The sequence below is a fragment of the Lynx canadensis genome, chromosome A3 (assembly GCF_007474595.2).
Source record: "Lynx canadensis isolate LIC74 chromosome A3, mLynCan4.pri.v2, whole genome shotgun sequence".
Lineage (NCBI taxonomy): Eukaryota > Metazoa > Chordata > Mammalia > Carnivora > Felidae > Lynx > Lynx canadensis.
Genome location: NC_044305.1, coordinates 15,954,974 through 16,240,044, shown reverse-complemented (window position 1 = coordinate 16,240,044; position 285,071 = coordinate 15,954,974). Strand labels below are relative to the sequence as shown.

The 285,071-nt window shown below is 48.1% G+C and overlaps 6 protein-coding genes across 12 annotated transcripts in view; 3 read left to right on the top strand and 3 right to left on the bottom strand.

Moving 5' to 3' along the window:
* The window catches only part of TOX2 (TOX high mobility group box family member 2), a 136,525-nt gene extending 32,203 nt beyond the window's left edge, over positions 1–104,322 (top strand). For 2 of the 4 annotated variants that reach the window (XM_030309566.1, XM_030309564.1), the window contains exons 2-9: positions 19,498–19,563; positions 54,683–54,928; positions 95,597–95,836; positions 98,241–98,468; positions 98,915–98,995; positions 99,672–100,067; positions 100,762–100,892; positions 103,358–104,322. In XM_030309566.1, coding sequence (XP_030165426.1) covers positions 19,498–19,563; positions 54,683–54,928; positions 95,597–95,836; positions 98,241–98,468; positions 98,915–98,995; positions 99,672–100,067; positions 100,762–100,892; positions 103,358–103,394 — 1,425 coding nt within the window. In that variant the 3' untranslated portion in view covers positions 103,395–104,322. The remainder of the gene's footprint in view (positions 1–19,497; positions 19,564–54,682; positions 54,929–95,596; positions 95,837–98,240; positions 98,469–98,914; positions 98,996–99,671; positions 100,068–100,761; positions 100,893–103,357) is intronic. The other 2 variants (XM_030309565.1, XM_030309567.1) reach the window with 2 other exon arrangements.
* Positions 104,323–111,768: 7,446 nt separating this feature from the next.
* JPH2 (junctophilin 2) lies at positions 111,769–181,277 on the bottom strand. Its single transcript, XM_030309563.1, has 6 exons — positions 180,408–181,277; positions 158,482–159,277; positions 118,463–118,581; positions 115,964–116,643; positions 115,077–115,171; positions 111,769–113,930 (listed from the first exon to the last, which is right to left on the bottom strand). Exons 1-5 carry the CDS (start codon positions 180,784–180,786, stop codon positions 115,091–115,093), a joined length of 2,055 nt encoding a protein of 684 aa, XP_030165423.1. The 5' UTR covers positions 180,787–181,277; the 3' UTR covers positions 111,769–113,930; positions 115,077–115,090.
* Positions 181,278–188,847: 7,570 nt separating this feature from the next.
* Positions 188,848–202,583, bottom strand: OSER1 (oxidative stress responsive serine rich 1). Its single transcript, XM_030309561.2, has 4 exons — positions 202,455–202,583; positions 198,371–198,487; positions 195,343–195,456; positions 188,848–189,680 (listed from the first exon to the last, which is right to left on the bottom strand). The coding sequence occupies exons 2-4, from the start codon at positions 198,445–198,447 to the stop codon at positions 188,993–188,995; spliced, it is 879 nt and encodes a 292-aa protein (XP_030165421.1). The 5' UTR covers positions 198,448–198,487; positions 202,455–202,583; the 3' UTR covers positions 188,848–188,992.
* A 39-nt stretch (positions 202,584–202,622) lies between these two features.
* Positions 202,623–253,888, top strand: GDAP1L1 (ganglioside induced differentiation associated protein 1 like 1). Of its 4 annotated transcripts, none has more exons than XM_032592562.1 (7): positions 202,623–202,834; positions 213,770–213,904; positions 234,587–234,779; positions 235,807–235,980; positions 240,365–240,462; positions 241,248–241,362; positions 252,467–253,888. In XM_032592562.1, the coding sequence occupies exons 3-7, from the start codon at positions 234,674–234,676 to the stop codon at positions 252,808–252,810; spliced, it is 837 nt and encodes a 278-aa protein (XP_032448453.1). In that variant the 5' UTR covers positions 202,623–202,834; positions 213,770–213,904; positions 234,587–234,673; the 3' UTR covers positions 252,811–253,888. The 4 variants fall into 4 exon arrangements, 3 of the variants coding, with proteins under 3 accessions (XP_032448453.1, XP_030165420.1, XP_030165417.1); XM_030309560.1 differs by lacking the exon at positions 202,623–202,834 and adding an exon at positions 202,847–203,105; XR_003967600.1 differs by lacking the exons at positions 202,623–202,834; positions 213,770–213,904 and adding an exon at positions 224,172–226,895 and having other exon boundaries at positions 252,467–253,124; positions 253,224–253,888.
* A 9,947-nt stretch (positions 253,889–263,835) lies between these two features.
* FITM2 (fat storage inducing transmembrane protein 2) lies at positions 263,836–269,442 on the bottom strand. Its single transcript, XM_030309562.2, has 2 exons — positions 269,167–269,442; positions 263,836–267,172 (listed from the first exon to the last, which is right to left on the bottom strand). The coding sequence occupies exons 1-2, from the start codon at positions 269,433–269,435 to the stop codon at positions 266,557–266,559; spliced, it is 885 nt and encodes a 294-aa protein (XP_030165422.2). The 5' UTR covers positions 269,436–269,442; the 3' UTR covers positions 263,836–266,556.
* Positions 269,443–284,029: 14,587 nt separating this feature from the next.
* The window catches only part of R3HDML (R3H domain containing like), a 9,930-nt gene continuing 8,888 nt past the window's right edge, over positions 284,030–285,071 (top strand). The window contains exon 1 of the mRNA XM_030308967.1: positions 284,030–284,287. Coding sequence (XP_030164827.1) covers positions 284,030–284,287 — 258 coding nt within the window. The remainder of the gene's footprint in view (positions 284,288–285,071) is intronic.

Here is a 285,071-nt window from a genome sequence, read left to right as displayed (position 1 = left end):
ACCTGTGATGCAGAAGCCACAGGAAGAAGCCGCAGGCCAAGCGGATGTCAGCTGCTCTGAGGCCCCACCGAGGCTCCTCCGATGTACCGAGCTATTGCAGGCCTCACGCCTGCCCTTACTGGCTCCTCTGACCACAGCCATCAGATAAGGCCGAGGAAAAAAGTGCTGGCTTCCTCTCTCTGGGGAGGAGTAATCTCAGTGCCATCTGTGGGGTGCACTCCACTCTCTGTTGCCTCTCTGGCGTCTCTCCCCCTGCCTCCTTGCTCGCTTTGCTTACCTTACTGGTCTTCACCCATACAGTCCCACCTTCGGGCTTTTGCACAGGTGGTTTCTCCCCCATTTACTCACCTAGCTTAGTCCCTTACCTCCTTTCAGTTTGCCCAACTGCCCCTTTCTTAGGGAGGCCCACCATGGCCACCCTCCTTAAACTCACATAGCCTCCATCCAGGCATTCCTGATTCATCTCACCTGCTCACCTTTTCCTTCCTTCCCTAATTCTTGAACCTTCTAACATACTGTGGAAGTGACTTAGTTACTGTATTTAATGTTTGCTTTTTGTCTTCAATGCAAGAGGCAGGCTCCAGGGATCTTTGGTCTTAGAATAGTGCCTGGACCCAAGTAGATACTGAATAAATATTATTTCAGGAAATGGATGAATGAGTGAGGGGATAAGAACCAGCCCAGCCATCAGAAGGGGGTCGGGGTGGATTTGTTTGGATTCTTATTTCACATGCACACTCACATGTATGAACACACATGTGTGCTTGCATAGATATCTCTAGCCACTTTTTGAGCCTCTCAATGTTTGAGACAGGGCTGGTCTGAGGTCATCAAATGGCTCATCAAATGTTTGTAGGAAGGAAAGGGAGATTGACAGCTGGGCCAGTGTGAAGGAGACCTCGTGCTTTAGGGAAAGGGCCTTTCCAGGAGTGGGTCAGCTGGCAGGAGAGGAGAGGTCCAGTGGGAGATGGCAAGGGATGGGGCTAGAGAAAGTGGCAGGAATCAGGTCAAGCAGAACATTGGGACCAAAGAAAAGAGGTGGGAGCCTTTGAAGGACTTTAATCAAGGGAGTGACTTATTGATGATTTAAGACGGGGTTCTCCTGGTTTGTGATTAGGTGGGAAAATTCAGTCTTTGTTCTAAGAGTCAACTATATGCCAGACACTCTTGGCTGTGCTTTTCATGAGGTTTCTCATGAACCCATTATGTAGGTGAAAAAATTGAGACTCATGGAAGGGAGTTTCACAGAATCCATCCTCCATATGACAGCCTGAGTCATCTTCTAAAATGTAAATCAGAGCATGCTACTCCTTTGCAAGAACTCTCCAGGGTCTTCCCATTTGGGATAACACCCAAATCCCTACTATGGCCCCAGGTTTTCATATGCTTTGGCCCCTGCCGACCGCTCTGATCTCAACCTTGTCCCTCCCCTGTGCTCTAGCCACATTATTTCTCCCCCATGTGACAGCTTTCTGCTTGCTGACCTCAAGGACTTTGCCCTTGGTAATCCCTCTGCCCACAGTACTTTTTGAGCCCCTAGGGCTCCCCCAGTTTAACTGTTACCTCTAGAGAGAGATCTTTTCAAGTTCTTCCTTGCTGTCTTTTATCTCTGCAAACAAGGGGTTGCTTCACAGCATTTTATCACAGTTGTGCCCATGTTTGTGTGTTTGCTTGTTTGTTGCCTGCCTTCCCCAGTAGGCTCTAAGGTCTGTGGGGGCTGGGATCATGTCTGTGGAGGATGTGGGGAGCTCTGGGCCTGTGTGGCCTGGATGGCTGCGTGCCTCTGGACCTGCCCGAGAAGGCCAATGCCTTACGGGGACCCCTGGGAGGGGGGTGGGTAGCACCATGATTCCTGCTGCACCTGGTCTTGACTCACTCCCAGTGCCGCCATGTTCCCCGTAAGATGCTCCACCTGGCATTTCAGCTGCCTGGAGTCCATGCATATATGTGGAAAGAGGTCAGGTCTGGGCTCGAATCAGCTCAGCCACCTAATAGCTGTGAGATCTTGAGCACTTTCCTTTACCCTTTCTGAGCCTCACTTATCTCTTCTGTAAAATGGGCACACAGAGGGATGGTCTGTCAACAAGGTCCCATCACCTGTGTGCCCAGTGCTTGGTTCAGCTCTAAAGTCCCTTATCTGAAATCCAAAAAGCTCCACCACCAAATACTGGTTTGTAAATATGCTGTGAACTCATTTGACCCCAGAACCTGATCTGAACTGACACAAAACTCTTCATAATTTTTACTTAATCCTTGTGTGGATATTCACAGGATATGAATGTGTTTTATTACAGGTGTGGCCCCGGACCCCACTCCGGCTACTATGTAATTTGTGGGATTTTCACTTCCTTTTTGGAAATCAGAACACATTCTGAATTCTGGAATCCCATGAGTCTGGCTCAGGGACTTGGATCTGTGTGTGCGAGCTGATACTGAAGACACTCTTGGGGCCCAGGAGGGTCGGGGGGCCTGTGACAGCTGTTGCATAGCCAGAAACCTCTTGTTTCCTCTCGGTTTCTTGGCGGCCAGTGTCTTTTTAGCTGTCTGGGGTTACGTTGGGTTTTGTTTGCTCAGGGGCAGAGGTTATGGCTTGGGCAGGGTGAGCTCAGGTGCTCGAGCATTTTTGGTTTGAATTTAAAAGGAGAATTTTTTTTCTTATGAATCATCAGAAAAAGAAATCAGAAGGAAGTGTGTGACCAAAGAGAGGAAATTAGGGTTTGCGAACTGCGTGAGTCACCCCCTTTCTGACTCCTGGGTGATCCATTGCTCTTGGCAGTTTTCATTCATCTCTGAGACTCTCGGTTCTGTAGTTTGGAAAACATACCAGGGACTGCCGTGGTTTTATTCTGGCTCCAGCCCCGCTTCCCTTTCTAGCCATCAACATAAATGTCTCTCTTTGAATCACTGCCACACTGTTTTACTTCTTACTGCTTTATCGAATGTTTCTTCTCTGCCCAGGCTCTGCTCAGAGTCCTACTTCCTGGTCCTCCCCACCCTCGCCCAATCACTGCAGCAGCTTCTGCTTGGCTTCCTGGACAGGTTCCAGTCTTACCTTTTCCAACCCATTCTCCATCCTGAAGCCAGAGGCCAGCTTCTAAAATGCAGCCGCCCCCCCCCCCGCCCCCACCACTGCCAAAAGTAGAATAAAGTAAAGTAAAGTAAAGTAAAGTAAAGTAAAGTAAAGTAAAGTAAAGTAAAGTAAAGTAAAGTAAAGTAAAATGCAGCTTCATTCTGGGCTTCCAACTCCTTGATGTAGCCCTGAAAGCCCTATCATGATAAGGTCCTGTTTGCCTTGCATCTCGGCTCTCACTGCCTCTCTGTTCAGTGAATGGGCCCCCTCTCCAGCCCCCAGGTCTTGGTGAGTACTGTTCCCATGCCCTCTCCCTTCCATTGGTACCTTCTCTCGTCACCTGGCCAGTTATGCTCATGCTGCAGGTGGGTCTACTTAAAAGCCATCTCCTTCGTGAAGTCTTCTCACACGGCCCATCTCTAGGCTCCTGTGAACTCTGGCTCCCAGTACACTCACCACCCACATTACAGTACCTGGTCCCATCCCCCTCAGTACACCACAAGCTCAGGAGGACAGAGACTGGGTCCCATCCATCGCTGGTACCATCTCCAGCCCTTAGGACGGAAGACTGTTTTAAGCAAGACTGGATGTACTTGAGACAAATAGGCAGTGTATTGACAGGGTGACTCCTAAGGCAGGAGACAGGGGTCTTGGGTTTTCATCTACCTTGCTTCTGGCTGGCTGTCTGCCTTGGGAGTAGGTGCCATATTGCTTTCCAGTAGGCTGGAAACTGTTTTCCATGTCAGCAGTGGCATGAAATATCCCTTTCATTATGGTAGGTGTGTTTCGTGTATATTTTTCTCCTGTCATCATCGAATCAAGTGCACAGTTTCCCTATATATTTGTTTCTTGCATGACTTTCCTGTTTGTGTCCTGTGTCCTTTTGTTTATCAGCATCTTGCTGTCTCTTTAATTTGACTGAAATGTTTCTACGTCTTATATATTAACTGTCTCATAGTTGGTGCTGATATTTTCTTAGTCTGATGTCCTTTTCATTTTGGTTTTATTATGCTTCCTTCTACAGAAGATATTAATGCATATATATTTGAATCTGTCAATCTCCCTTCCTCTGTGATTGCTTCAAGGGCTGAGGAAGTTATCTTGGTGCCATAGATCTGATAAACATTCTGTTCTGTTTTCTGATTATTTCCCTATAACATGGCTTTTTATACTTAACTCTTTAATCTGTTTAGAGTACATTTTGGTGGGTGGCTTGCAGTGGGTATCTAGTTAAGTGTTCCTAAATAGGAACAGGATAGCCCTGTTATCCCCATTCTGTTTTTTAAATAATTGGTCTTTGTCTCTTTGTCTCCAAAAGGAGAGACAAAATAGAATAGTTGTTATGAGGGTGAACTTTGGCAGAGTTAAGATGCTGGTCTTGCCATTTTCTAGCTGTGTGACCTTTGTTGCTTAAATTTTACCATTAATTTTCTCCTCTGTAAAGTGGGATAATATCTCCCTCATAAGCTTGAGTGAAATATCGTATGGCAAGGCATGTCACATGGCACCTGACATATTGTGAGTGCCCTCTTTCACCATACATTTTCTTTTTTATTTTAATGTTTATTTATTTATTTTTGAGAGAGAGAGAGAGAGAGCCCAAGCTGGGGAGGGACAGAGAGAGAGAGGGGGACACAGAATCTGAACCAGACTGTAGGCTCTGAGCTGTTAGCACAGAGCCCGATGCGGGGCTCGAACTCACAAACCATGAGATTATGACCTGAGCTGAAGTCGGATGCTTAACTGACTAAGCCACCCAAGCATCCCCACCATACATTTTCATACAGAGTTGGGTCTGATTCTGCACTTTCTCTTCTGTTGCACTGATTTAAAGTTCTCCTTTGGCATCATTATCATTCTCCTTTGGTTGTGGCTTCACAGAAAGTTTTAGTCTCTGGCCAAATGAGGCCCCCGTCCATTACTCTCCATTTAGGAATATTGCTGCAAACTCTCCCTGTTTTTTTCAGTGAATGCTGATTCCTCCTGTCCCCTCTGCACTGCAGCCCACCTCAGTGATTTATAGACACCCTCCCGCCTCCCATCATTCATGCCTTGCCTTTGCTCCCTGTGGTCCTTCTGTCTGACAGGTGTGTGTCAGCTGCTCTCACCTGGCCTGTTTCAATCTAGTGCCTTGTCACCCCCACTCCCCCATCATCAGTGCTGGTGCCTGCACTCCCTATGGACCCCAAGCATCCCCAGGGATCATTTTTGTGACTAGTCCTCAGAGCCTGGCACATGGTCAGGTACATCATAGGTACTCAGATCAGGGATTGGGGAAGGCAGGATAATCCCCATGACCTTCAGCTTTGAGGACAACCGGGCTAACTCTGGATTCTTTTGGAGGCACAGGCTCAGGGGACCTAGTAACGTAGTGGTTGTAACCCTCAGCATGCTGTTGCCGATAACTGTAGGCCATCTACTAGCTCTGGCCTCAGGTTTCTCCATGGGATAAGGAGAAGGTCTCTGAGGCCCTTGATTTATCTTAAACTGGGTGGCTATAAAGTGATGATGAATTAGAAGAACTCACTGGCATATGCTGTGCCTTGGAGTTTGGGTTGCTCTCTCTTTCTGTTTTCTGGGGAGAAAAGGTCTGTTAGGACACGGGTTCCTCCATTGCCCTCCTGGCCTCTGTGCTTCAGGGACCTCAGGAGAGCCCAGATTTGGTGTATAAGGGTTCAGTTGTCAAGAACAGAGGGATGGGGGTGGGAATGCAGCCTTCTAGGGCACCTTGGTGTGCCCTCACGCGGCCAGGCTGCCCTCCCAATCTGCCAGCTCCAGTCCTGTTTTATGGGGGAGAAGCCTGAGGTTCTGACAGGTGAGGTCCTTCCCTTGGCCACAGGGCCACTTGGCTGAGTGCGAGCCTGGGAGTGAGTGAACTCAGGGCTGCAGGCTTCCAGAGCTGCACCACACCAGTGTTCTCAGCTCCCAAGTCCAAAGGCTGGTTTTAAGATGGCCCTTAAAAAATGAAGCAGCAGTGTTCACAGATATCATTTCCTGTGTTATCTGGCACTGACAGAAGGAAGTGAACTTGGTACTTTGTCTGTGTTAGGTTTTGGGGTTAGATGCATAAATGCCAAGTTCAGGTGACCTAGAAAACCTTTCTAGGTCAAATTACTATTTCAAAAGATTTTTTTTCTTTTCTTCCTTTTTTTTTTAACCGTCCCACGATTCGACGCTGTCGTTGAGACATATTTCCCCTCCAACAATGCAAGCCCTTTGTGGCATGATTGAGGGCTTGTTTTGTAGAGCCGGGGAGAAAATATCTCCCAAATCATCTGCTGCTCATTGTCTCAGGCACTTGCTCGCCCCACCCCCCACTCCATGCCCCAGTCCCACCCAACACACGCTCATGTGGCCTCTGGTTAATTGTCTTTGGCAAGGATCAGTTTTGGGACTTGTTCCCAACCGCTCGGAGGAAAGATAATTGTCAAGCACGAATACTGGCAGTACTGGCAACCTGAGGCTCCAGACCGCTGACCGCAACCCAGCCTCTGGGGAGGAGACTGGGATTGGCCAGCTCTGCCCTTGCAGCATAGCAGGGCAATACCACAAAAGTGGAGCAGCCTAACTGTTAGAGCATCGGCCCTGGAGGTGGACTTTCTGGGTTTGAGTCCTGATTCTACCACCTACCAGGCTGTATGGCCTAGGGCAAGCCACTTACCCTCACTGAACCTCAGTTATCTCATCTGTAAAATGGGAGCCTTGAGAAGATGGTGTGAGTCAAAATTTACAAATCGATTAAAGGAGTGCCTGGCTTCTGCAAGCACTGTGTAAATGTTGCACAAATTAGTTAAAATAAATAAGTGCTCTCTTTTTAAAAAAAAATTTTTTTTAATGTTTATTTTTGACAGAGAGAGAGCATGAGTGGGTGGGGGGGGGGGAGGCGCAGAGAGAGAGGGAGACAGAATCTGAAGCAGGCTCCAGGCTCCGAGCTGTCAGCACAGAGCCTGATGTGGGGCTTGAACTTACAGACCATGAGACCATGACATGAGCCAAAGTGGGACACTCAACCGACTGAGCCACCCAGGTACCCCAATAAATAAATGCTCTTAGCGGTAGCAGACATTATCGTAAGTCACCCATGTCCCTCCTCAACTGAGACACTCATTCTGCTGGCCGTTGAGAGTGGTGGCTGCTGTCGCCTCTCTGGGTATTGCCTTTGTGGAAGGAGGGGGCCTTTCCCAAGCTTCTCCCCCTCCCCTGGGGCAGCCTGAGTCCCGAGGCTGGCTCACCTGGGAATATAGCTTTCCTGTTGAGCTTCCCCAGCTCCAGAGCTCTCCTGTGGACAGGCTGCTGCCTCTGATGTGACTTTATCACAGTTCAACTTGTCCCTTTGCCCAGTCCTGCCTCCCTGCCTTTCCTGTGGTGCCCCCCGGTGAAACTCCTACCTTCACTCTCGAGGTCTATTCCCAGGACCCTGCCCTAAAACCACAGGTAGCCACCAGATGTTGAATGGATCTTGACATCCATTTTAAAACACATTTATGTCACTTGCTTACATTTCCAGAAGGTCTTTGAGGAGCAGCCTTGGGGTTTCTGCACCATCCCTGTCCCCCCACATCTCTGTGTGCACCATTGACCTGCCTTGGCAAACTTCCCCTGCTCTGTAGAGTCTTGGTGGAACGTTTGAAGGTAGGTTGGTGATTTCAGGACCCTCCTCTGGCAGAAGAGGAAGGTCAAACTCCGGGACAAACCACAAAAGTTAAAACCAACCAAACTGCTTAAGGGACCCACAGAGCCTCACCCATTCAAACCCTTTATGTACAAAAAAGGAAAGTGAGGCTCAGAGAGAGGAAGGTATTGTTGGAAGCCACACAGTGAACAGGTGCCTCTCCTTTTCCCCCCAGAGGAGATAGTGCTTTGGGAAAAAGTGGGACAGGCTGGTCTTAGGAGTCAGACATGAAATAGTCGAGTATGGTGTCATGGTCCAACAAATGCTTTCATGGTGCCCCAAGCAGAGGGCAGCCAGTCTCTTTGGGGGCTTCCTGGACAGGGCGGCATGGAGTGAGTGGGAGTTAACTGCAAAGAAAGGGAAGGGAAGAGAGGTTTGGGGCTGGGGTGGGGGTAGTGCAGAGCCTGGGTGTGTGTGTGAGAGACCTCCTGGAAAGGCAGAGCAGGGGAGGAGCCCCAATGAGGGCCGGGAGGCCACCAGCATGGTTGGGTTGGCAGGGGGCAGGTTTTCAAGTGCTTTCAAAGACTTTGCCCCGGTGGGGAGGGTGGGACTTGAAGGAGAGGGTCCTGGGCAGAACCAGACAGGGGCCTTATCTTTCCTGACCTACTCTGGTCCCTCACTGCCAGCTCAAGTCGCTGCTCGGGGAATAGTTATAGAAGAAATGAGTGAGCGGATGAGGGAAGGGAAGATTGTGCTGGAGAAAGATGGCTCCACTGCAGCGTGGGCAGGGCCGAGCTGAGGCTTTGAAGACACCAGCTCTGGGTTGGGGAGGGCATGCGGCTCCGAGCTGGGAGTTCAGGTCCCTGTCTTCCCTCCTCCCACCCCAGAGAGGCCCACTGGCGCCAGCTGAGAGGAGACTGTGGGCACACGAGGGGTGCAGGTGGGACCAGCTGAGAACACGCACGCCGGCATCTCCTGCCACAGAAGCCCGGTGGGAGGCCCTCCAAGTCTGAGCCAGATCTGATGGGGTCCTTGCCCTGCCCTTGGACAGCCTTATCTGACCACACCCTGACCCACTTCCCAGCCTGCTCTCTCCAGCCACAGGCAGCGTCTGCAGTCCCCTCAGAAACATTCCCCCTCTCAGCGGCCAAATGAAAATGTTTGTTGAAAACAACATGTGCATAATTAAAGCTTAATGAGCGCTTGTCTGTTTGGAATGTGCAATTAGATTTATAATCGGGGATGGGAGCGAGCTCCAAATGGCTTTAAATGGAGCTGAGAGAGAGGATAATTTTTGCCATAAATCTGCGGTAGCGCGGATGGTGTGTAAGCCACCACCGGCCCACCAGGCAGCCATGCTGTGCCCGCTGGGCTGCCCTGTCCATCCGGCTCTCCTGGCAGCCGCAGCTGGCTGATGGCCTGTGTGGGACTCACCAGGGGTCTTGAGGTGGTTCTGCTCCGGGCTGGAGCGGGAGCTCCCGTGTGTCTTCCTGCCTGCAGTCTCTGAGCACTGTGATCAGAACTGACTGTGCAGAGAGGAGGGTTGGTGCCGAGTCCAGCTGCCCTGGTCTGTGAGGGCTTGGCCGAGCAAGGAATGCTGCACCCCCACCACGTCACCCCTGGGCTGGGGGGTTGCCCCATGTTTTATTCTCTGCTGTAACCCAGTACCTAGAACTCAAGTAAAATATGAGTGGTGTGCCTCTGTCCCAAACTCTTGCCTTACGTCACTCTCTGTGGGCCTCAGTTTCCCCATATCTATCACAGAGAATTCAGCTATTGGTGATGTGGACTCTTCTATCCCCAAGGTTCTGGGTCTACAGCAGAGAGTGGCTGCATCTCAAGCAGTGCTGTCCCGCAGAAATGTCATGCAAACCACATTTGTAATTTTAATTCTCTAGTAGCCACATTGAAAAAAGGAAAAACGGGGGATGCCTGGGTGGCTCAGTCAGTTAAGTATCCAGCTTCAGCTCAGGTTACGATCTCATGGTTTGTGAGTTCAAGCCCTGCATCGGACTGTCTACTGTCAGTGTGGAGCCTACTTCGGATCCTCTGACCCCCTCTCTCTGCCTCTCTCTCTCTCTCTCAAAAATAAATAAACATATAAAAAAAGTAAAGAGAAACAGGTAAAATCAATTTTAACAATATATTTTAGGTAGCTTCATACATCCAGAGTGTTATCATTTCAGCACGTAATCGATAGAAACATATTGATGAGGCATTTTACATTCTTTTGTTGTTGTTCTAAATCTTTGAGACTGGTGTGTATTTTATACTAACACACATCTTAATTTGGACTAGCTGTGTTCCAAGTGCTCAGGGGCCGAATGTGGCTGGTGGCCACCATACTGGACAGCACAGGTCTAGATGGAGAATGGCTGGAGCCAGTTGAGAAGGGTCTGCTTCTCCATCTGTAAAATGGGGACACTGACTTCTATCTCCCAGAGGTGGCAGGTGCTGGGTAACCCCACCACGGGAGTTGTAGTGATCACTGTCTTTTTATGCTACCTCTCAATGTATATTATGACTGAAACAGGAAGCACCATCCACGCCAACTCTTGTCAGCAGTGGGGAGGAGGGGCCTGCAGTAGCCACAGCACTGGGCTTGCTCACAAGCCTGCTCCCAGCCCCACTGGGCATTGTTTCCCCTTACTGGTAGATGAGGCCCCAGGCCCAGAGTTGTGCTCTGGTTCACACAGCTGGGAAACGGTGGGGCTGGGAAGCCAATGTAGGCTTTTAGGGGATCAGCAGTCTGGACTACAGACTCAGCTCTGCCGTATCCTGGCCGTGTGGCCTTGGGCAGATCCCCTAACCTCTCAGCCAGTCATAGTGCTGGATTTCTCAGTGGGCAGAATAGGAATGTGCACCATGCCCAGCAATGTAGGTACACCAATAAGGAGAAAAACTTTTTTTGGAGAGAAATGATACTTGATATTTAGAAACAAAGCATGAAAGTCATCATCATGGAAAAGAATCAGCTCTCAGACTCTCTTAGAGATTTTAGTTTACAAATTTTATTTCAAATTATGTATGGCAGGTAGAGGTATTAGGGGGCTTTCCCATGTTTAAGACCTCAGAGGTTTGCATGTAGCCCCACTGTTCCCTCGCCTATGGAATAGAGGTAGTTACAACGACCTCCCAGGGTTGTTCTGAGGATTAAATATAAGTAACAGCTGACAATTATTGAGTTCTTTCTGTGTACCGGGCAATGTTCTGAGTACTTTTGTATATTGACTTATTCAATCAAAATGATAGTCATACCCATTTTCCAGATGAGGAAACTGAGACACAGTAACTTAGTTAAAAAGTCACACAGCTTGAAGAGCAAGGCTGAGATTTGGACCTGGGCAGCCTGGCACCAGGGCCCATGTTTGTAACCACAACACTATCATGCTTCTCTAAGTGCATTTGCGCCTGAGGCTCTATCGCTGGCCCCCTTCCATCTGCCCTGTGCCTCTCTGCCCCTCCCTCCTGTCTCCCTGGTCCTGATGTGCATCTCTCTGTGATTCTGCCACGTAAAACCGCACTCTCGGCAGGCCCAGGGTGCAGCTGCCACATTCGCTGCCTCTAGCTTTTGAGCCGTGTTTTATCTGTGTAGAAGGAGTGTTCTCACGGCCCGACGTGGGGGCAGGCAGGTGCAGTGTAAGCTGCTTTGATTGTTTCCTCTTTAGATCTCTGTGAGGTGCATCTCTCCGTGTCTGCTACGGGCTGTGCTGGGGGCTGTGCATCCTTGGTCTTTGATCTGTGTCTCTGTGTGGGAGTGGGGAGCAGGGGGAAGAGCTTCTATAGAACAACTGTTGCTTTGGTACCTGGAGTCAAGGCCAGGTTCAGAACTGGCTGGGTGGGTTTGGGCAAGCTCTCCAGCCACCCTGAGCCCCTGCCTTGGTCATCTCTACGACAGGGCTGGTCATGCAGCCCTGGCATTTCTGGGAGGGTTCCAGCGATGACCAGGCACAGCTCTCAAATGAGGTCTGGTAGGTGCTCACGGGCCTGAGCTCGCAGCAGCCTCGGATGCCGTGTTCCCTGCTCTTTGCCTCGCCAGCTCCTGTGTGTCATCTGTCATGGAGCTTCCAAGTTACCTTTTCAGGACGCCTCTCTTGAGAGGCCTTCTTCCTTGCTTCCACTCCCCTGTGATAACCTTATCCTGCCATTGTCACATTCATCAAAGAAGAAGCCATTACTTGATATCTGGAGTGCTGAAAACTCATTGCCGTGCTTAGCAATGTTAGTCTCTCCAAATCAAGCGTGAGCTGAGCTTTGTAGGGCTCCGGGGAAGCACAGAGTCCTAGAGTAGAGGGACTTTCATAAGCAGGAGGTTCTGGGACTAGCTGAGCCCCAGAGGTGGACGTGTGGCTATTGGAGTAAGACTGGCATTGATTGCTTGACTTCCAGAGGCTGGGTGAATGAGAAGCTGTCACTGACCAATTGGGACAGGCTTCAAACAAGTTCGTATAGTTACGTATTCCCATCTTAGGACCAGAACTGCCTGTCTTTCTCAGATTTGGAGAGTGGGAACATTTTATTCTTTGAAACTTCTCCATAGAACTGGGGACTCCTTGAGGGCAGGGACTGTGTCAGAATCATTACCTGGTGCCTTGTGTGTCACTACTATGTTGGGCACATAGTATACACTCTCTAGACGTTGTTCAATAAACAGCAGTTGCCCCCTCTGTAACCTCAGAATCCCTTTGCTTTTACATTTCTGTGCCTTGTGACAAGTTTTATTTATTGTAAATACTCAGTGGTTGGGAGTTCATTACTTGGTACATTCTGGGTGCTTAATATATGATATACAAGGGCATGGACTGATTTCATTTTGCTTCTGCGTATTTAAATTAGATCCTAGACCCAGGACAGAGAGTTAGAGTGAATGAGGGGAAGACATGGGAGGGTGGGGTCGAGGTGAATGAGTTGACCTTGAACAGGATGGAGATACTTCACCTTTTCAGACAGAAAGGAAGGAGGTCAGGATGGGTGAGCTGTCAACAGTGTCGGGGAGGGGAGAGATTTGAAGGGGTAGCTAACAGCCTCAGTGACATAGGAGACATGGTCCTGTACTAGATGGAGGGGGTTGTGGCTGACATAGGGATAGGAGTTTAGCACATAATAGCAATGATAGTTTAAATCCAAGGTCACACACAACTGGTTACTGGTGGAAGTAAAACTCCAATTCAGGAATCCATGCTGTTGCCCAGTGTACCACACTACATGTGGAAGTTGAATTAAGACCAGAGCAACTTGGGATGGAGGCGTTATGGTTGGGCCCAAGAATGCAAGTCTACAGAAGCAAGCAAGACCACTAAGGGTGGAGCACACAGCCAGAAACAAAAGACCTAGGGAGAGTTGGATTTCAGTGGGTAGAGAAGGGGAGGAGGGGGATGCTCCACACTGTCTATGGGACAATGTGTGTAAAGTCAGGGGCTCTGGAGGTTCCTGCAACCTTTAGGGAACACTGTGGGAGCTGAGGCTCAGGGGCAGTTGTCATGGAGGGTCCCGTATGGCACAGCTAATGATGTGGTGTCACTTCAGGGTTTTGATCTGAGCACTGAAGTGGTCACTAGTGATAGCCAGGGTGGAGGGTGGATTGGGAGTGGGGGTAGCTGAGCACAAAGACACTGTGGGTGTTTGGATTAGGGAGACATAGGAGTGGCAGGGTCCAGAGTCATCCTGGAGGTACTGCCTGTGTCCTATGCAGAGGGTGACATCTTCTCTCATGGTGGCAGACCACTTGGAGAAAGAGCAGGTTCATGCCCGTGTCATGAGTTCAGTGTGGGGTGTGTGGAATTTGAGATGCTCATGGACCAGATGTCCAGAGGGAGACTGTATGTCAGAATCTGGAGGTAACTTGGCTGAAGATAAGCATTTGAGAGTCAGTGCTGTGTTATAACCCTAAGAAGCCATGACATTGTCTGGGGAAAGTGTGGCTCCAGTGAGAAGGAAATACCAGATACAGTTATCCACCCACGTATCCATCTCACTCACCCATTCAACCCATTCCATCAAACCGGGCATCCCACCCATCTCTCTGTCTCACCCACCATTCCAAGCATCTCCTCATACACCTACCTCTTCATTCTCACCCCAGCATCCCATCTCATCACAAATTCCACGCATCCATCCATCCTTCCTACCCTCCCGCATGCCCTGTCTTCTAAATCTGCTATCCAGTCACTGAGTCATCTGTTTATCCACCTACTGGCCCATCAATTCCATTCATTCCTCCAAACCACTTATTTTCTCTACGCACCTGTCATCCATCCATCCATCAATCCCTCCCTCCCACCAACCCACCTATATACCTACCCACCATTCATCCACTCATTTTACCCATTACAACTATTTCCTTCTTTATTCACTATGTCAACCATCAGCCACATGTGACTTTTGAAGACTTGAAGTGTGACTAAGTCTAAACTGAGAGGTGCTATAATGTAAAATACACACCAGATTTCAAAGACAGTACCAAAAAAAAAAAAAAAAAGACTGTACACCATCTCATTCACAATTTTTCTGTTGATCACACGTTGTAATCATAGTATGGTAAAAATATTGGGTTAAATAAACATGTCATTAAAATTAATTTCCCTTATTTGTATTTGCTTTTTTAACTGTGACCACTAGAAAATTTAAAATGATATAATGTAACTTGCATTTGTGACTTGCATTATATTCCTATTAGACTGTGCTGATCTATACTATCTATCAGCCATCCATCCACGCATCCATCGACATCCATCCATCCATCCATCCATCCATCCATCCATCCATCCATCTTATCCTTCACTCCCTCTCTTCTCCCATCCATTTATCCATCCAGTTATCTCATTTGTCCATCCCACGGGTATTTAATTTACAGCTAATATGAATCAGTGACTCTGTGGGTCATAGCAATGAGGAAACTGAGGCACAGAGCAGCTAGGGCACTTGCTCAGGGTAGTGCTGATGGAGCTGGCATCATCTGACTCTAAGATCAGTCCTCCCACCTTTCACCTTGGCTGCCTATTTGCTAAGTGTCCTTAAAGATAAAAATGGGATCTAGGTTGGGAGAGCTGTTGAATAGGAGCCCAGGAACCCCTCTTGCCCAGGGACCACATGGCGTGGGGGGAGATACAGACTCTTTAGAAGCCTCTGTGAGCAGAGTCCCTGGTGGCCGTCATGAAAGGGTTATCCCCACACATTCGATATTTGCAAAAATGTGGGTCCTTTCAGATTCCAAAACTCATTTCCATGACAAAACTCTTGGGAAGAGAAGATGAAGGTCTGGCTTTTGCAGAACAATCTTCCAGCTGTAATGAGGACTGAAGATGGCGATGGGAAAAGGAATTATAATTAGAATATGAAATGGGGAAAATTAATCTATTCCAGTCAGTGGTGAGAGGATGTTCTCCTGGCGTTTCGTGGAAATTCTTAGGCCCTTGTTTCCCCTGCATTCCCCCACTCCCCGATTTTAAAGCATACAGAAGGCTGTGTGGTGTGAAAAAAATATTTTTGGCTGAGGGACTGATAGACTGTGAAATATGCACAGAATTTAAGTTCTTGTGTATCTTTGCTTTGTGTATGTGTCTACATGCTTATGCCTTATATGTTTGTGTGCACATTTATGTGAGTTCTATTTATACAGCTGCAGGTGAATGTATATTTATACACATCTGGGCACCGTTTCTTGTCCGTGTGTGCATCCTGTGGGCATTGTGGTTCAGTCATGTAAAGAGTCCCATGCTTGTGCCGTTGACGCCTCTGTGTTGGTTTGTGTTACCCATGGATGTGGTACGTGTGTGACTAAGTGCATTCTTGAATGCTGTGTTGTGTGTGACATGGTTCCCCCACTGGTTTGTGGTGTGTATGTGGTCACCATGCTTGGGCACGCTGCGTCCATTGTGTTCACTTGTGTCCACATACACACTCAGCATTTGCTGTGTGGTGGCTGTCGATGTGGGCATTCATGATCTTGTGCACACAGAGGAGGAAGTAGCCCTGCTTTGCCCTTTGACTTCTCCCCTTGGCTTACAGGTTCTTTCCCCCAGAAAGCAACCTCCCCAAAAGGGCTGAGGAGGTAAGCCCCAGGCCATAGGACCTTGAGGGCCAAGCCAGAGGAAGCCTGGGACCCTCGGGATCATCCTCTCTCCTTCCTCCTCCTTGCAAGAAGTCTGGCATGGTGGAACACTGGATGGCAGGGGGGGAGCAGAGGACAGACGCCCCCACCCCACCACCACCTCGGGTTCTTGGCTGCTCAGTAGCCAGGTCCCAAGCGCCGTGTGCTCCCAGTGGACCCTGCAAGACACCTGGGAGTAACCAGAGGCTGACCCAGGCCCTGCCTTGGGAACCTCTGCCAACTTCTCAGGTCCCTTGAAAGCAAGAAGCAAGCTTTACTTTGGTGTGGGGCAGCTCTTTCTTGGGTGAATAAACAAGTGAATGAATAAACCCCTAGAGGCAGGCTCTGGTGACCTCATGTGGTCCACGGGCCAACCCCCTTGCATCCTCCAGCATACACACATCAAAATCCAGGGTTTTCTCTCCTCACGTCCCCAGAGCCATCCCCCACGGCTCACTGCAGATAATGCCTCCCTCCCTGAACCGCTAACACATGCTTATTGTGTGCCACCTAGTATGTGCCAGGCCCAGGCTAATGATTGGTTCCATAGTGGGGTGCAGCAAAGCCTCGATCCCCCCTCTTGAGGAGCTTCCAGCCTAGTGGGAGAAACCAAACCAAAGAAGCAGACAAGAAGCTGTGAAGCCCAGCTTGTCACTAAGTGTGCAATTTTGAGGCAGCTGCTAATCCTTCCAACCTGTTTCCTTGGTTTTAAACAGGGAAAATAATACCTGCTTTCACTGGGTTGTTCTGAGGATGAAATAAGATCTTTTATGGAAAGTATTTTGCTCAGTGCCAAGCATATTCATTCATTAACCAAATATTTGTTGAGCGCCTGTTGTGTGCATTGGGGAGAGCAGACGGGTTCCTCCTTTTGTGGTGATTCCGTTGTAGTCAGCAGTTAATAACTGGGCTGTTTCTCGGGCTTTGGGGGGACAGCTTTCCCTTGCTTCTTTGATACATGTTCCTGTATCTTTAACCTCTGCCATACTGTTGCTTTATCAATATTTCAGATATCTGATTAAACTCTAGTCCCCCTCCATTTCTAGTCATTCTTTCTTTTAGGACATACTTATAAATTACGTGTGGTTTTGAAAAACATTCTACTTTTATCAAAGTAACAAATGGCCATGGTGACACATCAGAAAGTACCCAAGAGCTTAGTCCCTTCTGATGCCAGCCTGTTCCAGGTGCTTGGGGGTTTGGAGATGTCCGGACACAGTTCTAGCCTCCATGCTGCTCCCACTCTGGGGCGGAAGACAGATGTGGAGACAATCTGTATTGTAAGAGAGACAGCCAGAGGAGGCGAGAGCATGGCAGGCCTCCTGAGGAGGTGATTTCTGAGCAGGGCCTTGAAGTGTGAGCTCAAGGTGCAATGTGGTGGACGGAGCCCTGCATCTGGGGCTCTAGGCATGCTGCAGCCTTTTCTTTTGTTAATCCTGCAGTCACTGAGGGACTCTGCCCATCCCTATGCCGGGAAGACATTTGGGAATAGCCATCAATCCTACTGCCTTGATGGGGAGACTGCACTAGGAAAAGACAATATGAATGGTGCAGTGGTTGCTTCATTCATTTCATTCATTCATTCATTCAACAAGCAATAATTGACTTTCTGCTTTGTGCCAGGCACTATTCTAGGTGCTTAGGAGGTAGCAAGACTAAGATCCCTGACCTTTGAGAGCCTCAGTTTTAATAGGGGGAATCTACTATAAGCCACGAGCATGGTAAATAAGTAAATGATATAGAACGCTAGAAAGTAAAAGGGTCTATGGAGCAAAGAATGAGGTAGAGCAGGGCAAGGGAATCGGGAAGGATAGTGGTGGTGGGCTCGCAGGACCCACACAGGTAGGAGGCTGGCATCAGAGCCAGGTGTTGAGGAAAGCCTCTCTGAGTGACAAGGGTCCAGACGTCTTGTGCGTGATTGCGGGAGGGTCGATTTTTACAGTCTCCATGAAGGTGCTTGGCGATGCCTATCAAAATTACAAATGCACACACAGTTGGACCTGTTATTATTATTCAAACTAATCCTACAGATAAACTCACACCCATGCGAAATGATTCGTGAGCGCACTGCTGGAATAGGGAAAGACTAGAAACAGCTCAATTGCCCGTGAGCTCACCTAGTTAAATATATCTGTTATATCCATACTATGGAATACTAGGTACCAGAAGACAGAATTATGTTCTGATATAAACAAGTTCCCAAGATGTGTTGCTAGGATAAAAATGAGGTGCAAAACAGTGTGTATAGTATGTTGCCATTTATGTGAAAGAAACTGCTCTAACATGTATATATGTGGACCATCTCTGAAAGGATATAAAGGAAGCTTGTAGGTACAGTGGTAGCCTCTGGAGAGGAGCGTTGGATGGCTGGGAGGTGGGGTGGGAAGCAGACTTTTCACTCTGTTGCTTTTTGTGCTTTGGAAATTTTGAACCATGTGACTATAACTAATAAAACAATTAAATTTTCAATTAAAATAAAATGGCCAGCTGCCATTGGGGCCCCACCCAGAACACAGGATCCCTTTACTAGCCTGCACAGCAATCTCCCATCTGCTAGGAACATTGGCTGCAAATGGCTCACAGCTGGCACAATTCTCTGGGGAACTGTCCTTGGCCAAATGGGGGCTGCCCTGTTCAGAAGATTATGCCTTCCCCTGTCCCTTAAGGGCAGCCCACAGCCAGTGACTGACTTAACTCCGTGGTGCAATTCATGCCCCACAGCACCCCCTAGGATCAGGCTACAGCAGGCCTCCAGCTGAGATTGTATCTTTGCTTAGGTACTTCCACTGCCCTGTCCTGCTTCCTTCCCTCCCTCATAGTTTCCTAAAGAGCACTTCTCAAAAATCACATGCATTTGAATCCTGGTCTTAGGCTCTAAATTTAGGGAACCTGATCCAAGACACCTATCTCAATGGAAGAGAACTTACTGGAAATGAGCTAAGTGCTCCACATGTTTCCGTGAAGCACCCCATGGAGAGGAGACTACTGTCATTATCCTCATTAAACAGATGAGGGACCTCAGAAGTTCAGACCCCTACTCAAGATCACGCATCAGGGGAAACAGCCAGTGGCCCCAAAGCCCACACTTCTCCCACTATATCTTCCTCCTACTGCAGGGAGATCTTCCTGAATCCAGAGTTGGCAGCTTCTCAGAACACAGGATTGCAGTTTCTATGTGTGGTCTCTACCACAGTCCTCTCTGCCTGTGAACACGGGTAGCCTGAAGGGCAAATGTGAGGGGGGCAAAGCTTCTTAGGATGGTAAGACCTGGAGGGCATGTCTGGGGGAAGTGTCATGACCCCCAGGGCTCTGAAGACCTCAGCCTCTCTCCATCATGTGGAATTCTAGCTCTAGCTGATAGTCTGATGTCATTTTGACCAAGAGAGATATTTGCATACTTCGAGGGAAGGGGAGCTCAGTATCTGACAAGGAACAGCTGCTGCATCTATGGACAGGGCAGAAGGGTTTTCCTCTCTTCATCCTAACTGTGATTAATGGTGCTAATCCAAGCCCACAGGGGCCACAGGACAGGGGCTGCTCGTTTCACCCCAGAGGGAATCCTGCTGAAATGGGATTTGAGCATCTTGGGCTGGAACTTTGCTTCTCTAGGCCCCACAGACAGACCTTGCCCCTCAGTGTATTCAGTCCCCTGACCTACTTGGGCTTCTCCAGGGGCCTTCTTGAAAACCTTACTCAGACCCGCTTCTCTCTCTTTCTCTGTTCCAGTTTGATGGTGACAGTGCCTACGTGGGGATGAGTGACGGGAACCCAGAGCTGCTATCGACCAGCCAGGTGGGTGCTCCACCCTCCCTGTGTGGGGGTCCAGCCTGGAGCTGGCTGGAGCTCAGCTGCTCCAGGGTGGGGCTGGGATGGTGCAGAGCAGCGGGGCATAGCCCACTACTGTCCTCTCTCACAATGATTAATATCAAGAGTCCCCTTAAAAGGGACAGTCCAACTGGGACTACAGTATTTTCTATAGATCACTGACCTGGCTACTGTTGGCTTAAAGTGAGCACCTTTGAAAACTTGGTAAAACTCAAAAGGTGTGACCCACATTCCCGGTGCACAGAGGAGAAATTTTCAGCTGTAGTGAGGCCTTTTGCCGTGACGCAGCACCCATGGGACATACACTGGCACGGAGGCACACACACCCATGAAAAGGCACACAGAGTTCTCCTGCCCACCTAGAGTTGTCTAGTGCCACTGGGGGGGGATCGCGAGGTGTGGTACACAGGGAGGAGAGCAGAGGCTTCCTCTGCAGTCCTCCCTGCTCTTGAAGGAAACGGAGTCATCCTTAGGCAAGGCTGTCCTGGTCCCTAGCCCTCTGGGAGTCCCAGATGCCAGCTAGAATATGAATTTCCACTGAGTCTGGTCTCCAGAAGTTAAATTTTCTTTCATCTGGGAGCATCCTCACTGCAGCCTGGAATGCTGGGGAGGTTCTAACTGCGGCTGAGATGCTGGGGAGGGTCCTCACTGCACACTGGGATACAGGGAGGGTCCTCACTACAGATTGGAATGTTGGGGGGGTGGTCCTCATTGTAGACTGGGATGTTGGGGAGGGTCCTCACTGTAGGCTGGAGTAGAGGGTAGGGTCTTCACTACAGATTAGAATGTTATGGGGGGGGTCCTCGTTGTAAACTGGGATGCTAGGGTGGGTCCTCATTGCAGGCTGGGATACCAGGCAGGGTATTCACAGATTGGGATGCTGGGGAGGATCCTCACTACAGGCTGGGATGCTGGGGAGGGTCTTCATTGCAGAGTGGGATGCTGGGGTGGGTCCCCACTGCAGACTGGGATTCAGGGGAGGGTCCTCACTACAGACTGGGATAAGGGGAGGGTCTCACTGCAGATTGTAATGTTGGGGGGTTCTCATTGTAGACTGGGATGCTAGGGAGGGTCCTTACTGCAGACTGGGATACAGGGGAGGGTCCTCACTGCAGACTGGGATGCTGGGGAGGTCCTCACCGCAGACCGTGGCAACCTGGAGGATGGTTCCTTAAGGCAGTGGTGCCTGCAGTGTGGCAGCAGCTCAGGGTGCAGAGGAACTTGGCAAGCTGAAGGACAAGCCTATCCCTGGAGCTGACCTCCATCCTCTGTGCAGCAGTGATGGTTGTGGCAGTCCAAATTGGGTGGCTGGGCCCACATTTTCTAGCTGGGGAACCAGAATGCTATTAGTTCACAAACATTTATGTGCCCTCCTATGTGACAGGCCCAGTGGCAGACTCAGATGAGTAAGGCATGGACCTGTTGCCCTTAGGGGCGCACTGCCAGTAAGGGAAGATACTCTCAGCTCCGCTGCAGGGTGCTGCAACCCCCTCCCCTGCCATGGCAGGTGTGCGTGCTGGGGCCACCATGCCATGCCCCTTCTTTGGCCTGTGACCACATGAGCATCACAGTGCTGCTGCAGAGCTTTTCTATTGCACTGACTCGTGCCAACCTAAAAGACACTCTGCTGGGCAAGACTCCAGGTCCTGGAAATGCTCATTTTGGAAGAGACCACTGAAGTCATTTAATTGTCCATAATCAGCTTGGAAACGTGGTTGTCTCAAAAGAGCAGAGCTTCCTCCTGAACATCTTACCTGAGCCCTTTCACAGTGTTTCAGGTGCATCTTGCTAACACGCTGAGCCCTGGCTCTCAGAGCCATAGCATGGTGGGATCGGTGTGGCTCAAACCCTGATGGAGAGTGTTGGCGCTATACCCCCGTGAGAACGGAAGGTGGGGCTCCGTGTCTGCTCCAGGCTTGGGCAGGGGAGTGCAGTCCTTTGGAGGGGAGATGCAGGGCAAATTAGTGCCCCAACAAGCTGTTAACAGCTGCGCCCTCACCTGCCTACCCAGCATCTCATGGTTGCAAAGCCTTTTCCTTGGTTATTTCACAACAGTCTTGAGAACTACTAGGTTGCCATTAATCCCATTTTATAGATGAGGAAGCTGAGCCTCAGGATACTGACTGGCTCATCCAGGGAGTGGGACAGCTGGGGCTCAAAGCTCCACACATCACTTTGCTGTGTCTGTGGAACACTCCGTTCCCACTCAACGCCTGCCACCGACTTGCTTCAGCCTAAATGTCACTTTCTCAGAAAGCTGTTGGTGACCCTGAAATCCAGATTAGGTCCCATCCCCTTGATTCTCTCTCGTGGCACCATGTGCTGTTAATTCATAGCATTTGTCATTGTTTGTGATGGGCTGCTTATCTTATCTGTGTGACAACTTGGTAAACATCTGATTTCCACATTAGACTGTGCCCTCCGTGAGGGCAGGATCCAGTCTGCCGTTCACTGTTGTGTCCCCCAGTGTGTTACAAAGCCTGGCACATAGAAGGCACTCAGGAAAGGTTTGCGTAATGGGTAAATGTGGCCCCTTCTCTTTTCTGGACTTAAATTTCCCTGACAGTGAAATGAGGTAGTTGGATTCCCTAAGGATCCCTTTAAGTCTCGTGTGCTGTCACTCAGAGTCTCCTTAACTTAGCACTTTATAAAGAAAACATCAGGGTTCCCCGTGATTAACTAAGTACCCCTGGTGCCATGAGCCAACCTGGATATGAACAGATTAGCAATTACAGTCTAGACTCTTACACTGTGCCAGTTGGCTTTTGGTGCATAAGAAACATGTCAAAACTGGGGTGCCTCCAGTTGAGCGTCCGACTTTGGCTCAGGTCATGATCTCGCAGTTCGTGGATTCAAGCCCCACGTCAGGCTCCGTGCTGACAGCTCAGAGCCTGGAGTCTGCTTCAGAGTCTGTGTTTCCCTCTCTCTCTGCCCCTCCCCTGCTCATGCTCTGTCTGTCTCTCTCTTTCTCTCTCAAAAATAAATAAACATTAAAAAAATTTTAAAAAAGAAGCATGTCAAAACTCAGCATCTTAAAATAACAAACATTTGTCTAGCTCATAGTTCCAGGGGTTGGCAATTGGTTGGGTTCAGCTGGATGGCTCTTCCGGTCATGGCTAGGACCCATGTAAGTGGCAGCTGTAAGCCGCCAGGTCAGCTGTGGGCTGGTTGGTATGGAGACTCACTTCTCTTCCACACCCCCTGGCAGGCTAGCCTGAGGTTGTTCATGTGGTTGGAGAAGGGTTCCCAGAGCAGCAAGAGCAGAAGCTGCCAGACCTTTTGAGGTCTAGGCTTAGAACTGGCACATGACTACTTCTAGCACATTCTATTGGTCAAAGCAAGTCAGAAAGCCAGTCTAGACTCAAGGAATGGTGAAATAGATCCCACCTGTTTGATGGGAGGAGCTGAAAAGTATCGTGGTCTTTTAACAAACTACCACCTACAGGGAACATGGTATGTTGTTCGTGCTGATTTTACTGGAGAACAGCAGGCCCCTTCAGGACATGCAGCCCGCAGTGTCTTGGTGGGGCTCCAGGACCCCTACTTCTTAATTTTTTCATCCAGTCTTTTCCCTGGAGTGCTTGCCTGAACCCACACACTCACATATGTACATGAACACCCTGTCATGGTGTGGTACTCACCAACTGCAAGAATTATATGGTCCTAGTCATGGGGGGACTGACATAAACATGTGGGCAAAATGAGGGTCTCCTCGCCAATAGCGGATTCAGAGTACAAACACTCTAAATGGCATAAAATGCATTTTATAAATACAGTTAAATGTAAGTTTCACCTATTCAGCAAATGTTTATTGGGCACTTATGTGCAAAGCTCTGGATATAGGCAGGAAGCCATTTCTGGGAGACGTTTGCTTTCTGAACGTACAATTTCGTCATGTTAAAAAACCTGCTCTTTAATGTAACCTTCTCCTGAAACACCATCTTCTTTATTTAGAAACTTGATTGGAGACACAGGTTCCTATGGGGTATATATCAGCCAGCTGTGCCCCCTTTAAAAATTTTCAAACCAGCTCTTAGGGGCTCGAAGTTTCTTTTGCAAATGCATCCTTTGTTATTTGGTTTTTGCAAGTTTCCACAAAACTCCTGCCTAGCTGCCTTAGCTTTCATACAGTATCCCCTTTCCCCCTCCCTGGACCCTGTGTTTCTTTTGCACCAGACCTGCCTGGGTGGTCTGAGATTGAGATGCACTTCTCAGGCATGGCTCTGGCTCATCAGCAGCTTCTGGGAGGGGAAGGCCTGGTAGAGATCAGCTTTTCTCCCTGTTGAGAGCAGACCCTGGTCAGGAGTTACAAGGATAATGTTTCCTGGTTATGTGATGCTGGGAAGAGTCTCCCTCTTCCTGGGATGAGGGCGAAGAGGAAAAGAACTGGGCCGTGGGCTCCGCAGACCTAGATTCAAAGCCAGCTCTTGGACATCCCAGCCAGATGCCCACTCTAACCCTATGCAAGCTGTGTCAGCTTTCTGTCAAATGGGAGAACTTCTGCCTCCGAGGGTGTTATAAGTACCTAGTGTGAGTGTTGTGGATTCCCGTCACCAGGCTGGGGCACCCCTCACCCAGCTGTTGTGAATGCTGGCTGGTAACTATTCACAGCTGCCCCTTCTCTGGAGAATTGGCCTCTGCCAGATGGGAACTGTGAACGGGAGGGGTGTGGGGGATGGCCTAGAAGACCAGGAAGGTCCTCATCTCAAGCAGGGAGCAGTTTCTACAACTCCCCACGGACCTTCAGCTGGTATGGCCTCCTTGCCTAGCTCCTTCCCCTGCTCTGTCCTGCTTCCCTCCCGTCCCCTCTGAGTCACTTCTCAAAAGGAATGCCAGTGTCATAGGAATCCCCATCTCAGTCTCTACTTCAAGGGAATCTAACCTAAGATGGTATATAAACTACCAGTGTTTCATAAAACTAGCTGGGACTTATTTCCATGGTTTTCTTATCATAAATAATGCTTTGGTTACACAGACGAATCTCTGGTCACCTCTCATGCTCATTTATAGCTCTATGCCTTTGTATGCATGGATTCTGATAGGAATCTCCTAGCCATTTTCACCCAACAAATGCCTATTTGTTCCAGGGGTGCTGAAAATGTCACCTCCTCAGTCCACCCTTCCTGGCTGTAGGTAGAATTTTCCACTCTCATGGCTGTAAATATGACTTCTGCTGAAGATTTCTGACTTCATGCTAAGAATTATTGAAAGGACATTGTGTGTGTGTGTGTGTGTGTGTGTGTGTGTGTGTGTGTGACACAGAGAGAGAGAGAGAGAGAGAGAGAAAGAGAGGGAGGGAAAGGAGAGAGGAGAGAATTGGCACATGACTACATTCATCACATTCTATTAGTCAAAGCAAGTCACTGGGCTTTGTTAGTGAGAAAGAGAGATTGATTGATATTGAATAACATGATCAAACAGTGGTTTTAACAGCTCTCAATGGCAAGAGTGGATACAGAGAGACCACATGGGAGGGTAAATGAAGGATGGTGTTGTCCTCTTTGGTGGTAGAAGCAGAGGAGATGGAAATAAGTGGATGGATTTGGGATCTGTTTTGGAAATAAAGTTGGTACATCTTGACAATGGATGGATCTAGAGGGAGAGAGAAATGAAGGAGTAAAGGATGTCTCCCAGGCTTCTAGCATAGTGCACTTTCCAGATGGTGGTGTCATTTTTGTGAGTGGGAGAAGGCCTGGGGAGGTGCAGGTTTCATAAGGTCAGACTTGGACATGTTACTTTTGAGACACTCCTCCCAGGGGAGATGTCCAAGGCTGTGCAAGTCTGGAACTTCTAGGGAAGTGAACTTGGAAGTTCTTAGCCCATGGTGAGGATCAAATTTGCAAAGACAGAAAGAGAGTAGTGAGAACCACAGAGAAGAGCAGAGGACCAATGAGTCTTAAATGTTGAGCTCCAATATTTGAAAGCAAAGTGGAGGAGAAGACTGTGAAATAGGTTGAGAAGTAGACCAGAGAAACAGGAGGAGAACATGGAGGCTTAGAAGCCTAGGGCACACACAGTATTCTGAGACGGAGGTCAGGAATCTGGGGAAAAACGATGTTGGATCCACAGCTTCTTCCCTGTCAAAGGATAACTTTTAAATAAATCAAAGATTTATATGTACTCATGGAAACCATAAAGGCACCAGAAAAAAAAAGCCTTTAAGGTATACTTTACAGCTTTGGAGTGGGAAAGACATTTCTATGACTCAACGTCTTAGAAGAAAAGACTTAAATATTTGACCACAAATAAAAATGTGAAACAACTTTTGTATGGCTAAAAAAGTCAAAAGACAAATGAAAAATTGGGCAAAATTATTTTCAACTCACAACATAAATATAGAGAGTTCCCAGGAATCAATTCAAAACCCTGGTAGAAAAACAAGTGGGAGATATGAACCAATAGTTTACAGAACAGGAAATGCAAATGGACCTTACATTTATGAAAAGATGCTAAAATTCGTAAGAGAAACAAAACTACCATTTTCCACCTCTTTGACAAAAGTCCAAAGGTTTGGTAATATACTCTGTTGTAGCCCTGTGGGGAAAGAGGCACTTTGTACATTGCTTGAAGGCAGAGTAAATTGGTGTAACCCTATGGAGAGCAAATTGGCAACATCTATCAAGATTACAAATGCATTGACCTTTAACCCGGCAATTTCCCTTTTGCAAGTATTTCCCACAGATATATTTGCTTATATGAGAAGTGATGGCCTCAAGATTACTCATTTTTGGTATTGGCATAATGGCAAAATATTGGCAACAACCCAAATATGCAACAATGTGAGAGTAGTTCAATAAATTACGTACATCTATCAAGTGGAATACTGTATGGCTATAAAGAAAGAAGAAAGTGAATAGATATAGAAGTTCTTCAGATACATTATTTACTGAAAAAAGCAAGGTGGCCAATAGTAAGTACAGTATGTTACCATTTGTGAGAAAGGGTACTGAGAATGTGTTTCTAGGTGCTTGTATATGATTAAAGTAACTCTGGAAGCTAATAACAGTGGCTTTGTACATTGTGTGTGTACCTATATGTGTGTGTTCACATTTGTATGTATGTTTGTGTGTGTGTGTGTGTGTGTGTGTGTGTGTGATGCAAATTGGGCAGGTGGACAGGTATGGAAAGACTTTTCATTGTACCTTTTTAGATTTTAGGGGTTTTTAACTGTAGGGATGATTATTTCAAAAAGTTGAATAAAATGTAAACAAGAAGGAGAGGGTCAAATGATTCTGAGGGATTGGTTGGGATAAAAGTTGAAATGCGTCCAATAGTTTTAAGAACAAGAAGTCATCCTGGATCTCAGAAAAGGCAGCTTTGATGTATAGTGGGCTTCATGCAGGTCCCAGGGTAGATGAAGAAGGGAGCCTGCATTAAGGATGTAAACAGTGTGTGTAGACAGCCTTTATGTGGAGTCTGGCTGTGCAGGACCAGGGCAAGGGCCGCTAGGGCGATGGGATGAGGACTCCAAAGGAGCAACTTTTTTTTTAAACTTGTTTTATTGTTTATTTTTTAAAATTTACATCCAAATTAGTTAGCATATAGTGCAACAGTGATTTCAGGAGTAGATTCCCCAGTGCCCCTTACCCATTTAGCCCATCCCCCCCCTCCCACCACCCCTCCAGCAACCCTCAGTTTGTTCTCCATATTTATGAGTCTCTTCTGTTTTGTCCCCCTCCCTGTTTTTATATTATTTTTGTTTCCCTTCCCTTATGTTCCTCTGTTTTGTCTCTTAAAGTCCTCATATGAGTGAAGTCTCTTAAAGTCCTCATACGAGTGAAATCATATGATTTTTGTCTTTCTCTGACTGACTAATTTCACTTAGCATAATACCTTCCGGTTCCATCCACGTAGTTGCAAATGGCAAGATTTCATTCTTTTTGATTGCTGAGTAATATTGCATTGTATATATAGACCACATCTTCTTTATCCATTCATCCATCGATGGACATTTGGGCTCTTTCCATACTTTGGCTATTGTTGATAGTGCTGCTATAAACATGGGGTTGCATGTGTCCCTTCGAAACAGCACACCTGTATCCCGTGGATAAATGCCTAGTAGTGCAATTGCTGGGTCGTAGGGTAGTTCTATTTTTAGCTTTTTGAGGAACCTCCATACTATTTCCCAGAGTGGCTGTACCAACTTGCATTCCCAAGGAGGGACTTTCTGTTTTTTTGAAGACAAGAGAGTCTTTAGAATGTTTCATTGCCAATGGAAGGCATCCAAGAGAGAGGGTAAAGTTTGGCGTTCAGGAGAGGGAAGAGTTAATTGATGGTTTAAGCTTTGGGAGAAGGTGGGAGGGGCCGGGTCCTGCCAAGAGGTGGAAGCTGTGGCCTTAGCCAAGAGTGGGGACAAAGTGGGAAAGAATGTGTGTCTCTGTAGAGGGTTGCCCAGAAGAGAGGATGCTGCACCTGAAAGCATCTGTCTTCTCCAAGAGATTGGTGGGCAGGTCACTTGCTGAGTCAGGGTGCCAGAGGTCTGAGGGAGTAGAGAAGGTCTGGGATATTTGTGTGGCCTGTGGGAGGCTGAGCTCTTGGCACGGGTGCTATGGGTGCAGACAGATGGGTGGATCCACAGTGGGGATTTGTCAGGCAGGTGTACCAGAAGGACACTCAAGCTTTTTTTTTGCAAAAGAGAGACTGAAATGAAGGACCGGGGAATCTAAGCTGGGTAAGGGGGACCTGGGCAGTGAGGACATCTTAGTCATGGAGTGGAAAGTGGGTGATGATTCTGAGAGAAGCAGCTGTGGGCATTGCTGGGGTCCTGGGTGTGTCTGGAGAGTGGGCAGCTGACACTGAGTGGAGCAAGCCCAGCATCAGCATGGTGTCTGAGCTGGAGGGACCCAGGATGAAGCCGAGGTGGGGTTGATGGGAAGCCCTCTGGCACCCGGAGCCAAAGGCTGGGAGCCTGTTGGGTAGGGGGACAAGCAGAGGTGTGTGAGCAGCACGTGGGGCCGGATGCTGATGGAGCTGAGTGGGGTGGGGTGGGATTTGTGGGGAACATGGATGGTGGTCCAGGTGGGGCAGTGGAGAGGGAGGAGGATGTCAAGCCTGCCCTCCAGCCTGACATGTGTGAGCAGTGGGGGATAGACAGCTCATCCACAGAGGAGACAGGAAGTAGCAGAAGGCATGTTCTAAGAAGCTTTGGGGAGGTAGGGAATTTTTTATTCTTAGAGTAGGAATCCCAGTGGGTCCAGGGACAATTTGCGAAGCGAGAGGTTCAGGGGGCTCACGTTTGAGGTGCTCCCTGGGGAACTCTAGGACCCATGGAACACGGTCAGCACCACCAACCAACCATCAGCACTGCCAGGTGTGAGCAGTGTCCAGGGTGGGCCCTGCCTGCCGCTGCTTCTTTTGCACCCCTTCCTCACGTTCCAGCAGAGCGAGTGCGGTGGTGGAATTCTGTCTTAAAGGCCAAGATTCCCACGCTACCAAATGAGGCCTTGCGGTGCCTCGCACCACACCCGGCACACAACAGACATGCAAGGACTTTGAGTGAAGCAGATTCTTGCCGTTGGGTCTGCACACCAGTGTGTGTGTGTGTGTGTGCGGCCAGCTTCCTTCGTAGATCCCCAGGGATGCCTGGTCTGTTTCGCTTACCACTTATATCAAGCATAGGCCTAGAGAGGGCCGATGGTATAACCAGGAACCCAGAAGACCAGAGCTGGTCTCAGTCACACCTACAGCCTCCTTCCAGCAAGGGATGGTGTAGGATGCCCAGAATGGGGGGAAAGCCCAGAGCTCTGAGTTCCGGGTTCTGTCTGCTCCGTTTCCTTCACCTCTGTTATCTCTCCCAGCCTATTCCTCACGTGAATGATGAGGGTAGATGGTCTGTGGGATTTTCCCAGCCCATGCTGCTGCTGCTGCTTTCGTAGTGCATTTCTGTGGGCTCAAGCACTGGAGCTAAATGTTTTCCATGAACTCTATCAGGTAGCTACTGTTGCTATCCCATGTTACAGATGAGAAAACTGCAGAGCAGAGAGACAGGGAGGTGGTTGAGTGTTTTTGAACCAACCAAACAATGTGCTGGGAGTAAATGCACGGATAGTAAATGCACCTGAGGCAGGCCTCCCTCCTGTCACTGTTCAAATCTAAGATTCTGGCCTCTGAATCTGTGTACATGGTAAAGGGCAGAGAAGACACAGCTTTTATTGCTTTAATTAAAACCTGGGTGAAGAGCTCGCGATTCATATTAAAATGAAATTGTGTTTCGCTGGCCGTGGTGCCGAGAAGGGACCGGCAGTGATTACTGCTAAGATTACAAACAATCAAAGAGAAAAGGCCTTTTGCAAGAATTTCCTATTAAAGCCACAAACATCACACTTTAAAAATAATTATGGTTGTGTTATCGGAACATGATTCATGAATTCTGAATAAATATGAGGGGGCCTTGAAGGAAACTGTTTCAAGACCATAGATTTTGTTCAAATCTGATGAAATTTAATATCATTTCGCAGCTGGAGAATAAAATGCAAGGAGGGGAAAAAAAAACCCATCCTATGTGTATGGAGAGAATTGAGTATATGTCAGACTGAACTAATGAGCCTTCCCTCATCAGTCCTACACACGTGCTTAGAAAAATGGACGAGCCTCTCTTGTTTTCATTGAGAGAAAACCGCTGAGAAGGAGTTGGTACTTACACCTCACAGATCTTCATTTTGCATTCCAGTGGCTAAAAATATATTCACTTTAAAGCTCTGCATTCCTGACTGTGAGATGTTTAAATATTTGAGGGCGCAGGCATAGAGGCGTTAGGGAACGGGCTTGGGGGTGGGGTATCTTGGTCTGCGTTTACCACACCTCCCCTGTAGTAAAGATATTTTTCATACAATGCGGTGAATGTTTACAGCATATAGTTTTGTTTCCTTCCAACTATTATGAGAGAAATTGAATCCCTGGAAACGTTCCCTCTCTCTAAATGGGATGGAAACAATGAAGATGGTGCAGGAAGTTTATGGGTTGGGGGAGGGAACAGCAGTGGGTTGGAAATGTAAGGATTTTCTTTAAAACAGCACCCCTCTCCCACTCTCAGCCACCTTGAACTCAGCATCTTCTATAGGGCCTGGGTCTTTGCTGGGGAGTGTGGGAGAGCCCTCTGGTTTAACACATTTGTTTGTTGCTAAATGAAAGCTAACCCTGGGGGCGTCTGGGTGGCTCAGTTGGTTGAGCGTCCGACTTCAGCTCAGGTCATGATCTCGCGGTTTGTGGGTTCGAGCCCCGTGTCGAGCTCTGTGCTGACAGCTCAGAGCCTGGAGCCTGGTTCTGATTCTGTGTCTCCCTCTCTCTCTGCCCTCCCCACCCCCCGCCGTCCACTCACACTGTGTCTCTCTCTCCTTCAAAAATAAATAAACATTAAAAAAACAAAAACAAAAACAAGAAAGCTAACCCTGTCATCAAGATGTGAGAGCCAGAGAGCCAGATGCGAGACCTTTCCAAAATGGTGCAGGGTTCTTAGCTTCTGGAGGGTCAGGAGCCTGGTTCTGGCCCCCTTCAGCCTCTTTCACTGTGTGCTCTTGGGTAGGTCATTTGTCCTCTCTGAGCCCTGTTTTTTGTGTCTGTGAATGAGAGTCTGAATGGGTGTCTCTGAGAGACCTTTTAGGTTATATCTGTAGCCAACGGATTGGCTTCCTCCACCTCCTATTTGAGTCTCTAGGAAGGACACTGGTCTGTCCAACAAGCCAGAGCTCCCCTCCCCCACATAGCACCAATGCTAAGGGACCCTTGGAGATGGTGGTCAGTGGTTCTGAGCAGGGTTCCAGCCCACCACTGGCGACAGTAAACAGATGCTGGTAGTCGGGTGGGTTATAAGGGTAATGACATGAGAAGACAGACAGACCTGGGCTCAAATTATGGTCTTCAAGTTTCATGACTGGATGACCTTGGACAAATCATCCAGCTTTCCTGAACCTCAATTTTGTCTTTAGAAGTTCCTCAGAGTGATGCAGGGAGAAATAAGTAAATAAAATGTATTTATACCCTGACTTTTTATTACAGTGTTTGGTCCATGGCAAATGACAGTTGCATGAGGTGCTATTAAAGTATCCATCTTACAGATGAAGAAAACTGATTTTCAGGAAGATAAAACAGCCTGCCCAAGGTCATCCACCTAGGGTGTGTGGTGAACCCAGGAGTCAATGCGGCATCAGAGATATCAGCAAGGAGCCAGTCAGCTATTTTATCTAATACAAATCAAATTATGTTAAGGGTTGAAATTGAAAAGATGATATTGGAACTATCTTGTTTTTAAAATGTGCCAAGAAATGTTCCCCCTCAAATAACAAAAACAGTAGATGCCTCCTGGCAGTTACCAGCTCACCAAAGGTGTGTGATCCCTTCCCAGCCCCCTCCATTAGACCTCCAGCCCAGTGTGCCAGGGAACAGCTGGGCCATTTAAGCCTCCTTGATTCACATCTCATTAACATTAAAAGGCCTTCATGTGGTCCAGACAGCCGATTTCTCTGTGTCTCATATACCCAAAGCCCCTGGCTCTGATGAGGAACAGAAGTCCAGGTGTGAGTGAGGTGGTTGCCCATGCTGGGCCTGGCATCCTCCTTGGACAGTGTGGAGCGCAAGGGGCTCAGGTGAGAGTGAGTGGCAGGCCTATGGTCTGTGCGTGACTCCTCCTTCTGCCTTGTTCTTGCTGTGTGGCCTTGACCAAAGTACTTAGCCTCTCTTGGGCTTGCTTTCTATCTCTGTAAAATGGGAGTATTACTCCCTTCCTTGCAGGTTAAGAAAGCCAGAAATAGGTGTAGCTTAGTTAACTAGTTTAGTTTAGTTAGACTAGTTAAGTAAGTGTAGGCTGGTTGAGCGGACTGGTTAAGTGGGTAGAAGGTAACCAGCCTGGCCAGTGCTGATTATATCGGAGCTTGGTGAAGTTTTTGTTGTTGATTTTAGAATTTACAGTTTAGAGAAGAAAAGTGAACTAGTGAAGGAGCTGGGAACATGTTGAGTAGCTCTAATTTTCTGTGAATGTGTGTGTTACGTAAGACCAGGGTGGAATGAACAAGATGAGGTTGGTGGTTCAGGTAAGCACAAATCCAGCCCAGGAGCCCTCAGCTCAGATGCACCTGTGCGCCTCGTGGCACAGTCTGTACAAGTACCCAGGGGCACTGAGCCATTGGGAGGGTGGCTCCCAGGAACGTGGGGGAGCTGGGGTGCTTGAGGGGGAGGTGTGTCAGGCGGGACGAGGATGTGGAGGTGGGCTGTGTGAACGACTGTTGGCTTTGGAGATGGGGAAGGAGCGCCTTGAGGAAGTCTGGCTTTGCTTTGTGAGGGATCGTTTCTTGGAAGCCCCCTTGAGAAAACCTTAAATAGAGTGTTCTGTAACAGCACAGGCCTTGGAGGTTGATCTGGGCTGCTTCTGGCTGTGTCCTATGCTAGAGTGGACCTCAGGGGCACGGGGGTCGTGGCTAGAGGCTATATCTGTGCGGTACATAAATGCGGGGCAGTGCTGGTTCTAAGCGTCCTGCTGGCCTCATTAACAATTGCCAGGGATGGCAACGTGAGCCGGACAGCAGGAGAAGGGGTGAGGAAGCATTTTGAAATGTATTAACTATTCCCCACCACCACCACCAAAGGTAGAAAACGGAAAAGACAGAAAGTACCAAGGTGGCAAGAATGTGGAGGAACGGTGCCCTCACACGTTGTTGTGTGAATTAGCACAGCCACTTTGGAAAACCATTTCTCAGTGTCTGAAGCTCTATGACCCAGGAATGCAGCTCCCAGGTGCTCACTCAAGAGGAACACATTCATCTGTTCACCCAAAGACACGTAGAAGAATGTCCATAGTGGCACTTTTCATAAAAGCACAAAACTGGAAACAGTTCAAATGTCCATCCACAGTAGACTACGTGAATGATCACAGAATATTCTTACACGGTGGAGTATTATGCAGCATAGAAGACCCAGCAGTTTATAACCGCATGCAGTAATATGGGTGAATCTCACAAACCCCAGGTTGAGAGAAGAAGCCAGACACAACCAGAAGCCAGAACATTCTAGATGATTCCATTGACTTAAAGCACATAAACAGGCAAAACCAATCTGTGGTGGTAAAAACTCTGAATTGTGGTTACCCGCTTGAGGGTGGGTAGTGAGGAGTCTTAAGGGGCTTCAGAGGTCTGGTATGGTGCTGTTTACATAAGTCTGTTCACTTCGTGAGGATTCGTCCTTGAGCTATATACTTATGACTTGTATCCTTTCTGTTGGTATCTTGTGCTTAAAAAAAGAGTAAAAAAATTTCAAGGTATTTGCACCAGTGTCTCCATTTTTAGAGACATGGTAAGATGGGGAAGGTGACCTAGCCAGATATCTTGTATAGTGTGTTCCGTTCCCCGTAGGGGTGTGGACGGACTGACCCTTCATAGCTTGGGAAATTTATTTAACTTGCTGGGAGGGGAAGGACTATTTTAGCCTCATAACGGATGATGAACTGTGAAAGTGCTCCTGCCATGGCTCGCTCCAGGGAAACAGGTGGTATGGGCTTATCTGGATCGACTCAGCTCTGTGGGCCCTGACCTTCACTCCTATTTCTCTACAGAATTTTAGGAAATGACTGAAAATATGAACATCTAAGAAAAGAAAGTGTGTGTGCATGTGTGCGTTTTTGGGACGCTGTGTTGTGGTACCAGGAAATCTTGTTTATGGAATATGTGAGGATGTCTGTGGAAAAGAATCCTTCACACACAAATACGAGCATAAGTGCACGTCGCACTCATATTGCTGATACATACCTTTTCATGCATTAAGCATCGCTTTGTGACTCTGAGCAAGTTACTTAACCTCTTGGTGCCTCAGTTTCCCCAATGAAATGGCAAGAATAATAGCACCCAGCCCTTGGGGGTGTTATACACAGATGCACACACAAATTACATTTTTATTTGCGTTTATTTGTTTAATGGCTGCCTCCCTCCTAGACTGTTGGTATTGTGGCAGCAGAGACCTGGCACGTAGTAGGAGCTGCGTTAAAAAAGGGGGAGGGAGGGAGGGAATGAATGGACAACTCTCACAAATCCACTGGCACACGTGCTGATGTTTAGACACATTGACGTACACAATTGTGCATGTCTGCAGACACACATGATCACATGTGTAGACTTGTATGTAAGCACCCAAGGGTTATGCATGCACACACCCAGACATGTCCAGGCCCAGAGCTCAGGAGGGTGGGGTTAGCTGCAGTTTCAAGACTCTGCCCTGGAAGTCAGAACACAGGGTTCTGTTTGGGGTTCCACATAACTGTCATTTATTATGTGACTTTGGGTAGGTCTTTTTTAAAAAATTGTTTTATTTGATTTATTTTTGTTGTTTTCCTTGTTTTATTTTTATAAATATAATTTATTGGCAAATTGGTTTCTATACCACACCTAGGGCTCATCCCAACAGGTGCCCTCCTCAATGCCCATCACCCACTTTCCCCTCTCCTCCACCCCCCATCAACCCTCAGTTTGTTCTCAGTATTTGAGAGTCTCTTATGGTTTGCCTCCCTCCCTCTCTGTAACTTTTTTTCCCCCTTCCCCTCCGTCATGGTCTTCTGTTAAATTTCTCAAGGTCCACATATGAGTGAAAACATATGGTATCTGTCTTTCTCTGACTGACTTATTTCACTTAGCATAATACCGCCTAATTCCATCCATGCTGCTGCAAAGGGCCAGATTTCATTCTTTCTCATTGCCAAGTAGTATTCCATTGTATATATAAACCACATCTTCTTTATCCATTTGTCAGTTGATGGACATTTAGGCTCTTCCATAATTTGGCTATTGTTGAAAGTGCTGCTATAAACATTGGGGTACATATGCCCCTATGCGTCAGCACTCCTGTATCTCTTGGGTAAATTCCTAGCAGTGCTTTTGCTGGGTCATAGGGTAGTTCTATTTTTAATTTTTTGAGGAATCTCCATACTGTTTTCCAGAGTGGCTGCACCAGTTTGCATTCCCACCAACAGTGCAAGAGGGTTCCCGTTTCTCCACCTCTCAGAGGTTGAGGACTCCTAGCCAGGATATGACAGAATTGGAATTTGAACCATGGTCTGTCCAGGTCAAAGCATATGCTTTTAATGCCTATGGCATTGCTGTCCACAGTGTGACCCACAGACCAGCAGCGTCCCCTGGAGCTTGTTGGAAATGCAGCATGTCAAGTCACACCCCAACCTCCTAAATCACAACCTGCATTTACCAAGTTCCACAGGTGATCTGTGTGCACATTATGGGTTGAGAAGCAGGGCCTAAGGTACACTGTTTCCCTCAAGCATTAAGAGGAAGTAGGGTTCACAAGGCGGGTAGAGCACAGGTGTAGGCACACCCTGAGGACCACCAGAGAGGAGCAATCAGAGAACGAGAGAGGATGCAGCCAGGAGCTACCTGTGGAGACAGAATCAACACGGAGGCTCTGCATTGCACATGTGGGGGCCTAGTCCCTGCTGTTTATAAAGGTGCAGAATCACAGTCATTAAGGGTACCAATTCATGAGCTAAACTTTTACATTTAAAAACAACACATGTTAATCATCTTGTAGTTCCCATAGGTGAGAAACCCAGGTTTGCATTAACGGGGTGCCTCTGGCTCCAGACCTCTCACTAGGCTGCAGTTCGTGTGGTGATCAGGGCTGCAGCCTCATCGGAAGGCTCGACTGAAGGGAGGTTTGCTCCTGAGCTCATTGGTGGTTGTTAGCGGGATTCAGATCCCTGGAGTATAACTTTTGAGTTGGGACTTGGCTCTGTCCCTTCCCAGTGGTGTCACTTCCATTGAGTTTCACTCTCAGTGCCTCTGTTTCTTTCTCTGTGAAATGGAGTAATAGCACCTGCCTCATAGAGTTATTGTGAAGACTAATAAATTGATGTATGAAAAGTCTGTAGAACAAGGATACACTTAGCACCTCACAAGCACTATCTATATAAATGCTTGCTGTTATTATTATTATTTGAACAAAAGTGCAGAGAAGCAGGACTACGCAAGCTTCGTTCACAGAGGGCCACTTAATAAGCCTTAGGGGAGTGGATGAGCTCTGGGTTTCCTGTGGGGACTTTGGGGCATATTAACAGGAGCATGGGGGTCCAGGCTATAGGAGGAGGCCTTGCTCCATTCTGCTCAGAGTAGCTTAGAGTGCTGGGCATAGTCCTTGGTACTACCACTTGGGAAGGCACAAGGGTGTTGTGGTGATCCTGAGCAGGAGCAAGTGTCATCTGGGGGTAGACAGTGGCCCAAGTGGAGGGTCCAGCATCTCCAGGAGTCTGGTGATACCAGAGTATGCATTGTCTGGGGGCTGCAGTGGGCTCACTACACTTGGTGTTAGGTGATATTGCAGGATCTGGTCCAGGAGGCCTCATATACCAGAAAGATACTGGGACCCTGCTCTGAAGGCAGTGAGCCTTGGAAGGGTCTGAGCAGGGCAGTGTCCCTGGAGCAGCATGGATGGGGGGACTTGCCTACTTAGCCATGTGTCACAGAGCCTAGAGCACTCACAAAGGCCAGTCTCTGAAAACTTCAGCGCCTTCGTATTCAGGCAGCTGGCTTAGCACATTTTTAGATGATGCCACTTCTGTAGTTTTCAAAAGGTAGAGATGGAAAAGAAAAAAAGGCTGCAAATAGACATAATTTTTTTTCCAGAAGCTATTTTAACACGGAAATAACTGGAGAGCCTACTCATCATTTTTAAATGCTTTTAAAATTAGTGCTGCCTCATGCCTGCCTGTGGACCTGCAAACCAATGGCACATACGTGAATTCAATTTGGGTTTAAAAATCCCTTGGTCCAACTCTCTCTTTTCATGTGTGGTGTAACTGAACACTAAAATGGGGGGCAGTGACTTTCCCAAGGCCACACAGCCCATCAGGGGCAGAGCTGGGACTCAAGCGCCTTCATAGGAAAATGATTTCTAAGATGAGAACATGGAACCAGGAAGCCCTTGTGAGCATTGTTTCATTCTGAGAAGCCTTTCTAAGGGGAAGACCACTTCAGATGTTTGCTGACTTCTTAGAGCTTACGGGGAAGGTGGTGAAGAGCCCAGCCCCGCGTAACAGCAGGCCGTCAGTACATTCATTCATGCAATCATTCATTCAAAACAATATTTACTGAGCAGCTACCTTGTGTCAGGCAGTGTTCTAGGTGCTAGAGATACGAGTGTGAACACGGCAGTCCAATCCCCGGTTCTCATTCATTCGTGTATTGTTTCATTCTGCAAATGTTTATTGAGGCCATACTATGTGCAACCACTGTTCTTGGTCCTGGGTTAATCAGTGATGTTACAGCAGAATATACATTATGGTGAAGGGAATGGGAAATATGTATTTTTTTAAAAGTCAAGACTCTTGTGTGTTAGATGGGAGAGGTGATGGGAAAGAGAAACCACCTTTAGGACAGGGTTCAGCAAACCATGGCCCCATAGGTCAAATCTGGTCTTCTACTTGTTGTTTGTAAATAAAGTTTTATTGGAACACAGCTGTATTTGTTAGGTTAAATATGTCCATGCTACAGCAACAGAGATGAATAGTGACAGAGATTACATGACTTACAAGCCAAGAAAGATTTATTGTCTGTACCTTTGCAGAAGAAGTTTGCTGACTTGTCCTCTAGGACATCCAAGGGAAACTGTCAAAGAGGCAGTTGGGTAGGTGATTATAAAAAATATGTTATTAAGGGGAGCCTGGGTGGCTCAGTCAGTTGAGCATCCAACTTCCCCTCAGTTCATGATCTCGTGGTTCCTGAGTTTGAGCCCCACGTCGAGCTCGTTCGCTGCTGTCAACATGGAGCCCACTTCAGATCCTCAGTCCTCCTCTCTCTCTGCCCCTCCCCCTCTGCTCACTGTCTCAAAAGTGAACAAATATTTTAAAAATATGTTATTAAAGTAAATGAAACTCTGCCACTTACTGGAAAAATGAACTTCCTTATCTATAAAATGGAGTGATGCCTGGTGCTCAGGCGCCCCCCTGACTGGAATGCTGTGGTCCCAAGTTATCCTCAGCTTTGCTACTTGCTGGGACGGTTTCCTCCTAAAGAAGAAGGCAGCTCCACCACTCATGGATCATTTTTCCAGAAACATCCCCCCTTCCCCCCAGGTATATCAGTCCGGAAAGCTACCTCAAGCTCAGAGTGTCAGATGATTTCTCAAGCAAAAACACATGGAGATTATCATGTTTGTTCCCAGATAGAGTTTTAGTAAACAAAACTCATGGCTGGGGCGCCTGGGTGGCTCAGTTGGTTAAGCATCCAACTTCAGCTCAGTCTGATCTCACTGTTTGAGTTTAAGCCCTGCATCGGGTTCTGTGCTGACAGCTCAGAGCCTGGAGCCCGCTTCAGATTCTGTGTCTCCCTCTCTCTTTGACCACTCCCCACTCACAATCTGTCTCTCTCTCTCTCTCTCTCTCAAAAATAAATAAAAATTAAAAAAAAATTTTTAAACCCTCATGGCTAATGTGACTGGCGGCCATTGTCACATTGTGATGCCTCTGATCTAAGCTTTTCAGGGTCAGAACCACCAGCAGGGGAGTGTTCTACTCCCTCCTTCACTCCCTTGACACAGCTTGGGAGTTCTGCCTGTAAATAAAGGCTTAAAACGATGTTACTCCCCCCTCCCATTCCTCCAGAATCCACGTGTAATTTTAACAATATGGCTTTTTCATTTCCATTTTGTTTATATATGGTATGAGCTTTTATTTGTTTATTTATTTATTTTTAAGAAGCATTTTGAGTCCGGGAAAATGATAGCCCAACAAGAAGGCATAATTGTACTGATTTTCAGAAGTGCAGCAATACTCCAGCTCCGATGTACTGCGAGACATGAATCAGAAAGATTCTATTACACATCTCTGGGACAGGCGACACAGGGGTATTATCCAAGATGATTAATTTGGCTTGGTCATTATAGACACAGACAAGCCTGACAAAATTGCATTTCATTCCCCACTGAATTCATAAAATTGCTGTACACATAATAAGTTATAGCACTGGGTGCCCTGCTCCTGTTGATGGGATTTCAGGTTTGGATAAGGTTTTCCTTGGATAAGGTTTCCTTGTTTTGAAAACAGAGCCAGGAAACACTGAATTGAATGACAGTCTTTTCACTGAGATGTTCTTACAGGGTGTGGATTTTACTTGTGAAAATAGTAGGGTGATAGGGTAGCCGTGTAATTTATCGTCCAAACCAGGACAATTTTATTTTTTTAGTTTTTATTTAAAATTAAAAATTTTTTTTTTTGAGAGACAGAGACAGAGAGAAAGTAGGGGAGAGGCAGAGAGAGAGAGAGGGAGACACAGAATCCGAAGCAGGCTCCAGCCTCTGAGCTGTCAGCACAGAGCCCGACGCGGGGCTCAAACCCACAGACTGCGAGATCATGACCTGAGCCGAAGTCGGACACGCAACCGACTGAGCCACCCAGACGCCCCTTTTAAGTTTTATTTTAGATAGAGTGCGAGCAGGGGAGAGGAGCAGAGGAAGAGAAAGAGAGAATCTCCAGCAGGCTCCACATGCAGTGCAGAGCCCAGTGTCGGGCTCAATCCCACGACCCTGGGATCATGACCTGAGGCAAAATCAAGAGTCAGATGCTCAACCGACTGAGCCACCCAGGCGCCACCAAACCAGGATGATTTGGGGGTGAAAGAAGGCGCTATGAAAGATTACCCTGAGACAAGAGGCATAAACAGGACTGACCCGGGCTAATCAGGATTAATGTGTGTGTTGGGAGGGGTGCAAATAATGGCAGAGCATGTGTTGGCTCCAGATAGGGCTTCCTGTCTTTATTTCCATAAAAGCTACCCGTGTGACTTCGGATAAGTCATTTTGCCCTTTTGAACCTCAGTTTCTTCATCTGTAAAGTGGAAAAGATATTTAGCACTTGTTGTGCTTACCACCTGATGTCTTTTCTCCCCCTCCTTGGGTATGGGGGAGGGGATCATGTTGATTTTCTGTTCATGTGTTTTCACATCTGTTTCCTTGTGTCGTTCTCTCAGCGGTTAGGTGGAGTTTCATAGATAAGGACACTCAGGAGTAGACAGTTTTGGATAAGTTGCCAGAGGTCCCTCAGCCAGTAAGTGACTGGAATTCCCCCAGGTCAGACTAACCCCAAAGCCAACATTCTGTCTGCAGATGAAAGAAAGAGAGAAAGAAAGAAAGGAAGAAAGAAAAGAAAAGAAAAGAAAAGAAAGAGAAAGAAAGAAAAGAAAGGAAAGAGAGAGAGAGAGAGAGAGAGAAAGGAAAGAAAAGAAAAGGAAAGAAAGAGAAAGAAAGAAAGCCAACAACCCAGTACTCACTGATTATGTATTCCAAGAAACTTCAAGCATCTTTGGGGAAAAATATTTGAAATACATAAAAGCATTTGGAACCCCAAAGTCCTGTGTCAGTGCAAGGTATTGTTGCTGTCACTCAGGTTATTCAGCAGGCTGGACTTGTACAAGAAGGCAGAGATCCATCCCTCACTCTTTCCTCCAGGCTCATGGCCTTGGGAACCTGCCGTGAGAATGAGGGTGGTCTGTTCCCTTTCCTACCACGCCTACTTCCTCTGCTGCTGCTGGAGACCCTGGGATCGGGCAGGGTGAGGTGGGGCTCAAGAAGTAGGGTCAGAACATCTTGCTGACTAGTGTCCTACCATCCATGCCTGCTGTTCTAGCTGATTTTCACACACTGGTTCTTTCCATGAGGCACACTGAGCTGGGGTTCACACTGCAGCTCATGACCTGCTCCGCGGCTGGTCCACCTACTGCCGAGGCCTCCATATCGTATCAGGCCGCTGTCTTGGGTGGGACCCTTTCAGATGCCTTCAGCCCCTGCCTTCCTCGGCTTTCACTTGCTCTCCAGGACCACTCACACATCCTTGCCTTGCCTTGCCAAACCACGCACCTGCAGATTGTTGTCTGTCCCTGTCTCTCTCAACCTGTCTCTCTCTTTTATTCTCTCAATCTTTGCCATTTCAGGCAGTGCCAGCTATCCTCCCATCTCCCCAAAACCTCCTGAGCCTCTCAACTCTGGGGACACCAGCTGGGTCCTCCTGAGAGCTCTTTCTTGCCAAGCTTCACCAGGGAGTGAGGTACCACCTCCTGTCTTGTGCTGTATCCTGAGTCCCAGCGAGCTGTGCCATTGGGGACCTTTCTTGCTCGGCTCGAAGGTGGGGCTCCCCTACTGCTATAGATTCCCCCTCAGTGAATCTTCCTCCTTTGTCTTATACAACATGGGTGTGGATGATGGAAGTGGAGTCCAAATTTCAGTCTGAGAACCTTCTGGAAGCATTACCTGGATAAAGTAGGAAACCATCACATTGTGAAAGGCATACTTCCCCAGAAAGATATCAGCAATCTGTAAATACTTAATGACATAGCTCTGAAACAGATGAAGCGGAAATGAAACAGAAATACAAGAAGAAATTGATCAAATCACAATCACAGCAGACGTTTTTACCTCATAAACCAAGGATCAAGCAAAAAAAGAAAACTAGTGTGATTTAGACAATTTAAGTAACAGAATTAAGCTGGAGATAATAAACATTTATGAAAATTAGCTTTATACTACATTACAAAGGAATTATCATTGACTTTCAAAGGATCAGTATATTTTTCATTCCCTTTTGGATATTCTCTCTTTTCTTTTTTTGTCAGTAGTTTTCCCTTTTGTTAGCCTTTTAAAAACACCCATCTGTTCCTTAAATTTATCAAAATTTTTGTTTTATTCCTCTTTCTTCTGACTTTTGGTTTATTTTGTTTCCATGTCTAGCTTCTTGAGTTGAGTATTGAGTTGTTTGTTTGTTTGTTTGTTTGTTTGTTTGTTTGTTTTTCTTGCCTTCTGATAAGTTTACTTAGGTAAAAAGTTATAAATTTTTCATTGTTCACTTCTCACAGGTTTTGTCAGATAGTGTTCTCATTGTCTGTAATTTCGGTTTTGGCTTCCTCTTTAACCCAAAAGTTATTTAGAAGATTGCTCTTGGGGCACCTGGGTGGCTTAGTTTGCTGAGCGTCCAACTTCGGCTCCAGTCATGATCTCATGGTTTGTGAGTTTGGGCCCCGCTGTTGGCCCTATGCTGACAGCTCAGAGCCTGGAGCCAGCTTCGGATTTTGTGTCTCCCTCTCTCTCTGCCCCTCCTCCACTTATGCTCACTCTCTCTCTCAAAAATAAAAAAAGATTGCTCTTAAAGGGTCCAAGGATTTAAGAGCATCTGCCTCCCTCCAATTTTTTCTATTCCTTCTTTCTCTACCTTATTTGTTTTTTGTTAAAAACTAGGTTAGTACATTTAGATAGTAGAGTGTGGTCTATATCATTTCTACCTTTTGAAAAATTTGAGATTATGTAGCTAATACATTGTCATGTTTTTTAAGTGTTCTAGGGACATTTGAAAAGAATATGTGTTCTTTAAATAGTGGAAGAAATCAAGAGGGTGAATCGTCTTATTCAGCTCTTGTATCCTTACTGATTTATATCTGATTGATTTATCAATTTTTGAAGAGGAGTGTTAGTGTCTTGTTGTGTTTATGATTTTGTCGAATCATCTTTGTACCTCTAACAGTCCTTTACATTTTATATTCCTGTGGTTTATCAGTCTACATAAAAGTTTATGTCTGTCATTTCTTCTTAGTAGAATGTATCATTTATCAACTTAAGTATTTCTCTTAGTTCCCTCAGTGCTTTTGCCCTGAATTGTACCTGATTTGTTACTAATTTTGCCACGTCTGCTTTTTACTTACCCGACATATCTGTTTATTTTTAACCATCTGTGTCATTTTACTTTGGGCATGTCTATTATAAATGACATATGCTGGATTCATTTATTTTAACCAAAATATTAATTTTGATCTTTTAACAGATTAAAATCATTCATATTTATTGTGATTAGTAATATTTAACCTTAGTACTGTCATTTTATGAAGGTTCTTTATTATCATGTTTCATAGTTCATTCCTATTTTCTTTTTTTCTTTTCAGATTTTTGTTAGGTTGATAAGATTCCATTTTCTTTTCCTTTATTTTGGTTCCTCCAACGGTGTGGAGTTTCTGCTTTCCCTTAAAATTATAAACAAAAATAGCTAATCAGTGAATTCAGCAAAGTTTCAGGGTGCAAGACTAACACACAAAAATCAGTTATGTTTCTATATACAATGAAATGAGCAGTCCTAAAAGGAAACCAAGAAAACAACTCCATATATAATAGTGTTAAAAAGAAGAAAATATGTAGGAATAAATTTATCCAAGCAGGTGAAAGACTTAGAACACTGAAAACTACAAAACATTCATGAGAGAAATTAAAGAAGACCTAAAAAATGGGAAAGACATCCCATATTCATGGATGGGAAATCATAATTTTGGTAAGATTGCAATACCATGCAAGCAAGCTACAGATTGAGTATAATCTCTATCAAATTTCTACCAAGCTTTTGGGGCAGAAATGTAATTGATGATCCTCAAATTCATATGAAACTCCAAAGGACCCTGAGTAGCCACAAAAATCTTGCAAAAGAAGAGAAAAGTTAAATAACACACACTTCCTAATTTCTACAAAGCCACAATAGTCAGAACAGTGTGGTACTGTTCCAAGGATAGACATACAGATCAATAGAATAGAATCAAAATAGTCCAGGAATAAACCTCTACCTACATATATGGCCAATTAATTTTTTGGCAAAGATCCCAACACCCTTCGGTGGGGACAGAATAGTCTTTACCAAATAGTTCTGAGACAACTGAATGGCCATGTGCAAAATAATGCAGTTGGACTTTACCTCCTGCCATATGCAAAAGTTAAGTCAAAATGGACTCATTACCTTAGTCTCAGAGCTAAAGCCATAAACATCTTGGAAGAAAACATAGGGATAACCCTTCATAACATTGGATTTAGCTGTGGATTTTTAGGTATGACATCAAAAGTATGAGCAACAAAAGATGAATGGATGAAAAATTAGATGAATTGGACTTCATGACAATTACACACTTTGTGCATCTACAGACATTATGAGAAGGGTGAACAGACAGCCTACAGATTGGGAGAAAAACCTGTGCAAATCCTATATCTTATAAGAGTGTGTATCTAGAATACATAAAGAACTCTTATAATACAACAACACAAAGACAACCAAATTTTAAAATGTGCAAAAGATTTGAACAGACATTTCTTCAAAGAAGATATGCAAGTGGCCAGGAAACACATGAAAAGATGCTCAGCATCATTGGTCTTTAGGTAAATGCATATCAAAACTATGAGAAGATACCATTTTATACCCCCTAGGATAGCTGTAAAAAAAAAAGTGGAACATAAGTTGTTGGTCGTGAGGATGTGGAGAGATTGAAACTCTCAGATGTTGCTGGGTGAAAAATGGTTTGATGGTTTCTCATAGTTAGATGTAGAATTACCATAAACCCAGCAATTCCACTCCTTGCTATATACACAAAAGAACTGAAAAGAGGGACTCTAACAAATACATATACACAAAGAAGCACTAGTCACAACAGCCAAAAGATGGAAATAGCCCACATGTCCATCAGTGGATGAATGGAGAAACAAATTGTGGTATTTACATACAATGGAATATTATTGAGCCAGAAGATGGAATGAAGTGATAACACACTACAGTATGGATGAACCTCGAAAACATTGTGCTAAGTGAAAGGAACCAAACACAAAAGGTCACATATATGGTTCCATTTATATAAAACTATCCAGAATAGGTAAATCCACTGAAAGAGAAAGCAGATTGGTGGTTACCAGGGGTTGGAGGGGCCAGGAAGAATAGAAACTGCTTAATGGCCATGAGGTTTCCCTTTGGGGTGATGAAAATGTTCTGGAACTAGATAGAAGGGATGGTTGCAGAACACTGGGAACATACTAAAAGCCATTGAAGTCTTAAATTTTTTTTTAAATTTTTTTTAATGTTTTTTATTTATTTTTGAGACGGAGAGAGACAGAGCATGAACGGGGGAGGGGCAGAGAGAGAGGGAGATACAGAATCGGAAGCAGGCTCCAGGCTCTGAGCCATCAGCCCAGAGCCCGACGCGGGGCTCGAACTCACGGACCGTGAGATCGTGACCTGAGCCGAAGTCGGACTCCTAACCGACTGAGCCACCCAGGCGCCCCGAAGTCTTAATTTTTAAATGGTTAACTTTATGTGACAGGAATTTCACCTCAATAAAGTTTAAAAATTGTAACAAATATATTTAAACAACTTTTCCTTATACTGTAAATATTAATCAGTATCTGTAATTTGCTTCTTTAAGGAAAGAAGACACAGCTTCTAGCTGAAATCCTCCAGATTTTTAGTTGGTGATCATTATTAACTTCTTAATCCTATGCTATCTCTTCTATTTTAGGAATCCTTATAAAATAGTCACATTAAATCCTGCAGTCACCTTAACAATAGCTATTTTGAATGAATATAAACTGTAGTGGTTTCTGAGCTCACTCCTTCTAAAATTCCTTTTTTGGGTTTACTTTTCATTCTCTAGGTTTGAGCTTTGAAAGTATTTGTTTCAGAAAGGAACAATTTGAAAGAATGCACACACACACACACACACACACACACATATGCACACAGTATGTATATTTTACTCCCTATGGATGAATTTTTGATTTGTTTGTCATTTTGTTGTAGTAAGTGAAAGAGTATATTCTGATGATTTCATAGAACATAAGCTTATCACCACAACAGGCTTCTGGCCCATTGGCTATTCTTGGATTCGTTCTTCTCTAGCCCCTCCTCAAGGCCCAGAGACCTCCCCTTTGCCCCTGTTTACCCCGCCCCATCTCAAGGAGTCATTGCCTTTGATGTTTACTGAAGACTCTTCCCCCTAGAAACTACAGGGGAAGGCTTACCCTTTCCTGACCCAAAGGAAAAGCCACATACTGGAATCAGCCTAGCATTCTTCCCTTCCTGGAATTCCCTTCTTGGTGCATGAAGAGCCTGTGGCAGTCTGTCCTTCTGCATGCCCCTTCTACCTGAGAAATATTGCTCTGCTCTGAATTCCCATTCCTTAGTTATTTGGAAAGAGAACCACAAATGGGGAGATTGGGGAACAAGGTGATTCTCGCAGCCTCATAACCCACCTCTGTGTGGTTGGTGAGCTCTAACTTCTTGCGTGTTTGTAAACTTCACGACCTGGACCTGCCATTTGCCTCAATGCTTCTTCTCCTCAACCACTCCCCACAAAGGACAATCAGTTATGGTTTTTCATGCACCACTTCTGGGGAAGGAGGAATGCTGGCCTGATTCAAACCACCTGTCCTTCCCCTGGGTCACAGCCAAGATAAGCCTTCCCCCACATGGAGAATCTTCATGGTCTGCCAGTCCATTCATTTTCTTACTATTCTTGCTTCTTGGCATTTGGTGAGAAGTTCATTTGTTCATTCATTCATTTACTTTTTGAGCACTCATTACTGTTGAAGAAACTGGGGATACAGCAATGACCAAAACAGATGAAAATTTCCTGCTTCATGGAGCTGACATTCTAATGGGGTGAGACAGGTAATCAATAAAATGTGTAAGGTGTTAGAAATTGATAAACACACAAAAGTGATCAAAACAAACAGAAAATGGATCATGGCTGTGGTTTGCGATTTTAAATTGAACAGTGAGGGTCGAACTCATTGAGAAGGGGATATTTGAGTAAACATGAGTGGCAAAGGAAGGAGCTGTGTATTTGCGAGAAGAGTGTTCCAGAGAGCAGTGCAAAGGCTCTGAGGCAGAATCATGCGTCGTGTGGCCAGAATGGCATGAACCAGGAGAATTGTGGGGGATGTCAGAGAGGTGAGGGAGACAGAGGTGTGCGTGAGGGCGTTAGACCATATGGCATGTGGTAGGAGGTCATTGTAAGGACCCGGTTCTTCCTCTGAGTGACAAGGGGACCACTGGAGGGTGGTGAGCAAAGGAGTGCTGTGATCTGACATTTTAACAGGATAATTCTGGCCCCCGAGGGAGAAAAGACCATAGCAAGGGTGAAGGCAGGGAAGCCCATCTCTTTCTTAGGAGGAGTGAGAAATGAATCTTGAAGGAGCCTCTGATCCAGTGTGGGACAGTGCTGAATTCAGAGTCACAAGACCTGGGTTTGAATCCCATCCAGGACGTACCAGGAGCACGACACCCCCACTTTCTGAGCTTCCCCTTCTTCACCTGGAGAGAATAGTCATGTGAGTTCTTTGCAGAACGGATGCGGGTTAAATGGAGAACGCGTGTGGAAAAGCTGGGCCCAATGGCTGGCACACACTAGGTGCTCAGTAAGAAGCAGTAGCCAAGCGGGTTGGTATTCAGGTGTCACGCATTTAGGATTTGATTGCATCAGAGGGAGACATGTAGTGTTTGCATGTTTAGTTATTTTTAAGTGTGCTAATCGCCTTTTTAAATGAATTGTCATAATTGTGTTATTCCAATATTTTGGTACAACATATGCTTATTTTTGCAAAAGGCTTCTGGCTGGTTGGGTTGGTTCCAGTGTGTTGAGGTTTTGGGTTTTAAAAAAAGGAATGGACTCGTGCAGTCGTTCAAATCTCATTGGGCACATGCTCCATACTAGCACCTGTTCTGGGAGCTGTGGGGGCAGGGAGAAGGCAGGAAGGCGGTGGTGGAGAGAGACAAGAGCCATGGATAACTGAAGGGTTTCCAGTCTGCCGGGAGAGACCTAGGTGAGCTCTCAACCTGAAGCCTGGTACCCTCCCCATCTGATGTGCTCACTCACCACATTCTAACTGAGCACCTACTGTGTACCATGTGCTATGCTAGGTGCTGGTGACGAGACAGTCTGGCCCCTGTCTTCAGGGGGTCGGGGTGGGGTTGGGGGGGTCACAAGTAAAAGGGAAGTAAAGAATAAAAGATAATTGGAGATGTGTGTGATACTGTGGGGAGCACAAGCAAGGGGCCGAAGAGGGGGAATGTGAAGAGGGGAGTCTTGTTGCAGGATGGGCAGGGGAGCAGGGGGAGGCTTCCTGGGACCCTGCTTTCTGGGATGATATGAGGCCCATGGCTGAGTCGCACCTAAAACCAGTCAGCCCTCAGCCCATCAGGCCAAAGACAGACATCACCCCATGGTGTGCAAGCCTGGGGCATGCAGAGGAGGAGTGCAGACCATTCATAGTGAGGGTACCAAGTACATGAGCTGTGTGTTCTTGGAGTAGTTCCTTAACATCTCTGGAACTCTGAGCAAGGGCAACAATGGCGACAATTACAGCCGGCACTGAGAGGGCTGAGTCAGGACTTTTACACAGTTCCTTTTTACACAGCCAGGCAGTGTCAGTACTTTTTACACAGTTCCTTTTTACACAGCCCTGTAGCACCTGCTGTTATTACCTTCCTTTCACAGATGAGGAAACTGAGGCAGAGAGAGGTTAAGTAGTGTGCTTCAAGTCACATACCTAGAGTGTGGCAGAGCCAGGATTCAAACTCAGGCCCTCCTGAGCTTCACCACACACTGTATTCCTGTGCAGTGGGGACAAATATCACCTGTGTCCAGGGCAGTCACAAAGGTTGAGTGAGGTGTATGCTCATGGCGTCTGCCCTGGGGCCTGGCTCATACCTGCGCTCAACTAATTATTCTTGAGCTCTCACTTTGTGTCAGGTTCTGGGAAACAGGACCAACAAGGGCTGTCCTAGCAGAACTCACATTGAACTTGAACCAAATAATTATGTAAGCAGTTAGTTAACTGCAGGTTTGATGAGTGCTTCCAAAGAGAATGCAGAGCCACCTGGAGGCATGTAAGGGGCTGTGAGCCACTCTAGAGAGTATCAGGGAAACCATTTAAACCAACCTGTTGTGGAGAGGTGAGTAGAAATTAGATGAAGGGAGAGCGTGTGGTGGGCACAGCATTCCAGCAGAGGGAACAGCCTATGTGAGGCCCTGGAGGCAGGCAAGGTCACTGTGGCTACAGGGGTGGTTGGGGGCAGCCATGTGAGGATGACAGAGCCATGTTTGGGACTGGGGGGCTTTATCCTCTGGACAGTGGGGAGCCATCAAAAGCATTGTAAGCATGGGAGTGGCATGCTGGGGTGATCATCTTTCTAGAGACCCCTCTGGCCACATGGAGGGGATGCACTGGCAGGGAAAGGAGTGGCCTGTGGGAGGCCAGAACAGAGGCTGCTGCATTTGTCTGGGTAAGAGACAGTGTGGCCTGGACCAGGGCAGTGGCGGTGGGAATAGAGAAAAATGGGTATGTTGAAAAGATAGTTTAGAGGAGTTTCACTAGATTTGAGGAATGACCAAGGGTAAGCCCCAAGTCTGTAGCTTTATTAACTGGATGGAGGACTGGATGAGGGAAACACAGGTGCAGGGTAGGGGAGGGCAACATGACTACAGCTTTGCACATGTTGACCCTGAGTGGCTTGTGAGACAAGAGGTGAAAATGTTGGGTGAGGGGAGGTGTTTAGATGCTCACATCTGGAGCTCAGATGGGTGCCAAGATTGGAGCTGGAAACATGGCAGAGGAGGCAGGTCCCAGTGGGCTGTGGAGTGAGTGGGAGATGAGGAAGAGGGGGCTACAGGTGAGGACAGCCCTTTTAGGAAGACAGGTATGGACCAGAAGGAGGTGGTAGCAGCTGGAGAGGGATGGGGGAGTGTGCAAGACCAGAGAGAGATGGGCATGTTTCAGTGCTGATAACAGTGGTCCAGCAGAGGGGGAGGCCAAAAAGCCAGGAGCAAGAAGGGTTAATGGGATGCCCAAGGTCCTTGGACAGATGGGGAAGGATCATCACCTATAGAAGCAAGGAGCTTGGCCTTAGGAAAGAGGGTGGCTCTTCTGACATCACAACAGGAAGCAAGTTGGTACCAAATGGGCAAGTTTGTGGTTCTGGCATCAGGATTCTGTTAGAGTTATTTTCTGTGTTCCCTGGGAAGTAGAAGGTCATCTGGTCATCTGCACTGGGCGAAGGGGCAGAGAAGGTGCTAGGGGATGAGGAAAGAAGACAGGCTAGGGAGAACCGCCATGGAAATGAACAAGCTGGGAGGGAGTGTTTCCCAGAAGTATGGAAACACCACAGAGAGCTGGTGACCATGATTTCTGGTGAAATTTGATCGAAGCCTTGCTCAGTTCTCTTGGTGAGGGTGAGAAAGGGTGGGTAGTTGGGTTCATATCATGATGGGGGTCTTATAAGCAAGGTGCTAGGCATAGAAGAGCAAAGAGGGGCACAGAGAGCTTTCTCTCCTCCACCATTTCTGATTACTTGGTGGTACTCTGGCCCCTTGTCCTTTCTGCCCCTCTATAGCCATCTCCCTTCACCAAGCCCTGTACCACTCATAGCCTTAACCATAACAGTATGCCAGTTGACCTGTGGGCTCCTTGTCTTGGAGGAGATGCACTCAAAGGCAAAATTGCTTTGACACCCACCAAAGTGCATCAAAACGCAACCTGAAAAACGATTTTCATCCCCCCAGGGAACCATGCTAAGATGTTTGGAAGATTCTCTCTCTCCGTCTCTTTCTCTCTCTCTCTCTCCCCCACCCCCAGACACTCTCCAGTAGAGGTGTACTAGTTTTTAAGCATGGAATGATCAGAATGTATTTATTTGGGAGGTGGGCACTGGGTGCAGAGTGGACAGAGTCTCAGTGGGGGATGGTGCCGGGAGACTCCTTGAAGAGGATACAGATCAGACCCTGTTCCCTCCTAGTGTTGTAACCTGGGTGAAGCCTCTAGATCTTGATTATCTGATTTGTCAAATGGGGATAAATACAGGATTCTTTTAAGAATTGGAGAATTAATTGCATGTCAATTACATCTTAATAAAGCTGGAAAAACTGGGGAACCCAGGAGAACCTGGAAGACATCCATGTCAAGGTAGACTCACCTGGAGAATTAGGGAGATAACCCACACCAGGGTAGATATACCTGGGGAGTTTAGAGAGCTATCCAAGGTCATATTAGACACACATTTGTAATTAGGGAAACATAGGAGGTCATTATAGACATGCCTGGGGTATTATGAGCACATTCCAGGTTTTGTGTCACATGCCTAGGAGATTATGGAGCAAAGACAGAATTGGAGATGGCATGCATATAAAACACCCTGCATGATGGGTGGTCAAGGGTCAGGAGGATTATTATTCTAGGTAAGAGACAGTAAGAAAGAGGGCTGGATTGGGGTCCTGTGTAAGGAAATGTGCTTTTGATCTGCACCATTTAGAAGGAGGTGTTGCTTTGCCAAGTTCCTCAATAACAGGGCTGGATCAAAGCCTGTTTCTTGGTCCCCAAGCCCTCAATTTGGCCATGATTTGGCACTGCAACTAAGGATTATGAGCACCCAGATTCTTAGGATCTGTGTCACAGGAAAGGACACATTACCTTCCTTTGGAGACAGTATAAATTGGAGGAAGGGGAAGGTGACTGGAGTTAGGCTTCTTTCTAACTGTGTGACTTTGGGCAAGTAAACGCCCCTCTCTGTGTCTTAGTTTCTCTATCTATAAAATGAGCATATAATACCAGAAACCTCCTTCATTGGGTTGTTGTAAGAATTAACTCATTAAATGTTTGTAAAGTACTTGCACCTGGCATATACTATATGCTCAATAAATGCTAGATACTTACATTTTTTGATTAAAAAAAAAAAAAAAAAAGCTTGAGGAACTTGTTTACAAAAGATCTGAGACTTACCAGGACATGGTTTCCACCTATGTGTTGAGCTTCATCAAGAGGGACTGAGTCTTCCTTGGGTCTCCTCCCCTGGCCATTCTGTTAACCTCAGGTACCAGCTGTGTGTCCCTTATTGAATTAGATTCAATTCCACAGATATTGATCGAGTAGCTAATATTTTTAGCCATGGAGCTTGAGATGGATGAGATGAGTCCATCCTCCCCTCTCTTTATGCAAATGGAGAAACTGAGTCCAGAGAGGGGCAATGATCATGCAATAAAGAGATTGGAGTGTACATATGGAGCAGTGAGGCAGGGGTCAGTCCCCAAACCTATGCAAGCCTTTCCTGCCCCATCTCCTGAGTCCTGGTCCAGATCTTGGAAGCAGTTTCATGTGATGGGAAGGAGCCAGATCTTGGGGGCAGAAGACTAGGTCCCGTTCCTGATGGTTGTGAATGTCCTTTGCCACCAGCACGATCACTTCTTCCCGGACTGCACGTTGTCCATCTGTGAAATAAGCCCGCAGCAGCCCTGCAGAGGGAGCCAGTGAGCAAGAGATGGCTTGGGCTCTGGGTCCAAGGGTGGGTGTGAGTGTGGCAAGGTGCTTATCCTCTCGGAGCATGTTTCTGTAGATATGCAGGGCTCTTCCCCGGGCAGTTGTGGTGAGGTTCAAACATGGTGCCTGAGGAGAAAAGTTTTGACACCAAAGAGGTGTTTAGATACCATGTGCTCCTTGCTCTCGCCACACCTCTACTCAAATCCTACTCACCCTTAGCGCTCAGTGGCCTCATCCAACAAGTATTTACTGGGAGCCTACTTACCAGGAAGCCGGTATTGTGTTGGGCTTCAACTACCCTAGTTTTTCTAACATACATGTTTAACTTATCAAAGAAAACAAGGATATTGGAAAGATGTTATTTCCCATATTCTACTCTGGTATTGTGGGGTTCCCCCCCCCTTTACACATTATGTATTATGATTGTTCTAAGATTTACCATTATATTCGCTGGTACCTCTGGTGTCTTTCTTAAGTTCTGAAATATTCCCAACCATTATCTCTTCAGTTATTCCTCTTCCCTTCTGTCACTCTTCCAGAATGCTGATTGAACAGGTGTCCTTTGGACACCCTCCCTTTGTCCTCAGTGTCCCCTAACTGCTCTTTCCTAGAAGTTTTCTCATATCCATCTTCCCATCTGCACACATCCTTTCTCTGAGCCCTGATCTCTTTCGGAATATAGAAAAGGGGAGTGATCCCCCAGGCTGACATCACCTCGGTACCAAAACCCAATAAGGGCAGAAGGCAAAGAGGGAAACTACAGGCCAGTCTCACTCATGAACTAGATGCAAAAATCCTGAACAAAATGTCAGCAATCAAGGTCCAGCAATGCATAAAAACAGTAATACATCATGACCAAGTTTATTCCAGAAATGCAAGGTTGCTTGAACATTTTCTAATGTTAAACCAAGTGAAGTAATTTACCATATTAACTGTATTAAAGGAGAAAAGTGACTTGAGCCTTTCAGTAGATGCAGGGAGAAGGAGTCCAATAAAAACAACAACAACAATAACAACAGCAGCAGCAACAACAACAACAAAAACCCATGCACAGTTGAAAGAAAAATAAACACCTTGACAAACTAGGAATGCCCTCACTCTGTTACAGAATTCCTGTAAGAGCCTATGGCAAACATTGACCTTAGTGGTAAAACACTGAGCTATTTAAGATAAGGAGGAAAGCAAGGGTCCTCACTTTCACCATTTCTATTCAGCATCGTCCTGGAGCTTCCTTATCAGTGCAGTAAGGTGGAGAAAACAACAAACAAGGATTAGAGAGGAAGGTGTCCAGTATGGCTCCTAGCTTGTGCTCCTGGGAGATGTTTGTGCCATTTACCAAGATGAGAAAGACCAAGAGAGGACCCAACTGGACTGGGTGTTCAGGGCACACAAGGGAAAGGCATCCAACTGCTGTGGAAGACTACCAGGCAGGAAATCAGGATACTTCAGCTCCATCCCAACTCCTCAACTAACCTTGGATGGGCCACTTTCCTCTTGGTGTTTGTTTGTTGGTCTTTTTAAGATTTTAAGTAATCTCTACACACCCAACATGGAGCTTGAACTTAACCCTGAGATCAAGAGGCGCATGCTCTTCCAACGGAGCCAGTACCTCTGGTGTCTTTCCTCTGGTGTCTTTCCCCTGCCACTTTCCTCTTGGACCTGAATTCTCCCATCTGTAAAATGGGTGGGTATAGGAAGATGGGCTCAAAGTGGGCTGCAGTGGCCAGATCTGAATGGAAAATGAAGAAGAGAGGGGAGGGAACAAGAGCTGGTCCCATTCTCCAGGAGGGCAGGTTTTTGTATACAGACCCTTTGGTGAGAGGGAGCACCCATTTAGAGATGGGGCAGGAATCTGACCAAGTCATAGGGCCATCTTGACTGTCTGCCTTGCAGAGGGATCATCCCTTCTTTCCTTTGCCAAGAAGTTGTTACCATTGTTGCTGCTCTTATTGGTGCTGTTAAACATGTTCTGCGGTTGTAAGACACTGACTCCTAACAATATGCCCCTTTGATGTTTTAGACCTACAACAGCCAGAGCGAGAGCAACGAAGACTATGAGATCCCCCCGATAACACCTCCCAACCTCCCTGAGCCATCCCTCCTGCACCTGGGGGACCACGAAGCTGGCTACCACTCGCTGTGCCACAGCCTCACGCCCAACGGACTCCTCCCTGCCTACTCTTACCAGGCCATGGACCTCCCAGCCATCATGGTGTCCAACATGCTGGCCCAGGACAGCCACCTGCTGTCGGGCCAGCTGCCCACGGTGAGTCCTTTTCCCCCACCATTGTTCCTGCTGGTTACAGTAGGGAAATGGGTTAAGAAAGCAGAATGCCAATGTTTTGTGTGCTTGTGTGCAAGGTGTGGGCTTGGATGTTTGCATGGGGGTCTGAAGAATATGAGGGCTGGGCATGGAGAATAATCTGTGTCTTCACACAGGTAGCTTCTGGAACTCTCTTTATAATATCTTGGTATTATTTGTTTTGTCATTATTTCTAATGGTATAATCTCATCTTTATTTTTATTTTATAATGGCCTTATTGGGATAGAATTCACACACCATACAACTCACCCTGTTAGAGTATACAACTCAGTAGGTGATACACAGGGATGTATGAACATCAACACAGTCCATTTTGGATCATTTTCATCACCCTGAAAAGAAACCCTGTACCCCTTAGTCATCATTCTCAACACCCCCAGCCCTACAACCCCTAGCCCTAGGTAACCACTGATCTACTTTCTATTTCTAGATATCTGCCTATTCTGGACATTTTATATAAATAGAATCATAATAGTTTTAAAATAATTGTATTTTGGGGGCGCCTGGGTGGCTCGGTTAAGCGTCTGACTTCAGCTCAGGTCATGATCTCACAGTTTGTGGGTTCGAGCCCCGCGTCCGCCTCTGTGCTGTCAGTTGAGAGCCTGGAGCCTGCTTCAGATTCTGTGTCTCCCTCTCTCTCTCTCTGCCCCTTTCCCGCTCATGCTCTGTCTCTCTCTGTCTCTCAAAAAATGAATAAATGTTAACAAAAATTAAAAAAAAATTGTATTTTGTATCTTGTTTAAACTACCAGGGAGGAGGGTGGTTCCTGAGTTAAAGTTTTCAGGATAAGTAGAAATGCGTCAGGCAGACTAGGGCAGGAAAGTACTTTCCAGGTTGGGAGAACAGCATGTACAAAAGTAACAGGCGGGAGGGCTCGCGTCATGCTTGGAGACAGCATGTGGTTCATTTTCTTTATAAGGCTGGAGAGAAAGGACTTGGAGCAAGAGAAAAAGAGGAGGTGAAAGAGCTAGCAGGGCCTGGACCACAAGGGTCCTGAATCCCATGATAAGGAAATGTATGATTTCTTAGCATAATGGCGGATTTGAACAATCAAGATCTATAGAAAACTAGCACAGCATTGCTTGTATAATAGAAAAAGACCCTTAAGGGAATTGTAGTACTTCTCCTGAGTAACTATAATTCCTGTTTAGTTTCTGCTTTTTTCCTTCACAGTTAGTATTATATACTGGTCACAACTCTTAAGTTCATTTCTAAGTGACAGGGACCAATCTCAAACTAGCTTACGCAAAAAAGTCTGAAATATCCAGGGGTGGACATGGGGTTTCAGGCATGGCTGGATCCAGAAACCCCAGTAGTGTCATTAGGTCCCTATCCTATGCCCATTTACACGCAGCAGGCATGGTGGCTGCTGGTAACCAACATCTTCCCTGACATCTCTGGCAAGTGGCAGTCTGGGTCTTCTGGAGGGAGGTGGGAGGGACCACGACGGAGCATGGCTGGACCAACCATTGTGTCCAGGAGGAACAATCTTCGATATTGTCAGCTTGGGTCACAAACTCACCAGTGGCAGAGGAGAAGGGACTTCATAGTTGATTTCCTATCAGAATCACTTGGTATTGGGTGGATCACTTTCGTCTCTGCAGGGGATACTCAGAGGCCACAGCCACGTGTTTGGCCCAATTCTAGCTGATGCCCGGGACCTTTGGGCATGCAGTGTGTATTCTAACAATCTTGACTGTGTTTTATTTATTCCTTACTCTTATTATCACCAAATCTTCTTGCTTAAAAAAAAAAAAAAGCTGGTATCCTCTATGTATTGTTGTAAACTACATCACATTTTTTTCTTCTTTGAATCCAGGTGAGAAGTAAAAGGAGGGAGAGGCAGAGGGGAGAGGGAGGCAGCCAACTCAAGCTCCACATCTTGTAACGTTCAGGGTCTGACTCAAGTGCTCAGTGGAAATGGATCCTCCATTTTTTGAGGAATGCTTTTCTTTGGGGCCCATCAATAATGCAGGTCCTTGGTTTCCTCTTCTCTAAGAGACCTCAGGATGCCAGAGCCATATGCTTTTAATTCCACTTTTTTAGAATGCTGTGCCTTAGCTGCCTGTGCGGCTAATTGCTCACAAGGCATCACTACTCCAGACCATCTCTTTTGGGGAATTATGGTAACACAAGTAAGGGCAAGGCCCGCAGACGCCTCTGGCATGTGCCCTGGGAAGGGCTGTGAATGCAGGGGTGAGTATGGCTGTAGTCCTGGGCCGCAGTGCTGCGGGCCTCTGGTGTGGTGGACAGGGGAGACAGTGGGTTGGTGGCTAGCGTGTGGGCTCCAGAGTCTCACAGACCTGCCTTAGATCCTGGCTCCAACTCCCGAGCTTCATTCCCTTCTCTTGGAATCATAACAGTACCCACCTCAAGACTGCAGTGAAGTGTATCTGAGATAATGTGTGCAGTCTTAGCAAATGCCTGGCAGAGAGCAAGCGATCAGGGAATATTTATTATTAGTAGTAGTAGTAATAACAATGAATTCCCACCGGAACCAAATGGCAATGTTTTCCGTGAACCTCCCTTACCTAAAGGAACAGATTGCAGATACTCTCAGGTACTTCTGTAGGGCCACCTGATTACAGTAGCTCTGATAATTACAAAGAATGCTGTCTGTTAATCAAAAATGATCTTCTGATCCTTCCTCCTAGGATATGTTTTGGTTGGGCTCGTTCCAGATAGACACTTTGAGTCATTTTCCATATTTCTTTAAAACTAGCTCATGTTAAAGATGCTTCACAAATTCAGATAGCTTGAATTCTTTCATTAGTTTTCAAGGGTTTGCTGAGTTTTATATTCCCTTGTTATGTAATGAAAGATAAGCTAAACTTTCTTATCCAGGGGAGGGCTACCGGAGCAAATGAGAAACTGGGTAAGCACAGGTCCATCTGTCGGGACTGTCTGGTGAAGAGAGACAAGGCGCCCTTAGAGACAAGTTTTTAAAATTTGTCTGAGCTGTAGGACGCAGGTGTGTGTCTGTGTGCATATGGACGTGCACACTGAGGGTGGGGCTAGAATTTGCTTCGCCACCTGCTAGGTGTCAAGCATGGGACCTTTACAAACTGCTCACACACTGCTCCCAAGAACCGAGTGCCGCATTACAATAAGGAAACGGAGGCTTGGAGCAGGCAGGTGATTGTATTGGTTTCCTGTGGCTGCTCTAACAAATTGTCACAAACATGGTGGCTTAAAACAACCAGAAAGTGATTCTCTCAGAGCTCTGGAGGCTACAGGTTGAAATCAGTGTCACTGGGCCAATCTCAAGGTGTCTGGAGGGATGAGTTTCCTCCGGAAGCTCTGGAGAGATTCCATCCCGTGCTGCTTCTTGCTTCTGAAGGTTGCTGGCCATCCTTGGCTTGTGGCCACAACACTCGAACCTCTGGCCTGTCTTCACATGGCCTTCTCTTATGTCAGTATAGTCTCCACTGCCTTTCTCATAAGGACACTTGTGATAGCATTTAGGAATAATCTAGGATAATCCCTCCATCTCAAGAGCTTTACCTTAATCACACCTGCAGATTTTTTCCCAAATACACCTTCCAGGGATTAGGACCTGACATTTTTAGGGAGCTGTTTTCAGCCTGTGGTATGGTGATCGACCATGCAGCAGCCTTTATTGAGAGCCTACTAAGCACCAGGCATTGTCTGAGCCCTGGGTCTACAAGATGCCCTTTATGCACGCACATATATAATGTATGTAAATACATGTAAATACTATATTTAATATATATGTATGTTACATATGTATATGTATATTACATATTACATATGTATACATATGTATATATGTAAATATATATGTTTATATATGTAAATATATGCATAAACATAGGTATAAACATATATGTAAATATATGTTTATTATTTATTTTGAGAGAGAGAGCATGAGTAGGGGAGGAGCAGAGAGAGAGAGAGAGAGAGAGAGAGAATCTCAAACAGGCTCCATGCTGGCAGCACAGAGCCCAACACAGGGCTCGAGCCCATGAACCGTGAGATCGTGACAGCAGAAACCAAGAGTCAGATGCTCAAGCAACAGAGCCACCCAGCTGCCCCTACAAGATGCCCTTGAGGAACTCCTGGAGCAGGTAGAGAAACAGGTGAAGACTCTGTTTCTGCTGTGTGTGCCCAGAAGAGGCACCTTTAGGAAGTGATGAGCTGACATATAGTAGCTTCTACAAACACTGTATGAATGAATGAATGAATGAATGAATGAATGAATGAATGTCACACAGTTGTTGAGAAACAAAGCCAGAATTCCAGCCCAGCTCTGTCTGCTCCCATGCACCTCTCAGTTTCACCAGGTGCCTGAGAGATGGAGCAGCTGGGCTGCAGGGCCGCAGGCAGCACAGGTGTTCCGATGGGCAGGAGGTCACAGATGCTATTTGGACAGGTTGAGATGCATCAAGGATGTTCCTGGAGATGTGGTTGAGGCCAGAGCGTTTGACAGCCATCTCGTTTATGCCCAGCCCTTTTGGCTCTGGTCCAGAGGCCACCGATTCCTTCTGGTCCCCCACCCTGGCCTGGTGGCCTCCTGATGTGCGTGGCCGCCGGCTTTTCCGCTTTTAAGGTATGGCTACTGGCAGGAATCCTGTGCAGTATTGGAATTGGGCCCCTTTTACAAAATTAAATATGCTTAAAGCTTCTCACTCGACTTCAGCGTCTTAACTGATTAAACATTCATTTCCAAGACAAAAAGAGTCAATTTAGTATGAAAGATACATTTTGCCGGTTTAATTTAAAGCACTGCACCTCCATCTGACCCCTATTTTCATAACTCAATAATTTTATCCTGTGTTGATTGTCTCATTTTGAGAGAGATATTGTATGTATAAATCAGTTTCTAAAATACCCAAAGAAACTGGAAGAGTGGAATTTATTAAGCGGCCTCTGTTAAGTCTGAAATAATTTATTTTGGAGTCGTCCTTGGGAAATGTTCAAGCTTACGGTCCTGGCACACCCAGGAGGGGAATTCTCCTGGGAAGGGCCAATGCTAGATGCTGCCAGACAAGTCCCGGGGAACCTGCACCTTCTGTGAGACCAGAGAGAGTTGTGGGAGAGTCTTGAGTGGGTGGAGATGGGTCTGATGGAAAATGAGTTCTGGCAAAGTTGTCCCCGCCCCAGCCATGGGTTCTGGTGATTTGGGAAATGTGGGGTTTCCCTAAGCCGAGCCCTGGGGGTCACTGGAGCTGAGTGGTCCAGTCTTGGTCCTCAGCACAGGCGTGGCATACAAGTGTCATTCAAGCGTTCTCTTCCAGAGTTGACTGTTGTTTACTGTTTCTGGGGCCTTTGACAATTACTGTCTCTCCCAACCTCAGTTTTCCCATCTATTGAATGGGGATTGAGATTCCAGCTCTGGTGAACTCACCAACAGGAAAATGGGAATAATTGCTCTGTCCGCTAGGACACATTGAACAAGTATATGGGTTTGAAGTTGTATAGACCCTCCACTACCACCACCACACATGTCACTGGCCCAGGAGCCTCAGATCTTACCAACTTGGATTAAAATCCTGGGTGCTAGACTGGTAGTTTTAGATACTTTGTGTTCTATGTCCCTGTCCCAAAGCATCTTGGTAGGACTGGTCCTTCTCCCACACAGAGTGGGCTAGGGGCCATGGTTCAGGGACCCCATGCCAAGTGAAAGGTCTTTCCAGACTAGTATACTGGGGTAGGCTGCTGGGGAGGGAGCTGGGCATTCTTAGTTTCCACTTCTCCCCCTTGTTTAGAGGTGGTTCCCATGAGAGAGCCTGCAGCTCTGGGTTAGGGCCTGGGGACTGGGGCAAAGTCTGTATTGACTCTGGGAGGTCCTTGATATACGTCCTAACATCTATAGCCTTCTCTTCCTGTTCTCTGCTCTTCCCCTCCAATCTCCTCTCTCTCTATCCTCCCTTCCCTGCCTTATTCCTCCTCCCCCAGGAGATTTGGTCTACCTCTATTTGATTCTCACAAGCTGAGATGCAGGGGATTCCCCTCCTCAGTCTGAGAAAAAAGGACCAAAGACACCACCCCCCCCCCTTGTCTGGATTACTGAGCCACAGTGGGCAGTAAAGACCACCAATCAGACTATTCATTTTGTTGCCCTTAATGCATTTATTTTTTTGTTTGTTTTGGCTTATGATTGTATCAGTTAGTTTTGCTATGTGACAAGCTTGAAGCAAACAATGAACTTTTACTATTTCTTGTGATTCTGTGGGTCGATAGGTCTGTTATCTGGACTAGCTTGTCTGATTCCTGGGGCCAGGGTACAGCTTGGCTGGGACGGCCTGGTCTAGGGCGACCTTGTTCACATCCTGGCAGTTGGCCTGATACCAGCTGGGGCCAGTGGTCTCTCATCCCATAGTGGCCGGGCCTGTTTACATGGCAATGGCCACAGGGTTCCCAACAGCATCAAGGAAGGACAGGCCCCAGGTGCAACTACATTTCTTTTTTTTTTTTCTTTTTTAATGTTTATTTATTTTTGAGAGAGAGACATACAGAGTGCGAGTAGGGGAGGGGCAGAGAGAGAGGGAGACACAGAATCCAAAGCAGGCTCCAGGCTCTGAGCTGTCAGCACAGAGCCCGATGCAGGGCTCGAACTCACGTAGCTCAAGATCATGACCCTGAGCCAAAGTCAGACTCTTAACCAACTGAGCCACCGAGGTGCCCCGAGTCAGTTTCAAACCTCCGCTTGCATCACGTTTGCTGATGTCCCACTGGCCACAGCAAGGCATATGGCCATGCCTAGATTCCAGGAGTGAAGAAATCAGCCCCTCTTCTTGAAGGGAGAAATATCAGTGTCACACTGCAGAAAGGTGTGGATGCAGGGAGGGCAGGAATTTGTGGCTGTTTTTGAAATCTGTCGTGATAGTGCTTTGTTTGGCTTATGTGCTTTTGTTTTCTTGACGTTTAGTATCACCTACTAGTTAGGAGCATGGGCTCTGGAGTTAAGTTGACCCAAGTTCAAAACCCAGCTTCACTATTTGTTACCTTTTACCCTGCAACTCAGACCAAGAGGTTAATCCTCTACGAGGCTCAGTTTCCTCATCTGTAAAATGGAGGGAATGTTACTTGCCTTGTAGGATACTTGTGAAGATTTAATGATCAGATGTAGGAAAAGTGCTCAGCTCAGTGCCTGGCACACATTGGGCATTCATAATAAATGTGAGCTACTCTATTAATTTTGCTGGTGGAGTTTGGGTGGCTTCAGCCTCGTCTCTGTCCAGCCTGAGCTGTTAGGGGGTCGGCTTTGTTGGGGCAGTAACTAGTCAGGCTGGCTCACCTGCAGGGGGCCGGGCCCAGGGTTGGGTGTTGGGAAAGGCAGGTCAGAAGCTCAGGTGGAGTGGGTAGGGAGAGGGCCCCAGCTCAAGAGCGGGCTGGAGGAAAGCATGTTACCTCCACTGGGACCTCAGTTGGGGCTCAGAGCTTAAAAGCAACTGCAAATTGACAGTCCCACTACCTGCCAAGAAGGCAGGGCCCCTAGCCTGAATGGCTCAGTCGGCTGGGTGTCTGACTCTTGATTTTGGCTCAGGTCATGATCCCAGGGTCATGGGATCAAAGCCCTGCATCCAGCTCCACACTGAGCATGGAGTCTGCTTGGGATTCTCTCTCTCCCTCTGCCCCTCTCCCTCACTCACACTCTGTCTCTAAAAGAAATAAAAATAAAGACAGAAAAAAGAAGGCGAGGACCCTAAACCCAACTTTTCTGGGATGCTTGACGGGGAGCAGGACCCATCTCAGTAAAAACAAGGGGCTCACAGGGATACCCCAGCTTGGGTTTTTCCTGGGTGCCATGTTTTTGTCTAATTCCCCTCGGGGGGTGGGAATGGGGGTGCTGGTCTCTGAAATGGGCCTCTGAGGATCCATAAGTGGGGGTAACCAGACGCCCAGAGGTTTCTTTATATTCAGCAGAGTGTGGATGAGACTCCCGCCCCCTGTTTTTCAGAGGCAGTAAGCAAAAGAAATATGTCTTTTTACATTTTATAAAACTCAGAAAAATGGCTTTAAACAGCTTTTGCTCTCCTGCTATAATTATTTATTTTCAAACACTCCTGCAGGGGACTGCTCCGTTTTCTTATCCTGCACTCCTTTTTCTCATAAATGAACCATCACTTCAATAAATCATTATGAAAACAGAGACTAACACCAGCTCTGAAAGGTTGAAAGATTTATGTAACACATTTATGTTTCCCATTTTCTCATTCTGGTACTCGGCTGCAAAAGCTAAGCTAATAAAAGCTGCTATTAATATTTCTTGTTGCCTAGCAACCCCAGAGCGGGAGTAATAGCTTCAGCTAGAAAAATAGATGACCGATAAGGAAAAATTCAATTCTTTTATTATCTCAGGGGGAAATGGCCTTTTACTGGAACATTATGATGTACGAGTGTGAAGTTGAACACAAAAGATTTTTTTGTGTGTTTGTTTTTCTATTTTTAATGAACATTATTTTACCTCCACTAACTCTTTTAGGGCACTTTTGTTTTCCTTTTGCGCTCTCCCCCCGCCCACCCCATCCCTCATGCTTAATTTAGCAGCTATAGTAGTTAAGAACCTGTCAGCGTTTTTTAGTTTAAAAATGGTTTTTGCAAAGGTTTATAACTCGGTCATAAAAATTCACTCCCTGTGAAAACTCAGGCCAGTGATAAGCCAACACACAGGCTAGTTCTCTGCGAGCAGACTCCCGTTGGTTGAGAGATAAGACTTGTGGTTTTCACTAAAAGAAAGGTCGGAAAAGAACAGAATGTGTTCTTTTCTGTGTCCCAGTTTCCTTTGGAACCTGGGGGTGCTGTCTCTTCTGAGAACTGTTTGCTCTAAAGTTTGAGATGTGTTCAAAGGGGAAAAGGTGGGGGCTTAAGCATTTATTGAATACCTGCTGTGTACAGATTGGTCCCATTGCTTCCTCCCAGCAACCAGTTATTACCCCTATTTTTCGGCTGCAGAAACTGAGACATAGAGAGGCCAAGCAACTAGCCCAAGGTAGCATGATGCCACGATGTCTCACACGTCCATTCATTAGCACTGGGTTTCTCAACCTAGCACCACTGACACCTGGGGCAGGAAGGCTCTCTGTGGTGGGGGCTGCCCTGTGCCTTGTAGGATGTCCAGCAGTGTCCCTGGCCTCCACCCACTATTCCTGGCCTCTGGGAGCTCTCTGTCAGTCAAAATCACAATAAAAAAATGCCTCCAGTGGGTGCCAAATGTCCCCCGGGGCATAAAATCAACCTTGTTGAGGACCACTGCATGCTGTTTCTTCTGTTTGGAAGGCTCTTCCACCCTGTCAACCTGCTCAACTCCTTTTCCTGTGTTAGGACCCAGCTCAGAAGTCATCTTCTCTCTGAGGCTGTCTGGACCCTCTGGGCTGGGAGTAGGGCGAGGAGAGTGGGGCATTTGCCTCCATCTAAAAATTTAAGAGAGGGCCAAAAAACTCAGTGATCAAGATAAACAGTATCTTACTGCAGTATTTTTTTAAATCAAAATTACCACAAAAAACTATGATGAGCAGTATATGAAAAGTTTAAATAAAGGTGAGATCAGTCTGAGTTCATGGATCCAGGCAGCTGTCTGTGCTACCAGCCTGGGACGGCCTGAAGGCTGGGTCTGTGCTTAGGCCTTCCTCTGGCACCGGCATCTGGCAAAGGGCCTACCTTAGCGGAGAACCCTCAACATCTGTTAATTGACTGAATGAATGGGAGAAGAGAGATGGCTTGTCCGAGGTCATGCAGTGAGAAGAAAGGGGGAGCGAGAACTTGAACCTGCGCCTCTGGCTCCAAACTCAGTGCTCTCTGCACCCTTCTGGCTGTGTACAGGTGAATGGGGGTTGCCTGCAGAGCTGTTGGTACCTAAGCCACGGAGGACTCAAAGATGCCCTGGGGGGCTCATAACGTGGAGGAGGGGCCAGGTAACAGCAGCCATGATTTTAGGTTGGTGTCCACCTGGCTCTCTCTACAGCTCTCACTTTAGGCTTATAACCCGCTTCCCAGGCAGCAGCTGGCAGCTTTCTGAGGCAGAGTGTCTCCAAGAACAGAACCCTGGTGGCCAGCCCCTCAGAGCACTGTTGTCCACGTTCACTGTGGTCACAGATTCCTTATCTTGGCCTTTGGAGAGCGAGGACCACATCTTGTTGGACCCCATATCCTCTTGGCAAACTTTTCCTAAACGAGTGGCTGAATTACCTCTAACTGTAGTCTGCTAACATTTATTTAGCACTTATATGTGCCTGGCACCCACTTAAGCCCTTTATATTTGTCATCTCATTTGGTCCTTCACCCCAAGAAGGAGGTATTCTTATTGTTGCTCCTTTACAGATGAAAAAGCAGAGGCTTAGAGAGACAAATCACTTGGCCACACAACTCTCAATGGTGGCCCCAAGATTTGAACCCTGGCAGGCTGACTCCTGGGTATTCTAGTATCTAACCTGAATACCCTTCAGATGAGTGAGTGAATGAAGAATGAGCAAGGGAGTGAGCCAGTCAGGACTGAGACCCACTTCATCTATTCGACTCTGAGCCAGGCCATTCATGTTCATAAGTAAGCACAGCATGAAGTATGAAATGCTAGCTTGGAACAAGGAACACATGAATCCCGAGGAGTTCAGAGGAGAGTAGTAGCAGAGAAGTCTTCCTGGAAGAGGTGGCCTTGGAGGTGGGCCTCAGGGGCCGGAGAAAAGCAGCAGAAGCCTGGGAAAAGGAAATTTCACACCTGTCCAAACTTCCTTGTTCAGACCCAGTCACCACCATTTCTGCTGGGATTCGCAAAACAGTTTGTGATGTCTTATGATTGCCCAGGTAGCCTCTGGTGCCCACCCTTTCCACCCCCTGCCGGGCTCCTAATTGGAGCCATGACCCTCTGGCCGCAAACAGTGCCAGGGCCAGACATTTAACTTCCATTCTGGGCAAAATGCCAAGCTTGGCAGACTACCTCTCGCCCTGAGACCTGCTCCAAGTCGTGAGGGAGAGTTCAGGGAAAGTCCCAGCAGCATCCGTCAGCCGCAGCTGCAGCATTACCCGGCATAATGGCCCTTTCCTCCGAGTGCATATTCAGTACCATGTTTGGGAAAATGAGCTTTTAATGTACCGTCGGCATTGCTCAGAAGCCATCTCCGGCTCCGCAGAGTGTCTGGAGCACATAAAACTTGAGATCTATTGGAGTCATTTTCCCCCTGCTCCGGCTGGATAATAAAAAGTCAGTCTCCTGTGCTCTTTCTCTCGTCTTGTGGCTTTGTCCATTTAGAACTCAGAGTCTTTAGAAAAGGCAGCAAGACAAATAAAACTCATCTAAATATTAAGGCTCCAGAGGAGAGTGTCGGTGCTCTATTGAAGCCGAGGGGCCAAGAGCACCTCGAGGAGTGTCCGTGGGAGATTTCCGCTCACCAGTGGGGATGGGCTGTGGCCGCGGCTGTGATGCTGCCTCCTGGTGTCCAAGCAATAGTGCATCATGGGAGCCTGGAGTCCCAAGGTCCCTGTTCTGCCCTGTTGGGTGGTCTGGGGGCATTATTCTCCCTCTCTGAGCCTCAAGTAGGGTGGAGCTGATGCTATTTACCCAACAGGGTGGTGGTTAGGGTCAAATGTGTTAATAAAATGCTTCTGGTGCTTAGCTTTATGTGTGGGTTGCAGCAGTGTCTCATATGGGTTTGTGGACTGACTGAATGAATGAAGAACAGCAAATGCTGCCTGTGTAAACGGTGTCACAAACTGTGGAGCGCTGCCTACGTCATAGGTGGCGAGGAAGCCAGATGGGGTCCCAATAGCTTATTCCATCTCACAGTAAAACCCACCTTGTCTCATCTAACCTTGGCGGGAGATGGAATTATCCTCATTTTACAGATGTGTACCTGAGACTCTGAAGGCAAGTGGCTTGTCTGAAGACACACAGCCAGGAAGTGGAGGAGGCATGATGGGAACCTTGTTCTCTTGACCCCAAGTATCTTGTGCCCTCAACATTGTACAGAAGCATTCCTGACCCCAGCCCCCAGCCCCCACCCTGCACCTCTGAACTGGGGGCAGGACTCTCACCCCTGTCAGTCCAGCCAGGGAGGGGTGGTCAGAGCTGTCACCTGAGACAGAGCTAGTAGGAGGGACAAAAATGGCCCCCAGGGCTCTTCTCCAAACTCTTGGTAGCAAGGTCAAAGGAAAGGAACTTTGGGGTGAGTAGTTGGAGCCTGTCATTGGGCTGAGCCTGTCACATGGAGCCATGGGCCTGGGATGCTGGAGCCTTGAGGAGTCTCTCCCGAATAAGCCATTGTCAGTTTTCCCTGTCACCCCAGAAACTGACGAGAGACCTAGGGTGAGGAAACCCGGGTTCCCGTCCTACCTCTGCCACCACTAATGGATTACGTAAGGCCAGCCACTTTCCTCCCGGCCTCACATTCTTCATATGTTGAGTGGGCAAACCCCACATTGCCACAGGGAGTCGAGGAGAGAGGATGTAGGTATAGAGAGCATCTCTGAAATGTGTCCTGCATGGGCCCTGCAAGGGGTTGTTGTCACTGGAGTTGCGGGTCAGAGCCACAGGTCAAGGAGCCTAGGGGCTTGGGAGAGAGTGCTCTGGGGTCAGACATCTGCACATGTAACCAGTTGTGTGACCTCAACCAGGCCACTTGACCTGTCTGGGCCACAGTTTCCTGATGGGGTTGTTGTGAGGAGTGAATGGTAGGTGCTGTCCAGATCCGCATTAGAGGGAGGTCCGCCTGGTCCCACAGGGAACTCTCAAGCGTGAATCAGACCACAGAGTTGCCAGCATTTGTGCCCTTGGGGTGAGGTGTGAGTCAGTCATTGGTCACAGGCTAGGATGGGGGTGGGACTTGTGCAGAGCTTCCTAGGCCAGACGACTCCTGCTGATCAAGGACAGTTCTGAGAGAAGAGGGCAACTGCGAACCTTTGACAGCTGGCACACCCAGGAATCCATCTGGTGGGGGCTCGGGCAGCATCTGTTTCTAAAATGAGTTCCTGGTAGGATCAACATCACCTGGGAATGTGTTACAGGTGCAGACTCTCAGGCCCCACCCTAGACCCTCAACCTGTGTTTCACCAGCCCTCCGGGGGATTCTGATCCTGCTGAGCACCAGTGGATTGCCACCATCCTCAGCAGGGGCCCAGGTTCTGCATGTTTTTAGGGTACACAGAACCGTCACTCATATGTTAGTTTGCCTTGAGGATTTTATCACACTGGAGACAGTTGCAAACCTTATCCCCCAGAGAAACCAGAGAATCCACACCTCTGCCAGTGGCTCCAGACTCTTCTCATCACCTTATGCCTCCCATTGGCACAGGCCTTGAAACAGACCCTTGGGCATGAGGACCATCCCCAGCCTAGGATCTGAAGGACTCCAGGCCAGCTCTCCTTAGATTGTAGACTGTCTTATCCTTGTGAGGTTAATGGGTAATTGTGCACCAGGAGTGGCCCAGAATTAGAAACAAAAGGCAGTAGGGAAAATAAGGGAAACTCAGGGCAGGGGAGGTCACCGGGACCTCTGTACGACCGGGAGGGAGGGTTCTGCCAGCTGCTGATGGGGGACTGTGCCTGTGTACCAGGTGTGGGGCAATCAGTGGAGCCTGTTCTTGGAGACCATGAAAGGATGGAGTGTGGGCAGTCAGACAAACAGACCCAAGCTAGACACCTGCAGCACTGGCAGCAGCTGGACAAGAAGAATGGGGCCTTGGCCAAAGGTGACAAAGTGTAGGGCCCCCACCGGACATCCAGGGCCCAGTGCATCAGCCAAAATGGTCACTCCCCCATCCCGCAGGACTCTTCCTCTCCCTTGGGAACCCCAGACCTTGGGCCCCTATGCCTTTGCACATAAGACCCCTCCTCCTGTTCCCTTTCACCTGCCTTGTGAACTTGACATATTCTATTGCTGTGTGCCTGCTAAGGAGAAGCAGAATTCCAGCCAGCAAATTGGCTGTACCCTTCTCTGCATGTCCTCACCATTGTGACTTTGGTCATACTAAATTGGAACTGTATCTTCCCATAACCCTAAAAGGAGTAGGGAACAGGCTCACTGTGTCCCCAGCATATGGTGGAAGCCTGCCACCCAAGAAGGTGTTCACGGTGCAGGTGACCAGTGGCCAGTCAATGATACTGGAGACAAAACTATCTTCTGGGAATAGGGGCTTAGCCTCTGCTGTGGCCCCTTGGCCTAGACACTCACATCATGTCTCTGTGCCCACTACCATGCTGGAAGGGGATCAGCACTTTGCCAGAATTGATATCACTGGCTTTAGACCTCAAGGGAAATGGATTTAAACCTGAGTTCTTCCAGCTGCTTGCTGTGTTGAGCAAGCTACCCACCCCCTCTGAACTTTAGTTTTCTAATGTGTAAAGTGGATATGTTAATAATTCTTACCGTATGGAGTTGTTTTGATAATTAAATGCTATCATGCTTATAAAATGCTCAGCATGGTAGCCATAACAATGATATTAGTCTCTAAGCACTTTGTGATGAGCTGCCTCTGTTTTTCTTCCCCGCCAACCCACACGGAGAACTCTGTTATCCTTTCTGGAACCCAAGAAATCCACCTGCCCAAGTATTGGTGGACAAAGTCGGCTGCCTGGGGGTGTGACGGCGGGGGGGGGGGCACCCACCACAGACAGCTGCACATGTCTATGCTGCCAAGTCCCCTTTTTGGCCACACTGACACTGTGATGACCTCTCTCTCTTATCCCTGCCCACATGGCAAGTTCAGTGTCAGGCTCCCCTCTGTTCTGTCTCCCACTGTGTTCCCCTTAGCCTCTGCATCTCTCCCAAGGTCTACAGATCCTCTGAGGTCAGCTGAATGAAGGTTCCTCCATTACTAGCACCTGACTTCCTTAGAAGTTAGTTTAGGGCCCCTTTCATTTGAAATGAGCATCTTTGGGGACACCCTCTACCCTGAGCAGGTCATGGTGTGTTTCTCAATACAAGTTAAGTACAGTTTTCTCTCAAAGAAGGATTCTGGTTGCATTTGTTTGAATCCACCAAGAAGCAGCACTAGACAGGATTAGGCAGGTAAGAGATTTATTGAGAGGGAGAAAGAGATGGTGGGAGGTGGGGGGAATTTCAGACCACAATGCAGGCCTGATGCCTGCAGAAAGAGGGGAGGAAGGAGGAGGCTTGAGTATGAAGAGTCTTGGACAGTGTGCAGTTCCCAGAAAGGTTTGGCCAGGCCAGTGGGGGGTCCCCAAACCAAAGTCGCTCACTGGAGGAGCTCCTTGTCTCACCAGAGGGTCCTGCCTTGGTATCCCCAGTGTGCTTAGCCATTGACTGGGGGTGGCCCTGGTGAGAGCACGTTCGTGGAGCCAGAGGAGCAGTGGCTGGGGCTCTCAGCATTGCGATTCCCAAAGCAGAAGGGCTGACCAGTGCGTTTCCATGGCCCGCCACAATCCACCCCTTGTGCCACACAGATCTGATCCATGGTTTCCCTGGGCCCCTTTTCCTGAAGGACACTTAGTGGAACAAATGACAGTTTTCCCTCTCCCTCAGCTATCACCTTGATGGAGCTGGTGGCTTATGTGTCTTACGGGCTCTGGAAAAGTCTGAGTCTTTGGCACTTGTTCAAGTTTGTCAACACCTGTCCCTTCACAGTTGCAATGGGAAAGGGGGGTGGCAGGACGCATCCAGGTGGGTCCCCTGGGTTACATGTGTATTACACTCCCTGCCCCCACTGGGTCACAGCCACCCTTGTCCTCCTGCCCATTAGGATGATTCCCCTGCCCTGATGGTGAGCCCTCTTCTCACCTGCCAGTCCTTAGACATAAGAAGCCCAAAGGCTTCTGTGACAGCAGACATAGCTGCTGTGTCCTTTGGCAAGAACACGCACCCATTGGGAGATCAGGTCCTCCAACCCAGCAGAACCAGAACTGCTGTCAGGAAGCACAAGATGCCCCAGTGAGTCTTTTGGAGTGATAATGAGTAGGGCCACTTCTGCTTCTTCCCCTTGGTTCCTGAACCCATGTATTCTTCATGGAACCATACGGAGGTCCCAGATCTGATGCACATACCACATGAAGAAAGACAGGACCCCATCCCTTCAGTGTTTTCAGGCTAGCACTTTGCACCTTTAGAAGGTCATTCCAGCATTCTGTGAGGCATTCTGTGAGCCAGCTTCGGGCTGGTGGGACATGTGATATGGCCAGCAGACCCCCATGACAGGGGTCCATTCCCTGAAGTGGACCCCCTGGTTGCATAGTACGCCATGCGGGATTCCATGCCTCTGGGCGAGTCTTTCTGTCAGTCTTCAGAGAGCAGTGCTGGCTGGAGTTCCGCTGATAGAGGCAAACTATGCCCAGAATATCTATCCTTGAGAGGACTAACTGCTGGCTCTTGCGTGGTAGAGGGGGCCCAGTGTGGTAAACTTGCATCTAAGGGCTGGCCATCTTCTCAAGGAGTGGTGCCATGTTGGGTCTCAGCATTGGTCTCTATGTTGACAGGGTGGATATTCAGAGGCACAGCAGCTAAATTGACCATGAAGGGGGAGTTCATGTCATTGGGCCCATGAACAGCCTCCATCTTTGCCACCTTGGCTATTAGATCCATGTGCTTGGTGCCATTGGGGGGTGATGATGATAATGGCTGGCTAGTGGCAATGGGCTGAGCCATTTCATCCACTTGATTATTCAGTGCTTCTTCTATGATGATGCCTTCTGGTTGGCAAAAACGTGATTCAAAGATCACACTTCGTGCTCACTCTTGTATCTCCATCCATATACTCTCCCCGAGACCAGCTTGCCTCCAAGGTCACATTTCTCTTCCTTCTAGACCCCCTGACCAGACAGCCAGGCCCTTAGCTGCTGCTATGAATCTGTATATAATCCATCCCCCATTATTGGCAGATTTCTCCATTTGCCACTTCATCTACTAGCTCAAAATTTTTATAACCCCAAATCAATCAATATTCACGGGGTGTTCGTAGTCATCTGTGGGACATGCACAAAACAGCAAAAAATTCATGTCATCCCCATGTGCACATTCCCAGCTGAGGTCGAACAAGGCAACAGATGCTCTGCCTTCTAGTCTCAGCCCTCATACTCTATACAAGAATCTGTTCTGCAGTCTGTGCGGAGCCACGTTTTTGCATTTTGTGCTTATTTCACTGTTTAAGTGGTCCCCAAGCACAGTGCTGAAGTGCTGTCTGGTGCTTTCTCAACTCAAGATAGGCCTCACGGAGAAATAGGTGTGTTCAGGTATGACTTATGGTGCCTTGAATTCCTAATGAGTCAACAATATCAAATACGGTGTTTTAAACGGGAACACGCCATAAGGTTATATATTGGTCAGCAGATGAAAACAGTGTGACCAGAGGCTTGCAGGAACCTATCCCTGTCTTTCCTCTAGAAAGACAACTGTTCAAACATTCGCTAATTCAGAACTAACTACCGTGAATAATGAGAATCGACTTAGTGTCACGGTGGGGGGCTCCTCCTTCCACACAAAGTAAGGTGATAGGATTCAGGGCTCACAGCCCCAGCTGTGGGAAACATCTTTCGGCTCTGTTCTCTTTCAAGGCCCACCGTGTACGTTGCTCACATGGGTTCCCCGCCCACTTTTTGGCTGGACCCATGTGGGTAACTGACCCATGTGTAAATTGTCCTTGGGCCTTTTCTTCTTGTTCAGCTGGTTGTACAAGACCGCTCCATGTATCAAATGCCTGTTAAGTATGAATTGAGATGATCATGTGGTTTTTCTTCCTTAGTATACGGGGTGATGCATTTTATTCATAGATTCCCCAGTATTAATATATTCTACTTGGTTGTGATATTCATGTATACATATATATTGAACATACATACACATATATTTTTTTCATATGAGGCTAATTTAAAGCACTATTATTTACTTAAGGTTTTTATTAACATTTTTTATAGTGAATAGATCTGTAGTTTTCTTATACAAGATAGCTTTCTCATATTTCTGTATTGAAACACAGGTTATAACTATAATCTATATAACCATTATCAAGGCTATACCATCTTCATAAATGAATAGTTCATTACACTAAGATCTACACAGCTATACCGCTGAATTACATTTAGTAGTAGTCTTATAATTTTTATAGTCTTTGTACCTGTATTATGTCCCATTCATATTCCTAAAGTTGTATATTGTAGTTTTGCTCTTTTTTCATGTTCTTCTTTATGGGAAGGTTCATCCGTGTTACTAGTTTATCCAATTTCACTCATTTTCTTTAGAGAACCAACCATCAGAGTACATTTCAATTCTGTTACTTATCTTTTTTCTTAACGTATCCATTTCTCCCTTAAAAAATTTTTTTTATGTTTACTTATTTTTTGACAGAGAGACAGAGTGTGAGTGGGGGAGGGGCAGAGAGGAGAGGGAGACCACAACTCCAAAGCAGGCTCCAAGCTGTCAGTACAGAGCCAGACGCGGGGCTTGAACCCACAAACCATGAGATCATGACCTGAGCCAAAGTCAGACACTTAACCGCTGAGCTACCTGGACGCCCCTCCCCTTTTTATCTATTAATTCCTTCTTCTTCCTTTCTTTAGATGTTAAATTTGTCATTTTAGATTCTTTAGTTCATTTACTTTTGTTTATTGTGTAATGATAAAAAGTTTATGGCTGTGCATTTTTTCTGAGTATGGCTTTGGCTGTATCCTATAAATTTGAAGTGAGGCCTTCTTACATCCTCTAATCTTCCAAAAACAGAGCTGTGTTGATTTTTATAAAAATGGCAAATGTTCACTGTAAAAGAAAATTAAAACACAAATACAAAGAAGACAATAAAAGGTCATTAAACGTACTATCCGCAAGTAACTATTATTAACCTAACTATTTGCTGGTTGGGTATCTTTTCGTCATATCTTTGACATCATATGAATATCATTTACATAAACAAGATTATAGTATGGGGCCTTTCCTGTACTTTTTAGCCTATTCTGTTAGAGCTGTTGTGTGTGCCTGACGATTTTTCTGTAGGAGTAGCTAATGGATGTGTTTCCATGTCCGTAATTCTAGGTCGTGCCCGTATTTTTAGTGCCTGCATAACACGTCCGTTGTGTGGATGTTTCATTGTGAACATAAACAATATTCTGTTGGCATCTGGGCTTTTTCGACATTTTCTGTACTGTAACACTGTCTTGGGATGGGTTCCTCCTGCATTGTGGAAGTGTTTTTTCTGAAGGTGTGGTCTCAGAGAGGGAGAAGAGAGCTTTACCCCAGGCAGACTGCTTCGTCCTCTGAGCCTCAGTCTTATCTGTAAAAATGGGAGTCATCATGGTGCCTGCCTCATGGGAGAGATGTGAGAATAGATGAGGAGCCATTTGTGGCGACTTCAAAACTATATACAGGCTGTGGGGGCCCTAAAACTCATGCCAGAGTGAAGGGCACATAGTCCTGTGACCGGGTCCTGGAAGGGCAGGAACTCTGATCTTTAAGGGTAGAGCCAGCCTGGATTCTAAAACAGCCTGTGTCCCTGAGCCACTTTGGCAACAGTTGGCTGTTGCCTTTAAGAGGCTGGGCACCAAAGAATGCCAGGCTTCCTTTGTTCCTAACATTGTCTCACAGCCAGATGCCCCTACCCCCCCTTTCCCAATTACTTTGTAGCAGCCGTGGCAGTGGGAATTGCACCAGAACTCTGAGCCCTGTCTGTGCCTTGGATGCACTGTTACCTGAGGACCAGTCCTTGCCCTCGCTGGGCCTCCCCTCCTCGGACCCTTCCAGCTTGACCACCTGCAACTCTTCTGAGAAGGGGTATCAGAAGCTTTGCCTCCTGCCTCCAGCCCCTCCCAGGCATTTCAATCTTGGCTTAACCAGGGACTTTCAACAGGCAACGTGTTTCTCGAGAGTTCATAAAAACATGTAAACACGGATGAGGATACAAAATATTGAGCGGCAAGGCAGTAAAACACGCCAGTGTTTGTTGTGTTAATTGAATATTCATGAGCTGACTGTTTAAATTACAGTTCACAACTGTTGCAGGGCCTGATGAATAATTTAAACGAGGGTGGCCAAAGAGATTTCAACACCGCATTAGCAAACTGCTCAGGATCAGCTACAGAGAATTTATAATTAGCTTGGAATATCCTATAATAAATTCTTTGGAAAGATGGTTTTAATTAGCACATGTGCTAATTCAGAATGTAGAATGTTCAGTGTTCAGGAGGGGTGAGTAACCCTTCACTCTCCTTGTGCTTCCCTCTCCTGTGGGTCCCAGCCACCTGCCAGGAATCTCTGAGCCACGCAGAGCCTACCTCCTGAGTGACTCCCACCTCCACTGCCCCTGCCTTGGGCCTACTGCCCCATCCCAGCTCAGACCTCCCCTGTCATGGCCTGGGCTGGCTCAGAAGCCTCTGAGCTGGTCTCCCTGCCTCTGTCTCTCCCCATCTGGTTCATTCATGAGCTGGTTCACTCCCACAGGGGCAGCTAGCGTAGCTTTCTGAAATGCAGATGTGATTCTTATACTGCATTTAGAGTCCTCCTGTTGAGGAAGCCCAGAAGGTGAAGTGGCTGGTCAAGGTCATTCAGGTCATTCAGGTTAAGGTCTTCTCACCCTGAGCACACCAGGACCATCTGACTTCAGCCAGTCTCCAGACTTGGAGAAACAGAGGAACAGCATAAGCAAAGGCAAAGAGGCAGATTTGCCACTGGGGAGCAGACAAGGCTTGAAGGAACAGGAGCCCCGGAAGGTGAAGGCGTGGAGTCTCTGGTGTTAGAGGGGGAGGGGCAGAAGCAGTTCCCACTCAGGGCCGGGTGTCTACTGGGCTGGTCTGGAGCTTGGGAAGCACCCAGGCCTACCTGGCTCATTCCCTCCACATTTCCTTAGTACCTGCTGTGTGTCAGGCCTGGGGCTAGACGTTGGGGGAACCACCCTGAGCAAAGCAACCCGGTCCCCACCTTCACGGCTGGAGCACAGAGCCAGAATCATGCACACCGGCAGCGAAAGTATTATCCCAACCATGACAAGGCCAATGAAAAAACTAACAAGGTGCCGTGAGAGCCAGTCCACGGGGGGCCCTGGTTTAGGTGAGAGAGCCAGTTGAAGCCCTCCTGGAGGTGGTGACATTTGAGCTAAATCCTGAAGAATGAGTAGGGGCTAGAGAGACAAACTGGGTTGCCAGGCACATGGCACTGGGCCAGCAGGGCGTCACAGCTGCCCCATCCCTGGAGGGAGGTGCTGAGGATGGGGGAAGGGCAGAGTCCCTGGCAGTGGCCTGGGGTGGGGGTGGGGGTGGGGGCTGGACTGGTCATTCGAAAGGGGCATCTGTCCACAGGGAGCTATCGCTGGAAAGGAAACAAGCCCCTTTCTGGTCCCAAACCCTGTCTCCTGTCCTTAAAGTTGTGAGACTTTGAGCAAGACCAGTGGAATTTCTCAGCTTCATTTCATTGGGTTCACTCATGCACTTGTTCATTCATTCTAGAACCTTTTATTGAGCCCTTACTGTGTACCAAGCATTCTCTCAAGCCCCGAGCAGATGACAGTCCTGATCCATGGAGCTTCCATTCCAGTGTGGTAGGCAGACAACAAGATAAGGAAATAAAATACACCCTTCCCGCCGCTCAGATGGAGAGGCAAAGGCTGGCTGTCAGATAACCAAGTGCATCCTTGCAGAATGTGGCTCAGCCTTAGTGCTGCTGGCACAGGCATCAGGCCCCTTTCGAAATAGGAACTGAAGATCAAATTCGGGAAGAGGGGGGGTTCCCGGTCTGGGCAGGTCATTGTGGTTATCAGCTCCCTTTGACCGTGGGTGCTGGCTCCACCTCCTCAGCTCTCTCCTGTCCATGACGTCTGCCCCAGGTGCCTCCTGACCCTATCTCTGGCCTCTTGCCCTGAGAACAGGAAACCTGCTGGGCCATCCGTTGCTCATGGCCACCCAGGCTCTCCAGAGCCTGTAGGACCAAGCCCTCACCGTGTGTGATCTGCCCCCAGCTTCGTCACTGCCAGGGCCCCAGTGTACCCCCAGTCCTAGTAGCTCCCTGACACTCAGCCCCTGCCCCAGTTCTTCACAAAGACAGAGGAGAGCTCAGTTGTAGTCAAAATAAGACAGACCTGCTGTGCCGACTCCCCGTGTGGTGATAACAGAGCTGTTCCCTCTCAGATGCTCTGTTGCTGTGGCCCTCCGCCCTCAGTAGTGAAAAGAGCTCAGACTGGCAGACTCGGGTCGGGATCAGGGAGCAATTGATGTTACTGCTCTGGGACTCCACGTGCTCATCTGTAAAGTGGGCACAGCAGCATCTACCTCACAGGGCTTGTTAAGAGGCTCACTTGAGACCAAAGATGAGCATGTGGCCAGCAAGAGGCATGCATAGTGGTGCTGTGGCCCCTCAGTTCTGCGGTTCAGGTCTCCAAGGGGCATTTCTGTGCTTCCCCTTAGCATCTAAGTAGAAGGTCATCCTTGGACCCTGCCACTGTCCGGTTTCTCTCCTGATGGTCCCAGTGAAGCTCCCAGGAGGGGTCATCAACCGTGGTCATATTTCCTCCCCTGCCATTCACTCTGGCTTCTGCCTCCCCCCAACTACAAAACTGCTCTGCTTCGGGACCCTGGTGGCCTCCAAATTGCCAATCCATCAGGTACGTGCTGCTTCTATCGTCCTTGACATTTAGGGGCCACTCCTTTCTTCCTGAAATGCCTTCCTGTTCTGCTTCCTCAATGTGACTGGAACTCCTGTTCAGACACCCTTCTCACACCCTCCCTCTTGGCCTGATTCTCCCCCATGGTGAGTGGGTGCCTCTCTCTGGGTACCTGTTGGTCCCCACCTCTAAATACCAGACCATGTAGTCGACCATCCCCACCTGGAAACCCCACTTGGATGCTGGGCCCAAGCTCAGCCTGCCACAGTGACCACTCCTTCCTACCTGGTTGGACACGTCTCTTCTCTCATGTGACCAGCCCATGAATATCATTAGTGATCTGGTGTCATCCTGGACCACCCACCATGACCAGTCCCAAATCCCAGATCTGCCCTTGGCATCTCTCACAGCCATCTCTTACGTTCCATTATCCGAATCTGAGTAGTGATTATGTGACTTCTCACCTGCCACCTGCCACATAGCAAGCAAGCTGGCCTTTCTAAAATTGAAGTCACTGATCTTCCTAAAATATTTCTGGGTTCTTTGTGACCCTCAGGATGAAGTCCAAATATCTTCACCTGGCATTCAAGGTCCTACCCAGCCTGGCCCCTTCCTGGCTTTCTAAGCTCATCTTTCCAGCCCTCCTCCCCCCTCCCCACTAACCTTCTAACTGGGGCCACTACATAGCCCCAGCCTGCATTGCACAAGCTCACAGTGGTCTGTGGCTTCCCTTTCAGTGCTCATCACCATTGTGACTGCATACTGATTTGGGTGTGGAATTGATTGATGCCTGTCTCCGCCACAAGACGGTCAGCTGCATAGGGCAGGGACCGCGCCTGTATTACTCACCATGAAATCTGTGTTCTGCAGTGCCTGGCACATAGCAGATACTTAGTAAATACAGATGTTTCTGCTATTCTATGAGAGACACAGTTCTACAAAACCTGCAAATTCCTAAAATCAACAGAGCTTGTGGGGAAAACAGGGTTAGGGCAAACCTCTCAAGGTCTATGTAACTTGGTAACCACAGCATTAACAGAAAATCATAGTGATACTAATTCAGATACCTGTACAATTAAAAAATACGTGTTAAATTCTTAGTAAAGAACCTCTCAGGGGGCACCTGTGTGGCTCAGTCAGCAAAGCATCCAACTTTGGCTCAGGTTGTGATCTCGGCGATTCATGCGTTCAAGCCCCGCGTTGGACTCTATGCTGACAGCTCAGAGCCTAGAGCCTGCTTCGGATTCTGTGTCTCCCTCTCTCTCTGCCTCTCTCTATCTCTCTCTCAAAAATAAATAAATGTTTAAAAAACAGGAAAAAAGAAACTCCCAGTAAGACCTGGGAAGGTAGCTTCATGGGAGAGGGTAGAAGGATGCCTTTTCACCGCTGGGTTATGTAGAAAAGGACAAAAAGAAACACGTAGAAGGAGCTGACCCCTCCATTGCCTGCTGAGCTCAGCTGGGTTGGCATCCTCTGCATTGAGGCTGGGCCTTGGTGGCACAAAATATTAATGTGCTGGAAGAATCTTGTAGGCCTGAAAAGGACCTCTCTGTGGTGCAGCCGTCCCCAGTTGACAGGCATGGGATAGTCTGTGTCCCAGGAACACAGGCCACAGGGAACACACCGCATTTGTTGAGTGGGTGAGAGTGCCCGCAGTGCAGTAATGGTGGGTGCGTTAATAACACGTGTCACACTGCATGACATGGCTGGCTCACTTGTCTTCCTGTTCCACTGGACTTGATGGTTCCTTGAGTGACAGGGGCTGTGCCTGCCTTCTTTGTGCCTCAGGGTCTGTGGCTCAGGGGCAGTCATCGTGTGGGCTTTGGGGTTGTGACAGATCACAGGCCTCCATTTCTGCCCTTGAGGAACCAAGAATGTGCCATGTGGCATGTGGGAGTTACCCCAAAACTCTTACTGGACAGATCCCTAAACAGCCCATTAAGAGATGTTTCATTGTTCAGGAAAAAGAAATGGGGTCTGTGTTAGGGTTCTCCAGAGGAAAATAACAGGGTATATAGACATCCAGATAAGAGGAAATTTATTATAGGACTTGACTCTTGTGGTTATGGACACGGAGAAGTCCCATGATATGCTGTCTACAAGCCAGGAAACCTAGTGGGATGTGACTTAGTCCAAGTCCAAAGGCCCGAGAGCCTGGAGCTCCAGTGTCTGAGGGCAGGAGAAGATGGATGTCCCAGCTCAAGAAGAGAGAGAATTTGCCCTTTCTCTGTCTTTTTGTTCTCTTTTGTTCCATGTGAGGGTCTTCAGTGGATTGGCTGATGCCCACTTGTATTGGTGAGAGCGACTTTTACAATCATTGGCCAATTCAAATGCTAATCTCTTCTGGAAGCAACCTTCCGAACACCCCAGAAATAACATTTTACTGGCTCTCTGGGCACCCCTTGACCCAGCCAAGCTGACACATAAAATTAACAATCGCTGGCTCTGAACCTTGACAAGAGGGGGTGGACTTGGGAGATCATGAAGAGGTGGTATTGTCCAACCTCGAGGCCAAGAGGTTGTAGGAAGTGAAAGAGGAAGGAGTAGGGACAGATAATTCCTTCAACAAACATTCACTGAATCCCTGCTATGTGTCAGGTGCTATTCTGGAACAATGAAGATGTGAGCCTGTGTGGAACTGGCAGGGGGAGCAAGATAAACAGAAAATAATAAATGAGTCATATAGTGTGTTCACAGGTGCTCAGTGCATTGGAAGGAAGAAAACAGTGGCATGAAAGTGATTGGGATGGCTGGGGGTGGGCAGAGGGTGGTTTTGGGAGGATGGTCAGGGAAGACCTCATAGGAAGAGGGAGACCCGAACAAGATAGGCAGGAGGTGAGGGAGCTGGCGTAGGTACCCTCTCACTGGGGAAGACCATCCTGTGCAGAGGGAGCAGCTAATATATAGGGCTTCCCACCCTTGCCACTGTTGACATTTTGGGCTGGGTCATTCTTCATGGTGGGAGGCTGTCTGGTGCATAGTAGGATGTTGAGCAGTACCCTTGGCCTGGTAACCAGCAGATACAAGTAGCATCCCAGCTGTAACTGGCAGTGTCCCCAAATATTGCCAAATGTCCCCTGGGGTGTGTGTGCAAAGTCACACTGAGCTAGAGAAGGGCCCTGAGACTTGCGCATGCTTGAGTGGGAGTGTGCGTGAGTGGAGTGAATGGGGGGGCGGGGGGGCGGGCAGAGAGGTATCAGGTGCTGCTGGGGGGTTGTTCTCAGAGCTTGCGGCTTAGCAAGGACTTGGGCTTTTCTGGAGGAAGGGGAGGGAGGGAGCTGGTGCAGGCTCTGAGCAGAGGAACAAGGGCCTGCATCCCAGAGCTGCGCAGCACCAGGACCGCAGCCCCACCCCAACCCAGGCAGAAATGTCACTCCCCCAGCAGAGCAGTCCCAGACCCAGTGTTTCAGTGACCCTGTTTGCAAACCTTTCTTCAGAGACCAAATCAGCCCTGAAGGGGACAAATTGCTTTCCATTTACATCCTTCCCTGCTGGTGTCTTCATATTCATAACAGGATCAGTGTAACCAGGAATGGGGTTGTTGCTTTAAAAGGATAAATTAGTCTGACTCTTAACTCAATAATTAAAACTGTGATGGCGCTCGGCCTGCAGGGATAATGTACTATTATTATAGTCGTTTGTTTCAATTAAATGCTTACTGATTTTACAATAGCAGCTGGGTACCTGTGCACTATAGCTATTATTCTGAACAAGACATCTCAAATTTCAGGAGAAATTTGTCAGCGTGCGAGGGATCTCCCACCAAGCATGAAAGTTTATTAGAAATACTTACTCACACAAGGCTTCGGAGTGAGAGGCAGGCACTGGGGAAGGCTTCCTATTGGCTTTCTTTTCCTCTCTTTTGTGCTGAAAAACATTTTTTTTTCCTAAAAGAAAATAATTTTCAAATTTTTGACCCTTAAAGCCCAAAGAAGCCTCAGAGAGCTGGTTTGGTTGGCTGAGGAGGGGCTCTGGCCGTGACCTCACACATCATTGATTCCAGGGTGTGGTAGATTAAGTAATGCTACCCTGCCCAGATGACCATGTTCTAATCCCTGAAGCCTGTGCATATATTACCTTATATAGCAAAAGGGATTTTGCAGATGTGACTAAGTAAAAAAATCTTGAGATGCAGAGATTATCCTGGATTATTTGGGTGGGCCTGGGGATGTAATCAAGAGTCCTTATGCGGGCAGGGGCAGGAGGGTCCAACACCTAGACTAGGTGGTGTGACAATGGAAGCAGAGGGAGAAAAGCCCTTGTGATGCAGGACCACAAGCCAAGGAATAAGGACAGCAGCCATCCTACAAAAAAGAAAAAAAGTGAAGACACAGAGTCTCCCCTGGAGCCTCCAGAAATAACCGGCCATCCCTGCACCTTGACGGTAGCCTGGTGACATTGATTCCAGACTTCTGGCCTCCAGAACTATAAGGGGTTGAGTTTGTGTTCTTTTTTCTTTTCTTAAGATTTTATTTTTAAGTAATCTCTACACCCAACGTGGGGCTCAAACCCACAACCCTGAGATCGAAAGTCACATGTTCCACTGACTGAGCCAGCCAGGCACCCCAAGTTTATGTTCTTTTAAGCCACCAAGGTTTTTAAAAATTTTTTAAATGTTTTATTTATTTTTGAGAGAGAGAGAGAGAGAGAGAGGTCAAGTGGGAGGGAGGGCAGAGAGAGAGGGAAACACAGAACCTCAAGCAGGCTCTGAGCTGTCAGCACAGAGCCCAACAGGGGCTCGAACTCACGAATGGTGAGATCGTGACCTGGGCCAAAGGCAGATGCTTAACCGACTAAGCCACCCAGGTGCCCCTAAGCCACCAAGTTTGAGGTAATTTGTTACAGCAGCGACAGGAGACAGCCACACTGGCTCTCTGCTGCTTCCCAGTGTCCTGAGACCCTTCTCAGAGTCCCGAGACCGCTTTCCCTAGGCAGGCAGTTCTGTCACAGATCCCAGGACTCCCTGGAGGCTGGTGGCACACAGACCTGGGCTCTGACCCTCCTCTGCTTAAAGCCTGTGGCCATCCACTTAGCACCTGCAGGCATGGGCCCTCCGCCTCGGTCCCCGGTGGTCTCCTGTGATGCCCCTTCATCCTTATCTCCCGCTGTTTCGGACACTCCGGCTTGCTTGTGGACATCTTGCCAAGCTGGTCGTGCCACTCGTGTTAGAGCTCTCCCGAGAAAGAGAATGTCCCAGCACTCAGGCTGGTGAAGTTCCCCATCACTCAGCCTTTTCGTTCCATTCAGGTTTCAGTGGACCGGATGAGGCCCACCAACCTTAGGGAGGACAATCAGCTGTACTCAGTTGACTGATTCAGATGTTAGTGTCATCCAGAAACACTCTCAGAGACATATCTAGAATAATGTTGGAGCAAATGTCTGGCCCCCCTGTGGCCCCGTCAAATTGACAGAGAAATTAACCATCACATTACTCCATGCCTCTGTGCCCTTGCCGAGGCTGTTCCTGCTCCTGAGCATGCCCTCTGCACCCTCCTCATTTCTGCAAACTTCCTCTTCAAGAGCTGGCTCAGTCTTCCCCCATGGAAATGCTTTCTGGCTCACCAGGCACTGGAGGGGCCCCTTCTGTGACCCCTCCACCCAGGTCCCTTTGCTGCACTGGTTAAAACAGTGTGGGTGCATCTCTGCCTCCCCCGTCAGACTGTGCACTCCAGATGGGGTGTTCTGTTAGTCTGCTCTTAGGGTCCCAGACACAGCAGCCCTCAGGGAATGTCTGTTGAATGAATGAGTGACAGGAGCAGACTTGGGGACCCAAGAGGACTAGAGAAGTAAGACGACCACAGAGGTCAGTTCTGCTAAGGGCAGTTCAAGGCAAAGGCCCAGTCAAGGACCCGAGAAGGAGGCTGCAGGCAGCAAAGGAAGGCCAGCGTCAGAACGGGGGCTAACTACAAGGTCTCTGTGGCCAGTCCAGGCCTTCTGATTTTTTTTTTTTTTTTTATTTTATTTTTTTTTTATTTTTTTTTTTCAACGTTTATTTATTTTTGGGACAGAGAGAGACAGAGCATGAACGGGGGAGGGGCAGAGAGAGAGGGAGACACAGAATCGGAAACAGGCTCCAGGCTCTGAGCCATCAGCCCAGAGCCCGACGCGGGGCTCGAACTCACGGACCGCGAGATCGTGACCTGGCTGAAGTCGGACGCTTAACCAACTGCGCCACCCAGGCGCCCCAAGGCCTTCTGATTTTAAAGAGAGGCTGTAATGCAGTCAGAGCAAGGGCCCAGATGGTGCCCAGAGCAGGGTTTAGTGGAGAGACGGCAGCGAGTGCCTGTTTCCTGGGGCCAGGTCTGGATAAGACGGTGGGCTGGAGGTGTAGTCCCTGAGGACAAGGACATGGCAAGCAGATAGACCTTGACTTGAATCCCAGCTCTACCACTTACCCTAAATGACCGTGGGCATGTTCCTTCCCTTTTTGAGCCTCAGCTGTCACATCTGTAGGATGCTGATGATAAACCTAGCTCCTCCCATGGCTGGGTGAGAATTAAATGCGCTCAGAAGGTCAGTGCCTGGCAGATATAACTGCCACCTGAAGGGTAGTGCCTCTACCACTATTTCTGTTTACTTCACATTCAGCTAAAACAGAGATTGGCGGGATGCCTGGGTGGCTCAGTTGGTTAAGCATCCAACTCTTGACGTTGGCTCAGGCCAACATCACAGTTCGTGAGATCGAGCTCTGAGTCAGTCTCTGTGTTGACAGTGCGGAGCCTGCTTGGGATTCTGTCTCTCTGCCCCTCCCCAACAGCATACTCACGCACACTCTGTCTCTTTCTCAAAAACAAAACAAAAACAAAATAAAAAAAAAAAAGCAGAGATTGGCAACCTATGGCTATAGGCCAATTCTGGCTCTCCACTTGTTTTTGTAAATAAAGTTTTATTGGAATACAGCCACGATCATTCATTTACATATTGTCTAGGGCTGCTTTTGCACTACAATGGTAGAATTGAATAGTTGTAACAGAGGCCATCTGGCCCGCAAAGCCTAGCATATTTAATATCTGGCCCTTTATAGAAGAAGCCTGCCAACTCCTGATATAACAAATAAATATTTGTGAAGTACTACCCTAGTGCCAAGCCTAATGCTGTTATTTTTATTCTCACTGGAGCCTCCTTTCTGGCTTCTCTCATACTTCTCTCACTTTCCAGACACTTCCATTGTTTCTCACTTCTTAGCCCGGTTGAGATCTGGTTCAAACATCAAGTTTATACCTCCAGCAAGTTTGTGAGGGGATGAAGGAAAGGAACACATACCAGTGCCAGGCTCTGTGCAAAGTTACCTTTTCATTGGATCCTCACAGCTGCCCTATGAGAGCAGGTTCATTACCCTCCACCCACATTAGAGCCATTAAGATCTGTGTGGGTGCCATGAAAAGATCTCAGTCTCAGAAGACAACAGAATTCTGACTTTCTCACTTCCTGGCTGTGTGACCTGGGAGAGTCACTCAACCTCTCTGAGTTTCAGGGTCTTTATTGTAAAATGGGGGTGATAACAGTGTTCATGCAGCTCATGGCATGGTGCCCAGCACATAGTGAGCACACATCCAGTAAAATAATAAGTATTTTTAATCATTATCACAATTGTTACCATCCTCTGTAGAACAGAGGGATTAGTATCTGTGGGAAAGAACCACTCTGGACCGTGGAGGGATTGTAAAATGCTGGTCAGTGGTTCGTTAGTTTTCCTTTGGGGTCTGACTGTGCTTAGGAATTAAGAAGTTTCTGGCCCCTCTAGAGCTGAGGCAAAAGCTTCAGTGAAAGGACACAACTGAGCTGAGCTGCTGTCGCCTTCAGAAAAATGTCCCAATTCTCCAGGCAGAGTGCGAGGCTGTGTTTAATGATACACGTCCCTGCCTCAGAGGAAGCAGGCGGGGTGTTAGTTCTGCGAATCAGCAGAAGGCAGGAAGGAGTAGGTGTGATTTCTTATCCTCTCCCCTCTGGGTGGGGGCACCCTGGCACCTGGGGCTCCTCTCCACAGAGGCTGCAAATGGGGAATTTGTGAAAAACACCTTTGTGTTCCTGCCCCTCTGAGAATCTATTAAGCTAGGCGAATCTAATTAAGTTCACAACGATGCCTCCTTACTCTTTCCTCTGGCTCATCCTTCCTGAAGAGGCCACAGAAGCGGCTCCTAAGTGTGCCCATATGTTTCCATGAGAGAAGCAGGAGGCTTGGTGCCCCTGGCCACCAGATATCTCCTAAATGCCAGCTGGATGCCGGGCCATGTCTGCAGAGAAGCAGATGCTTGATGCCCACCATGCTGAGCCCTGGGAAAGCTCAGGAAAGGGGTTGTGGCTGGAAAGGGAGGTCAGGGGAGGCCTCTCTGAGGAGGTGATGTTTCAGGTAAGCCTCAAAGGATGCTGACATGGAGGGAGGGAGCAGTGAGCCACAGGGGAAAGTCTCCATTTAGAGGGAAGCCCACATGGAGCTCTGGGAAGGATCTGGAAAGGTCAGGAAGACAGAGGTGGTGCATGCAAATCTTTGTTTCACAGGCTAAGACAATGCTAGCAGACCCTGCAGGAGCTTCTGAAGATTATGAGCAGGGAGGACACCCTTTCTACTTGAGTGGGGTCACTCCAGTGGCCAGCATAGCACCAGAGAGGGGGCTGGTATCTTAATTTGGGACCCTCTCCCTAAATCAGACTCTGATGCAAAGGTTTGGGTGCAAGTATTTTGTTTGGGGTGACCCCCAGGAAGCCACGCAAAGGATGAAGGGAATTGAGACTGGAAGAGAAGAAAACCAGGAAAGGGTGGGCTGGGGAGTTGTGACACCGTGGCCCCTGGAACACAGTTCCGCTGCGGACACTCTGAGGAGAGCATGGAACACAACTCGGAATCGCCCCGCCCGAGGAGAGAGGGAGCCCAGGCTTTCCCACACGCTCCTGGTCCCTCATGGTTGAAGGGCACTCCTGGACCCTCAACTGTTCGGCACTTCTGTTCTGCCCTGGGCAGAGGATGCTCTCAGGAGACCATGAACAATAAATGAGCAAAATAATTTTAAATTTTTTTTTCAACGTTTTTATTTATTTTTGGGACAGACAGAGACAGAGCATGAACGGGGGAGGGGCAGAGAGAGAGGGAGACACAGAATCGGAAACAGGCTCCAGGCTCCGAGCCATCAGCCCAGAGCCTGACGCGGGGCTCGAACTCACGGACCGCGAGATCGTGACCTGGCTGAAGTCGACGCTTAAACCGACTGCGCACCCAGGCGCCCCATAATAATTTATAGCTTGAAATAACCATTATGAAAGAAAGAGACAATATGATGATACAAAATAATGGTCGTGGGTTAGGTTTTTAGACAAGTAGTCAGGGAAGGCTTCTCTGAAGAGGTAACATTCCAGTAAGAACTGAAAGATGAGCCACGTGCAGAGACCAAGGGGAGGAAAAGCTCAGGTCAGAAACCTGAGGCCGGGGTAGGCCTCCTGCATTTGCAGATCTGAGAGGAGGCCCAAAGCAAGCTAGAGGTGCAGTAGGTGTGGTGGGGACAGTGTACAGGAAGGGCTGGAGCGTCAGACTGGGGCCCATCATGCACAGCCTTGAAAACCGTGGAAGTGGAGCACATTTTAGCCCCAGGGAATGGTATGGGGACGCTGAGGAGACTTTTGAGGAGGGGAATAGCATGGTCTCATTCGCTTATTTGAGAGATCCGTCCAGTGATTGTGGGGAATAGGCTGGTGGGAGGTGGGAACAAACAATGAAACAGGAAAAACTGGGAGATGGGCAGTGGCTTTGGGGGGTGGGGGGGAGGGTGGGTAGAGGTGTGTGTGGGACTTCGGATTCGCTGCAGAGGCCGACCAACACAGGTGTGTCTGGGGCAGGAGAGGGGTTCAAGGAACACAGAGAAATCAGGGTGGGGACCAGGTGTGGGGCTTGGTGAAGCAGACTGAAGGAGAATTAAGTTCCATTTTCAACATGTAAAGTTTGACGTGCTTGGGGGCATCCAGTGAAGACGCAGCGAGGCAATGGAATGAAGGTGTTTGGGGCCCAAGCTGGAGATCAGGGGGGCACCAATCCTATCTTATTTCAGGATGCATCACATAACCAACTAGGTGATGTGGATGCCAGCTGCCTTCCCAGACTTCCCAGAACCTAGTACATTCAAGTTCAACACCAGGCTTTGAAGAGCCCCTGTTTATTATTATTATTATTGTTGTTGTTAGTTTGGGGTCTATTTTTGAAAAATAAAAATATTACAGATACAAATTAAGTAGCCTTTGTATCTGTCTTTCTTTTCCTGCTTTTCCTGTTTTTAATGCTTTTACTACATTTTTATATGTCCTTAAACACTTTATTGTAATGTTTTATGTTATAACATGTACATTAAGGTATTTTACTGCAGGATCCTTTTTTTTTTTTTTTTTTTTTTTTTTAAAAAGTTTATTATTTTTGGGACAGAGAGAGACAGAGCAGGAACGGCGAGGGCAGAGAGAGAGGGAGACACAGAATCAGAACAGGCTCCAGGCTCCGAGCCATCAGCCCAGAGCCTGACGCGGGGCTCGAACTCACGGACCGCGAGATCGTGACCTGGCTGAAGTCGGACGCTTAACCGACTGCGCCACCCAGGCGCCCCTGCATGGATCCTTTTGAAACTCTTTTTATTCGTTATTGTTCCTGAGTTCATCCACCTCTCTGACAGGTGTAGCTACAGGTCATCCCTTGAACTCTGTACAGAATTCCGTTATGTGAATATATCACGGATTTTCACCATTTCCTAATTGGTGAACATTCACATTATTTCCAGTTTTTCTGGAACTTAGAAAATGCCATAGCAATGATCATCTTTATTATAATATATAATTTTGAAAGGTAACTCATGACTCTCACACAAATACGAAATGAAGACATGTCAATTTATTTAACTCATTCATTAGTGAGAAAGCCAATAATACATTACAATTGGCTCAAAGGAGAATCGATGAATAGACATATATATTAGCAACCCAGAATGATAAAATAAATTTGGTAATAAAGGTAAAACTGGAGCAACAGAATACTGTGTTTGAAATCTTCTTTCTACAAGGTAGAATCAATTGTACCTCTACCAGACACACTTATTTGCATTTTTATGGACAAGAATCAGTTGCATTCTACCTGATACCCACTAAGATGGCTCCTATAAAAGAAAAGTTACAAGTGTGGTCAGAAGTGGAGAAATTGAAACCTTGTGTACTATTGGTGGGAATGTAGAACGGTGCAGCCACTATAGAAACAACAGGGCAGTTCCTCAAAAATTAAGTAGAATTACTGTGGGGTGCCTGGGTGGCTCAGTCGGTTAAGCATCCGACTTCAGCTCAGGTTGTGATCTCACAGTTCATGGCTTTGAGCCCCACATTGGGCTCTGTGCTGATGGCTTGGAGCCTGGAGTCTGCTTTGGATCCTGTGTCTCCCTCTCTCTTTGTCCTCTCCCGCTTGTGCTCTCCTCTCTCAAAAATAAAAATAAACATTAAAAAAAAAGTAGAATTGCTGTATAATCCAGCAACTCTATTTCTGTGTTTATAACCCAAAGGAATTGAAAGCAGAGTCTTGAAGAGATATTTAAACACCCACGTTCACAGCAACATTATTCACAACAGCCAAATGTGGAAGCAACCCAAGTGTCCATTAATAGATGAATGGATGAATGCAGCATCCACATATGATGGACATTTTATTCAGCCTTTAAAAGGAAGGGAAGTCATAAGAGACTCTTAAAAACAGAGAACAAACTGAAGGGTTGGTGGGGGAATGGGGGAGAGGGGAAAATGGTGATGGCATTGAGGAGGGCACTTGTTGGGATGAGCACTGGGTGTTGTATGTAAGTGATGAACCACAGGAATCTTCCGCCAAAACCAAGAGCACACCGGATACACTATATGTTAGCCAATTTGATAATAAATTATATTTAAAAAAAGAAAAGAAAAAAAATTAATAATAAAGCAAGGAAGGGAAGTCTGGTATAGGCTACAACGTGGATGAACCTTGAGGACATTTTGCTTGGTGAAATAAGCCGGTCACAGAAGAACAAATTCTGTATGATTCCACTTACAGGAGGTACCTAAGGTAGTCAGATTCATAGAATAGTAGCCAAATGTCACAGTAGTAAAATGGTGGTTGCCAGGGGCTGCAGGGAGGGAGGAATAGCAAGTTATTGTTTTATAGCTAGAGTTGCAGTTTTGCAAGATGGAAAGAGCCCTGGAGATGACGGTGGGGATGGCCGCACAACAATGGGAAAGTGAACTGTACTCTTAAAATTGGTTAGGGTGGGGGCGCCTGGGTGGCGCAGTCGGTTAAGCGTCCGACTTCAGCCAGGTCACGATCTCGCGGTCCGGGAGGTTCGAGCCCCGCGTCAGGCTCTGGGCTGATGGCTCAGAGCCTGGAGCCTGTTTCCGATTCTGTGTCTCCCTCTCTCTCTGCCCCTCCCCGTTCATTGCTCTGTCTCTCCTCTGTCCCAAAAAAAAAAAAAAAAAAAAAAAAAAAAAAAAAATTGGTTAGGGTGGTAAATTGTATGTTGTGTGTATTTTACCACACTGGAAAAAATGTAACAATGAAAAGATGCACTAATTCATTTTTTACAAAGTTGTAAAATAGCCTAGTCAAAGACAAAGGTACACATTCCTATAGAAACAGATAACCCCAGAGGCCCAGGAGCCATGCTCAGCATTCCGTCGAAAGGACAATCATTTGCCCATTCTAATGTCTTTGAGATTTGTCCCGCAGTATTATTTCTTCTTGTGCATCTGGGCAAGTTCTTTATAATAAATATCTTAGAATAGAATTGCTAAGTTACCGAATTACATGTCTTCAGTGTACCTGGTATTATCAGATTGCTTCCTGAAATGTTACCTTACTAGCTTACACTCTAACAGCAGTATAAATAGACACCCAAATGGCCAGTAAACTTATGCAAAGGTGTTCAACCTCTGCAGTAGTCAGGACAGTGCAAATTAGAACAAGTTTGAGAGCATTTTGCACTTTGCAGATTTGCAAAAAATTCGGAAGTCCTGCCAGTATCAAATGTTGGCAAAATATGAAATTACAGAGTCAGGATCTCTGGCTAAAGAATTCTAAGCACGCTGCTGGGAAGAAAAATGAAAAAACAAGTCCTAAACACAGAACCCCAAGGCCATTTTGGCCCTTGAGGAAATAATGTCAGACTCTTGCTTAAGATTCAGGGAAGGAAGGGTATTTACGCATGGAAGTGAAAGAGGGTTGTTTAGAGATTTTAAATCCTTCGACTCTTATTTCTTGAGAGTTTAAATTTTTTTCCCAGCTTTATTGAGATAGTGCTAACATTTAACGTATATTATTTTAAGGTATACAACATGATGATTTAATGCATGCAAATATTTTGTGAAATTATTATTGCAGTAAGGTTAGTTAATACCTGCATCCCCTCACATAATTACCTTCGTGTGTGTGATGATTTAAGATCTCTGTTCTTAACGACTTTCAAGTATACAATATAGTATTGTTAATTATAATCCCCGTGCTGTACATTAGGTACCCAGAACTTATTTATGCTGTAGTTGGAAGTTTATTCCCTTTGACCACCTTCACCCATTTCCCAGCCCCTGGCCCTGGAAACCACCATTCTACTCTCTATTTCTTTGAGTTTGGCTTTTTTAGACCCCACATGAGGGAGAGCACAGTCTGTCTTTCTCTGTCTGCCTTATGTCACTTGGTATAGGCCCATCCATATTGTTGCAAAGGCAGATCTCCTTCTTGCTTATTGCCAAATAACATTGTACATACATTCCACACTTTCTGTCTGTTCATCTGTTTCAGAGAAACTTAGGTTGTTTCCATGCCTTAGCTATGGTAATAATGCTGCAGTGAACAACGGGGATGCAGATCTCTCTTCAAGGTAGTGATTTCATTTCTTTGGATCGATACCCAGAAGTGGGATTGCAGATCACATGGTAGTTTCTGTTTTTAATTTTTCAAGGAACCTCCAGACTGTTTTCCAGAGTGTCTGCTCCAATCTACACTCCCACCAACAGTGCACAAGGGTTCCCTTTTTTTCACAGCCTCACCAACACTTTTATCTCGTATATTTTGATGATAGCCATGTAACAGATATGAGGTGGTGCCACATTGTGGGTTTGATTTGCATTTCCCTGATGATGAGTGATGTTATGGACCTTTTCATGTACCTGTTGGCCGTTGTAAGTCTTCAAAGTATCTATTCAAGTTCTTTGCCCATTTTTAAATTGAATTCTTTGCAAAAGTTTCTACTCTTTGAAATAGTTCACTTGAAGTCTGTTTCCTGGGCTTCTTTATGATTAATATAATAATAAAATATAGATTTCACAATATATTATAGTAAGAACTCAGAACCAAAATCTACTTACGTGCTGTTCACAAGATGCACACTTAAATGATGAAGGACAGTAATAACAGTGGGAAATAGAGGTACTGATCACAGGTGAAGTTGGATCTAAATAAAAACATTAATTGAGGCAAAGATACTGGGGTTTTTTTATTAAGAAGAAGAAGCCATCATGAAAGTATAGCATTCTGGAACATTTATGGGAATGAATAGCGTCACATCAGTATATGTGAAGAAACCTGTTTAAATTCCGTAGAGAAACTTGAAGGGAACACAATAGCAGTGGGAGCTGCTTTAACTCATTTTTCTTGAAATCTCACAGCTAGAGTAGTCAAAACAGTTGATTGAATAGACATATAGAGAAATGTGTATATTGGAGCATAAACACGATTTCAGATACACATGAACATTTTACAAAAAACTCATCATACCCTAAGCCATAATGAAAACCCCAATACCAAAAAGATAAAATTCTAGGAGTCATGTTTTCTGACCATAATAACAAAAGAATATATTAAATGAAGACTCCTCTCCAAATAACTTAAGGTAAAAAACAAAACAACATGAAAAACCAACAAACAACACTTCAGTTGTAGAATATATATTTTTATTTGGGGGGGATGAGTAGGGGCAGAGAGAGAGAGAGAGAGAGAGAGAGAGAGTCTCAAGCAGCCTCTATGCTCAGTGTGGAGCCCAACGTGGGACAGGATCCCACCATCCCAGGATCATGACCTGAGCCAAACCAAGAGTCGGATGCCCAACCGACTGAGCCACCCAGGTGCCCCATAGAATTAAAAAAAAAATTAATGTTTATTTTTGAGAGAGAATGAGAACGAGAGCGAGAGTGAGCACAGGTGGGGGAGGGGCAGAGAGAGAGGGAGACACAGAATCCAGCGCAGGCTCCAGGCTCTGAGGTGTCAGCACAGAGCCTGATGTGAGGCCCAAACCCATGAACTGTGAGATCTGACCTGAGCCAAAGCTGGATGCTTAACCGACTGAGCCATCCAGGCAACCCCCCCCCCCCAACCCCGCCTAACACTGTAGAACATTTTTAAAAATATTTGTGTGGTATACAATGAGGGAAAAATCATAGTTATGGAGCAGGGGTTCTCAACTTCAACACTACTGACATTTTGGGGTACATAACTCTTTGGGTGTGTGTGTGTGGAGGGGGCATTCTACACATTGTAGGACATTTAGCATCATCCCTGACCTCTACCTGCTAGATGCTGGTAGCACCAACTACACACACACACACACACACACACACACACACACACACACACCAGTTGTGACAGCCAGAAATGGCTCTACATATTTCCAAATTTCTCTGCAAATGGTCCCTGTCTGGACCTCTGCCCTAGATAGTAATATTATTAGAAAAGAAAATCTGAGGGGCATCTGGGTGGCTCAGTCGGTTAAGCATCTGACTTTGGATTTCAACTCAGATCATGATCTCATGGTTCATGAGTTTGAGCCCTGCATCAGGCTCTGTGCTGACAGCATGGGGCTTGCTCAGGATTCACTCTCCCTCTCTTTCTCTCTCTCCTCTCTCTGTCTCTGCCTCTCCCCTGCTTGTGCTCGCTTCTCTTTCAAAATAATAACTTAAGAAAATAAATGTGAAAGTAAATAATTATTTAATTTGAAAAGCTACATAAAAAGCAACTTATGATACCCGAGGTCAACAGTAATAGAGAGGAAAGCAAAGTTAATAATCAGAAAACTTGTCAAATTTATTTTTTTTAATGTAAGAACTGGTTCTTTGGTAGATAAACATATAAACTTTTTGAGAAGGAATTTTAAAAAAGCAACATGCATTCACAGTATTGTAATTGGGAATGACGATTTAACTACAAAAACTATAGAGTAGGTTAAAAATATGATAACATTATCCCAGTTATATGCTGTTAATGTTAAAATGTGGACAAAGTAGCCAGTTGAAGTATATATGTATGTAACTTACCAGAATTAACTAAAGAGAATATGGAAACTAAAATAACCACGGAAAATATTGTGAAAATCAGTCTTTCGAAAAGCACATAACACAAATGCCAACATTGGCCAAAGATAACCCCCCAGAAAATGGAAATGAGGACAAACCTAAAAAAGAAAGTTCCTCAGAACTGAGGACATACCAGACAAAATCAAACAAACACACATCCAGGCCAAGACGGCGATGTTCCGATCAGATTCCACTGAATTCAAGGCAAAAGGAGGCACTTTATAATAATAATAATAATAATAATAATAATAATAATAATAACATTCATGGGGCACCTGGGTGGCTCAGTCAGTTAAGTGTCCAACTCTTGGTTTCGGCTGAGGTCACAATCTCATAGTTTGTGAGTTCAAGCCCCACATTGGGCTCTCTGCTGACAGTTCAGAGCTCGCTTGGGATTCTCTCTCCCTCTCCCTCTGCCTCTCTCTCTGCCTCTCTCTCTCTCTCAAAATAATAAATAAACTTTTAAAAATTTCATAAAAAACATTCAATCCATAATGAAGACAGTTTTCTTTTTCCAACAAAACCAACATTGAGCCCTGTGATGACAGCTCGGAGCCTGGAGCCTGCCTCAGATTCTGTGTGTGTCTCTCTCTGCCCCTCCCCTGCTCGTGCTCTGTCTCTCTATCTCAGGAATAAACATTAAAAATTTTTTATTTAATTAGAAAAAAAAGAAATTGGATTCTTTTGAGGAGAAAAAAAACTCCCACATAATAAAATGGGAAATCCATGAACTTGCCTAATGAAGAGAACATGGGAGGAAAACAGCTCCTCGACATGAGAAATTAACAAAAGGAAAAAATAACCACAGATGCAATGGAATAAAAATAGGGGCGCCTGGCTGGCTCAGTGGTGGAGCATGTGATTCTTGATCTCGGGGTTGTAGGTTCGAGCCCCACATTGGGTGTAGAGATTACTTAAAAATAAAATCTTTATAAAAAAAAAGGAAATAAAGATAATTATAAGAGTATGCAAATTGTTATGCCTCACTCAACAATGTGTGTGTGTATATATAAAATATTTAGGTGAAAAGAACACACTGTTCTACAGATGTATTTAGTATGAGAAATGCCTATATGTAAAAATCAGGAGCTTTCTTATATTCCAAAAATAACAAGTTAGAATATCATAGGGAAGATTTGATGAGAAAATTACTGACTTAGAGGAAGAGAAGTACAAAGCTTTATTAAGGCATTTATTTCTTCTATGTGTTTAACAAACACTTATACACAATATATGGCTTACTAGGGGCCAGGCACATTTTGTCCTACCCAAACCTAAAAGGTAGTTTTAATTATTATCTGCATTTTTTTGGATGAAGAAACTGAGGCACAGAGAGGTTACATAACTGGGCCAAGGTCACGCAGCTTAGAAGTGGCTGAACTGGGATCCAAAACACAGCCAGCCTCCAGCACCTGTGCTCTTTGCTGTAGCGCTGCATAGCGAGTAAATGAACAGACACACCGTGTTCTAGGAGGGAGGACTCAGTATCAGTAAATGGAAAATGATCAGTAAAGTGATCAATTCACTGCTGGCCTGAGCTCTCTGGCGAGGGCTGAACTGCTAACCATCTGTCCAGGGTGAATGTCAACAGAAGGCAAACCGTCAGGGGGCTGTAGGCTGCCCCCGGGTGCACCGAATCTCACCCCTGCCCACCCCCCGACCCCACCGCTGGAGCCTGGGGAAGCCCAGCTGGGAGTGGAGCCCCCCAGCCTTCTCCTCTGCATGCCGCTGCTCTGAGTCCCACGGTGCAGAGGTGATGGTGGCCGGCGGGTCCTCCCTAGCTCACAATGCCCTGTCCTATTCTCTTAGATCCAGGAGATGGTCCACTCGGAGGTTGCTGCCTATGACTCGGGCCGGCCTGGGCCCCTCCTGGGCCGCCCGGCGATGCTGGCCAGCCACATGAGTGCCCTCAGCCAATCCCAGCTCATCTCTCAGATGGGCATCCGGAGTGGCATCGCCCACAGCTCCCCGTCACCCCCAGGGAGCAAGTCAGCGACGCCGTCTCCCTCCAGTTCAACTCAGGAGGAGGAATCAGAAGCGCATTTCAAGGTAGGGAGGGTGGAGATGCAGAGCCCTAACTGATGCCCTCCTGTCAGCAGGTGGGTGGGCCCTGCGTGGAAATTGACATCACCTACCTCTAGACAAGACTAGAAGGGTCTAACTGTACCCTTTGCTGGAAGACACGGAGGAGGAAAATCAGCAGGTAGAACGGGGCCCACTGGCTGGAACGCCTGGGCAGTGGGGATGGTGGTGACTGGAACTCGGGATACCTGGCTTCAGCTGCTAAATTTGCTGAGCATCTTTGACAAGATCCTCAGGGTCACATCTTAGGGCCACATTGGCCTTTTAGGAGAAAATGTGCTGATAAAAATGGGTGGCCCAGCAGAAGACATCTCTGGACTGCGCTGACCGCAGGATGGGGCACTAAAAATGAACACCACCACCCCAGTCACTGGGGACATGCCCCCCCCCCCCAACATCCCTGGAGTCATGGGTGGTCCTGCCTCTTAAGAACAGGTCGGAGGGGAGAGGTCACCAGCTGTCCAGGCTTGTCCTTTCTTTGCACTGACAAATGCCGCTGGCTGTTGGAAAGCATCTTGTTTTACTGGGGCCAAGAACAGAGGCCCAGAAGGGCCCAGGATGGAAGCTGTCACTGGGAGCCTCCCAAAGAGCCCGTGGCAGAATAAACTTGATCCCACCACTTCCGCCTCCCTTCCTTCTTCATAAGGGCCTCTGACCCCTTTCCACACGGTGGCCCTGCAGACACCTGGGAGCAGGAGCCATGGCGCCTGTCCCCTTAGCAGAGACCCTGACCTCCTGGGCTTGGGTGGCGGGGGGGGTGGGGGGGGGGGCAGGGGGAGGCGCACCTGGATCCGGTTCAGCTTCATCCTCAGGATAATTTGGTCTCTGCCGTAGGCCAGACAGGAGCCGTTTTTATTTTATTTTTTATTTAACGGACACTTGGGGCCAGACGCTGTTCTAAGCACATAACAAGTATGCATCCATGTAATCCTCACCACGGTCCTGGCGGTAGGTGCCATCATCTATCTCCAGTTGGCTGATGGGAAAACTGAGGCCCAGAGAGATTGTATAACTTCTCCAGCGTCACCAAAACAGGATTCAGACTGAGGTGGTCACAGTCTGGCTCCAGCTGATGTGCTCTTGGCCACCTGTAGTGCCCTGTCATCTCTTCCTCATCCAGCGGTGTATCCGCATCCCTCCTCCTGCTAGAGCCTCTCCTGGGGTGGACACAACCGGGCCTGGAGGGTGGCCAGCTGCACATAGAGGCAGGAACAGAACAGGCTCTGCTGCAGACTGCCCCTCACTGTCCCGCAGACTCGGAGGCCTGAATCTTGTCTAGTGGCCCACAGTTTCCCTATCAGTTCCCGGTGTCACTTTTGTCTGCTTGGTGCAGGCTGACAGTCCTCATTGCAGGATCCAGGGCCTTTGACCAAAGTTCCTGGTCCCTCCTGTGTGGCCTGAAGGGTCCTTTTGGGGACCTGCTGAGGTCTGTGGTGAGCATCCCTATACTGTACCCATCCTGCAAGCCCTGAGTCCGACACTCACGGGATTGCAGTCCTGGAGTCTGATTGCTCCTGAAGGCCAGGTGTCCGGAGTGAGGCCACACCCAGCGAGTCACATAACCCCTTTCCCATCCAGCCATGTCAGTCACGGGGGCCCCCAGGGACTATGCCCCCTGCCCCAAGTTGCACACCTGAAAATTGGCGGGAGACCCTGATCTTCTGTGGTTAAGGATCACCTTTGGGGATGATTTGTGACCACAAGAAAGGAGAGCTGTTAAGAAAAATATATATAAAACTTGGAAACCGGGCCCTGAACAACAGCTGCACGCTCTTTCAGTGGCGTACCACAGCACTGTCCAGCAGGCTTGCTCCAGAGTTACCGGTCCTCTGGGAGAATGTGCCACTGTTGTGATTCATTACTCATGATCGATTAGGGGACTTTACACCCTGTAAAGTCAGATGTCAACTTGGGAAAGAAGTGGTAGAGATGTAAACAATTTTCGTCTGATCACAAGGCAAATGAATTTTTCCCTGTAGAGATGCAAATGACTTCTGCCCCGTAGAAAAGATTAAAAGCCCCCAAAGCGATAGTTTCATTACTCTGTAGGGCAGTTTTGCTTGTATTTCTTTGAATCAACTTTGCTGCCTTGCTGATTTTCATTAATGAGTTAAGCACAAACCCCGGAGTTCCTGGCTCCTACCCAGCCTGTGCGTATGTCTGTTGCCTCCCTCACCTAGAGAGTGAGGAGCATGACCATGTGTTCAAGCCCAGGGTGGTGGCCAGCCCACCACTGCCCATGCATGCGTGGAGTCAGACAGGGAGGTGGTGGGGTGCTGAGGAAAGTCCCCTCTGCCTCAGGCTGGGGTGGGTAACCTTTGACAGGAGGCCCCCAGCTTCTCTGTTTTTCTGACTCCTCTCACCTGCACAGATGTCCGGAGAGAAGAGACCCTCGGCTGACCCAGGAAAAAAGACCAAGAACCCAAAGAAGAAGAAGAAGAAGGACCCCAACGAGCCTCAGAAGCCTGTGTCGGCCTATGCGCTCTTCTTCAGAGACACTCAGGCCGCCATCAAGGGACAGAACCCCAGTGCCACCTTTGGAGATGTGTCCAAAATCGTGGCCTCTATGTGGGACAGCTTGGGAGAGGAGCAGAAGCAGGTGAGTCTCTGTCCCTTTTGGGACCGTCCTCCGAGGCTTTGAGGCCCTGGAGCCAGGGACAGACTTGGAATGTCTGAAACCAGGAAGACGCTCTTACGGAGGTCTTTTCCTGGACTCAGTTTGCCCATCTGTAAGCTGGGAAGCTATTCCAGTTCTGCTGTATGCCAGCTGCGTTCTCTAGTGACTTAACCAGTCTGGATTTCGGCTTCCTCATCTGTAAAACACGAATAAGCATCTCCGTCCGTCTTGTCGCTCCTACTGTGTGAGTCTGGAGTCCAGACCAGAGCTTCCTCTCCCACCTACCATGTGCCCATGGCTCCTCTCGTGGGTGTCCAGGGAGGATAGGGAGCAGAACCAGCCCTAGGCAGATTCCAGTTACCAGCTTCGGGACCTCGGGCTGATCGCCGAAGCCCTCCCCAGTGTTGCCCATGTCTTGAATCTTTCAGGCCTACAAGAGGAAGACCGAGGCAGCAAAAAAGGAGTATCTGAAGGCTCTGGCAGCCTACAGGGCCAGCCTTGTATCCAAGGTAACACCCTGGACCGTGGGCCCGGCCGTGATGAGGGTGGCACCCCCCAAGGGATAGAGCAAGAACTGAGGCCCATGGGAACGGTCAGAGCTATAGTTTGTGGAGAGAGTGGATAAGACCAATGTGGTCACTTCTCCGGTGTGCCTACTATGTGCTGCGCTCATGCTGAGCACTTTACATGGATCTCGTTTCATTTAATTCTTCCAAGAACCCAGTGTTCAGTGAGGTTAAGCAACTTGCCTGACATGATGAGCGTAGGGGCGTTGTCTGAAAGCTATCCTAGAGGACATGGCAGGTGGGTTAGGCCCTAAAGCGTCAAGTGGGGGGAGGGGGGTGTTCCAAGTTGAGGGAACAGCACGTGCAAAGGCATAGAGGCCGTAGAGGAGCATAAATAGAGGATGTCCCAGCTGGATGGTGCTGGCCTCACGGGCCAGGCTGAGGAGTGTGGGCCTCATGGGCAGGGAAAGCCCAGGGATTAGTGCAGGAGGTGGTTGGATGGTCAGAGCCAAGTGCACTGAGGACCCAGAATTACCTCCGGTTAGCCCATAGCTCCCTGCCAAGGGGTCAGAGAGCCAGCCAGGGGCCATGGCAGTGGTTTGCAGACCCCGCTGGTCTCATGGCCCAAGTTCTGGCTTATCCGTCTTCCCCAGAATAATTGGTGTCTGTCTCCTTGCAGAGCTCCCCAGACCAGGGCGAGACCAAGGGCACTCAGGCAAACCCGCCGGCCAAAATGCTGCCACCCAAGCAGCCCCTTTATGCCATGCCGGGCCTGGCCTCCTTCCTGACGCCATCGGACCTGCAGGCCTTCCGCAGCGGGGCGTCTCCCGCCAGCCTTGCCCGGACGCTGAGCTCCAAGTCACTGCTGCCTGGCCTCAGCGCATCCCCGCCACCGCCCCCCTCCTTCCCTCTCAGCCCTCCACTGCACCAGCAGCTGCCGCTGCCGCCCCATGCCCAGGGTGCCCTCCTCAGTCCGCCTGTTAGCATGTCTCCAGCCCCCCAGGCTCCTGTCCTGCCCACCCCCATGGCACTGCAGGTGCAGCTGGCTATGAGCCCCTCACCTCCAGGGCCACAGGTAAGGACGGCCCAGTAGGAACATGCCCTTCAGGACCCCTCGTGGGGAAGGGAGGTGGCTTGGGATTTCAGATACTGGCCCTGCCCCTCACCAACCTAGGCTCCTTACCTCTCTCTGAGCCTCAGTCACATCTATGAACTGGCTCTGGCATACCTTCCCCGAGATATACCGGCTACAGTGAACAGTTGACAAGTTCCCAGACAGATGCTTTGGATCCTTAGGATGTCCCAGGCCCTCCTCTTCTCCTCTGTCCATTTCTGCTCTCTGGCCCGAGGGGCTGAAAGCCATGCAGCTTCTGCCAGACCAGCCCCAGCCCCTGACTCTCCCCAGCGCCTTCAAAGTCTGACCCCAGTGATTGTTCCACAGATACTCTTACGAGACTTGTGTGGCTCAGCACGATAACTCCATTTTATAGACTGAGAAACCAAGGCCAGAAAAGGAAAGGCCCCGAAAGCAAGAGTCCTTCACCCCGCCGATGCAGCTAGGAGAAGGGTTGAATTTTCCAGAAGGTGCTCCACTAGGGAAAAGGAAGAAGCATTCCAGGCAGAGAGGCAGAGTGGAGGTTTTGTAGAGGCCGGAGGAAGTGTCTCCGTGAACACCCTCAGGCACATAGAGTTCCCATCCCCCACTCGCTGCTGGAGATGTGCACCCCATTTTCTCCCCTTTGCTCACCTGCCTCCTTTCCCCTGGGCAGGACTTCCCTCACATCTCCGAGTTCCCCAGTGGGTCCGGATCCCGCTCACCCGGCCCGTCCAATCCCCCAAGCAGCAGCGGAGACTGGGACAGCAGTTACCCCAGCGCGGAGTGTGGCGTCAGCACGTGCAGGTGGGTCCTCGCCCTGGCCTCCCCCGCAGCCCCGGGGCTGCCAGGGGACGGGAGGGGCAAGGCTCTGTGGGTCACTGTCAGCCCTGCGGGAGTGCCCCGGGGGTGCCCGCAGTCTTGCGAGAAGACACGGGACGAAGCAAGACCCCAGAAGGACTCCGCTGGTCTGACGCCAGGGCCTGGGAGACGGGGCCAGCTTCAGTCTTCCTTTTCCTCCTTCCGTCCTGGTCGTCTCACCGGTGCCACCATGTGACACTCACCGATGGCTCCTCTGTCCTCAGTCAGGTTCCCTGGAAGCAGAGCTGATGCGGGTGCCTTCGATGGTGCCGAGGGAGAGCTTGTGGGAGAAGGGAAGGGAGAGGGGCAGGACAGGGCCCCAGAGGGAGCTGAGAGAGCTCAGCCACAGACTCACTTCAGCCTGATCCACCGTGAGCTCGGAGCTCGGCCACAGATGGCCCAGCAAACTTGGTCCCGCTCTGAGGTTAGGGCTTTTTGTACCCATGTCTGTCAGCCATTGGCTCTGGGCTGCCCCAGGGGGCGTGGCCCCCAGGCAAGACAGGTCTCGTCCACCCCCCGGGCAGCTCTCTGGGGAGGGCAGGGGAGGGGGTCTGGGGGAGGCACGAGCAAGAAGGGCCAAGGGGCCAACACGGGGAGCCGCAGACCTTACTGGTACCCCTACCGTCCGCTGCAGCCCAGCACCCCCTCTGACACCCCCCCCCGACTTGGCTGGTCCCTGGTCCTCATGTGGACCTCGTCCTCCGACCTCCTCTCCCATCCTTCATTCTCAGCCTCTTAGCCTGTCAATGCCACGCTAACTTTCCTTCCTCTAGAAGGTCTTCCTGACCCAAGAGACAGTGACCCCTCATTTCAGAAAGGGAAATGGGGTACGGATGGCACCTTATTCCTCTACCCACCAGCCCTGACTGCAGTCCCCTGGCAAGAACTAACCCTGTGGCCACACCCTGGGTATGTGGTCCCAGCAGCAGCCCCACACCCTGGAAAGTCTGGATGGTCATGTTTGGTGGACAGGAGGTGCTCTCTGTTGCCGGGCTCCAGCTGCGCCTAAGCCTGGCTGTCGGCCTCTCTGTTCCTCACCCGGCCAAGCCCGCCAGGGAGCAAGCAGACAGGGCTCGTGCCCCGCTGCTGAGGGCCAGTGCCCGGCCACAGACTCTGCCTGGGTGGGCAGACTGTGCTCAGCGGGAATTCCTGTCCCCCTACCTGGGCAGGTGCAGACCCTCCCTCCACGGGCTCCCTTCCCAAGAGTCAGAGTGTGGGGCTGGGGGCTCTACGATGGACATTAGGGAATGCGTCCGAGCTTCCCCCCAACACGGAGGGCAGCCCACAGCTGTGCCCTATTTTACTTATGTTTTAAGTGGAGGTAGAGCTGGCGTATTAGTTTCAGGTGTACCACAGAGTGATCGAATCAGACTTGCGCTTCCTGGGAGATGATCACCACAGACAGTCTACGTAACATCTGTTGCCACTCAGAGTTACAGATTCTTTTCTTGTCCGGAGAACCTTTCAGATCTACTCTCTTAGCAGCTTTCAAGCATATAAATTTACAAAAATACAGTATTAGTAACCGAGGTCCCCTGCTGTACACGGTATCCCCAAGACGTATTCATCTTCGAGCTGGAAGTTTATTTATACCTTTGGAGCCTTCACCCATTTTACCCATCCCCCCGTCTCTGGCACCCAGCGGTCTGTTCTCTGTGTCGATCAGCTTGGTTTGGGGTTTGTTTAGACTCGACATGTAAGTGAGAAAATCTGATACTGGTCTTTCTCATCTTTCTCGGACTTGTGTCACTTGGCACAAGGCCCTCAAGGTCTCCCGCTCTCACAGATGGGCATCCTATTTGTAAAAAAATATTTTTAATGTTCATTGATTTTTAAGAGACAGAGTGTGAGCAGGGGAGGGGCAGAGAGGGAGGGAGACATAGAATCCGAAGCAGGCTCCAGGCTCCGAGCTGTCAGCATGGAGCCCGATGCGGGGCTTGAACCCATGAACCGTGAGATCATGACCTGAGCCGAAGTCGGATGCCTGACTGACTGAGACAACCATGCGCCCTGAGCGTCCTATTTTAAAAACACAGAAGGCACCTTCCTGCCCTCCTCGGATTCCATGTGGAATTTACAAATGGAAACCGACTCCACACGGACCTGAGAGCTGGGGTGTGGTTGGAACACCTTCTCTGAAGGACAGGCGCTCGCAGCCACCTTCCCCCAGCGCTGAGGACCTCGTGGTCCCCAGCCGGGGTTCCAGGAGGGGAGTTTGGTTCTGCCTGGTGGCCCATCAGGGAGGGACCAGTGGTCTCCAGAGGGGCAGCACATCCAGGGTGAGGGTGAAGGCTAGCGAACAGGTGGCCTGGCACCCTCCGCTCCAGGCCATGTGTGCGTTCAGGTCCCTGGGAGCCGGAGGGCGCCTGGCTGGGCTCCCCCCGCTCTGACAGCCCCTCCTCTCTCCCCAGCCTGCTCCCCAGGGATAAATCGCTCTACCTCACCTAATCCCGCCTCCCCTCTCCTCCCTGAGGCTTGCTGGAGGGGCACTGCTCCGAGCCTGAAGGGCCCACAGCAGAAGGGGAGCCTTGGCAGGAAGCGGGGTGACCGGAAAGAGACGGCAGTGACACACGGACGCCCCGGGGCCTCGTCTCTTCCTCCACCTCACACCAGACTCTGCAGAGGCCGCCCGCCGCCCCACCGCCAGCCCAAAGAACCTGCAGGAAACTTCTGTCCCCGACCTGCTTGCTCCAGGGTTACCGTGGACCCCGCTCCTCGCCCTGCACGCTGTACTCTGCATCTGGACGTCTGGCCCCAGCCCAGGCTCGCGTGGGCTGCCCCCGGAGGGGTCGCCTTCTGACAGAAACCCACCCCCAGATGCACGGGCCCGGGGCCGCCCGGCCACAGACGTGCACATGCGGTTTTACAGTGTGAACAAAGATTATGAAACGTCTAGACTATTGGCTCCACGTAAGTAGTTGACTAAGTGTTTTAGAACCGTGAAGACAGCTGTGAGATTATTTTGTGGGGGAGGGGAGTAGTTTCCTTTTAAGGTGACAACCATTTTCTATGACCCTTAGCACATTTTTGTTTAAGTCTTCTCTTATGGGAGAGGTGCACCAAGCAGCGGCCAAACCGGCTCCCCGCCTGTACAGCACGTGCCGGACGACTTGTAGCCACACTGGGAGACGTTGCGCTTTTTTTCTTAACCCTACGTCCGTCTATTTAAAATTGCCAACACCGACCTTTGTCTATTTATGGAGAAAAGTTGAGAACAGAAATGCAGTCTATCATCAAGTGTGTGTGGTTTTCGGGTTCGGTTTGGGTTTTGGTTCTTAGTGTTGTTTGCAGCTGTTCCCTGGCCCTGGCAGGTGTCCGTCCCGGCGCCCAGTGCTTCTCTCCGTTCCTTTCTAATAAAACTTCCGAAAAGTTGAAACTCGGTCTGTTCCTTCATGCGCTTGGCAAGCCAGACCCAGGCCTTCCGAGGTGCCTTGTGGCAGCAGCTCTGCCCTCGACGTCAGCGGGATCTGGGCCCAGCGTCACCTGCCGTTTACTCGCCCGGAGGGGAGGGTCTGTGTGGACGACTGCGCCTCCGTGTCGCGTCTGCAGAAGTAGGACAGCAGTGACGCCCACACAGGCCTGCTGGTGACGATGGCGGTCAACGGGGGCGGAGGGCTGGCTGCGCAGGGCGCATCTGCCTGGGGGAGGCGAGAGCTGGGTTCGGGGAGCCCTGAGGATGCTCCCAACCTGAACGTAAGGGGCAGCCCAGACAAGGGCGTCTAACCCAGATTTCCCAACAGATGTTCAGCGGTGATACCAAAAAAAAGTAATAATTATGTGACTATTTTAACTGTATCTGGAAAAATCACAGTTTCTTGGTATGGAGGAGCCCTCCCATCCCCACCCCCACCCCGTCGGCTCTCAGGGCCTCTCCCTCTGCCACCACCCATCACCGTCACCTCCCTTCTCCCAGATAACAGCCCCGGGGCTGGGGCGCAATCTCTCTGTGAGCAGTTTCCTCACTGGAGGGCATTTTGTAATCCACTTTGGAAAAAGAAAAAAGAGAACCAAACCAACAACAAAAACAACATGCTGTCATGTCAGTAGCATCATTGCGATGCGAAGCATAAATATTTCATGTGGTTACAATTTCCTTTCCTGTGTGGAGCTTGTCAGTAACACGGTGATGACTTAGTTTAATATTCGACTCTTGCTTCTACATTTGAGAAAACAGTGTCATTGTGATCCACACAGACAACCCAAAATAATGAGTGTAAAGCTCTCAGGTTCTTGCCGGCCCCCCATTGCTGCCCTGGCCTTTGGAGGTGTCCACGTGCCAAGGCTGACCTCTCCATTGCAACGGGCGCTCCGAGATGCCCAAGAGGAGTCTAAATACCCTGCCTGCAGATGTCAGGGGTTGTCCGGTGGCACCCCCAATCTGCCAACGCCAGTCTGCGTCTGGACCTTAGAGCGGTGCCCCTGTCGTTGTAAGGACCTTCAGCCCCTGCAGCCCATCTGCCCTGTCCATGGAGCCGACCCTTCCAGGTGTCATGCACCTGCTTCAGATTTTTCCACCTCCTCCCGCAGACAGACTGGAATCCCAGCAGAGGCACAGCTTGGGCAAAGGCCAAGCCTCCAGACCCCAGAGGAAGGGGTGGCTGGTCCCAAGAGTGTCCAGCACTAATCCCTCCTTGGGATTCCACATTAGATTGGAAGATGGACAACACGGCATGGAGGGGCCTTCCAATTACTCTTTAATTAAAGAGTCCACAATGTGGGTGCCTGGGTGGCTCAGTCGGCTAAGCGACTGACTGTTGATTTCGACTCAGGTCATGATCTCGCAGTTTAGGAGTTCGAGCCCCCCGTGACAGGCTCTGTGCCGACAGTGTGGAGCTTTGCTTGGGATTCTCTCTCTCTCCCTCTCTCTCGGCCCCTCCCATGTGCTCTTACGCTCTCTCTCTCTCTCAAATAAATGAACTTTGATAAAAAAAAAAAAAAAAAAAGAACTAATCGTGGTCAACAGTCCAGTTATATCTTAAAAAAAAACAAACAAACAAAAAAAAAGACAAGTCGCCTGGATGGCTCAGTTAGTTAAGCATCCAACTTCAGCTCAGGTCAAGATCTCACGGTTCATGGGTTCAAGCCCCGCGTCAGGCTCGGTGCCGACAGCTCAGAGCCTGGAGCCTGCTTCAGATTCTGTGTGTGTCTCCCTGTCTCTCTCTCTCTGCCCCTCCCCTGCTGGCACTCTGTCTCTCTCTCAAAAATAAACAGTTAAAAAAAAAAAAGTCCACTGTGCTGAAATTCAATGTGTTCATTCAGCAAGACTAAAAACAGGTGAGCGGTTACTTTCTGCCCCAGCTGAGCACCGGGGATGCCTGGGGAATCACACACAGATTCCACCCCTAGGAGCTCCCTAGCTGTGGTAGCAGAGAAGGAAAATGGTAATAGTCAGCTATAAAAGTATAAGTGTATATTATAAACCATAAAAATATAAAATTCACAATACTATGTGACGAGTACGAAAAGGGGCCGGGAGAAGGCAGAAGAGGGGCCCCCAGGCTAGCCAGGGTCCGCAGCGTCTTCCTGGGGGAGGCGATATCTGGGCTGCGCCCCATCCAGTGACCGGGACTGAGCCAGAGCACTGACATGTGGTTCTAGAGTGCCGTGCTTTCCTGATTCACGACCCCCAGAGGCCGTGGCTCTGTGATTGTGATTCTCTGTGACTGTGAATCCCAAAGAATTCTCTCTGGAAGAAGCTGAGGCTGAGTCCACAGAGCTGCGTGGGGATCTCAGGGGCAGGAACAGGGGCGGCTGTCCTCAGGTTGAAAGTGAACCTCAGGCGCAGTGCATGTTCTCACCTGCCGGGGTCTGGGCCAACCGGGCTCCCTGTACGGTGGGGGTGGCTGAGGGTGCCGTGCATGCGGAGGTGGTGTGAGCGTGGGTAACGTGCCCCTGTGTGTGGGTTCTGCGTAGGGTGGCGAGGTGTGCACGTGTGGTGTGTCTGTATCTGCAGGCTTGTGCTGCGCACCTGTAGGTCTGCGGGGTGCACGTCTGTGCGGTGTGCTTGTGAGTACAAGATGCGACGTGCAAAAATAAATGGGCATTTTAGAAAGCAAAAAAAAAAAAAAAAAAAAGATGCGACGTGCATGCGGTGTGTGTATGTGTAGTTGGTGTGCATGTAGGAGAGGACACACGTGTGCACTGTGCCCAAAACACAAATGCATGCACACACATCAAACTCACACGGGGGCACATTACACACGCCTGCACCCTACGAGCACGCATGTGCACGTGCACACACATCACACGCATTCACGGTACATAATGCATAGCACATGGACGTGCACACCAGACACATCACATACCACACGCACACGACGCCCATGCACACATGGCTACGTGTGCGTGCATATCATGCAACGACACCACACACATGAGCATGTGCACGCGTACATCACACATATGCACACTACGTTCATACACACAAACCCACCGTGCACATGCATACAAATATCTTCCTTTCACCCACCCGGTGGACACACAAGTGCATATATATATATATATATATTTTTTTTTTTTTTTTTAAAGGGGGCAGAGAGCCTGAGGGGGTGAAGAACAGAAGGGGAGAGAGAGAGAATCCCAAGCAGCCTCCATGCTTAGCATGGAGCTCGTCATGGGGCTCTATCCCACAACACTGGGATCACGACCTGAGCCAAAATCACACGCACAAACCACACAACTGCACATCCTCACGCACGGCACATATGTATCCATGCATAAGTTAATGTGGGAATGAAATGTTTTTGAAAATTTGGAAGAGTTCACATGCAACGAATCTGGCACACAGTTATAGGTTCGGGGGCTTTAAAAAAACTGCCCAGCACCTCCGTTATTACACAGCTCTGCTCCCTAAACCTCCCCAATGAATAACCCAAAGCCACCAGAGGCAGAAGGGCAGTCACTCAGAAGTGGCGCGCGGTGGTGAGGAGGGAGGCAGGGCGGAGGGCACCCCTGCAGACTGCGGCTCGGCTGCCCGCTGTCTGTGTGCCACGTCCCCCTTCCCGCGTCCTGCAGTGTTAACTGTGGGTCAGCGTCCCCTGCTTCCGAGGTGCCGTCACGTAAGCTAACGCTCACTGCTGGACCAAGCCGTGTACCTGAATCGTATTTTTTCCTTGAATAATTTTCTGCTTTTGCTTCTCATTCCTCGAGTGGTCACTTTCCAGTCTCTGCCACACGAGCCTCTGGGACCTCACGGCCCTGTGACTCACTCTGCCCGTGCTCGGATGCTGGTGCCAGTCTGTCCTCTTTCTGGAGGTGACCTCGCCCTGAAGCTTCCTTTCTGTGCTTGTGATGCACAAACCCCTCTGCTCTCGCCCACCAGAGGGTCCTCTCCTTTCTGGGTTCCATCGAGCCCTCTCTCTGGCGTCGCTTCTCCGTGGTGGCGGGGCGTATCTGCCCCTGGCTTTCTCAGAAAGGGCAGATGGAGAATAAAGGTGCAGTTCCGCCATCATTTTCATTCTCCCTGCACCCCCGGCCCATGGTTTGACTGGGTGAAGGTGTCTAACTTTCTCTGCGACCCAAGGCACTGCTTCATGGCCTCCTGGTCTCCAGCTTTGCTGCTGGGGAGACTGCTGTCATCCGCTTCTCTGCTCTTTGTCACTTCATGTTCCCCCTTCCCTGGTAGCTTTCAGATTTTCTGTCTCTACATCTCGAGACGGCACAATGGTGCACATTTTGAGGGTCTTTGCTGTGCCGGCCCCGAGTGGGCCCTTCCAACCTGCAGCGAGCTAGATACGGCATCTCGCCTCCAACTTCGGTCTTACAGACCGTATTTTTTGTAATCAGAAGGCAGGAACTCGGCTTCCTGGCGCTCTTGTCCATGAAGAAACGGTAGCGCCCATCACTAATGGGAGGAGGACGTGGGGGACAAAGCACTTCAAGTAATTGTGCCCCGGAAGTGTCTCGTGGGGGTGGGGGCTGGGAGGACGGGGTCATGCTCCCTCATCTTCCTCTCTCAGGCTGGCCCTTGGCCAGACTCACATCCCCAGCTCAGCCAGCCCTTGTCTAAGCCCCCGGCCGGCCCACTTTCCATGAAGACAGAGGACCAGTTTGCTAGGGGCGCCATAATGAAACACCACAGACTGGGTGGCTTACACAACAGACATTTATTTTCTCACAGTGGAGCCTGGAAGTCCAAGATCAAAGTGTCGGCAGGCTTGGTTTCTTCCGAGGCTCCTCTCTTTGGCTCGCAGATGGCTGCCTTATCTCGTGTCCTCACCTGGTTTTTCCTCTGCGCACAAGAGCCCTTAGCATCCCCCCTGTGTGACCAGATTTCCTCTTCTTATAGGGACACCAGTCCAATTGGATGAGGGCCCACCCTAATGGCCTCATTTTGCCTTAATCACCTCTTTAAAGGCCTCCTCTCTAAAGATGGTGACCTTGTTAGGTACTGGGGCTGAGGGCCTCAACATAGGAGTTACAGGGGAGACACAGGTCAGCCAGAACAGACAGAGTGGTTGGTACTGATTAGAAATCCCACAGTGAGGGTTAAGTCCACTCACCGGTTCAAGGGCCAGGCGAAAGGGAACTGTAAGGACACAAACTGGGAAGGATTCCGTCGGGGCGCATAAAACAGCCAGATCACTCCACTGGGAGAAGGCTGCGAAGTCCAGCTCACCATCGCCCGTCCCAGGAGACCCACGCATCTGATGGTGCCTCGCGTGCTGGAATGACTCAGAGAACGTTTCCTCGCCTGTCAGGGGAGAGCGCTGAAGGACAGGACTGCCTCCCACATCCCTGGCATGACACTGGGCCACAACCTCTTGTCATCTCTCCCGGGTGCCTCCCCAAACCAGATCTGATTCCAGTCCATGAAATGTTACGAGCACCAACGGAGGTGCAAATGCAAATGACCTCAGAGTCGGGCAGGTAACATAAAGGACTGAGACAGGATAACAGGCCAGGGCGCGGCCGAATGGAAGGTGCCCTGCCAAAAAGCATTCAAACTCAGGGTGTCTAAGGACACCGAGCTGACCAAAGCACAACGAGCTTGCCAGCCCAGTGCAGCCTCCAGGCAGTTCGCGCCTCCTACGAGGAGACGGTGAAGAGATGGGCCTTGAAGACAGACCTGGTTTTGAACCTTAGCCTCGTAGTTGCAAAGCACAGTGGTGTTTCTAATCACAGAGCTGGTGTGAGGAAAATATGAATTAATGTATGTAAAGTGCTTAGTGCAGGGCCTGGCACATAGTAAGTGCTTAATTTATAGTAGCTGTTATTACTGTGGTTAAGTCGGAGGATAGCAATGGTGATGAATTTTGTGTAAAAGCAGCCTGCCTTCTCAAGAGCGCATCTGTGAGACCACTCATGTGTGGGGCCGTGGCGCCCCCAGGTGGTCAACATCGATAACTGCAGTGCAGTGGAACAGGCCGAAGAAAATGGTTAGGGGCCAAGTTAAGCTTTAGGGTGAGACAACGGGTTTGCGTCCAGTTCTGCTGTGTGCAAGTAGGTGACGGGCATTCACCTGCACTCTCAACCTCCGTGTCTCTACCTCCAGCAACTAGAATCCCATGGAGCGGCCCTAACAACTTAATACCGTCCGCCATGCAAGGGATATGAATATCCCCTAGTAAGTGCTGGCCATGATCCTAGCATGATCCTGCCGCGATGCCAGCACGATGGCAGCGTGAGCCTAGTGCTCAGAACACCACCGGCCCCACACTGCCAACATCCTTCCATCTTGTGGGAAGGAGAAGGTGGATGCCCCTTTGTTATTTACTTTTCTTATTGGGTGGAGCTGACGGGTGACTCTGAGTCCCTGACCAAAAAGAGACGCCCCCTGTGGATACCTGAAATCTCACTGGAGCCAAGTATTCTTTTGATAACTTTTGATAACGCATTGCTCCATCCAGACTTTTTTACAGTGACAATTCCCCTGTAACTTGCAAATGCCCAGATGAGGATGACGGTGCACCAGCCGCTTTCCTCCCAGACAAGAGGGGCCCGGGGGAGACTGGGGGTGAGGGACGTGTTGTGTTGTCATGATCTCTAGAGAGACCCCCCACTCCACACACACACCTTTCACCCCACTTGCTTTTCTGCCCCCACAGGCGACTTCCTTCCTTCCTAGAGACCAGAAGGGGATGAGGGGACCGCTAAGGGAGGCCTTCCTAGAGTGGGAGGCCTGCCCTCCAGCTGTCAAGCCATCCCCAGGAGGTGGAGGACCCGAGGCCAGGCCTGGGCTTGGGCTGCATTTCCCTCTGGCCCAGCCACCCCCACACCAGCCCTGCTCACGCCTCCTCCCTGGGCTTGTTTTCCAGCAAACTGAAGTTCCTTCTGCCCAGATACCCAGAGAGGCCTCTGCTTGCTCCCTGAGCATCCTTTCCTACCGCCCTGGAAGATTCCTGCCAAGACCCTAAGGTAGTGGTCAGTGATCATAGGCCATGACAACGCCCACAGGGTGGTTTCAAGTTCCCCTTTGGCACAAGACACCTTAAATGAACGCTGGACGTGGCAGACGACGGGAGGCGCTTCCCGGAGCTGCGGCTGGCCAGGACTGGGACGGTCTGTGTGCGGCACCTGAGCCACCAGGGGGCGCCCGACTCTGACCAACCTTCCCTGACTGGGAGACTCCAATGGGGGCTCAGGAAGGAGCCTTCTTTATCTTCTTTTTTACCCCTTTCCCACCGCCCCCCCCCCGCCCCGATGAGCCTTCTTTTCAAACCATCCAAGGCGATTCTAATGCAGTAATCCCTCTGCCCCTACCCCTCGCTCCCACGTCCTACACACACACACCCCCACACATCCCCACCCCTTTGGGACTCCTGGGGTCCTCCATCAAAATGCAAGAGGGCTTTTGAGAGGGCTTGGGCAGTACTGTGGTGTGCAGCCATGATGACCCATGTCTCCATCTCTCCACTTCTCTCTCGGCTGGGCTTTACTACATAAGCGTCGACATTTTGCGGAATCCTCACTGCAGTTGGACATAGCTATTATTATTTCCCCTGCTTTATAGATGAGGAAACTGTGGGTCACAGAAGACAAGGGGCTGAGCAGGACTGCAGGCCAGGAAGACCTAACCTCAGAGTTTGGGCTCTTTCTTCTACCATACGCTGCTCAGGGAAGGTTCTGGAAGTCTGCTTTAGAAATTCAGGGTTTGTCCTAGAAGGTCTTTGATCTGCCCCACCAGAACTGAAGCCCTGTGGCTGCCCCTCAAGAGGTTTTAGAGAAACTGTGTGTGTGAGAGAGACAGGACCCCCAGCCTCTCTTGCCCCCTTTGGCCAGTCCCTCAACCAGGGCCCACAAGCAGACACCGCAGCCCCACCGCAGCCCACGAGCAGATGCAGGTTTATTATTCCACAGACCGCAGCATCCTGAACCGTCACCCCAAACACCAGCTCTAAAAGTAGGCCTGGGAGCTCTGGTGCCTGCAGGCTTGCCCCCAGCCCTGGGCCAGACCAAAACTCGGGCCGTGGTCTCAGAGCTGAGGCCCGGGGCCCACTGGCCCTAGCAGCACCCCCAGCCCAGCCGTCATTTCTTTGGAGTCCAGAAAAGCCCACACACAGATGCAGAGCCTCGGGCCGGCTGAGGACGGGGGAATCTACGGGCTCCCCTCCAGAGAAATGCAGTCCCAGATTCCAACCACCCCGTGCAACGTCAGGACCCCTCAAAACAGCCAGTGTGGGGCTGAAGGAAGCTTCCCAAGTACTGAGGGGGAGAGGCACAACCGACCTCTCATCAGAAGCAAACTCGAGGTTCGACCACGGCACCGAAGCCCCAAGTCCACAGACACAAAGGCTGTGGAGCGGCCGAGGCAGTTCTGCTTGGACACCACTGCCACAATCCTCCCTGGGTTTGGAGGGGCCTAGAAGCCTTTCCCTCTGTCCTCCCAGGTGCAGGGTCCCTGCGAGCCCTCGGCTTGCACCCGGCCCCCCAAGCACAAGGGAGCGGAGGCCTGGGGTGGCTCAGAACATCTGTAATGAGCTACATGCAAATACCGTCTTCTGCCAAGCAAGACAAGGGGCTTAGTATCGAACAGACCGCACCCACCGGGGCCCCCAGACTTGCTCTCCTCTCCCCGGGAAAGCCTGTCTCTGGCACCTGCCCCAGAGTCCGCCCCGGGAAATCTGCCTGGGCTTCCAAGGCCCACTCTCCCCTGAGCTGGCGATGGGCCCTGGTGAAGGAAGCGGCACACCAATTCACAGGGTGCCCCGCTAGATTTATCGTGGCAGCCCCAGGGCTCCTGGAGGGTGAGCCTTAGCACTCTGAGCACACTGGAAGCCTGAACGCAATGCCAGCCTCAGGCTCAGGCACGCCAGAGAACAGGGGCCATCCTAACTGCCCCTATGCCCGCTTCCCACCCCCACCCCGGGGCCACCTGGTCAGCGGCCTCCCGGCTAAAGGCTCCAGTGCCTTGCGTCTCCCCATCCTCTACGGGTCCAGCAGGGAAGCTAGCTGGACCGGTGGGAGGAGACAGGAGCACCGTATCCCGGGGTTCTCGAACCGAGCGTGTCTGTTTCCTCTGTTGTCATCCAGAACGTCTGTAAGCAAGGGACAGAGTGGGTGCTGCGTGGAGACCACGGAAGGCAGGGCCTCTGCTCTGTGGGCAGCTCTCTGGCTCGCCCACCACAGGGATCTGCTGCAAGTTAAAACAAAGCAGGGGAGGGGTGGAAGGAGAGGGGCTGGGAGTTATATTACTGTCCTGGTTCAGTGATTTCTCCCAAAACACACGAAAGCTCAGGGAAGGGGGACCCCGGCAGCAAGGCGAGGGAATGGATGAGGACGAGGGACAGGAGCGCTCAAGAGACCGGGGCTCCTCCTTCGAGGCCTCCCCCGCCACAGGCACGGAGCTCCTGGAGGATCCCCAGCACATTCTGTTCCTCTGGGCACCACTGGCACCCAGCATAGGCGCCACGGGAGGCCTCCAAAATGTACGTGGTGTGCACGTGAGCTGGATCCCGGGGCTCCAGGTCCAGAGTCCAGTCCTCCTTGGCCACCCTGCCTGGCAGCGCAGAAAGACGGGTCCTCACATCCTCAGCAGGAACTCCTCTGCAGAGAGACAGCAAGAGGGTCAGGCGAGAGAGGGAGGGAGGGAGGAAGTGCTAACTTGCCTGGTACGCTCTTCCCTGCCCTCCTCCTCCTCACTGCCTTCCACCCTTCAGGTCACAAGCTGTCAGTCCCTGCAGCCATCATTCCCAGATCCCCTGTAAAATGAGGCCCCTGCAGAGCTCAGCACTCATCCCCCAGGGCAGCACCTACCAGGCTAATGTCGTCACCAGCTATTTGCAGGGTGACTGGACAGGGATTTTCTTCTCCTCCTCTCCTGGGACGGAGTAGGAACCTCCAGCCCACACTAAGCTAGGATCAAGGGAGGGGGTCTTTGGTTGGGAGCAGGGCAAGAGGCAGAAACTCTGTTAGCATCACCAAGCACAGGCTTTATGGTGTAAAGGCTGGTTCCAGCAGCCAAAGATTTTATTTGTGGTGTGAGTACTTCACCCTGAGACTCATGAGGGCCACTTTCCGTCAGGCCAGCCCAGCCAACCTCCTTTTCCCAGGACCTTACCAAGCCCTCCCAGCTGCATCGTGGGGAAACAACTGACAGCAGCGGGGGGCGGGGGGGGGGGGGTTTCTAGAAAGGAGGACTGGGGGATGGGGAGGCTGGGGGCGGAGGGATTACAGACTGAAGCGGTCAAGAGAGAAAGGGAGGGCAGAGAGAAGGGGGCCTGCCCATGCCAGGCAAGCTCCGTGAGACTGTGAGGGTCTGGGGAGAGAGTCAAGAACTGTTTTGCCTGACATCCGGATGTCTGACTTGTGCCTGTAAGTTAAGGGCTTACTTTCATCTTCACCCTGTTTCTTAGGGCAGGAGTGTGTCCCTCCTGGATCTCTAAATCCCAGCAGAGAAGTGGCCCAGTAAATGGTGATACATTAATGAACAAGCGAGTGAGTGAAACCCCCAGTGCTCACCTGACAGGGAGCAGGTGCTCTGCACGTGTTGAGATAACGAGGTGTGTGTGTGTGTGTGTGTGTGTTGTATTGGGGAAGGCACCATCTATCAAATCCACACTCTACGTCCCTGCCTCTGTTGGGGGATGGGCCTCAATGAGCCGCAGGACAGATGCCCAGTAGGCAACTTCCCTCCTCCATCACCCTGGTGCCGAGAGCTCTCCACAGGCTCCCACCCCCTGGTAGACCCACCTGTTAGACAAGGGTCAGGTCAGGAGGTGAACGAAGAGGATGGCCAGGCCGATGTTAAGCAGGATCACCATGCAGATGAGGACAGTGTTGGGGACCTGGGAGCAGTGCAGAGAAGCTGCCTGAGTTCCCAAGGCCTCTGAAACACCCCCTGCCCAAGTCCCTACAAAGCTGGACAGAGGAACAGGAACCTTCGGAAGAACCCTCCTCTGAGCACCCCGCATTTTGCTCACTGCTGTGTCGGGCAACTGGACAGCAGACCATCAGGGCTGGAAGGATTCTGGGAAATGATTAACCAAACCATTTAGGGTCCAGGTCGCAAAGCACAACAGTGGGCAGCACTGGAACTGGAAGCCAGGAACACGCCTTCCTTTCTGCGAATCCCCCCTGGGCTGCATCCATGGGTCCTACAGACCTAGCTTCATTCTGGTCCCTGAGTTTGCAGCTCCCAGCCCCTTCTAATAAGCCCTACTGGGCCCTTCCTCCACTGCCAGGAAGCCCTCCCTGCTACACCCTGTAGCAGATGCTGCTGGTGCTCAGCTCAGATACCCCTGGTCCCGCAGATGCACTCACTCCCTGCCCATCCCCAGCTGCCTAGGGCTCCCAGCACCCCCTTCCCCAAAGCACTGCCTCTGACCAGAGGGACCAGAGGAAAAGGCCTGTCCCCTGCCCCAAGGTGCGGGACTCTGCAGTGAAAGTTACCTTCCCCATGCCTCCAGGGATCAGGCTACACTTGACTAAGCCCACATCCCTGCTGGGGATTTCCCTGCCCTATTCTGTGCGCTCACCCTTCCCACCCCCAAATCATCCTCACTGGAATCCCTCCTGGAGCCCAGCCACCCTGGGGGACCCAACGTGGGACACCTCCTTCTGCCACAAGCATCACTCACCTCCTCCACCTCCACCTCGGCCTCCGCTGCCTGCGCCGCCTCCTTCCGAGCCTTCTTCTTGGCCCCCCCCTTGGTCAGCCCTCGGGCCTCGGTCTTGCGGGCCTTGGCCTTGGGCTCGGCTTTGGGGACGATGGGCTTGGGCTCCAGCTTGGCGGGGGAGTTGGGCGCGGGCTCGGGGGCCCGCACTGGGGCGGCGGCCGGCGACGGCGGCGCGGAGTCGGGCCCGGAGGCCTCGGGCTCGGGCTCGTCCTCGAAGGGCGGCGGCGCGGGCGGCGCGGTGCGCACGGCGTAGCTGTGGTAGCCCCGGTACAGCGCCACCTCGGGCTCGCGCGACGGCGCGGGCGGCGGCTGCAGCGCCTCGATGGCCATGTGATCGGTGGCCGGCCGCGCGGGGCTGCGGCGGCCCGCGCCCTCGGCGCCCGGCTCCCCGTTCCAGGCGCCCGGGCTCGCCGGGCGGTCCTTGGTGGCCCCCGGGCGGGGCCGCTTGGGCTGCGGGGGCGTCCCGGCCGGCGACGGGGGGCCGCCCTCGGGCCCGGGGGGCTCGTGCTCGTGCAGCTGCGGGCTCTCGCGGGTCCGCTGCTGGGGGCCCGCGGCCCCTGGGCCCCGCTCCGGGGGCTCGAGCAGGCTCTCCGAGTTCTCCAGGATCTCCTGCAGCAGCCGACGCTTCTGATACTCCGGACCTGCCGGGAACAACCGGCGAGGCTGGCCTCGAACCCCGGTCCCAATAATGATGACCCTGGGCAAGCCATTTAACCCCAGCCTCCTTTATTTACTCAGCCAGCAGCTTCCTACCACCTGGCCTGTGCCCAGCACTGTGCCAAGCAATTTCCAAACAGTAGCTTGTTGAGGTGTTTTAACAACGCTATGAGCTCCGTGCTATTAGCCTCATTTTTACAGATGGAAGAAAGGGAGGCTCGGAGAGGTGGCATCGCTTGCCCCAAGTCACCAGGCTGACAAAGGGCAGAGGCAGGCCCAGACCAAGTCCGAATGGCTCCAGAGTTTATGTTCTTAACTGTGGCACTGGTTTTCCACTCCCTTATCTGAAAAATGGCCTAATCATACCTATTTCACAAATACTAATGCAAGGTTTAATTGAAAAATGCATGTAAAATGCAAAGCTCAGGACCTGGCCCAGGTGAAATTGGGGCTGGGAGGTGTCGTTCTTCCTGGGACCAGCAGGGGGAGCGCTGTGATGGGAGGCAACTTACAAGTCTGGGCTCCAAGGTCCCCCAGCCAGTCCCCAGAGGTCTCCTTGCTACAGCCAGAATATCATTCAGAAAATAAAAGTTTAATCGTGCCACTTGCCATAAAGCCCTTCAATGTGGAGAACGGTCGCCCACGCCCCGAGCTCCCACTGCTCTGCCCAGGCGCCAAGTCTGTATCTGAGTCAGGGGCTGCAGAATCCTTACTCCGCAGCCGCATTTCCCACCACCTCTGCTGCTTGTTTTACCATCTAGCTTCCTCGCCTGCCACTCCTTTCCGTTTCTGTGCCTTTGCACCCACAGTCCCTTCCTCTTGATGTGCCGGTCCCACACAGCACTACATGGTGCAGTGATTCTCAACGAGTGGCCCCAAACCAGCAGCACTGGCACTTCCCAATCCTTGTTAGAAAATCACATTCGTGGGCTCTATTCCAGACCTACCGAATCAAAACCTCGGGGTGGGCCCAGTGTTCTGTGACGTTTGAGACCCACTGATCCGAGGGCAGCCTTCTCTAACACCGCCCCGCCTGGAGATGTAACTCCCTGGGTTATGTGCTCCCTATGAGCTCCCAGAGCCCCCGTTCCAACCACACAGAACGTACGCTGTGTGGAGTTTAATCGTGAAAGGGAGACGACAGCCAACACCAACAGTTATTGAGAGCTTGCCATGGACTAGGCCGTGTGCTCTTCACCTGACGTGCATTTAATCTGCTGCCCAAAAAGTATTATTCTTACTCCCATTTTACAGATCAGAAAACAGGTTTACAGAGGTGAAGGAATTGAACAAGGTCTCTGAGCTGGTTAGCAGTGGAGTCAGGACGTGAATACATGCCTCACGCCCTGATATGCTGTCTTCAGGATTCAATGCTCCTCTAGATTCTGGATCCCGGCTTTGTACCCCAGAGCCCAGCACAGTGCCTGACACACGGGCAGCACTCGATTAAACTGAAATGATGCGCAAGAGTGGGAGGGCTTAACGCCTCCTCCTCCACAGAGACCTCTCCCTTCACCACACTTCATCAGCTCAACTGCCCTGCCTGCAGCAGAGAGAGGAGGCAGCCAGGAGTGGGGCCAATGTGCAGCTGGGAGCCTCTGATTCCCCACCACGATCTCAGCATGAGTCCCCTGGTGTCACTCTATCCCATGCTTTCACAATCCCCCGTTCTTGGACTCACAGACATTTGTGAACCCATCTGGGTATCTCAGCTTTCCAGCAAACAAACAAAAAGAAAAATGGTCCAACCCTGGGGGCCTCCCCTCACCCTGTCCTGCCCGTCCCCTCCCTGGGTGGCCCTACCTGGCTGGTAGAAGTCTGGAGCCAGCTCCCTGGCCAAAGTGCGGGCAATGCTGGACTCCTGGTTGGCAGCCACGGCGGCCTGTTCCGCTGCCTCAGCTTTGGCCTTGGCGTGGCTTGTCCTACGGAGACAATATGGTAGAGACTCAGAATCCCTCCAGAAAACCAGGCCTCTGCCCACAAAAGATAGGCTGGCCAGAGCATTCATTCACTCGGGCTGTCAATGAATATGTATTGAACCCTGTGGCCCAGACTGCTGTGCACTCCCTAGACCATTCCCTCTTCTTTCTGAGCACACAGGCCACATGTCTCTTGCGATCAGTGTGGTCAGGCAACCGAGTTCTGGCCAACGCACTGTGGGAAGACATGACATATGCTGTTTCCAGGCTGGGCCCATGAAAACGTCTTCTGCAATCTACATCCTCTCCTTTTGCCCTGGTGCTGGTTGGATGGAGGAAAAGCCAACACTCCAAAACAGGGAAATTAACTTCTTTTGGGTCCCAGACCCCTTTGGCATCTGGTGATACTTATGGACTCCTCCTCAGAATAATGTTTTAAAATGCATAAAATACATAGGATTACAAAGGGACGCAATTATACTGACACACTGTTACCGAAATACTTAAAGGAACAAATTTGTAATATAATGTCTGGGTCCTTCCTCATTAACACATTGAACAAAATATCTAGCAAGCGTATTAACTACACTCATTTTAAAGTATAGATTAGCATAAAGGGTATTTCAAAGATATCTGCAGTAGGGGCACTGGCTCAGTCAGTGGAGCGTGTGACTCTTGATCTCTGGGTTGTGAGTTCAAGCCCCACACTGGGAGCAGAAATTACTTAAAAAAAAATAAAATCCCTTTTTAAAAGAAGATATCTGCAACAATAATAATGTAATGTGAAAGTATATGTGATTTATACCAGTGACAAAGTCACATATATTTCTTCATTTTTTATTTTTATTTTTGAGACAGAGAGAGTGCAAGAGGAGGAGGGGCAGAGAGAGAGGGAGACACAGAATCAGAAGGAGGCTCCAGGCACTGAGCTGTCAGCACAGAGCCCAACACGGGACTCACACTCATGGACCATGAGATCATGACCTGAGCCGAAGTCGGATGCTTAACTGACTAAGCCACCCAGGTGCCCCAAGTCACAGATATTTCTAGTACTACTATGGTTTTTTGCCTACCTCCATAATTTGAAGCAAATGCTCAATTTCAGTTAGAAGTTAGTAAAAATAAGATAATTTTCCTCTCTGTTGTAGAAACTTTTGGCACTCTGCCCAGATCCCTTCGCTGGGCAAAGGCACCCACCCCTAGCTCCTGTATAGGCTGCTAATGGCTCATTACTGTCCTAGAAAATTGCACCCAACAGAAGCCACATTGCTCCGGAGGTCAAATGGCCACCCACTCCAACCAAGCGGCTCACAACTAATGACTGATGACACCCACCAGGCCCCTCTTGACCCAGGAGGAACCAACTCTGTGGTAGCCACAGAACACTCCCCCACCCCCTGCCATGGGGTCAGGCTGAGGCGGGACTGCAGGTAAGATTACATCCTTGTTGGGTTCCCTACCCTACTCTGTTTCTGTCACCCTCCCCTCTCCTGAAAGCATCCCCTCAAAAAATCATCTGCTCATGGGGCATCTGGGTGACTCAGTTGGTTAAGCATCCAACTCTTGATCTCCGTTCAGATCATATCTCACAGTTCTTGAGATGGAGCCCCATGTCGGGCTCGGTGCTGACAGCACAGAGCGTGCTTGGGATTCTCTTTTTCCCTTTCCCTGTGCCCCTCCCTGGCTCGCGTATGCACACACGCTCTCTCTCTCAAAATAAATAAACACTTAAAAAAAATAATCTGCTCAAGAATCCCCACCTCAGATTCTGCTTCTAGGGAATCTCACCTAAGACAGCATCCAGGTTCACAGACTCCCTGAATTCTATCCACAGAACCCGCTGTGAACCCCATGTTAAGAGACACAGTGGAAGGAACCGAGGTCCAGAGATGATTATAGATAATGCGAAGTTCCCTTCCCACAGTCCCACACTGGAATGTGGAACATTTAGCCATTACGTTTAAACATTCAGTGTGGAACATTTAAAGAAGACTTAAATGTTTATTGTGTTAACACCTGAGATCTGGGAGATGTTCCTTTCAGCTGTTAGTCTAGCCAGAAGCACCTACTAAAATAACAACTCCATTATGGGCCAGACACAGCTCTGAAGGAATTATCAAGATTATCTTATGTAATCATCATGATGCCTTAGGGAGCTGGTGCTGTTATTATTTTTCCTATTTTACAGAAAAGAAAACTGAGGCACAGACAGGTTAAATAATTTGCCCTGGGTCTCAGGGTCATTAAGTGCAGGAGCTAGGAATTTGAACCCAGGCAATAAGGCCCAGTGCTTGTGCTCGAGCACTACTCTGGAACACGTGCCACCCCGGGGCACTGAGGACAGAGACCTGAGGATAAGACCAGCCCTGTCCCTGCCCTCACAGCCAAGTAAGGCAGGAAGGAGGTAAACAAAACAACAAAACGTATTTAATACAATGCAGTTAAATAAAAAGAACTTAACTGCTGTTGTGAGAAGTGCCACGAAGGAAGTGCCATGAAAATATAGAAAAGGTACAGCACATATACTAAAAAAAAAAAAAAAAAAAAAAAAAAAAATTCTAGAGCAGGAAGACAAATGGATCGGTGACAGATGTGGGACCAGGGAAGGTTTCTTTGAGAATGTGACATTTACTGAGATGAAGAAAAACATAAATTAGACCCATAACAGGAGAGGTGGGCACAACAAGGCAGAAAGAAGAAAGAGCATGTGCAAAGGCCCTGAGAAAGAGGAAGAGCTCAGTGCTTTGGAGAACTAAACAAATGAGTGTCCACATCTGCTGATGAGACACACCTCAGGAAGCTGATGTGTGTCTTTGCATCTCAGTCTCCAGTATATAGAATTGGACCTGGAATAAGGGAGGACAGGCCCTCTACCTACGTTATCCCCTTCAATCCTCAAAATGTCTGGGAGGTAGTTTTTACTGTTTGCACTTTACACATGGGGAAACTGAGGCTCAGAGAGGTATCTTCTCAAGGATGCAAAATAATAGTTAATACTTACAAAGCATTTACCACATGCCACGGGCTTTATAGAAACCAACTCATTTGATCCCCCAATAACACTGGGTAGCAGATATTAATACCACCACCCCTCTTTACTGAGGAGAAATCCAGGGCACAAGGCTTTAAGGAACTAAGGCAAACTTATACAGCCAGGAAGTGACAGAGGAAGATTTCGAACCGAGACATTCTGGGATCCAGGGTCTGTGCCTTTAACTGCAGGCTGTCCGCTCACCCAGTAGGGAACAGTGGAGTTCAAACCCAGAACCCTGTGATTTCCAAGCCCTGCCCTTGCCACCTTGCCACAATAGCGTTTATACTGACAGGGGCGCCTGGGTGGCTCGGTCGGTTAAGCGTCCGACTTTGGCTCAGGTCATGATCTCGCAGTTTGTGAGCTCAAGACCCGCATCTGCTGACAGCTCAGAGCCTGGAACCTGCTTCAGATTCTGTGTCTCCCTTTCTCTCTGCCCTTCCCCTGCTCACGCTCTGTCTCTGTCTCACAATAACAAATAAACATTTTTTAAAAATTAAAAAAAAAATTCTTTACTGACAAAAGAATTCCTAAATATGGGATGTCTGGCTGACTTGGTCAGTAGAGCCGATGACCCTTGATCTCGGGGTTGCGAGTTCGAGCCTCACATTGGGCACAGAGTTTACTTTAAAGAAAATGAACACTTAAATGAACTCACGCATGTGCACAGGTATGCGTGGAGGGGCAGCACAGGGAACGGTCAAGAGCACAGCTTTGGATTCCAGTTCGGATGCTGCCAAGGCTGGGGCTGAAACTTAGGAGGATGCCAAAAACTCAGTAAGCAAGAGAAGACAATGTTTTAAAGCAATGTTTTAAAAGTCAAAAATAATGCCAAAAAATCCTTGATGAACAAGTTGTGAACAAAATTTAGATAAAGACTGGATCAGACCCTGCACTTTGCACGACCTTGATCACTTCACCCTAGTCCTGATCCCACCATGACTCCAGGACCTTGGGTGAGTTGCTCTGCCTCTCTGTGCCTCAGTTTCTTCATTTGTACAATGGAGATAATAATTTCCCCCTCTTGGCGTTGCTGTGAAAACTCATGATTTAAAAGGCAACATATGAAAGCGTTTAGGCCACGATGTGACTGAGTGGAGGTGGCAGTAATGGTGGTGATGGTGGTGGTGGAGGTGATGGTGGAGGAGGAGGTGATGAAGGAGAAGAAGGAGGGAGATGAGGTTTATGACATCAAAACTGAGTGTGGTACATGCGTATCCCAGGTTCATATTTGCCTGCGCACGAATGCATGTGACTCAAACTCCTAAACTTTCCAGAAACACTTCCCTGGCAACCTGAAACCCCAGGTCGGGGGAGGAGGGAAAGTGCTGGGCAAACCTTCAAACAGAGAAAATGTCCTTTTTTGGTAACGCAAGCTGGATGGTGCTTGCTTGTTTCCTTGGTGCCCTGGGAAGCTGTGCTGCAGGACTCCTCCTAAGGCCAGACAGGCAGCCTGCACATAGAGCCCCAGAAGATCTGGGGAGATCAACCGTGGACACCCCCCAGAGCAGCCAGACAGGGGTTGAGAAAGGGGCGGCCACACGGCCCAAGGCAGTGAGAGCTGCTGTGTTCACAGGAAGCTCGCTGCTCTTTCCCATGTCCATCAGTCTGGCCGGCTGACCCCCTTGGTCTCTGGTCTCAGGAATGGCTGCCACCCTTCAAGCCAGGCACTCCCGTGTTCTCCCATGCCCTCCTCCTTGGCTCCTTGCGGCAGCCACGGCCATCACTCACCAAGTCCCCTCTCCTAGTCCTGCGAAAGCTCCAGCATCCACAGCCTCTCCCTCCTTGCGTCACTGCTCCTCAAAGCCCCCGTGTGCTCCCTACAACTGATCACAGTGGCATCGTGGGCTGGCTTAATCCAGACGTCCAGAGGCCTCAACTCTTGCTTAAAATCTTTGCAAGGCTTCCTACCACGCTCAAAATAAAGCCCAAGGCACTTAGCACAGCCTTCCAGCCTCTCCAGATCCTCCGCTGAGGCCGTCCTGATGAGCGTATCACCAGCTGCCGTCTCAGCGCAGCCCTGGCAGCTCACAGGGTGAGGGCGGGGAGCCTGCTGTTGCCCAGAGGCTTTTGTAGGTCAGGGCCACTCACAGTGTGGCCCATCACCCTCCTGGCCCCTCATCACCTGGGAGCTCATCAGAAATGCAGGTTCGCGGGCTCCATCCCAGACCTACTGAGTCAGAACTTCAGGGTGAGGAGCCCAGGAACCTGTGTTTTAGAAGTACTCCAGAGGCTTCCACTGCTCACTGAAGTCTAAGAAGCATGTGCTGGTAGACAGACGGAGAAACCAGCTCTATGCTGGGCAGCTCCCAGCCTGCTCAACTCTCCGGGAGCCTTGCTTGAGTGCTTCTCCTTAAGCACCAGGATCCCTTCTCTGGGTTCAGGTCCTGCTAAGGAAATGCTGGACCCGTTTCTTCTCCTGTGACCACTCACTGTGTCTGGGCTGAGACCGCTAGGGGAGGGTCTCCAAGGATGGCTCTGACCTACGGGAAAGGGAATCAGCAGAAACTGGGGCAGGGGGAGGGGCAGGGATCAGTCACTCTTCTTGATTTCATTGGGATTATCTTTCGTCAGCGGGGTTAAAAATAAGGCTGGTGGTTCTGGGACAGGGGCAGGGCGATAACCCAACAGAAGTGCTTCTGAGAGCATCCCCTGCACCCCAGCTCCTTCTCCTCACTCCTAGCTCCCTAACTGCTGGCTACAAGTCAGCTTTGCTGCCCAGTCGTCTCCACCAGGAATCGATGGCTTCATGGACCAAGGGGGATACCTGCTGGAATTATCCCCAACTCCGTGCCTTTGTTCAGGCTGTTCCCCCACCTGGAAGGCTCCTTCCCCTCTGTCCACCCTCCCAGTCTTAAAGGGCCAGCTCAAAACCCACTTCTATATATTGATTCATTCACTTAATATAACTTTCTGGAGTGCCTACTGAGTGCTAGGCGCCATTCTGGGTACTGTGGATCTAAGAGCAAACCAAGCATCTAAAAACCCCTTGCAGAGCTCACGTTCTAGTGCAGGGGGGTCGGCAAACTGCAGCAGCGGGCCAGCCAGTGCTGCCCGTGAACAGAGACTGGTTTGTATATTTTTGAATGGTTGAAAAAACAAAAGAAAACAAGAGTGATATTTTCTGACACATGAAAATTACATGAAATTCAGAGTTCAGTGTCCATATAATGTTTTATTGGAACCCAGCCACACCCATGTGTTGACACATTGTCTAGAGTTAAGCAGTTGCCACAGAGACCGTGTGACCTGCAAGGCCAAAAATATTTACCATCTGCTCTTTTACAGAAAAGGTTTACTGACCCCTGTTTTAATGCATTCACTCAACAACTGTCTCTTCTTCGACTACTTGTAACACTATTAACATCTGTTATTTGTTGACTCCCTTGTGCCCAGCTCTGTGCTATGGCTGCTTTACACAAATGACCTCAGAGAGGTGGAGTCACTTTCTCAAGGTCACACAGCTAGAAAGTCAATCAGCCCGAGCTCTTACCCATTACACCAAGCTTCCCCCCACCCCCACCCCCACCACTTGCCAGTAACTCTGGGCCAGGTCCTCCATGTGCTGGGCCCAGAGATGGGGATCAATAGGACCCAGCAGCCACCTGAGCCTAACGCAGCCATGCCAAGCCAACCACACAACAGCCCTGCAAACCAATGGATGAAGAGAGATGCAGAGCAAAGCCTCTAAACTGCTGGGGAGAGCCGCTGAGAAGAGAGAAACTCCAGCTAGGTAGCTTGGGTGAGGGGTCCTAGCACTGCCCCCTTGCAACCAATCTTTGGCAAGTCTGAGCTCCCTGAACCCCGGTCTCCTCATCTGTAAAATGGGGATAATAACAGCAACTACCAGGCAGAAATGATGTAAGAAGTAAATGGACGGACAGTCATCTGGCTCTTAGAGCAGTGACCCGGACGCAGGAAGTCCATACAGTGCTTGTTAATAAAATAAATAAGCATACTTTTTTGGAGAAGCCTAAAAATCCTGGATGTACCACGTGCCGCTGAGTTGTTTAAAAAAAAAAAATTAAAACTTTTCTCGTTTTTAAAATGAAAAAAAAAATCTTCAGAACAAAAAACCTCTGGTATGCCTGCAGGACAGAGGCAGATAATGAGTCTCCAGCTCAAACCTCTGCCAGCCTCTCTGGAGGCCGCAGAGGTGGCCGGCAGGGACAATGCTGCCAAGTGTCTTCCTGTGGTGGGGGATGCTTCAGATGCCACTGCCCTGCCCTCTCCCAAAATAGCCCCTCGCCCACAGCTCTGGCTGGCCGTGGCCACTTCCTCCAGAACAATCATGGTCAGAGTAATCACAGAGAGGAACCACAGCTGGGGTGTCCAAACACCATCCAGAGAGCTGCCTGGAAGGAAGCCCCCAGGGATGTAGGCAGGGGCATGGTCAGTGAGTCTTGACAGAGGAGGGAACTTCCTCCCCTCTCCACCCCAGCCCCAGGACTTCATTTGGCAAATGGGGCGAAGTCCCTCCGGGAAGCCCCCCTCACCAGAGGGGTTAAGGGCAGAAGCTCCAGTCTAAATAATAGCACCATCACACTAGAGGTATCTGACCTTTGCTCACCGGTCTCAGTTTCCTCAACTGTGAAATGGGGATAATAATACTTCACAAAATTACTGACAGTCTGAAATGAGCATAGACGGAGCATTTAACAAACACTAGCTTTCATTATCATGGTTTTTGTAACTATTATAACAACACTTCCCAGCATTTCTCTTCCAGAATTCTATGGACTGCCAATAAATTGGGATGTAAATATGCATTCTTGTGGAAGGATATGTCCTCTGAACACTGTTCCAAGATTCACCCATTCTGTACCTGTGTCCATACTTTAATCCTTTCTTCTTCTTAATTTTATTTTTATTTTGAGAGAGAGAGAGCATATGTGAGTGGGGCAGGGACACACACACACACACACACACACACACACACAGAGAAAGAGAGAGAGAGAGGGAGAATCCCAAGCAGGCTCCACACTTAGCACAGAGCCCAACACAGGGCTTGATCCCACAACCCTGGAATCATGACTTGAGCCGAAATCAAGAGTTGGACCCTCAACTGACTGAGCCACCCAGGCGCCCCCATACTTCAATCCTTTCTACCAACAAATGTTATTTTACCGTGTGCAACAACTGTATTGAGTTTACCTGTTCTTTAGCTGATGGACATTCGGGTTGTTTCCGCTTCTGCCTGCTGTGAATAATGCCGGTATGGACATTGGCGTACCAGTTTTTGTGTGTTTGTATGTTTTCATGTGTCATGGGTGCCCACCGGGGAGCAGAATTTCTGGGTCATGTGTTAAGTCCATGTTCCGGCTGAGGAACCGTCAGGCTGGTTCCACAGTGGCTGCACCATTTTACATCCTCTCCGGAACATAGGAGGGCTCCCATTTCTCCACATCTTCGCTAACACTTGTTATTATACCCATCTTTTAAATTTTATTCATACTAGTGGTTTGTGAGGTGGTGGTGACAGTGGTGATGGTGGTGGGGGCATCATTAGCCATTGGGGAAATGTCCACCTGCATTTTCCTGATGGCTAATGACGTTAAGCATCTACTCACGGGTTTCGCGGCCATTTGTGGATCTTCTCAGGAGAAATGTCTCTTCGGATCCTTTGTCTTTTTTAAATTGGGTTTTTGTCTATTTTATTATTGAGTAGTTAAAGTTCCTTATATAGTCTAGACATAGTCCCTTATCAGATATGGTGCCAGTCATGTATTGCAAATATTTTTCCGTCCTGTGGCTCATCTTTCCACTTTCTTGATATCATCCTCTGCAGCATAAAGGTCTTTAAGTTTAATGCAGTCCAGTGTATCTGTTTTGTTTTTGTTTTTTCTTTTATTGCGTGTGCTTTTGGTGTCAGATCCAAGAAGGCTTTGTCTAACTTATGGTCACAAAGGCTTACTCCTGTATTTTCTTCTAAGAGTTTCCCAGTTTTCGTGCTGATGTACAGATCTATACATACGCATTGCTTCTAATAAGAAAAATGGGAAATGACCTAAAGGTTCATGCCGCCTGTTGAGTTAGGTACTACCACCATTGTACAAATGAGAAAACGGAGTCACAGAGAGCCTAACTCACTTGCTCATTGCTATTAAAATGAGTGTTGAGCCAGAAGGAAAGGAAATCGAGTCTGGTAGGAGAGACAGACAAGACTGAAAAGTCCTGATAGCAGAGCAAACAGAAGTCAACAGAGTAGGAGAAAGCCCATCCACTGTGTTACGTGTTCATAATTTGTCTTTTGTTACTTTTATATTATATATATAAAAAAAAAAGGTACAGGGGTGCCTGGGTGGCTCAGGCGGTTAAGCCTCCGACTTCGGCTCAGGTCATGATCTCATGGTTCATGAGTTCGAGCCTCGCGTTGGACTCTGTGCTGACATCTCAGAGCCTGGAGCCTGTTTCAGATTCTGTGTCTCCCTCTCTCTCTGCCCCTCCCTTGCTCTCTCTCTCTCTCTCTTTCTCAAATAAAGATTTAAAAAAATTTTTTAAAGGGTATAAAACGACATGACTTCATTGTAGAAAAGTTCTGAAAATCAGCAGTTTTTCTTTTTTAAAAGAAAAAAATGCCATCAACGTTTTGGTATTTTGAGGTGGGTAGGAGCACAGTTGTAGGACTGTGGATGACTTACTAAATTTTCTGTGCTTTGGTTTTTCCATCCGTAAAATGGGGCCATGAATAGCCCTCACTTCATTGGGTTGTTGGGATTATAGAGTGAATTAATGTAACAAAGCATTTTGAAGCGGAGGCTCTATGCAAGAGTTTGAAACTTTTCCATAAAGTGATTTTGTTCCAGGTGAAGTGGGCAGCTACACCTGCCACCTCCTCAGGGCCCCAGAGAATACCCCCGCCTTGGAAACCCAGCCTGGAATCCCCAGGCCGTGGACGTGAGGTCTTGCAGATCATGTTATGTTTTTTTTTTTTTTTAATTTATTTATTTTGTGAGAAAGAAAGATAGCACAAGCCGGGGAGGGGCAGAGCGAAAGAGAATCCCAACCAAGTTCCTCCACACATCAGGGCGGAGCCCGATGGAGGCTCGAACCCACGAGCTGTGAGATCACGACCTGAGCAGAAACCAAGAGATGCTCGACCCACGGAGCCACCCAGGGCCCCCCAGATCACGTTTTATAGCGACCCTTCTCCCCTGCTGAAAGAAGGCCTCCTCTGTCTGCATGCCAGCAGGTGTGTGTGACCCCCGCCCCCAGCCTAGAAGGCAGAGGCAAAGTAGTAAGAGTTGCTGTTTACTGAGTGCTATGTGCCAGACATTTGACCTATGTGGTCAGCTGAATAATGGCCCAAGGATATCCCCGTCCTAATCCCTGGAACCTGTGAATGTGACCTTATATGGCAAAAGGAGCTTTGCAGATGTGATTAAGGATCTTGAGATGTGGGGATTATCCTGGATTATCCAGGGAGGCCCTAAAGGTGATCACGAGTGTCCTTATACGAGGAGGCAGAGGGAGGTGGGATGGCAGGAGAGAAGGCGAGGTGATGACAGCAGCAGAGACTGGACATGAAAAAAAAAAGAGAGAGGTGCCTGGGTGGCTCAGCCAGTTAAGCGTCTGAGTCTTGATTTCGGCTCAGGTCATGATCTCCCGGTTCACAGGTTCGAGCCCCGTGTAGTGCGGAGCCTGCTTGCGATTCCTTCTCTCCCTCTCTCTGCCCCTTCTGCTCTCTCTCTCTCTCTCTCTCTCTCTCTCAAAATAAATAAATAACCTTAAAAAAAAAAAAAGCAGAGACTGGAGCGGTGTGATGTGAAAATGGAGGGGCCATGAGGTGAGGAATGGGGCAGCCACTGGAAGCTGAAAAGCCAAGGAACTGGATTCTCCCCTGGAGCCTCGAGAAGGAATTAGCTGTGCTGACCTTGGCTGTAGCGTGGTGAGACGGATTTCAGACTTCGACCTCCAGAAGTGTAAATGAATAAATCTGTGTTGTTTTAAGGCCCCAAATCTGTGGAAATCTGTTATGGCAGCAACAGGAAACTAAAACAACTTGTGTGATCTCCTGTCATCCTCAAAGACAACTCACTTTGGGGGGGGGGGGGGCGGCGGGGAAGAAACGCAGGCTCAGGAAGTCATTTGCCTGAGGCTCGTAGCTCGAAGTGCCAGGGCCAGCTGGAACTGCGTCCAGGGCCGTCTGGCACCAGAGCCTTTGCTGGCCCACGTGTCCGCTGTGCTGCCTCCGTTCAAGCCCACGTTCCAGGAGGGCACAGCGGCCACCACCCAGCCTCTTCCCCAGGGGCAGTGTGAGGCCCTGAGTCCCTGTGCCCCTCCGAGAGGGCCCAGGGCCAGCAGTTACTGGCGGTGAGAACCCTACTTCCCCAGAGAAGGGCTAGTCCATCGGGGCCTGGGGACTGCTGGCTCATTATGTATGGCTGAGGTGTGGCTGCACGTTGGTAACTAGTGAAATGACAGGGAAGGGACCTGGGTCTTGCACCCCTCCCCCAGATAAAACTGGGTCCTGCAGTCCAATCTGGAACCTGGCTGCTGCCAGGGTGGCCTCTTCTGCATGGGCTGGCAGACAGACCTTTGGAGCAGCACAGAGAAACTTCCTTTTTAAAATGTTTATACCAGGTTTGAAAGCCAATTTTGTAAATTATAAAAGCAGTAATATTAAAGCTGCAGCACCATGAATCCACTGAGCTCCCTGTGCACAACCCAGCTTTTAACAGGGCCGTGAACACAGTAATGATTCAGTTTTGGGGCACAGCGCTTGAGAGTGTGGAACCTACAATCACACTGCCTGGGATTGAACCTGACTCACACACGAGGCTGTGTGGCCTGGAAAAATTGCTTAACTTCTCTGTGCATCCATTTCTTCTTCAGAACAATGAGTGTGGCAGGCAGATTTCTCAGAGGGCCGCTGGCACTCACACCCTTGTCTAATACCCTCCCCTCGTGCATGGGCTGGACTTAGGCTCCTAAATAAAAAAACTTGGGACAGGTGATTCGTTTCTAGAAGACAGTGACTTCTCTCTTGCTAGCAGCTTCTCTTGCTGGCATTGACGGGGACATCCAGTGGCAAGGAACTGAGGGCAGCCTCTGGCCAACAGGAGTGAGAAACTGAGGCCTTCAGTCCAAAGGCCCACGGGAATATTCAGTTAAGCGTCCAGCTTCGGCTCAGGTCATGATCTCGCGGTTCGTGAGTTCGAGCCCTGCAATCGGGCTCTGTGCTGACAGGTTAGAGCCTGGAGCCTGCTTTGGATTCTGTGTCTCCCTCTCTCTGCCCCTCCCCCGCTCACACACACACACACACACACACACACACACACACACACTCTCTCTCTCTCTCTCAAAAATAAAAACATTTAAAAAATTAAAAAAAAAAGACTATGTCTATCATGATATTGTGATTTACAATAAATACAGCTGACCTTTGAACAAGGCAGGGGTTAGGTGCATCAACCCCCATACAGTAAAAAATCCAAGTATCACTTCTGACTCCCCACAAACTCAACTACTAATAGCCTATATTGATCAGAAGCTTTACTGACAATATAAGCAGTTGATTAGCACACATTTTGTATGTTATTTGTACTATATACTGTATTCTTTCAATCAACTAAGCTAGAGAAAAGGAAATGTTATTGAAAACCATAAAGAAGAGAAAATACATTCCCACTACTGTACTTTATCTCTTGAAAAAAACCCGTGTATCAGGGGACCCGTGCAGGTCAAACACCTGTTATTTAAGGGTCAACTTGAGGGTCACTCAGATGACCAAAATATATTTCTCATATATATTTGATCTTCATTCATGGTTCCTGTCTCATGGTTTCCAAAACTCTTGGAATTTCCTGAGTGATAAGAGCAATGGGAGAACCTTTTGTTACAATATTCAGTCTCTTGTCTCCAGTTCCTGAAATCACTTCAGAGTCATAAAAACGAAAGAGGTGTGGGGCGCCTGGGTGGCGCAGTCGGTTAAGCGTCCGACTTCAGCCAGGTCACGATCTCGCGGTCCGTGAGTTCGAGCCCCGCGTCAGGCTCTGGGCTGATGGCTCGGAGCCTGGAGCCTGTTTCCGATTCTGTGTCTCCCTCTCTCTCTGCCCCTCCCCCGTTCATGCTCTGTCTCTCTCTGTCCCAAAAATAAATAAAAAACGTTGGAAAAAAAAAAAAAAAAAAAAAAAAAAAAAAAAAAAAAAAAAACGAAAGAGGTGTCTTGATATTCATAACAAGCCCCTTCCCACCACACCTGCGTTTATGATAAGGAGGTGACTTTTGGAAAGCACCTAATGATGGAGGCTGGTTACCAGGGGCACCAACCAAGAATGGAGGGTTGGAACTCTCAGTCCCACCCAGTGATTTCAGGGGAAGGAAGAGGGGCTGGAGGCTGAACCAATCACCAATGGCCAATGATTTAATCAATTGTGCCTATGTAATGAAGCCTCCATAGAAACCTAAAAGGATGGTGTTCAGAGAGTTTCTGGGTTGGTGAATATGTGAAGGTACAGGAAGAGTGGCACGCTTAGGGCACAGAGCCCTGCACAGCTCTTAGAAACTAGTAATCTAGAAATAAATTGTTTCTCTGAGTTCTGCGAGCCGCTCTAGCAAATTAATTGAACTCAAAGAAGGGGTCATTGGAACCTCCTACCTACAGCTGGTCAGTCAGGAGCCCAGTGACACCCTGGAGTTGCAAATGGCATGGGGAGATATGCCATCTCGGAGGACTGAACCCCTGACTTGTAGGCTCTGATGCTTTCTCCCGGTAGATAATGTCAGAATTGAGCTGAATTCCCAGAGCCCCAGCTAGTGTCGGTGAACTGCTTGGTGCCATGGGGGGGAACCACACCCCCCACCACCACATGTTGAAACTGGGTGCTAAGACCCCTTACTACCTCCTAGGGTTGCTACAAAAATTAGAATTAATATACACAGCAGTGGCTCGCACAGAGGGTGCACTAAAGGAGTGCACTACTACAGATTTTACACTTAAACAATTTTCTGTGTTTCTGTATATTCGTATTTAGCTTTCAAACTGCTCAGCTTTTTCCTTTAGAAATTTGGCATCTACCTCTTTTCAGTGCCAGTGATTCCTCTTCTGGGAATCTGGCCAAGAGATACGCTGGAAATGACATATTGCAAAGGCATTTATGGCAACATGGTTTGTAACAGCAAAGGACTGGAAACAAACCCAAAGCTAGCAGTAGGGACCTGGTTAACTACGCTCTGGTACGGCCACCTGAAGGACGTTACGCAGCCAGTACTAAGAATGAGATAGATCTTTAAAACAGAGTGAATCCTGATAGGTCAAGTTATGGAGCAAAGTGTAAATTAACATATATTGTATGCAACGCTTGTGTAAACAAACAAGTGAGTTTGCTCTTCTATATGTGGAATATTTCTGGAAGGATAGATAAGAAATTGGTCACAAAGGCTGCTTACTGGGATGGGAACTAGATGGCTGGGGGTGGGGGGAGGTGGAAGGGAGGAAGATACACATGCGTGAGCACACACACACACACTCATTTGAGCTGGGGACTTTCCTTTTGCCTCATCTCCTCCCCCCTCAGCTCACACATCATTCTCCACCCTGCTCTGCACCCTGGGTGACCCTCCTCCACGGTCTGCATTCACAGCGCCCTTGCTCTCTGGCTTCCAGCTGGGTTTAGCTGATGGGGGACACCAGCCAAGGGTTAGAGGAGGGAGAGGGAGCGGCTCCCTGTTCCTCTTCAGGGGGGTTCTCTCCTCCACAGCTTGCACCCATCGGCTCTAATGTAACACCATTTCCTCCCCTGGCTCTGTCAGACCCAGGGAACTAATGGCTTCCCATCATTGCTGGTCCCGGGTACCTCAATATCCTGGTTAATTTCCTGCCTACCTGGTATAAACATCCAGTTATAAGACGAATAAGTTCTGGGGACCCGATATAGAGCATGGTGATTATAGTTAGCAGTAGCGTATTATATGTTTGAGAGTTGCTAAGGGAGTAGGTCTTAAATATTACATGACACAATGGAGGTGTTAGCTAATGCTAGGGTGGTAATCATTTTGCAATATATAAGTGAGGCAAATCAACACCTTGTATACAGTGTTATATGTCAATTATAGCTCAATAAAGGTGGGGGGAAATCCAGTAGCTTCATGAAACTGTCTGCAGCTGAACTCTTTGCAAATATCCCTTCCTGCCAGGACTCTGACTGATACAGCCCTTTTAGATCTTTTGAATGTGCATATAATATTCCTATTGCAAGATAAATAGATAGATAAATAAATACAATTTAAAAAACCTAACATCTATGACTGCTAGGATTTTTAAATGATCTAATTTATTCCTGAAAACAACCCTAAGGGATAGTATTATTATGTCCACTAAATAGACAGGGAGAGCCACATAGCCAGGAAGCGCTCTAGACCCCAGGTTGGCCTGACTCCCAAGCCTGTGTCAGCCAGTGTAGGATGGCCCCGTCTCACCTGCTTACCCAGCAGGAAGAGGACAAGGACTGGGCTAAGATCCAAGTTTCCCGATCTGGTCCTGCTCTATTCGATGTTCTACAATGTTTTCTTAGAACTGGAACTCGACTAAGATGTATACAGCAGAGGGATATTAAAAATATTGAGCAAGTGCTATGGGGGGTGGGCACCAACCAATGAGAGTGGTGTGCCAAGTGGTTAACCATTTAGTTGCTGGGTCTGGGGAAGTCAATATCCTGGGCAAGAGGCCAGGTGTACAGGACGGTAATGGGAGGTGGAGAGCACTTAGGGGGCTCAGGGGAGCTGATGGCTGCAAATTGACACAAATCAGAATACTACAAAATGTTAACAACAGGTATGATGCTACAGGAGTGTTCAGCTGGATGCTAACCCTGGATGTAAGTTTTCCTTCTTATGCCCCATCTGGTTCAGGAAGCGTTCCCCAGAGTCTACCCCCAGTAAACATGATCTTGACCCTCTGCTGAAGCCCCCTCAGTGCCTTTCCCAGAGCCTGGAGGATGATGTAGAAATGCATTATTATGCTATGCATATGATTTCATGACCTAGCCCCTGCCAACCTCTCTGGTCTTCATTTAAACCAGCCCTCCAGACAGCCAGAAATTTCCAGGTCCCCACATGTGCTCTACTATTTTCACTTCTGGGGATTTTACACAGGCTGCTCCCATTCCTGGGAACACTTGTTCCCTCCTTCATCTTGTCATCTGGCAAACTCCTATTCATCCTTCGGAACACTCTCTCAGGAAAGCTTACTCTGACTGCCAGCTCTCTGTTCTTGCAGTCCCCTGCACTTAGCTGCAAGGTCACTTTCTCTTCCTCCACTTGGTCTGTGAGCCCCCAAAAGGGGCAGGAGCCTCACTGCTGTGTTTCTACCAAAGCAGTAGCAGGTACGTAACAGGTGCTCAGTAAATATTTGTTAGGTAAATGTGTTATATGCATTACATATTGGACTGTGAGACTCACACATCTCTTCGCATTTAATAACACAGTTATAAGATGGAGTAACGGAGACCCAGAGAGACCTGTGTGATCATTATTTTTTAAATGTTTATTTATTTTGAGAGAGAGAAAGAGAGTGCACCTGTAGGGGAGGGGCAGAGAAAGGGAGAGAAAAATCCCAAGCAGGCTTCATTGTCAGCACAGAGTCTGCCGCGGGGCTCAAACCCACAAAACGCAAGACCATCACCTGAGCCAAAATCAAGGACGCTTAGTTGACTGAGCCACCCAGGTGCCCCTGATCATTTTCAATATTTGAAAATTAATCATGCTGATGGTTAGCTCTGATACAGACATGTTAGAAGGGTCACTTACTATGTGACAGGCTCCGGTCTAGGTGCTTAGACACATTACATCACTAAACACAAACAACTGGATGGGAAATACGATTATCACCCTCGGTGTGCAGATGAGAAAGCAGGACTCTGGGCAATTTCAGTAACTGGCTCAGGGGCACACGGCCAGCCAGGGATGGGCATCCTGACAGTCTGGCTCCAGAACCTGTGCTTCTCCGACACTCCACTCTGCTGCTGTTCCACAGTGTGGCCACAGGCTCCTTGAGGGACGGCAGCAGGCCCTGCTTCTGGGCACCAGCCCAGACCTGGGTACACAGTAGGTGCTCGTGGAAACCTCGGGCAATCGAGCTGACATAAGAGCATGATTGCACACCAGATTGCACACCAGGGTAAAACCCACACCCCTTCCATTCTCTTGCTCTGGGAGTCTGAAAGGCTTCAGACAGGCTAGGAATGGCTCTCTCTACAGGGCCATGATTGTCACTGTGCTCCAGGAGGGGAGAGAGCCTGCTGGGAGATGGCCCCATCTTTTGTCCACTCTGCTGCCTGCGTCGCATCCAGTGAGAAGGATGCTGAATCCTGAGAGCCATCACCACATTACTAACAGACAACACATGTTAAGCCCCTACTGTGTGCTGAGCACGATGCTAAATGCGTTACTCCATTGAAGCCTCACGATATTCTCCAAGGTAGGTATCACTATCGATTCCCATTTCACTGGTGAGAAAACTCAGGGTGATGAGGTTATGTAATGGATCCAACCCCCACAGCCAATAAAGGGGGAAAGCCAGGAATTCCAGTGTGGCTACCGCCAATATAAGAAGGTGGGAACATTAGTTAGTGTTGGGATCAGAGACCTTGGCTTCAAACCCCAGCACCCCCTGTTCCAAGTTTCATGACCTTTGCCAAATCACAAAACCTCTGTAAATCTCAGCCTTACCACCTGTAAAACGGGTTGATAATTAGCCACCACTAGAATTACTGTGAGGATCAAGTGAACTGTGGCATGTGAAGTGTATATTCACTCCATCGTGACAAGTATTTACTAAGCCCCAACTGTGTGCCAGGTCCTGGGGTAGATCTGGGAGTATAGCCATGAGTAGGAGACATTTACCCCCTGGAGCTTACAGACTGGCTTCACTCAGTGCTCTGTGCACCATAGGTACCCAGAATGGTAGCTGCTATTTTTGTAATTATTACTTAGAGAGTGACTTTTCTCCCCAAGGGTTGAACTTTCCATTGGGATTGCTGGTCCAAGAGCCCACTGATCTGGTTCCAGGAGTGCTCTGCACGCCCCACGCCCCCACCCCCTCCGCCCCCCAACCTGCCTGGTGAGCCAGCCAGTCATGGCATCCCACAGGCCAGAGTCAGCAGACATCTCCTGCCCAAATAAGGACAAGGCGCCCAGGAGAGCTTTCTGTGAGCCTGAGGAATGTGACAGCTGAGGCCTCCCTGCCCAGCACCCTCCCCCACCTCCGGCCCCTCCCCAGGTGGGGCTTGGGCTCTGGCATTCCAGCTTTTTCCAGAGCAGTCCTGAATGTCCCCAACACCCCCCTCATCCTACTCCAGGCTGCTGTGAAAACTGATAAGGAGCCTTGGGAAGGAATTCCAGGCAGCGACAACTGTTCCTGGGGGCTGGCATCTCTGTCACCACAAGGATGGGGAGGAAAAAACCACAGAGAGGGGCCAAACCCAGCCCCCATCCTACAGAATCGCATCCCTTGGTTCAAAAAGCATTTCCAGAGATTTTATTTGGCGCAGGCACTGTGCCAGAGTCCAGAGGAGAATCTGGCTCCATTGCTGTCCTGCTGTCACAAAACTGTGTCACAGCAGAGTCCTGACTAGGATAAGTGTGTGGGTGGAGGAGGGGGAACACATCTGGGCTTGAGCACAGGATCAACAAAGACCTCTTAGAAAATTTGAGCTCACAAGCCACACTTTGGGTGAGCATGAGCCCCACCTCTCTCTCTCTCTCTCTCCCTCTCTCTCTGCTCCTTGATCACTTGCATCCTCTCTCTCTCTCTCTCAAAAAAGAAAAGAAAAGAAAAAAGAGAAAAGGAAAGGAAAGGAAAGGAAAGGAAAGGAAAGGAAAGGAAAGTTAAAGGAAAGGAAGGGAAAAAAGAAAAGAAAGGAAAAGAAAAGAGAAGAAAAAAGAAAAGTTCATGCTCAGATAGTGGTTGAGCGAGAACACTCTGGCCCCAGATGATCTGGGTTCAAAACCTAGCTCTGCTTCTTCCAAGCTGTGTGACCTGAGCAAGTTACTTTTATCACTCTGTCCCTCGGTTTCCCCTTCTTTGAAAGGGGCGAATAACAGAACCAACCTCATAGGGTTGGGAGGGTCACATGCACTGGAATGTGCAATGTGCTCAGAGCAGTCAGAGGCTTTGTTTAGGGTGACTGGAGAGCTTATCCAAACCAGGGAAGCTGAGGGTGAAGGGGAGGCTGCTAATAATTACACCTAGCATGAGTCAGGACCGTCCCGGGCACCTGAAGCCGTGTGGTAATCTCAGCCTTGACCATACTAAGGTGCCAACTGAGGCTGGAGACAGGAGACTGTGCCTGTCACTCTGTAAGCCCTGCAGCACTGGGCAGACCCAGCACATGGAAGGTGTACATAAGGGCTGTTGAGCTTTTGTCTAACAGATCTGATATTCAGACTGTTCGGGAAGAATAGATAACCCACACAAGGAAGACCTGAAGACATTTAAAGCTGCAACTTTGCTCAGAGTCCAAGGGAAAAGTCAAGGATTTCCGTGCGTTAATAGAGATGTTTATCAGACTCTTCATGTGGGGTCCATGCCTGGGCCCTGAGGTGGTGGGGTGAAGGGGGAGGAGAAAGAGGTGTCTCAAGGGAGTAAAGAAGCAAAGGATTCCATTCCTAGTGGCCAACCACGGTTGGCTGGATAACAAGGAAGGATTTGGAGACGAGGCCAGAGACACAGAAAAGACGCCATCAGGGAGGACTCAGGTTGCAGGTGGCCTGAAGGATATGTTCACAGGAAGGGATCCAATGTGGAGAGGGCATGCCAGGGAGGGCACGCGGGTCTGCCTGGGCAAAGGCAGAGAGGTGGGCAGGAAAGGGCCCTGTGGGTAGGGAAGGGCATGTGATGGCTAAGAACCAGGTCCTGGGACCAGATGCCGGGGTCTAAATCCTATCCTCGTCCTCCATGCCCTGACTGACTTCTGGCTCCTCACATGACTCTACTTCACTTCACTTCCTGTAGCAGGAAAATGGAGCCCTGCGAGGTTTCTGGAAGTTGAATGAGACAGTGCCTGTGAAAGCCCACTCAGTTTGTGGCATGTTGCAAACATAGGATGTAAGCTCTGCGAGGAAGGGATTTTTATGTTTAGTTCATTGCAGAATCCCTGGCACCTAGAACAGAGTCGGGCCCAGAATAGGTGCTGAATAGAACTTTGTTGAATGAAGACACATTACCATCATCATTACTGTGCAGTGATAGGCCTGCCTGGCTGGAACAGAGGATGGAAACAGAGGCAGAAGGGTCCGCCTGAGCTCACACGGCCAGCAAGTCATAACGGCCCCCCTCACTGGGCTCCTCAGCCCCACCTTGTTCCATCCCTCTTCCTGCCCACCCTCGATAAGCATCTCCTGGGTGCCTCCTATGTGCGTGCGGGCATCCAACAGTGCAACGGGGGACACAAAGGGCACCGTCCTGGCCATAAGAAGCTGACAGACACATAGAGCAGATCGACAGGAAAACAATCTAGTTTGGATAATGTTCAGGCTCCTAGAGCCGATGGAGGAATTGAGCCCTGGGCGAGCCGCGTACGGGAACTGCTCGTCCAAGCTCTTGCTCAAGACAGCCCATCTTGTCACCTGTCTTCCCAACTCTGCACTTCGGGAGCGGGCAATGGTGGCAGTATTTACACCATGGAGATCGGCGGCCTCCAGGAAACAGGCTCCCACCTCCCCTCGCCACCTGCCCCTCCAAGAGCTACTTCCTGAGCACACGACTCCTCGGAACAGACATGAACTATAAAACAGTTAACTGTCTCCGCACTTTCAGACCCTTGTGTTCCTCCTCCTCCCGGGACAGTTCCCACGACTTTGAGAAACAGGTTCCCAGCTTTCTAGCCAGAGCTCTTGAGGTCTGCCACCTCTGACTATAGATCCCCTATCTATCACAGGACAATTCGGGGAGTGGCGTCGGTGCATAAAAGAAAACCTACAATCGGCTTTAGGAAGGAGGTGGGAGAGTGGCTGGGGCTGTGGTCATGCTCTCCACACCCCTGTAAGCTGGTCAGTCAGAGAAGACAGGGAAGAAGTGAGGAAAGGCTGTTCTAAATAGAGGGAACTGTGAAAGCCAAGGCACATGAGGTGTTAAAACTAAGAGACACACAGGGTGGCCTGGGTGGCTCAGTCCGTTAAGCATCTGACTCTTGATTTAGGCTCAGGTAATGGTCTCACGCTTTGTGAGATCGACCCCTGCATCGGGCTCTGTGCTAACAGTGCAGAACCTGCTTGGTATTCTCTCTCTCCCCATCTCTCTGCCCTACCCCCCCACCCCCAGTAAATAAATAAACACACACACACACACACACACACACACACACACACACACTTTAAGAAACCGAGAAAAGTTCAGCCTGATAATGTCAATGTCATGAGTGAATGAAAACATAGGACAGAGGCAGATGATAAAGGACCTTGAGTGCCACGTTCGCTAAGCTGAGACCAGTTTGCAGTTCATCGAGCCGGTTTCCTCTTCTTCCTGGGCACACGCTTAGGCTGTTTCCCAGCCTCCCTTGCAGAAGGTGTGGTCCTGTGACTGGATTCTGGCCAATGGAATGTGAGAGGACATGACAAGCCCTGCTTCCTGGCCTGGCCAATAAAAACCACCCACTTGCATCCTTCCGGGCGTTCTCCCTTTTCACTGGCTTGATGCAGAAGAGCAGGTCAACCCTGGAAGCCAAGTGTAGAAGATGGCGGGGCCACAGATGGAAGGAGTCCAGGCACCTGAATCAATTGAAAGAGCGCTGCCCACCAATGAGGGCACCAGTTTTGGATTTTATATGAGCAGGAAACAAATTTGGGCTTGATCTGTTCACCTGTGCGCATGTTTGCATCCTACAAACGAATGAAGAGATGGCAGGAGATGAGGCTGGTCCTGGGCTCCTCCTATCCACTCTGTGTGGCTCCTCTTCCAGTGCTCTCCCAGCAAGACTCAGCTGTGAGGTAAACCATTTGCCACAGGAGGACAGAGCAAGAGGAAGCCATGTCCTCTCTGCACAAGATTCAGGAAGGTACCTGTTCGTCTGAACGCCCATCCTTTCATAAGAGCCCCTCAGGCTCACTGAGAAGTCAGTCACTGACAAGCATTGAGTGCCTACTGTGTGCAAGCCTATCTAAGCTCGGGCGTCTCTCACCCAGAATTCCACAGAGTCTGGTCCCTGGACCACAAGCCCTTCAAGATCGACTTTCCCTCTCTCTTTCTCTCTGAGGATCCGGGAGGAGGGAGAGGAGAAATCTGTCTCTTCAGGCCGATGTCTATAAAGTGTGGAATGCTTACCACGGGTAGGACCAAAAATGATAGGTGGTACCAGGACATTCATCAGGTAATACCGTTCTTTAACATTCAAATTTCAGGGACACCTGGGTGGCTCAGTCAGTTGAGCGTCCAACTTCAGTTCAAGTCATGATCTCACGGTTCACGAGTTTGAGCGCTGTATTGGGCTCTGTGCTGACAGCTCAGAACCTGCAGCTCAATTCTGTGTCTTCAGCTCCTTCCCTGCTTGTGCTCTTTCTCAAAAATAAAAAAAATAAAATTCAAATTCAAATGTCCTGATTTCATCAATGAGAAAGACTCCTTTGATGCTTATATGTCTTTAATGAGTCTCTTACCTTTCATTTTTTAGCAGAGAGAGTGCACTGTAGCAAGCAGCCTTGATCTGAGCTTTCAGTGAGCAACAGTCAGAGGGATGGTTTAATGATGCTTTGCTCCATTGTATTTCTCTCTTCTTGTGTGTGTGCACGCGCCTTTTTTTTCTTTTTCTTTTTTTGCTAACTTTTTATCTAACACTGGATTTCTATTTATGGTGATGTAAAAAGTTCTTTTATAAAAATAAATGTAGGTTTAAGAGAGTTAAAAACATTTTTAAAATAGCAAGGAAATAATAACCACATGGCACGTGGTTACGGCATGGCTTAGGAAGGTCCATCAGTGATTGGCATTTGGGAAACCCTGCCTCACTCCATGCTGCCACACCTCTGTGCCTTTGACCATGCTGGTCCCTCTGCCTGCTCTTCCATGCTGACCTCATTGGGCCGCCGTGGCCTTGGCCGGGGCTGAAATCATTTCCCAAAGAAGCTGTGGCAACAATAGCTGCATGTGGCTGGGGCATGGGAAAGGCCAAGCAAGGAGACAAATCTGGGTCGGCTATTTTTCCCAAGGACAAGTAAAGGAGAGCTCAGTGCTCCAGGAAACAGACCCACAGAGGGCAGGGACCTGCCCAAGGTCTTTCAGGACATCAGTGGCAGAGGCCTTCTCGCCCTCATTTAATGTGGATGGGAAGATAAAATGGGACAACCACTACAGAGAGCCTTTGATCCAGTCACTGCCCTTTGGGGAACTTATCCTAGAGATACACTGACCCGTGGGAGAAATGGTGAGTGTCCAGCTTTATTTAACATAGCAAAATTCCGGAAGCTACCCAGATGATCATGTTCAAGCATGAGGAGCCTGATTAAATAAATTGTGACCCAGCCATACAATGGAACACGATGCAGGTGTTAAACTGATCAAGGTCTTTATTTTGGAAGTTAGGGAAAGATCTCCAATTCACGCACAAAGAAAGCAAAGTTCAGGACAGTATGCGGGATATGCTATCTTTTGTGTAAGAAAGAGGGAAATAGGAATCCAAGTGTGCATTTCCACGTTAGGTGGAACTGTATGAAACTGCCATTTTGGAGGTCAGCCATGGTCCATTTCCTGGGTCCCACCTTCATAGTGGGATGCACAAAGTAACTGGAAGGAAAGAAAAGAAACTGCAAACAGTTGCTGCCCATGGGGTGTGGAGGTGTCCTCACGAGGAGGACAGGGAGAGGAGATGGACTCAACATTTAAAAAAAAAAAATTTGTTTTAGTTTATGTATCTTGAAAGAAAGAGAGCAGGTACAAGTGAGCGAATGCAAGTGTGGGGGAGGGGCAGAGAGAGGGAATCCCAAGCCCGTTCCACGCTGCCAGCTTGGAGCCTGACTCAGGACTCCATCCCACGACTGTGAGATCGTGACCCGAGCCCAAACTAAGAGCTGAATGCTTAACCGAGTGAGCCGCCCAGGTGCCCCTCTACATTTGTGTAACTGTGGGGTTCTGAACCAAAGGAACATGTGACCTATTTAAGAAAAAATAAGGGAAGAAGTAATTCAGGCTCCAGGGTGGCTTTTCTGCTACACGATGGTTGTCTCTGTACCCACCCCAGTTGGGGTGATTAGGGAAGGACTGTTCAGGCCTGGAGCTCAGCGGGGCTGTCCCAGGTTAGCCTCTGACAAATCCCCTTCTATGGCATTTCTGAGCCTCTCCCAGGTGGGTCAGAGCTGAAGGGCCCCCACACCTAGCCAGGCTTCTAGCAAGGCTGCAAGTCCTACGGGGTACAGTTTAGGCAGCGGGCTTCCACGACCTTGGGGTAACACCCCCTTCCCAGACAGGGTTGCCCGAGCCAGGGCTGATGGGAACGGCGCTCAGCAGTAACGCGACAGCCCTCACACAGGACGTGGCTTGGCCAAAGGTGGCTGTGGAGATGGATCCCACTGAAGCCCCTCCTCCTCTGCGGCCCCACCCCACATCCCTTCTCGAGATGTACAGAGAGAGGCTCTCCCTGGAGTGACTGCTGGCATTATGGGAACACCATGGCGACCCCAGCAGAGAGCTCACCTGGTCCGGGCTCCCTGGTTCCTCGTTCAACACCACCAGAAGGACTCACTGAAGTAAGAGCGGTAACAAGTACAATAATAAAGACAGCAACTGCCTCTACAGCGTGACTGCTGTGTGTCAGGCACTGTGGCTAGTTCTTGGGTTACCTTGTTTGGGCCTCACAACACCCTTAGCAGTAAGTACTAAACTACTTTCCTCCACATTCCACAGCCCAAGGAGCCAGGATTATCTGTCCGGCCCCCAAACCTGTGCTCTGACACCAGATGATGTATGTCTGTGCCTCTGATTCTCCACCTAGAAAATGGAGTCAGTGAGGAGACCTGAGAGCAGAGGCCAAAGAAAGGGAACCTGGGGCAGTTAAGACAGTTTTTAAATCTCTGCAGGGATGTGGGTCAAGGGCAGACATTGCCAGCTGCTCACCAAATATCCATTTTCTCTATGCTCCCCACTACCAGAAGGCTAATCTTGTTTAGGAAACATGTCTGGCTAAAAATACTCATTTTCCCAGACTCCTTACATGCAGTGAAGGCCATGCAATCCGTTCTGGAGAATGAGATGTCAGTCCCTGGGGTGGGGTTCACTTACCCATGAAGAGGAGTTGTTGCCTTGTGACCTCTGCCCTGGAATGCAGAGGTGAAGCCAGGGGATGTGGTGGCCATCTCTGAGGATGAGGGCACAAGACACATGCTCAGGAGAGCAGGGGGGGAAGACAGCTGGAGGCAGGTCACTGTGGGCATCACGGGGCTGCCGCGACAGCCTTGTATGGCCTCTCTGATCTTATGGAAGAAGGTCAGCCTAGACGCTAAGACACTAAAGGCAGGTTCTGACACCGGCGGCTGAGTACTGTTCTAACTGATACAGGCCCCAAGGGCAGAACTGGGTCTGATGCTCAGAAGGTACAGAGAGGCAAAACATTCTTCTGGTTTTAGCAAACCCAAGTCAAAGCTCTCCAAGGTTGGCCTGGACCTTCTCAGGAGGGGTGTCTCCTCTGCCTGGAGATACAGAAGCAGTGACTAAAGGTCCACCTGGCAAGGATGCTGGGAAAGGCATTCTGACATTGTCTGTGTTTGCATGCTTTAATTATACCCACTTTGGGAAGTGAGGAAAGGACCCCCAGATGTGCATCCAGCTATGGACGGGCAAGGTCGCAGGCCCCACCAAGGTACTGTCCAATAGGGCTTTCAGTGGGGGAAATGGACTCTGTCTGTGCTGTCCAATGCAGTAGCTACCAGGGCTTGACACATGCCCAACGCAACCTAAGAATGGAGCTTTCGATTTATTTCATTTCAACTAACATAAACTTAAACTGCCACACGTGGCCAGTGGCTCCCTTGCTGATACAGTGACCTGTCCTTGCCCCAGCCGCACACTCTCTCTGGCCTCTTCTGCTATTGATCTCCTCTCCCACTCCACAGCAGCCATGCTGGTCTCCTTGCTGTTCCCAGAGGACACCAGGCGCATGCACACCTTGGAGCTTCCTTCTGGCTCTGCCCGCACGTGGCTGGGCTGCTCTTCCCCCAGACATCCCACCGGCTGATTCTTTCAACTCCTTTGTGTCACTTTCTCAACGAGGCCTGCCCTGACCACTTATGTAACAAGGCGGCTCACCCCCTACCCCATGCTCTATAATTTACTTCTTCTGTCTGCTCAACTAGAATTTCAACTCCATGAAGGCCAGGATCTTTAGCTTTTCTTCCCCAAGAGCCTAGAACACTACCTGACACATAACAGGTGCTCAATAAACATTTGCTGAATGTATCTGAAGGCTTAAATGAGCTTTAATGAGTCAAATGGAGGGTGCTTCCCATCATGAGATGTTTGGGACCTAACCTTAGTCAGCAACACCTCCTGAGACCCACTACGTGCTGGGTGCCATGACAGGTGCTGGTACCGGGCAGTGAACACGGCAGGCAGGACCCCTACCCTCAAGGAGTATACAACCTAGCAGAGAACACAGGATGGATACAGACAATGGCAGGAGGGCTGCAGTTGAAGCAGGGGCACATAACACAGGGAAGCCGAACCAGAAGAGAGCTCAGAGGAAGCAACATTCGAGCTGAGTGAGGGCTGATGAATGAGAAGGTGTTGTTAGCAAACTAAAGAGTAAGGGCCATTTCAGGCAACATGAACAGTATATGCAAAGGACCAGAGGCAGAAAAGAGAAGAACCCTTCGGAGGAACTGTGGCTGAGGCTGGGTGACAGGGACAGCACGTGAGATGGGGCTGGTGGGGTCAGCTGGAGCCAGACAGGAGGGGGCTTATGGGCCAAAGAAAGAAATCTGAAATTTCTGCCAGAAGCAGACATCCCCGATGCCCATATCACATCTCCTCAGTGTTCTCCTAATTTCACCTGCTGCTGTGGAGGGAAGTTACACACATTCCCCTGGCACTGCTGGTGTCTCACCCAAGCACAGCTTTCTGCTTTCTGCCCAGAGCCTGCTCTTATGCTGCAGGAGGCCCCTTCAACCCCACTCCAAGTGCAAGCACACCAGGAAGTAGACAAGGATTTATACCCCCAGGGGAAATCTTCAGGGAATGGGGGGCTGGAGTGGGTGAGCCATGCTTTGTCCACCCACCCTCCATCCTTCAGGTGACAATCTGGGGGGTGTTCTGTACTAAGGTCCCAGCCCATCCATTCCCTGTGGCCTGTAGTAATGCCTCAGCAATACACCCTTAGACTGGCTTTTCCTTCTTCCCTGTCTCTACTCTACCCACTTACCCCTCTTACCTTCTTCCTGCATCACCTCTCAAATCAACTACCTGTACCCAAATCCCTGCCTCAGGCTCTGCTTTTGGGGGAACCCGAACTAAGGGCCCCAGGAAAGTTTTGCTTACCAGAGTGGCATGCTCAGGCTTACATTTACAAAAGCTCACTCCAACTGTTGTGCAGAGAAGAGTACAGGGCAACAAGAGGAGTGAAGAGCTGCTGAGGGGCCCTTACAGTTCTGCAGCAAGAGGGGCTGGTGGCCAGCACCGGGCTGGTGGCAGTGGAGACAGGCAAAAGGGGCTGGAGACATGTGGATCCCCCTTGGGACCAGAGGCTTGGTGGCAAGGTGGGGTGGTATAGAGGCTTGGCCCGTGCCTGCCCGACTGTGAGAACCAGGTCCGCCAAGTTCTATCCCTCAAGGCCAGCCTGGCTCTGGAGACCAGTTGCAAAGGCACTATTTTTAGAGAGCTGGGTGTTTACTTGAAGGATTTGAAGACTGGGCTTTATTTTTAACTCCTCTCCCAATGGCAGGGACTCACTGGTATGGACTTAGGAAGTCAAGTGGAAGTTGGACTGGGCTTTGGAAACCCAGGGGAGCAAAAGGGCTTGCACTTGGGGACAGATGAGCTTGGAGGAAGAGCCTGCTGGCCTCTCCATGTTCCGCTTGCCTGAGTTTCTGATGATAAAACTGGCCATGGCCTCTACTCACCAAGCACCTGCTGAGCACCAAGACCATACAAACCCTCTAAGCACACCCCCTCATTTAGTCCCCACCATGACCTAGGAGGCAAGGCTGACACTGTCCCCACTCTACAGGTGGGAACATACCTCTCTAGAGGCTCAGAGAGGACCAAGGACACACAGTCATGTAACAATGTGGGATTCGAACCTCGATTTCCCCATCTTCCCAGCCTATCCCCTCAACTGCTCTGCCATACAAAAGGCCAGCCAGGTGCCAAGATCCAGGCACCGAATGTCAGATGGGCAGGATAATGATTTGACAGGTTCAAGCTGAAGGACTTCCTCTTTCACCTGTGCTTAAGTGGGCAGAGTCCGGATCTGAGAATTCAAAGACTGGTTGTGTCAGTTACTTTAGGCCTTTGGGCTAGTTTCCTGGCTTACACAATGGGTTATTTATTACATATAAACAGCACCTCACTGTGAGGACTAAATGAGATGGTGTGTATAAAGGGCATCAGCACAGAGCCTGGCACACAGTGGTGGGAACGGGGCACTGATCTGTGCCAAGCACTGACTTCTCATATGCCCACGAGGCAGGTTCTCTCAGGATCCCATCTTAGAGAAATGGAGGTACAGGGGAGTCACTAGCCCATGCAGCCAGCCAGTGTCCAGGACTAGAACCCAGGCAGCCCAGCCCTGAGCTGAGCCCTCGAGCCACTGCCTTCCCTCTGCATCCCCTGTGCTGCTGGAGCTCCACTCAAGTGCCAGAGTCAGGGGCCAAGCACTGGCTTCGTGTGGTCGGACCTTTCACAGGATGTGGGGAAACACTTGCATTGAAAGAAAGCAGCATTCTTCTCCTGAACGTGCAGGCTGTTGGGCCTGTTTTCTGACTCTGCTACTGAGGCTAAAAAATCAAGCTGGACAGGTTCTGCAAGGGCTATAAGGGCTAAGGGTAGGGGAGAGAAAACCATGCCTTTCCACCTTCCAGAGCCCTGTCTTCTTCCTAGTTGATTTGTTAAATGTGACCCAGAAGTCAACTGAGATTTCACCAGAGCCCTCCAGCCATGCCTCTCTCTCTCTCTTTTTCCTCTGCCCCTGGTTCACTGCATGCCCCTGGTTGGGTGCCTATCCCTTTCCAGAGCTTAGTTTCCCCATCTGTGACATGGGCACATTGGGCTGTGTTCTCCCTAAAGTCCAGTTCTGACAGGATTTTTCTGAGGAGTGATAGGAGCTCACTGGGTCTTTTCTCTGGTTTCCCATTCTCCAAGCTTAGAAGGTCTGGCTTCCCCAAGTACACTGCCTCATAGTTTGAACATCTTCTTGCTGCCAGGGGCCCAAGTAAGGTCTTCTGTCTCCCCAGACCACTCAGCTCAGAGGCCGGCCTTGGAGTCACAGCTGCCTCTTGTATGTCACAGGAGTCCAGCTCTGACAACTCAGGACATTCCATTCACCCCGGTCTTCAGTCTCTGGGAGCAAAGGGATTTTGTCCACTGGCAATTCTCCAAGGAGGGATGTGATGGAGGGCAGGAGTCGAGTGTCAGGGGCCTTTACAACATCCTCAAGACCTTCTGCAGGAGTTTAATCCCCCTCAATGGAACCCCAGACCAAGGAGGAACCTCAAGAGGCAAGCTAAGGGCTAACTTTTGCCTCTATGAGCCTGGGTAGTTGATGGTGGTCACTGGGTTTATGGAAGACCTGATTGTGCTCAAATAATTTGGCAAGGATGCAAAAGACTGATGATACATGGTGTTGGTGAGAGTTTGAGGAAAACCGCCCTCCTGGGCACTACTGGTGGTGGGGGGAGGGTATAAATTTGGTGCACCCCCTTAGGAGGTTAACCGGGGCTCTGGTAATAATAAAAATGCACATTCTTTTTGAATTGGCAATTCTGCTTCTGGGACTGTAACCCATAAGTGCAGATCTGTGCAAGCAAGGACAGGCAGAGACGTGGGGGGCATGCCAGCAGGCTAACAATCCAACAATTATTCTTAAATATCTATTGAACAGATATGGTGGGGGGACATTAGACAGGAATGGTTTGGATTTCTGCTTGTTTGTGTAAATCCTTGAGTACTGGAGGAGAGAGACCACCATATTCACATTTTGACAGTGAACGTCAAGAGTTCAGTTCCTTGCAAAGACCCAGGTTAGCTGGCATCATATTTCCCATGCATTCCAAGGACGGTCGAATGTCCCTGATGGAATAAGGGAACGGGCTAAGCCATCCCTTTCGCCAGCCTACTCTTCTGTGAGCAAGAGTATGTGTCCAAGCAGGTTCACTACAGCCTTTTTTGTCAGTGTGAAAGCGTGAAATTGTTTCAATGTCCCTCAAGAGAGATCTGGTTAAATAAATCATGGTATTTCCAAACTACGGAATAGTAAGCAACTGTTAAGAACAGGGAAGATTTATGTGTAGAAGATAGAAAAAAAAAAACCCTCAAAACACATGAAGCCAAAAAAGCAAGCTAAAGACCATTATAGAGGTAATCCTCGTTGCAAAAGGAAACAACAAACTCAGAATAGGTAAGAGGAAGAGGGCTGTAAGTGAACGCTTAACAACGGTCACGCCGGAGGTGTGGCTGAGACAGAAGTAGGAGAGGGGTTTGATTCCTTTTTTATCTTTTATTATTCTGAATATCATTTAATTTTAACAAGTATGTTGTTCTGAGCAATGTAAAAAAAAGAAAAGGAAAAAAGAAAAAGGAGAGAGAAGTTCGCTGTATGTGAAATGGTAGCATGGTGGAGGACGATGCAGACGCTGGGGCCGGAATCTCCGCCCCAGCACTTACTAGCTGTGTGACTTGAAGCATGTTAAAGAAATCTCCATGTGCCACCATTAGCATGAGATGAGTGAATTCAGCTGGGCACCTAGAGTAATGCCCGCACACCGCACGTCTGACACTCCTCAAGCTGGCATTCACAGCCCGTCCTACCCTGGCCCTCGGCTGCCTTCCCAGCCTTATCTCCAGTCTATTCCCCGCCCGCTCCAGCTCCCCATGACTCACTGCTCCCAAAATACACCACACACGTTCCCACCTCCGTGCCTCTACCTGAAGCGACCTTTCTCTCCCTCTTCTCCATCCGGCAAACTCCCAGCCAGAGTCACCCACCACCTGCAGAGAGCTTTCCCAGACCACCCCCGGGGCAGTTCTTTCCTTGGACCTCCCTCCAACCCACCATGGGCTGTGCTGAAGCCCTGTCTGTCTTTGCCACTAAGCTATGAGTCCCCAGAGGATGCTGACCACACTGGTCCACTGGGTGCCCTGTGCCCCAGCACAAACCTGGCAAAGAGTAAGTGCTAATCAGTATGTGAAAGAAAACCTGCCAAAGGTCAGATAATAGTTAAGAGCATTCTAGAACCAGGTCTTCTGGTTCTGGGGTGTCAGTTCCCAGTTCTGCCATTACTCAGCTGAACGACTATATTTAAGATACTTAACCTGTCTGTGCCTCAGTTTCCTCATCTGTAAAGTGGTAAAATAGTACCTTCTTCATAGGGTTGTTTTGCGGATTAACTAAGTTAACACACATAAGGTACTTAGGATCCTGCCTGGCTCTCAGAAATAAGGACTACATGGATGTTTGTCAAATAAAAATGAAATAAACAAATTGCCAACATCCTCCCTTAGACCTGGTCCAAGGCCAGGCCCTCTTCCCCCTGGGTCTGCATACCCTGGTGGTTCTGGAAATGAGGGTTGGCAGGTGCAAAGCCCCAGCCGGAAACAGGGCCAGACCCATGTGTCTTGTTGGTCTAGGACAAACCTTGGCCAGGCGCATATAGGTCTTTCACACCTGTCAATCTCTTGCCAATGTCTCTCTTTAACAAAAAGAGAGCAGACTTCCGGTTTAAGCACCTTTGGTAGTAACAGTTTGACCTCTGTTTCAGAACATGATATTGGTTTTCCATTTTCAACAGTGATTAGAAAGCCTTCCTTTTCAATAAACATATATAAGTACTTTTAAGTAAGTTGATTTAAAGAAAGATATTAAGAAAGTAAGTAGAAAGGGGATGGGATGTACCAAGAAATGGGATGGTGGCATGCACAAGGGGCAAGTTTGGGAAACACAGTTGTAAGGACTGTGACAGAAGATGGGGCTTTCCCTCGGGGCAATTTCATTCTCAGGGAAGACGCTTAGATTAGTACAGAATGATGCATGATTCACAGTAAAGCTTATACTACCTTGCCCGCGTTCAACACATAGGCCCTTTATGTGGGCTACTTTTTTTTTTTTTTTTTATTCTCTTCAACAACACTTTGAAGATGGATTCAATTTAATTCTCACTTGACTGAAGAGGAATGTGAGTTTCAGAGAGGTGAGGTAATTTGCCTAGGGTCACACTGCTTATAGGAAGCTGAACCCAGATTCACACCTGGGTCCATTCAACATCACAGTCCGAACTCTTAGCCACCATAACACACACGCTCCTGCTCACCCGACACATCACCTCCCAGGAACCTGCAAACCAGGTCTAACCTTACACTCAACTGGGGAACTTCCAGGGCCAGTCCAGGGAGGAGATGTGGGGGCGGGGAGCAGAGGAGCAGAAGACAGGCCCACTCAGCAGGTCCTGTCCTCAGGGCCACACTGATGCCATCCTGCACAAAACCTGAGGTGTTCCAAACCTCACACCCTGCGGCAGCTGAGAACTCCTGCAGGGCCAGCCCCTGGCTCTGCCCTAGGGACACAAGAGCAGGAACGAGAACAAGAATACTATGATGACCAAGCAGCTAACATTTACTGGGCTCTTCCTCTTCCAGTCCTGTGCTGAGTGGTTCACGTGCAGTCTCTGACTTAAGGTAGTATCATTATTTTCCTTTTAGAGATGAGAGAACTGAAGTCTGGAGATAAGATAAAGCAAGCAAAACACAAGACCAAAGCAGCACTCTTAACCCCTCACTCCCTGTGCTCCTTATGGAAGGGAGCCGTTTATCATCACAGAGTTGGCATGACAACCAGAAACATTCAGGCACTCCCCAAACATCCAGCTTCCCTCCACCAGGATCTATAACCTTAAAAGGCATTACAAAAAGAATTTTTAGTGGCTCCTGGGAGGCTCAGTCGGTTAAGTACCCAACTCCAGCTCAAGTCATGATCTCATTGTTCATGGGTTCAAGCCCCATGTCAGGCTCTGTGCTGACAGCTCAGAGCCTGGAGACTGCATTGGATTCTGTCTCTGTCTCTGTCTCTGTCTCTGCCCCTCCCCCACTCACGCTCTGTCTCTTTCTCAAAAATAAGTAAACATTAAAAAAAAAATTTTTTTTTAAGTTTTTAGCCACAAAATCAGAAGACCTGAGGCTAGTTCCCCCTCGACCACTTAGTGGCCACAGGTATTTCTTTGTCCCTTTCTTACTGCGACTCTCCCATCTGGTCAGGGAAGGGGTTGGACTATCTCCTGGAGCCCTGGATGGGTCTAGAGCAAAACTGTCCAATAAAAATACAATGTGAATCACATACGTAATTTTTAAATTTTCTAACAGCCACATTCAAAAAAGTAAAATGACACAGATGAAATTAATTTAGTAATTATGTTACTAACATTATTAACTTAATAATAATATAATGATACATTCTACCCAGCCCAATATATCTAAAGAACCATTTCAACATGCAATCAATATGAAAAATCAATATAAAATTATTTTATACTTTTTTTCTTGCTAAGTCTCCAAAACCCAGTAAGTGCATTTCTCCCTTAACAGCACATCTCAGTTCAGATCGGCCCCATTTCAAGAGCTCAGCAGCCACTGAGAGACTACCCTATTGGTGACTGTAGGTCTAGAATATTTTTCAGTCCATAGCCCATTTTAGGGGGACATGCTTTCTCCACTTTCTCTCTTCCCCCTGGAAAAGCTACCCCAATCCTAGAATCTAAGCTGACAAGATCCATGGAAGCCCAGGACCAGGAACTTGAGGCCACAACAGAGAGAAAACCCAGGTCTGCCTGGACCAAGGAGTCTGGTGGCCGCTGGGGATGCTCCCTGTTGCTCTGAAGCTCGATTACTCACCAAAACCCCTGTGAGGGAGACAACCCTGCTTTCCCTCCTAACCCAAAGATTCCCTTAATTGGAAATTCAGTCTGAGCTTAAAACGGAGCCAGGGAGCTGCCCCCCACATGGCAACAGCCCCATAGGCATACAGAATGTGTTCCCTAGACCCACGAGGAATCCAAATCTTCCCTGCGCTCCCCTCCTGGCAGACCTTGTAGAAGAAGCCAAATACTACCTTCTCACTCCCAAGACTCAGTTCCCAGTTCTAGGCTTGGCAGCTCCAACGGAGCTCGTCACATTCAAGGGCACAGGACTTGGCAGAAAGGACAAGGAGGTCAGGGAAAGCAAGGGGGGCAGAGACGGCGAGATTTTGCCCCCAGCAGGGAAGAGCTCAGGGGAAACCCCTCCTTCTTCCCCAGCTTCCATTTCCTCACCTTCCAAACCAAACATGTTAGATGATGACCATGACTGCTTTGGCTCCTGGCTTCTCTGCACCAGACGTTTTCTAGGCATTAGCTCATCTACTGCTCAAAACAACTCTAGGAGGGAAGAAGATCCAGGGTTCAGAGTGGCGAAGCAATCTGGGCAAAGTCACACAGCTCTGCAGTAGAAGAGCAAGAACTCTAACTCATGATCTCCCAAATCAAGAGCCCAAGCTCTTACCTATTGTGAGCTCTGCCACGTCCCAGGGTGGCCCAGGACAGTGCTGGTTTATGCCTGCCATAACAATACACACTTGGCGTAATAATTTAAAATGTTCCCTTTGGAGGAAGGGACAGATCTTCCTTCCAGAAGAATTCCAGCTAATGTATGTTGATACTCCTCCCTCTGGAGCTTCATTCCAGAACTTTCTCCCTCTGAGGTGTGGACTGAACCTAGTGTCTGTATTCCAAAGAACAGAGTACGGGAAGGGGGAAATGGTAATCTGGCAGACACCAGGTGATCAAGGTTAACATCCTCTGTGACAAGTCATGTTGAGACCATGTGTCCTGATATGATGTGATAAGGACACCTCACCTCTATAGTCTTCTTCCCCGAAACCCATAACCTCCGTCTAACGATGAGACAAACATCAAACTGAGGGACATTCTACAAAACACCCGGCTGGTAGTTCTCAAAACTGTCAAGGTCGTAAAAAACAAAGGAAGGCTGAAAACCTGTCCCAGACCAGAGAAGACTGAAGAGAAACAACAATGGCAATGCTGGACACCGGATGGAACCCAGGAACAGGAAACGGACAACAGTGGAAAAACCAGTACAATTCAAACGAAGTCTAGAGTTTAATAAATAGTAAAGTACCAGTGTTGGCTTTGACCAATGTATCATGATAACGTAAGAACTTAACGCTAGGGGAAACTGGGCAGAGAGTATGGGTACTTTTCTTAAGATTTAAAAATACCATCTTTCTGTCTTAATGCTACTAACTGCTCACACATTCACAGCAATTTAAAGTTCACAAAGTTCAGAGATAGCAAGACGTGTTGTTTAAAGCTTTTTAGAATCAGAAACGTCGGGGCTGAAGCCTTCGTTCTCTCATTTGCTTGCCAGGCAGTCTCCGGCATATTATGTTCCTTCCTGGGCCTCAGTTTCCACATCTGTATAATGAATTCACTAAATGACGACAGTGACTAGTAATGCTTACTGAGCCCTTGCTGGGTGTCCCACACTGTAGCAGATACTGTGATGCACCACCCAGTTTCCCCTTCGGGACTGAAGGACTTATTTCTCCTCTCCTCCTCCCCTCGGCCACTCAGAGTGACACCGGTTGTCAGCCCTGTCCAGGGATTGCCCTTGGCTGAACAGAACCGTCCAGCCCCAGCTCACACCCCTTTCTTTCTTTCTTTTTTTAATGTTTGTTTATTTTTGAGAGAGAGAGAGAGAGACAGAGTGTGAGTGGGGGAGAGGCAGAGAGAGAGACACACACACACAGAATCCGAAGCGGGCTCCAGGCTCTGAGCTGTCAGCAAAGAGCCCGATGCGGGGCTTGAACCCACAAACTGTGAGGTCATGACCTGAGCCAAAGTTGGATGCTTAACCGCCTGAGCCACCCAGGTGCCCCTCACACCCCTTTCTGGAAGGTAGCTGCACCCAATGCAGAGGGTGTAAAGATCCAGCGACCTCACCTCAATTAGGGACAGCTCTGAAGGTCGTCTCCACAGCAGCGCACCCCTTGTGGTTGGCTGAGGCCTTTGTAGGGACTGCACTGCAGCCCAGCGTCTCCTGCCCAATCCAGCTTCCTTCCCTTCCCCACAAATGTTGATCCTGAGTCCTCCCCATAAACTTGCTGTACCCTGATCTCCACCTCAAATTCGGCTTCCAGGAGAACTCGCCCCATGACAGGACTGTAAACCACAGGACCTGCACTGTCTTTGTTAACCCTCAGACTAACCTTATTTTTCAAGATGACACAATGGAGGTTGAAGAAGAAAACGGACTTGGCCGAGAACATACAACAAAGAAATAGCTGTACCACACGTGGGGAAACTCAAGCTGGGACAGGCAAACTGATCCGCCCAGCTCTCAGCTGACAGAGGATAGATCCGGGATTTGATCTTAGGTTGGCTTAACCCTGAAGACCAAAGAGCCACAGCCTCCAGCCCAGGCCATTTAGAGCCACCAGCAGGATTGTCATGGGCACCAGGAGAGACGAATGCTTTTCACCACTGTCCTGTCACACCCGCTGATGTCCCCGCAGCTCACTCCACATTTGTGAGATGGCAATAATAACAGTACCTACCTTTTTGAGATGTTACAAAGATTAAGTGAGTTAATATAAGGTCTCAGTTAAGTAAAGGTCTCAGAACAGTGACCGGCCCATAAGGAGCCCTTTATAAGTGGTAGGCTAAAAACAAATCCCACGAGCAGCACATAGCTGCAACTGCAAGATGTTCTAAGAAAACGTCCATGCAGTTAAGTGACAGGGACTGGGTTTCATCAGCCCTCTAAGGGAGTCAGGCTTGACCTGAAGGAAGAGTAGGAATTAGATGGGCAACAAGATGGGGCGCCTCAGTGGCTCAGTCGGTTAAGCGTCCGACTCCTGATTTCAGTTCAGGTCATGATCTTGTGGTTCGTGGGTCTGAGCCCCACGGTCTGGCTCTGCGCTGACAGCGAGGGGAGCCTGCTTCTGATCCTCTGTCTCCCTCTCTCTGCCCCTCCCCCGCTCACACGCTTTCTCTCTCTCTCAAAAGAAAGAAGGAAAGGGAAGGGAAGGAAAGCAAAGGGAAGGGAAGGGGGCTAAATAGAAGCGTAGGAACCAGATTTATGAAGGGCCACTCACTATCTGGGTGATTTGGAACAAGTCACTTTATCTCTCTAAGCCTCATTTAGCCGATCTGTAAAATGTAAATAAAAATAGTACCCATCTTATAAAGTCCTTAAGGAAATGAAATGAGTCAATATTTATAAACTACTAAAATAGTGCCATGTGCACAGCAAGAGCTATAGATGTTTGAAGACAACATTAGAACCTTTTCCGAAGTACAACGAGAAGACATGGAGGGATCTGAACGTGAATGAAAGGGTGGTTGCTGAATGGATAGGAAGGTGCCTGGACACAGGGCCGGTAGATGGATGGGTGATAGCAGCTGAGTGAGTGGAAGTTACAGTTGGACACTGGAGGGGGTCGGATAGACGGATGATAGACGGGTGCTTGCGTGACTGGGTAGGTGGGTGGGACTGGACGTTGTTTCAGTGGATGGAAGCATGGCTGGGTGATGGGGGTGGTTGGATAAATGGAGGAGATTTGGTGAACGGAGGTGGCTAGGTGAATGAATGCATGGATGGATGTTAACATGGGTGGCTTGGTGCAGAAATGGACCCACAAACGTCTGGCAAACTAATCTTTGACAAAGCGGGAGAATATCCTGCGGAATACAGACAGTCTCTTCAGCAAATGGTGCTGGGAAAACTGGACAGTGGCATGCAGAAAAATGAACCTGGACCACTTTCTTACACTATACACAAAAAGAAACTCAAAACGGATGAAAGACCCAAACCTAAGACAGGAATCCTAGAGGATTGCTAGAGAAATCCTAGAGGAGAAAGTTGGCAAATCCTCTTTGACTCTGCCAGCCGCAGCAACTTCTTACCCAATACATCTCCGGAGGCAAGGAAGACAAAAGCGAAAATGAACTATTGGGACCTCATCAAAATAAAAAGCTTCTGCACAGCAAAGGAAACAGTCAGCGAAACCAAAAGGCAACCAACAGAATGGGAGAAGATATTTGCCAATGACATATCAGGTAAAGGGTTAGTATCCAAAATCTATAAAGAACTTATCAAACTCAACACCCAAAAAACAAATAATCCAGTGAAGAAATGGGAAAAAGACATGAATAGACACTTTTCCAAAGAAGACCTCCAGATGGCTAACAGACACAGGAAAAAATGCTCAACATCACTCATCATCAGGGAAATAAATACAAATCAAACCCACAATGAGATACCATCTCACACCTGTCAGAATGGCTCACATTAACAACTCAGGCAACAACAGATGTTGGCGAGGATGCGGAGAAAGAGGAACCTGTTGGCACTGCTGGTGGGAATGCAAACTGGTGCCGCCACTCTGGAAAACAGTGTGGAGCTTACTCAAAAAATTAAAAATAGAACTACCCTAAGACCCAGCGATTGCACTACTAGGTATTTATCCAAGGCATACAGGTGTGCTGTTTTGAAGGGGCACATGCACTCCAACATTTATAGCAGCACTATCAACAATAGCCAAAGTATGGAACAAGCCCAAATGTCCATCGATGGATGAATGGATAAAGAAGATGTGGTATATATATATATATATATATATATATATATATATACACACACACACACACACACACAATGGAATATTACTCAGAGATAAAAAAAAATGAAATCTTGCCATTTGCAACTACATGGATGGAACTAGAGGGTATTATGCTAAGTGAAATTAGTCAGAGAAGGACAAATATCAGATGACTTCACTCATATGAGGAACTTAAAATACAAAACCGATGAACATAAGGGAAGGGAAGCAAAAATACATTAAGAGACTCTTAAGTACAGAAAACAAACTGAGGGTTGCTGGAGGGGTTGTGGGCGGGGGGATGGGCTAAATGGGTAAGGGGCACTAAGGAAGACATCTGTTGGGATGAGCACTGGGTGTTATACATAGGGGATGAATCACTGGATTCGATTCCTGAAATCATTATTGTACTGCATGCTAACTTGGATGTAAATTAAAATAATAATAATAATAATAAATCAATCAAAAGATGGGTGGCTTGGCGGATAGGAGTAGTAGGTGAGTGAACATGGGTGGCTGGTGAATAAGGGGTGGATGGGTGGTTGAATGGGCGGGTGTCTAGGCGGTTGGGTGGACAGGTGGATGAATAGAGGGTTGGGTGGGTAAAAGGATAGAAAGTTGGATGGGTGGGTGGGGGTGGAGGAGGAAGTGGTTGGGTGGGTGGGTGGTTGTCCAGGTAGATGTTAGAGAGGCTGAGTGACTGGAGTGGTTGTTCGGGCGGGTAGTGGAGAAGTTAGGTGAATGAAGGGGCTGGGAGAATGAATGGATGACTGGGTGGCTGGACGGGTGGCTGGGGGTTGAATGTGTAATCAGAAAGTGGAGTGGGTGGTTGGGGTGAAGAGATGGTCGTCCAGGTGGCTCTTAGAAAGGCTGGATGAACGGAAGGGTTACTGAATGGAGGGTTGGATGAATGGGTGGATGGACAGGGGACCAGAAGCACCTCCAGTTAACTCTCTAAAGGTCGGGGAGAAGCCCTGACGGTGAAAGAAGCAGAACAGCCTTGGAGACCGGGCCTCCAGGGTCGCCCTGCCCCCGGGACCCCCTTCCCCGGCGGGGGCCCACCCCGCCTGCGCCCAGCCCCCGGGGGCCTACCTGGAGGCGGCGATCTCGGCCTTCTGGCGCGCGATGGCGGCGGCGCGCTGGGCGCCCTCCACGCTGTGCTCCACCTTCTGGCGGACCTTGCTGCTCTTGAGCGGCAGCACGCGGCGCTTGGTGCCCTTGACCAGCACGTTGTGGCGGTACTTGCCCTCCTCGCGGTGGCCGTCGGGCAGCGTGGTGCAGCCGTAGCCGTGGCGCAGGTTGTCCAGCCACTCGCCCTCGTAGCGGAGGCCGCTGGAGCGCTCGCTCACGCCGAAGCCCGAGCGCTTGTCGTTCTTCCACTCGCCCATGTAGGTCTCGGTGGTGGTGGCGTCGATGTCGGCCTCGAAGGGCGCGGCCTCGTCGGCGCCCTCCGCGCCCTCGGCGCCCTCGCCCAGGCTGGCGGTGGACGCGGCGTCGCTGGCGCCGGAGCTGAGGTCGCTCTTGAGGAAGCTGACGCGGCTGCGCTGGCTGCCCAGCGACGTGCGCGACTCCGCGCGCCTCAGCCGGCCCAGCAGCGCGCCCCGCTGGAAGAGGCCGCCGCCCTTGGGCGCCCGCGCCGCCTCGGCGTTGGCCAGCAGGCTGAGCGCGAAGCCGCCGCGCGGGATGGCGGCCGGGGGCGGCGTCGGGCCGTCGGGGGCGGGCGACGCGGGCGAGTCCGGGGCCACCGTGCCGTTGCTGTGCTCGCTGCGCAGGGACGAGAGCGACGTGCGCAGCGGCGAGCGCACCACCACGGCCATCCCGTAGGGCACGCTCTGGCGCACGCCGTAGCCGTGGCGCATGCCGTTGGTGAACTGGCCCTGGTAGGTCCCTGCGGGCGAGGAGAGGGCGCGTCAGTGGGCGGCTGGGAGGGCCCTGCGGGCGTGGGGCGAGGCGGGCCGGGGCGACGAGCGCGCGGGTGGGAGGGCGGACGACGCGGGGGGGAGGGGGCGCGTGGTCCGTGAGGGTGCGAGGACAGAAGTGCGACCGCCCTCTGCGCAGCGCAGTGGCGGGACTATTCCCGGCGGCCACAGTGAGGTCGCGCGAGTGGGCGTCAGCGTGTGACGCTGCGTGAGCGGGCGAGGCCCCGGAGTGCGTGCGGTTAAACGAGTGAGTGGCCAAAAGGAGTCTGCGGGATGGTGTGAATATTTCTGGTGGTAGGAGCACAGCAAGGTCACGAGTGTGCCAGGCGGGGTGAGTCAGTTTTAAAGTGCGAAGTTGCCCGAGCAGATGAGGTTCGGTGAGTGTGAATTTGAACGAGTACACAGATTGTGCAAGAGCACGAGTGGGCAAGACAGTGAGTTTGTGCCGTAGTGTGAATATTTGCATTTGTGGGAGTGTGCAGGGTCCTGGAAGGCTGTCAGATCATGAGTGTGCGAGGCAGTGTGTGCGCAGAGGGTGACCGAGATCACATGAGTGCGATGTAATGAGATGTAACGTAAGGTCATGCGAGTATTTGAGGTCTTGCGTATGAAAGGAAAGGCAAAATTGAGTGAGGGTGCAAAACCAGTAGAGGTTCAAAGCGTGCGGACTTGTGGGAGCAGGTACATCTATCTATGTGTGAGGTTAAATGCATGCGCGTAGTCATCATAGCGTGCAAGGTGGGCTAAGTGCCCAAGTTCCTGTGGAGGTGACATCATGGGGATGTGAGATGTTCTAAGTATGCAAGCCTGTCTGAGTGTTAAAGCACAGAATAACATGTGGCACTTGAGGCTGAGTGTATGAGGTTGTGGGCAGCAGGGAAACTGAGACCATGTAAGACCGTGTGTGTACAGGATAATGGCATGTACAAGGAGGTATCATCAGTGCAGGCCTTGCGTGTCCATCGGTGTGAGCACGTGAGCTCCTGGGAACAAGAGCCTATGTGAGTAGCCTGCCGAAAGCCAGCTCCCTGCCTTCATCTTTATGCCTTCAGCATGCAGGACAGTATCTGCCATAGTGTTCACGGAGTTGAGGGGGGAAATTCAGAGCCTTTGTTTTAACATGAGCTGATACTTTACCCTGGTTAACCAAAAAAGGCCCCAAATGGCCTTCTTCCCAGCAAATGCCCAGGATGGCTAGGGAACTGAAACGGCCGGCCAGGTAAGGGATTCCTAAGCTCAACCCAACAGGCATGCTCCCATTCGGGCCTTTGCACTGGCCGGTATCTCTGCTTGGAACTCCTTCCCTCCAGATACGCTTCATGTCTCTGCTCAGTGAGGCCTATCCTGACCACCCTATTTAAAATTGCCATCTGCTTGAGCACAAGCACCCTTATCTACCCCTTATCTACTGTTTTCTATGGTATGTATCCTCTTCTAACATATCATATGACTTAATTGTTGCATTTATTGCTTTTCTTTCCTCACTAGAATGGAAATTCATGAGGGCAGGGATCTTTCCTGTTTTGGTCTCTGATGTAGCCCCAGCATCTACAATAGGGCCTGGCACATAGGGGTGCTCTGTAAATACTTGCTGATTGATTGGCTGAACCTCCCCAGAAACTCCATCTCATTGTGTGACCTTGGGCAACTCTCTTCCCTTCTTAAGGCCTTGATTGCCCTGTCAATGACATGTTAGATATGAAACTCTCTAAAGTTTGGCCTAACTCTGAGACACTGGAATTCTAGAAGGACCTGCATTGTGACTCTGCAGGGGAAGGACAGCGTGTCCCTATGACTCTATACTATCTGGTCCCTCCCAGCCCAGGCTACTCCACCTTGGGCCCCTACTCCCACCCCGCCCCCATCACTTTCTGCATGAAGAGACTGCATTAAGAGTCATGTACAGTGCCAAGGGCTCATTTAAACATCTCAAAGTTCCTATCAGGTCGGTCCCTTGACGATGCTCATTTACAGGAGAGGAAGTTGGTGGTCTGAGAGGTTAAGTGACTTGACCAAGGAGGCAGAATCCAAACCCAAGTCTATCTGATGCCCGAAGTTCACACTCTGAGCCCCCAGTTCTCTATCCTGGCTGCCCTTCAGAAGCTCTAAAAAATACCAATTTCTGGGCCTCACCACCAGAAAGTCTGGCTTAATTTGTTTGCAGCCTCTCTACAGGCAGGCACACAGCCAGCAGTGAGAGGGACATCAGAGCTCTCCTCCTGTCAGTGACCAGCCATGGAAAGCCAATGACCATGGAATATGAGCTATAAAAGGGCCAAAGGGAAGTGGAGAGAGAGAAAGGAGATATCACTGGACATGATCTCATAGAAGAAGATGAAAATATGATCTCCATTTCACAGGTGGATGATTCAGAGAGATTGTGTGACTTGCCCAAAGTCACCTAGTAAGGAAGGAGCAGAACTGGGGTATGAACCCAAGGTCTGACTCAAGCTTGAGGAAGTGGGAAAATGGGTTTGTGTGGCAGGTGCAGAGAGCAGAGCAAAGAGAACGTGGTCCAGGGGATGAGAGAGTGGAGAGTTAAAACTAATGTGTTCCCCTTTCTAAGCTCATTCACATGTGGTCACATTATATGGGAGGCAAGGGGACAGACAGAAACTTGCAGTCAGAGACAAACTGATCTCAAATATCTAATCTGGAGAACTTTGGACAAGTTACTTCTTCAGATTTTCAATTTGCTTATCTGGAAAATGGAAAAATAATACCCACCTTCTAGGGTTTGGGGAAGATTAAAAAGGAAACAACAACAAACAAGGAAACAACCCCGGTTCCTGGGTGGCTCAGTTGGTTAAGCGTCCGACTTCAGCTCAGGTCATGATTTCATGGTTCGTGGGTTTGAACCCTGCATTGGGCTCTCTGCTAACAGCTCGGAGCCTGGAGCCTGCTTCGGATTCTGTGTCTCCCTGTCTCTCTCTGCCCTACCCCTGCTTGTGTTCTGTATCTCTCTCTCTCAAAAATAAATAAATTAAAATTTTTTTAAAAAAATGGAAACAACCCAAATGTCCATCAACTGGTAAATGGATGGACGGTGGTCAGCCACACGGTGGAATACTGGTCAGCGTTAAAAAGGAATAGACTGCTGGCATATCCAACACTGATGGATCTCAAAAACATGCTAAGTGAATAAAGCCAGAGATGAAAGAATACAAACTGTGCGATTCCAACTACATAAAAGCCTGGGGAAAAAAAACTAAAGTATAGTGACAGAAAGCAGATCTGTGGTTACCAGGGCTGCAGGTAGGAGGGATCTACCACAGAGGGGTACAAGGGAACTTTCCGAACTGATGGAAATGTTCTACACCTTGATTGTACTGGTGGTTACACAGGTGTATACATTTGTCAAGACCGTGCACTTAAAATGAATTCTCTGCCTGGAAACTATACCTTGATGTAACAAATAATCTAATTTGTAAATAAATTTTTAAGAAAAAAACCACTCCAGCACAGCATTCTGCAAATACCATTGGAAAATCCTGTCAACTCTCCTTTCCAAGTGACTCTGAAATCTGGCCACTTCTCACACCCCCCTGCTACTAGTTGGTAGCCTGAGCCACTGTTGTCTCTCGTCCTGGATTTGCATAATGGCTGCCACGCTGGTCTCTCTCTGTCCGTGCGCCTCTGTCCATTCCTAGCTCACTAATCACAGGGATTCTGTCCAAATGTAATAAAGTCAAAAATCACGACACTGCTCTGCCTCTTCTCATTCAGAGGAAAAGCTGAAGTCCTTAGTGATCCACAGACCTAACCTGATCTCATCCCCATCGCTCCTCTGTCCTCACATCCCTGCATTCCTCCTTTCCCTCACTCCACTCTGGCCACAAAGTCCTCCTTATTGTTCCTCCCATTCCATGAGCCATGCCCCTGCTTCGGGGCCTTTCTGTTTGCTGCTCCCTCTGCCTGAAACAGTCTTCCTCCAGAAATCTGCACAGCTCACTCCCAGAGAGGTATTTAATGGTTCCTATAAGACTCACCCAAGGTGACAAAGCTAATAAATATACCAAAACTCCCATCCATGTCCAGCTGTGCTCCTTACTGTGCTCAGAAGAAAGAAGAAAAACAAATATGTGAAAGGAGAAAGTGAACAAGAATGGAGCAGAGAAGTTGGTAACCTGGGAGAAAGACAGAGGACATCTAATCTCTGGGTTGGACACGTTTGTGAAATTAAATCAACCAATCTGCCTTTAGCTTAAAGTTGGCGTGAGATGGGCTGACATGGTCCCTTTAAGCCCAAGAGAAACTGAGATTGCTCTCGGCCACCAGCTGGGGAGGAAACGGCCAGGCTATATTAGGAAACTTACAAGCAAGTGGCAAGAGGCACAGACACCCAGGGGAGACTGGGAGTGACAGGGCCCTGGGAAGGGGGAAAAGCCAAGTGCTGGGGCCATCCCCAGCCTGACTCTCTCTAAGACAGGACAGCTCTCCCTGGGGACTGGAAGAACGCAGCATCTGCATCTGAAGAGAGGGAAAAGGAGGACCCTGCCCACAGCCATCTGGCTAAGATGAGCTTTCTATGGAAGGAAGTGCTTCCTGATCACCTTTGGGCTGGCCCCTCACTTGGCCTTGTAGACTCTACAGGGATTCTCACTGCCCTCAGGGTAAGAGGCAGGATTCTCAGCCTCTGACCCCGTCTCCAGTCACATTTGCCTTTCTACCTCAGGACCTTTGCACATGCTCCCGTCCCCCTCCACCTCTTCTCAGCGTGCTCTTCCCTTCTCTCTTCCCCTGGCCAACTTCTTTTGATATTTCAAGTTTCAGCTTAAATATGACTTCATCCAGGAGGGTTTCTTGAACCCTGCCCCCTGAGTACTGCCATATGATGTCATGTCTCCCTGTTCTTCTTGGCACTTTTCCCAATTGCAATTAAATAACTGTTAAGGTCATTTGTCCACCATAAGCCTTTCCCACTGGACTTTGGCTTCCAAGAGGGAGGGAGCCATATCCAGCTTATTCCTGCTATGATCCCAGCATCTAGCACAATTCCCAGGCCCAAGGAAGCCTACAGTAAACATCTGATGAATCTGTATCTTCTCTGCAGTGATACCCTTCCATTCTTCCAGGGGCAGGAACCACATTTTCTTTTTTCCTTCATGACTCAGCACATGGTAAGTACTCAATAGTGACTGGCAGTGGCTGCCAATGTGGTCAGGTCTAGATTTAGCAGCCCAAACCCTGGAAATTATTGGGGTACATGTAAAAGGCTGGTAAATACCGTTCTGTCCCTCACACCAGGCTCCTAAAGTTAATAAAACCTGAATATCATCTTCTCCCTGCAGTTGCCCTTCTGGTTTAGTACAGAATAAGCTGGGTTTCAACCTTGACTCTGATGCCAAATAGTTCTAAAACATGTCGAACTATTTAAGCCTGCTGAGCCTCAGCTTGTCCTTCTTAAAATGGAGATAATGATACATACTTTAGATCATCGTTCATTCACTTGTTTGAATTTAACGAGTATTTGCTATGGACCTGGAATTCTTGGTGTTAGATGCTGGGGACACAGTGATAAATAGACATGATCTCCACCCTCAAGAGGCATAGAGTTGAGTGCCAAGGATAGACTAGATTTAAGCAACCACCACAGAAATAAATGTTAGGCAGCCACACCAGTGATGCAGAGTGATAATGGTCCAGGCCTTAGGTGGTGAGGGAGGATTGGCGGACCAAGGAATAAATGAACCATATGTGAGGCAGCTAGTACACAGTAAGTGCTCAATAAAGGCTAGTTTTGGCAGGCTAGAATCTTTGCTCAGAAAAGCTCGCCCAGAAAGGATTAACTGGAGAGTTGAAAAGGAGCCGGGGAGGACAGAAAGAACTCAGAGGGAGAGAACGAGCCCAGCTCCAATTTTCCACCTACGTCTGCTTGCTTGTAAGAAAGCAGGCTTATGCGCTGGGATGCCCAGGCTTGGCTGCTTTGGCCACATCTCTGACCCAGGAGGCCTTAAAGTTTCTGTCCTTGGGAGGAAGAAAATTTGGGGGGTTCTCTTCATCAATGAGACCTGCCTCCACACCCTGTAGACACACATGAGAGAGTAGTTTCTGGAAACCATATTTATAGTACAAGATCCACCCTTTGGGGGAGAGATTATGACGTAACTGACGTGGACACTGGAGTTTTTTAAAGCACCTCTGATGGCTCAAATATGCAACTTGAGTAAGAGCTGCAAAACTCTACACTAGCCTCTCGTTAACCAGTTGGCTCCGTTCCTTCTGTCAAACCTGTGACATGCTGTACCTGGCAGGTGTCATGCAGATCCCAGTGGTTACCCAATAGCGGATTTCTCCTTTGCTGATGGAACCTCGTTCTGTTCAAGGGCCCAGACCTCCTTCCTGGGCCTCAGAGAAAGGTTCCTTATCCAGGGGTAAATCCTGATTGCTCTCAGCCAGACTTCATGTCTACTTACCTTGCCAATGATTGGATTCGATGTGAGCATTTGATGAAATCCAGCATTGAGACCGGAGGGAGAGTTTGCTGGGGGGCAGGCCAGGGAGGCAGGAAAGAGTTCCTAGTTCTTATAAGGAGAAACATGCAGGCATACACTCTTCTGCTGCTGGGTATTGCTGCATGTGGAGGTGACCCCTGGAGCTGTGGCAGCCAACCTAGTACCATGAAGCCACTGAGAATAGAGTTGACACTATATGGATGCAGAGCAGAACATGGCAGGACCCTGGGTCCTTGTTGACATTGTTGAGCCTCCAAGTTAACCAATCCTGAGACTCTCTTACCTCTGGATTCTTCTCTATGTGAGATTATAAATATCCTTATTGTTTAAGTCTGTGCTGTCCAACATGGCAGCCAGGAGACACAGGTGGTTATTGAGCACCAGATTGCAAAGAATTAGCACCAAAAAAATGTAAAATACATCACTAATAATTATATATTGATTACATGTAGAGATGGTATTTTGGTTATTGGGTCAAATAAAATATATATTTTTTAAGGAGGCTCCACACCCAACATGGAGCCCAACGTAGGGCTCAAATTCAGACCCTGAAATCAAGCTGAGATCAAGAGTCAGATGCTTAACCAACTGAGCCATCCAGGTGCCCCTAAATAAAATATATTATTAAAGTTAATTTCACCTTTTTACCTGTGGCTACTAGAAAATTTTAAATTGCATCTGTAGTCCACATTATATTTCTGTAGAAAATGCTTATTTAATTCACTTGGAGTTAGGGTTTTCTGTTTCCCACAGACAAAAAAAAATATCCTAACAGGTATAGGTGTCATCATTGTGATTTTATAGTTGGAACAATCGAAACTAAGAATTTAAATTACTTGCTTCAAGTACAGCAGCTGTTGGTGGTCACAGCGAGGTGTCCTGACCAGTGCTTTCTCCTCTACGCCTCTAGGAATCTGAGAACATCCCTTACGAGCTAAAGGTTTGCAATCCTTCATCCAGACCTCAGCTCTGAAGGGAGCGGACCATTTCAGAAACCCAAGGGAAGTCTAGGAGATCAAGAACCCACTTTGACCCAGAGAAGAGACATGTGGCCCAGACCAGGGATTCTGCCTCCAAATACAGAATGGACACTGAGAACATCACCCCCTCTGGCCAGTGACACCTGCCTATTTCCAGGAAACTGTCTGAGGTCTGAACACCAGTGTCCCTGGAGGACTGAACAGAGATGGAGAGAGAAGAATCAGGGCTAACTCCTCTCCTGTGGTCCCCGCTGCCTATGGAAGTCCTGACCTGACAGTCCATTGTCTTCATGACCTGGTCCCAATTCACCCTCCTAGTTTTGTCTTCCCAAATCCACCAAAGCCCAGCTTCAAAGTCATCTCCTCCAGAAAACCTTCCTGGAGTATCTTTTTTCCTCCATACTCTCATTGCTTGAGACATTTGTCACTTCTTACCTCTTATACAGCTATCTCATCTATATCTTGTCTATTTGGTCTAATAGCCATTCTTGGTCCTTCCTCAAATCCTTTCCCATAGTGTCAGATGTCAGCACAAGATCTTTGACAGGACTATGGAAGTGTCATCAGCAGATCTCAGACGTTGTTTAAGATGGAGAATGGCAGGCAGGGGACTGAGCAACCGAGAGTCCAGAAGTCAGTGGCTCTTGTCCAGGTGCACCAAAATTGGGCCATGTAAACCAGGAATGCACAGCAGTGAACAAGCATGCCCTTATGCCACAGATACCTATATAGATGCTCCTAAATATAGGGGACCCATCCCAGCTCAACTCTAACCCACCTTGATAAATACCATGGACCCAGTGTCCCTGAGAAAGCAAGCCAGGCCTGAGACATCTTTGGGGGCAGCAGAATAATGGAAATTGTTTGGGCTTTGGAAACAGACAGACCTGACTCTGAATATTTCTTTAATTTCCCCCACTTCTCTTTATCTTCACCCCATCCATCTAGTCCAGGCTGCACCAGTGCCTCCTGGTTAACTACAACAGCATCTCCCCTGGTCTCCCGCCTCCCCTGATGCTGCAGTCCACCCTTTGCTGCTGCCAGAGTCATCATCTTAATAAGATGTAGATCTGATCAGGTGACCCCGCCTAAAACCCTGCAGTGGTTTCCGAGTGCCTCAAGGATAGTCTTGGGTCCCTAGGAAGCCAAGATTGCATGTGAGTGATTTTGGGGGAATACTCTTGGGATGAGCATCTGTAAGGAAGGAAGGAAGGAAGGAATCTTCTGGATTCAACTGCAGAAGAAGTTGAACTTCTTCAAGTTGAACAAGCCAAGGCTTGTAGTGATCCCATGGGGATCTCTGGAGCTAGTATGGCCCTTCAGAGTTGTCCAAAGAGGCTGGGTCTTTGGACTCCTGTATCAAGCAGTCATTAGCTCTGGGTTGCCCACTGAGCTAGGCAGCTCCTTCTGACAGACAACAGTGCCTGGCTGTGAGCCATCAGCGACCAATGCTCCTGGCAGCAAGGGGAAGGAGGACTCTGCCCCTGGGGGGTATCTGAGGGTGTCCTGCAGCGTCTACTGCTGGAGTATTTACATGGGTTCTCTAGCAGAGCTCTCAGACTCTCATCAACAAATGTTGGCTCCCTTCGCCTCATGGGAAAGGATTGCAAGGTAACCAGTCATCCCAGTTTGCCCTAGACTGAGGGATTTCCCAAGATTGGGAGTTTCAGTACTAAAACCAGGACAGTTCCCAGGCAAAGCAGGCTGCTTGGTTACCCTTCATCTGGGTGAGAAGGAAAAAAGGGCATGTCATATTAGCACAATGTTCAGTGGTGTGCTGGTAGAATAGCTCTTTGGAAAAATAAACAAACAACCCTGATTTTGTAGTGCTAGCCAATTTCCATCTTGTAAGTATACCCACCGTGGCCAGACAGGCTACCAACAGTTGAACAGCCAGCTTGCAAAATTCCTGAAAATTTAGTAATGGGCTCTCATGAGATGGTAGCCGCTGGTGCCAGCACCCCGCATGTAATACAGACTGGTGTGTTCCTGATATCTACAAATGTGCAGCATGTTCACTGACAACCTCAACTTCAAGGTGAGACTATCTCAATCCCGAGAATAAGTGGCCCTCCGAGACCACCTAGTTCAAGGCAACAAGTAATCTGTCATATGGTCCATCTCTTACCCACAGTGTGTCCACAACAGTAATTGCTAATCAATCATGATCCTCATATGGCTGAGCATAGGACCCCTTATCACATCTGCAGGTAGCTATAGTCAATTAGCTGGTGTTGCATATAAGAAAAAAGTGACTTACTCTTGGGAGTAAGTGTGCTTCAGCCCCCTCATTTTACAGAGGAGGAAGCTTGCACACAGAGAGGTGGAGGGACCTGCCTAAGGCCACACAGCCCGGCCATAGCCCATCTGAGATTAAAGAATAGATCTACTGCCTTGCCAGCTCTTTCAATCCCGCCTCGCTTTGAACTGCTGAATACCCCAGAATGGAGAGGAACAAAGGGGGATCTTTTTAGATCTGAGCCTAGATTCTGGGGAACTTTGCTTAGAGCCTCCAAACCTTTTTTGTACCCTGACAGTTTCTTTTCTTTTCTTTTTTCTTTTTGTTTTTTGTTTTTTGGTTTTTGTTTTTTTTTTTTTTTTTTTTTTTTGAGAGAGAGAGAGAGGCAGAATGAGAGGGAGAGAGAGGATCCCAAGCAGGATCTGCACCCCCAGCACAGAGCCCAATGCTCAAACCCACAAACCATGAGATCATGCCCTGAGCTGAAACCAAGAGTCAGACGCTCAACCAACTGAGCCAACCAGGCGCCTCACCCTGAAGGCTTTTTATTTGTATATGTAAGTGTTGTATATGTGTTGCTGGGCAGGACACTCTTTAAAAATATAAAAGTTGGGGTGCCTGAGTGGCTCAGTCAGTCAAGCATCCAATGTCAGCTTAGGTCATGATCTCACAGTTGGTGAGTTCAAGCCCCACATTGGGCTCTGCACTGTCAGCTTCAGATACTCTCTCTCTCTCTCTCTCTCCCTCCCTCCCTCCCTCCCTCCCTCCCTCCCCAACTTTCTCTCTCTCAAAATAAATAACTTGGAACAAAATTATAAAAATCATATATGCTCACTGCACAAAATTCAAACAATACAGGAGTATTTAAAATTAAAAAAAAAAAAAAAACAACAACAACTTGTGTGCTATTTCCCCAGGATGAGAAGGGTAATCACTGTTAACAATCTAGATCCTAAGAGGCCTTTTCTGCTCATTTACAAGGATATACATATAACAAATAGACTAAATGTTTAGCTGTTCCCCCACTCTACCATTAGCCCCATCACTGAAAACACTGCCTAGCACATAGTAAGCACTCAATAAATATTTGTCAAATGGTTCTTGTTTCCTTAAAATGTCTAGTATAGGTGGGTCTGCCTTTGTCTTTTTAATGGTTTTAGTACTTCATGGCATGGTTCTCTTGAGTTAGTGTAGCAGTCCTTTTGTGTGAGCGTTTAGACTGCATTTCTTTTTTCCTATAACAACCCCAAGACCTTGTTCTCTGGCTTGCCTGCAAGGTGGCACCAAACTCCCTTCCCACGGCTCCCAAGTGCTGCCGCCCATCAGAGCTCCACTGTCCCTGGTTTCCCGGGATCACCGAAAGGCAACCCAAAGCGGAGAAGCTGGCAGCATTTGTGACCAGCTCCTGGGAGCAGAGTCAGGTTACAGCAGGTGTAGGACAAGTCCCCGTGGCCTGCAGGGCTCCACCATCCCCACATTCAGAGGCTGCTACCCCGGATGACACCCCACAGGTCACACAAGAAGCAGGGAATTAACCAGGAGACATCACCTGGGTGCTGCCAGCCCTGCACACCAGTCACCCGGGTGAAAGTGCCTTTGCCAGGCTCTGAGTCGGCTCAGTAACCCTGAGGGCCTGGGAAACCAGAAATAATTGGGTGGAGGGGAGGCAAAAAGATATCAAAGGGAGAGAGTCTGGGTTCAAAGGAGGCCCCCCATGGTCATTCAGGCCCCCTTTTTCTAAATTTTTTTTAATGTTTGTTTATATTTGAGAGAGAGACAGAGAGAGAGAGAGAGAAAGAGGAAGTGGGGAAGGGGAAGAGAGAGAGGGAGATAGAGAATCTGAAGCAGGCTCCAGGCTCAAAGCTGTCAGCACAGAGCCCAATGCAGGGCTCAAACTCACAAACTGTGAGATCACGACCTGAGCTAAAGTTGGAGGCTTAACTGACTGAGCCACCCAGGCGCCCCATTTCAGCCCCCTTTCTATGCTCAGGCCTGCCCACAACCCTCATGCCCAGGTGGCATGTGCAACAGGCATCTCTCACCCACGACGTCCAACACTGAGCTCCTGACCTTCCCTCTTCGAACTCTTGGCCCATCTCAGGTCAGGGCAATGCCATCTTTCCGAGGCTTAGGCCAAAGCCTTGGAGCCATCCTGGACTCCTCTTTCTCTCACTCCCCCTATCCAATCTATCAGCAAAATCTATTGATGCTACCTTCATAGTAGATCCAGAATTCAGCCACCTCTCCACCTCTGCCGCCGTCAGATGGTGGCCCAAGCTTGTATTCTCACCTGTCAGTAAGCTCACTGATTTGTTTCCCTACTTCTACCTTTCTGCACCACCTCCTCTCCCCAGTCTCTCAACAGAGTGGCCAAAGGAATCCCTTTAAACAAGATCTGACCATGTCACTCTTTATAGGCCTCATTTTTCTCATAGTAAAAGCCAGATTCTTATGATGGCCTACAAGGCCCTGCATAAACTGCCTCCTCTCCACACCTTCCTGGCAGGAATGGTGTATATATAGGTGATGCTGTGCCCTCCTCTGTACATCCCATCAAGGGCCTATGTTGTAAGACCGTCCTGTCATCGGTGATGTGAAATTTGATCACTTTACTAAGATGGTACCCATAAAGGATTCAAATTTAATTAAAAATAAAAGTCTTAAAAACATCATGTGTGTAGGGGCACCTGGGTGGCTTAGTCAGCTGAGCGTTTGACTTCGACTCAGGTCATGATCTTACTGTCTGTGGGTTTCAGCCCTGAGTCGCGCTCTGTGCTGACAGCTCAGAGCCTGGAGCCTGCTTCGGATTCTGTGTCTCCCTCTCTCTCTGCCCCTCCCCCACTCGTGCTCTGTCTGTCTCTTTCTCTCAAAAAATAAACATTAAAAAATTTTTTAAAAAACCATCGTCACTGTGCATGCCAAATAGAGCATTTCCTGCAGGCTGTGTGCAGCCCTCAGGCCTCGGTGTGTGACCCCCACTCTACATTGCCCAGATGATGGTCAACAGCATAGGCTTGGATACTTCCAGGCTCACGGTGCTCACTACTTGCCTGGGGAGAAGGGGTTCTGGCCTTCCCACAGCCCCTGGATCATTCTATAGATTTTTCCAGGTGGGTCTGGGCCAGTCAACTCTCAGTTATAGAGGAACGAGTAGGGGTCCTAGATGCTTCATTCGTGACCGGACCTAATTGTCCACCTACTCTGTGGCTCTAGCTCCAGAAGGGGTAGAAGAGAACAAGGGTAGCTCTCTGGTCTATGGCAGGAAGCAACACCATCCCCCCCGTTCAGCCTGCACCCCGACCTCAACCAGGGCCCTCAGAAAATGAGGCTCAACATTCCTCACGAGGGTGTGGCAGCAAGGGCTGGTCCAGGGAACAGCTGTTGGGGACATGGAATTAGCAGGCTCTGGAAACAAGCAAGCCCCATGAATCCCAAGGGCCTGGCCTTGGACAGGAGCATGTGTGCAGAGACTTGGCCAATTGGACACACACATCACAGAAAGCAAAGCTGCAGAGAAGAAAGACTAATTGTGTCCACTTCCCTGTCTCCCTGAGGGTCCGCTCGGCTCTCCTGGGGTCCCAGATAAAGCCAAGAAGCTGCCATGACAGCAGCTCAGCCGGCTGTCACACTGGCCCCCTGGCTGTGAACTGGGACATGAGATTTTCAAGATGAGGTTAAATTATGCTGATTCTACATTCGAAATGGAATCGTGCCTGGCAGGAGTTCCATCAACACTGGCAGGACTCAAGGCAGAACTAATTGAATCAAAGTCTTAGCTTATTAACTGCTCCCAAGTCAAAAGCTAGTTTCTGTGCTGAAACAGTCTCCCCAAAACAGCTGTGGTTCAGACCATCCTGAATTAGTTCACCCTCTAGATGGTGAAGGGAATGCAAGAAAGGAGAATAGTTTCAGCACTTTCTATGTGCCAGGCATTATGCTAAGTGCTTTTTATGTGTTATCTCATTCCATTGTTTCAGCCATGTGTTGAAGGAGAATGTGATATCCCTAAGGGAAAAAAGGAAATGGAAGCTCAGAGTGCCCACGTTCAAAGATTTAGGAAGTGGCACAGCAGGGGAGCACCTGGGTGGCTCCGTTGGTTGAGGGACCAACTTCAGCTCAGGTCATGATCACGTAGTTTGTGAGTTTGAGCCCCGCATTGGGCTCTGTGCTGACAGCTAGGAGCCTGGAGCCTGCTTTGGATTCTATGTCTCCCTCTCTGTCTCAGCCTCTCCCCTGCTCTCTCTCTCTCTCAAATAAATTAAAAATAAAAAAATAGAATTAAATTAAAAAAAATTTTTTTTAAAGAAAGAAGTGGCACAGAGGGCATTTGAACCCAGATCTGGCTACTGCAAGCCCCACATGCTAAGTCCCACGTGCCCTTCTTAGGACTTCCACACTTGATTTTTAATAGCAATCGAGAAATTTTAAACTAAAAGATGTTCCTTTTAAATCTGGAAAAGAACAAAAAAAAATCCCACTGGAACTAAAAAATTAATTTAGCAGGGTAAATTAATCGATTCAAAGTCAATGACAAAAATAATTGCATTTCTATAACCTAGCAATGAACAATTGGAAAAATGAAATTTAAAATTCCATTTACAATATCGTTTAAAAAGCTTGTAATTTTATTCAATGAAAAAAAGTGTGCAAAACACTGAAAACTCCAAAACATTGCTAAGTGAAATGAAAGACTTAAATAAATAGGGACTTCTACCACGTCCATGGATTGGAAGTGTCACTACTGTTACATTACCCATTCTCTGTAAATTGATGTATAGGTCTAAGGCACTTCTTTTAAGTTTTTGTTTGTTTGTTTGTTTTTGAGAGAGAGGGAGTGAGCAGGGAAGAGGCAGAGAAAGGGAGAGAGAGAGAGAATTCCAAGCAGGCTCTGCACTGCCAGCATGCAGAGCCTGATACAGGGCTCAAACTCATGAACCACGAGATCATGACCTGAGCTGAAATCAAGAGTCGGACACTTAACCTACCAAGCCCCCCACGCGCCCTAGGTCTAAGGCAATTTTAATCACTTTAATGCGTATCAGTATTTTTACTAGAAATGAACAAGCTGATTTGATAATGTATATAGAACCGGAAATGACCTAGAAGAACCCAGCCATAAGCAAAAAGAGCAAAGTTGGAAGATTTACTCTGATTTTAATATTTACTATAAAATTGACTATAGGGATGCCTGGGTGGCTCAGTCGGTTAGGTGTCCATCCAACTCTTGAATTCGGCTCAGGTCATGATCTCATGGTTCATGAGTTCGAGCCCCTCATCAGACTCTGAGCTGACAGTGCAGAGCCTGTTTGGGATTCTCTCTCTCTCCCTCTCTCTCTCTCTGTCCCCCACCCCTTGTGCTCTCTCTCTTTTTTTCTCTCTCAAAATAAACTTAAAAAATAAAATTTACTGTAATAAAATAAAATAAAATAAAATAAAATTTACTGTAAAGCTCCAGTAACAAAGGCAACGTGATATTGGCATAAAGGTAGACAAACAGATCAATAGAAAAGATATTCCTGTGGATAACGAATGAATGAATGAATGAATGAATGAATGAATAAAGTTGCTTCAAGGAACACATATCCCAGGCCCAGATAATGGGACACTAGGTATTGCTCAGACCCAGATCCTGGCAAATCCATTTTGTTCCCATGTTCAGAGTCAATTGGGCTAAAATGAGCTTAAGCCATCAGCTTTAGGCAAGAGAAAGAAAATTGGATCCAGAGAGCAGAAGCTTGGGTTTTTGACCCAGTTGTCATAGCTAAACATGTAATAATAATAATAATAACAATAATAATAATAATAGCACTAACCCACATGTTAAATTCTGTTCTAAGTGCTGTACTCTATCAGGGCAGAGTTTAATTCTGTCAACAGGATGGAATAAAAGAGACAATAGCAAGTACTGCATATAGGAAGGGAAATATTTTTCAGTGATATATTTCAGTTTTACATTTGTGTGTGTATGTCTAGAATTACAATGTGAAATACCTAATTTATAGCGGGTTGTAGTCATAAAGATGTAAACACCGCTAGGGTAGTCAATGAGAGTATTAAGAAGCCTGAATAGGGTGCCTGGGTGGCTCAGTCGGTTGAGCGTCCGACTTCAGCTCAGGTCACGATCTCACGGTCCGTGGGTTCGAGCCCCGCGTCGAGCTCTGGGCTGATGGCTCAGAGCCTGGAGCCTGCTTCTGATTCTGTGTCTCCCTCTCTCTCTGCCCCTCCCCCGTTCATGCTCTGTCTCTCTCTGTCTCAGAAATAAATAAACGTTAAAAAAAAAATTAAAAAAAAAAAAGAAGCCTGAATAGTATAAAACGTGTAAGATTCTTAGCACAGAGCCTGGCACAGAGTAAAGACACAGTAAGTGGCTCATGCAGATATGGCCATTGTCAAGGCCTGCTTCATGAGCATACCCCCTGTGTCATAGCTCCAGGCTCTGCACTTAGAAGGCCCTGCACTTGGTTTAATTCTTGGCTGTCACTGTGTTGAAATTCTTAATGATATTGAAGAAGGGGTCTTGCGTTTTCATTTTGCACTAGGTCTCACCCATGGTGTAGCCAGTCTTATTTTGTATAGTTGTTTATTGTTTATTAAAAATAGTTACACTGTGAAATATTTAATTATCACTTACTACCATCCGATTCTATGTCTGCCTCTTACTAGCTAGAGGACCATGAGTAAGAATACAGTGCTTAAATCATCTGTCTCTGTTTCCTCATCTGTAAAATCGGGGTGATAACAGTACTTCCCCACGAGGTTGTTGTGAAAGTTTAAATAACATAGCGTGTTCCATGCCAAGAACAGCACCTGGCACATAGTAAGCACACCAAACATATTAACTATTATTATTACTATTGGCTTTATGAACAAAGTCAGCCTTGGGCCTGGTTTTTCCACTGCACGTTTGGGGGAGGGGATTACTGACTAGATAAGTAAGTAGTTCTAGAACTTATTGGAGCACCAGATTACTTTAAGAATCTGAGGGCTCTCTGAGGAAAAACACAGATAACCCATATGCATATGCACACATATTGCCTGCACCCTGATGGGCCTTTGAGGCCAAGGCATGGGCCCCAGATCAAGAACCTAGGAAAGCAAAGATCGCCAATGGCCCTTCCAGTCCTGGAGTCTGTGGGTCCCTGGGGTGGAGACAGCTAGGCCGTCAAAGGAGCATTACTACTTAAGGCCTGGGTGTATGCTTGCTTTGGAGCTTTAAGTCAGAAGCTATTTTTAGTTTTGCTATATATGGCCAGGGCAGGAAGAGGGCTGTAGGCAGGGGAGGGGTGCCAGGAGGTTTATAGCAGGGTTTGGGACCCCAGGGGGCACCTTTCTTTCCATCTTCTCCTGCCCGGGGAGGGGGGGGGTTGCTGGAGAGCTTAATTAACCCCCAGCTGAAGTGTCAGGCTTGGAGGAGAGGGAGAGTCTGTGGACGTGGGAATGGAGAGGCTTGGATGAGGGTTCCACGTCAAGTCACTTTAGAATAGTGATTTTCAAATGTTTTTGACCATGGCCTGCAGTAGGAAATACATTTATACACACATCATGTAAGAAATACACAATGCATGTAAACACAGAAGTTTTTATACACACACACACACACACACACACACACACACACACATTATATATGTACTTCAGCTGAACAAATGTTTCAGGAAACAATGCTTTCTTATCCTCTGGGAAACACTCTGATTTTTCTGTTCTGTTCTTTCATTTCTAAAAATACAGGTCATGACACACTAAATTGATTTTACTGCCTATTAATGGGTCAATACCTCCAGTTTGGAAAACTGCTGTTTCCTTTGGTTTATTTATTTTTATAAATTTTCTGAATGTTTATTTTATTTATTTTGAGAGAGAGAGCAAGCGAGCAGGGGAGAGGCAGAGAGAGAGAGAGGGAGAGAGAGAATCTCAAGCAGGCTCCATGCTCAGTGCAGGGCCCAATGTGGGGCTCGAACTCATGAACCATGATATCATGACCTGAGCTGAAATCAAGAGTCGGACACTTAGCCGACAGAGCTACCCAGGTGCCCCTCCTTTAGTTTAGAGGAGGCAGTCACCTGCGACATTTGACCGCAAGGCAAGGTGGGGACTGGAGGAAATGGAACATATTGTCCCTTTGATCAGTCCTTCCGAAAACTGGGGAGGAGATGCAACTTTCAGCTTTATTTCCTGGATGGCAGTAAGTTCTGGACCTCCTGACCTGCGTGCACTGTTCTCTCCACCTGGGGCACTCATCTCCCACCCTTGTCACCTGGCTCCCTCCATACTTCAGAGCCCAGCTTGCCACTTACTCCAGGAAGCCTTCCTGAATGCCTCAGTCTGATTAGTTGCCCACCTCTTCCTCCCTTAGTTCCCAGTACTTTCCTGCCTAGTACCTAACACACTATAGTACAATTTCTTGTTAGATTCTCTGGAAGATAGGGACCTTGCCCATCCTCTTCATGTCTATACTCCTCCCTCCCACCACCAGTATAGTATAGAGCTAGCTTCATAATAATCACTCAGTGCATATTTATTGAATGAGTTAATGCAAATGAATAGTAATTATAGCAACTACCATTTATTGAGTACCTGTTTATCTCATGAGAAATCTTATGAGAGATTAGCATAGTCCATTTTATTGGTGAGGAAACTAAGGCTCCAAGAGATTAAATAATAGGATAGAGCCACAATAATAACCCAGGGCTGCCTGACTCCCAGCCGTTTCTAATCACAGGATCTTATTTGTCCACATTCTCTTCAGCACTACCCAGGATGGGGCAAAGGGCAGGTCCTTAACAAACCCTCGGGGAACTGATGACAGGTTGATTAAGGAGATTTTCCGAAGCAGTGGCCACATCTAATTTTGGAGAGTTGCACCTCGTGTGTGGCTTGGGAGAGATCTGAGGTTTCCAGGGCTGCTGGATGTGGGACTGTCTCATTCGGAAGAAGAGTCTGGGCCTCTGACAAACCAGAGGAACAGGCCTTCCAGTTACCTAGCCTGAAGAGCTCCTGTGCACACCCAGAATCAAGCCCTGGGCCCTGCAATGCCTACGTGATCTGGCTCACACCTTCAGCTCCAACGTCAACCCCTGCCTGTCCCCCTCCACTCTACTCCTGCCACCCTGGCACTCTTGCTGTTCCTCAAGCATGCCAAGTCCAGTCTTGCCTCAGGGCCTTTGTGACCATCATTCCTTCTGCCTGGAAGTCGTTACTCTCTCCCTAGTCCTCCCATCTTGCTTCCCAGGCTACACCATCCAAAAAGTCACCCTCTTCCTTCTCTGCTATTTGTTTCATAACTTTGCTTGCCCACTGCCCTGGCTCCTGGAACTTGCTGTAGGATGGAGCCTGACACCTGGTTGGTGCCCCATAATATCGGTTGCGTGAATGAATGAATGAATGAATGAATAGGTTTCCCCCTTTAAGACACTTTAGCGAAGGAACATTTGGCACCCCGTGCACCACTCTGCATGGGTATCTGACACCCAGCAAGCACTCAAGGATCATCTCCCTGTTGTAGCCAGAGAAGCTGAGGCCTGCTCTCTACTTGTCCCCAGCGCTCAGCGCAGTGTCCAGCATAAACATCCAGTGAATTGAATTGCACCAAATTGCAGACATTCAGCAAACGGCTGATGGACACCAAATTAGGAAGTGTGGAGCCAGAAATTGTCCTCAGCGCTGTCCAATTCCAGCCAGTGCTGTGTAGCTGCCACTGCACCCACAGAAACTCCAGGGACACAACCTCATTAACATGCAGATGCATTTGAGGGTGGGTCCTCACCACGGGCTCACCAATGGGCAGCCCAGTCAGGAGCCCATCCTGTACGTGAGGCCCCTCTGTGTATGCCCACCAGCCTCAGCTTGAGCACAGCTTCTGCTCTGGGCTGGCTCATGCCCCTTCCTGCCCCCTCCCCAAACCCACTCTGGGACTGTCCACTGCTCACCCTCTGTCATAGTGATATAATATAACTACGCATGCATCTGACAGATGCCAAAATATATAGTTCTGAGGTATCTGTGTTAGCTCCTCTTCCCAATGGGGCAAGTTATGGAGACTTCATAGAATTATCCTGAGCTGGGAGGAAACTAAATGACCATTTAAAGCAAGAGCCAGCCAATTCTCCTGTAAACAGTTGAATAGTAAATAGTATTGGCTTTGTGGGCCAAAAGGATATTATGTAGGGACTTTCATACAATTTCCACATGTCACAAAGTAGTGTTCTTCTTTTGATTTTTTTCAAATATTCCACCCTTAGCTCACAAGCTGTACAAACACAGGCAGCTGGCCAGTTTGGCCCGCTATCTGTCATTTGCAAGCACCTGATCTAAAGCATTGCTTCTTAAATTTTAATGTATATGAAAATTTCCAGGCGGGCTTGTTAAAGCAAATGCCTAGGCCTGCCCTCAAGATTTGGATTTGGATTCCGAAGGTCTAGTTGGGGCCCCTGATTTTGAATTTTGAATTGGTGGATAGATGATGCTGATACTGTCTACTGCCCACATTTTGAGCAGCACTGACATTCTAAAACCGATTTTGTGGATGAGGAAACTGAGGCTCAACTAAGTGATACATGCAGTTGTACCCAGTGGATGATGTGATGATATCTTCTCTGCCACTCCCCACGGCTGTTTGCCACAGAAAATTCCTCTCCATTCCCTTAACCCACCGGGCACGCTCATGCTTTTGAGCTTCTTACTCATTCTCTCCTGCTCTCACACCCTCTCTAAAGCAATTTTCCCAACAAGATCCAGCTCAGATGTCACCTCTTCTAAAGCAGCCCCTGACCTCCTCAAATCTAACTTCTCTGCCACAGCACTCTGTACCTACTCATGTATAATGGCTTGTTTAAAGCCAATCTTTGAAGCTTTGGGCTGTATCTTATTCCTCTTTATATCTAACTCTTTTCATAATACCTGGCAAATAGGAGGTACCACAGAAATATGCACTAAATGAAAGGATGGATAGGTGGATGAATGAATGATTAGATGGGTGGGTGGGTGGATGGATGGATAAGTGGGTAGATGGATGGGTGAATGAATGAACACTTCATGATCTATTGCCTGAAAATAACTTTCATGGCAAAGTTGAGATTAGACCCAAATTCTTCTAGAGCACAAGCCAGAGTATATTCCATGCCTGTTTGTAAGCCTAGCATGCAAACAGTAGTAGTTAGGTTTTACTGAATGTGTGTTGAGTGTGTATTTATACAGCAGGTCTTGTCCTAAACACCGCTGCCAGCCCTCTCAATGGCCCTGTCATTGGCCCCACCTTTACTGACAAGGAAATGGATTCTGAGAGAGGTAGGGCAGCTTGCCCGGTGCCACACAGCAAATAGCGTCCTGGCTCCTCTGATTCTGTGTCATATCGCCCCTCCTTCTTCCCACCCTCCACCAGTCTCCCTCACTCATCGGCCCCCTCTGCGGGGCCCCAGGCTGGGCTCACCTCCATCTGCATAGGTCTCCGTGCCGTAGCCATCCTGCAGGCCATTGTTCCAAGTGCCCTCATACTTGGCACCGCTGCTGCTGCTCTGTCGGGTTCCGTAGCGTCCCTTGAAGCCGTGTGTCCACTCGCCCTTGTAGAGCCAGCGTCCCTTGGTCTCTATGCCCAGCCCATGCCGTTTGCCCTGGCTCCAGTATCCCTCGAAGGTGTTCCCACTGGGCCAGGTGTAGACGCCCGCCACTTCGAAACCAAAGTTCCAGGAGCCCGAGTATTCGCCCTGGCCCTTGGGGCCCGTGCACAGTCCATGTCCATGGGCCTTTCCCCCCTCCCAGCCCCCACAGTACGCCCCGCCATCATCAAAGTCAAAGCGGCCCCCACTCATCTCATCGTAGCCCCTGACAACCTCACCGTCCTCCAGCGTGGGGGAGAGAGGGTGTTGGGGGGGGGGGGTGCCAGCGACACTCTCCAAGCACACTCAGGGCTGGATGCCCCTGACTCACCACTGTGCCCCAGGAGGGGGAAAGCAAGATGCCACCAGAGACTGAATGAGCCCAGGAGCCAAATCAGCACTGGGTCGGCTGGTCAGTGCCATGCCTGGGAGGCCCCCACTCAACCAGCCAGAGGAAGGCTGCCAGTTGGGAAGGAAGCAGGAGGGCAAGATTCAAAGTCTCCATAGAGCGTCCCAAGTCTGGCTTCCCTGGAGTCAAAGGAAAAATGGTGTGATCCCTTTAAGAAGCACAGTGAAAGGGGTGGGGTGGAGGGGTCCCCAGTCTGTTTCAAAGTGGAGAAATTCCTCCTTGGTGACAGCCCCCAGCCCGAGGCTGAATTCCTGCAGCCGGCTGGCCCCCTTCTCCACCCAGTGGGTGTGCGGGGCTGTCCATCTCCCAGCCGCTGCCCCGCCCCTCTCCAATCCTGCCCTCCTCCTGGGACGGAAAGGTCAGTGTTGCCCTAACAAGGCCATTGGATCTCTGAGGCTGCTCCCAAAATAACCCCCTGGCCAGCCCAGCCTCCTTCGAAGCGGGAGGGGTGTTTCAAATTGGGCTAGTGCTCCAGACCCAGCTGAGAGGCTGGAGGGGCAAGGAAGGGCAGCGGAGAACTAAGTGTAGGCAGCTGGGACAGTTTGGTGGCTTTTCTTCCCCTGGTTATGAGCTCCCTTCCACCTCCAGCGTCCCCGGCTGGCCGGAGTCTGCAGAAAGAGAACAGGCAGAGGGATCGGGGAAGGGAGGGGAAAGGAGGACTGGAGGAACACCCAGTCCTGGAACACTTAAAATCCCCCAGAGCAGAGCGATTGGCAAATCTCAGCCCCACCACTGCTCACATGCCCTAACAGGACCCGGGGCTATCCACGCTGCCAGCCCCATAAAGGAATCTGGTGACCTAAAGAGAAAGGAACGGGCATGGTTCACATATGCTTTTGAAAGCAGAGGAGGGAACTCGGGAAGAGAAGTGAGGTTCTGGAAACAGATTCTGGAAGATAGAGCAAATCTGAGTCCAGGGCTCACGCACAACCTCCAGTCCCCCTCTGCACCCCTGGGAACACCTTGCAAAGAGCGCAGAAAAGGCACCGATGGCTCCCTTTCTCTCTTCTCTGAGGGGCGAGGAGCCTGTCTTTATCTCTGAGACACAGGGTTGCTGATTATTTGGAATGAGGTTGTCTTAGCAGTAGTCAAAGATCATGATTTTTTAAAAATATCCCCTTTGCAAGCTTTCTTTCTCTGGTGTCCTCAGGGCCTGTGAGGCCAGACTTCAGAAAGCTCTTGGGGCAGAGTCAGGAGCAAAGGGCCTGCGTGGATTCCTAGCACTCAGGTTCCCACCAAACTCCAGTGAAAGGGACAAATAAATCTCCATGACATGAAGCTGTGGCCAGGATTAATGATTGGAAATCCCAACTGAGCCCAGGGTTAACAGGAGTATAGAGTAATTCTGGGAAAGGTAGGAGACACCAAGAACAGGAAGTGGGCGGGGCGTGGGGGGGGTGGGGAGATGTAGAGATATGGAGAGGGGGAGGATAGAAATCACTTAAAAAGGAAGCCCAGAAGGCATTTGAGAACTACTGGACTATTATCTGACTTCAGACTTATCTGACATACTCCAAATCCCACGATGACTCAGGCCACTTGAAGTCACTGTGGAAGATTTGTCCTTGTTTCAGAAATGGACAGAACATGATGTCTCCCTTCATCCCAGCTGACTCCAGTTCTTACTGGTTCCTTCGCTGTTAAAGAGCCCCATCTGGGCCCACGTTTCACCCCCAGGCAGAAACACCCAGCCTCTGAGCTCACCAACACCGAGCTGATGGGCAGCAAGTAGCAGTGGATAAAGACTGCATCGTCTAGGTGTTTGACTCACCATCCAGCCAGTGAATGGATTTGACTGACAGATTTTAAGAATGCCTCGCTGCCGGCCCGAGAGAGCTCTGCTTTTGCCACTTATCACCAAGGTCACTGGAGAATCACACGTTTCTTCCCAACTCTGCTCTCAAGGGGAGAGGGGAGAACCGCTCAAAGTGGAAGTTAGAGGGGTTTGAATTGCCCAAGTTAATACTCTTTGTAGTTAAACACTAGGCAAGGGGCGCTTGGGTGGCGCAGTCGGTTAAGCGTCCGACTTCAGCCAGGTCATGATCTCGCGGTCCGTGAGTTCGAGCCCCGTGTCAGGCTCTGGGCTGATGGCTCGGAGCCTGGAGCCTGTTTCCGATTCTGTGTCTCCCTCTCTCTCTGCCCCTCCCCCGTTCATGCTCTGTCTCTCTCTGTCCCAAAAATAAATAAACGTTGAAAAAAAAAATTTTAAACACTAGGCAAATCACCACAATCCTGTTCTACGACTGGGGGGCTGCTGTGTCCTACTGTGCTGTTCCACCTGATAAATTCAGCCACTGTTCATCCGTGCAGCTCCCTACGGTGGTTCCCTACCAAGGGTGGGTACACTTAAGATTTAAATTCAACTCCTGTTGAACTTAAAAACATAAACAGATTCCAGAGCCCTCTCCCCCAACCCCAAATCAATGATAGATTGTTCCGGGAAAAACCTCAGGTAGTTTTATTCTTTTTAAAACTCCTCAGATAAACCCTTATCAGTCAGCTAAGCGTCCAACTTCAGCTCAGGTCATGATCTTGCCTTTTTTGAGTTTGAGCCCCACGTCGGTCTCTGTGCTGACAGCTCAGAGCCTGGAGCCTGCTTTAGATTCTGTCTCTCTCCTCTCTCTCTCTGCCCCTCCCCTGCTTGGGCTCTCTCTCAAAAATAAATAAACATTAAATTAAAAAAAAAAAAAACTCAGACGGATCTGACTCATTTCTGGTTAAGAACCACTGTATGGAGGCACCTGGGTGGCTCAGTTGGTTAAGCATCTGACTTCAGCTCAGGTCATGATCTCACGGTTTGTGAGTTCAAGCTCTTCATCAGGCTCCGTTGCTGATGGTGTGGAGCCTGCTTGCGATTCTCACTCTCCTCTCTCCCTGCCCCTTCCCCACATGCATGTGTGCTCTCGCTCTCAAAATCAATAAATAAACAACAACAAAAAAGAATCACTGTATGTTTTTAAATTAAGAAACTCTTTCTTAATAGCATTTACACATTCACGAATCCAGTACCCTATAGGTACTGGATAAGTATACGGTAGGTAGTTGTGGATTTGTGTTCAAATCCCAGTTCTGCCCCTCACAAGGTGTGACCTTGGCCCAGTTGTTAATTTCCCTAAGCCACAAACCCTTCAACTGTAAAAGTACCTGTCTCAAAGGATTATTAGTATTCAGGATAACAGTATCTTCCTTCTTTGGTTGGGTGAGGATTATGTAGGTTGGTATCTAAAAAGGCTTAGAACACACTAACACCCAATAAACGTTAGCTAATTAAAAATTATCCTCACATGATAAGTTGCTCTTCAAATAGAATGCTTAATAAGATAGTCACCAATGAGGTAAGAGAGTCACTGCCTAAATACGAAACCCCTTGACACTGAGGCATTCCTTACTCTACACAGTCCATGTTTACTCAACCTTGTCCTGTGGTTTGTCACTTTTCAAACTGATAAACCATGTTATTGGTAAAGGGACACTTTGATTTCTTAAAAGGTTAAGGAAATTTTTTGCCCAGTTTGGTATTGGCCTTAGGTGATTAGTGTTGAACTTCTCACGTTTTTGCCCCTCCCTTTAAGCCAAATGCATTTCAGGGAAAGGGCGACCTCTTGAGGCCATCCGTGTCTGTCAACAGATTGTCATCAGGAAAACCAAGTTCCTCAGACAGAAGGGAATTTACTAAACTCGGAATGAATTCTAAACTGCTTTTAAAGGTAGCTGTCCCGTTCTTGCTTTTCCCCAGGTCTTTCCGTGCTCCGTGGTTCTGTTCTTTGATCAGAGAGGGTAATCATTCGCTTCCTGTTTCCTTCTCACTTCGCAGGTGGGACTGCTTCCTAGAGAGCCTGGAGGGGAGGGACCCGAAAATCCAGAAGAGAGAGAGAGGGTCTGCACCCAGAAATCCACTGGAGTACTTCTCAGCTGCAGAAGCCCCGCCTCCCCAGACAAGGTTGCTGGCTGGGTTAGGTGCCTTCGCACATTCGGGCTCTTCCTCCAAAGTAAGTTGTTTGAAGGATTAGCTTCATTTAAAAAAAAAAAAAAAAAGCACGAACCCCGTACTAAGTGCCCGGCACTCTGGCCCATCCGTGTCTGCCCAGCGCCTGCACATTGTAGGTGCTCACCTTTCCTTCTCTGCACCACTTGGCAGCTTACAACTCTCTTCTTAAATGCTTTTTCACCTGGCTGATAGCCCTGCTCTCTCTGTTCTGCTCCTGCCTCACTGGCTGCTCCTACTTGGTCTCTGGCTAGTTCCTTTTCATTCTGCCGACTTCTCTACCATGGGAATGTCCCAGAGCTTGGTCCTCTGTCTGGCTCTTCATCTACGTTCACTTCCTAGGCGGTCTCCTTCCGTCTGAGCTTTAAATGTCCATAGGCTAACGACTCCTAAATTTGTGTCTCCAGCCTATGCCTGCCTCTCTGCTGATCTCTAGTCGTAGGTCCACCACCAACTCAACATGGCCACAGGGTGTCTCATAAGCACCTCGGAAGACAGGAGCAAAATCAGACTCCCGACCTCTCCCGTATCTGCTCCTCGAGCCAACTCCCCGCTTCTGAAATCCTTTAGAGTCCTTAATTCCAGTCTTTCTCTCACACCCTGTATCCAATCCACTGACAAATCCCCTCAGCTCTACCTCCACCATACTTCCAGAATACACCTTTTCCTCTGCACTGCCAAGTGTCCAAGCCACCGAAAGCCATTGCCTGATTTACTGCAGTAGCCTCCTGCCTCCTGGCCTCCTCTTGCCCTGCTCCCCTGGGTCCACACAGAGCAGCCAGTGCCCTCTGTAAAGGCCAGTCTGATACCTCTCCTCCAAACCACCCAATGGCTCCTCACCTCGTTCAGGAGTCACAGCCTTTAAAATGGCCTGCGAGGCCCTCTGTGATATGCCCCTGCCCCATGCTTCTGTGACCTTGCCTGCCTCAAGCCTCCTTGTCATCTTTGCTGTTCGTCAGGAATGCCCTTCCCCCAAATATCCACGAGGCTCACTCCCTCACTTTCTTCAGGTCTCAGCTCAAGTGTCACCCACCTCATCACAGGAGCTTCTCTGACCGCCCAAATAAAAGAACAACCCTGCCCCCTCCCCAAGCCCTTATGATCTCGGAATCCTCCTCTCTCCACTGAGGGCAAGGGTGTAGTTCTGCTTCCTGTTCAATTCCCAGCATTTAGTATCACGTGCCTGATGCTGTAGGCACTCTAGGAATATTTGCTGAATAAATGGGATGAATGAATGTTCCATTATTAAAGGCACATGGTCAGGATGCTACTTTTCAAAACATGAGAGTAAAATCCCTCAATCCACGATCTGGGTGCATTCAAGAAAGATTGCTTCAGTAAACTGCTCTTGCAGAAGGTCAAGTGTTCCAATGTGCGACACTCATGTGAAAGCTGGCCCAGCTGGGTCTAAGCAGAGTAATTTTTAGCCTCAAGATTCATATTTTGAGAAGATTTTGACCGAGGTGTAAATACTTAAAATTGATTCCCATGAATCTGGAATGCTTAGCCTTCGTCCAAGTTTGGATTTCTTCAACAGGTTACTCAGCCACTGGAACTTTGTCCTGACACCACTCCTCATGACAGCTGTGAAAGGAAGGTGCATCTTTCTTCATTCCCTGGTGACTGTTCTGTTAGCATACAGAATTAAGTAAACAACCAGGTCACCTGATTGGAAAGCAGACTAAAAAGGACTTGAGACTTAAAGATGAGGAACCATCTTTATTCAAGTAACACGCTAAGCCCGATTTGCTCCACTCTCACCAGTACAGAAGGTAAAGCAAGACACAGGTTGTGGAGGTGAGGGGGTGGGTGGTAGACACCTTTACAATAGAAACTATAATGGCCTCAATTAGTGGTTCTCAAAGTATGGTCTAGGGATCTACTCTTTCAGGAGGTCTGTGAGGTCAAAACTACTTTCATATTAACATGTTAGCCGCCTTTTTCATGCCCATTCCCCCAAAAGTGTAGTACAGAATTTTTTAGAGGTCACACAACATGCAATGTTCACAAGAGGCTGAATGCAGAAGCAGATAGGAGACTAGCTGTCTTCTGTTAAGCCAAACATGAAAGAAATTTGCAAGAATGTAAAACACTGCCACTCTTCTAAGATATTTTGTTAATTTTTCAACTAAAAATGTTAACGTGTAATAAAACCACTACTTCTAAATCGAGTAATACATTATTTTTTTTAATTTCTTAGTTTGAATTTCTGACATGGTAAATATTTTTAAGTATAACCCACATGAACAAAATCTCTTTGGCATCCTTAATTTGTAAATGAGTCATGAGACCCAAAGGTTTCACAACTGCTGCCTTAGGGATGTGGAACAGCATTCTTTCGGCTTATCATTATTAAGAAATCTCTCCGCTTCCAGGGCTATGATGGCAAGGTATCGTGCTCCCTTGCTTGAACCATAGCCTTCAGATGTCACTAAACTCATGCTAAACTAGGAACAAGCAGAGATCTCCCACTACTTATGTTCAGGGCTTTTCCAGGCAATACCCTTCCCACCTCACACAAGTACCTATCACATATGTGTGAAACCCAGACCTCACATTCTTGAACCAATTCCAGTCAGTGGGATGTTTTAGTAAAGAAGAAAACTTGTTTCATAATCTACATAAAAATGAAACAAACTTTCTGTTAACATGATGTTAAAATGGCTGGACAGAGTCTCACTAAATCTGATGGGAATGCTTAGGATGGTTTGAATTAAAATGTTAAGTTATGTGGGGGGCACCTGGGTGGCTCAGTCAGTTGAGCGTCTGACTTCGGCTCATGATCTCCCATGCCTGAGTTTGAACCCTGCATCTGGCTCTGTGCTGATAGCTCAGAGCCTAGAGCCTGCTTTAGATTCTGTCTCCCTCTCTCTCTGCCCTTCCCCTGCTCTCTCTCAAAAAAAAAAAAAGGCGTTAAAAAAAATCAAAACATATATATATGTGTGTGTGTGTATATATATATATATATATGTGTATATATACATATATATATATATATATATATGTATATATACACACACACACACACATTATCTGGTATATGTAAAATCCACTTGGAAGCCACCTGAAAAAGTGGGATTCATCCTCCAGCTGAAACTCAGGATTGTTTTTTTTTAAACCAAATTTTGGAAGGAATCTTGGGATGGCCAACCAGAAATACAGGATATATAGCACGTACAAAATAGTTTCAGGGTTGCTGCCAGGGAGGAGGGCAGTGCGAAGAGATCATATGCATCCAGAAGATTTGAAACTGAGGTATGAGATCCACGTTACAACTCACTGAAACATGCCTCACGTGTTAAAATGCCAGAGCTGGAGAAGATGCACGCTAGTTTCAAACGTTACACCCCCTCCTTCCACTGAAGCAGCCCGCTCCCTGCTGCTGCCTACCTGAGGAACACGAAGGTAACACAGCCTCCAGGAGCCAAGCGCCAGCAGGGGTGTTTTGGTGATGGTTAATGATTCTCTCAAACAATACAGGGCAGGCCAGCTAGTTTATTCATATTGAATCTAAACCTTAGGTCTCTGGCTTAACAATAACATTAACAAACCTTGAAAGACACAATCAACTTGTGTTAACTCAGAGATGGTTTAAACCAGTCATATAAATTCTAAGATTCTGGGCTGGCGACTACAGCATGACGAATGTTCAGTCCCGTTACGAAACGTTTCATTTTCCTTGGCTAAAAAATCTTAAAGAGATCTGAAAAATGCACTGCTTTACAAAGGCCTTTACCATGTAACCACTGCTACCAGTCAAGCAATTATGGTTTCTTCAACTCCCAGAAACTTTTCTAAATGAGAGGGGTTTTCCTTTGATCTGCTCGCCTTGGTGCATATGTAAGAACGCAGGGAGTAAGTTTAAAGAATGAAGATGAACTGAGATGCCAAGAAAAGTTTTTATTGCAAGCACAGTGAGCAGAAGGAGACGTCTTCTCACACAACGTGGCCGCAAGGTCTGCCATTAACTAAATCTCTCTGACAACCCTTCATTGGTTTAAAGCATATTAATGAGCTTCTTGCTATCAGGTGTACATCATTTCTGCCATGTGGGACATTTTCTTGGGAATATACAAGTAATATTCCATGTAGCCTGACAAGTCCTCAATGGTCACATCATCCACATAGACTCGAGCTTGCTCAGAACAGGAGCGGGGGGAGCCAGACAGAGTTCTGGTGTGGAGCGACTGAGAGTAGTCCTCAAGCATGGATCTTCGTTCTGGGGCCAAGGGAGGGACACTCTGCAGGCCTGAAAAGGAATAAACTTCCATGTCCTGCCATCTCTTACACTGGCACTCCTTGCCTAAGCATGCACATGGCTTGCCCTGGTTTAGCTTGGAAACGGATTGAAAGTCAGAGAGATCATTGGCCTTGAGACTTGCTTGGGAGACTTGGGTAGCATCAGAGGAGTCTTCCTTCTTACTCTCTGATGGGAGCCTGGGAACCGAAGTTCTCAAAGGCTCAGCAACTGCCCCTGTATGATTAGTATCGAGAGAAGTAGAGCATTCTCCTGCATTGAACTCTTTAGGGGTGGAAATTCCCAGCCCACTGCTGCTATCAGGGGAGTCAGTCTGGCTTTTGTGCTTGAGCTGGCTGCTGGAAGCAGAAGCTATTGTACTGCAATGTATAAACTTTGGAGGATGAAGGACGGGAGACTTAGAACGTCGACGGCGCTGGGTCCTCACTGCTCCTCGTGAAGACTTCCTTGAAGACCTAAGAGGAAAACAACGCACAAGATGTTGGGATACACAGCTCCCCTAAACAGATTCTTTGCGATAGCTGGAAATTTACCTCTTCTCCTCTGGAGTCTAGGGTCATAAGTTTCCCCCAAAGAGACGTGCTTACCTCCATCTTCAAGCTGCCTAAGTCGGCATCTCAAAAACTTCAACATCTCCCTATCAGCAAGCTACAGAAATAGGAGAGGTAAAGGGTAGTTTTTAATTGCATTTCTTGGGCCAAACACTGGGTGCAGAACACCTGCCCTGTCCCAACCCTTGGTCTGGGAACCTTTGGCCACTGGGTCTGGGAAAGCACTCTGCACCAAACCACTAAATGCTGTAAAGTCCAACTGTTGTGCTCTATGCCGTGAACGTAGCAGCTTCTGGACCACTGTGTGAGGCTGATGGTGCAAATGGCCACTGTGTCATGACTACCAAACAGAGCAGCAGATTTAGGATTCATTTTTTTTTTTAATGTTTTTATTTATTTTTGAGACAGAGAGAGCATGAGCAGGGGAGGCGCAGAGACAGAGGGAGACACAGAATCTGAAACAGGCTCCCGGCTCTGAGCGGTCAGCACAGAGTCCGACGTGGGACCCGAACTCACGAACCAAACTGTGAGATCATGACCTGAGCCGAAGTCGAATGCTTAACAGGCTGAGCCACCCAGACGCCCCTTTATTTTTCTTTTAAGAGAGAAAGAGAGAGGGAGAGAGGATCCCAAGCAGGCTCCATGCTCAGCATAGAGCCTGACACGGGGCTCAGTCCCATGTCCCTGGGATCATGACCTGAGTGGAAATCAAGAATCTGACGCTCAACAAACTGAGCCACCCAGGTGACCCAGGATTCATTTCTATCACTAGTAACAGCTGACAAACAGATTTAGACTCCCTCAAGTTTTCAGATAGTGGGAATTACCAGACATTCTATATAACTTTTAATAAAATATTTAAATAAGAGAACTGAGCAAAGGCAAAAAAAAAAAAAAAAAAAAAAAAAAAAAAAAAAGAGAGAGACTCAAAACCGCCAAGCAAAACTGACAACAGAACCAAAAAGAACTTTAAGAAATAAAAAAACTGTATTTGAAATTAAACTAACTGGATGGGCCAAGCAGCAGAATACATAGAGCTAAGGAAAGAAACAGCGAACTGGAAGATAAATCTGAATTATTCATAACAGGACTGAACCAGCTGTGGTCTGCAGGTCAAATCTGGCCCCCAGCTGACTCGCACTGTGAGCCACGGAGACCGGGCAGGGACACAGTCCACCCTGTCCTCTGCTCCCTGTGCCTGCCTTCCCGGCCAGGAGATGTGTCACACCACTGCCTGGTCCCACGCTGGCCGCCATCTACATGCTGGGGCTCTGCTGTCAGTAACTGCTGGGCCCTGAGAGGTGGAATCTCAGTTCCAGTCTGGCTTGTGCTGGGCTCTCTGGAGGAAAGAGGGGCATGCTGGAATCCGGGTACCACTGGGGCACAGGATAAAACTGACTCCGGTATTGCCAGGCTAGTCATTTCACGCAGACACTAAGCAACTGAACACAAAGTATGTCCACCAGCCAGGACAGTGTGCATCAGGCAAATGGGGCAGGGCAGGAATTTTCTCGCTTATGTAAGTACCTACGTAGTATCCTTAGATCTCACCTCTTGGCCTCCAAAACCTGAAATATTTACTATCTGGTGCTTTACAAAAAAAGTTTGCCTACCCCTGACATGAGAGGTAGTAGAGGCTTGAAGACTTGGAAAAATGTAAAAGAAGTTAAAGAGATATGTAAGGGGTGCCTGGGTGGCTCAGTCATTTAAGCATCTGACTCTTGGTTTAGGTTCAGGTCATGATCTCGCTATTTGTATGTTCAAGCTCCACCCACATCACGCTCTGTGTTGGCAATGCAGGGCCTGCTTGGGATTCTCTCTGTCTCCCTCTCTCTCTGCCCCTCCCCCACTTGCGCTATCTCTGCCTCTCTCAAAATAAATAAATAAACTTTAAAAAAAAAAAAAGAGAGAGAACTATTGGGACCTCATCAAAATATAAAGCTTCTGCACTGCAAAGGAAACAATCAACAAAACTAAAAGGCAACCGACAGAATGGGAGAAAATATTTACAAATGACATATCGGATAAAGGGTTAGTATCCAAAATCTATAAAGAACTGACCAAACGCAACACCCAAGAAACAAATAATCCAGTGAAGAAATGGGCATAAGACACTTTTCCAAAGAAGACATCCAGATGGCCAACAGACACATGAAAAGATGCTCAACATCACTCATCATCAAGGAAATACAAATCAAAACCACAACGAGAGACCACTTCACACCGGTCGGAGTGACTAAAATGAACAACTTAGGAAACTATAGATGCTGGCGAGGATGTGGAGAAACCGGAACCCTCTTGCACTGTTGGTGGGAATGCAAACTGGTGCAGCCGCTCTAGAAAACAGTGTGGAGGATCCTCAAAAAATTAAAAATAGCACAACCCAGCAATAGCACTACTAGGAATTTATCCAAAGGATACAGGAGTGCTGATTCATACGGGCACATGTACCCCTTGTTTATAGCAGCGCTTTCAACAATAGCCAAATCGTGGAAAGAGCCCAAATGTCCATCAACTGATGAACAGATAAAGAAGATGTGGTTTATATGTACAATGGAATACAAGTTGGCAATGAGAAAGAATGAAATCCTGCCATTTGCAACAATGTGGATGGAACTAGAGGGTATTATGCTAAGTGAAGTCAGTCAGGAAAAGACACAGATCATGTTTTCACTCATATGTGGAACTTGAGAAACTTAACAGAAGACCATGGGGGAAGGGAGAGGGGAAAAATAGTTACAAACAAAGAGGGAGGCAAACCATAAGAGACTCTTAAATACAAAGAACAAACTGAGGGTTGATGGGGGGACAGGAGGGAGGAATGGGTGACAGGCACTGAAGAGAGCACTTTTGGGATGAGCAATGGGTGTTGTATGTAAGTGATGAATCATGGGAATCTACCCCCAAAACCAAGAGTACACTGTATATACACTGTATGTTAGCTAACTTGACAATAAATTATATATTAAAAAAAAGAGAGAGAGGGGCGCCTGGGTGGCTCAGTCGGTTGGGCATCCGACTTCAGCTCAGGTCACGATCTCGCGGTCCGTGAGTTCGAGCCCCGCGTCAGGCTCTGGGCTGATGGCTCAGAGCCTGGAGCCTGCTTCCGATTCTGTGTCTCCCTCTCTCCCTGCCCCTCCCCCGTTCATGCTCTGTCTCTCTCTGTCTCAAAAATAAATAAAAAACGTTAAAAATAAAAAAAAATTAAAAAAAGAGAGAGAGACATAAGATAGAACAAGAAGTCTGGAGCTCTGAAGGTAAGAATACAAAGCATGGGAGACAAGTGATTTTTGAAGAGATAATGGCTGAGAAATTTTCTGAATTGATGAAAGAAGAGATCTACAGATACAGGCAGCACCCTGAAACAGGACAAATAAAGAGCAATCCACATCTAGACACACTGTAACAAAACTGTAGACTCTCCAAAACTGTAACATTTTAAAAGCAGCCAGAGACTAGACAGATTATTTCCAGAAAGAACAACAGTAAGACTGAAAGTAGACTTTTCAACATCAACAATGAATATCTTCCAGTGCTAAGAAAAAATAACTCAGAACTACAGCTTCAGCAAATCAGGTGTGTCTTTCAAGAACAAGCATGAAAAAAAGATATTTTCAGATAAATCAAAGCAAGGTATATTTACCAATAGAACTTGATGTTATACAACAGGGAAGAAGGGTGAGGGGGACACCATTCAAATTTATTCTATGGGTAGTTCTATAAGAGGCCCTACTTACTAACAGACCTTTGCTAAAGGAATTTCTGAAGGAAATACTTCAAAAGAAAGGCACCCTGTATGGAAGGTCTGAGTTGCAAGAATGGTGAGCAAAGAAACTGTAAATGAGATAAAACTAAGCAAACACTGCTTATTTAAATAATAAAACCTAATTTGTGAGATTAAAAAGAAGCAAGAAAACTAAAATATTGGGAAACTACACATGGACATCAGGAGGTCAAAATGAAAAGATTACAAGGAGGAGGATTAAAATATAGTTGGACCCTTGAATAAGACAGGTTTGAATTCCATGGACTCACTTATACATGGATTTTTTACAGTACTTGTAAATGTATTTTTTATTCCTCATGATTTTCTTAGTAACATTTTGTTTTCTCTAGCTTACTTTAAGAATGCACTATATAATATATAAAACATCCAAAATATGTGTTAGTTGACTGTTTACGTTATCTGTAAGGCTTTGGGTCAACAGTGGGCTATTAGTAAAGTCTGGGGGAGTCAGAAGTGATACATGGATTTTTGACCTGCAGAGAGATTGGTGCCCCAACCCCCATGCTGTTCGAGGGTCACTGTAATAACTTTTGTCTTTGTTAAGCATGTATGGTGGAATTTCAAGGCGAATTACTAAAAGAATAGAAACACAGCATATAATTTGTAAGCCAGTAGAAGGAAAAGTGGTAGAGGGGGGAAAAAACCACACCCATTTCAAACAATTTTTTAAAAGGTGAGAAGAGGGAAGGTATAGGAAGAGTAAAAAACTAACAAACAAACACAAAAACAGAGAGCAGGACAAACAGCATAAAGTAAAATGGCAGAAACAAGTCTAAATTTATCAACAATCAAAATAAATAAATGCACTGAACTGAGCAGTTAAAAAGATTATCAGATTGAATAAAACAAAACAAAATAAGCCATATGTATATGAGACACACACATCTAAAATTTTAAAACACATAGTGGTTGAAAATAAAAGATTAAAAAAAGATGCAACAGGCAAATACCAACCAAAATATGACTGGATTAACTATATTAATTCTGGACAAAATAGACTTTAAACAAAAGCCATTAGGAGGAATTAAGAATGTCACTATATAATTAAAAATCTCAATTCATCAGGAAAGAAAACATTCTAAGCTGGTATGAACCTACAGTGTAAAAACCTAACAAAACAGCTTCAAGATACATAAAGCAAAAATACAGAATTTAAGGGGAAAATAGACAAATTCACTCCCATGGGGAAGATTTCAACATATATGTCTCAATTACTGATAGACTGAAAAAAAACTATTGAAAAAAAATTACTGGAAAAAGATTCAAATACATTTAAAAGCTTGATTTAATGGACATAAAGAAAACCCAAGAATGATGACAGAAGACCCATTCTACTCAAATACACATAGGACATTTAAAAAAACTGACTATGGACCAAGCCATATAGCAAGTCTCAGCAAATTCTCCATTAAGAACAGCTCTTCTCTAATCACTGGGTCTTGGGTTCTGTATCTAACATACTCTTTTCTGGATATTCAGGGAAGAAAGTCCAATACTAATTTAAAGTATTTGGGATCGGGGTGCCTGAATGGCCCAGTCGGTTAAGCATCTGACTGGCTCAGGTCATGATCTCGTGGTTGGTGAGTCTGAGCTCGGTGTTGGACTCTGTGCAGTTTGGAGCCTGGAGCCTGCTTCGGATTCTGGGTCTCCCTCTGTCTCTCTTCCCCTCCCCAGGTCACACTCTGTCTCTGTCTCTCAAAAATAAACAAACATTAAACTTAGAAAAAAAATAAAATAAAGGATTTGGGACAAACGCCATCTGCAGTAAGACGCTCTCACCCATGCCAACTTTCTTTCGATGCACATGTGGTTTTCAGTTTGGCATCATCTGCTGCTGTTCTGACCGATGCTCTGGCATTTGTGCCTTCTCCAACAGACAGAGATGCTATGGACCTGAAGAGGAGAACAAAGTTTACCGCTTACAAAAAACCGAAAGGAGGAGAACTTACTGCTGTCACCAACTTAAACACAACTTGTATTAATACCTTTCTTCCTTCTCATTTGGGTTTCTCAAAAAAGTGCTGCTTTTATAGCAAATTTTCCTCTAAAACCAAATTTAGGGGATGATAAAAGCCCACGGTTGCAAAATCACAAACCAAATAGTAATTCCTAAGTATGACTAGCAACAGGATATAAACAGACTTTTAGGCTGTTTATCTGGGGCAGATAAGGCCTTATGTCCACAGAGAATGCTCATGACACTGACCACTTATTGTAGGTAGAGGCCAATCAGAGCCAGGAAAACTAAGCTGACGGGCAAAACCTTCAGGGGACTAACTTAAAAATGAGTATTTTTCACAACCAATAAACTTGAAATATTACTGACAGTTCAATCTTTGCAGTTTAAAACTACACAAGTAATATGGGTTCCCAGTAAAGAAGATGAAAAAATTTGAAAGAAAATAATACCTATAATCTCACAACCCAGAGATTAAAAACATTAATATTTTGGTATAAATCCTTCCAGACCTTTTCAATGCACACACACATACATACACACTGGGCTCCTGCTACACATGCTGTGGTAGTAATAAAAATCCTTTAGAAGGAAATATTAATCTACTAAAGTAAAAAGATGTTCACTGAAATAATCTAAAATAAAAAGTAACTAGGAATAACTTAAATTCCCAGTAGAAAATAGAAAATACTACATTATATAAGTGATAACACATCTATTCAATGGAATATTAGGAATTTTAAAAAATTAGGTGTACAAAGAACTTCTAATGACAGGAGAATGCTAATAACATTAAGAGAAAATAGCGTAGATAAACAACTACACGTGTATTATGATCTCAACTATGTAAATATACTGTATGATATTACATACTGATGGTCTAGATGTTAACAATATAAACTGTGATTTTTACTTCCTTTTTGTTTTTGTGAATTTTTATAATAGAATGCATTATTTTATAATCAGATAAAAAAGATTATGTTGTTTTATAATATATATATATAGAAATTTGTCCTGATAAAACAAATACCATTGGGAATCAAAACCTGTTGAACAGGATAGTGCTAAATTCCTGGCAAGGCTTGGTTAGTTTATGAGTCAGGACCTCAGATGTCCCATTTGTAAATCAGCAACAATATGAAACAACTAGAAACATATGATACATTACACAAGTCCTATTCTGCTTAGTCATGGTAATGACTCACCCCTTCTACTCTTATTTGATTTTCTCAAATGTTCTCCATCGCTCCTTCCCTTTCTGTAATTTTACTCCAGGCAGATCACACACTACAAAGATATAATATTTGACCACAGGCTTGAAGAGAGATATCTTCAAAGGTTTTTGTTGTTGTTTTTTTTTTTAAATGTTCCATGTCCCAGGTAATTTTTAGGGGTAATGAAATAGCTTAATTTTATGTTCTAACTTCCTAAAACACCAGGAAAGAAATCTGTGTATGAAGAGTAACTCATATGAATTGATACATTAAGGGATTTATAAGTATATGTGTGTGTGTACATTACCAGCATTATTCCTATACCAGATATCACAAAGGAACGTGACCATAATCTGGAACTCCGTGTTTCTCTGCTTTTTGTTTCCCAAAATGACTTAAAAGGTACTGTTCAATTTTAACAGCAGATGACCATATCGGAAAAGCTACTGGGTGGAGAAGGAGATTTATTTGAAGTGTCAGGGAAGCAAATGTGAGCACCTTTAGCAGTTCTTGTGCAAATCCATTAGCACAAATCTTCTCACTTGGCAGGCCAAACCCAAAACAAATAGTATTAGCAGTAAGCAAACAGCTCTAACAACAACGATTTCATTTTTACTGTGTGCCAAGTACTGTATACAACTCTTCATGTTGTCTTCAAAGCAGCATATAAAGGAAGCTTGTTAAAAGCACTGGTTCTGGAGACAAACTGTCTGGGTTCAAATCCTGACTCTACCACTTCTCACCAAAGTGACCTTTGGCAAGTGACCTATCATCTATAGCTCATCAGTAACCTGGAATAAGAGCAGAACCCATCTTCTAAGTCAGTAGTGAGGATTAAGTAACGTGTACAGATGCTTAAACCAGTGTCTAGGGCACAGTAGGTGAGTAATAAATCTCAGTGATTATTACTTGTTGGGAAGTGTTCTACTCTCAGCTTCCAGTGTTTATTTTCCATTGTGAAAAGAAATATTCCTTATCTATCAAAGATTTGAGATTTTTTTTCTGGCCTGGGGTGAAGAATGGGGATGAAAAGAGTCCAGCACAGAACATTTTGCAAAGAGTGAAATATTAACATTCAGACAGCAGCTGGTCTGCAGGTGCTCTAATTAGTTTGGCCAAAGGGTCCGAGATTATTGATCTCAGTGACAGAACCCTAATGAATAGAGGTTTCCATAGTGATAGGCTCAGCAATCAGAGCCCATGAAATCAAGAATGTCTGCAGATTTCTATCGAGCCAATTCACTTTTAGGAAAAAAAAAAATATGGTGATTCCCTAGAGACGTATGAGGAAATTCCCGATGGGACACTGCTTGATAATTTTGATGAAAGACAGAGGTGGGGAACCCTCCTCAAAGCTAAGGGAAACCAAAACACCCAACTTGGAGTACAAATGAGCTGCTATTTTTTCAAAATTTAACATTGAGTTTCTTTAAAAAAAAAAAAAAAAAAAAAAAAAAGAGTTTCTTGTATAAGTAAAATAATGTCCAAAATTAATTTGGTAGAATGTCACACCATTAATGTTTTTATCTTCTATGAATAATGAGAAATTTCAGAAGAAAACAAGATCTTCTTCAGAGGAAAAGGCTATTTAAATCGAGTAAACAATCCCCAAATAATATATTACATATTTAATTACCCTGAGGCATCCACTCTTAATTTCTTGAAAGCAGTCTGTAGACTCTCCTCCTCTCCATCCTTGGCTTCAGATTTCATTGTGAAAGTTTTTACGCTACTATGGATGTTGCTGTTAATACTAAAAAATAAAATAAAAATAAAATGAGCAAGATGAAAACAGGCAGGTTCAAAAGTATACCTTTTGTTAAAGTCTATATTCCTGATACTATTACTGCTTGTTGGGGGGGAAAAAGCAAATTTCTATTTCTAAAAGGAAAAGTTTCAGTGTAGACAACAGGGGACTGTAGGTTTTATTTGTTAAGAAAAGAAAAATGAAATGATACAGAAACATATATTTATTAGAACAGATTTTTTTATTGTAGTTGACACGTTATATTAACAGTTTCAGGTGTACAACACAGTGATTCAACAATTCTGTATCTTACTCAATTATTATCATAGAATTTAAACTGTCCAAAAATACTTGATGCCAATATTCTATTACACAGTTTTGGAAACTACATCACCTGAAATCTGTTTAAGTACACTTTTTAACAGGAAAGTAAAAAATCTGGTTGTAGAGGTCTAGAAACCCACAAACAAAATGTCCTTTGCATCAGAAATACGGTAAAAGTGAAAACCTCAACCTATATAGCACTTCCGATTCTTTAAGATGATACTGAGTATTTGTGTAGTCCAACCCTAAGTATATCCCGTTAAGTGTAACTTCATGACACACAATAGCATTTCTCTAAAGCAATACTGACCCAGACATCAATATTCACATTCATTTAAGTATCCATATTCAGATATCAAGATGTTACCATTGTGAAAGCAGCATTACAAATATGTTTCAATGATTACTGATTATTCCAGACTACCAATAAGGCTGATCCCTTCATTTTTATTAGCTTTGAAGCATTTTAATTATTATACAAGAAAGAGAAAAAAAATGAACTATGCTTGCAACTCAAAAAGATAAATAGAACAAAGTTAGCCAAAAGATAAAGGTGGGAAATAAATATATATAATAAAAATAATAATTTATATATATGTAATTATAATAAAAAATAATTTATATGTATAAATTTATATGTATATTTATATGTATATGCATGTATACATATATATTTATATGTATGTTATTTTTCTGATCTGTATATATATACACACATATATACACATATACACACACATATATATGTATATAAATTATTTTTCTGTAGAGGCACCATTAAATGACCTCCACTTAATCAACCAGTTTGATTAGTGAGAATTCTCCATTCTTCCACCTTGATTTTTATATTTAAAGAAAGAAAAGGGGAACAGGGCCCAACCAAAGCAATAAGAGACACAACAGAGAAGTCTGTTAATAAATCCTTCGAAATCTAGTTTCCTGACTTTTTCACTCAAGACAATAAATTAGCTAATATCAAATCTGAACAAAAAAATAAACAAGTTAGTATCTATGAACATACCACAAAGAATCAAAAAGAAAAAAAAGGTAAAACAAAAAAAAGATGGCGGATTTGTGAATTAAAGGATTAACTTTACCTCTTCCTTATTTCTAACCTGCTAACCCCATCAAACCTCCCCCCACCCCCCAACCTCCCTACTGCGCTCTCAGAAGGAGCAGTGCCTCTCTGTGGACCCTTGTAACTTCTCTGATTCCTTATCTGCTCATTTCTCAGGAGTGAGTTTGAGGTTATTGTGAGACCTCTAATATTCCAAAGGTCAGGGTGTCATAATATGTTTGATATAATGTAATCATGTAGTGCCAGTGGTAGAATAAAGAAACAAGAAATTAAGACTATTCCTTTCATTTCACTTTTTTATTTACTTACATGTAGAAGAAAGTATTTTAGGCAGATCTCTCTGGCGTACATTGAAAAGTCTCCAAAGAATTCAGCTAGCTTTTACTGTAACTTCTTAAGTCAAAAAATTTAAACACACTCCCCACATATTTGGCTGATTTATTTAATCAGTATATGAACTTGAGGAAACATTATCAATTCCCTATTTCACTGATTTCTAATTCTTTTGGATTTAGAGCAGGATCTTCCCCCAAATACGCAATAATATCCTACATATCTGGGGAGGGAGGTGAGCAAAGATCACAGATCCCAATATTTTTGAAGCTCCACAGAACCTAAAAGAGTGCTACTGTAGATTGTAAACAAATTCTTCCTGCTGGCAGAACTAAATTAAAGTTTGGCTTATAGTTTTCCTCAATTATTTTATGACCAGTCAGTCAATGCTCAGACTATTGGCCCTGACAGAATCAAACAATCTGAGACAGTCTCCCCATCTCCTAAGACCCCACACAAAACCTCTTCTAGGACTCTCTGGAAATCAGTACACATCACATCTAAATATACACTGCTGAATTCCACAGGCAGAAATGTATTCTGTCCACAAATATTTACAGAATTCCCACCATGTGCTTTAACACCAGACTAGATGTTAAAACAGAAGGATAACCTGACACATAACAGGGCTGTGAACGCCATTCCTGTAAGGACTGGACTCTCATTCCTGCCCTAACATTGTGCTAAAAAGCTCTGCACCCAGATATGTAATTTTTAATTATATAGTGCTAACTTAATTGCACTGCAGGTGACCTCTAGATGTTAATACAAACTTAGTTAACATTCTTGTCGACACACTAAAAGATTATTTGAAAATAAAAATTGGCTATAGACTAAAATTTTAGGAATGAAGCTCTAAGCTATTTCCAATATTCTGACTAGGCATCTTTTCCCTATGTTATATTAACCCAGAACAAAAGTGAGTCTTAGACATGATCTTAAGAGCTAAATCAGAGCATGTTTGTAATTACAAAAGGCTCATAATGCTCCTCTGTATTCCTAGCTTCCCATTCACTCAAAACTAACGCCGGGACACTTATAATTGGTTTGGCCTTTTTTCATTAATATTAAATTTGTGAAGACATTCTTGCCGTTTTCACTGCGCTGACTTCTTGAAAACGGAACAATCCCCAAAGAGATCAAAGGCCTATTAGAAGTTACTTTGTATTGTTTTAAGTTAAATCACAAGGGGCAATTTAACTTTGCCTCGGATTTTCCCAAACCTTTCAAAAATGACAAATAAAAATTTTCTAAGTTCCTCCATCAAAAGGGCAAATTCCTGGTTTTCTCTGACTTTCAACGAATAGCATGTGTCACAATCTTATTTACATCTTGTAGTTTTAACCAAGACCTCTTTGAACCTCAAAGCCTAGGTCCAAACATCCAGGACCCTAAAAAGACCGGAGATCGATCAATAAAGGATCCCCGCGTAAGCGTGTCATCACAATGTTAAAGATTTAGAAACTTTCCCAGCCTCCGGGTAAGCGTGGAGTGCGGGAAATAAAACCCTGTACAGCAACTCCCTAAGACGCAAACAAGTCTTGGTAGAAACAATTGGCCCCCAGATCAAAACACACATCTCTCTCTACCCACTCTCTCACCCCCTACACTCTCGGTGCTAGAGTCAAAGCACGAGGTTAATTTTGTCTCCCTCCCCCCCGCCCCGAAACTGGGTCGGTCGCGATTAAACGCGATCTGGGGAAAGGTCAGAACTGGGGTGGAGGGGAGGCTCGGGAAGTGGGGAGCGAAGGCCCAAGCTATGTCCGCTCGGGATCTCCAGCTGGAAAGGTGCCCCTGCTGGATACTCCCCGAGCCAGGATGGGAGGCTGGAGTGGCGCCGAGGCGCAAGGGATGCAGGAGGAGGCGGGAGCTGAGCCGAAGAGGCAGCCAACGAGGCTGGGTCTCGGAAACAAGCAAGAAAGGGCGGGAAGGGGCAAAGGGCGGCCAAGGAAGGCGAAAAGGGGAAGCTACTGCCGGACGGGAGCGAGCGGAGGGGCGGGACGCTGCGGGGTCCACGGGGGCGCGGGAACGGGAGAGACAGCGGAGCTCGAGCCGGGCCAGGCCGCGGCGGCCAAGGGGGCGCGGAGAGGCCCAGGCCCGGCCGGGCCCAGGCAGTCAGCGCCGGGGGACGACGCGACGACAGGCGGGCGGGCCCAGAGGAAGCCGCCAGCGGCCAGGCCGGGCGGCCACGGCGAAACGGGGTGCCGCGGCCCCTCCCGATCACCTCCAGGTACTCACCTCCTCGCAGCTGGGGCACTCCGGCGATCCACTCCCGTCGGTTCAGATCGTCTCTCCCCGATCGCTGCGCCTGACTGACCCGGATCCAAACCCGCGGAGGGGGCAGCCCGCGCCTCCGGGGTCGCACTGCGCCTGCGTCACTCAGGCACACGCCCCGCCTCCAGTTCATGCTCCACCTAGCCTAGTGACTCGGCAGCGCGGTAGGCGGTGGCTGCGCAAGCGCGAGGCGGCGGCCTAGCCTCTCAAACACCTCGCACCCGCCCCTCTCGGAAGCACGTGCATCTTACGTCATTTCCTGTTATTCTCTTCTCTGATTCCTCGGTCCTAGGAGGATTCGCTGGGGACCGCGTTTGGGGCGTGCCCGCTTCCTGCTCTGTCAGGTGAGTGAGTAGGCGCTGTTCTTCGCTGTCGCCCAGCAGCCTCACTTCCCGGGGTCTCCCTGCGCTTGGTGCTCGCCTTGGAGTCACGAAGGCAACGGAAATTCCGGTGCCTGAACCAGGGTGGGGAATCTTCGCGGCACCGGAGCCCCGCTGAGCTCTTGGCCTGAGTCTCCTTGGTGCTAAGGAACCGGACCGCCTGCGACATCTCCAGAGCTCGGACGATAGCCCTCGTGCCCTGGACATCTTTCAAGGCCTGCAGAGATGAGGGGAGGTATCAGACACGGCCAGGGCTATGGATGTGAGGCTGGAATTGGAATGGCTCTCGTGCCCCTGTTGTTTGACTTGAGACATCTGCTTTTACCTGGTTGGGCCTCGGTTTCTCCAACTGTTAAGTGAGGAGGAAGTTAGACTATATATCAGCGAATCTCTCTCTCTCTCTCTCTCTCTCCCCCCCTCCCCCTCGCTCCCCCCTCCCCCTCTCTCCCCCTCCTCTTTCTCTCCCTCTTTTTCAGGCATGGACTCCTTTAAAAATCTGAGAACTCGACGGAGAAATGCACACATACACACACACACACACACAGACACTAAATTTTGCAAAAAGGTTTATAGGGCATTCACCCAAGTAAGTGATTTTTCAGGGATCTTTCCATTTGTATGACTCTGACAGTTGCTCAAATGAAAGGCAGAGAAGGGGTGATGTGTGCAACAGTTGCAACCACCCCCCCCCCCCCCCCCCCCCCCCCCCACCGGGACTGGTTACACTGAAGCAGCTGTGCCTCTCTCATCACTCGCCATGGCACGGTTCCACGTCTGTATTTCCCTGGGCTTTGTGGAAAATATCGCTTTCCTGTATAAAATTGGCTAGAATTGGTTAGAATTGGTTGTGGCCCAGCACTAGGGTGAGGGTTGTTACCTGAACCAAAATGGGACCCTTCCATCCCCACCCACTGATCCTTAGGTATAGTCACCTAACTAGAGAGGCTGTGAGAAGTAGTTCAGTCTGTCCAGCTTAACCACAGCCAGACTTTGGAATGCCTGATCCACGTCTAGGAATTGAATCGACAGGTCATTGTACAAGGTTGTTGAGCATAAAGTGTGTAGTGGGCCTTGGGTATAACATTTTAAATTCTCCTTGTTCATACCAAAGGTTTAATAATTGACAGGGGATGAAAAAACTTGCTAACTGTAAAGTTCCAACATCAGGTCTAATGATGCTGATAATAATGGCTCCCCTGTACCATGCAGCAGCTATGTGCATATTCTCTCATTTAATATTCCTGGAATTTTATCCATCTTACAGATGAGGATGCCTGGGACTCAGATCACTTGTTCTAGCTCCCCTTGTCCTGTCACCCAGTGCTAGAAGTAACTGAGTCAGGATTTAATATGTCTCAAAAGCCTGTCTGTATACTGCTGTCCCTTTTTCAACATCTCTTAGGAAAGAAGAAAGGAGAGGGAAATGTGGTGCATTTTTTTCTCAGAAGTTGTGAGGTGAGTTGCATCAAGGCTAAATATGTGGTATTAAGCTATCATACTTGAGGACAAGAACTGTGTCTAGGTCAGTAATGAATCTCCAAAGCCAAACACAATTCCTGAGGTTAGTATGTGCTAAATACAATTTTGGTGAATTCTTCCTTCTACCTTAGTTCCATCCATTATGGCATTAAATACTAACAACCAAAAAAGTTTTAAGCGCTTCATGTAAGCATAGCTCCATCATAAAGTCAGATGCTTTCTGAGAATGTGGCTCATTACTCAGGGAGTATTTGGAAGGTGAGCGCCTCTTGGGAATACCAAAGTCTGTTAACTCACACCACTTGCTATGGCCTGAGATCTCAAGTCATTACATACAGGCCTGACTCATTGTGTGGTACCTCATGACCGAATGAGGGAAGCTACGAAACATGTGATCGAGGAAACAAAAAGCCAGATATGCCTCCTGTTTTAGCAACACAGGGTCTTTCTAGCCATGGAGAAACCTCTGGGCTTATTTGCAGACTTTATATGTATTTAAGAAATTGACTTGGTATTAACGTAATATACATAGCAATGTCAATCAGAAAGCTATAGCAGCTATAAAATTCCTTTAGCAGTACTTCTTATTTCATGTATCTTCTAACTGATTGAATAGAGGAGACTTAATTTCATCAAATTATACTGCAAAAACAATCTGTCTACATAGGAAGATAGCTTTCAATTCTAAAAAATAACTTCGGGGGTGCCTGGATGGCTCAGTCTGCTAAGCATCCAACTCTTGATTTTGGCTCAGCTCATGATCTCATGGTCATGATAGCCTGCTTAAGATTCTCCCCCACCCTCTCTTTTTCTCTCTCTGCCTATCCCTGCGTGTGCATGCACTTCCTCTCAAATAAATAAATAAATAAATAAATAAATAAATAAATGACTTTGGAGAAGGCAAGTTCAAAACCTTAAAAAAAATTATTTTCTCAACAATGTGGCTGCCATCCTACCAGTTGGTAATCTGGAATCAGGGTCTTAAACATTTTATTTTATTTTTTTAATTTTTTTAATGTTTATTTATTTTAGAGGCAGAGAGAGCACAAGTGGGGGAGGGGCAGAGAGAGAGGGAGACACAGAATCTGAAGCAGGCTCCAGGCTCTGAGCTGTCAGAACAGAGCCCAATGCGGGGCTCAAACCCACGAACCGTGAGGTCATGACCTGAGCTGAAGTCGGACGCTCAACCGACTGAGCCACCCAGGCGCCCTGGTCTTAAACATTTTAACGCTCAAATAAGTTTATTTGTTCCTTACCTTGATGTAATTTTTAAGATGACTTTGGAGTAGGTGATGGTGATGATAATGATCATATGTATTCTGATTTACAAGGACTGTTTCATTTAAACTTCATAATCAATTTGCAAAGCAGTTGCTATTTGTTTCCGCATTTTACAGCTGAGGAAACTTAACGATCAGAGCAGTTAGATAATTTGTCCAAGGTTACACAGCTTGTAAGTGGTAGAATTGTGATTCAAATCTAGGCCACCTGACTGTACACCCAACTTACTGATCACTGAGTTACACCACTTTTCTTAGCCTCAACCCATCTCCCCTTTATACACCCTAAGTAGATCAGGCATACTTACCTTCACCTAGAAAATACACTGGGCTTGAGGAAATTGGCTGCCCAGGGTCTGGGACTGTGCCAGCTACACTTGACTTGCCTGTCCTTGAACTCACCAGGCACATTTCCCTCTTAAGTGTTTTGTATTTGATGTTCCCTCTGCTTGGAACGTGGTTTACCCATAACTTTTCTCTTCATTCAAGTCTCTGCTCATATTAGTTCCCCAGCAGGACTTTCTTGGCTACCCCAGAATGCCTCTTCAATTTGTATCCCTTCAGCTGGCTTTATTTTTCATTATAGCACCTAACACCTCCTGACAATATATATTCATTACCACTCCCCTCACTACAATAGAAGGGACCTGAGAACAGAGACTTTGTCTCTTTTGTTTATCACTACTTTTGTCATTGAATCTAAGATGATCTTTCCCACAGTTTAGCACTCTAAAAATCTGGATGTGTCTTATAATTGACAGTTGTGACCTGATAGCATTTGGTTTTTTTCTTAATTATACCTACAAAAGATAGTGAGGGTTTAAAATGACGGTGTCTTAGAGTTGATGAAAATACAGTGTATTCTCAGGGCCCAAACTCTTGCCTGGCACAGAGTTGGCATGCAGTAATTACTGGTCAAGTGAAATCATTGACTGCTCACTATGTGCCAGAAACTATTTAAATATTTTTAATCTCCCCCATCATGCTGTTATGAAATATTTCTGTTACCAAAGCAACTTGGTAGTGGGTAGTAAATATGTGGTGTCATTTTGGAAGTCTGGGAAAGAGAGCTGCATCCTGGTCTCTGCTGTGGGACTGCAGTGTGTTACGTTTCCTTGTTTGTCCTCTGTCCCCACTCTTCTTTCACAGACTTTAGTGACTGCCTGCTGCTTGCCCAGTGCTGTGTATAAGCAGAGGCATAGGGTGCTGTGTGTAAGCAGAGGCACAGGGTGCTGTGTGGGCACCCAGAAGGGTTGCCTAGCCTGGTCTGGAGGTGCAGAGGGATGTCTCCAGGCTTCCTGGAGGAAGTTCTGTCTAAACTGGGTTCTGAAAGGCAGGCATTGACCTCGAATGTGAGAAGGGACTGGGATGAGAATGGAGAGCATCCAAGCCAACTCCAGGAGAGAATCGTGTTAAATAGCTTGCATTTTGTCCTTAAGCAAAGAAGTGATGTGCCAATGAGCCATATTTATCACTCTGGCAGCCTCTTAGAAAGCAGATGAGGAAGGAGGGGGATGTAAGGCCAGTTTGAAGACATTTGAAATAATGTAAATGAAGGCCAGAACTGGAACAATGGCTAAAGCGGGAAGAAGCATCTAAGGAGCCCTGGCATTTAAAATTAGCGCACTTGGCTGGGTATGCTGGTCAGAGAGCCGTCTGGCCTGAGTAAATGAGTGGCCAGTAGGTGGCACCATTCACCAGGGAGGGAGATCCATGAAGTCAGTAAGCTTGGGGAATGGGTGAATTTAGTTTTGGGCATAAGGGGTTTAATGTGCAGATCTAAAGCAGACCCATAACCAGGGGTCTTCATCTTAGAGGCCATGTCAAAGGGTTTATTTTCAGAATCGGGGAGACTATGGAAGAGAAGAGAAAGGACCACTTTATTTTAGAATGATTACTCTGGTTTCAGCCTGAATGTCACAGTGATCCCATCCTGAGTTGGCAGTGATCTAAAGAGCAGGTGGCTATAAGAATGGAGAGCATGTTAGCAGATTGAAAGTTGTATACATTAGGCTTTGGTGAGAGATTAAATGTGAGCAAAAGTGGACAATGAAAAGCTGCTTTCTGGATTGAGCCACTGAATGGGTATTATTGCCTATTTCTAATGTAATCCTACTGAATCCATTTGACGGGGAACAGATGAAAAACGATATTTAGATGGAGGATAATAATAAAAGCTAGTACTTTTACAGTCTGCAAACCCCGTCTGATCCTCCCAACAATCTTACGAGATTACCTTTATCATCTTCATTTTCCAGATGAGGAAACTGAAAGCAAAGTACAGTAACTTGCCTGAGGTCACAAAGTTAGTACGTGCTGAGCTAGAATTTGAACCCAGGCAGTCTGGCTAAAGTCTACTCTCACCACCTGACTGGAGTGAGATGCCTCTACATGAGGAGCTCCCTTTAGTCACACTGAACTTGAGAGATCTTGGGGCAGCCCTTTGGAGACCTGGGTTGGGGTGGAGACAGCCTGGACCTTGTGTTCTGAGTTTTGGATCCTGGCAATGTATTACTTAGGCAAAATAACAGCCAAAAATGTAAAGAGCCCCTGCTCCAAGGCTGTTGACCTAAGCATTTATTTAGGCGTTCATACTTTACCGCATCTGCCAATTGACTAGGCAATGGCAGGTTGAGTTTTTTAACTTAAGTCTTGATAAGTCTTCAACTTATTCTGCATTTGAACTGTTGGATTATGGTTTCCTGGCTCCAAGAATTCTTTCCTTGCCCTGCATGGTCTCTTAACCAATCTTCTCTCTCAGGCATTGATGCATAGCTATAATTTGTCAAAATATTTCTTCATTCTCTGCTTATACTTTCATGAACATCTAGTTCTGCCTGAGGGAAAAAGAAAAGGTTTCACTAGAAAGGTGCACCTGTGTCCTGAGAAGCTTTGGATATGAGGTTTGTTTCTGTCTGGGCCCGTCTCTAGAGCCATGCCTTCCCCTTTTCTCTTAAGACCAGTTCCTACTCTGACACCACGTTGCTTCCCATCTTGCCCCCGTTCTCAGGAGACTCACTCCATTTTTCCATACGTGCAAACACATACCGTGTCTTCCCCCGTCCTTTAAAAAACAAAATCAATGGGAAAAAACCCACAAAACCCAAGCCCACAAAGCCCCCTACTACTCAGATCCCCCCTAAGGCTCCTGTCCTATTCTCCCCCTTAGAACCATAGTCAGTATCCCTACTTCTTCAGTTCTCTCTCTCTTCAGCCCACTGCAGCCCAACTTCCATCCCTACTGAAACACTTCTTGCCAAGGTCATGAGTAACTTTCTTCTTGCCGAAACTAGTGTCTCTTTCTCAGTTTTTAATGTTGCTTGAGTTCTGAACATTGTCTGACACTAGTCATGACCTCCCTCTTAACTCCACTTCCCTTCTAGCTCTTAGCTGCTCCTCCTCTGTCCAGCTGCTGGTCCTCAAGGGCCTTGCCCTGCCACCCTTCCCATCTCACATCCTTGTCATCCTGGGATGACGCTGTGACTCTCTTGGAGAGGCTACCAGAAAGCTCACTCTGTAAAAGGGAGTGCTGAACAACCAGGCTTTCTCAGACTGGAGACCAGAGCTTCTCCAGATGCCAGGAGTTCACAGGCAGCCTCTCTGGGGCATCGTGTTCAGAGTGATTTGGTCACACACATTTTTTTTTTTTTAATTTTTTTTTTCAACGTTTTTTATTTATTTTTGGGACAGAGAGAGACAGAGCATGAACGGGGGAGGGGCAGAGAGAGAGGGAGACACAGAATCGGAAACAGGCTCCAGGCTCCGAGCCATCAGCCCAGAGCCCGACGCGGGGCTCGAACTCACGGACCGCGAGATCGTGACCTGGCTGATGTCGGACGCTTAACCGACTGCGCCACCCAGGCGCCCCTGGTCACACACATTTTTCATTCTTCTGTGTCCCCCTGTACAGTAGTCGGGTTCCTCGTTTGGCCCCTTAGCAGCATCACATTTTGCCTGCTGCTTCTTGGGTGCGAAACCACACAACTTCATGTTTCATGCAGTGTCACCTTGCTCAGACTTCCATCCTTCCCCAGTCCTGGGGGGCTTCCCTCCCTTCTGGTTCATACACAGTTTTGCACAAATATGCAGTATTTTAGAGTTTTCTTCCCTCTCCTTCTCCTTCCGCCCTCTCCCCGCCCCCCTCCCCCCCCCCCCCCCCGCCACACACACACACACACACACAGTGGCATCTGGGCAGGAGAAGGGGGCAGCAGATGAGCTTTGTGGTTCAGATGCGTTCCCTCCCCTTTGCTGGTCTCCACTGCCATGTGGCTGCCCTAGACTTGTCCCTAGGCATTATGGATTCTGGTGGGGCCCACCAAGATGGGGCTGGCCTGATTTCGTTTCTGAGCAAAATCATGGAAAGTGCTAGTGTTTGTAGTCATGAGGTCCTCGTGTGCCGCAGTTCTCACAACTTGTCTCCTGACCTTTCCTCGTCTGCTCTGCACGGCACTGGGACAGGTGTGCACTTCCAAGTCATTCACATGGCACACTGGTGAAGGGGAAGGGAGAACTGCTCTTGTCCACCACATCCTCTCCTGGGGCTACTTGTGTAGCCTGGGTGCCAACCTGGTGCCACGACCAACCAGCGTGGGTCTTCTCTGAGCGGCCTGTGCTTGCCCCTCGGCTGTGCTCAGAGAATGGGGCACCAGTGTCCTCCAAGCCTGTCTAGATGCTTCTAAGCCCCATGCAAGGGATCTGGCCTTAGAGAAAGGTGGACCAGAACACTTGTATCTGGTTCTTGTCCTCCTTTTTCTCCTGAGCAAGCCTAGAAGGCCTTTTATGGGAACTTCTCTTTATCTTAGTGTGTCACCTCCACACTGTAACTTCTAGAAAGTCTATCCTCTCACCCTCAGTTTGTTCTCTTGATCTATAAAGAGTTTGGAAATTAAAAAACCCTTTTTCCTCCCCACAAAAGCCAGATTTTAAGACTCTTATCTCATTATGGACTCAAGAAAATGGAATTTCAGACTCAAAACCGAGCAATGGCTTCCCAAGCAGCGAAAGCCATTCACTAAATGGCTGGGGGCACTGCAGGCTTACTAGGAATCGTGAATTACCTGCAACAGAAGTACAGGTTTTGACCTCAAGAAAAGTTCTCCGTTAGCTTGATAGATGTGCCCACTTCTTGGATAGCCAGGCACTTTGATTGCCAATCTCTCCAGCACTACAGAGAACAGGTAGGGTACTTCTCCAAAGGAAAAGATGGGTTGTTGTCACCCAAAGAAAGGGATCGGGGGCAGGCGAACAGAGAGTATATGTACAGGGAATCTACACAGACAGCCAGAATAAATACATATGTCATTCTGAACTAAGGAGAAGGGAGCAGGAGTCTGGGACTTCAGAAGAAAGGAATGCGTTTCCCAGAGTGATAAAAAAAAGTAGATGTTGGTAATTAGATGTTTGTCCTGCCATGCAGATGGGTCACTCAGATAAAGTTTATCTCTGCTAATAACCCATATTCTGGGAAAGATCCCCAATTTAGATTCTTTTGTATAGTTAAAGGGAGGGGCAAAAGTTTCTCTTGAGCTCACAGGGTCTCTGTTGCCTTCAGCTCACAATAATCTTCATGTCAAAATGGCCATCTTGGGGCAACCTGCCCTTGGCCCCTGCACCCCTCACCACACTTCTGTGTCCCATGTCCTGCTGGTTGTCTCTGCATGGATGTTCCACAACGCCTAGTGAAGCGAGATGTGTTCAGAATCTAACAGGTTATCTTTCCCGCTGAGCCTAGTCTTCTGGCCTTTCCTGATCCTTTCCCACTGTACTGGATCAAATTGGATCTGATTCACCACCTCCCATCCATCTGGCTCCTAAGTTATTTAATACCCTTTGTACTTTGGAAGTATTTTTAATGTATTTATATATTATTTTTAATAAGGCATAATTTTCACAAAAGAAAAATGTACCTATATAGAAAATTTGGAAAATATAAAGAAGAAAATTGTATGTCCCTCAGCCCCAGCACTTGGGGACGACCACTACGAGCATTTTTGTCATGGGGCTGCAGAGTGCCTAAGAGCCGGACCAGCTCTGTTCACACTCTGGCTTCACCACCCCCACCCCTGTGTGTGGCCCTGGACGTGCTGCCCAAGCCCCTGTGCTTCCATGTACTTTTCTGAAAAATGGGGATAATGATAGTACCCACTTTAGAAGGCTTGGGGAGAGTTGAGTGAATAATGGGCTAGGACACTCCCTGACTCATAGTACCTCGTAGCTGCTATTATTAATATTACTATTATTTTAAATGTATATATTTTAATTGCTGATAAACTGTATATACGGTTTAATATTCTGCTTCTTTTCATTATCTATTGTACGCATTTTCCAGGTCACACATATTCCCCAGAAACATGACTTACATGACTGTATAATGGTCCATCACTTAAATTCATTCATAATTTCCTCTGTAGTTGACCATTCCTCTATGTTTGGACAGTTGGTGTGTGTATGTTTGCTATAATAAAGAACTCTGATCTGAAAATCTTTATGTGTGTATGTACATATAAAAATGTTTGCGTTTGTGTCTGTATCTACATCTGACCATAAGCCTGATTATTTTCTTAGAATAGGATTTTACACCTGAAGAAGGTATGGGCTGTCTAAAGTCTCCAGTAATGTGCTTAGAAATTACATAAAGGCAAGGTTATCAACCACTCACACACTCAGGGTCCCCCCACACACACCCCCTCCAGCATGAGATGAGCTCCTTTAAGTCTGCCCATTGTTGCTGCCATATTCTTCACAAGGCTTTGCCGCATTTCACTGGGATGGTAGGAAATGGAATTTTGCCCCATGTGCTTCTGCATACCTTACTTTTTATAATGTTAATAAATTGGGGTACCTGGGTGGCTCAGTAAGTTAAGCGTCTGACTTCGGCTCAGGTCATGATCTCGCTGTCCGTGAGTTCGAGCCCCGCGTCGGGCTCTGTGCTGACAGCTCAGAGCCTGGAGCCTGCTTCTGATTCTGTGTCCCTCTCTCGCTTTGCCCCTCCCCCACTCATGCTTTGTCTCTCTCTCTCTCTCATGAATAAATAAACATTAAAAATATATATACATAATGTTCATAAATTAACTGAATACTCCCATAAATCCTGGATGGACTATTAACTTGCTTACTGCCCAGTCCATTTTCCTGTGAGTAGAAATACAATCCATGGTGCTGGCAATACTCTTCACTTGTTTCCTTGTTCCTCTGCCCTAAGATGTTTAGCATTTTGGCATCTATCCCTGGTGACAGCACAGGTCCCAGAGCCCTGTAAAAGCTTCTGTGAGAACCTGGCTCAGGTAAGGTACTGGCTTAGGTGGACTGACCCATTTTCTGAACTCTGTATGGCCTTCTCAGCACATTGCAATATATTGCAAATCATTGTACGGTGTTTCAGATTCCAGTTTCCATTCAATGCCTTCTCCCTTGCAGTCACCCCAGCAGTGTTCATTCTAACCAATCCCATGGGAAGAGAGCTAGAGTTTTATTTTGCTAAAATAAAATCAACTGGGAGTGCCTGGGTGGCTGAGTCGGTTGTGTCCAACTTCGGTTCAGGTCATGATCTCACGGTTCATGGATTTGAGCCCCACGTTGAGCTCTGTGCTGACAGCTCAGAGCCTGGAGTCTGCTTTGGATTCCGTGTCTCCCTCTCTCTCTGCCCCTCCCCCTCTTGCACTCTTTCTCTCAAAAATAAACATTAAAAAATAAATCAACTAATACCTTTAAGAGCTTTATATTTTACAAAATGCATTCACAAATGTGATTGCTTTGAGTCTCAAAACAATTCTGGGAGTTAGGTACATTTATCTCCATTTTACAGATGAGGCCCAGAGAAGTGAAGCCACTAGTTGAACTGGTGAGTGACAGGGACAGATCTCAAACCGGCCTCTTCCTAAAAACTGACCTTTGCCTGCAGCAAAGGAGAGCCAGAAGGAGGAAAATGCCCTTGGGGGCAGGAATATGAGCTCTGCTGGAGTGGATTGAAGGGGCCACAAGTAGGAGCACTGGGACAGGGCAGACTTGTTGGGCCCATGGTTATGAGAGCCTGTGGCCAGACCTGCGCCTGTGACTTTGGAGTCTCTGGGACTGCTCCCTGGTATGGACCCTTGGGCAAATACTGCACTTCCCTGAGCTTCAGTTTCCCCATTTGCAGGATGAAAATAACTACTCCTCTGCCAACTAGAAGAATTGCTTTGATGATCTGGTGCCGTGGTGCCTATGATGCTGCTGTGGGATCTTCAAAGTGCAGGGCACGAGGAGTCCTTTAAGCCAGGTTTACTTACTCCAGGTGAGAGCAGGTGGGACTCCAATGAGGGTTCCTTTCTTTCTCTCCTTTTTTCCTTTTCGACTTCTTATTTTTACCTTCGTTATTTTATAATGTCCTTGTAAAATGATGCAAGTGATTATGAGATTAAAAAAAACCTTTTTTTTAATGTTTCACTTAATTTTTGAGATGGGCGGGGGGGAGAGGGGCAGAAAGAGAGGGAGACACAGAAACCGAAGCAGGCTCCAGGCTTTGAGCTATCAGCACAGAGCCCAACGTGGGGCTCAAACCCACGAGCCATGAGATCATGGCCTGAGCCAAAATCCAACTTAACGGACTGAGCCACCCAGGTGCTCTGATTATGAGATATTTAAAGTAGAAATAGAAAACCCCAGTTACTCCCTCACCATCCCCCCCACCCAGGCCCCTCACCCCTACATCCTGCTCTGCAGAGAGATAGCCAGTTTGTGGTTTAGTGCACCTCCTTCCAGGCTTTAAAACCATATATCCATACATATTTTTATGCATATCCTTATATATATACATATATATGTATATATACGTGTATATATGTATATATATGTGTGTATATATATACATATATACACATATACATACACACACACACTTATTCATACAATTTTGTTCTTTAAATTTAAAAAAACTGTTCTCTACACTGTTCTGCACCTTGCTTTTTTCCCCTATAACAATTTTATCTTGAAGACCTCTATATCAGAGCTGCCTAATTCAGTTGTATGTCTGGGCATTTTGTAGATAGATAGATAGATAGATAGATAGATAGATAGATAGATAGATATTTAACCAATTTCCTACCAATGTTATTTAGATCATTGCTAATTTTTAAAATATTACCAATAGTACTGTATTAACCATTAGTGCCATTAACCATTGTTACCATGAGTGCTTGATGGACAAGTTTGTGCCCCTGTAAATATATTTTGAAGGGTTATCCTTGTGATACACATTTTAATACCTGATAGGTATGTTCAACTGCCAGATTCCACTCCCACCGGTGGTGTTTGGGGTGTCTTTTTGTCTTCAGTGGCTCTGTGGGAGAGAGGGTGATTTTGTACCCCTTCAGGGGACATTTGACAGGCATTGGAGACATTCTTTGTTGTCACAGCCTGGGAGGTAGTGCTGGATGCTACTGGTGTCTAGGGGACTGAGGCATCCAAGGATAAACAGGACAGCTCCCGCTGCAAAGAATTATGTCAGTAGTGCTGAGGTTAAAATACCCTGGCCTACACCTGTGCCAGTGCCAGATATTACCAGTTTTTTAAGCTGGCTATTTCTGATAGTTTGAAAAAATGATACCTTATTTTGTTTTGTACCTCTTAAAGAGAATGGAGTTATATTTACTGCTTATGTTATATATTATTTGAATTTGTTATGACGAATGTGTATTAATTTTGTAATTTTCTAGTAAAGCCACCGAAGATTTTTTAAGCAACACCTCTTTGATTATTACTATGCAATCTGTCCTTAAGATTTTGTCATGTAGGGGCACCTGGGTGGCTCAGTTGGTTAAATGTCCAACTCTTGATTTCAGTTCAGGTCATGATCTCACGGTTTGCGAGTTCGAGCCCCGTGTCAGGCTCCGCGCTGATGTGCAGAGCCTGCTTGGGATTCTCTCTATCCCTCTCTCTCTGCCCCTTCCCTTCTCCCTCATGCTCTCTCTTTATCAATAAACATTAAAAAAAAAAAGAGTCATGTAAGTGCCTGTTTGTCTTTCCCTGAGAAGGTGTAGAAAGAATCCCTCAGTGTAGGCCTTGAGAACTTGTCAATGCTCACATCCTCTGGCCTTCAGAATTTCTCTACTGCACTTCCAAGGCACCTTCTCCCCGTGAACACCCAGACCCAGGAGCCAAGTCCAAGAATTATATTAGCCCAGAGATATTCTTTATCACAGACCAGGGCCCCAAAATGAAATGTATTCTGCAGCTGACTTCAGGACACCTAGAATACCCACCATGGACTCATCTGCCCAAATGCCAGGAGAAAAAAACAACAACAATAAAAAATCCTCATGCTTATTTCTCAGCTGTGAAACCTGAGATCCATTCACCCTGTGAATTGTCCAGCCTGTCACAGCTGAGCCAAGCCCATGGTGCTTCTGCAGAGCCTGAAGCTGCTGGTATAGGTTCTGATGCAGCATGAATGCTTTCACCTTCCCTCTGCTAGGTCCTATCAAATGGAAAAGGAGTGGAGCCCAGTCCTAAGTGCTGCTCAGCATGTCAAGGACTCCTGGAGAAGTGCCTACACCTTTCACTTAGCTCAGAGAAGCTGGAGCCATCCTGGAGGAAGTGTGCATGGACAACCTCTCAATAATCCCGGATACTCCCAAGAAAGTGTCCCACGTGGCAGAAATGGCACAGACTTGCCTGCAGCCTTTGAAGATCACCCAATAGCAGACTTTCAAAGTGGGAAGATCGCTCCTGGCCTAGTGCCAGGTCCAGGACTTCTGCCAGAAATTCTGTGCCTTTGATCTGCAACCTGTTATGGTTATCCAGTAAGCAAACGCATATGCGGAGGCTGCCTGGTCTGATGGCTCTCTCTACTCTGAAAGCCACACAAGTCATGTCAGTGAAATGAAGCATCCAACCTGTGAGGCCAAGAGTGCCTGGGACACCCCTGCATTGCTATCTTCATGAGAGAAAACATTTAGAGGTTCAACATGGGAAGGGAGGGGAGTGATCTATGAGAAAGAACACCCATCTGCAAATCAGGGGCTGAGTTCTGCTCTTATCTCATGTACCCTGGGACAGATAACTGTTTTTCTCTAAGGGCCTCAGCTTCCTTGTTAAGTGGTTATTGGAAGCATTCACTCTGTATTTCAATGTGCAATTTTCTCAAATAATAACATTGCCAACTAGATAAAGCTGGCTAAAATAAAGGAGAGATCTAAAATAGAGTTTAAAACCAGTCCAATATCTGCTGGTTGGTTTTTCTCATTCAAAAGTAATAGATGTTCAGAACAGAAAAAACAAAACAGAACAAAACAAAACAAAAAACCAAGATATGGCCAAGCACAAAGTAGTTCATAGAGAACATTGCCCTGGAGATCATGCTGTTGGCATCTTTCTGGGATCCTTCCAGATAAGAGGTTCTTAACTTGGATTGTTTGGATGGGCTTTGTGGGAAGAGAGCCCCTGAGTGATTCAACAACCCCCTTTTGTGGTCCATTTAGGATATTTGAGTTGTTTTGCCATTACAAAGAATGCCATGCACATACAAGCTGGATGAAAAAGAATTAGCACTTAATGAGAAAGCAAGCAGAAAAAATGGACAATGTGAACACCTGACAAAGGTGCTTTAAAGGGCACAAAAAGATGCCAAATTGTCCCACAGTGCACAGAAATGACCACTAAGAGACAAATAGATCAATGCTCACTTTAAGCCATTTACGTTTAAGTTAACACATACTTACTGGACAGGTGCTGCTGTATCTGTGCCAGGTGCTGTGGACTCTACAGGCAGCCCAGCCACTGACCTCACAGCTTTCAAACTGGTGGAGACCGACACGGAAATTATTTCATGCAGAAACCGTCATTTGTGTTTAAGCAAACTACCTTCATGCATGATTGGCACAGTAAAACCCTGAATCATTTTGTTCCCCAAGCTCTTCCTGACCCAGCCTCCCAGCCTCTGAGGGCCTGTGTGTTTCAGGTTTCAGCCTTGAGGAGAGTTCTCCTTCCAGCTCACATCCAATCCAGAGGTTCCCTCTAGGTGCCCCTGAATGGAGGCCATTCAACATTTATTTGTCCTTTTCAGAGAACAGGAAGTTTACTACCCTGGATTTGAACTCTACTCGTTTGAAACTTTTCCCTCTATTGAACTACATCCTCCCTCCCTGTAGGCTCCTCTGATTGGTCCCAGAACCTCACAAAACAAGTCTGCCTTCATCTCCAACCTGCAGGTCTAAAGAGCTTTCAGATCTTCGGGGGAGGCACCCAATCCCATGGTCTGCCCCCAAGACAGTACCCAGCATCTGTGATGTCCTTCCCTGGCAGAATAGGCCTGCAAGTCCCCTGTTGATTCATCAAACCATGCGCATGCCCAGACTAAACAAAGTATCCATGAACAGATGGTCACGGCATGGGGGCAGCAAGGCCCAGACCTTTGAGGACAGATTATGCTAGTGACACTAGAAAACTTCCTGCAGCTTCAGGAGGGTGGATGGGGACAGAGAGAAGATGAGCCAGCCCTGATTGGAGGACCTAATTGGCTGTCCTCCCAAAAAGAGCCTGTGTGCCTGGAACAGTGCCTCCCACACTAATGTGTGTGCTAATCTCCTGGGGGTTTAATTCAGCAGGTCTGGCGTAGAACCTGAGATTCTGCATTTTTTCCAAGCTCCCAGAGGTATGCTGATACTTCAGGGGATACTTTGAGAAGCAGAGCCCTAGGGCAGTGGTATCATAATACCCTGGAGGAGCTTTAAAAATACAGAAAGTTTGGCCTACCCCAAATTGACTGATTCAGTCTTCTGGTCCATTTATTGACAAGGTCTCAACCTAGACTGCACATTAGAATCATGGGAAGAGTTTTTAAAATGTTGATTCTCAGAGTAGAGACTCACTTGTCTTTCTCTCTCTCTCTCTCCCTCTCTCTCTCTCTCCCTCTCTCTGTCTCTGTCTCTGTCTCTGTCTCTGTCTCTTGCTGCTTTAGTTTGAAAACCTGACCGGCCTAATTCGTTGTGGGAGCAGAGGTTCCCAGCCCTAGCTGCACATCACCTGGGAGAATAATAAAATGTCAGTGTCAGGTCACCTCCCTGCAGACCCACTGAATCAGAATTTCTAGGGGTTAGAGCCAAGAGATGAGCATTCCACAAAGCTCCCTAGATGATTCTGAGGTGAAGCCCCTGGTGTGGAGTCTGAGGGGAGAATATTTTGGGATTCCTGATACAGATACAGGTTACCACATGCTCCCCTGAACATTCAGGGACTTGAGTGTTTAACAAATGCCATGGATGACATATGAAATGGCAACTTTGGGAAACACTGGGGTAGAGGAAAGATCCCTGGATCAGAGTCAGAAAGACCGTGCTCCTGGTTCGAGACTTCTCACAGGTCACAGGCTCATTTCCTCATCTGTAGAATGGAGGTGATGGTAATTGCATGGGGGCAGAGATGGATAACTACCCCAGAGGTCTACATACGCAGTCTATAGGACAGTTTGTGTTGAAAACTGGCTGTCACAGGCTGTCACAGAGACTACATTTCCCAGCTCCCCTTTACATTTAGGTGAGGCGGCCACATGACTGAGTTCTGGCCAATGGAACAAGGGCATAAGTGAGGAGGGCTGCTACCCATAAAAACCTCCCACAATGTCCTCTGCTCTCTCTCTCCACTGTCTGCCCATTGGATATTAAATGCCCACTGGATAGCAATGCCTGGGTGATCTTGGAAGCCACATGGGAGGGTTAACAGAACTCTCTGCCCTTTTCCTAACTTGCTGCTAATTGGACCTCATGTGAGTGAAAAATAAACTAGTGTGTAAAGTCACTGTGATTTGGCAATCTATCTCTTAGAGTAGCTAGTGCTTTGTTAACTAACATACTGCCCCTAGGATTGTGGCAAAAATGATCTCATGCAGAGGCTGCAAACTGACAATGCGAGGGCTTGATCTAACCCACAAATATGTTTTGTTATTTCTGTGCCAGCCAGTGTTTTTGTTTTTGTTTTTTTCTCAACACATTTTAAAAGGAGAGATTTCATGTGATCATCTGGATCTCCAGGTTCCTGAAAACCTGGGATAGCTGGCAGCCATGTTGCAACCCACCGTGGGAGTAATTGGCTGGAACAAGGAGCAGCTGTGCACCAGGTGGAGCATGTGCCCTCCCAGCCCGCCATGTCTCCGCCACACCCTTAGGGCATTACTGGGACCCTGGTAGCTTCCTGAGTCAGCAGGCCCTGATGTAATAGATGCAGATATTAGATGCATTCACTGTTAGGATTTTTTTTTTTCAACTTTTTTTTTTTATTTATTTTTGGGACAGAGAGAGACAGAGCATGAACGGGGGAGGGGCAGAGAGAGAGGGAGACACAGAATCGGAAACAGGCTCCAGGCTCCGAGCCATCAGCCCAGAGCCTGACGCGGGGCTCGAACTCACGGACCGCGAGATCGTGACCTGGCTGAAGTCGGACGCTTAACCGACTGCGCCACCCAGGCGCCCCTAGGATTTTTTTTTTAAGAAAAAAATCTGTGTATTTATTTTGAGAGAGAGGGAGAGAGAGCATGTGCGCTTGAGTGGGGGAGGGGCGGAGAGAGAATCCCAAGTAGGCTCGACACTGTCAGCCAAGGGCCCAACTCAGGGCTTGATCCCATGAACCGTGAGATCATGACCTGAGCCAAAATCAAGAGTCGATGCTTAACCGACTGAGCCACCCAGGCGCCCCCCACTGTTGGGATTTTTCACAGCACATTTCTTCAGGTGACTTCTAACTCCCAGGAAAACCATTCATCCTGCCCAAAACTTGGAAGCAAAATCTCCCGAGGGATCTTTACAGGCTGAAAGGATGTGCTCCACCCCCATCCCACCCCACCCCGCCCATAGCCAGGGCCCTTTCAGCATCTGCTGTATATGGAGGCAGTGGTGTGTGGAGAAAAGGGCTCAGGTATATCTGGGGATAGATCAGACAGACCTGCATCCTGACCCCAGCTCTGCTTCATCCTAGATGGTGACTGGGGTCAGGCAGTTCGTGTTTCCTGAACCTCTGTGATCCCATCTGTCAGGTGTGGACATTAGAACTCTTCTCATAGGATTTCTGTAAAGTGTCCGGTGAAAGGACACTTAGACCATGTTAATTCCTTCTCCTTTCCCAGGCCTGGCTTGCCCCCGGGAGTGAGGGAGAAATCAAGCAGTATCTTTAGAAACAAAAAAAAAAAACCCCAAACCAACTTCAAATTATTTTTAAAAGATATAAATAAAGTACTTCTATTGTAGCTGTATTAGTCTGCTCGGGCTGCCACCAATTAGGGTGGCTTAAACAATAGAAGTGTACTTTCTCACAGTTCTGGAAGCTGGAGTCCAAGATCAAGGTCCCTGTAGAGTTGGATTCTACCTCTCTTCTGGCTTATAGACAGCCCCCTTCTCACCATGTCCTCACAGGGCCTTCCCTTGGTGCTTGCTTGAGGAGATTGTGATCCCTGGTGTCTCTTGCTCTTGTAAAGGATTGGGGCCCTACCCCTATGACCTCCTTTAGCCTTAATAAGCCCCTTCATCACCAAATACAGTTACATGGGGATTTTGTGGGGGGGACAATTCAGTCCATAATAGAAGGAAGACTGGAAGATCCAACAAAGAAAAAAAGAAGCACGTGTGATCTCCTCTTGCCCGTCTCCGCTCACGGTGATGTAAACCACTTTTACTGACTATCCTTCTATAATTTATATACTTTAAAATTTAATTGTATGTATTTTTTGGCAACCTGCTTTTTCTTCTTTTTGTGTTTTAAATATTATAGTAAGCTAAACTAAATAGAGTTTTTAGAGTAGCTTATATAATTATAACCTGTTTTTAATTGTAACCTTTAAGTTGTAACCTTCCTCATTTGGTAGATATAAATTATTCCATGGCATGAACATACTCTAAGTTATCTAATCCCCTATTGTGTGGACACTTAGAACTCCATTTTCTATGGACTTGGATGTTAGCTCTTGACCTGGGCTAATAACCTCATTCACCTGAGCATCAATGTCCCCATCTGTGTTGTCAAGATAGTAACGATACCACCTCAACTGAGATAATGACTAAAAAGTGCTTAGCACAGTGTCTGGCACATGGAAAACCCTCAAAGCTGTTACTATAATAACATACATATTATAATACCAGTGGTAGACCCAAGTGAAAAAGTTCCGTCAGGCTCTCCATCTCGCTGTGCACTGAGTTCACATTCAATGGCAACCCCTTGATGGCTGAGTCCATCCCTAGTTCTCACGGAAGAAGGGCAGAAGCAATCCCATCACTGACAAGGAACAGCTAGTCTCCAGTGTGAATTCATGCACTGGACTGTCAGTATATGTATTTCAGGGTTTTTCAGATTCCCGGCACCCAAACTGAATGTTATTTTCCTGATTCAAACTCTCCAGTGACACCCCAGTGCCCTTAGCATGATGTGATAACTCCTAAATGTGGCTTACCAGGCCTGGCATGACTACTGAGCCTCAACTGTGACCCCTGTCTCCAGCCAGATGAACAGCCACGGGTCCCTGGAACACCCCACCCTCTCTCTCACCTCTGGGCTTTGTCCCTGCTCTTCTCTCTGCCTGGAACACGCATCCCTTTCCCCATCTTCTTGTATCTGGCTAATTCCTCCTCATTCTTAAATTCTTTACTTAGACGTCCTGAGTAGATGCTGATAGTGACCTATCTGTGTCCCCTACTTTCACCATTTCTGTGCACACCAGCTGACCCCCAGGTGGCAGCACCCACATTTATGGTCTGAGGGCTTTTCGTAGACACGGGAACCCACTCTGCCGGGAACCCACTCTGCCGACTGCGGGGCAGGCCTGAAGTGCTGGGGAATCAACACTCCCTGCAAGGAACAGCCTTCTAACAACGGACTGGCAGGACTCGGTGCGTAAATACCCTGGCTCTCTTCCTCCTCGGGAGGGGCTTTACACCAGCCTCAGAATTTCGCTGCGGGATTAAGTTCCAGGCGCCCATGGTGCTAACTTGCTTGAACATATACCTTCCAAGGCCGCCTTTCTTGTCTGTGTCATCCTGCCATTGCCCTCCCAGAGTTTCCTTCTCCCAAATTAACTGCTTGTCCTTGCATTCTTGTCTCAGGATCTGCTTCAGAGAAACCCATACTGAGAGCCATGGCTCCTGAGAGCCTTTCTTGGCAAGTGGGACAAGCAGATGTCCCTCCCTGACTCTACCACAGCCCCAGTCCTTACCTTAGCACAGCACTCGTCACATTGTGGTATAATTGCCCGGGTCCCCACAGAAACACAGACAATTCACTGGGACAAGTTAAAATGGATGGGAAACATTTGAAAAGATGGTCAACTTCACTTATGACTTAATGAAACTCAAAGAAAGAATGCCAGCTGATAAATACACATAGAAGGGCAAAGTAGAAAATATTTTTACAGCCTCTCATAACTGATTCAGCCAAGGACCATCAATGGAGGAGAAACCGGATACCCATAAGGTCCTGGTGAGAAGAGGCAAAATGGGCATTTAAACATGGAGAGGGGTGGTCACCACCTCAAATCCAACTTGGCGTCATTAATAGTGGGACAACAAGACATCGTGGAGCTCCTGACACAAGGCAAAATGAAGCACATGGCACCACCCACGAAGGAATGATTAAATGCCCCCAAAATGCTTCACCCGAATCTAGTCTTCCCTTTAGACCCAAGTACTAGTTTATAGGAAATACAAGGGAGAGTATGACAAGTTAAAGGGCAGAACAGTGACCAATCAGACCCCCAAGTGGAACATTCTACAGGACACCTGGCCTAGTCTCTCTGTGAGTTAACACCGTGGGGAAAAAAAATAAAAAGAAATAAGAACATTCTCCAAAAAGAGACTTGAGAAGTAACAACAGAATTCATGGCATGGTCCTTGACTGGATCCTGGGTCAAACAAACTATGAAGATCATTCTGGTACAACTGGAGAAATATGAGTATGAACTAGATATCAGGGCCTTATTGTGAATTTTTTTAATGTGAAAAATGTGTTGTTTATGTGAGAAAATGTCCTATGCTAGATATAAATTATGTAATACTGAAGTATTTCACCAATGAAGTATCATGATGCCTATAATTTGTTTCAAAATACTTCAAACCCTCCTCCCTTAATTAAACAAACATGGCAAGCTTTAACCAATGATTATATTCAGGTGATGGATATATGGGTGTTCACTGAGCTGTCTTGTTTGCTATGTCATATGTTTGAAAATTTTTTATAATAAAAACTCAAAAAGGAAAAGCAAATAAAAACCGTGATACACCATTTTTTACCCAGAGATTCAAAAAGAAACAAAAAAGTTTAACAGTATGCTGGGTTGGAAAAGTGCAGGGAAATGGCCCTTTTGTGGATTCTTAGTGGGGAGCATAATATGGAATAGCCTCTTCCGAGGGAACTTTGACAGAGGCAAATTCTTTTTTTTTTAAATTTTTTATTGTTTTTTTTAATGTTTATTTATTTTTGACAGAGAGACAGAGCATGAGCGGGGAAGGGGCAGAGAGAGAGGGCGACACAGAATTCGAAGCAGGCTCCAGGCTCTGAGCTGTCAGCACAGAGCCCAACATGGGACTCGAACCCACAGACTGCGAGATCATGACCCGAGCCGAAGTCAGACACTTAACCAACTGAGCCACCCAGGCGCCCTAAGAGACAAATTCTTTGGTCTAGCAATTCCACTTACCAGAATTTGTCGTATAAATTATACTCAAACATGTGCACAAATCTGTATGAATAAGGATTTTTACTGCAGCATTGTTTTTTGTGTGTGTGGTTTTTATGTGTGTGTGTTTTGTAAGTTGGCTTTACCCCCAGCGCAGAGGCCAACTCAGGGCTTAAACTCTAGACCCTAAAGTCAGACCTGAGCTGAAACCAAGAGTCAGAGGCTTAACTGACTGAGCCACCCAGGTGTCCCTGCAACATTGTTTTTATAACAAAAGATTAGAAACAGCACATGTGGTATAGGAGTTGTTACATTTATTATGGCGCATTCATACAATGCAGACTGTTAGTATGGGCTAGATCTGTGTTGATAGGAAACTCTTTCCAGATATGTTGCTAAGTGAAAAATGCAAAGAGCAGGTCAGTGTCTGTCTTATTTTTCACTGTATTTCTGATACCACTGAAGTGACTAGCACACAATGGGTGCACAATGAATATTTGTTGAGGGAAGGAATACACATTTGAGGTGTAACTGCTGTGGAATGGGCACCTGTATGCATTCATGTTGAAGACCCAGATAGGGACTGTGGGGCATCCCAACAGGGTGGGGGCTCATGGCTCTGGTGGTATAAGAATTCACCCAAGGCAGAACAAAAGAGATAAAAGTTTATTGAATACACTGCAAGGCAGCACTTGTGAGACAGCAAAGGGGAGACTGCTGAGAGATAGTGGCGAGGGGCTAAAGTTATAGGGTGGAGTAAAAGAGTTATGGGGATGTATGCAATTGTCCTTTTTGGGTAACCTTAGGAACTGTGCCTGGTTGCTATTGGTCTCTTAGGGCCTATGGCTATTTCAAGGTGGCTTGTTTAATGAACCTGTTTGTATCAGCTGGGTGGTCACTCTTTTTGTGACCCTTTTGCCTCGCTCTACATTCCATTGCTCTAGTCTGTTGCCTAAAAGCAGCCTCTACAGGGACCAGATTTTTCACCTTGATGGAATATCTAAGGTCTTACTTCCCTGAATTCAGACATTTGAATTTTCCCTCAAGACACACCATATCCTTGGAGGAAACATGAACAACAATATACTTGGAGGAAAAAGAAGGAATAAAAATTTCCTGAAAGGGTGACAAAGAAGTTGCCGAACCAGGGAGGCTAATGTGGCAACTGGGAGTTAATAGAAAATGTAGCTCCAAGCCTCCTGGCAGCCAAAGCAAAAAAGGGAAACCCATGGACCACAGAACTTTTGTTGTCTGATAGAAGGAAGGACACTGATTCCTCAAGAGCCATGCTCATCAATCTGAAAGGATGATGTGCTAAGGAGTCCTTGCTTGGTAGCATCACATGAGGGAGGGAGGGCAAATTGAGAAGCCTATCTCCCTGGTGCATCTATTTGTTCAATGGTAAATAAATTAAAACAATATTTATATCAAGGGAAGCACGGGTGTATTAGGGAACTTTCTATGAAACTCCCATGAATATTAAGCATAAACTAAGTGACAGCAGGGCATTACAGGCTTTCTTGGGCTCCTGTAGTTGTGCCTCAGTCTTCTGGGTGAAGATGTGACCTTGGACCAATGACTTGACATTTCTGAGCCTCACCTTCCTCCTCTAGTAAAAATGATTATTGTGCAGATGAATGAGATGATGCGTATAAAGTGCTTGGGTTGATAAAAAGCTTGCTGTGCTGTTGTTTATATCATTATCGTAGTATCATGACCTTATCACTAAGAGCATATATTCTGGAGCCAGACAGGCTGGGTTCGAATCTAGGCTCCACCGCTTACTAGTTAGGGGACCTTGGGCAAGGTCACTTAGCTTCTCTGTGCCTCAGTTTCCTCTTCTGTAAAATGAGGCTCATAGGATTATTGTGAGGACTCAGTGAGTTGATGGTTGTAAAGCCTGGGCACACGGCAAGTGCTATGTAAGCGTTTGCTCTATATTTCATAGTTTGTTCCCCTCTGCCCTTAGAGATCCTTCAGGAGAAATGCTAGGAAACAACAGCTCCAAAGAGAGAAAAGCTATTTCCAGACACTGATTTATACAAGGAATGGGTCTCTATAACACCAGGTGTCCTAAGAGGTATTTGCTTCTTGGAAGACTGAGAGTCAGAATGCGTTAACAATGGTGGAGTCTTGGCAGGTGGCTGGCCAGATATGAGCTATTTGGGGGACATGGCCCATTCTCCTGTGGCTCCTCCACCCCTTCCACGGAGCCTGACGGAGGGGACTGGTAGCTTTTCTAGCAGGGGCCAGGGGCGTCCCTAGGGGAGGAGGAGGGAAGGAGATCCCGGGATCCCCCGCGCCCCTCCCCCACTTGCCCAGCGAGTAATGACATTCACGGAGAGGGGAGGGAGGGAGCGAAGCAGAGGGGCAGGCTCGGCGAGGCCATGTGATGCTGGGCGAGAGAGAGCCGCCGCCGCGGAGCCTCCTTCTTTCCTCCCTCTGATTCCGGGCTGTCATGGCGACCCCCAACAACCTGACCCCCACCAACTGCAGCTGGTGGCCCATCTCGGCGCTGGAGAGCGATGCGGCCAAGCCGGTGGAGGCCCCCGACGCGCCCGAGGCGGCCAGCCCCGCCCATTGGCCCAAGGAGAGCCTGGTTCTGTACCACTGGACCCAGTCCTTCAGCTCTCAGAAGGTAGAGCCCAAGGGAGCAGGGGAGCCGGATGCACCCAGTAGCGAGGAGGCTTGGGGGAGGGGATTCAGGAGGAGGAAGGGGTCCGAGGACCTGGTGAGAGGCTGGAGGGTGGGATGTGGGGGTTCGGGGACCCGGAGGATGGAGGATGCTGGGCCGCTCTCCAGGGAGGTGACTGGCGCTGTCTTGGGCCCCAGGAGCACCGTCCCGAATTCTGGGAACATCCATTCTGCCTCTTTCCCTCCCAGAAAGACCTGGTCTGTTGGAGGGCTGAGAAGAGAGACAAAGGCAAGGGGAAGGGAATGGGCACTGCTGGGAAGGCGGCCTGTTGGAGGGGGCGGCTGCTGCGGGAAGGGAGGAGGAGCGCTTCCTGGGATCCAGCCTCCAGCCCCGGTAGCCCGGTTGTGGGCCTCCCTCCACGCTGCTGTCCTGGATACGACAGGCCCTCCAGATCACAGCTTCTGCCCAGCTGGGAGCCTTCCTCTGGCTGGGGCTTGAAGGGTCTGTCCCTGGTCCTCTCCCGCACCCCCACTTATTTTGAGCTGAGAAAGGAGTTAACCCATCTCCTGAGGCAAGCTCAGTTCGGCCCCTAAAATCTGTTTTGCTCTTAAAGACAGAGAGGGCCCCTCAGCGCCTTCGCAGACCCAGTTGAGCTGGGTCGCAGTTGGGAATCCAGCCTGATGCTGAGTTATCAGGGTTCCCGCTTCCTGGGGGCGAGGGCCAGGCACAGCGCCTGTGACAGGGGCGCCTCTAGGGGCGCAATCTCCCACCCTAGGCGGCTGTCCGTCAGTGGGGCACGAATTCAGCACCATGGCCAGGGCCCAACAACGTGTGCTGCTGGGTTCCAAGTGGCACCCATTGTCAGACCCTGGGATTCCTCTTGTCCCTGGGAGATCCTTTTGTTCCATTCACTCATTTGCCAGATAGAGAAACAGGTTCCGTAAGGAGAAAGGGCCTTGGAGCCAAAAGACTTGGGTTTGAGTCTTGGTCCAGGCTCAGTTCATCATCTGGAAAAGGAGGTAACAATAATTATAATAATAGCAGCTACTTCTAATTCCCAGCCCTTCTCAGAGTTGCTGAGAGAGTTGTTGAAAAGGCAGTATAACTTCATGTTCTAGACTGGCAGTATTCAAACTTGAGCATACATTGGAATCACTGCATGGTCCCGGTTAAAACACAGACTGCTGGGTCCCACCCCAGATGTTCTGATTCAGCAAGTCTAGAGTGGGGCTCAAGATGCTGCATATGTCCAGCCAGCTACCAGTGATGCTGATAAAGCTGGTCCACTGATCCCCCTTTGAGTAGCTCCAGTTTAGAGTATAGACTGAGACCAGACAGTCTCCAGTGGAAGAGCCATCCTCCCCAGTAATTCATTGTAAAACTTTAGACAGGTCGCCTTGCCACTCCAAAGCCTCAGTTTTATAATCTGTAAAATGGAGCTAATGGCAGTACCTTTCTCAGAGGGCTATTTTGAGGGTGAAATAAGGTGACACAAAAGAAGTGCTGATGGCAGTGCCTGGCACAGGGTCAAGTTTCTGATAATTATAGGTGTGATATCACCACAGTGCTAGGTGAAGGAGGGGTCAAGTTAACCAGGGCCACTCTGGGACTCATCCGTAAATTTTACAAATGCCTGCTGAGCACCTACTGCATGCCAGGCTCCGTGCAAGTTGCTGGGAGTTTGGAGATGTATTGGACTGACGTCCAGATTTCAGAATACCTTCCTATCCAGAACCTCAGGATCCAGACCCCAGTGATTGGGACTGGACAGGGGACAGAGGGATGGTACCTTCCATTACCATTCCCAAAGGGAGCTTCCTGCTCCTCCCCTTGCCCCCATGGAAGATTTCCTATTCAGCCTGCACTCAGGGCTCAGGTAGCCCCTTATTCAGGCATGGGACTGCTCACTGCAACCTCATTTGTGACCAGGCCAGCCTGGGAATCCTTCTGCCTCCCCATCCATGGACTTCCCGTTGCCTAGGGGCCTGTGGTGGGTTCTAGAGACAGTGTATCCTGGTGGAAAGGGCATGGGCTCTGCAGTCAGATGATCTTGGATTCCATTCTCATCTTGAGTGCTTACTGGCTGTTTGACCTTGGACAAGTCACTTAACCCCTCTGTGCCTCAATATCCTCATCTGGCAAAAGGGAATTTTGCATCCAACCCTGCAGAATTCCTGAGGGTTTGAGAGGACATGGACACATGTTAAGTGTCTGGCACATAGTAGGAGTTTAGCAGGTGAGTTTCCTTCCTTTCAGTCCCAAAGGGCCCTGCCTGCATTCGGGGAGCAGTTCCCCTTTGTGGAGCATCTGAGAAGCCTGTCCTTAATGGTACATGAATAGCAGAAAATAGCCTACCCCCAAGAATGGCGGTGGCTCCATGGGACATCTGGGGACTATTCCAGAGCTAGAGGGCAGCAGGACAGTGAGGGGAGCCAGAGCCCAGACTCTGGGGCCAGACAGCCCAGGGTTCAGTCTCAACTCTGCCACTGACCAACTGAGTAATTCTGGGTAGGTTGCTCAGCCTCTCATGCCTCAGGCATCATGTCTGTAAATTGAGAATAATAGCACCTCCGGGATAGGGCTGTTGTGAGGATTCAGCAAATGTATCCATTAAGTCACCTAGAGCAGCACCTGGCACACAGAAAGTGCCCAGTAAGCGCACTTACATTTACTAGACAGGAGAGCAAATCCTGACTGTGCCACTTCCCACTGCGTGACTGTGCACGTGTCTTCACTTCTGTAAGTCTCCGCTTCCTCCTGTGTTCAAGAGGAACGGTTCCTACCTCAGAGGGCTGTGAAGACTGAGATCATGCATGGTCACACACTTCGCACAATGCTTTAAAAACGACACGCTAACAGTGAACTTTCAGGCACCATCATAAGTGATCATTTGAGGCCACAGGGTTCAAAGGGGGTTCTAAATGCAAAGTGTAGATGTTAGCTTGCTTCTGAAGCTGTTTCTGGCCCCCCAGCCACCTTCTCCTTGGCTTGGGGGTGGGGAGGGAGCAGAAGGGTGAGACTGGAAGGGGCAAGAGTCAAGACACCAGCATCCAGTGCTGGCATTCTCATTCACTAGCTTGTGGCCTCAGGTAGTTCCTGATCCCCTTTGGTCCTCAGTTTCTTCCACATGAAAATGGGCTACATGTTGATACAACTTGAATTTCTCCCTCCCCAGGTGGGAAGAATTACCCTGTCTCTGTGTGTCCCCATCCCTCTGAGCATCTTTCTGTCCTCACACCAGGCAGTTTTTCAAAAACCAAGATTGCTATTTACTGGCTGTGTGACTTGGGACAACTTAGCGCTGTCTCTGTGGCTATTTCCTCTTTTATAAAATGGGCGTGATACTAGTACCTACCTCATTAGGCTTTTTGTGAGAATTAAATTAATTAATACACATAAATGTCTTAGAGTAGCGCCTGGTACAGAGAAAGCCCTTTTTTGGGAGTTAGCTATATTGTTGTGATTTCCACCAAGGTGAGTCTCTGAGAGCCGTCCTTGGCTTCCTGCAACAAACTTGGTTCAAGTTTCCCTTATTCCATCCTCTCAGGGTCTGCCCTTTTCTTGGAGGTAGCTTTGAGGAGAACCTGGCCCAGCCTTCTGCCCCCAGGAGTGAGAGGCCCAGGTCAGGGTCCTGTCAGAAGACAGTCCTGACACCCAAGACTGAGCAGGTCTTCCAGAGGCCCCTCTCAGACATGGCAGGAGGAAGTGAGAATGGAGGGTGATCTCTACCTCCTACCCGGGCCTTGCCTTTCAAGCTCTTGGGCACTGGCTCCTAGCCCTGTCCACACTGCCCTTGACAATTTGCCCCACCCCCACCCCCAGAGGCTCACAGGTGGCAACTGCCGACCTCCCATTCTTCCCAGAAGCCTGCAGTGGCTCGCCAGGTGCCTCCAGGAAAGAGCCAGAATCCTCCTCATGGCCTCAGGCTCTACCTCAGGATCCTAACCTTCCTTGGGTCACAGACCCCTTCATCAATAGAGGGGAGCCTGTGAACCTTTCTCAGAATAATGCTTTTAATGAAATAAAGTAAAATACATAACATTACTAGAAGGGAAGCCAATCGAAGTATAGCTGTTGACATCCTTTTAAAACAAATTCATTATGTAATAATATATGTTTCTGGATTAACCCATTCTATAACCTTACCTGGTGGCAGGACTGATCACTGTAGTGTCGAAGTCGTGATGAGTGTAACCGTAGCAATGTGAAGTGATGAAAGTATCTGATGCCTTGTGGTGACAATATTTCAGGCACTGCGAACGCTACCATGCTTTGTCGCCTACGCTCATAATTGAAGAAAATGATAACTGTCAGTATGAGATTATTGAAAGTAAACATGTGATTTCCCCATCTTAGTTCAAGGAGCCACGGAATTTATTCACGGAATCTGGGGTCTTGATTAAAATGCCCTGTGCAGGGCCTCATCCCCTCTCATCTCCCACCCACCCTGTTCCAGCCACACTGGCCTCCTCATTGTGTTTCAAACATGCCAGACACGCTCCTGCCTCAGGACTTTTGTGCTGACTGTTCCCTCTGCCTGGAACTCTTTTTTCTCAGATCCCTGTGTGGACCCCTCCTTCACCTTTATTAATTAAAAAAAAAAAAAAAAAAGATGTTTGAGATAAATACACTGAAGCTCAGAGACTCTTAAGTGTCTTTTACAAAGTCATACAACAACTAAATGGTTGGGCACAGACTCCAAGCCAGCCCATTGCAATTGCCTGGTGAGGAGGGACAGTCCCGACTCTGAAGCACCAGTGAGCTAATTCCATGCACCCGCGGAGAAGATGGTTTGCCCAGGGGTGGCTGATGTCTGGTCACACTGAGTGGCGACCACCAAGGCTGGTCCAGCCTCCAGGGTGCAGAGAGGCAGATGGCCTTGGTGACTGCATGCCCTTCCCCTGGACCTGGCTTCCTCCCACACTCCCCTCCCCCGCAGGATGGCACATGGTTCTGGCCTGCAGCTCCGCTAAAGGAGAAAGTCTCCTTGGCCGCCTGCCGGCCTGACCCTGAGGCAGCTCCAAGCAAAACTGTTACATCTCTAAAGATAGTCCCCTCCCCAGGCACTAGCCCCATCTGGCACCCTCACTAGAGTTCCAGGGCAGGACCTGGGAGTGGTCCCTGGGAGCAGGTGCCCTGCCAGGATGCAAGGCCAAATGTCCGGACCTGTCAGGGACAGAGGCCTGGTTTGGTTTCTGTTTCCATCCATTCAGCGGTCCCAGCTTGGCCTGGAGGCTGGATGGCTCGGCAGAGCGCGATGGTTCAGGGCCAAGGATGCCAGGATGGGCCGGAGGAAGGGAATGGGCAGTTCCGCTCCAGCCACACTCCAGCCTTGATGGCTCTGGGGCTCCTCCTGGACTCAGGCAGAACATACACATGCACACTCACCTACACATACACACAAGGACACACACTCACATGTGCATATGCACACTCATATCCACACTAATGCACACGCACTCACACAATGCTTTAATACTCACTCAGACACTCATCCATACACACCCGCACTCATGAACACATGCACACACACACATACACACACACACTTGCACACTCATGCAGTTGCTACTCACGTTCAGGCTCACACACGTATACACTCACACACCCAGACCCAACAGATGCCACCCCCGGTGCTCTCTCTCTGCCACAACTCCTCCGCCTCTCTTAGAATCAGCCATTCCTCCCACTGTCTCCTGCATGGTCCGAATGTAGCATCAGCTGGCAGCAAGGCGCTCCTCCAACGTGGAGTCCAGCCCTCATTCTACTCATGATTAAAAGGAGGCTCGGGAAGGGGCAGTGACACTCTAACATCACATAATAGCATTGCTGTGGCAGAGCCAGAGCGAGGACCTCCCAGCCCCATCTGTAGGACCTGCTTTTGGCTAACGGAGCAAATGAATCTGTGAATGAGCATTGGGGGTTCAGGGGCTAGTTACTTCTTCCTCTCCACATGGAAAGAGGTGTTCATGTTAGCTGTGAGGGTTGGGCATGAAGTACTCTAGGACACCAATCATGATGGTGAGTATGTGTGTGTGTGTGTGTGTGTGTGTGTGTGTGTGTGTGTAATAATGATGGTAGAATCCATGTATTAACCTCCCGTGCTGGGACTTTATCCATATGATCCCATCTCAACCTCATGTCAAGCTTGAAGGAGTGGATTACATTCCTCATCTCATAGAACCTAAGATTAGAGAAATCAAGTAACTCGTCCAAGATCACACAGCAAATAAGCACAGAGCCAGGCTTCAAGTCTCGATCTGTCTGCTTCCAGAACCTGATCTCATGCAAGTAGCTAAGACACAATATGCCTATGGGGTGCCAGGCACTGTTCTGTAGGGACTAATGTATCTAATCCTCACGGCAGCCCTCTGTGGGAACTGCTAGTGGGACTCTCATTGGACAGATGAGGAAACTGAGGCACACAGATGTAAAGCCAAGTCACCCAGCAAGTAGGTGCCAGAGCTGGGATTTGAACTGACAGTCTGGCACCGAGTCCAAGGTCTGACTATGACACCATGCTGACCCTTCTGAGTGCTTAACTCCTGGCATCTGGGAGGGAGGCTGCGGACATCCAGTCCCAAGAGCTACCAACCGAGTGTGTGTGGGGACACTGATGCTCAAGGAGAACCACTTTTGCTAGGCTCAGGGATGCCCTCCCTTCCCCCTGCCCTGGAGCCTTTGGTAGAGTCGCTTGCCATCTTTTTGGTGGGGAATTTGGACAAAAGTCATCTTTCTGAGTCTCAGTCCACAAGCAGGGGACAGTTGGACCAGGTGATCTCTAATTATCTTCCAACTCAGAAATGTTGGGCTGGGTCAGGAGCAGGCCCCAGCCTCAAGGCTCTCCATTAACTTCTACCAGCTCAAATATTCGTCTGGGACCCCCTAGAGACATAGGGAAAGACTAAGGAGGGGGCAGGCCCAGGATTCCCTGAAGGTGCCCGCAGGAGTCAGGACCCACTGTTTCCGGTTTCAGGTCTACTGCTAAATTGCTGTGTGACTTTGGGTAAGTTACTTGCCCTCTCTGGGCTTTGGTTTTCTCATCAAGAAAAACAGGGAGATAGCCTCTATTCTACCCTCTTTGGGGAAGCTGTTGTGAACAACAACCAGATGGGAAAGTGTCTGGGGGCAATAAAAGGCTCAGCTGATGTTGGCAAACTATTTTCCACCTTGCTTTGTTTCCTAAATAATTTGAGAAATATTGCTATCGATCATGTTGATGATAAGAATTCCTACGAATTTCCTGGCCAGATGTACCCCTGGAGGCCAGGCTGAGTGTCCAGTCATAATAATGAAACCATGACTTGAGTGCCATCTATGTGCCAGACACTGGGGTGGTACTTTTAATACTTCCGTTTTGCAAATAAGGAAACTGAGGCTCAGGAAGTTTAAGGAATCTGCCCAAACACACACAGCAGAGCCAGGAATCCTATCCCAGGTATGTCCAGCTGTGAAACCCAGTCCCATAACTATGAGGGAGCCCTGCCCCTTGGCCCCAGATAGGGCTGTGTTCCTCCCACCAAGAGGCGCCAGGGCCCTGGGAGAGTCCACCTGCCCAAAGAATGAGCAGGAAGCAACAGTGCCCCCTCCTGTGTGTGACCTCTGACCTCCCTTCCCACATGCCCCACCCCACCTGGGCAGAGTGTCCCCGGTGCGTCCGCCCGCCTTCCCCGCTCTGACCCTGGCGCCTGCAGGTGCGGCTGGTGATTGCCGAGAAGGGCCTGGCGTGTGAGGAGAGGGACGTGAGCCTGCCGCAGAGTGAGCACAAGGAGCCGTGGTTCATGCGGCTCAACCTGGGGGAGGAGGTGCCCGTCATTATCCACCGGGACAACATCATCAGTGACTATGACCAGATCATCGACTACGTGGAGCGGACCTTCACAGGAGGTACGACCGCCACACCCACCAGGGGCTCAGCCACAGACCCCAGGGACCCCACAGAACCTTGGGGAGCCTGAGGAAGCTCACTGGGACTGTGGACAAGGCCCAGTCTCCCCCAAAAGGAACAGTGGGATGGCAGACAGGGCTCAGATGCCCACCGCCCCCAGGAACCACAGGGCCACAGGTATGGCCACGATCCTTGGGATGCTACAAACCCTATCCCCAGGACTCCAGGGAACGGGCTGGCCCAGACATGGCACTAGGAGCGAGGGGGCTACAACCTCCGTCCCCAGGAGCTCTGGAGTCAGAAGCATGGCCACAGGCCCTCCGAGCCCCCAGGCAGGAGCTGGACCCAGACCATCCTAGTCACCAGGAGGGGCTCAGGCCTTCTGGGGATGCCAGGGCACAGGCAGGGCCCAGCCCTCTGAATCCCTATAAGCATAGTTAGGGCCATGGACTCCCCAGGAACCCCATAGACCTGGCCCCAGGTGCCCCGGAACACTGCAGATGTGAGCAGGGCCCAGATACCCTGGAACACCACAGGACCCTATGTCCTCTCCTGCCCTCCAGCCTTCTTCAGGTTCAGAAGCCCACTGCCTATAGCAGGTGCTGCAAACCACAGCTGAGAGGGGTCCAGGGCCCAGACATGCACTGTGGAGAAAGAATACGAATTAGTTGCCAACAATTAAGAATTAAGGAGAGTTCAGTTTTAAACATCCAGGTTTCTGGCTTCTCTTGAAGCCTGCCAACACTGGGCCTAGACTCCCATCGGGCAGCTCCTCAGCAGACAGCTTGGCAGGACTCCAGGGAGGTGAGGTAGGCAGGCAAGACCACTAGGGTCCCCTGTCAGCTGGGGGGAAACTTTATCACAAGAGCCTGGGGAAAGGGGTGGCACCTGGGCCATGACGATTGGGGTTCCAGCACACCGGGGTTGAAGGACAGGGTGCCAGAGCCCGGTCTGTCTGGATGAGAGGGGTAGGGGGCCGGGGCAGGACCCGTTGCCCCCCAGCCCAGCCCCGGCTGTGCCCCACAGAGCACGTGGTGGCCCTGATGCCTGAGGCGGGCAGCCCACAGCACGCGAGGGTCCTGCAGTACCGGGAGCTACTGGACGCGCTGCCCATGGACGCCTACACGCACGGCTGCATCCTACACCCCGAGCTCACCACGGACTCCATGATCCCCAAGTACGCCACGGCTGAGATCCGCAGTGAGTGCCATGGGTGACCCCTCAACGGGAGTCCTTCCCCTCCTCCACATCTTCTCCCCACTGTGTGTCTGTAACTCCCCCTCTTCCTTTTATCCTTCCTGGTCTCCCTCTTCCCGTCCCTGCCTCTGTCTCCACCCCCTTTCTCTCTGTCTCTGTTCATCTCTCTGGCCCTCGCTCTGGGTGTCTCGTGCTCCATCCTCTGTCTCTCTCCCTTCCTCCCTCCTACTTGCCTTCTCTCCACCACTCTCCCTGGCCATCCATCTCATTTACCCGCTTTCAAACCAAAATGTCTCTCCCTCTCTGGCCGTCTCATTCCCCTCTCCTGCCCCTCCTCTTGTCCTGCCATCCCGTACAGAGGCTGTGGGCTGTCTGCCCTCCCAGAGGCTTGTCTTGTCCGTGGAGAGCTGGAGCACATTTGTACTGGAGGAGTCCCAGCCCCAGACACCTGGGGTCAGGGCCCAAGGAGGTCAGGACTATAGCTGGTGATCCAGGGCAATGAGTGACTTCAGGGTTGGTGTCACCAAGGAAGGCTGCCCAGATATGCAAGACTCCTGTGAGGTCTCTTGTTTGTGATTGAAGCATCAGCCACGTCCTGTCCTAGCTGCTAGTCTGGACATGCCCATAGCCTGGTTCATCTTTTTGTTTCTAGCACCTGGTCAATGGGGGTTAGATTAAATCAGATTATCCACCAACAGTTATTTACAGACTTTGGTCCAGGCCCTGTGCAGACACCATGGGATCCTATAGACAGATGAAGTGTGATGATTCTAAGTAGATACTAGGTACTTAGTTAATGGTCACTTCCTCTCAAAGGAGTGAGCTGTTGTTTAAAGTGGGAAGGGGCAGGTTGTGGAACTTGATATTGTCCCTTTAGAGTACCCTTGAATAAGACCTGGAATCTATCAGTATCATCTTGTCTCCATTCAGTCAACACTTATGAGGTCTCCTACGACCCAGGCGCTGAGCAGGGGTCTGGGGACCGATGGGGACAGACACAGCTTCTACCATCCCAGGGTCACAGTTCCATCACAGATAAGCAGAAAGACAAGTGGCCAGGTAATTGCAGTGTGGGACTAAACACATTTGAACAACTTCTCAGGAGGACAGTCTGGCACCCTATATCAAACACAAAAAGGCCCACACCGTGGAGATTATCCTGCAGTCACACTTGGATGTGTGCACCAAGAATCACCATTGCAGCATAGGTGGTAATAGCAAGAAGTTGGAAATAACTCAGCAGTGCATGAGTTGGGAACTGGGCAAAAAAATTCTAGTATTCCCACAATAGAATACTGTACAGCTGTTTTAAAAAATGAGTATAAGGGATGCTCCCTAAGATATGTTAGGAAGTAAGAATAAAGGAAGGCAAAACAAATGCATCTAGTGTGCTATCATTACTATATTTAAAAGGGCGTTAAATGGATACCCAGGTGCTTGCAAACACAAAGATACACGAGAAGCTGCCAATAGGGTTTGCTTTCAGGAAGCAGAACTAAGAGACCACAGACTGAGGGGGGAGAGATTTACTTTTCACTGCACATTCTTTAATATTTGAATTTTTAAAATTTTTTAATGTTTATTTATTTTTGACAGAGAAAGAGAGAGAGAGAGACAGAGCATGAGTGAGTGAGGGGCAGAGAGAGAGGGAGACACAGAATCCAAAGCAGGCTCCAGGCTCTGAGCTGTCAGCACAGAGCCCGACGCAGGGCTCATACTCAAACCACAAGATCATGACTGAGCCAAAGTCGGATGGATGCTCAACCGACTGAGCCACCCGGGCGCCCCTAATATTTGAAGTTTTAAACAAGTATACATGTATAACCTGTTCAAAAACTAATTGGTTAAAAAATTTTTAACCAAAACCAATCAGTGTTATGGTAAAGGAAGCATGGAGGCTATGGGAAGATGCCCATTCCAGCCTCTGGGGGCCTGGACGGCTTCTGAAATGCAGCAACATCCAAGGATGACCAGGAGGTAGAGGGGGAGGGAGAACCCTTTCAGGTTGAGGGGGAGGAGAGGGTGTAGTGTGCTCAGGGAACTGAAGGAAGTTCAATGTGGATGAAGTGTAGTCCGAAGCAGGTATGAGTGGCCATGCTGTGAGTCTGGGGAGTAGGCCTGACAGAATTGGAATTTTGCCCAAAGAGCAGTGGAGAGACAGGGATGGACAGTGACATGATCTGATGTGCATTTTACAAAGTTCCCTCACTGAGTTAGGAGGTCCTGGCTGTCATCTAGGTGAGCAATGACGGTGGCCAGGACTGGATGGAGGCAGTCCCTAAATGCTTCTGGGGGCTGGAGGCACTTCCTCATTCCACCCTGAGTCATTTAAAGGAGCCTAGAAGGCAGTGAGGGGTCCAGAGAAGGCCTACCCTGCTCCTTCCTTTGAGAAGAGACAAGAACTCAGGGCCCCAGCCCAGCTGGGAGAGGAGAGGGATCAAACAGAATGTAGCAGTCATCCTGCAGTGACCCCTCCAATCAGTCCAAGGTCTTTCCTTGGCTTGGGTTGCCCTTCTAGAGTCTAAAGAGAGCCACGTGTACAGCCCTGGATGACTGGCAAGAGAGAAAATGCTATACTTGACCTTCACGTTCATAAAATATCAATGAGATTTAATATAGCCCCAAAGCTGGAAGGTCTGGGAGGGTATTTACTGTTTTTTCTAGCAGGCCAGGAGATAGGGTGGTAGATGGTGAGACGTCAGAGGGCAGTAGCTGAACGCCTGCAGTCACTCATTCACTCACTCATTTTATTCATTCTATTCTATTCATTCATTCATTCATTCAACACTCACTAAACTCTTGTTCTGTGCCAGGCCTGTACTGTGTTTTAAGGAAACGGGTGAATCTGACATAGCCACAGGTATCCAGAAACTCAAATTCTAGTGGGAGACATATACATTCAGAGAGAAGGACATCAGAATCTCTGTGGATAGCATTACAGGGTGTGAGCTGCACAAGTCCAGGGGGCACTTTTCGCACAGATTGGAATGTGAATGGATTGGTGCAATGGCATCTCTGATTACTATATTTGCATTTTTTGGCAGAAATCTGCACCATGGACACTGAAGGACAAAGGCATTGAATGGTCAGACCTCTCAAAGGATCAGGATGGGATTTTTGGAGGAGGTGATCTTGTGCTGGATCTAGAAGGGGATTTTCAGGAATACAGGAGGAAGCTATTCCAGAAGGTAGAAGTAGTGTGAGCAGAGGCCCTGAGGTTTGGAATGGTCTGGCACATTCAGGCCAAGCATTTGGGTGGATGAAATGTTTCCTCAGTGAAAGGTGGAGTTGGTGAGAAGAGAGGAGAGGGATCCTGCTGGTCTTTTAAGGCACGTTGAAGAGTTTGGAGGTTATCCGAGGTCAGTGAGGAGCCAGAGTGGGTTTTAAGCAGGGAATGGCATGGACAAGTGTGTGTTTGAGGAAGACCTCTTCAGTGTGAGTGGGAAGAAGGGCACAGAGTGGAGAGAATGCCAGTGCCTGGGGCCAGGTCAGAATCATCCAGTCTGAACTAAGGGAGTCAGAGGGTTGAAAAGGAGATGTTAAGTATGGGAAAGAATAAGAAGGAGGAATCAATAGGACCTGGGACTGATTTTGTTCAGGGAGGAGGTGAAGGAGGAATTGAAGGTAACCCCCAGGCATCTGGCTTAACTTGGTGTGGGGGAGGGGTGCTGCAGTTAGGGGAGAATGCAGGCGAGGAGCAGGGGGAGCAGGGAAGATGGTGAGGTCTGTTGGGTGAGGTTCAAGGAGCCTAAGAGATGGCTAAGTGGAGTTGGGGCCCAAGGGAAAGGACCAGGCAGGACTGGGGCACCACTCTCCACCTGACTCACCACACCCCAGACTCATTGGCCAAGAATTCTGGAGAAACCCCACCCCAATCACAGAACAGACCCTAGGATCTTATCCTGCTTATCGTTTACTAGTGTGGGATATTTAGCCTCTCCGAACCCATTTCCTTAACCACGAGAAAGAGTAGGGGGTGGCATGCACTGAAGCATGAGTCTGTCCAGGTTTATAACCTATCCATTTCTGGCAAGCTCCCACTCATTCCCGAGTAGTCCCCTCCTCAGTGGGGTTTCTTGATGCCTTGTGCCCCAGGCAGGTGGCCCTCTATCCCACAGCATTCTGTTCACCCTTCATTGCAGATTGATGGTGCTGTATCCTAGAGATTTCTTTGTTTGTCTGTCTCTCCCACTAGCCTGAGCCTAGGGCAGGATGGCATCTCATCCATCCCCGGGTTCCAGCCTGTTGTGCCTACCAAGTGTTGGCTGTCCATGTTGTTACTTTTCAGACCAACGTTTGAATGGAACCTACTCACAAGTTTGTGGAAGAAGGGCTGGGGGTGGCATTGGCTATCAGAAAGATGGGACCTTCCTTATTCTCTCCCCAGGACATTTAGCCAATGCCACCACAGACCTCATGAAATTGGACCATGAAGAGGAGCCCCAGCTCTCTGAGCCCTACCTTTCCAAACAGAAGAAGCTCATGGTGAGTGCTTCCAGACCTGCTCAGTTCCACTCCCCACTATCTTTCCCATGGAAAAGAACAAAGGCACGAGGCTGGTTCAAAGTAGAGGATCAGCTGATGACATGAAATGAAAACAACACTGGCTTGTTTTTCCAATTCTGTCTCCTCTTGTCATTTACTGGCTACTTGACCTTGGGCAAGCCACTGTCCCCCTGGAGCCTTGGTCTCCTCATGTCTTAGGTTGTGTCCCTAAGAGCAGAGCATTGGACGGAGGTTCTTGGATAAGAGTGACATTGAGGGAGTGTTCTGAGGAGAACCCTGTAAGGGTGGGAGGGATAGGAAAGAGGGAGGGGCCAAGTTCACCTCTGCAGCATGAGTGGCACCACAAAGTTGATCCACCCCAAGGCAAGGGGCAAGCCTTTTATACTTCTGTATCTGTCAGTCAGTGGTTACATATTGCCTGGCGGGGGCTTGAGGGGCCTGTATCTCCAGGCAGCTTTTCTTTGGCTGAGAGTAATTCTCAGGAGAAGGGGCAGCAATGTACTCCTATCAATGAACCCTTACAGCAGTTGGTATATGAGAGTGTCAGTCCTGTGAAAGAGGTCTGGCCAGGACAGCTGAGCTCAAGGGGCACTGAGCACCAGATGCGGGTGCTTCGTAACCATGGGGGACCCTCTACACTGAAGGGGATGTTTGGAGGCTGGGTTTGCCAAAGAGCGTCTGGGTCAAGCTCCTTCAATCCCTGGTCACCCAGGCTCAATGGAAGCCAACTCAACTCCTCTGGCTCCTGCCTGTCCTGTCCCCAGGCCAAGATCCTGGAGCACGATGATGTGAGCTACTTGAAGAAGATCCTCGGGGAGCTGGCCATGGTGCTGGACCAGATAGAGGCGGAGCTGGAGAAGAGGAAGCTGGAGAATGAGGGTGGGTGCCAGCTCTGTCTGGGGTAGGTGGGTGCTGGAGCCCATCCGGCCCACCTGACCCTCTTTAGTTCCAGCCCCTTTATCCCAAAGATGTCAGAGGACCTCCTAGGTCATTAGAATCACAGGCCATGGAGTCAGATACACTTAGGTTTAAGTCCTAGCTTGACCACTTGGTAATTAAGTGATCATGGGTCAGGTACTTCACCTCCCTGGACCTCAGTTTCTCATCTGTATAATAGGGGTAATAAGAAGACCTGCCAAAAGTGTTGAAATGTTACATGAAATAATACACGAAGAATGTTTAGGTTAATGCTTAGCACACAGTAGATGCTTAACAAAGATTGATGAAGATGATAATGCTGGTGGTAGTTGGTGATCAACATGACCCACCACATCCTCTTGCCTTCCCCTGCTCAAGGATGTGTTATGGCTCTTTCTGACCTTGATCTTTCTGTTTAAGCGGCTCTCTGGACCCTAAGTGTGCAGCCTCTTTCCCATCTCCACAACTTTGCTCCTGCAGCTCTTGCAGCCAGGAGTCCAGTCTCCATGCCACTCTGCTCCTTTCTCCTTTTATGTGCTGTCTTTGCTACTTCTCTTCTTCAAATTTGATTCCAGACCTTCTCGTCTTGCTCTGTTTTAGGCGACCTGTTAGTCTTGTCTCCTCAGCTGTGCTAATTTATGGAGCCTATGCAACATGGAGTGCTACACTCACAGCTTCACATGCACACCCCATCTAAATGGGAAAACTGTGGGGCACAGTGCTGTAACAGATGGGTTTAGGAGCGCCTGGCTGTCTCAGTCAGTAGAGCATGCAACTCTTAACTCAGGGTTCAAGCCCCACATTAGGTGTAGAGATTACTTAAAATAAAATCTTAAAAAGAAAAAAAAAAGAGAGATGGGTTTAGAGTCAGGCAGGTTTAAGTTAGAGTTCCAGCTTTGCCGCCTGTACTGTGTGACTTGGACAAGTTGTTTTCCCTATTGGAGCCTCAGTTTCTTCATCTGTAGAATGGGATGGTAAGAACACAACTTAACGCCATCTTGTTGGACTCTTATAAAAAGTAAATGCACTTTGCACATTGCCTGGAACATGCTAGTTTAAACATATAACAGCTAACGGCATGCACATTCTCCATTTGAGAAAAATGAGGCTCAGAGAGATACGTGGACGTGCTCAACATCACACCACTCATAAATGGCACGGTTAGGGCAAGAACATGTTCCCTCTTGACAGGTCCAGTGCTCTTCCAGCATCTCGTAACTGAGGCAAGCACAAGGTACACATAGATACCTAGAGTCCTGAATAGGGACATTGCCATGAGTCCTAAAGTCAGGGCCCTAAATCCTCTGTAGAAAAAAGCATGGCAAGGCTTAGTAATGAAACTAATATACACATCTCAAGAAGGGACTTTCTCCTTCCTGTCAGGGAAGGTGCTTAAGGGAGCCCTTACAGAAGAGTGCTCAGAGGCCAGAAGGCATGGTGTTTCTAAGACTGCCTTTGGGGTCAGACAGAATTCTAGCTCTGCCATTCTCTCATTGGTCGACCTTAATTCTCAGGCACATCTTATATATTCATGGGTTAATTTGCTTGGCCGCCATAACAAAATCCCATAGACTGGATGAGTTAAACCACAGAGATCTATTTTCTCACAGTTGTGGAGTCTGGAAGTCTAAGTTCAAGGGGCTGGCAGGTTTGATTCTTCTAAGGCCTCTCTTGGGCTTCCAGAGGCTTTCTTCTGTGTACACACCCCTGGTGTCTGTGTGGCAAAATGTCCTCTTCTTACAAGGACACCTCGGATTGGTTAGGGCCCGCCCTGATGGCCTCATTTTAACTTACCTCTTTAAAGGCCCTTTCTCCAAATATAGTCACATTCTGAGATACTGGGGATTAGAGCTTCAACATATGAATTTTGGAAGGACACCATTCAACCCATACTGCTTTCATCTTTAACAACACTTACTGTGTGTCGAGTACTATTCTGTTTCACATAGTTTAACCCCATAGCAACTTTAGGAGATAATATGAGTAACTACGATGAAGAAACTAAGGCACAGAGAGGTTCAGTAACCTTCCCAAGGTCACACAGATAGAAATGGGGGAGCCTAGATTTAAACCCTGGCTCCCAGAGTCTGAGTTTTTAAGCTCGAGCTCTGCCACTTCTTCTGTGATAAAATGAAAGCCTATTCACAGGGCTGTTGTGCGGCTCAATGAGAAAGTACGTGAAAGGGAATAAACACCTGGCCTGACACACAGTATGGAAATGTCCACAAATATTAGCTGCTGATATGATCAAGGGAGACACAGAGTGTGGCCTAGATGGAGAGCAGGGTTGATAGTCCTGGAGAACAGCTTTGGATGCTCAGGTGATCCCTAGATTGGAAGCCTCCTGACCTCAGTCTCTGTGTTCGTCATGAGCTCTTCCAAGAGGAGGCAACACTGTACTGCCCCATGGCAAGATGACTGGGGCTGTTCCAGATGGGGATGTTGGACAGTCCTGTGTCCCTCCATGGCTGGGGGAGGCAGCAAAGGTCCAGGAAGTAGCTGGGCCCACATGGTCTCTCACTCATTCACCCACTGGGACATCCCCAAACTTCCCTGGGGGGATCACTCATGCCCTCCACTTGTCCCCTCGTGAGGCAGAGCCCAGGGTTGGGAGGTATTATAATGTCACAGCTAAGACCCCTAGCATGGAGCCAGATGACACTGATGTGGGTTCTTGATCAGCTGTCTCCTAGTTCTGTGACCTTATGGAATTCACTTCACTTCTCTGAGCTCTTCTACAAAATGTGGGTAATAATAGAATCCAACTCACAGGGAGGTTGTGAGGGTTCATAAAGATAATGAGTATTGGTCACTCTCCACATTACCTGGCTAAAAGTAAAATGTCCTAGAAATAGCAGTTTCAAAAATAATTACCATTACCATTCTTTTCATTCATTTATTGTAATATTTCTTGGACACCTACTGTGTGCCAGGTCCTGGGGATAAAAATGCAAGAAAAAACAAGATATTGTTCTTGCTCTCATGGAGTTTACAGTCGTATGGAGAAGAAAGACATTAATCAAATAATCCCATCAGTAAAAACAGAATTGTACACAGTGGTAAGTGTTAAGATTGATAATAAAAAGAGCAGGGAAAATCTGATAAAGCTTCTCTGAAGAGGTGACATTTCAAATAAGATTTGAAGGATATGGAGGGGCCAGCCTTGTGAAGAAGCAGGACAGGTGTGTCCCACACTGAGGGGATACAATTGCAGTGGGTGGGGGCGGGGGGGAGAGCTGGGAGCTCTCCAGTACTTGGCTACTGTGTGCTGAGTAATGGGGAGAGTGGCATGAGAGAGGTTGGAGAGAGCCAGAGAGATGCAGGATAATGGACCTGTATTTAGAATTTAGAATGTACCCATATTTATATTTTATTCATATTTAGAATTTAGATTTTATACTATATACAAATCCATCCAATGGGGAATCCTTGGAGGGTTTTGAGAAAGGGATTATATCAGTTAGCTTTTGCTGCATAACGAATAAACTCTATATCTGAGTGACTTAAAATAACCTTTTATTTGTTCATGATTTGTGCTTTGGCAGTTTGGGCTGGGCTCAGCTGGGATCGCTTGTCTCTGTCCCACATGCTGGTGGTGGTATCACTCAGGTATTTGTGGCCAGCTGGCAGTCATTGACCTCCCTGGCATGTCTAGTGGCTGGCTCGCTGTTGGCAGGGCCAATGGGAGTAAGTGGGCTACATGTTGCTCATAGCCCAGAGGCTAACCCAGGCTCATTCGTATGGTGGTGGTCAAAGCCATTTCTGAGCAGCGAGGGAGCAAAGGCTCAGCACATAAACCCTTTTCCAGCTTCTATTTGTGTGGAATTTACTAGAACCCCATTGGCTAGAGCAAGTCTTGATTAAAGGGGTGAAGACTCTGCCTCTTGTTGGCAGAAGCAGCAAAGCCACATGCACACAGGATGGGGGAAATTGGTGGCCATTGTTGCAATCCACCAATGGTGAGGTGTTCTGACTTTAAGGGCACTCTGGTTGCTGTGAGGATGGATTTCAAGGGAGACTGATGGAAGGTTGTCACAGCAGCCCAGGAGGGATGATATTGGCCTGGACTGAGGAAGTGGCAGGGGTGATTGGGAGGCGTGGATGGACTTGAGAGGCATGTTGGAGACAGAATGAACTGGAACTTGCTGAATGGTTGAGTGAGGTGGGAAGAGTAAGGAAAAGGATGACTACTGGGTTTTGGTCTGAGCTACTGAGTGGTGCCATTTCCTGATACGGGCAAAGGAGGCTGAGTGTTCAGTTTGAGGCACAGTGAGTTCAAGATGCCTTTCAGACACCCAAGAGGGGGTGTCACATAGCCATTGGTATTCTAGTCTGCCTTGTAATGGAGAGGTCGGAATCTGAAGAGAGATTGGTGAGACTCCAGCATATATGTGGTATTTAAAGCCATAGAACTGGGCAATTCATCCAGGGAGACAGTGGAGAGAGACAAAACAGAGGAGTCAAGGGCTGATGTGTCCTTTTGCTGCACAGCAAATTTCCCCTGAATTAGGGGCTGAAACAGGAACAAAACCCACATGTTTTACATCACACATTTTCTGTGGCTCAGGAATTCTGGAGCAGGGTAGATGCTGGTTCTAATTTATGGTTGCATGATGCAGGTTGCACTCAAGCTTGGCTGGGGCTGCAGTCATTTGAGCTGGAGACTCCACTTCCCAGATGGCTCAGTCACGTGGTTCTTTTTTTTTAATGTTTATTTACTTTAGAGAGAGAGAGAGCGCGAGAGCGAGGGGAGGGGCAGAGAGAAGGGGGACAGAGGATCCAAAGCAGACTCCATACTGACAGCAGCGAGCCCAATGTGGGGCTCGAACTCATGAACCGTGAGATCAGAACCTGAGCCCAAGTCAGACCAGGCGCCCCTCGTTCACATGGTTCTTAACTAAAGGTCTCAGTTCCCCACTGGCCATTGGCAGGAGGCCTCAGTTCCTCATTACCTAAGCTTCAGTGGGGCTGTTTGAGATTCCTTACAACATGGCTGATCGCTTTCCCCTGAATGGGTGAACGCAGAGAGAGAAGCAGCCACAATGCCTTTTATGACCTACTGTTGGAAGTCACTGTCACTTCTGTCACATTCTATTCATTAGAAGCAAGTCACAAAATACAGTCCATATTCAAGGGGAGGGAAATTGGGTTCCATCAGAGAAGTATTGAGTAGTTCATGAGCGTATACTTTTTTTAAAGTTCACGTGCTTATTTTTGAGAGTGAGCATTTGCACGCAAGCAGGGGAAGGACAGAGAGAGAATCCCAAGCAGGCTCCAGACCAGGGGCTTGAACCCACGAACCGCGAGACCATGTCCCAAGCTGAAATCAAGAGTTGGATGCCCAACCGACCCAGCCACCCAGGTGCCCTTTGTGAGCATATTTTTAAAACTACCACACCTGCCCTGAGATCCCCCCACATCGAGGAGATGGTAGAGGCAGAGGAGCCAGCAAAGCCGACAGAGAGAGGAGCCAGTGATGTAGGACCCTTGTGTGAATGGAACCCAGAAAGGATTGTGCTTTAAGGAAAGAACAGTGTCAAGCCATGAATTTTGTCTCATGGCTGTTGGCTGTGACCTTGCCAAGGGCAGTTTAGTTGGAATGTGGGGGCTGAAGGCTAAAGAGTAAACACGAGGTGAAGAATGAAGACACCTCTTTTGCGACGTTTAGCTGTGGGAGTAGAGAGATGGGATGGTGCCTGAAGAAGGATGCGGGGTGAAGAGAGGAATCTTTTTTAAGATAGGTGATCCAAGGGGCACCTAGGTGGCTCAGTTGGTTGAGCGTCCGACTTTGGCTCGGGTCATGATCTCGCAGTCTGTGAGTTCGAGCCCCGTGTCGGGCTCTGTGCTGACAGCTCGGAGCCTGGAGCCTGCTTTGGATTCTGTGTCTCCCTCTCTCTCTGCCCCTCCCCAGCTCATGCTCTCTCTCTCTCTCTCTGTCAAAAATAAATAAACATTAAAAAAAAATTTAAGATAGGACATCCAAGAGCATATTTCCAAGCTGGTAGAAGTAACCCAGTGTGAGGGAGAAATCAGTGTTGCAGGATGGATGGCACCCAGTCCAGGAGGGGACACTAGGGACCTGCTTCAAGGCAGGGGCCCCATAGGAAACAGGGCACCTCGAATCAGGTAAAGTTGAAAAGCACTTAATCAAAGGACTATTTACAAATATGTGGGCAGGATGCAGGAAGAGCACAGGGACAAATGCAGTGCCCTGGTCCTGAGGTCGCGAGGTCGTGAGACGTGGGAGCAGCTTCAGGAACCTGGACAGAGAGGCTGTGTGGAGAGGGGGACCCCCTGGCAGGAGCTGTGACCTTCAGTCTGTGGACACACCCAGTCCGTGGCGATGCACAGAGAGGACACTGAGGGAAGCAAGACTCTGACCTCACTCTCGCCCACCCTCCCATCTCCTGCCTCTGCTCCCCAGTGGCTGGAGCCAGAGGGCATGGAGCCCCAACAGTTTTTCCATCAAGTCATTCTGTGGCACAGAGCCGCGCGGAGAAGGGAGGAGAGTAGGTCTGGAAGGCAAAGGGAAGATGTGTGGCCTCGGACGGGGGGTGGGGGGCAGAGACCCACAGAGGACCTGGCCACGAGAGGAGGTGGCTGGTGCCCTCCACCGCGGGGTGGCCCAAGGTAGTGTGCATGTAGGTGATTGGCTTTGTAGGTTTCCTGGTTGGAGTGAGGGCTTTTCTGGCTGAAGGTTCCTATTTTCTTTTAATTTTTTTAATGTTTATTTATTTTTGAGAGAGAGAGAGAGACAGACAGACAGAGTGTGAGCAGGGGAGGGGCAGAGAGAGGGAGACACAGAATCCAAAGCAGGCTCCAGGCTCTGAGCTGATAGCAGTGAGCACAACACGGGGCTCGAACTCATGAACTGTGAGGTCATGACCTGAGCTGAAGTTGGACGCTTAACTGACTGACCCACCCAGGCACCCCCGAAGTCTCCTGTTTTCTGAACGAAGCACGCGGTGGCATCATCAGCTGAGTGAGGACTGGGGACAGAGTGTGAGGAGAGGAGTGTGGTTGTCTTTGCAGGGCGTGGGGAAGCCAGCCTACTCCAGAACTATCAGAGGCCCAGGCATGGCTGAGTGCTGTCTTGGGATTTGTGGTTATGAATCTGAGGCATAGCCGGTCAGCATCACTGTCTCCAGCACACTCAGCTGGCAGACTCGGAGAAGGCACAAGACAGAGTTTGTCCAGGGCTGGGGGCTTTCCGAAGGGAATGCATAGCTGGAGGGGAGGGGAAACCGAATGGGTCCGGCCCTCTGGTGACATACCAGATGTCTACATACGTGGTGGTCATGGCTATCAGAATTTGCCCACAGACGTAAACACAGGCATGGCCACACTTAGCGATGTGCACATACATGCTCGTGAGCATCTGTCTGCAGGCCAACAGCCAAGTGGATGTGGGCAGGCACTTCACGTATACACACAGGGATTCCACACCACACGGACACAGATGCCCAGGTGTGCGGATATCCACGTGTGCACACACAATCAGCTGCGGGGACTTGAGCAGGCAAACACATAGGCCAACAGACACATAGATCTGCACACAGACCCAACAAAGAATACACCTCTTTGTTTCTCTTTTTAGAGTTTATTTATTTATTTTGAGGGAGAGAGAGAGAGAGAGAGTGAGTGTGAGTAGGGGAGGGGCAGAGAGAGAGAGAATCCCAAGCAGGCTGTGCACCATCGGCACAGAGCCCAACTCGGGACTCAGTCTCACAAAGCATACGATCATGACCTGAGCTGAAACCAAGAGTCGGATGCTTGACTGACTGAGCCACCCAGGGGCCCCGAGTGTATGTGGAGATACATGCACACGCGCTTTTTCATCCGCACACGGAAAGAAGCAGTGTTATGTAGTGGTTGTAAGCACAGACTCTGCAACCAGATGGCCTGGGTTCAAATCCAGGCTCTGCTCTGCCGTGAACTAGCTGTGTGGCTTTGACCAAGTTACTTATCCTCTCTGTGCCTCGGTTGCCTCATGTGTAAAGTGGGGATAATAATCCCTACTTGATAGGGTTGTCATGAGGATTAAGGAAATTACAGCATGTGCTCTGGTTCGTCTCCCACCTCACAGGCTGTTCCTTCTCATGTGCCTTTGCTGGTTTCTCCTCGTTCACTGGAGAACCTTGGAGTGCCCCAGCGCTCAGTCCTTGGTCCTGTTCTCAAACCTGTCTGTCTCCTCCAGTCTGTCACTGGGGTCTACAGGCCCCTTGGTCCTGCCTCCTTTCACTGCCCCTCGCCCCCATCCTGATCTCACCCTGCTCCGGACCTAGTGGTAACTCCCTTGTCCACCAGCAAGAGCACTCCTTGGCCTGCACCGTCGGCTTCCGTGCCCTTCTCTTGCTTTATCATACTTTGCAAAACCTCAAACATGGTTACACCCGACTCTTGACCTAGTCAGCACCGGCACCTGTGAACCTAAGTTAGAGGCTAGAGAAATACACATGCATGCAGGCTGGTCTCACTTTGGATTCAAGACCACTAGCCTTAGATGGCTCTCTGGCTGCCCTGGGCCACCCCTGTCCCCCTCCCCAGGTGACTACTTAATAATACTTTCTTCTTCCTCCTCAACCTTCTAACCACTGCCTCCACCCCTCCCCTCACTGACTGTTTCTATATCACTGAGAAAATGAAAATTTTAGGAGGAGACCCTCAGATCTCTGACCCCAAAACCTCTCCCCGACCAGCATCAGTGCCCATACACACACCATGTTTTAGCAGCTCAAAGGTGCACCTCTCTTATGTCACATCTCAGCATCTCTGAAATTGCAGTGTTTCTCACAAAGTTTAATTGGCACCATTGTTCTCTCCAGGGTGGATGTCTTACGTTTGACAGCAACTTAGATTTGATGAAACGTAGTACCGCACACTCCCTTGTATTCCCAAGAGTGAACTGTCTGTCCTTCAACTAGTAACTCTTCCCCGTGAATACTAGCCATCCCGTTCAAGGACTCACGTCAGTAATTCCCTCCACTGTCTTTTGTAGTGTCATCCCCTCTCTGCTAGATCATTCCTATCAACATCCTGGGTTTCCTCTCCCAACTTGCAAAGACACTCTGGACCTGTCTCTCATATTGGCATATCCTTCCCATTACAGCGAAATTCCCTGAAAGAGTGATCTTCGCTCACCGTCTCCAGTTCCTCTCCTCCATTTCTCTCTTGAACTCCTTCCAACCAGGCTTTCAGCATCAGCATCTACTCTTGTCATGGTCACCAGTCACCAAATGCCACCACAGTTCTCAGCCTCCTACTTGACCTCTCTGCAGCGTTTGAACACAGCCGGGCACTCCCTTCTCCTTGGGACACTTCCTAACCTTGACTTCCAGGATAACACAGTCTCCTGGTTCATCTCCCACCTCCCAGGTGCTCCTTTTTATGCTCCTCTGCTGGTTTCTCCTTGCTGCCCAATATCTAAATCTTAAAACCCCCAAGCTCAGTCCTTGGTCCTATTCTCAGATCCGTCCGCACTCACTTTCTCGCTGATGTCCCCCCACCTCCATGCTGATTATGTACACCTGAACTAGGTACATGTACCTCTAACTGCCGACTCATCATCTCCCTTTGGCTATCCAACGGGCATCTTGAAGGTTATGTTGTTCAAGAACAAACTTCAGATTATTAGGGCCTTCATTACACTTTACCTCCTCGTTCCATGAAACCATCAACCCCTCAAGACACTGTCTTGTCCTGTGTCATGTCAGGTCAGGTCTTCATGTCCAGCACACACATAAACATTTGTTGGATTAATGAATGAATGAATGAACAAGAAGATACAGAGTGAAAGGGATGGAAGGGATCAGGCTTTGATGGTGGAGGGCATCAGATTCAGGAAATTTCTGAGCTGAAAGGGACACCTGCTCAAAGATGCAGAAGCAAGCTTCCTAGGACAGCAGACCTCACAGGAAGTGGAGGCAGAGAGGAGGCAGAGGGGAGTCTCCAGGCATGAGACACAGCAGGGGCAAAGGCCTGGAGGTGGACAGGCAGCTCCTCTGGTCTCCTACATCACCTTTGTTCAAAACCCCGCCATTCTCCCCACTGACCATGTCAATGTCCAAATTCCTTTGCCTGGTTTTTAAGCCTTTTCACTAGTTTATCTGCATCCACTTCTCCAATCTTGACTTCTCATGAATCATCCACTTATCCACTGGGTCCCCCAGGCAAGCCATGCCCATTTTCAGTCCCTCCAGCTGCTATGTTGAGAACACACTCTAGGAAGTCCAGGGCAGAATCAAGAAGACCTTGTAAGAGGACATGATGATAACCCAGGTAGGAGAGAATGTTTGTTTGGACTAGGATGGTAACAATGGAGGTAACATCACACTCTGGATGTATTTTGAAGAGAAGTCGATGGGAATTGTTGACATACTGTACATGAGGAATGAAAGAAAGAGGACTCGATGTGGCATGGGGCTGTGGCCTGAGCAACTGACAGGGTAGGCATGTGGCTGCTGACATGGGGAAGACTGTGGTGGGTTTGGAAGTGACTATCAGGAATTCTATTTTGGACATACTGAGCTTGAAATGCATAGTGGACATCCAAGTGGAGCTGTAAAATGGGAAGTTAGACATAGGAGGCTAGAGTTTATTTAAAAAAAATTTTTTTTTCAACGTTTATTTATTTTTGGGACAGAGAGAGACAGAGCATGAACGGGGGAGGGGCAGAGAGAGAGGGAGACACAGAATCGGAAACAGGCTCCAGGCTCTGAGCCATCAGCCCAGAGCCCGACGCGGGGCTCGAACTCACGGACCGCGAGATCGTGACCTGGCTGAAGTCGGACGCTTAACCGACTGCGCCACCCAGGCGCCCCTAGGAGGCTAGAGTTTAAATACATATATTTGCACTTAAAAAAGTCAGTTGGTTCAAAGAAAAAATAGTAATAGAGGTAGTATAAGCATAAGGCAAACATCATGAAAGCTGTATGGAAGTGAGTGACCTCGGGGCAGTGCTGTGGCGGGCAGGCAGAGGCTGGAGGAGTCCAAGGGAGAGAAGTCCCATCAGCTTGATGGGACGAAGCTGACCTGTCCACCCCCATCTCCTCTCCCTTCCCCCCAGGGCAGAAATGTGAGCTGTGGCTCTGTGGCTGTGCCTTCACCCTCGCCGATGTCCTCCTGGGAGCCACCCTGCACCGTCTCAAGTTCCTGGGACTGTCCAAGAAATACTGGGAAGATGGGAGCCGGCCCAACCTGCAGTCCTTCTTTGAGAGGGTCCAGAGGCGCTTGGCCTTCCGGAAAGTCCTTGGAGACATCCACACCACCCTGCTGTCGGCCGTCATCCCCAACGCGTTCCGGCTGGTCAAGCGGAAACCCCCATCTTTCTTTGGGGCGTCCTTCCTCATGGGTTCCCTGGGGGGGATGGGCTACTTTGCCTACTGGTACCTCAAGAAAAAATACATCTAGAGCCAGGCCCGGGCTCAGCGCCTGTCGGTGTCTCTGTACTGTGTGATTCCCAGCAAGCTCTCAGTAACGCACTGTCTCATGAACACTTGGACAGCCACTCCCCACCCCGTTTGGAGTAATTCTATCGTCAATGTGAAAACATTCCATAGTTTAGAAGTAGACGTTGCCAATGCCGTGAGTTGAGGCCACGGCTCTACTAAAGGAGAGAAAGAGTGAGCGTGAGTGTGAAAGAGAGAGAGAACAGAAAACACGAATGCCTTTTCTTTTGATTCAAGGTCTCAAGATGGAACTGTGGGGACTGGTTAGGATCTGAGGTGAGTCCCAGGCTGTTTGATCCACCAGGGCCCAGATTCTGGGAGGTGCTGGGGGCTCAGAGGGCCTGATCCCCTCGCCTCCCCTTCCCTCTTGCCCAGGGAACTCTTCCACAGGACAAAGCCAACATCAACACTTGACTCTTCCAAGTGGTGCCTCCGGCTGGGGCTGGGGCTGGAGACCGCGGACCCTGGGGAGGCTCCTGAAGACCCCAAGGGGCTCCACTCTTCTCCTGCACGTGGACTGAGACAGCACTGGCACAAGCCAAGACAGTGGCACCCAACCACCAGGCCATGCCTGGGACCGACACCATGAGCACGCCCTCTCGTCCCCTCCTGATTTGGCCAATGTGTTTGCTTTACCAGAAGTCCCTGGAAGAGCACCCACCCATCACCTCTTCCCGCTGGGGGTTGACTTCCCACCATGGGAGGTGGACTTGCAGCGAAAGCCATGTTGACCTTCTCTCAGAAGGTCAGTCCTAGCCTGCGTGCAGGGGTGGGTCTGGAGGTGGATGGACTCAGGTCCTTCCCTCTGCCTCTGCCAAAGCCACCTCCTTTACTGCCCACCTTCCCCATCACACGTGGGGCTTCCCCTGTGCCCCATCATGCCACATGGAGCAGGGGAGTGTGGTGTCTCTGCATCCCTGCTGCCCTCCCTGGTCGTGTCTCACTTTCCTGTGCCTTTTGCATGTTGGGAGAAGGTCTGGGTGTCACTGCCGCTCATGCTTAGAAACCACCGAAAGCCCCCAATAAAGCATTCAGGAGGAGCAGTTGCTTTTCATTTCTAGACCTGTGTTGTCCATCCATCTCTCCTTTCCAAAGTTTGGGGCAGAGAGGCAGAGACTCGAGGTTCAGATTCAGCGGTTCGCAAGAGCAAGCAAGAATAAAGTCCGGGTCTCAAGTTGCTGGTTGTGGAGATGGCTTCTGGGTGGACTTTGCAATGTCCTGACCTTGGCATAAACCCACCTCACTTGGACACAGGGCTTCTCAGTTTACAGAGCATGTTCACAACCATCTGCTTGTGTTAACCTGGACATAGACTGGGGTATACCCAGGTCACATTCCCAGAGGGGAAAATGAGTTAAAATGTCTGAAGAACATTAAACCAGGGATATACCTTATAGAACATAAAGCATAGTTTATTGATTTTGCAAAAATGTATAAGAATTTGCCCTTTTTTTTGTGTGTGATGAAAAGAAAAAAATAACCAGGGCCCTGATAGGACAAGCATGGGACATAATAGAGTCACCATCTGGCACTGTCCACCCCTTAGGCTACTCAAACATCTACACAGACTCTCCACATAATTAAACTCCACTTAAGAACAATGACATCATGCCTAATCCCGATGAGGTTGACTGGTCTGCTTGCACCTTCTCTCCAAAATGAGACTCACAAAGCCTCATCAGTAACATCACTCTGGATGATATTGGATTCTACTTCTGGAGGGCACAGGCACTCCTCAGTATACTGTAATTTACATATTAAAATGTTAATTTATCCATCACTAGCATTCCTTGTATACAATGTAAACACACACATAACAAGCGAGATAGAAAATCCGCATAGCTGCCAGAGTCCTCATGTCTGTTATTGATCCCAAGGCCATTGTTGATACTTATAATTTCTCCTTTTTCCACTAGCTATCCCATATTCTCTTTGTCTGAGGACCAGCACCTCATGGTTGGGGTATTTTATCTGACTCAGGCTTTGGTGGTCTTGAGTTGCTGTGGTCGTCCATTAATCTTTTACTATTGGCCATAGAAATACCACGGGACACCCCAGGGAATCCTCTACTTCCTATACATAGTTTTCCATGCCACCATTGCAGCAGCAACCCCATTTACCCTCGATGACCAGGACCAATCACCCTAGTCTGTAAACTTTTTGCATGTAGTTTCAATGGTAGGAGATCAAAATGGCCAAATTATAATCTCAGCTTCTACTAATTTAGTTGAACCATTGACGTATTCCCCAACAGAAGCATTCCTTCCTTGGGAATTATAATCTCTAAACCATAAAAGTCCAAAGATTCAGGAATGGATAGCAACATTTTTGTGAATGGGCTATTATGTGCAATAGTGAGAGCTAGTCTCCCATTCCCACCTCAGCACTGCTGAACCTATGTTTTCTGTATGGGGAAGGGACAGCACTGTGGGCCATACAAAGTTTATACTGTATCCTGTAGGACATCACCTCAACATTGCAGTGTCTCCTGGCTGGTGTTGTAATGGAGTCTTTAATAGGCCATTTCAATGTTCTGTAAGCATAGCTGCTTCTAGATAATAGAGCACATGGTAAGACCAGAAAGTTCCACAGGGATAATTACGCCATTGCATTTCTTTTGCAGTGATATCAACCCCTTGGTCAGAAGCAATATTGTATGGAATACCAGGACTGGAGCCAAGGTGTCCGTGGATGTCGTGGTCAAAGAAGGCAAATCCATATATAGGATATACAAATTGCTGCTCGCTGCTCTCTCCATGATGGAAGGGGTCAATGTGACCAGTTTGCCACTAGGTGGCTAGTTCCTACAGGGAATGGCTCCATATCAGGAATTCTGTGCATGTTGGGTACTTGATGCTGGTATTACCTAGATCAGTCTTGCTGAGAGGGAGTCCATGTTGTGTCCACCTAGAACCTCTAGCTCGATCACCATGGCCATTTTGTATGTGAGCCCACTGAGCGAGCACTAGGGTGGCTGGGGGAAGGGAATGACTTGTATCTACAAAACAAGTCATTTTGTCCAAATATTTGTTAACACGCTCCTCTACAATGAGTACTTTTGGGGGAGATACAAACATTCTCTTTCTGTGCCCATTGTTACAGATTCGCCCACATTCTTTCTTTCACAGATATCCTTGTTACCAATCCTCCATTCTTGCTCTCTCCATGCTCTTGATCATCCAGCCAAATCATCCATTCCATGAATATGTGTAGATCCGTCTTTCTGGACTTCTGTCTCCATCTAGATATAGTGGACAACCACAGTTACTGCTTGAAGTCCTGTTCACAGTGAGGATTCTCCTTCTCCAATGTCTTTGAGGGCATTCCCCGTGGTGCTGCAACCACCCACTTCCAGCTGGTACCAGGATTGAGATTTTTCTTCCTCCGTCATTTGATCAGAGTGAGTTCGTCACAAGGCCTTAGGTGTTGGATGAGGAAGAGGTGGTGATGTGGCAGGAATAGTTGACATCCTCTGAGCTGTTTCACTTCCAATTGATAGAATGCTGCTGTACGTACCCAGCCTTATGGCTTGATCAATCAGATGGCATCCAGTTCATGACAGGCAGCTCAGGTTGCTTAGTCATTTGGTGTCTCATGGTCAGGTGTTCAGTCTCTTCCAGGGCCCAGTAGCAGGCCAGAAATGAATTTTCAAAAGGACAGTTGTTATATGCAGAAGAGGACAGGACTTTGTTCCGAGAGCGTGGGGGTATGTGCTGAGAGTTTCTTATTAGGGCTGGCTGGAGGCTCCACCCAGCATGTCTAAACCACAGACAATTTCAACACCATTGGATCTGCTGGGTCATTCCGAGCATCTGAACTGCAGCCTGCATCTACTTTGGGATCCACCCAAAACCAGAAGTCTTATGGGTTACCCTGTAAATGGTTTGGAGCAACACACACAAAGGGGGGTACGTTGCCTCTCAAATCCAAACAGGGCTACTAATTGCAGTGCTTCCATCTTAGTGGCAGGCATAGCAACTTCTTCACTTGGAAGGCATAGCCTGACATTTCCTAACCCTCGGGTCCCTAGAAATTTTAACAAGGCTACAGGTTCCTGAATGTTCCTGAGGTTTATATACCACCCTCTGGCATGTGTGGGTCTTTCTAAAGCATCTGGTGCACTTGCCATTTCCTTTTCACTGGGAACAACATGATGTCATCAACGTGGTGGGTCAGTGTCTTATTATGGGGACATCCGGGTAATCAAGGTCTCTATACATGAGATTACAACAGAGAACAAAAAGCTGACATAGCCCCACAGTAAGAAGCTACTCCTCTGCCCAATAACAGCAAATGGCTTTTGGTGGTCCTCACCAAATGGTAGAGAGAACAACAGTTTCCAGTCCACATGTTGCATTAAAAGTGCTAGACACTGTGTTGATTTTCTTTAGCAAAGAAGCCACATCTGAAAAAACGGCAGTTTGAGTCACCACCTGAAGGAGTTCATGATGAAACATGACCCTTCTCCAGACCCACCCATTTTCCAGTGTTGTAACTAGTCTAGTGTGTGGGGCCGTGGGGAGTTCCAGGAACTTTCCCTGGTCTACCCGAATAGCTCTTCTACCTAGTTGGAGAGGTAGAAATGTTGGGATGGCCTTAACACATGACTTTGCCTCGGGTGATGAGTGGAGGCTTAGCCTGGGATGGGGGAAGGCAGTGACTGACCAGCAGGAAGAGGTGGAGGTCTGTCTGGTCCTGCTGAGACTGTAAGGTGACTGCCCACAGCAAAGACTGAGAAGCAGTCAATCTCAGTTTGGAGACAGGGTCTTCAGCTGTTAGAAGAGCTGGCAGAGAGGCTGATGCCCAAGTGAGCTGTGTCTCCACCAAACACCTAACACATTAGGGCATCTCCCAGGGCATCTGCCTGGAGAGCAAGGAAGCCAGGCCTGGAGAAGTGGGAAAAAGGAGATGGAGTACAGCAGGCAGGGAAGGCAGAATTATTACAATGACCAAGTGAGTTTTTTGTTGTTGTTTTGTTTCGTTTGGTTTTTTATTACAAAAAATTTTTTAATGTTTATTATTTATTTTTTTCTTGAGAGAGAGAGTGAGAGAGAGAGAGAGAGAGAGAGAGACAGCACGTGAGCGGGGGAGGGGCAGAGAGAGAGGGAGACACAGAATCCAAAGCAGGCTCCAGGCTCTGAGCTGTCAGCACACAGCCCGATGCGGGGCTTGAATTCATGAACTATGAGATCATGACCTGAGCCGAAGTTGGACGCTTAACCACTTGAGCCACCCAGGCGCCCCCCCCCTCCCCAAGCAATTTTTAACAAGAGGGGGAAAAAAAAACATCAAGACTTAGGAGAGTGGAAATTCAGTTTTGTCCCATTAATGAGGGGAGTGGTATAAACTGGCCTGGAGTCTGTCTCCTGTCTTTGTTCAGGGACCCAGACTCCTTCCATGCTGTTTCCCCTCCTTCCTCCTGTGCATTGTCCTCATTCACAGGGCACGCGAGGCCCAGGTTTTATCTGATCAGAAGGGAAAGAGAGGCTGGAAGAGTGTGTGTCCAGTATTTTAAGGCCTACACTTGAAAGAGGGTCACATCACTTCCACTCAGATTGCATAGGTAAGAATTTAATCGCACGGCCTTGCCCAGCTGCACAGGAGACTGGAAAATGTCTGTGGTTGCACAGCATTGCTAAAGAAGGAGAGAACAGATCTTGGTGCACAGCTAGCAGACTCTCACACAAGGAATAACTGAATGAGATGAGGCACAGGCAGGTGGTTAGAGAAAATCATAGACTCAAAGTCCAGGCTGGAAGACACCATGAACGTCCGCCCACCTGTTCTGCATATGGGGAAACTGAGGCCCTAGATGGGCTGGTTTCTGGTTTGGTCAGGATCCCACTATGAGTGAGCTAAAGCCAAGAGTCTTTTCGCTGGTCCCATTCTGTCTCTTGGAATGTCATGGAGAGAACCTAGGGTGGAGGACAAGAAGCATCAATATGCAAACATTTGCTCAGAATCCATCGGTTGCTGAGCCTTCTGTGAGGTGCCATGGAGGGAAGCAGAGAGGAGGAGGGTGTGGGGCTATCAGAGTTCAGTCACCACCACCACCCAGACGTGGTAATGGCATCCCCAAAGTTTACACTGTTGCAAAATGTCTCTCCATCATTCACAGATCTGTAGTGGGGAGGACAATAAGGCCCTATTTTCTTTAGCTCACAGCTTTTACTCCCAAAGCCACAGAATACTTGTCCAGGTCACTTCAACATATCTCCAAAGACCTGTTTCATCTTTCCCTCGCAATCTAAGACCACACTGCCTAGAGGCCTCAGTTTTCTCATTTCTAAAATGGAGTTGATAATAATAATAGCTGTCATCCATTGAATACTAACTATGCCCTAGGAAATTCACATACATTACTTCTGACTCTGCAAAACATAGACTTTTATGTTTCACTGATGAAGAAACAGAGGCTTAGAGAGTTAAGCACCCAAGGCACAAGGGGTAGATTGGGTTGCTGGATTTCCTAACAGGATTATACATCCACAGCCTTTGCCATATAATTTTGTAGCATGTCCCACTGTGGGTGGAGTTTTCTTTATTTCCTTTCCTGCAGATGCCAGGCTTGCCCATATGACCACCTTGAGCCAGTGGAATGTTAATGGAAGGATGTGACACAAGCAGCGGCTTGCATGTACTGTTCAATTTGTCTTAGGCTTTCGTGCCCCAGGGATCATCACAAGAAGAACATGCCCCACGTAGTTGCTGCCCTTTTAGTCTGGACCCCAGAATGAAAGTAGAACAGACCTGAGCCCAGCTGTGGCCTGGAGCACAGCTCACTAGTTAAGACCCGCCCACGTCAGTGAGTTGCAGTTACCTGTGAGCATCTGTGGTCATAAGCCATCACGCTGGGGGAGGTTTGTTACAAAGCATTATTACAGCAATAGTTGACTAATACAGTGGCAGAGCTGGGATATGAAACCAACTGTGTTAGAAGCCAAAGACCTTCCTGTTTTCTCTATGGCCTAGGTTGAGATAATACAATAAAAACGTCAGGCACCAGATTTAAAACATTAGAACAAATGCTAGCTGTTACTAATTTAATTCAATGTTGCATTTTTAAAGTTATATTGATGACACCAGCTCATTTTAGGGTTCCTGGGGCCATGCAGGGGTTACAGGGCCCAGGCTTCTGAGAAAGACAAAGCTCTAGCTTTAGCTCTAGCTTCACTAGACAAAGGTGAATCTCTTCAGTAATAAGCAGCCCTCGTGGGTGCCTGACATTTTAAAACTTATAAAATATTTTCCCATCCATGATATTCATTAAGCCACCCAAAGACTAGTGAGGTAGAAAAAAAGTCCTATCCCCATTTCACAAGCCCAGAGAGGCTAAGTGACTTGCCTAAGGTCACACAGCCGTGGACAGGCAGGAGTGGACAGGCAGGATTTGAATGCAGTCTGCTTGCTCTAATCCAAAGCTTCTACTAACTCCAGATGAGAGTCACCATTCACCCCTGCATTAGTCCCCAGGAGCAGGGGAGTATCTGGCAGACACAGAGCAGACACAGAACCCTCAGGCAATTGGAGCAGAAGTCAAAAAGGGATGGAAGGCTGGGGGTGGGGTGGGGCAGTGGGTGGTAGCAGCTTGTTTGGGCAGGACCTGAACAACACTGCTCCAGAAATTAAGATGCTTATGAGGGGTGGCTCCCAGGCTTCTCCACCTGCTTATCTCCTAAGCACTCAGACACCTCAGCCACGCCCTGGCAGAGAAGACGAGGGAAGGCAGGCTCCATGATAAGGCACCCAGCCCAGTTCCCCAAAATAAGCAGCCTGGAAAGCCGGGTCAGCCAGCCTTTAGCTTGCCTGTGAGTGGACAGCACCTCAAACAGGGAGACCTACTTTTCCTTGCCCCCAAATCCCCACGGATAAACAGATGGCCTTTCCTTTCGGCTCTTCTGGATAACACCTCTCTTGCTTTCCCTCATCCTTCCGTGAGCCCTGAAAGCAGACCGCAGACTCTCAGAGGCCCCATTCCCACGCTAGGTCACTGGGACATGGCCTTCTACATTCATTACCTGTCCATTTTAATTACTTCTGAGTTGATCAAAATTAAAGTGCTGACATGTATGGGGTTCCTTTCTTCTGATTTTAAAGTAAGTTATGGTAATGATGGCACGTTAGACTTACTGTGCCCTTGAAGACATGTGTATGGTACTTCCAATACACTAGGTCCTCTTCTAATCCACTTAAGATACACTTTACAGGTATCTATTCATTTAATCCTCATGACAACCCTATGAGCTAGGTACTTACATCGTCCCCATTGTACAGATGAGGAAACCGAGGCCAGAAGATTAAGGAACTCGCTCAAGGTCACAAAGCCAGAGTGTGTGTGGCAGAGCCAGGATTTGAACCCAGGCAGTCTGGCTGGAGTCCACGTTAATCTCCTCCCTCTTTTGCTTTTCTAAGCGCTTTATACAAACCATTTCTGCCTGGGCTGTGACAAGGTCAGAGTAGGCTGGGGGCACACCGTGCTTTAGAATCTCAGCACAGCTTGGGAGTTGCTCAATTCACTGCCTGCACCCAGCTGGACGAATCCCCCCAAAGGCACCGTGTCTCTTTGAATTAACACTGGACCTCGCACAGTGCCTGGTTCCCTCAGTGTGCCTTGAACACTGAAGCCCTGAATGTTGGGTGAGGGAAGCCACCATCATCCCGACCTTACACTCCCAGGAGGAGAGGCTCGGAGAGAATGACTGGAGAGAGGACACACAGCTGTAAGTTCCAGGCAGTGCAAATCCGAGTCTGCCTGCCTCCAGATTCCATGCTGATACATCACTGATTCTTTGTAGTGACTGCACTGTTATTTTTGATATAGTTACCGTAATTTGGTTAGACAACAGATCGTGACAACTTCTCGCTGTTACAAGTTGCCGCAATGAGGTCTTTATACTCGTTTGCCCGCTTCTACACCCCTTTCCACAGCCCACGGCCCGAGACAGAGGTTGCTGGGTCCACACATTTTAAGTTTGGACACTACTAGGTTACCTTCTAAAGACGTGGTACCAATCTACTACCTCTCCTCTCCCCAGGGAAGGAGGGCACCTATTTTCTGTGCTGTGTGTTCAACTTTCAAAACTCAGCGACTGTGTTAGGGGCTTTGGGGACAATTTCTGAAGGTGACTACACTGCACAGGGTTTCTCTGAACAGAACCTACCCCTTCCCTGGTCAAAAGTGATCTGTCAAAAATGGCTTGAGTTTAGAGACTTCTTTTGGTAAGGCCTCTGGAGTTCATCCCTCTGGGAATGAGGCTCAGCTCCCCATGTCCAGTAAGTCCGGATGAATGCATACAAATCAGGTCTGAACTACATTAGGCTATGGATGCACAGAAAAGCGGGGGGTGACAAAGAGCACCCAGAGGTGGGCTTCTCCATCACTCACTAGAAAACCAGCTGCCACCTCAGCTCTGAGTAGGAGTTTCTTTTCACGTTGTTTCCTAAAATAGGATCATAACCAGCTTGGGAAGCAGAACAGAGAAAGGGAATAGAGCAGACGCGTTGGTGAGATTACTCAGTCCACCCCCCTCTTTTATCAGGTAAGGAATTGACGGCCAGGGATGGTGACTGACGAATCCAGAGTCACACAGGAAAGCAGAATCAGCAGTGGCAGAATCCAGCACAAAGCCAGGTATCCTCACCTCTAGCTGCGGGCTCTCCATGTTATAGCAGGGCACATCCATCACCCCTGCAGTCCTTCATGCCTTTCTTCATGCTCCGTTGCTCTGGAAAATGGGGGGAATGTTATGTTCCTTGAGAAGGGATGTCTGGATAAAAGTCACTGTAGCATATCTTTGTGCCTTTGTGCGTCCTGTTCTCACTTGCTTGGATTCCCTTCTCTAACTGCCTGAACTCCTCCTCACCTTCAAGACCCAAAAGAGTGGTTATGTTCTGTGACAATATTTTCTAATTTCCCAGGGCATCTGATTGTCTCCTGCTCTATGTTCCCAGGCCCTGACCTTGCCCCAGCACTCAGAACATTTCAGGGGCGCTGGAGTGGCTTAGCCTGTTAAGCGTCCGACTTTGGCTCAGGTCATGGTCTCGAGGTTCGTGAGTTCAAGCCCCACAACCGCCCACTGGGCTCCGTGCTGACAGCTCACAGCCTGGAGCCTGCTTCAGATTCTGTGTCTCCCTCTCTCTCTGCTCCTCCCCTGCTCTCTCTCTCTCTCTCTCTCTGTCAAAAATAAATAAACATTAAAAAAAAAAAACACTTGATGGTGGTTGTTGATTCCTTTTGTGTCTCGTCCACAAGACTGAAAATTCCTCTAATGCACAGATGTATCAAGTTCTCTGCAACCCCAGCACCTGCCTGAAGCTCTGAGCGGACAGACTTTGGACCACAAACTCCAGCGGGGAGGGAGTTTATGCTGACCATCAACTCCTGGCTCACAGTACAAACTCAGGAAGCTTGGTGCTGCTGACGAAATCTGCAGAGGGAAGTACAGCAGTCTAAGGAGCTTTTAATCCTACAGCCGTACAGCTTTCTAGAGCTTTCAACAGACACTACCTGGAGGTGCCAACCAGGTGAGGCTGACAAACGAGTAGGCAGGCACTAAGAGGTCTAGGCCTCCAGTGCACAGGGCACTCTCAACAGCAGACCTCATTGGAGTGGACTTTGTACCCGCTCGTCAGTGTTACTCCCATGAGGCTCAACTCCTCTCCTTCTGCCCAGAAAACTCCCAAATCTGGTTGATTCAGACCTCAGGACTCTCAGACATAGCTATGACACAAAGGGAAGGAGTAAATCAAGCTAAGAAATGTATGACTGAAAAACAAAACCAAAAAAAGAAATAATATGACTGAACATATACTTGGTTATAGAATTGAGGAGGAAAAAAAAAAAAAAAGAGTAACCATAGTCATGAAACACCCTGTATCTAACGAGTAGCTCAAGTAAGAACTATACCATTTTCATAAAGTAGGCTGCGCTTTCCTGGTTCTGGACTTTCTTAAGGGTTTTAGAAAGGAACACATGAAACACGGAACGTGGGATTTCATTATCTCCGGTTTACTTAATTTGCTTGTTTACACACACGATCTGTGTGTATGTAACAGTGGCAGGAGCCAAACTCTAAATACAATCTGGTACTCAGACTACGACAGATGCACATGGAAAATGAGGTGTCAGTGAATGAACCTCAGTGTGGAGACGCCAAACAAGCATGGTGGTATTCTGGGATCACAGATGCCCTTCAAAGCCTCTTGCTCAGCACCTGGGGACAACAGACACTTTTCAAAAGATGATACAAGACTATTTCAACAGGAGACGCAGACCCCAAATGGTACTCAAAAGTAGATGTTAGTTTCCCTGCCTCCTCTAAGGAGCCAAGAAGTTCTAAAGGCTTTAGGTGAGGAAAAAGGAGATGAGGGATTTTGGTCCGCTAAGCGCATGTGCTGGGTGTTTTACATACATCATTTCCCGTAATCCTAACGTATCATCTCCACTGTCCAGGTGTGGACACGAAACTTGCCTGTGGTCAGACACCATGGTGGTACCAATATTTGAACCCACATCTCGCATCTTCCTAAGCCCAAACTCTTTCACCAAACCACGCTGCCTCACAGAGGGGTAGGGAGCACGTTCCCAAGGAAAAGGCGAGGGTGCTAAGACTGAACAGGAAGTGATAGAAGACTGCTCAGTACACAAGGGTCGGTAACTGACACTTTCCACAGAGTTAATTTTAATGCTGAGCCTGAATCAGATCTGCCAGGGGGAAACGTCTGGGTATTTAAGTGTGACAAATAGACACATAGAGTCACCTTGTGTCTGTTGCCTTTTGGTGCTGAACATGAAACTCAGGAGAGACTTCAACCCCTTCAACAAGCCCCCCCCCCACCCCGCCTACTCTACCTCTCCGTTTACAGACGAAAACTCCAAAGGGCAAAAAAAATCTCATGGGGCCCGTCATATCTTGCCAATGCTCCCAACGTCCCAAAGCACCACGGGTGACACCTCCAAAATCTCAGAGCCAGCATTTCTGCCACCTTTCGGTACAACGTATATACCTCACATTTTGATCGATACAAATTAACATGCAGCCTGGTGGGATACCAAATATATATTTTAAATACATCTTTATAAGAAATACAATTTACCCTGAAGGTTTTTCAGGCCTCAAGCTCCTAACACGTAAGCTTGAGTTAAGGCAGTTAAGTGTAGTGCTTGTCAGGCTTAGCTTTGAGGGAGAGAAGGAGCATCAAGGAAGCTTCCAGGATGATTATCCAAAATGTGAAGGGCTGGGTACAAAAGGCCTAAGGAGACAGTAAATAGACAGCCTGCAACCTGTGGAGATGACGGGTGGCGAGGGAGTGTCTTATCACAGAGATGTAAACGTACCTTTGCGGGTGAAGGTGACAGGCCACAGAAGGACAGGTTGGACACTGAGAAGTGTGCAAAGGGGAAAGGAAAGACCGATTTCAAGGCCAGCTGAGCAGGCCCAGTTTGGGTCTGGTGGAGGGTAGGGCCAAAGTCGTGCCGACATTTAACAGGAACATTTTTGCAAACAGTAGGCTTCCTGCCATCAGAGACAATGGAAGACGTTTTCCTTCACCTCCAATTTATCATAATCTTGTCCAAAATGTAAAAATTCCTTGGGCCACAGCAGACTGGTCATTGTACTTATCAGCCGAGTCTGAAGGACACCGTTCAGCTTACACCACTGATGCGTGGTCAGGAAAGTTTCAGTGCAAGTATGCATTTTGCAAAGTTACTCTGACTCAGCTTAAATTTCATCAAGTTAGTATTAAAATGTCTGCTTTCAGGTTTTATTCTTAATAGAGAAAACAGCCCCATGAAGCAAGGGGGAGTTTAATACCATAATCCAGGAGTCTGGTTTATAAAAAGTAAATTAGTGTTCTAAGAAAACCCTCAAAGCTATCCACACATGTGCCAAAGTGCAGCATCGAGGTTGTGGGTTATCGTCAGGAGTTTTGTCAACACAGAACAAATGCCATAGTTGTTATTGAAAACAATAAAGCGTTTGCTCAAAATAGTAGGGAAAAAAGGTAACCTTATTGCTCCAAAAGCCAGTAAAACTGGGCAACACAGACAGAAAACTGGCAATGTTCGTTACACAAAAATCATCCAATACTCAGCCACAGAGGCACTCCAGTTGAACTGTTTTGGTAGGTAATCACAAGCCAGTTGTGATATAGAACATTCTGAGGATAAACAAATACCACCACCAGAGAGTATCTTCAGGCAGGTGGTTGTTTTATAAAGAACCCTGCTGGAAATAAATGCTTACGCAAAGCTGACCAGAGGGCAATATTATTAAATAACAGCGTTAAGTCAGCCATTAAAACACAAGATGACTAGAATCAGGGAGAGAATGACAGTGGCAGAGAAGGGTGCTGAGGCCCTGGCCTCCCCTCCAGCCACACAGTGGAGGCCTTCCTGATTCTGTCGTCTCTCTGAGCCTTAGCTCTGCCCTCTAGGGACAAAAGGGACATTCCAGATTAAGGTCAAGTCTTGCCAGGGACAAAAAGTGCCCGACTGGGAAGGGTGGTTGGTGTTTGTGACACAAGATGACATGGCCAAGAAGTGTGGGGATTCAAGTCCCTCCCCAGACTCCACCACCACTCACCAAAACCGCCTGGTGAGCAACCTCGCTGAAGGAGGACTGATACTTTAGTCAAGTAGCCAAGAAAAATCATGAAAAATACATTAGCCATTGCCCTGCTATCTATCACCCCTTTTGTTTCTCTTTTATTCCTTGTAACTGTCTTGCTTCAAATTCAAACTAGAGCTCTGGGGAGGAAGTCCTGGGGAAAAGGGTTTCAGATACCAAAACCCATAGGTCCCGTACCAGCCCAGCAAACCGAACAGGGTGCCAAACAGTTTCTGGGACAAGTCGTGGAAGTAAACGGCCGTGCACAGAAACATCCACACCCAGATGAAGGTGAGGAAGCCCAGGGCCACCACCAGGGTGGTGATGGCGGTGTGGAGGCAGTGGCTTCGGTCCGTCTTCACCCCATGCAGCACAGCCATCTCCTCCACAATCATGAGGGCACAGAAGGTCAGCAGGAAGGAGTGGCCTGAGATGTCAAAGCCGTGCCAAAAGCCTCCTTCCCCGTGGCACTGCTTCTTACTCTGGTGCTCCTTTCTGACCCCCTCCAGGGCCGGCGACTGGTAGCAGCTGCCCGTGTAGTGTTCGATGTTGGAGAAGAGAGCTGTGCAGACATACCAGATGGCCGTGCCCACAAGCAGGGTGCTCAGCCGCCGCAGGACCAGGCCGGCCTTGCCTGTCAGGTGGTAGTTGGTGAGGGCAATGAAAGGCAGGAGGAGACAGAAGGTCCAGGCCCAGGCCAGTTTGACAAAATACCTGGCAGAGGAGGAAAGTGGAAGTGAAGAGAGGGGACATGGTGGAGAGGAAACAATGTCATGACTCAGGTCTCCAGACTCTCAAGGGAGGGGAAATAAGAAAAGCTGATAACAGCTACTGATAGCTACTTCACTTACTAAGTTCTTTAAATGTAATCTTTAAACAACTCTAGGAGCTGGCTACCGTTACTATCCCCATTTCACAGATCAGAAAACTGAGGTACACAAGTATTGTGCCCAAAGCAGAGGTCATAAGTGGTGCAGCTGGGATTCAAATCCAGGGCCTGGGATCTTAGTCTGTGATCCAGGCTCTGGGAAAGTGAACACAAAGAACACTCCCACTTACCCTGGGAAGAAAGTCTCACTTGCCCCGTTTTATAAAGAATGTGAGGCTCAGAAAAGTTCAATAACCTGTCCAGGGTCACAATCAAACCTCCAGCAAACCCAGAGTAAACCAAGGTCTGGCCAGCCCAAAGCCCATGTCTTTTCTCCCCCACACTGTGGCTCTTTCCTACATGGCAGAAATGATCTCAGAACAGAGCCTGAGTTCAAGTCAGAAGATCAGGTTCAAATCCTGACTCCGACTCAACTTGTTACTACACTTCTCCAGGCCTCAGTTTCCCCAGCTGTAAAGATAGAGCTGAGGAGGCCAAGTGAGTTTTGAAATCCCTCCCAGAGCCAATGATTCACTGGTTCCCTCCAATTAGCAGAGGCTTGGAACCAAACATCAGAACCTATGGTTACCCACACACAACAGGGACTCGTCTGCCAGGCTGCTTGGCTCCCAGCTCACCCAGGCCAGATAAGGTGGCAGCTGCCTGCCTGTCCCCCCTTGCTCATCAAAGGTGGCTGACCTGGGGACCGGCCACAGGAAACACACATGCAAGAGACTTGGGGCTAACAACCACACTCATCATCCATCTATTCTTAGCCCAGCCTCCATGGAGGCGTGAGGAAGGAAGGGGGGCCAAGGACAGGATGACTTTCTCCTGGGTTCCAAAGGCTTCTCACACACCACCCAAGAGCCTGACACTCACTTCTTCCCTGGGACTGATATGCAAGGATCTTGCCAGAGCCAAGATCTGTCAGGCATTTGACAAAACTGCTGCGGAGAGAAACCGGGGTTTTATGCAGGTAACGAAAGTGAGGTTGACTTTTGGGAGATGCTGCTGACACTGTAATTCTAAGGGAGAATCGAAGTTCACTTCAAGGGCCAAGTCTTATCTTCCAGAGTTTCCCTTTAAGAACGCAACAGTGTTTTTGTGCAATAAACTTAAAATCCAGTCGTTAAACAAACAAACAAAAAGGCGTGAGTGGGTGGAGTTAAGGAGATGTCTTGAAGAGCCCCACTGGGCTTACTTCCCTGGGCCACTGCCATGAACTCTGAGTGGCTGAGAAGGTCCCAGGAGATCCAGGGGAAAGGTCAGAGGCTGGAGGGTTCCACTCCTCGGGGACTGTCTTGGAGCGGGAGTTGGGTCAGAGGCCGGGGCAAGGCTCGCAAAGGTTGCAGGGTCAGCAGGGGAAGGCAGGTCTTTCACAGGTGGTGACGGGATTCTGTCACAAGCCGGGACGGGGGGGGATTTAGCGTGGGGTCTGATACAGGCAGGCAGGAGAGAGGTGGCATCTCCCAAGCAGGTCCAGGGCTGACTCCGGACTCCACGGGGAGGTGGGGGCGCAGCGACAGAGGCTAATTCAACGCCCCATCCCACCCCACACCCCGACAGGCGCACACAGACACGCACACAGCCCTGCAAGTCACTCCCTGCCCAGTCAACTCAGGCTGGCTCGTCTGGGCGTGCAAACGCCAACTGCTAGTGACACTAGCTATTCGGGGGATCCCTCGGTCGCGACACGCGTGCAGATGCACCTGTCACGACGGGGAAGGCCTCCCCTTCCGCTGACTCGTCCATCAGGGCAGATAAGCCCCGGCTCTCTGGACGAGGCGACGGCGGGTCGGCTATGGCGGGGACAGGGGAGGACCCGGGACGCACTCACACGTTGAGGACGTTGCGCTTGTTGCTGAGGTAGCTCTCGGGCAGCGGGGAGAGCTCCTTGAGGAGGGAGCCCGCCAGCATGGAGGCCGCCAGCGCCCAGGGCAGGTAGCGCCGCACCGCCGCTCGCACCAGCGTCCCCCGGAGGAACCTCGCGCAGCACTCCAGATGCTCCATGCCCGACCTCGTCGGCCACCGTCCGCCTCCCGGTGTCCTCCCGGCTACCGTCTTGCCCTTCGCTCGGGAAGGCGCCGTGCCTCCTCTTGGGCGCATGCGCGCCTCCCGTGAGCCCCACCCCTCGCGGGGCGCTCGCGCTCCCCCTCCTGGCCACTGGCGGCCTCTGCAGGGCGTCCGCTGCGGAACGCCGCGGTCCTTCTCTCACTTCTCCCAGTCCCGCCGCCACGTGGCAGCCTCGGAATCTTCTCTGGGTCTGGGGAAAAGCGCTCCGGGAGTATTTGCTGGATACCGGAAAGAGTTAAGTGCAGTGTTGTAGGGATTGGAGCAGTGGTCACAGCATCATTTAGTCTCTTTTGGAAGCTTGGAGACACCTCGTCCATCTGCGCCTTAGTTTTCTCATCCGTAAATGGGGAGCCAAGAGGAGCTCAACCCTTCCCAAGAGTTAGTTTATGACCCCGAGGTCATTACGGTGATCCAGGTATAGGAACATGAGATTTCATTTCATTAGGAAAGAAGTGCGGAAAATAATTATTCAATTCAAATGTTAAGTTCCTGAATTTCTAGAAACTTTTTAAACAACTAGTGTATTGAGTGAAAATGCTGGACTCGGGTTAAGGTCAGATGAGAGTGTTGGTGACTCAGTTGCTCAGTTTATCACAGACCTAAATCCTCTCACCCCCATCATGGCTGGGTGCCCAATTCAGTGTTTCTCAAACTTGTGGCTTTTTTTGTTTTTGTTTTTGTTTTTTGTTTTTTTCTTTTTTTGGGTTTTTTTTTTTTTTTTTTTTTTCCGCTGTATCAGTTTCCTCGGACTGCTGTAACAAATTACTACAAACTGCTTAGCTTAGAGCAACAGAAATTTATTTTCTCACAGTTCTGGAAGCCGGAAGTGCCAAGCTGTTGGCAAGGATGGTTCTCCTGTCCAGGCCTCTCTCCCAGCTTCCGGTGACTGCCTGCAATCCTGGGCGTTGCTTGGCTTGTAGCTGTGTAACTCCGGTCTCTGCCTCCATCCGCCCGCAGCCTTCTCCCCTCTGTGTGTCTTTCTCCTTCTGTCTCTAACCAGGGTAATAGTCCTTGGATTTCGGGTCCACCGTAAATCCGGGATAATCTCATCTTGAGACCCTTGATTATATCTGCAAGGATCCCATTCCAAATAAGGTCACATTCCCAGGTACTGGGGGTTAAGACATATCTTTTTGAGGATCACCATTTAGGCCATTACGGCTACCTTAGCTGCCTTTGCTATGTCCACATACCACCAATACTAATATTTATTTAAAGCTTTTCTTTAAACAACACACATTTCAAACTTAAATACCTCCCAAATAGCTTCCCGAGCAAAAATATCCTTGAGATTATGGATTATGTGTGCCAATTGTATTTATCACAAATAAACATTTATATTGAAATATTCATTATCACTAGCTGTCTAAAATATTCTCATGCCCCTAAATCAACGATTCATCATCACTAGCTGTCTAAAATATTCTCATGCCCCAAACTTGGGAAGCACTGACCTGATCTATGCCTATAATGGACTGACATTTAAAATCCCTCATGCAGAAGGGCGCCTGGGTGGCTCAGTTGGTTAAGCGTCTGATTCTTGATTTCGGCTCAGGTCATAACTCATGGTCTTGAGATTGGGCCCCACATCTGGCTCTGTGCTGACAGTGTGGAGCCTGTTCCGGAGTCTCTCTCTCTCCCTGTCTCTGTCTCTCTCTCTCTCAAAAAATAAAAACAAAATTTAAAAAAACCTCTCATGCAGGGAATTAATAAACTAATGAAAACAACAGCATTAATTCCTTAGAACCATCTCAAGATGATCTTCATATCTGAAAATCACATTTATCTAATTGGGGTTCTTCTGTAACAAGATATCTCTGGGCCTTCAAAAAGTTACATTCTTAAAAATATATATGTATAATAATGGTGATCACACCAGCTTGGCTTTTCATGGTCGGGAATGGGAAGTACACAGCTAGAAAGATGCCATTTGTGAAGGCAGCTTGTAAATAGTATCTGAAACCATCTCTATCTCCTGAAGGTTGCCAGATGCTCAACCATTGTTACTTTCCATGGCAAACTGCATAATGGTCAAGAACAGGGAGGTAATTGGATATTATTAAAGCAATTCCATTAGTGAAAATCCAGATGCTCATCCCCCACTCCAAGAAAAGGTGAAAGAGCTCTGCGTGAACAGAAACTCTAGACATCACCCAAATGAACTTTCAAAAATGTACCTCCTGAAACTTTCAGGATTTGTATTTCTGTACAAAGGATATGGGTTTGTTCCATTTAAGACTATGTAGTTTTATCCCTGGAGAATTTTGCAGACTAGGTTAAACCCAGACTTGAAAAATTATACGCCTTTAGAGCAGTTTTCCTTCCTTCCTTCCTTCCTTCCTTCCTTCCTTCCTTCCTTCCTTTCTTCCTTCCTTTCTTCTTTCTCTCCCTCCCTCTCTTTCCCTCCGTTTCTTTCTCCCTCTCCCTCTCCCTCTCCCTCTCCCTCTCTCTCTCTCTCTCTTTCTTTCTTTCTTTCTTTCTTTGTTTCTTTCTTTCTTCCTACCTCAACCCATATTAAGAAATATATGTTTATGTTGTGAACTCAGTGGTGTCCTGGAGCCAACTATACAGGCTGTGACAGCAGATTGTTACATTTTCAGGACTTTGGCAAGATGATTGTTAAACATGGCCATTATTAAAAATTACATTATCTAAACTAACAATGAAACTCAACATTAATATTCAAAACCCATTGGTTCCTAATTACCTATCCTTACATATTCTAATTACCTGTGCTTATTATCTATGCTCTTGGGGTTACTTATATCTGTTGTAGCTGTATGGCATGTTACTGCGCAATTTTCCCAACTGCATGTTCAGTGACATCACACTGGTAGCTCAAAACCATCCATGGTGGGAGTCTTTTCACCAGTTACTACAAATCAGGGCTTTATTTGGTTTGTTGATTGTGTAGATTGAGATACAACTCCATTTGTCAAGTACGGTTGAACTGAAACTATAAATTGTCTACAGATACAAGAGTCCAGCAAAAAGCAATGAAAGTGTTCTGTGAGAATCGATCCACTATATGAAATTTACAGTGAAGAATACTTGTATATTTTATTATTTGTAAATTATGTGCTACACATTCTGTATGTTGAGAAAACTTTATGAAAAACCTATGTATATATATACTTATACATTTTCTTAGAGAGCTAGTTGTTAAACATTTATCAACAAATCACTGGCTGTAATCCAGTAAACACACAAAAATAGTATGTAACATATGAATGAATATACATGCTAACAGATAAATAGACATAGCTATAAATACAGCTTCATGACAGTTCATGACAGAATTTGCCTCTGCTGGGTGTGAGGTGCTCTCATATTTTCTGTTTAGTCATAAATTCAATTTTTAGAAATGCTGGTCATGCCCCCTGAATTATTTTACAACTCACTAATAGGTGGGGATCTATAGTTTGAAAAACACAGAAGATTTTAAGGCACTGGAGGACAATGCCCCGCCCTTCCCCACCAGAGGGTGATAGAAGGCCACAATTTCCAGAGTTCTTCCCTTCCTGCTGCTTCCATGGTACCACCTAATTGCCGATTTTCATTCCTTCTTTATCTAGTCAGCAACTACTTAAAATCTAGTGGTCTCTGACCTCAAGGAACTTAAAATCCAGTGAAGGTGATCATCATTCATTTACTCAGCCAAGCAACATTTATTAAGTTACTAATGAACCAAGCATTGGGTTAGATGTTAGCACTTCCAGTGTGTTGAATAGGTGAGTTTCCTTGATAACCAAAGATTTATCACCCTTTGAAAACACAATCTGTTCTAGTTGGAAGCAGAATCACTAAGTGTGGAATGGTTGCGTGGAAATCATCAGACGTTACCATTCATTATGCTGTAGCCAGCTTGGACACGCATATATATACATATATATATACATATATATATGTATACATATATACACATATATACATATATATACACACATATATGTATACATATATACACATGTATACATATATACATATATACACATATATACATATATATGCACATATATGTATACATATATACACATATATACATATATATACACACACATATATATATATAAGCTCAAGATTAAATAAAAGGAAATATAGGGGGCACCTGGGTGGCTCAGTCAGTTAAGCATCCGACCTTGGCTCAAGTCATGATCTCGCAGTTCGTGGGTTTGAGCCCGGCATTGGGCTCTGTGCTGAGAGCTCAGAGCCTGGGACCTGCTTCGGATTCTGTGTCTCCCTCTCTCTCTCTGCCCCATCCACTGCTCACACTCTGTCTCTCTCTCTCTCTCAAAAATAAACTTAAAAAAATTTTTTTTAAAGGAAATATAAGTTTGTGCTGCCTTTTCATAAAGAATTTTTCTTCCTTATAACATTATACTGTAGTGCCACTGATTTATAAGGAGATTACATTCTGCCTGAGTAGAATAAAAAAAAAAATCTGAGTTGTTTTCATTGGAAAAGAGATCTTTATTTTGACAATGATCTTGGTCTGTTTTAAAGTATATTGGTCTGAATCGCTTGATGAAATGGCAAAGACTAGAAGGCCTTTATGAATCAGGAGTATCATTAAGGATCTTTTAAAAAAATACACTTTAGGGGCACCTGATTGGCTCAGTTGGTTAAGAGCCTGACTCTTAACCTGGGCTCTGATTATGAACTCTTGTGGGATTGAGCCCCAAGTCAGGATCTCGAGTCGTGCTGTCATCACAAAACCTGCTTGGGATTCTCTCTCTCCTTCTCTCTTCCCCTCTCTCTCTTGCAAAATAAATAAATAGACTTTAAAAAATACACTTTATAATTTACTTATTCATTTGTTAAAATTTCTGTCTCCCCTACTTGAATGTCAATTCCAGAGAGCAGGGAACATTGCCTTTTTTGTTCACTGATGCACCCCAAGTATCTAGGACCATGGCTGGCACCTACTAAGCACTCTTTTTGTTGTTAAATAAATTAATGAATCCTTATTAATATGCTTATGTAAAGGAAGTTATTTTAAACTTAAATTGCTTTTTTACAAACTGAGGAGAGATGACAGAGAATAATAGTTATAAAATTATTATTATTTATCTTAAGATCAAAAAGATTATAAATCACCAGGAAAGAGATTTTCTGGTCCATAAAGTCTGAACAAAGCTGCAGCAGAATGACAATGGATTAAGTAGAGGATGCTCGGGGCCACTGAGGAAAAGACCACATAGGGCCAGGGAAGGGTCAGGGAAGAGTTCTTGAAGGAGATGATTTCCATCTAAGTGGACATCTGAAGAAGAACCCCTGATGGGGTTCGACCCCTCTTGTCCAGAAGAACAGTGGGAAGCGATCATTCCAGGAAGAGCGACCAGCAGGTGCCCTTTAGTTGGCTGGTGTGTGGGAAATAATTCACTCTGGGTTGGGGGAGGGGGTAGGCAGCCGGGTAATTCTCCCAGTGGGCAGCTGGCTCTGTCCACAGCTCCTGGCCAGCCAGGACCAATTCCTTCCTTCTGAACTCTCCTCTGCAATGCCTCCCCCATTCCTAACCTCTGGCCACCTCTTTCTGGCCGGAGGGGACAACCAGCCACTCCCTGGGGTGAGGCAGCTGAGCAAAGCCTGTGTCTGCCAGAGGCCAGACTGCTAACTCGGAGGGGATTGTGTCCTCTGGCTGTGCCCCCAACACACACAACCCCCGACTGCTCATCATGTGGGCACAGAGTCAGAAGGGCTTTGCAGGAGGACAGGGATCTGGCTTTGCTCATCTACGGGCCACAGACACAGCAGTGGGAGGAGCTGCCTGGGACCTACCCCACCCCCAGCAACCCCACTCCCTCCACTGGCCACAGACTCCTGCAGACCCCAGACCCTCCTGTCTCAGGTGGCCACAGGGCTGAGGTTTGGGGTTCTGAAAGAACGTTGGTAAAACTAGAAAGAAAAGAAAGGAACCAAGTATCCCAGTGTTGTTGAGCAGTTACCTATAGGATAAAGGGAGGGCACTGGGATCACAGAGAGTATGGGCAGTTTTCTAGTTCTTTACCTGGGGGTTGTCAGATGTTCACTTTTAAAAATGGATTAGGGGCCCTTGGGTGGCTCGATAGGTTAAGCGCCGACTTCGGCTCAGGTCATGATCTCATGGTTTGTGAGTTCAAGTCCCTCAACGGGCTCTGTGCTGACAGTTAGGAGCCTGGAGCCTGTTTCAGATTCTGTGTCTCCCTCTCTCCCTGTCCTTCCCCCACTCACGCTCTGTCTCTCAAGAATAAATAAACATTAAAAAAATTTTTTAAAAAAATAAAAATGGAATAAACTGTATATTTGTATTTTATAAACCTAGTGCCTATGTTATATTTCACAATTTATGAGAAGGTATACATTTCAAAAAGGAACACCAAACCGGGAATAAAATACTTAGGTTCTAAGAAGAACCCGTTTTCTTGAAACTTAACTAAGTGTCTGGCACTAAATGCTTTACTGTATTTGGCTGTTATTACTTCATTCTGCAAAGACTGAGGCACAGAGAGGCCAAGAAACTTAGCCAAGGTCACACAGCCAGCAGGCCATCAGAGCTGGGATTCAGACCAGGGTAAAGTATGCCTCACAGGGTGAAGCGCTTAACCAGTAGCCACCACTGTCCCCTAGGTCTGGGGGTTGTCGCTCTGACCTCACCGGCCCGCCAAAGAAAAGACGACTCACAGGGTCACAGCACTCTGCAAAGCTTACCGCTGGCGCAGTTGGGAAGATTTAGCAGCCATGTGGTATGTTGGTTAAGAACACAGCCAGGCAGACACAGGGTCAAGTCTAGACTCAGGATTTATTACCTATGTGTCCTAGGACAAGTCATTTATCTCTGTTTCTTCATCTGAAAAATGACAACGCTGGAGTGCCAGCCTTGTTGCGGGGATAAATAAGTGAAACCTTATTGTACTAGGTGTGCATACAGTAGGCACACAAGAGATGGTCACCCCTGAAATAAAGACGCTCATCTTTGCTCATAGTAACTTGTCAGACAGGCACAGCAAAATGTCACTGTCCTCACTGAACAGATGAGAAGTCTGACTCAGTTTTCAGGCCACAGAGTCTCCCCCTTGTCCCTTCCTGCCCCCGCCCTGCTGAATTCTTAGGGTCCGGAGATGGAGCCGGGATGTGGCCGCGGGGCTCGAGCTCCGCGCCCGAAGCAGGAATGTGGGGCGCCTCGGTGGTGGTGGCGAGGGGGGGTTGGGGGGGGGAGCTGACACAGAGGCTTTTCCGCTCCAGCTGCAGCGGCCGGCGACACAGCAAATTCCGCGACCACACCTGGCCATGCAGCTGTCCAGGCTGGACCCGGAGGAGGATTCCCCAGTCCTCTAGCCGCCGGCCCCCAAGCCGCGGCCTCAGGCAGGGACGGCGCGCCAGGGCGCAGGATCACTGGGCGCCCCCTCCCCCAGCTGGATCGCCCCTGGCCAGCCTCTTCTTCTAGCTTCCCCCATCTCTTTTGGAGGGGAAAGTCCTCTCTGACACCCTCACCCAGGCGGTGAGGGGCTCTCTGGTACCAGCACTCTCTCTCTGCCCCTCCCCTGCTCTGGACTAGGGTGAGGTGCCCCCTTTCCCTAAAGGGCTACGCCCTGGTCTGCTCTCCCTGCCCCCCTCACACTCCCCAACCCCCACTGGCAGGACTGGGCACAGGGCAAAGCAGAAAAGGAGGCCCTCAGGTCATCGCCCACCCTGTGGCTGGCATGGCCTCCAAGGTCTCCAACCTGTAAGATGTGCTCCCATCTCTCAACCTAACCCCTTACACACTCTTACCCCCGGAGTCTTCCCTAACCTGCCTTTTTTTTTAGTTCTTCACACCCACCAAATTCCTGCCTGCCTCAGAGCCTTTGCCCACGCCCGTCCAGTGCTTGTACTGGTGTCCCTGTCCCGACCCTGTGTCCCAGCTTCACCCCCAACTCATGTCTCTGCTTCTCCTTAATCATCACCTGTTACTCACGTTTCAACTGGTAGAATGTCTTGAAAACTCTTAGGCCGTGACTCTTCTATTCAAAGCTTAGAATCAGCTTGCCAACTTCCTCCAAAATAACTTGGAATTTTGGTTAAGTGCGTCCTGAAACTAGGGGTGCCTGGGCGGTCCAGTTAGTTAAGTGCCTGACTCTTGATTTCAGCTCAGGTCATGATCTCAGGATTTGGGGCTCTGGGCTGACAGCGCGAGGAGGCCTGCTTGGGATTCTCTTTCTCCGCCCCTTCCCCACTTATGTTTTCTATCTCTCAAAAATAAATAAGTAAACTTTTTTTAAAAAGCTACATAAATTGCATAAAATAACTACGTAAAGGCTATTAAAATCATGTCCTTAAAAAAAAAAAAAGATCCTTTTGAATCTAAAGTGTAATTTGGTGAGAACGGACAACATACTCAAGTTCACTAATAATGGCGTGATGTGCGTCACTGAAGATAGAGACACAAAACACACAGCTCCTTCCCTCAAAGCGCTTATTTTCCCATTGTCTTCCTTTTTATTGTATTTTATTTCATGAGAGAAGATCTTATTGGGCCCATTCTGCGGATGAGGAAACTGAGGCGCAGAGGAATTACATGACTTGCCTTGGGTCCTATGGTGAGGAAGTGGTGGAGTCTGACTCACGAATCTACTCACTGAATCAGTTTGGTCTATGGGTTTGGCGTGTTTGTGTGTGTCTGTTTGTGTGTTTGCACGGAGGGTGTGTTTCCATGGGCCTGGAGTGAAAAGCATCTATATTTGAATATGGATGTGCTATGGGGTTGAGTGGGAGTTTGCAGATGTGTCTGCTCTGTTGGATGGTGACTTCTGTCTGTGTTGATATTGGGGTCTTTGGTTATGTGTGTAGACTGCTAGGGATTTAGGTTGGGTGTATGGGGGAGAATGGATGTGTTGTTGGGGAGACAAGAATGGGATATTTCTGTTGGTATGTGTTTTTTCTTACGTAGGACTTTCATGTTATACTTGTTGAAAGAACTCTTTTACGTTAAACAAAGACTTTTTTAACCATATATAAGTCCAACTTTTAAAATTAAAGCATAACTTAATTTTAAGTGCTGAAATCTCAAGTATACAACTAGATGAAGTTTTACATACACACACCCTTGGATCCACCACTTGGATCAAAATAAAAGACAGGTGCAGCCCCTCAGTGGGAGCCCCCTCCTGCCCCCCTCGGTCAGTACCCCTCAGCGTAGCCTCTGTTCTGACTTCTGTTATCTTCCATTAGTGTTACCTGCTTTTGCGCAGTGTGTCAATGGAATCACACCGTGTTTCTGTTTGGGGAGGTTAACGGCTAACGTTGAACAAACTTTGGCTTGTGTGCTAACATGTATCACTCTGAATTTCTCCTAATAGCCAAATAAGGTAGTGTCTATTTATTGTTCCCATTTTATAGATGAGGAAACTAAGGTTTAGAAAGGGCTCAGAGCCAGGTCATGTGTCTGAAACCACAGCTCTGCTCCTTACCCACTGCTAGACCATCCTGCCCCCTCTTGGGTAAACTGCCAAGGAGGTGACACGGCTATCGGGCTGCAGAGAGAGCAGGAGGCCGACCTGGGAGCCCAGAGGTGCTTCTGAGTGTGATTTATTTTCTAAGGCGTGAGTTTCTCTGCATCTGTCATGAGGCCTTTCCGATTCTCCTTGCTGGGCCAGGAACTACCACCGGCAGCTGAACCACCGCTGTGCTGCAGAGACAAACCATGCCACAGGGGTCGAGTCCCAGCTTCCAGACTTATTTGCTGTGTGACTGTGGGCAAGTTGCCTCCCTCTTTGAGCCTCGCATCCTCTAACTATTAAAAGGAGATTAAAATCCTCATGCATGGTTAAGGTGGTAACAGATGGAGGATGTCATTGTATAAATGACTCCTGCTGTTATGTTTTTAAAAGCCTGTTTTATTGTAAAATAAAATGAATACAGAAAGTCACACAAAACAGAGAGGGAACCCAATAAAGCAAACCACTTGTAACCACCAGTCAGACCAACAAATAGGAACCCCTCAAATGTCCCAGCCTGATCACAGTCTGACTTTGACAGTATTTCTTTGTGTTTCTTTATAGTTTTATTGCCCAAGTACACATCCCTAAAGACTATAGGTTAGCCTTGTCCATATTAAAAAATGTGTATCTTTTAAATCTCTACTGAGTCCTCCCTGGTCCCTTGCATTTTCTTAATTTATCTTTTGGAAGAATCTGGAGCATTTGACCTGAAAAGTTTTGAAGAGTCTGGATCATCGCTATTATTTTTCACATGCATTGACCTCCTTCTAGCTTCCTCCCTCTCCTCCTTGGATTTGGAGTGATGCGGATCTGGGTTCCAGTCCCGAGTCTGCCAGTTGCCGTGTGACTTTAGACAAGTCACTGAACCTCTCTGAACCTCTTTCCTCAACTGGCAGATGAGGGACCTAGAAGCTCTCAGCCTCCTTCCTCGAACACCAGACTTCTGTCCTGCAGTCTACTCAAAAGCAACTTTACAGGGTGAGGGATCAGAGACCTGGCTCTGGAATCCAGTTTCCACTGGCACTAGCTGTGTGAACTTGGGCAAATTACTTGACCTCTCTGAGTTTTCACTTCCTAGTCTATAGAATGGGGATTCTGATACCTCACCCAAGAAACTGGAGCCCGGCTTAGATAAGATCAGGCCCCTAAAGCATTTAGTGCCCGGCACCTAGTATGTGCTAATCACGGTTGACGGCTGTTGCTATTGTTGTTAGCTGCTCTTAGGGCTACCGTATATTGACCGCTTACTCTGTGTCAAGTGTCTTCAGATGTGCTAACTCATTTTATCCTCACAACAGTGCTGTGAGGCAGCCCCATTTTACAGATGAGGAAATTGGGGCACAGAAAGGTTAAGTAACTTGCCCACCGTCGCACAGATGGTAAGCCATGAACCTGGGTGTCTAGATCCAGACCTGTGCTGGTAGCCACTGAGCCCTACTGCCTCAAATATGACTACTCTCTGGAAGAATTTCCCTTTGCTTGCCCAAGCCCGGAGAGAATTCCGACAGGGAGGAGGGTGACGTAGTAGCTGAATCCAGCTGGTAAAATCCAGAGGTGAGAAGGTGTTCTTACCCTAAAATGAGATCCCGGCCCAGGACGTTAATCTGGGCCATCCCTGGTTATTTCCTGCCCCACCCCTACCGTTTTGGTCTACTGAAAACCTGCCGAAGGGGGCGCGGGAACAGGTTCAGACCAGGAGGACAGCAGAGACGTTCCCACCTGGTGGAGTGGCCTGGGGGTGTTGCTGTGTGTTTGCCCGGTGCAATTTTCTGGGTTTCTGTGGATGTGTGAATGTGTGTGGTAGGAGATGATGCTTTTGTATGTGGAGCTGTCTGTCTGTGTCTCTGTGCGGAGGCAGCGTGGCCAGCCTGCCCGGGCACTTGACCCATCCCTGCCATCCACTGGATGTGTGACCCCAGGCAAGTGACTCACCTCTTTGTGACTTAGCTGCCATGTGCATATAAAAGTGGATATGATGACAATATTAGTACCTACCTGATAGAGTTTTTCTGAAGATTCAATGAGCTCATCCAAGTAAGTGCTTAAAATAGTGCCGAGCACTGAGATAGGAGCAAGTATGGATGGCTTATATGTTATCACAGGATTAAATGTGTAAAGGGTGGGTTCCTGTATATTTATGCAAGGGCACCCTAGGGGGCACAGTAGAAAGGATCTAAGGGGATGGGGAATTGAGCCGTCTCTGTGGTTTGTAGGAGGAGGATGAGCTTATGGGAGTGTGTATATGCAGGTGCGTGTGGTGTGTGCCCAGGGGAGGCATGTGCATTCTGTAAACGTGTGAGGATGTTCACTGCAGAGTCCCCATTACCACACAAATAAGCTCCCGGCCCTAGGACAAGTCCCTGAGGCTCTATGTGCCTCAGTCTCCCCAGCTGTGCCATGGGTGGGGTTACTGCCTCAAAGGCTGCTGTGAAAACCAGTGAACGGTGGATGTGAAGCTCCACTTGTGTGCAAGCCATAGAAGAAGGTCCGTTGAGCGTGCTGACAGAGGGGGGCATAATCGTTGGCACTCCTGGGTCTGTAAGGGCCAAGGCTGTTCGCGTGTGCCTACCCTGGGCTGCAGAGTTCCCCCTGGGTGCTGTGGGTCCCAGCCTGCCATAGGCGGGTAAGCCCTCAGTCCAGCTTTTTTCGTGGGACATCTGAGGCCCAGAGAAGGATAGGACCTTACTTCAGGACACACAGCACTCTGGAGGCAGAGATGGGGCTAGATTGGAGCCCAGCCCCCTTGTCTTTCTGGCACGGTGGTGAAAGCCTGTCCCAGACAGGGCCAGCACCCCCAGCCCTCACTGCCTCGGCCTGCCCCACCTCCCCCAGCGTCCAGCAGGCAGCCACTCCGGCAGGAAGATGTGTGCTTTGGCAGCAGGCATGGTCTGGGCCGGGAGGCTGAGGCTGGGTGGCTGCCGAGGGCGGGAATGCCATGTGTCTGGGGAGAACCCCAGCCCCCAGCGCTCCATTGCCACCTGGCTCAGCTGGGGACCCCAATACTGAGTTCTGGGGATTCTCAGAGGTCACTGGAAGAGGAGGCTGAAGGCTTACAAATGCTTCGACTTTGGGTGTTTTTATAGAACCTCTTTCCTGTAAGTCTACTGTCTCCATTACAAAAGTATTGCTTGTTATTTGTGAAGAATACAAGTAATCAGAGAGGAGAAATTAAACTCCTGTCTTAACCTAGAAATACAGCAACTCAGAGACCAAAGGGGCTTTGACAACACACACGTGCACATGCCTGTATAGACATCTGCATGCTGGTGCATGTGTCTGTGCAAGCACACACACACACGCATACGTGCGCGCACACACATACACACACGCACACGCACAGAGCACACGCTGTGTACCGGCATAGTTCTGAGCGCTCCACAATGTTAATTTGTTTTATCTTCACAACAGTGCTAGAAGGTAGGTACCATTATTACTCCCATTTTACAGACGAGGCACAGAATGACTGAGTAACTTGCTCAAGGACACCCAGTTAGTGAGTGAAATAATGGGGATTTGAACCCAGATCCATCGCTTAATTCATTAGGCTGTATGGTGCTCCGTTCGAGTGGCATGCTAGTGAACATCCTCCTGGGCTCTTTCTCTGGGCTTCGATGTTGGTTTGGTTTAAAAAAAATAGCATCCTTAGAAACAAACAAAGAAACCCAGAAAATGGCATCCTTTTTACATACTAACAGGGCTCTGGGGTCAGACTTGGATTTGAATCCTGTCTCTGTTGCAGACGGCTGGCTTGGCTTTGGGCTCATCCCTTCATCTCTTGGGCTCAGTTTCTTCACCTGTTAAATGGGGAGCTATAGTATCTGCTTCTGAGGGTTGGCTGAACTTGTGTGTGTAAAGCACTCAGCCCAGGCCTGGCATATAGTAGGTGCGCATTAGATGGGACCAAGTTAATTGCCTACTCTGAGGCTGGACGGCTTCGTAGGGAAAACAGTCAAAGAATACTCTCCCAAAGCAAGGTGGCCTTAATGTTGGGGTCTGGAAGGCAGAGAAAAGCCTCTGTCTCTGGGGTTTCCAAGGTAGGAGTGCTATTTCCTCCTGGAGTCCCTGCAATTGTCACATCCCTACCCCAACCAGCAGCTCAGCCCAGCCCTGCACACCCCAGGTGGAAGAAGGAAGAGCAGAGGCGCCAGAGGGCGGGAGAGGAAAGCCCACAAATGGGCAGGCGGAGCCTCGGTCCAAGCCTGGCCTGGCTGGAAGGGGAGGGGGCTGTGGGGCCCGGACGTCAGATGCCATCAGCTCCCAGGGGACCGTTAAAGTCGCCGCGCTGCCAGGCGGGCCAGGGTGTCCGCAGAGGTCCCTGCCTCCTCGACGCCCGCTGCAACCCGCCTGGGCTGCCCGGCCTGGGTACGCGCCCCTGGGAAGCCTGCTGCGTGGTCGCCCGCACGCACGCCTCTCTCTGGCTGTCTTCTCTTTAACTGTTTTCTCCCTCGTCTTCTCTGTTCTTCTTTCCCCTGTCAGAATTTCTCCCTCTGCTTCTGTCTCTCCCATGCTCTTTCTCTTTTTCCCCCGTCACTGTCTCCCATTCTCTCCTTATCTTTCCACCTTCCAATTTCCTTCACCCCGTTCTCTGTCTTTTTTTCAGACGGCTCTTGGGTCTCTTCTCGTTTTTCTTCCTCTCTGCTTCTCTTTTTCTCTGCCTCATCCTCCTCCATCTCCTCTGCCACCCGATTCTTCCTGTGTCTCACTCTCAACCCCCAAAACACAGCAATTCAGGGATGACAGGGCCTGGCAGTATGCCCCGGGGAAGGTTGGCCCTGCCCTCTGAGGGCATCGATGGAGCCCACTGGGAGCAGGATTGGTGAAGAGGGTGTCCGGGCTGGAGAGGACAGGTGTCTGTCTCCTGGGCTCGTGGGATGGGACCCTGGCTTTGATGCCAGCTCCATCCGTATCACACGGCCTGATCAGGATTAGCTGCTGTCCGGGCATGTCCCTCCATCGCCCGATCCACTGAGTTCACTGGGGTGGGAAGGACAGGGTGTGGGGGCATCAGGACTAGAGCTGAGTCAGGAGATCTTTGCCAAGTTCCCAGGGGTTAGTTAGCACCCTCGGGGTGGCAGTGCTGGAGAACGCTCAGGGTTTGGTGCCCTCATGCCCACCCCCTCCAGGCAGCCGGCGCTGACTGCACGAGGTGACGCGTGACCCTTCCAGCCAGCTATGCCCCTGCTGCCCAGCACCGTGGGCCTGGCAGGCCTGCTCTTCTGGGCAGGCCAGGCAGTGAACGCCTTGATGCCCAATGCCACCCTGGCACTGGCCCAGACCGAGGGCACAGCCGTGTGGCCCCTGAGTGGCCTGGGGGTGCCCCGGTACCGGCGGAAGCGCCACATCTCTGCCCGGGACATGAGTGCCTTATTGGATTATCACAACCACATCCGGGCCAGTGTGCACCCACCTGCGGCCAACATGGAGTATATGGTGAGTTCCCGTGCCTTCCCCTGTGCCCTTTCCAGCAAATGTCAGTCAACTCATCGTGTTCTGGAAGGGCTGGACCACTTGCCAGCCTGGCGCCACTAGCCAGTATCTCGGTGTCTGGGTCCTGTGCAAAGGGCAGGAATTACTCTCCCCATTTGATAGATGAGGACACTAAGGCCATGCGCACAGGTTGTCTTGGGAAGTGGGGTCAGCAGACTGCTGTTTATGGGGCATCCACTGTGTGCCTGCACCTCACCTACACATAACCCTGAGGGTTCTCCTCTGCCTTCGACGTGGAGATTGCAGTCTCCTTTATCCAAATAAAGAATCCGAGAGGCAGAGATTTGCCAAAGGTCATCTGGTTGGGATTCTAACCCAGGTCAGCCTGCTGCGAAGGTTGTGGTCTTAACCAACACAATACCTTGCCCAAGGATTTTGGCTCCCTGCTGGGGTCTGCAGGGGGTGGGTGGCTGGAGAGGTCCATGCTATTGTCTCTTTGCGGTAGGGGTCTAATGGACACTCACAGACTGTACTCAGCAGGCCTGTGGGGGGAGAGTTTGGAGCAGCGGGGACTGGTACCTGGGGTCTCAAGCTGAAGAAAACTGGCAGCTGAGCAGCTGAAGAAGCTGAGAGATGTTCCCTTAAGGAGGCAGGACCAGGGGCTGTCACCCCAGCCCCGCAGAAGCCAGACTCTCAGAGTGGAGGAGGGGACTTTCTCTTTATCACAGTCCCTCCCCCAGGACCTTTGTCTCAAACCAGCCTGGAGAGATAGGCTTCTAGCCCACCC

What these genes read in the sequence shown, in the direction of transcription:
- FITM2 (XM_030309562.2), bottom strand. Translation starts at nt 269,435, where the DNA reads ATGCGCCCAAGAGGAGGCACGGCGCCTTCCCGAGCGAAGGGCAAGACG. An exon ending in AAGCGCAACGTCCTCAACGT is followed by an intron (nt 267,173 to 269,166) that starts GTGAGTGCGTCC and finishes CTCCTCTGCCAG; the next exon opens with GTATTTTGTCAAACTGGCCT.
- OSER1 (XM_030309561.2), bottom strand. Translation starts at nt 198,447, where the DNA reads ATGAAATCTGAAGCCAAGGATGGAGAGGAGGAGAGTCTACAGACTGCT. An exon ending in TTAAGAGTGGATGCCTCAGG is followed by an intron (nt 195,457 to 198,370) that starts GTAATTAAATAT and finishes TCTCCTCTTCAG; the next exon opens with GTCCATAGCATCTCTGTCTG. An exon ending in TCGAAAGAAAGTTGGCATGG is followed by an intron (nt 189,681 to 195,342) that starts GTGAGAGCGTCT and finishes TTTTCCTCTTAG; the next exon opens with GTCTTCAAGGAAGTCTTCAC.
- JPH2 (XM_030309563.1), bottom strand. Translation starts at nt 180,786, where the DNA reads ATGAGTGGGGGCCGCTTTGACTTTGATGATGGCGGGGCGTACTGTGGG. An exon ending in GCCGAGATCGCCGCCTCCAG is followed by an intron (nt 118,582 to 158,481) that starts GTAGGCCCCCGG and finishes TTGTCTCCGTAG; the next exon opens with GACAAGCCACGCCAAGGCCA. An exon ending in TCCAGACTTCTACCAGCCAG is followed by an intron (nt 116,644 to 118,462) that starts GTAGGGCCACCC and finishes TGTTCCCGGCAG; the next exon opens with GTCCGGAGTATCAGAAGCGT.
- GDAP1L1 (XM_030309557.1), top strand. Translation starts at nt 226,716, where the DNA reads ATGGCGACCCCCAACAACCTGACCCCCACCAACTGCAGCTGGTGGCCC. An exon ending in AGTCCTTCAGCTCTCAGAAG is followed by an intron (nt 226,896 to 234,586) that starts GTAGAGCCCAAG and finishes TGGCGCCTGCAG; the next exon opens with GTGCGGCTGGTGATTGCCGA. An exon ending in CGCCACGGCTGAGATCCGCA is followed by an intron (nt 235,981 to 240,364) that starts GTGAGTGCCATG and finishes TTCTCTCCCCAG; the next exon opens with GACATTTAGCCAATGCCACC.